This window comes from Chiloscyllium plagiosum, unplaced genomic scaffold (genome assembly GCF_037043375.1).
Source record: "Chiloscyllium plagiosum isolate Xiang-an unplaced genomic scaffold, Cpla_swu_hap1 HiC_scaffold_4, whole genome shotgun sequence".
In the NCBI taxonomy this organism is placed as follows: Eukaryota; Metazoa; Chordata; class Chondrichthyes; order Orectolobiformes; family Hemiscylliidae; genus Chiloscyllium; species Chiloscyllium plagiosum.
Window position 1 is genome coordinate 114899279 of NW_028270142.1, and position 288358 is coordinate 115187636.

Sequence of the window (288358 nt, forward strand, 5' to 3'; positions counted from 1 at the left end):
ATATTCTCCATCCTTTGTGAAAATGTGGAATCTCCCATTTGTGACATAAAGACTAGAGGAAATGAAACAGCTCTTCCAGACAGGATTCTCTTTCTAAGAAGCAAACATGAGTTCAGACCAGGAACCTGTGGCACCTTCACACAGACCAGCAATTTAAACACGAGCGCTGAGCAGTAGTGGTGGAAATGAGAACCTTATAAGCTTCAGTGAAGATTGACAAGTGAGATCCCTATCTAATCTTCATTTTTTTCTTTAACAGGATGACAGCATCGTTGGCTCAGCAGTATTTTTTGCCCATCCCTAATTGCCCAGAGGGCAGTTAAAAGTCAAAATCATTCCTGATGAAAGACTTTTGCCCGAAACGTCAATTTTCATGCTCCTCGGATGCTGCCTGACCTGCTGTGCTTTTCCAGCACCACACTCTCAACTCTAATCTCCAGCAACTGCAGTCCTCACTTTCACCACTTTATTGTGGGTCTAGAGTCACATGTAGGCCAGACCAGGTAAGGATGGCAGTTTCCTTCCCTAAAGGATGTTAGTGAACCAGATGGATTTTTCCAACAATTGGCAATGGATTTATAGTAGTCATTAGATTCTTAATTCCATACATTTATTGAATTCAAATTCCACCTTTTGCCATGGTGGGATTCAAACCTGGGTCCCCAGAACATTACCTGGGTCTCTGGATTAACAGTCCAGTGATAATATCAGGAGACCATTGCCTCACCAATGAGATATAATGCAAGAATGAAGCAGGGTGCTACCTGGGCTGGAGAATTTAAATTATGAAGACAGAGTGAATAGACTGGGTTTGTTTTCCTTAGAGCAGAGGAGACTGAGGGGGACATGATTGAGATGTATAAAATTATGAGAGCATAGACAGGGTAGACAGGAAGGAATCTTTCTCCTTGATGAAGGGATCAGTGAGCAGGGGCATAGATTTAAGGTAAAGGGCAGGAGATTTAGAGGAGATGCGGCTGTACAAAAACTGGTTAGGCCACTTTTGGAATTATGTGTGCAATTCTAGTCTCCCTCCTATTGGAAGGATGTTGTGAAACTTGAAAGGGTTCATAAAAAATTTACAAGGATTTTGCCAGGGTTGGAGGATTTGAGCTATAGGGAGAGGTCGAATAAGCTGGGGCTATTTTCCCTGGAGCGTCGGACACTGAGGGGTGACCTTATACAGATTTATAAAATCATGAGGGGCATAGATAGGATAAGTAGACAAGATCTTTTCTCTGAGTTGTGGGAGTCCAGAACTAGAGGGCATAGGTTCAGCGTGAGCGGGAAAAACACTAAAAGGGACCTAAGGGGCAATTTTTTCACGCAGAGGGTGGTACATGTATGGAACGAGCTGCCAGAGGAAGTGGTAGAGACTGATACAGTTACAACATTTAAAAGGCATCTGGATGGGTATATGAATAGGAAGGGTTTAGAAGGATGTGGACTAGATTAGGTTAAGACATCTGGTCGGCATAGACTGAAGGGTCGGTTTCCTTGCTGTACGTCTCTATGACTCGGTGTGAGGAAAAACATCTTCATTCAGAGGAGGTGAGAATCTGGAACTCGCTGCCGGTAAGGATGGTAGAAGCAGAAACGTTCATCATACTTAAAAATAGAGATGTGTACTTGTGATGCCAAGGCACACAAAGATATGGACCAGGTGCTGGAAAGTGGGATTAGAATAATAAGGTGACAGTTTTTGACTAGTGTAGATTTGATGGGGTGAAGGGCTTTTTCCCATGATGCAGATCTCTATGACTTTAATTCAATGCATGTTGTGTAAATCCATGTAGGATACGTACCAATGCCACATTCTCGATTCAAGATTTGGAATGGGAATCCTTATAGTAAAAGCAGGAGAAACATAGGCTAACCATATTATATCAAATAGGAATAGACAGATAGGAATCAACAGAAACAAATATGTGGTGCCCTGCAGCAATGATAAAACACCAGATACCCATCAATGCAAACTATAAAACAATTTGTTTCCAAGACAGCGTATCAACAATTTTCTTCCCAAGGACAATCCCTCAATGGAACAAGGTGCCAAAGGAGATAGTCACATGATAAAACTGCAGCATCACAGGAGTTGCAGAAGCAGAAGGAAATGCAGCTGGAAATGAAAGAAGTGTGAGATGAGTGAAGTGCCTTTCAATAAGTTGTCAAGCAGTGAAAGTGGTCTGTGAGAGAACTGCTTTGGACAGCGACCTTGCAATGGCTGTGGCTGGGCCTTTACAATGTAACTGATCAATGCCGTCACAACTCATCAGCTTCACTGAAGAGGTTCTTCCAACTGTATGATCACTTTGGTGAATATGGCAAGGGGCAGACTCAGGACGGAAACGGTGTGCTTCTGAGTAATAGGGAAATCATGCTTTAAAAAATGGTTTAATTGCCTCCTTAATCACTGCAAATGCTGATCCACCAACTCCTTGTGTACTTTACTGGTTGCAGAGCCTGCTCTGGGAAAGCTACAAGAGGTTGGATAATTTCGGGATTCTGATCCAATATCGTTTTCTGGGACTTTGTAACCACGCATGCCCCTGAACCTGCCTGAACCTTGCTGGGAAAATTCCACCTTTTGTTATGTCTATCACTATGTACAAGTTAATAGGGTGACTACAAAATTAGATGAGCTACAGTCTATAAAGGAAGGGATAGATTGGAAAAAAGCAAAGAGCTCATCTCATCCGGGAACTTTATAAATCACTTATTAAGTCTCAGCTAGACTATTACAAACAATTTAAACTGCTCATTCTGGCAAGAAGTAAAGAAAATGTACAGAATAGGTTTACCAGAATGTTACCGGGAATGCTAAACTAAGGAGTTTAGCAGACAGTTGATTATATTGAGACAAATAAGATTCTGAGGGAACTGGAAAGGGTGGAGACTAGAAGGATACTTCCTCGTGTGGGGGAGACTAGGCAACACAGTTTAAGAATAAAAGGTCTCCCTGTTAAAATGGAAAGTAGGAGAATTTTATTTGTTCTGAGGGGCACCGAGGTTTGTTCAATTCTTTTCTCCAAAATGTAATGGAGCCTGTGCCATTAAATTATTCAAGGCACAATTAGACAGAATCTCCTAGGTTTCTGGGAAATTTTTGAAAGCTCAAGACTGTTTCCTTGAACTGGAAAATCAGGTGGTGACTGGATAGATGTCTTCATTCTAAGAAGCACTATACGGACAGCATGCTTCCTTCTGAGCTTTACATTTCAGTAATTTCATGGTTCTCTGAAAGCAATTAACTGGTTATTCATCTCATGACAGTTGGTGCTGCAGAATAATTGTCACATTATTAACAAAACATTAGCAAATACCTTTGAAAGATATATAATTCCATGAAGTACTTAGAATTAGTATTAGAATTAGGTTTTATTGTCACATGTATTCAATTACAGGGATACAGCAGTACAGTGCAAGTTTACAAAGTCGCCAAGCATTGCACCAGCTAGGTACACTTGGTTTAAAAAGTAGAAAAATAAAGAAATAAATTAAAAGTTCAACATTACAGTTCTTCTCAGTATAAAGTAGTAAGTAAGAAACAAAGTTAAAAGTTCCAAATTACAGTCCTTCTTTAGCTCTGCGCCTGCAGTCATTCCATGCTGGGTTTTCCCGATGAGAGTTCCATCTCTCGACCCCTACGCTTCTAAGCAGCCATCTTGCTGTCAATTGCCACTGGCCGCCATCTGGGCTGTCCACGAATAGCCAGAGTCCCGTTCTGTTTCCGCTCTGGGCCCTACGCCGCTTCCATGATGTTGCCAAATGTCAGAGTACTGCCAGGACCCACCAACCACCTTGTGGCTGACTGCCAAACTCCCCACTGTGGACCTGCAGCCACTGTCATTGCTGCCACTACCTTCACAACAGGCTCCCTCCAGAAGGTAAATAGAGAAAAAAAAAGAAAACTTAAAAAAAAAGAAAAAAGTGAGAAAAGAAGAAAGAAAAGTAGTCAGAGCATGTGTGCTCCTGCTTAGGAGCCTAACTCCACTGCTTTCTTGGATCAGAGAAGTACTTTGAGTGTGATAAAGAACTCCCTTAATTGTAGCATTGCTATGTTTGTCATTATTAGTGGCAATGACCAGTCACAGTGTGTGCTGGTTTCATCCCAGGTACAACAGACTGGAACACTAACTAGCCTTTCCAAAGTCAAGACTTCACAAAATTCTATTAAAATTCAGTTTGTGTGAAAATTGACGGAAGTCTTTTCATGGCCTTTGCTGTGGCTTTAATGATCAGTGCATGAATGAGGGTTTGTACAGTGATCTAATTATAACAACTGGATTTCATCAATTGATAGATCGAGTCTTTTGTTATTTCAATCATTTCCTGTTCTGATCCTGGCAGATGACAAAGGTGTCATCCATCTGGAGAAATAAATAAGACTGACTTCCAAAAAATGAAACCAGACGGATCTAACACACCACGCTTCTATGGACCACCCAAAATTCACAAACCAGGAGCACACCCTCAGACCCATAGTCTCGCTACCTGGAACACCAACTTACAGATCGGCCAAGGAGCTATACCAAAGACTAAAACTTTTAGTAGAAGACTCATGCCACCCCATCCACTCCACCCAAGAATTCCTGAAGACCATAAAAGATATCAAGATAGAAGAGGATGAAATAATGGTTTCCTTTGATGTAACAGCCCTGTTCACATCCATCAACATCAAACTGACCAAGGAAATACTGACTATGCTATTAGAGGAACCAAAGACATATACACCAAACACCACTAACTTCATCAGCAAGGACAACATCTTCAAACTAGTGGACCAATGCCTTACTACCCACTTCACCTTCAACAACAAAATCTACAGCCAAACCAATGGAACACCCATGGGATCTCCGATATCAGGGTTCTTAGCAGAAGCAGTAATGCAGAGGGTCAAACAAACAGCTCTGCCAACTATCCAACCCAAACTTTAGGTCTCCTATGTGGATAAGACCTTTGTCATCACCAAATGAAACAAATTAGAGGAAACCTTCAAGACCATCAATAATACCCTTACTGGCATAAAATTCAATAAAGAGGAGGAAAACAACAACAAACTGCCATTCTTAGATGTTACAGCAGAGCGAACAACCAATAGAGAACTTCAAACCAGCATCTTTAGGAAAACACATACTGACCAAATACTGAATGACAGAAGCAATCATCCTAACACCCACAAACAAGGTTGCATTCAAACATTATTTCAATGAGCCACCACATACTGCAGCACAGATGGACAATGCAGAGCAGAGGAAAATCACCTTTACCGGGTAGTCAATAGGAACGGGTACCCAATGAACACAGTCCGCCGATTTCTCAGCAACAAACTCCAACAAGCAGACAAAATACGTCCAGAAACCCTAGCTACTCTCCCCTACATCAAAGACATCTTGGAAATGGCTGCCAGACTACTCAGACCTCTTGGCATCATTGCAGCCCACAAACCCACCAACACACTAAAACAGCAGCTAATGAACTTGAAAGATCCTATACAAACAACAAGCAAAACTAATGTCATTTACAAAGTACCTTGCAAGAACTGTAACAAACACTACATTGGACAAACAGGCAGAAAACTAGCCACCAGGATATATGAACATTAACTAGCCACAAAATGACATGACTCATTCTCACTGGTATCCTTACATACAGATGAGGAAGGACACCACTTCGACTGGGACAACACAACCATCTTAGGACAAGCCAAATAGATACAAGCATGAAAATTCCTAGAAGCATGGCATTCCAACCAAAACTCTATCAACAAACGCATTGACTTAGATCCCATTTACCACCCCCTGAGAAAAAGAACAGGAAATGACATTGCCACATGAAATAACATCACCACAGGAAATGACATCTCCAACCCAAGGAAACCTAAACACATAAATAGAAAGTGGGCCATGCCACCAGTGCTTCATCCAGAGGCTCACTGAAGATGTTACCTAGTAAGATTACGAGGGGGCATAGCTTTAAATTAAGGGGTGGTAGGTATAGGACAGATGTTAGTGGTAGGTTCTTTACTCAGCGAGTCGTGAGTTCATGGAATGCCCTGCCAGTAGCAGTGGTGGACTCTCCCTCTTTATGGGCATTTAAGCGGGCATTGGATAGGCATATGGAGGATAGTGGGCTAGTGTAGGTTAGGTGGGCTTGAATCGGCGCAACATCGAGGGCCAAAGGGCCTGTACTGCGCTGTATTCTTCTATGTTCTATGAAACATCTGAAAATGAACCTTTTAGCTCAGCAAGCAAACCTGCATCCAGGACTTGTATATGTAAGGTTTGGCTTTGCTTTGGCATTATATCTTCTGAGTTAGAAAATATTCAAATTCTTCTTTCTCCCCTCAAATGTTTGTTAAAGCCTAGATCTTTTCAAAAGATTTTGGTCATTAGTCCTAGTTTCTCATGCATGGCTTTGTTTAGTTTTCCTTATAGATTGAATTAGATAAATCTCTTGTGGAGCATTTTGTTTCTATAATGTGTTGTTGATGCATTATATAGGTTACCTATCCCATGGGATGTGGGCATCAATTACATACATGAATACAGAATAATAGAACCACAGAATTGTTTCAGTGTACAACAAGGCCATTTGGCCCATTATATCTGCATTGGCTTTCTGAGCAATTTGCCTTATTGTCAATCTCCTGCCTTTGCCCCATAATCCTGCACATTATTTCAATTTAAATAATCAGTCAATGTCTTCAGGACTGCCAGTTCTGAAAAAGAAGAATTATACTGGACTCAAAATCTTAACTCTGTTTCTCTCTCCACAGATGCTACCAGATCTCCTGAGTTTCTCCAGCACTTTTTTTTTATTTCAGATTTCCAGCATCTGCAGTATTTTATTTTTATTTGGTTCTCAATTGTGTTTTAAGACTGAGAAACTAGGTAGTTTTCCTTCGAGCAGAGAAGGCCAAGGGGCAAATCTGACTGAGGTGTGTGAAGTTCTGAAAGGCATAGGGCGTGTAGATAGGGCAAAATATTTCTCTGATGTAGACAGGTCAGTAACTAGGAAGTACAGTTTACAGTGTAGAGGGAATTTGAGGACAATCTTCTTTTTTTCATCCAGAAGGTTGTGGATCTTGGAATTCACTGCCTAAAAAGATGGTAGAGGCAGGAACCCTCCAGACATTTAACAATTTTGATGAACATTTGAAATAAAGTAGCATACAGACCAAGTGTTGGAAAATTGGTTTAGAATGGATGGATTTTTAATGACTGATGAAGACACAATGGGCCAAATCTTTCCATGCCATAAAACCCCACCATCTATGATGGGTTATGCCAGGGCGGTAGTGGTGTAGTCACTGGACTGGTAAAATAGCATCAGGATAATGTTCTGGTGAATGAGTTTAAATCCCACCATGGCAGATGGTAACATTTGAATTTAATTTAAAAAGTCAGGAATAAAACAAATCACCTTACAGCAATGATGTAATCCTATTGATTGTTGTAAAATAGATTTGGCTTACTAATGCACTTTTGGGAAGGAAATCTGCCTTCTTTACCCCAACTGGCATTCGATTCTAGATCCAGAGGTCAGAGTCAACCATAGTTCCAGGAAATTAGGGATTAATGCTTGAATTGCTAGTATACACAACATGCTTTCAACCTCAAAAAATAAATGAAACCATGTTTATGAATTTTTTTTGTTCCTTATTTCAACCTCCTATTCCATATATGTTATATTCTCACAATGTCTTTAATGTTCAGCATGTGAATAGCATTTCCACGGTCACACTTAAGATCCATCCTTGTGATTTTGGAAAGGCAGTAAAGGTGCTTGCTTAATAGGTCATGGTCATTATTTTCCTGTCACTACATCCAAATTATAAAATCTATTTATGTCAGATTTATAACTTACCCAGATACATTCTCAATTCATGATATTCAGGTTGCCGGTCCGTGACCATAACCGCCACGCAGTACTACTTTGCTACCATTGCTGACCTGTCTGAATACACACCATGTCACGTATCAGTATTAAAGGCTATAGTAAGTTTGTATAATTGTTAAACCTATAAAGGCTTTGTAGTTAGGAAGACAGAAAAGACCTCAATTCAAAGATTAATTCCATAGAGGATTCTAATACCATGGATTTATAAATAAGAGACAGATACAAAGCAAGTGAGATCTGAAAACAAAGAAAAATAATGATTAAAATATGTTACTGACATATGTTGCGATGAACTAAACCTGTTGACCACTTCTCCCCCTCTTTATGTTAATAAGACCTATTGAAAATTCTCATATATTGTGATGTTTTAGTCATACTGTGACCTGATTGCATCTGCAGTGAACAATAAGAATAAGACGTGAATCAGTACTAGCTTTTGGATGTTGAAATGGTTTATCATTCTGACTGCTTGTCATGCTAACAAAAAATTCTGGGGTCAATACATTTACTGTTATACAGAATGGATATTTCCTCAACTATCCAGGGCTTCTGATTCAATGCTTTGTAAAGATGAATAATTCTTGTGAGCACAGTTACAAATTCAGATTTGGATTGAGTGATCCTGAAATGTTTTCGCTCTACCCTCACCTTGCTTATATTGTGGGCAGAACACAGTACAATATGAGTGAAAGACTATACAGAAAGTGTGTAAGAAAATAGCAGTGGGAATTTGTGTCATCGATAGTCACAGGGGACGTGCTGGAAGATTGGAGATTGGCTAATGTGGTGCCACTATTTAAGAAAGGAAAAACCAGGGAACTATAGACCAATGGGCCTGATATCGTTGGTGGGCAAGTTGTTTGAGGGAATCCTGAAGGACAGGATTTACATATATTTGGAAAGTCAAGGACTGATTAGGGATAGTCAGCATGGCTTTGTGCATGGGAAATCAAGATAGAGTTTTCTGAATAAGTAATGAAGAGGATTGATGAGGGCAGAGCAGTGGATGTGAGCTATTTGGTCTTCAGTAAAGCAGTCAACAAGGTTCCTCATGGTAAACTGGTTAGCAAGATTGGATCTCATGGAATACAGGGAAAACTAACTATTTGGACACAGAACTGGCTCAAAGGTAAAAGGCAGGTTTGCCTTTCAGACTGGAGGCCTATGACCAGTGGTGTGCCACAAGGATCGGTAATGGGTCTACTGCTTTTCATCATTTATATAAATTATTTGGATGCGAATATAGGAGGTATACATAGTAAGTTTGCAGATGACATCAAATTTGGGGGTGTAGTGGACAGCGAAGAAGGTTACCTCCGAGTACAATGGGATCTTGATCAGGTAAACCAATGGCCTGAGGAATGACAGATGGAGTTTAATTTAGATAAACGTGAGGTGCAGAATTTGGAAAGGCAAATCAGGGCAGGACTTATATACTTAATGGTAAGGTCCTGGGGAGTGTTGCTGAACAGAGAGACCTTGGAGTCAAGATTCATAGTTCCTTGAAAATGGAGTCACTGGTAGATAGGATAGTGAAGAAGGCATTTGGAACGCTTTCCTTTATTGGTCAGAGCATCAAGTATTAGAGTTGTGAGGTCATGTTGTAGATGTGCAGGACATCGGTTCGGACACTTTTGGAATATTATGTGCAATTCTGTTCTCCCTCCTGTTAGAAGAATGTTGTGAAACTTGAAATAGTTAAGAAAAGGTTTACAATGATATTGCCAGGGTTGGAGTGTTTGAGCTATAGGAAGAGATTGAATAGACTGGGGCTGTTTTTGCTGGAGCGACGGAGGCTGAGGGGTGACCTTGTGGAGGTTTGTACAATTGAGGGACATGGGTAGGGTAAATAGACAAGGTCTTTTCCCTGGGGTGGGGGAGTCCAGAACTAGAGGGCATAGCTTTAACATGAGAGGGGAAAAATTTAAAAGGGACCTAAGGGGCAACCTTTTCATGCAGAGGGTGGTGCATGTATGGAATGAGCTGCAGAGGAAGTGGTGGAGACTGGTCCAATTACAACATTTAAAAGGCATCTGGATGGGTATATGAATAGGAAGGGTTTAGAGGGATATGGGCCAAGTGCTGGCAAATGGGACTAGGTGCAGGGGTAAATGTAGGGGAATGGGTTTGGGTGGGTGCACTTCGGCGGTGTGGACTTGTTGGGCCGAAGGGCCTGTTTCCACACTGTAAGTAATCTAATCTAAAAAAAAAATTAGAAATGGTCGGCATGGACGAGTTGGAACAAGGGGTCTGTTTCCATGCTGTATATCTCTAAGACTCTATGAGAAGACATTTTAACCTATTCAATATGATCCTAGCTTGGACTACACCTCAATTTCCCATTCACTTCCTTGATTGCTGAGAGATCAAAGATCTATCAATCTCAGCTTCAATTAGTCTCTAGCTAGAGTATTCCAAAGATTCACAACCTTTTGAGTTCAGGAATTTCTTGACATTCCAGTCCTCAATGATCTCCCTATGAAACAGTGTCTCCATGTTCTAGATTCACTCGTCACGAAAAACATTATCCCAGTAGCTGGCCTATGAAGTCTCTTCAGAATCTAAAACGTTTCAATGAGATTGCCTTTATTCTTCTAATTTCTCAAGAATAAGGAGCTAATTTAATCATCAGAAGGCAACCTGCACATCCAAGGGAACAATCAAACAAACCTTTACTCCTTTTAAGTATAAGAACAGATAATGTGTAGAATATTGCAGGTAATTCAGCAAATTGCCAACAGCATTGAGGGACATGAAATCTTCAATGTGGTCAAGAACATTTACATCCAAGACGTATCCACTGACAGCTAGGAATGGAGTGGCATTCGTCAGGAATAGAGAGGCTGTCAGTGTTCAATGGAAAGACCACTTGGAGGATCTCTTCAACTAAGAATCAGTCCTTGACATGGGCAATCTTAACCACATTGTACTAGTTGATACCTGCCACCATCTCAGCACAATGCCAACCTGATACGAGATTGAAAAGTCTCCCCAGCTGAGAACCATAAGGGCATCACCGCAAATGGAATCTCTGCCGAAATATCTGAAATATGACGGTGAAGCACTCTTGGTATAAACATATGACCTCATCCTGGAAGGAGAGTATGGCAGTGAAATATTATAGTGGCGACCAGCTTCAAGAAACAAGAGAATTCTTTGGCAAAATGTCATTGTGAAGATTCCAAGACTTTAATATTATTGATGTGAAGTTTTTATTAAAACAGCAAAACAGACAAAATATCTGCATGATGGTGTTCTAGGTAAGAGTAAATACTAAATTGATAAGTTAAAATGATTGCTAAATTAGTAATAAACATAACATATCGGCTGGTTGGATGGAAATTGAGAAGTTGGAAGAAGTGAGATTATTGTCTCATTCACCATGTGAGGACTGGAAGATAGAGGACCAGCAATGTAAATGATCAAAAAACTTGTTTTAGCTCCTATGAGACAACTAGTCTATCACTGAGCCCTAAGAAGGTTGGTTTGGTTTATTGTCAATTGGCCTAGCACCGAGTCTCACAAAGGCCTGTCTGGAAGCAATCATTCTGGTAGCAAGCACTGAGAGTATTATAGGGATTTGTGCCCTGATGTGAAAGCTACTTAGCTCAGGATTAAGTAGGCCGATCATCTACTTGGAGGTCAGATGGAGAGAACTGATCACTTCCTCCATTTCAACTCATTCATAGATCAGCCTCGTAACACAGAATCCCATGTATTTATGCCTGATAATATAGGATGTGTGAGGAGAACCGTGTGTTGATCTGTGTGAATATAATTTTTAAAAATGCTATGATGTCAGGACCATCAAGGGACAGAACCATGACTGACAGATTTAAGGCATTGCGTCAGTGGCCAGAAATGGGAAAAGGCATAAAATATTATGCCAAGAATTGTATCGTCTGCCCTCAGGGCAATTCATCAAGTATACCAATAAAGGAGAGTTAAGGCAATACTAGGCCTGTAACAGGACTGTGCACTAACCTTCAAGTAGACTGTTTTAGCCACTATCACCCTGTAAAGGGGGTTATAAGTATACCCTGGCCATCATTTTTTTAGCAAATGGGTAGAGGTGTCCCCACTCAAATGAATACTGCTAAAGTTGCAGCTGATATCTTAATTCAGCATGTCTTCACTGGATGGTGTCTTCCCCGCAACTTATATCTATGATGTATGTATTAGTGAATCCAGTACAATACAAGGTAGGGCAGCAGGTGATGTTACATATTTTCCAGCCCAGGAATATCCCTGTTCCTCAGATATTCAGGTCTCCACTTAGTACAGGGCCAGCCCGACCATGTACAGAATTGTGCTGGATACAGGAAAATCTGAGTGGCCCCACTTTAATCAGTTAAAGGCCTACAGGGCCGAAGGCAACAAACACCAACTCCAAATGCTTCAAGGGAACTGTAGGAAGCAGACCCTAACCCAAGTCCTGATCCAAATCCTGGACCAGTCATCGATCCAGATCCAATCTGAAGTCTTAATCCCCATCCAGGACCAGCGCCAGTTATCGATCCAGACCAAGATTCTTCACCAGCCACGGACACTGTCCCTCCTGAGTTCAGGAGCTGAACCTCAGCTGGCCTCACCAATTTTGGCCAGGCTTTGGCATGCAGGAGCCCTGAAGTGAAAGGCCCAGCTATAAACAAGAAAGTGTCCTATATAACACCCTAACCAAGAGACAGAGATAGGCCCTTGACAAAGGAAGTTATTCCAGCGGTCCCACCAAGATGTGATGGAGGAGCAAGTCCTTGGCAGCAAGAGCCCTCTTAGGGGCCCAATACAGTATACATCCTGGTCATATAGAAGGACACTGTCACAAACCTCTGATATCAGTGTAGCCTCAATCTGCCAGTCTATCCTGGTCATACAACACCCACACAATATGATAGATAGCCATCATCAACATCTTAGACTTTTGAAAATTTTAACCTTCTGGATTTCTGTTGGTGCCAACACACTGATTTGTTTCCGACCCCTACTTTGGATGAAGAAATGTCAGGTCTCGGGCAAGGTCTGACACAAACACAATGGACTCACAAAAGGGGAATTGCGAGAATTTAATAAAAACAAATTTTGGGAGGAGTTTGACTGAGGTTTGCCAAGACCAAACAAAGTTAGAAAACAATCACCAAAGGTGGGAAGGGTGAGGAGGTACCTACATTTGGTCAGGTGTTTAAATTAGGATAATAACAGATGCCACCTTAATACCATGTCCAGGATGACGACATATGGCCTGTTGGTCTAGATTGCAAGACTGTATTGTTCATTCTGTTTACTTTGATCTCCCTCACTGTTCTCACAGTTAAATCTGTCTGCTGGAGGAAGGAACTCAACTAGAAACTGTGGACTCTGCTCCTACAGCAAGAGCCAAGAAATTAGTGAAACCAGGTTACAAACGGACTATGTAAATTCTTGCACATTATGAATGTATTGAGTGCTCCACGTTGCCAAAGAGGCATGTGGGCTGAGCCACAGCTGGAAAAATCAGGACTGACAGACAAATGGCCAAAGTAAACAGCAGCCAAAGTCAAAGAGTTTACAATGGTTCTAGGGGAATCAGTTACAGTGAGCCTCAGGGTTGTGTATTGGTGATGTGTCAATTAGAAATTCTGGCAAATTTACTGCCTGAGTATGTATCACCTTCACCACCACCACCATCACCCCACCCCCTCCCCCAATCCAACATGGCAATGGTGAAGGCTGTTGGCGTGATCCCATTGGATGACTTGAACCCAGCTTATGAGCTCAATGGCTAAAGGCCACAGAGCATTCTAGAAGGTTTGGGCCAAGGAAGAAAAAAACACTCACTTGGGAGCTACCCCTCGGTGAAGGTTCAATGAAGATCTGTAAAAACTTGGCCTAGTCCAGTAGGGGAGCTCCAACCACCTAGAGACAGACAGAGAGAAACAGAGACAGAGACAGAGACAGAGCAAGAAAATCCACCCTAACTTGTGAGACCTATCTTTGTAAAAGAGAGCCAGCCCCAGGTTGGTCAGAAATGAGAGGCCAGCTCAACCATGTGGATTGTTGCCGGTAATATCCATTATCAGATGCGTAGAGCTTGGTAGAAAGGAAATATTCTGGGAATTTGAGAAATGCTCACATAGTGTTTTAATAAGAAATATTTTGTTCATAAAATTGAGGTCAACCACAAACTGAATTCTGTGTCTCTTTTGTCAGTCTCACTTGGGCAAAGTGTTTTTAATGCAGAAACTTGTCAAAGTGTCTGAAGCACAGGCAACAATAGCCTACATTATTCAATACTGCCTTTGAAAATAAATAATTCAGAATGAATTTTTTTTGTTATTTATCATTTGATTGATATGGATGTGCACTAGGAAAAGGATAGGAAATGGTCCATTGAGGTTGGCTTTGGCATTATGGAAAGTATATTTGAGCCTTTGGCTTCTTGAGCTTTTAGCTATTAATGCCATTGGAAGTTGTTAAACATCAGGAATTTTATCACTCAATAAAAACGTAACAGTCTTTGAAGCCATTCAGTCAAATTAGTTCTTTCATGTATTAAAATTTAACTACTAATGTTGTCTGATGATTGAAACTTCCTTTCAAAGGACATTGGTTAAACACTATCCTAACACCAGTGTATTTGTTGCAGGTTTATTTATATGTATCTTGATACAAAACACAGTGAAAAGTGTTATATTCTATTTTAAAATTGAGATAAGAATGAACTGTGCAATCCCTAAGGTAGACATCCAATCTAAGCTGTATGGAGATGGAGTGCCTCAGTCTAATTGCCCAGTGGGTGGTAGCTGTGGTATTATTGCTTCAGGAGGGAGAGTACCAGATATACTCAGAATGGAGAGAGGGGTGGAGAGGGCCTGCGCGCATATAGGGGGCTTCTGATTGTGATCAGGGGTAGCACAAGAGCCTGGGCTAGGCAAGGCCCAAGTCTTCTTTATTTGACCTCCTACTTCTCCTGATCCACGAGTATGTTTAAAGTTAAATTTTAAAATTACACTTGCTGAGTTTCATCTGACCAACATTCTAGATTCAGGCAAAACCCTTAGAGAGTAGATTAACTCAATAAATCACTACTTGTGAGATGTTACAATGTGCAAATTGGCATTACATTTGTCTAAATATTATCTTGCGGCATTTCAAGTGATTTATCGTAAGCAAAACATTTTTGGGATGTCTCTGAGAGTCGTAGTAATGCTCCAAATAGATAAATTGTCTCCCTTTTCATTTTCATTCATTCATTACTGAACACCAAACATAATTAATGCTAACAGAGAAAGGCGAGGAGTGCCATCCACAGCCACAAACATGTACAAGTAAAGCATCTAATATGAGTAGGTAACCAATTTTAATTCCAATGATAAGTAACCACAGCTGTTGGAAATGATAATGACTTGCTCAGGTACGCTTGACCAAATAGGAATTTCTGATTCATGCCTCTGAATAGACTTAGAAGTGTCCATTCAATGGAAAGCTTTCCTGTTGTCATGACACCTCTTTTCAATGTTCTAGCAAATTTTCTTTTCCTAATAATAGTATGTGAGAGAGAGAAGCTGCTTCATATGGAGGAGTGGCTTTAATTTTACAAAAAGTGCGACATAAGTTAGTGCTTTTAAGGTTTTGTTGTATCATTACTTTTAGTGAGACACCTACTATGCCATATTGGTCAGTCAGATAACTTATGTGGTTAGTAAGTACAGGACCAATGAAAAACAAGAGTGATGCACGGTGCTGCTATTGTTTTACCTATTAATAGTTTCCACTTGCTGATAATCTGGTTTACAGATCCCTGTGGTTGATAGATTTTTGAGTCATCAGCTCAGGCTGAACTCTAATCTGCATTGACAAAGATAACCCTAACCCAGTCTGTCACCAATTATGGTATAAGTGGACGAGATGCCTTGGAATGGAGTGAGTAAGGAGGTCAATCAGGGATTCTTCGCCGGATCATTACTCAGAGCTCTGCTGGAAATCTTGGTTAGGAATGTTCTCACACTTGAGTAGCAAAACAATGATCACTGCCCAACCTGTTCATATAAGGAAGAGTGTTGGGAGGCAGAAGAGAAGTTGAGCCACATATAAAGTTGAAAATGTTAAAGCTTCTTGTTTTCTGGATTCTCAACTAAAATGCTGCAAAAAAAAATTGTCCTTGTGCCTTTCATTGTTCTCAGTTCACAAAGAATATACAAGAACTCTTTTGGGTCAGTGCTTGTGTTCAAGCTGGAGGTGTGTCCGAAGGTGTCTGAACAGGTTGATTAAAAGTACTCGTGTAAAATATGCAGATTAACAGCAATCTGTGGGCCTCTCCTGAAATGTCAGGTATTTATCAAGCAGAAGCAGATACACTTGGAAACTATTGTTAGGTTTATGACTTTGTTGTGCACACAAGTACTTTCATCTGTGGTACTGGAAAAGTTTTCCTGATAAGAGACCATAAGACATAGGAGCAGAAGTAAGGCCATTCGGCCCATCGAGTCCACTCTGCCATTCAATTATAGCTGATAGGCATTTCAACTCCACTTACCTGCATTCTCCCCGTAGCCCTTAATTCCTTGTGACATCAAGAATTTATCAATCCCTGCCTTGAAGACATTTAGCGTCCCAGCCTCCACTGCACTCTGTGGCAATGAATTCCACAGGCCCACCACTCTCTGGCTGAAGAAATGTCTCTGCATTTCTTTTCTGAATTTACCTCTAATTCTAAGGCTGTGTCCACGGGTCCTAGTCTCCTCGCCTAACGGAAACAATTTCCTAGCGTCCACCCTCTCCAAGCCATGTATTATCTTGTAAGTTTCTACTAGATCTCCCCTTAATCTTCTAAACTCCAATGAATACAATCCCAGGATCCTCAGCCGTTCCTCATATGTTAGACCTACCATTCCAGGCATCATCGGTGTGAATCTCCGCTAGACACACTCCAGTGCCAGTATGTCCTTCCTAACGTGTGGGGACCAAAACTGGACACAGTACTCCAAATGGGGCCTAACCAAAGCTTTATAAAGTCTCAGTAGCACAACGATGCTTTTATAGTCCAACCCTCTTGAGATAAATGACAACATTGCATTCGCTTTCTTAATCACGGACTCAACCTGCATGTTTACTTTTAGGGAATCCTCAACTAGCACTCCCAGATCCCTTTGTACTTTGGCTTTACGAATTTTCTCACCGTTTAGAAAGTAGTCCATGCTTGTATTCTTTTTTCCAAAGTGCAAGACCTCGCATTTGCTCACATTGAATTCCATCAGCCATTTCCGGGACCACTCTCCCAAACTGTCTAGATCCTTCTGCAGTCTCCCCACTTCCTCAGTACTACCTGCCTGTCCACCAAACTTTGTATCATCAGCAAACTTCGCTAGAATGCCCCAGTCCCTTCATCCAGATCATTAATATATAACATGAACAGCTTTGGCCCCAACACTGAACCTTGTAGGACACCGCTTGTCACCAGCTGCCATTCCGAAAAAGAATCTTTTATCCCAACTCTCTGCCTTCTGTCAGACAGCCAATCCTCAATCCATACCAGTAGCTCACCTCGAACACCATGGGCCCTCACCTTGTTCAGCAGCCTCCCGTATGGCACCTTATCAAAGGCCTTTTGGAAGTCTAGATAGACCACATCCACTGGGTTTCCCTGGTCTAACCTACTTGTCACCTCTTCAAAGAATTCCAACAGGTTTGTCAGGCATGACTTCCCCTTACTAAATCCATGTTGACTTGTTCTAATCTGACCCTGCTCTTCCAAGAACTTAGAAACCTCATCCTTAATGATGGATTCTAGAATTTTACCAACAACCGAGGTTAGGCTAATTGGCCTATAATTTTCCATCTTTTGTCTTGCTCCTTTCTTGAACAAGGGGGTTACAACAGCAATCTTCCAATCATCCGGGACTTTCCCTGACTCCAGTGACTTTTGAAAGATCTCAACCAACGCCTCCGCTATATCCTCAGCCACTTTCCTCAGAACTCTAGGATGTAGCCCATCGGGGCCAGGAGATTTATCAATTTTAAGACCTTTTAGCTTTTCTAGCACTTTCTCTTTTGTAATGGCAACCATACTCAACTCAGCCCCCTGACTCCCTTTAATTGTTGGGATATTACTCATGTCTTCCACTGTGAAGACTGATGCAAAGTACTTCTTAAGTTCTCCTGCTATTTCCTTATCTCCTATCACTAGGCTTCCAGCATCAGTTTGAAGTGGCCTAATGTCTACTTTTGCCTGTCGTTTGTTTCTTATGTATTGAAAGAAACTTTTACTATCATTCCTAATATTACTAGCTAGCCTACCTTCATATTTGATCCTCTCCTTCCTTATTTCTCTTCTTGTTATCCTCTGTTTGTTTTTGTAGCCTTCCTAATCTTCTAATTTCCCAGTGCTCTTGGCCACTTTATAGGATCTCTCTTTTTCCTTGATAGATTTCCTGACTTCCTTTGTCAGCCATGGCCGTCTAATCCCTCCCCAGATAATCTTTCTTTTCTTGGGGATGAACCTCTGTACAGTGTCCTCAATTATACCCACAAACTCCTGCCCTTTTTTGCTCTACTCTCTTCCCCGCTAGGCTCTGCTTCCAGTCTATTTTTGTCAGTTCCTCTCTTATGCCCTCATAATTACCTTTATTTAACTGTAACACCATTACATCCAATTTTGCCTTCTCTCTTTCAAACTGCAGACTGAACTCTACCATATTATGTTCGCTGCTTCCTAAGTGTTCCCTTACTTTAAGATTTTTTAGAAAGTCTGGTTCATTACATAGCACTAGGTCCAGAATAGCCTGCTCCCTTGTGGGCTCCATGACAAGCTGTTCCAAAAAGCCATCCTGTAAGCATTCCATGAATTCCCTTTCTTTGGATCCACTGGCAACATTATTTACCCAGTCCACCTGTATATTGAAGTCTCCCATGATCACCATGACCTTGCCTTTCTGACATGCCTTCTCTATTTCCCGGTACATGTTGCGCCCCTGGTCCTGACCACTGTTAGGAGGTCTGTACATAACTCCCACTATGGTTTTTTTGCCTTTGTGGTTCTTCAATTCCACCCACACAGACTCCACATCATCCGACGCTATGTCATTCAGTGCCATAGATTTAATTTTGTTCTTAACTAACAAGGCCACCCCTCCCCCTCTGCCTACCTCCCTGTCTTTTCGATAAGTTGAAAACCCTTGGATGTTTAACTGCCAGTCCTGACCCCCCTGTAACCACGTCTCTGTGATGCCTACCACATCATAATCATTCACGATGATCTGTGCCATTAGTTCAAGCTCCGTACAGGGAGCTTTGTTACAAATGCTACGAGCGTTCAGGTAAAGTGCCTTAATGCTAACTTTCTTATCATTAGAGATGTTGGAAGTCATAAGATGTCCTAAGTTATCCTTCCTTTTTGCTGCATTTCCAGTCTGTCTCAAGTTTAAATTCGCCTGCACATATGCTATCCTGCTGCTTATCTTTCCATTTAACTCCATACTCCCTGTTGCTTTCACTTTCCCTTCTCCCCAACTCAGAAGTTTAAAGTCCTACTGACCACCCTATTTATCCTCTTCGCTAGAACATTGGTACCTGATCGGTTCAGGTGCAGACCGTCCCAACGGTACAGATCCCCCCAGTTCCAAAACTGATGCCAATGCCCCATGAAGTGGAATCCCTCTTTCCCACACCAATCCCTTAGCCACGTGTTTACTTCCCTAATTTTCTTATCCCTATGCCAATTGGCACGTGGCTCGGGCAGTAATCCAGAGATTATGACCCTTGAGGACCTGTACTTCAATTTCCTTCCTAGTGCTCGATAATCCCCAAACAGGTCTTCCACCCTAGCTTTGCCTATGTTGTTAGTCCCAACGTGGACCACAACAACTGGATCCTCCCCCTCCCACTCCAATATTCTTTCAAGCCGGTCGAAGATGTCCTGCACCCTGGCACCGGGCAGGCAACCCACCATGCGAGACTCCCGATCCGGCTTGCAAAGGATACTATCTGTCCCCCTAATTATAGAATCCCCTATAACAACTACTTGTCTTTTTGCTCCCCCCTCTTGAATGGCCTTCTGCACCATGGTGCCTTGGTCAGCTGGCTCATCCTGTCCAGAGCCCTTTTCCTCATCCGAACAGGGAGCAAGAATCTCATACCTGCTGGACAAGGTCAAGGGCTGAGGCTCCTGCACTCCTGAACTCCGGTTTCCCCTACCTGCCTCACTTACAGTCACATTCTGATGTCCCTGATCACTAACTGAATGTGAATTACTTAATCTCCCAGGTGTGACTGCCTCCTGAAACAAAGTGTCCAGGTAACTCTCCCCCTCCCGGATGTGCCGCAGTGTTTGAAGCTCGCATTCAAAATGACCGTTGGCGTCGAAGGGTGAGTATTTATACTCACTGCTTTCCTTCCCGGCTGCCGCTCTGGTCGTCGTCACTTCCCCCTGCTGCTCCCGCTCTTTCTGTGAAGAAGAAAAAATAAACACTGCTGCCCGCTACTGGTAAGCAATTTTAAAACAAACGTCAATTCTCCTGCTCCTCAGATGCGGCCTGACCTACTGCGCTTTTCCAGCATCACACTCTTGACCTTATTGGGACTGTATTATAGACACCCTAATAGTCAGAGGGAAATTGAGAAACAAATTTGTAAAGAGATCTCAGTTATCTGTAAGAATAATAGGGTGGTTATGGTAGGGGATTTTAAATTTCCAAACATAGACTGGGACTGCCATAGTGTTGAGGGTTTAGATGGAGAGGTATTTGTTAAGTGTGCACAAGAACATTTTCTGATTCAGTATGTGGATGTACCTACTAGAGAAGGTGCAAAACTTGACCTACGCTTGTGAAATAAGGCAGGGCAGGTGACTGAGGTGTCAGTGGGGGAGCACTTTGGGACCAGCGACCATAATTCTATTAGTTTTAAAATAGTGATGGGAAAGCATAGACCAGATCTAAAAGTTGAAGTTCTAAATTGGAGAAAGGTCAATTTTGACGGTATTAGGCAAGAACTTTCGAAAGCTAATTGGGTGCAGATGTTCGCAGGTAAAGGGACGGCTGGAAAATGGGAAGCCTTGATAACAAGAGTCCAGAGAAAGTATATTCCTGTCGGGGTGAAAGGAAAGGCTGGTAGGTATAGGGAATCCTGGATGACTAAAGAAATTGAGGATTTGGTTAAGAAAAAGAAGGAAGCATATGTCAGATATAGACAGGATAGATCGAGTGAATCCTTAGAAGAGTATAAAGGCAGTAGGAGTATACTTAAGAAGGAAATCAGGAAGGCAAAAAGGGGACATGAGATAGCTTTGGCAAATAGAATTAAAGGAGAATCCAAAGGATTTTTATAAATACATTAAGGACAAAAAGGTAACTAGGGAGAGGTCAGCAAGGTGGCCTTTGTGTGGAGCCACATAAAATGGGGGAGATACGAAACGAGTATTTTGCATCAGTATTTACTATGGAAAAGGACATGGAAGATATAGACTGTAGGGTAATAGTTAGTGACATCTTGAAAAATGTCCATATTACAGTGGAGGAAGTGCTGGATGTCTTGAAACGCATAAAAGTGGATAAATCCCCAGGACCTGATCAGGTGTACCCTAGAACTCTGTGGGAAGCTAGAGAAGTGATTGCAAGGTGCTGCATTTTGGGAAAGCAAATCTTAGCAGGACTTATACACTTAATGGTCAAGTCCTGGGAGTGTTGCTGAACAAAGAGACCTTGCAGTGCAGGTTCATAGCTCCTTGAAAGTGGAGTTGCAGGTAGATAGCATAATGAAGAAGGCGTTTGGTATGCTTTTCTGTATTGGTCAGAGTATTGAGTATAGGAGTTGGGAGGTCATATTGCAGCTGTACAACATTGGTTAGGCCACTGTTGGAATATTGCATGCAATTCTAGTCTCCTTCCTATCGGAAAGATGTTGTGAAACTTGAAAGGGTTCAGAAAAGATTTACAAGGATGTTGCCAGGGTTGAAGGATTTGAGCTATAGGGAGAGGCTGAACAGGCTGGGGCTGTTTTCCCTGGAGTGTTGGAGGCTGAGGGGTGACCTTACAGAGATTTATAAAATCATGAGGAACATGGATTGGATAAATAGACAAAGTATTTTCTCTGGGGTGGGAGAGTCCCAAAACTTCAGACTGGAGGCCTGTGACCAGTGGAGTGCCACAAGGATCGGTGCTGGGTCCTCTAGCTTAAAAATACAGGGTAGACCATTTAGGACAGAGATGAGGAGAAACTTCTTCACCCAGAGAGTGGTGGCTGTGTGGAATGCTCTGCCCTAGAGGGCAGTGGAGGCCCAGTCTCTGGATTCATTTAAGAAAGAGTTGGATAAAGCTCTCAAAGATAGTGGAATCAAGGGTTATGGAGATAAGGCAGGAAGAGGATACTGATTAGGAATGATCAGCCATGATCATATTGAATGGCGGTGCAGGCTCGAGGGGTGAATGGCCTACTCCTGCACCTATTGTCTATTGTCTATTGTCTACTTTTTGTATTTTACATAAATGCATTGGATGCGAGCATAAGAGGTACAGTTAGTAAGTTTGCAGATGACCAAAATTGGAGGTGTAGTGGACAGCGAAGAGGGTTACCTCAGATTACAACAGGATCTTGACCAGATGGGCCAGTGGGTTAAGAAATGGCAGATGGAATTCTATTCAGATAAATGCAAGGTTCTGCATTTTGGGAAAGCAAATCTTAGCAGGACTTATACACTTAATGGTAAGGTCCTAGGGAGTGTTGCAGAACAAAGAGACCTTGGAGTGCAGGTTCATAGCTCCTGGAAACTGGAGTCGCATATGATAGGATAGTGAAGAAGATGTTTGTAATGCTTTCATTTATTGGTCAGAGTATTGAGTATAGGAGTTGGGAGGTCATGTTGTGGCTGTACAGGACATTGGTTAGGCCACTGTTGAAATATTGTGTGCAATTCTGGTCTCCTTCCTATTGGAATGATGTTGTGAAACTTGAAAGTGTTCAGAAAAGATTTACAAGGATGTTGCCAGGGTTGGAGCATTTGAGCTATAGGGAGAGGCTGAACAGGCTGGGGCTGTTTTCCCTGGAGCATCGGAGGTTGAGGAGTGACCTTATAGACATTTACAAAATTATGAGGGGCATGGATAGGATAAATAGACAAAGTCTTTTCCCTGGGTTCGGGGAGTCCAGAACTAGAGGGCATAAGTTTAGGGTGAGAGGGGAAAGATATAAAAGAGACCTAAGAGGCAACTGTTTCACACAGAGGGTGGTACATGTATGGAATGAGCTGCCAGAGAAAGTGGTGGAGGCTCGTACAATTGCAACATTTAAAAGGCATCTGGATGAGTATATGAATAGGAAGGATTTGGAGGGATATGGGCCAGGTTCTGGCAGGTAGGACTAGATTGGTTTGGAATATCTGGTCGGTATGGATGGGTTGGACCAAAGAGTCTGTTTCTATGCTGTACATCTCTTTGATTCCATGACTGTATAACTAGAGCGTATAGTTTTAGGGTGAGGGGGAAAGATATAAAAGAGACCTAAGGGGCAACTTTTCACACAGTGGGTGGTATGTATATGGAATGAGCTGCCAGAGGAAGTGGTGGGGGCTGGTACAATTGCAACATTTAAAAGGCATATGAATGGGTATATGAATAGAACGGGTTTGGAGGGATATGGGCCGGGTGCTGGCAGGTGGGACTAGATTGGATTGGGATATCTGGTTATAGGGTCTGTTTCTCTGCTGTATATCTCTATGACTCTATGACTCTGATCTCCAGCATCTGCAGTCCTCACTTGCTACTATACTTTCATCTGGCATAGTTACCTTGACTGCAAAATTAGACAGCATGTGGAATCAGTGCACAGGGATTGCAGTGGGTCATTGACCTGTACGTGTTGCTGCTAACAAGGGCTCTCTGCTCATTTACATGATAGTTACTTGCAACCGATGATAAAAGTGCTGCTGAAGCCTAAGTTTTTGTGATGTTTGGACTCGCCTTCCTCTTTTAAATCGCTGTTGCAGTTATTCGTTGTGGAAGAGAGTATGAACAAGAAAAATACTAAACTACGGTGCAACGATGGAGAGAAAATGCTTCAGAATTTCTGACACTATATAAGATATAGAATTCCTACAGTGTGGAAACAGACCATTAAGCCCCCTGAGGACACCAACTGTCCAAAGGACATCCAAGCAGACCCAACCCTATTCCTGGAACCCTGAATTTCCCAGGGCTAATCCACCTAGCCTGCATACTATGGGCACTTTAGCATAGCCAATCCACCTGACCTGCATATATTTGTACTGTGAGAGGAAAGTAGTCGAAGTGTGTGGTGCTGGGAAAGCACAGCCCGTCAGGCAGCATCCAAGGAGCAGGAGAATCAACATTTCGGGCATAAGCCCTTCGGAGAGGAAAGCAGAGCACTCAAAGGAAACTGACACAGACACGGAGAATGTGCAATCGCCACAGATAGTCACCCAAGGGTGGAATCAAACCAAGATCTCTGGCACTGCAAGGCAGCAGGTGCTCACCACTGAGCCACCAAGCCACTTATATTTTGGTGGAAAGGGTGGGCAGGAGGAGAAACCCACATGGGATCAAGGTTATCTATAAACAGACACAGTGAAGGATGTGGGAGCAGATACCAATGCTGGCCAATATCTATCCACAAAAATCTGATTACAGTGTAGGCTAGACGTTCAGTGACTTAAAATAAATAGTCAAGGTTAGGAAACATCTCCATATTCTACTAATGGCACCATCAGCCCCGCACTGCCCAATGCACTACATCCTTATCTTTATCAACAGTAATTGATAGATAACATTAATTGCACTGACAAGCACTCATTCACTGAGACACTTCCTTATCTCCTGTTTCTCCCTTTTGAAACTATAAACTTTATTTTGTAAAAACAACCCCAATTTTCATTAAGTCAGAATTCAATTGCTGACTTTTGTTTAGATTCCACATCTCCACTACCTCATGTCATTCCATTCATAAATGTGAAACCCCATTCCAAATACTTGAGCTCAAATTCTTGCAGGCAGTTCGGTTTAGTCATGAGAGAGTGCTGCAATATTGAGGTACCATCTATCAGGTATGATGTGTTACAGATGAGGCCCTCTCATGGATGGATGCAAAATATCTCATGACATGTTTCGAGCTGGAGAAGTGAAGTTCGTGCCAGTTTTCTGGTAAACACGTAAAAACTATAGCAACTAAAAACTGTAGCAGATGTGAAAGAGAGGAATAAAAACCTCATTTTCTGCTGAGGCACTTTGCAGCCTCTAGGATCAAATACTGTGCTTGACATCTTTAGAATTTGACCTCTGTCCTTCAGTGTTCTTGTACTCTGACCCTCTCCCAGCCGTGTCTTGTTTGTGGCTTGTTGGTATTGCTCTCAGCAGAATTGGCCGATTAGCTTCTTTCCACATCTGCATTTACACCCACTTTATGTCAGTTTGTGTTTTACTTTTGTAACCTCCCAATCTGTTTCATTCACTTCCCCTCTCCCTCTGTCAACAGTATCAAACACATAATTTTCCAGTTCCAAAGGAGAGTTGCATTGGACTCAATGTTAACTCTCTGCACAGATGTCACTAGACCTACTGAGATAGAAAATTTTCTGATTTTACTTCAGATCTCCAGTATCCATAGTAATATGTTTTTATTTAACTAAAGCAGTTGGTCTGGTTTTATCTCAATGCTGTTTGTGGGACATGGGAAAAGTAGATGTCCCATGTCCTATAATACAATGACTGCACTGCACTTTAATGCTGTTTAAATGCAAATCTTTAATGCAAGGTTTGTTAACATGATTTTTTTAAAGCTGTCTTTAATTCAAGGTAATTTGGAAGAATGCAGAGGGTCATGTGGTCTGTCTCATATTCTGCCTGACAAGAATCTGAAATGGCTTGGTTACCATAGAGACAGTCAACCAGGTTGGCACTTACTGGAAAGAAGAGGGAAAATATTCACTTTTGAACACAAAAAGAAGAGCAGTGGACTAACTGTGAACAGGCTTCTGCTTTCCCAGCTTTTGGACAGACAAGACAGCAAGGTCTCACTGGCAGATAAAAGGCTGCAGATGGTTAGTCAGCACACAGAAGAAGACTTCAAGTTCTCTATGAGCTTCCAAAAAGAGTTTCGTTGGAAGGATGATCTCCAGATGAAAAGATGCTTCCTGTGGCAATCTTAAAAACTGGGTGTGGAAACATTATTTGCCTTGGCAGTGCTGGAATAAGAAATTGCTGGAATGAATCTTTGAGAGACTTTGTCAGTTGTGTCATTACTGTCCGTTGAGAAATTCTACAAAAGCTGAAGGAAGCACCTTTTGATGGTCACTTGATGTTTTAACTTGATGAAATGGGGAGACATGAAGTTGGAAATGACTATGAATTATAATCCTACAGGGAAAGTTTTGTAATGTAAATGTACGGTTTGGACTTATTGTTTGTGTTAAACACTAGGAGAAAGTGAGGACTGCAGATGCTGGAAATCAGAGTTGAAAATGTGTTGCTGGAAAAGCGCAGCAGGTCAGGCAGCATCCAAGGAGCAGGAGAATCGACGTTTCGGGCATGAGCCCTTCTTCAGGAACATTCCTGAAGAAGGGCTCATGCCCGAAACGTCGATTCTCCTGCTCCTTGGATGCTGCCTGACCTGCTGCGCTTTTCCAGGAACACATTTTCAGCTGTGTTAAACACTAACCAAGGCTGAAATTTACGTGTTTTGATTGCTTAAATGTAATATTTAGCTGATGCTCCTTTCATTTGTTTATCACAATCACATTCTTTAACTTGCAATCTTGTGCAATTCCTTTAATTCAGTCACTGAGAATTCAACTATCTTTTTAAGGATTATTGGTTTCTACTGGCACTATAATAAAGACACTTATAACCATATATACACATGGACACAGACACATGTATATGCATCTATTTCAAGTTCCCATGTCTTCATCATCATCAGTGGTTTCCCCTAATAACAGTTGTTGTACTATCTGAGGTTCAATGGAAACCCAGTTCTTGATTTCTTTCATAAATTCGTCCCCGGAGGTCATTCTTAATTTATCACAATGCTGCCACTTGCTAGCAAAACTCTGCTTGTTTGTGCAGTGATTTCCTAACTTAGTGCCTTTATGGTTTGGCATTCAATGTTATCTCAATCATTGGAGCAAGCATTAACGTTATACACTTCATGCACAGCTATTACTCTTTAAAAAAAATCAGCATGGTGTAGCAGCACGAAATCAACTATCTGGTGCCACACTGCCCCTTTATAATTCCATCCAGTTACCTTCTGTTATCAGATGCAAGGTAGAAACAGAGCAGCAAAACCACTGAACAAGTTAGTAACAGGAGAATGAGGTTACATTCATGTGTTTGTTTTGATCTTTTTTTTTGCAATTTTCAAGAAACTTTAAAAGATAGAATACAACCTGTGATGTGGTTGGTACTGCCTATTATTGCCCAGCCCTAATGATTCAGGCAGCAGTTAAGAGTCAATCATTTTGCTGTAGATCTGAAGTTACATTTATGTCAGAAGAGGTAAGGCTGGCATTTTCCTTCCCTAAATGACATTGGTGAACCAGATGAATTTTAACCCTGAAAATCAGTCAATAGTTTAATGATCATAATTCCAGATTTTTTAAAATTGAATTTAAATGGTGGGATTTGAATCCAGTTCCTCAGGACACTACCTAGGCCTTTAGATTAATTATCAAGTGATAATACCAAGATTCCATCACTGAACTCCTCACCCCTGAAATTATTTTCTGTGAGTTTTTCCTGTCCTTCTCGGATGCCTCTTTTCATTCTTGTTCAAGCATAGACTAATGTTGTTCTAAAATTTCACTGTAACTTCCAGTTTATGGCCCAGTTAATAAATAGCTTTTTTGCATAACTCTATGCTCCTGTAGCTAATGCTTATGGTCCAGAAGAGTGGTGCTCAGTATTGAATAAGATTATTATTAAAAACAGATAATGTTATCTTGGATTGGTTAGAAAAGGTCCAGATCCAGGTTGAGATGGATATTCATATTCAACCATGAGTGATCAAAGAAAGGGGTAAACTGTCAGGTCCTTGACTGTATCTTCAATAGTTTATATGCTCAGTGACTGTTTCTTCAGACTGGGACTAATTCATTTAATTCCTATTTTCGAAAGAACAGAGATAGGGAATCAGAAGTCCATCAGCCTTAGGCCCATTATTTGGAAGGTGCTAGAAGGGATCTTAAGAGTCATACAGTCATAAGAGATGCCCTGTTCAGTACAAAGAAAGGGAAAGGGAGAATTCACAATATGGTTTTTAAAAAAAACTAGCAGAGATAGCCCACCAAATATGAAAGTTGTTAAAGTTGTTTTGTACTGGATGAAAGAATTCCAATTGGTATTGTCTAGCTTTAACATACTTTACACTTAGTAACTTCCCAAAATTGGTGGAAATATGGAACATGTTGCCTGAGAGGGTGGAGGCAGGTACTCTTTCAACATTTGAGAAACATTTGGATGAGCACTTAAAATGCTGGGGCATTTGGAACAGGCTATGGACTAGACTAATAGGCTGTAGGCTACGTGCAGGTAAATGGGATTAGTGCAATTTGGTGTTCATTGGTCAGCATGGGCATGGTGAATGGAAAGGCCTGTTTCTATGCCGTGCAATTCAATGACTGTGACTCTATGATTAAAATGGAATCTTGCGGTTTCATAGAAATTTGAAACATTAGATTAGAAACTGGCTCCAAGTCTGCAATCAAAATAATCATGGTTTATATTGGAAACAAGTACCTAATGGGAGTTCCCTAGGAATTAATCCTAGGCCCAATATCCATCACGCAATTTTTAATATCCTGCACAGTGGTTTTGAGAATATGATCCCTTTGATTAGATCAAAAGACAGTAGTGTAAACAAATTTTAGAAAATGAAGAGAGAACTACATACTGTTAAATCATATTTAACTTAGATTATTGTACTAGTTGCTTGTTCGTAGTGACAACACAGTAGTATCAAGAACATCAAAGAGATTGAGGGAAGAAAAGATTTTGGTGTCATTACACACAGATGACTCAACATTCACAACCAATATAGAGAAACTGCAACAGTATCACAGAGACCATGAGATGAATTCTAAACATGGAAGATTTTGAAGTGAAATTAATATATCTGGCATTGGTTGATTGTCATAAAATTTGATTGAAACTATTGGTTTTATTGCAAGTTCCTGTCTGCTTTCACTGACTGAGAACTCTGCGTTCCTTCAATCACTGTCTTGAAATGTTTGAATATTAAAGAATATAGAAGTATAAGTTGCTGATGTATCACTAATGTTCTATTGCAATAGGAAACTATGGAGTGGCCCATTTATCTGTACTTTTGTTTACATTTTAATACCACAAGTACAATAATTATGCCATTGACTGTATCGGCTGTGACCACAAGAACACAAGGAATAGGAGCAGGAGTAGATTATGTAGCCTTCAAAAATAGCTTCATCATTCATCAGCTTCATGCTTGACTTTTGGCTTCAACTTCAAATTCCTGCCTGCTCTCCACAGCCCTTGGTTCTGTAAGAGAGCAAAAATCTATGTCAGCCTTAAATGGATTCAGTAATGCAGAATTTACAGCCCTCTCAGTCGGGAATTCTAAAGATACACAATCCTTTGAATGAAGTACTTCCTCCTCGCTTCAGTCCTAAATGACCAACCCCTTATTCTGAGACTGTGCTCCCTTGTTTTAGATTCCTTGACCAATAGAAACAATTTATCTGTCTGTACACTTTCAATCCCATCAAAATCTTATTTGTCTCAATGAAACTATTTCCCGTTCTTCTAAATTTCAGAGAATATTGATCCAATTTGCTTAATCAGTCATCATGGGACAACTCCCCCATCCCAGGGGACAATTTAGTGAATGTTCACTGTACCGCAGCTGTGCACATATATCTTCAATGTGGAGATCAAAACTGTACACAAATGTACTCTAGAAGTGATCTCACAATTGAAACAAAACTTCTTTATGCCTACAGTTCAAGTCTCTTTGTAATCAAGATCAACATTTGCCTTTCAAATTACTTGCTGTATTGCACACAAATTTTCTACATTGCTGTATGAATACACTCAACTCTCTTCAAAAATCAACAATTACATACTTTAAAAATTTTTTTATTCTTACAACCAAAGTAACTTCACAGTTCACTATATTATAGTGCATTAATTTATTGTTGTTCGCTGCCTTAACTGGTCTATCTTCCTTTGCAGCTTCTATATGCACTCCACAGTTAACCTTTCCACTTAGCTTTGTATTGTTGGCAAAATTAGATACATTGCTTTATGCTTCTTCATCTTACTCATTAACATAAATTGTAAATAGCTGAAGTTCCAGCATATGACCTTTGTGACATTCTGGTATCCATTTCCTGCCATGCTGGAAGTGTTCCATGTGTGCCACTTTCCTTTTTTAAAATTAATTCATAGAATGTGGATATCACTGGGTAGACCAGCATTTATGAGACATTTCCCAAATTACCCTGGAGAAGGTGCTGGTGAACTGCCTTCTTGAACCCCAGTACACACCACCCCTAAAAAGGAAGTTTCAGGGCTTTAATGCAGAAACACTGAAGGAACATTGATATTACCCAGACGTTACTGCAGATGATCATGGACTATTGCAGTATCTGAAAAGCAACAATTGAAGCTGAACCTTCTGCAATCTTTCGCAAACATCCCTCACTTCTGACCTTAAGATGGAAGGTCATTGACGAAGTAGCTGAAGATGGTTAGACCTATGAAACTCCCTGACGAACTCCTGCAGAGATATCCTGGAGCTGGGATGATTGACCTCCAACGACCACAAGTATTTTCCTTTGTGCGAGATATGATTATAACCAACAGAGAAAGTTTCCTCTATTCCTGCCGACTCCAAATTTGCTAAGCCACCTTGATGCCACACTTTGTTAAATAAGGTATCAATGTCAAGGGCTCTCCTCTCAGCTCACCTCTGGAATTCAGCTCTTCTATTCCTGTTTCAAAATTGTAATCAGGTCAGCAGCCCTAGCAGAACTGAAACTGAGGGTCAAATAGTGTAATAGCGCTGTTAATGATTTCTTCCATCACTTTGTTGCTAATAGAGAGTAGATGGTTAGGGCAGTAATTGATTGGGTTGGATATATCCTGCATTTTATGCTTAAGGCATTGCTGGATAATTTTTGCTGAGTAAATGCCAGTGTTGAAGTTATACTAGAAGAGCTTAGCTTGACGCATGGCTAATTCTGAAGCACAAATCTATATCACCATTGCCAGAATGTTGTCAGGACCCATAGCCTTTGCAGTAGTCAATATGAAGAACTTTTCAGGTATCTCTTGATATCACATGGAGTCAATAAAATTGGCTGAAGACTAGCATATGTGATGCTGGGACATCAGGAATAGGCTGAAGTGAATCATCCACTCAGTTCCTCGGGTTAAGAAATGCAAATACTTTCACCTTGTCTTTTGCATTAAGAAGCGCCTCCACCACCACACCTCCTCCATTATGGAGGATGGAGATATTTAAGGAGTCTTCATTTCTTCTTAGTTGTTTGATTGTTCACTATGGTGTGGCAGGACTGCAGAGCTTTGATCCAATGCAATGGTTGTGGGATTGCTCTGTCTATTGCATGCTGCTTCCTCTGATAAGCATCCAAATAGTCCGATGTTGTAGCTTAATCAAATTGACACCTCAGTTTTAGTACGCTTGACAATGCTTCTGGTATGCTCTCCTTCACTCTTCATTTTCTGATTTTGATCTCAATCCTCTATCCAAGTTAATATATTGCTCCTACCTCCACAAGCCTCTATTATTTATTAATTTGTCAGCACCTTATTGAATGTTGTTTGAAAATCCTGGCATACTACATCTACTAGTTCCCTTTTAGCCATCTCATTACCACTTCCTCAAAAGAAAACTACAATAAGTTTGGCAAACAGGCTTTTCCTATAGTAAAATCATGTTGCTTTGTTTACTGTTTTAATCATGCACTATTTTTCTAATTGCATTATTAAGACTTGCTTAATAGATTCCAGCATTTGATGTTAGGCTAACTGACTTATAATTATCTGTTCTTCTTCCCCCTGATTTATTGAAAAGTGTTGCAAGATTTGTCAACTTCCAATCTGATGGGACCATTCCTGAATCCTTGGAAATTTTAGAAGATCAAAGTGAATACATTCACTACTTTAATACCCTACATTGTAGGCTTTCACTACCCAACAATTGTCAAATCTAAATTTTGGATGCAAATGTAGATGAGTGGATACGTTTGCAGCCAATACAAAGATCGGTGAAGTTGTGGATAGTATTGAAGGTTGTCAAAGGATACAGTGGGATAGAAATCAGTTGCAGATGTGGGTGAAGAAATGGCAGGTGGAGTTTAATCCAGGTAAGCGTGAGATGCTGCACTTTGGGAGGTCAAATGTTAAAGAAATGTATGTCTTTTAAATGTTGTGTCTGAAGCTGAGAGGTGGGTGACTTTATAAAGGTTTATAAAATTACAAAAGGCATGAATAGAGTAAATAGACAAGGACTTTTCCCCAGAGTGGGGAAACTAGAGGGCATTGGTTTAAGGTAAATGGGACAAGATATAAAAAGGACCCAAGGAGCAACTTTTTCACGCAGAGGGTGGTGCGTGTATGGAACAAACTCCCAGAGGAAGTGATAGAGGCTGTTAGAATTACAACATTTGAAAGACATCTGGACAGGTATGAGTATAAAGGTTTTATAGGAATATGGACCAAATGCTGGTAAATGGTTCTAGATTAATTTAGGATATCTGGTACGCATGGATGAGTTGGAACCAAGGGTCTATTTCCATGTTGAATATCTCTATGACTATGACCATCGAAAATAGATTTATCCCTATTCAGTTCGACAATGCATTGCTCAAAAAAACCTGTAACAAAAGCATTCGACAAACTTAGCTTCACAGCTTGACAATTTGATTGTCCCAGTGTAAATGAAGATTAAAGTTCCCCACAATTATTGCAATGCATCTGTTACAAATTCAAATAATTTCTTGTATTATGCTCTGTCCAGTGGCATAATTACTAATATAGGGCCTGCAAACTATTTTCTATCATCATTTTCTAGCCTTTACCATTTCCAATTTACATCCATTCTGATTCTACTTCATGAACTTCTGAGGTGAGATCCTATTATGCTGATCCCCTACTTTCAACTTTTTGCAACTGCTTCTCTCTTTCTGAAATATTGTGCACACTCGGACATTCATTTCCTAGCTTTGTAGTCTGACTCTTTAAACATTATCAAAACAAATTGCGATGTCATGGGATTTAAGCCCAACACAAGACATTGCATTAACCTGATGACATTTAATGGTTCTCTTCTACTCTCTGTTACCATGCCAACATTGCTATACCACCATATGTTATTAGTCTGTATCTCTTTGTTCACGCAGATGCTTGAACCATTCTCTGTAATTAGAGGAATAGATTTAACTACCCTCTATGTAGAACTGAGTTTGTTCAGGGAATATTGTTTTGCCATTTTTAAAAATCAATTAGTTCAGATTGTCACATTTCTAAAGGTTTCTTGCAGAAATGAGAGACTATTGATTTCAAAAATGCCAAACTAATTGCCCACTGTGCTGTAAACACTAACAGCCCTTTTCCAATTGCATCAGGGTGAGTTGATGAACACAACGTTGCACAGAAAATTAGAAATCAGCATTGAGAGGGTAAACATTTCACTGGTGTGAGGTACTGAAAGTTTACATGCAAAATAAAAATATTATCCTGTAAAAGCAAGTCAGGTTAGTTTTGGCAGGGAGGCCATTCAGTATCCACAAGACGTGTTTATGCAAAAGGTGATTGATTTAAAAATTCACTGCATCCCTGCAATAGAAACTGAAAATGAAAGCTTTACACATTCAATATTATATGGTACAATGTCCTTGATATCTCTGAAAGCATTTGGATATAGTAATATATGGCTGAATCTTACATTTTCTTTGGCTAAGTACAAGTTGCCTTGAGAATTTTGGAGGGATTCTCACCTCATTAACTACCTGTCACATCTCAATGGCATCCCTCAATATTCCCATCTGACCGCAACCATTTCTGGAACAAATTGCTACTCAGCAGATATCCGTCGATAAACTGGCACCGCTTGCGATGGCACTATTTTTAAAACGTTGCTGTCTACCTGGATGAGCATTAGCAATTGGGTGTTGTCTCTCACTGAAAATATAATGGCACAGCAGCCACAAAGTCACCTTGTCCATAGCACATAGTCAGCACATGGCTGATACTCTTCCATAGATAGAAGCCCTTTCCCTCACACTGGTCACTATTTAATCACCATGCCATTCAATTTACCTGGCCTTAGTCACTTACTGTCTACACACCCTCTCTAAATTACCAATATTCTGTCCCAAAGTCCATTGACACTAACAGTTTATCATTGTCCAGTAGAGGAACCTCACATACAATTCCAAATATGAGCTTTTCTTTACATTCAGCAAAAGCAAAGACAAGCTAATTAGGTCAAAGCTGAAGTTCAACCCACAATGGAGGTCAAGTGTTGGTCGCATGACCAAAGATTGTCTTATAGTCCTTCATGGTCTGTTGCACTCAGCTCTCATCCCATGGTGTCCAGTTATGATCAGGTCCTGTCTGCATTCTAGCACCTGGTGCAGCTGATCTCTACTGGGCACAAGGAGAGTTTCCTCCTCCCTACCAACCTCATCCGCCTCATTGGAAGATTGTTCTTTGTCCCCCAGTTCCTTAGCATCTATTCCGTTCTGCTTTAGTGTATACACCTTCATATTCATCCACATTAGTTTTGTATCATTAGCAAACTTGAAAATAACACATTTGATTCTGTCATCAAGGTCAGTTTATGTATATTATGAATAGCTGGGACCCAAATGCTGATATGTCCAGTGTACCACAAACAGAGAAAAAAAAACTGTTTCTGGTCTGTCAACCAGTTATCAATCCCATGTGTTTAACTTTGCCCTCTTGTTTCTGATGTGGGACCTAATAAAAAGCCTTCTTGAACTCCAAATACACTGCATCCACTGGTTTTCCCTTTTCTGTTCCAATAGTTAAATCTTCAAAACCTCCAGAAGATTACATAAACATGATTTCCTTTTCATAATCCACAAACCCTGCCTTTGCCTAATCCTGAAAGCTTTCCAAGTGTTCTGTAATCAGAATTTTTGTAAAAAGATTCTAGCATTTTCTCCACCACTGTTAGGCTAAGCTGACATTGGTGAAGCCACTTTTAAAAAGCTGCATACAATTCTGGTCTCCCTGCTATAGAAAATATGTTGTTAAATTAGGAAGGGTACAGAAAACTTTTACAAGAATGTTGCTGAGACTGAAAGGTTTGAGTTCTAAGGAGATGCTGGATAGTCTGGGACATTTTTCCCTGGAGTGTCGGACACTGAGGCGGTGACCTTATAGAGATTTATAAAATCTTGAAGTGCATAAGTAAGGTGAATAGCCAAGGTATTTTACCAAAAATGGGGGGAATCCAAACCTAGAGGGCATAGGTTCAAGGTGAGAGGAGAATAAGATAAAGGGAGTGAGGGGCAATGTTTTCACACAGAGGGTGGTATATGTATGGAATAAGTTGTCAGAGGAAGTGGTAGAGCTGGGTTTAATAACAACATTTAAAAGATATTTGGACAGGCACATGAATAGGAAAGGTTCATAGGTACATGAGTCAAGTACGGGCAAATGGGACAAGTTCAGTTTATGAAACTTGTTTGGCATGGATGAGTTGGGCCGAAAGGTCTATTTCCATGCTGTATGACTATAACTTTAACTCCATAGTCTATAATTCCCTGTATTGTTGTCCTCCTTCCCTTTTAAAATAATGGACTTACATTTGTCACCCTCCAATCTGTGGGAACTGTTTCAGAGTCTATCGAATTTTGGAAGATGACTGCTAATGTATCCGATATTTCCAGGACCACTTTTTTTGGTCATGCATATAAGCAGACCTTAGGGATTTCATTAACTTCTTTAGGATGTTGTTTTTACTAGTACTGATTTTCTTCTGTTCATCCCTATAAGTAGACCCTTTCTTAACATATCTGCGAAATTATTTGTATCCTCTTCTGTGAAAAAAAAAGTTCAATTTAATTATTTGACCATTTATTTGTTCTCCATTACAATTTCACCCATTTCTGACTAGAAAGGACCTACATTTGTCCTAACTAATCCTTTTCTGTTCTCATATTTATAGAAGGTCTATAGTCGGCTTTTATGTACTTTGTGAGTTTGCTCCCATATTCTACTCTTCCCCTCTTGATAATCCTTCTGTTCTCTTTTGCTGAATCTAAACTGTTCCACACTTGGGCTCACTGGTTTTCTGCTAATTTTATATGTCTTTTTTTGGGACCTAATATGATCCCTAAATTCTTTTCTATGCAACATTAGGTTACCTTTCCTGTTTTATTTTTATATCAGATAGGAATCATTAATTGATGTAATCCATTCACACATTCCTTACATATTAGCCATCACCTATCCACTGCCAACCCATCTAATAGGTTTCCCCTGACTATCATTGCTAACTTATGCCTCAGATCCCCATAATTCTCTTCTTATAGATTCAGGAACAGGAGAATCAACGCTTCGGGCATAAGCCCTTCTTCAGCCCTCCTGAAGAAGGGCTTATGCCCGAAACGTCGATTCTCCTGTCCCTTGGATGCTGCCTGGCCTGCTGCGCTTTTCCAGCAACACATTTTCAGCTCTGATCTCCAGCATCTGCAGTCCTCACTTTCTCCTTATATATTCAGGACTCAAGTTTCAAATTCAACTTCTTCGTTCTATATATTAACACAATATTCTATCATTTTATGGCTGCTCTTGCCCAATGGTACCCACACAACAAGGGTGTTAATTAATCCTACCTCACTGCACAATACCTAGTCTGGATAGCCTACTGTCTAACTGGTCCCTCAATGTATTGTTCTAAAATGCCATCACATATACACTTCAGGAAGTCCTCCTCCACAGTATTATTCCTGGTTTAGTTAGTCCAATATGCAGATTGAAGTCACCCAAGATTACAATTAATGCATTCATCTCTAATTTACTATTTAATGTCTTCCCTTGTATCTCTGCTCCTGTTTGGGAGCCTGTAGCCAACCCACATCAATATTTCTGCCCCCTGGTGTTTCTTATCTCCACTTATACAGATTGTACATCATAATCTTACAAGTCAATATCCTTCTTTACTATTGCATTGATTACTTCTGTATTAGCAGTGCTGCCACACATTCTTTACCTATCTGTCTGCCTTTCCTAGATCATGCATGGACGTGGATTGTCAGTTCCCATTCTTGTACCCCCTGCAGTCAGGATTCTGTAATTGCAACTATGTCATAACTGTGTATAATTATTTGTGCTGTTTATTCATCTATCTTATTTAAAAGCCTCTGTGCATTTAGACACAATGTTATTAGGTTGTCCTTTTAACCTTATTTAACATCTAGGCTTTATTTATGGCTCTGTTTCTTTTTCACCCTTGGTATTTTTTTCTGCCTTCCATTTTGCTACTTACTTTCATCTTTATTTCAATCCTTGTTTCCCTCTTTTCTGTTGACCTCCTCAGGTTCCCTTCCCCCTGCTATCCAATTTATACCCTCCCCGACAGCACTATAAACTGTACCACCCACCAAGGGGAATGATGTCAGGGAGCACAATGAGCACCATCAGAACCACCCTTCCCTCACCCCACACTCTTGATTTATGGGTACCCCTGCCAGATCTCCATGTCCCCTTTTACCTCAGTATTCCAATGGCCCATTTCCAATCCTTGCCTGTCGTTGCAGATCCCTCACATAGAACGTTGCCTCCTTCCTGTTCCCTGAAAACTAGCTGTTACTTCTTAATGATGACTACCATGCTCCTCCTGTGGGGGCCATGTTGGTGGGCATTGAAAGTAACACCCCCTTCTGTAACCTAGATGCTATTACGCATCCCTCCCCGTCACTGTTCTTGTTCACATAATCACAGATGCCTCTCCTTTTCTCCTACAATTTTGATCCCCCCCGGCTTTTGGTTGTGATCTTCCCACTGCCCCTATAGGCACCACCTTGCAACCTTGTGAAGATTGATGAACAGATGCTCAGACTATATTCACTCTAGATCATTAGCTGACTTCAATAAACAGTCGCTATACATGACTGACCCAAACCCCGGGCTGCGATCTCTGACTAATTGTACGGCATTCCCTTTGCTGCTTCTTAGAGGTCAGACCAATGTCACATGGCAATTCCTTAGACTACATTACAAATCCCTCATGGTGAATGTCCCAAATTGACAACTGATGATAGTCAAGCCCTTTGACTGTGTGTGGACTATGTTTCAATTGATGGTATAGAGACACCCCCAACCAACAACAACCTTCCTTGCCTGAACTAAAGACTAGTTCCCACTCTCTTTCCTACATGACCATTTGGTGGAAGATATGTGCAGTTTGTTTTCTGCACAGGCAACTGACACAATGCAGGTGTTAAGCTAGTGTCTCGGAGTATCATACATAAGACATCAAGATTCCAGATAGGTTCCTACTGACCAGCTTGACAAGTAACATGCTTGTGTATTTACACAAAAGCGCACACCAATAGCTTTTTAACTCTAACTGAAATACCACAAAGTGAAACAAAGCGAGGCATGTTTACTGCAAGCGTGCAGGTAGGTGCTAAGTGAGCAAGCACTAAGAGATAAAGTGATAATCCTGAAGACACAGCCTGGTGCACTTCATGAGCTATGTGCCTGTCCCTGCATACAGTTTTACAACCCCAATTGCTCACATACTCTGTAATGCATGTGTGCTTCCTAAGCACCCTGCAAGTAGATTGGAGAGGTACCACAATGGGCACATGGTGTTGACAAATGTCAGTTGTCAATGCCTGTAGATGAGGGATATGTGAGACTGGTGCCCATGGATCATACCCTGAGGTGCTGTTTATTGCAGAGCAACTTAGAGGTTGGCTGATGCCAACACTGAGCTAAGTCACCGGGTACCCACTGTGACTTACAGGTTAGAATATCAATGGTGCTTGGCACCTTTAGTAAGATAGGAAACTAACTAATAATGAGGCAAGTTGTAGCATTAACAAGGTATTTAACAAGCTGTAATCTAATTTACCTCACCTCTATCTTGTAAAAAACTTGCCTTAAAATTTGGCATAAGTACAATAGGATATAATGCGATGCTCAGGGTAGCACAGTGGCTCAGTGGTTAGCATTCCTGCCTCACAGCACCAGGGACCTGGGTTTGATTTCACGCTTGGGTGACTGTCTGTGTGGAGTTTGCACATTCTCCCCATGTCTGCATTGGTTACCACAGATGCTCCAGTTTCCTCCCACAGTCCAAAGCTGCAAAGGTTAGGTAGACTGTAGGGATTCTCTGCCCAGTATATCATGATAGACTTTGTTGTACTTCTTGTCCAAGTTTGTTACAGCCTAAGACACTCATACCCCTAAAAGGTTTGGTCCATTGTTTTGGATAAGGAGTGTACGTAGTGAATGTGAGAGTTGGTGATCACTGCAAATGTAAAATGTTGTGTGAGTCTGTGAGAATCTAGCCAAACTTCCCAATCCTTGATAGTATTTTGCGTAACGCAGAACTTGAAGAAGGAAAATCAAGCAGAAACCCTGAGGTAATGATACGAGGAATTTATGATTGGCTCATGGGATGTGGGTAGGCCAACATTTTACACTCAGTCCTAGTTGCCGAGAGATGGTTGATGCCCAACTATATTGTTGGTCTAGAATCACTTATAAGCTGACCAGATAAGATTCCCTTCCCTAAAGGGCATTGTTATGACAGTGGTTACATAGTCACCATTAGGCCAGCTTTTTATTTTCAAGGGTGGCACGGTGGCTCAGTGGTTAGCCCTGCCACCTCACACTGCCAGGAACCCGGGTTTGATTCCAGCCTTGGCCAAGTGTCTGCATGGAGCTTGCACATTCTCCCCATTTCTGTGTGAGTTTTCTTTGGGTGATCCAGTTTCCTCCTATAGTCCAAAGATATGCAGGCTGGATAGATTGGCCATGCTAAATTGCCCATAGTGTCCAGAATTGGGCAGGCTAGGTGGATTGGCCATGGGAAATGCAGAGTTAAAGGGGAGGGTGGTGGGATCTCTATGGAAGGGTGGTGTGGATTCAATGAGCCAAATGGCCTGCGTTCACATTGTAGGGATTCTATGATTTGTTTAGTTGAATTCATGTTTCGCATTCTGTTGTGATGATATTTGAAACCAAGTCACCAGGATATTATCCTCAGATTCTGGCTCACTAGTCTAATGACATTATTACTATGCCATCGCTTGCTCTGTAGCACCTTGGGTTTGCGTAGATTTGAACAGAAGTGGGGCAGTTAAAAAAGTCTCGCCATCTCTTTGCCAGTAACCTCAGTGCCTAACTTGCTCTCCTTTTGCAACACTGTGACACCTAACTTCGGGACACCAGAGACAATTCAGTGTACTGTCCTAGGGAATGCACATGTATCGTGTGTTCAATTGCATTGGTGTGTATAAGACTACGCAAGTGGACACATCTACTAGGTTGCATGTGAGGGAAAGCATGAGTATGAAAGTGAATAGAGCTTATGATTGGAATGCATCTTTATTAATGTTTGGTCTATCTAAAGCATCTCTGAAATTTATACAGAGTGAAAGTAGATTGCTTGTAAATATTCTTATTTGAGGAAAGACTGAAAATTGGGTGTGTAGGGAAAGGACATACAGATGAACAGTAACGTCGTCTCTAAGCAATTGCAATGTGTTTCCATGTAACTGATCTGCATTGCTACATAAATATAGCAACCTGATTTATTTAATGCACATCAAACGACTCTGATCCCCCCATGACATGTGCTTGACATAGCAAGCTGAGAAATCTCAGAGAGAATATAGTTGGAAGGTTCATCACAGTTAAAAGATTTTCATTGGTTATAATTTCTTGAGACTGGTATTGTCCGTTGACTGATGAGTTACTAAATTGATGTACAATACAGAGTACAAATTAAAATTTGGTAAGAAGAGAAGCTCTATTTGAATAAAATGGGGATCCTTATTTGTAGTGTGACTCTTGGCAAAAACATAAAGCTAATTATATCATATTATATAAAGGGCATTACTGACGATGTCACAGTACTTCGAAGCATTATAATGTCAAAGGTAATTGCTGTTCAGCAGATTTCCTTCTCCAATCAAATTTTATACATCATGATTTTGTTTTTTAGCCAATGACAAAACTCATGTTTAAGTATCACCTACATTTAAAATAACTTCAGTGAATTTACAGAAGCTGGTCATCATGCTAATGTAAAAGTGTTATCAAATTAGTTCCAGTCCTCCCTGCTTATTTCCATAAAACCTGCAAACCTTTCCTTACCAAGTCTACATCTGATTCCCTTTTGCAAGGTCCTATTTCATACAGTGCATTACAGATTCTAAAAGAAATTTCTTCATTTCCCCCTTTTACTTTCTGCCAATTGCCTTAAATCTGTGCCTTCAAGATACTGGCATTCCATTAAACCATCTCTGAACCTTCTCTGCTGTAATAAGATCAATCTTAGATACTCCAATCCTTCCTTTTAAGTGAATCTTTGGCATTGCTCTTGATAATTTCCTGTGCCCTTATTTCAAATTTGACATCCTTGCCTGAGTGTGGTGCCCAAAAATGGAGACAGTGCTCTAACTGTGGCTGTACCAGTGATTCATAAAGATTTAACTCCACTTCTTCGCTTGCTGTTGTAAAAGTTTCATGATTTTGTGCTCTTTATTAATAGCCTCATCAACTTGCCCAGACACCTCAGATATTTGCTCTTCAATTATTCCTCACAATTATATTTGATGTTGTGGTTCTGTTCGCCAAGTTGGGAATTTGTGTTGAATTTGTGTCCCAGCTCGGCGAACAGAACCACAACAACGAGCACCCGAGCTACAAATCTTCTCACAAACTTTGAATTATATTTGAGCATAAAGACCTACAATGATATGTTGGGTCAAATAATCTCTTCCTGTCCCTTCATTTGATCCTATGAGTGAAGAAAGATATTATATTAATATAGCGCTTGGAACTTTCCAAACTTTCCAAACAATACTTTGGAAGTGTAGTCATTGTTGGAATATAGGGAAAAGCAGCAACCAATTTGTGAAAGCACGAGCTGAAAACAATAGGAATAAAAATTATGAAATAATTTGCTTTTGGCAGGATCATTGAAGGATATATGGTAGACTGTGTATCTGGAAAAAAAATGCCATTTTTTTAAAATTCAGTTGTGGTACTGGGGTCACTGGCTGGGCTGGCATTTACTGCCCATCCCTAGCTGTCTCTGAAAAGGTGGTTGTGAGCTGTCGTCTTAAGCCACTACAGTCTGTTTGTGTTTGGGAGTGGATAGTCCTCTTACAGAGGGAATTCCACAATTTTAAATCAAAGACACTGAAGGAAAAGTGTTAAATTTCCAAGTCAGGATGGCAAGTGAACAGGAACATGCAGTTGGTTGTGTTCCCATGTATCTGATGCCCTTAGCCTTCTAGTTGATAGTGGTCATGTGTTTGGAAGGTTCTATCTGAGGATCTTTGGTGAATTTCTGCAATGCATTATGTAGATTGTACACACTGCTGGTACTGAGCGACTGTGGTGGAGCGACTAAATATCTGTGGATGTGGTCTCATTAAAGCAGGCTGTTTTTTTCTGGATGGTTTAAGCTGCTTGAGTATTGTTGGGATCTGATTGCGATGTAAACAAATCTGAGGGATATAGATGGAGTGGGGAGTGGGAAACAGTTTTCCTTAATCGTGAGGTCATTGATCAGAGGACACAGTATTAAAGAGCAGAAGGTTTGAAGGGGATTTGAGACAAAAGAAATACTCAATGAATTGGTTCTGGAACTCAGTGCCTGAAAAATTAATAGATGCCCGAACTTCAAGACATTAATGAGCTATTTAGATGAGCACTTGAAATACATGGTATACAACACAATAGGCCAAGTGCTGGAAAATGGGATTAGAATGGATGAATGTTTGATGACTGGTACAGGGATGATGGACTGAAAGACTTCATTCCTTGCTGTAAAAATTCTACATCTCTGATTTTTAAGAAGAATCAATAGGAAAAGAAAACACATCTCTTGTGAATCACTACAGCTTCACAGTCGTTTAATATGACATAGATAATTAATTTTTTCTGAAGACAGAACCTTTACTATTCACTTGAAAGACCTGCCGATAGAGCAGCCAACCAATCAGATTAGTCCCAGCTGCAGACACTGGGACTAAGTCTATAAGCAGACTCCAGATTCTAATCACTAGAATGAAGAATCAGGGAGTGGGATGGCAAAGTACAGTGGAGAACTTAGCTGGGTAGAAAAGTAGGTTGGGGAATGATGGAGAGATTGTGATGAAGACAGAGTTCCTGCAGGTCATGGACCTTCAGGAATGGGTTCATGCAATATAGGTCCTTTCCCTCACTTCTTGTCTGCGGTCTGAGCCGGGTGAGCTTCCAGACTCTTCCCTGCCTGGGATCTCATCCTGCCAAGTAAACTTTGCTTTCAGCGGATCACTTATACCTGATGTGGCAATGCTATTAGCTCCCATAACATAAGAATGAGATGTCAGTGACGTATTATTGAAGAATCCAACAGATGCTTCATACAGCTCCTGACATTTGAAAATAATACAGACACAGGTAGCTCAGTGTTTGGATTAATATTAAGTTATTTGATTATAAACAGTAACACACTTCCAACATTGTGTCATGCTTCAAGTGGCCCAAGTGCATTTGGACTCTGAGTCCTTTATTCTCTCAGGTTACATACTATAACACAGCGATGACATGATGAGCATGTCTTTTAACCTATCCTGCACATGACTTATGAGACTTAATATAATATTCCTGAAGAAGGGCTCATGCCCGAAACGTCGATTCTCCTGTTCCTTGGATGCTGCCTGACCTGCTGCGTTTTTCCAGTAACACATTTTCAGCTCTGATCTCCAGCATCTGCAATCCTCACTTTCTCCCATAATACAATATTCCCCTCAATCCAAATATAAAACATTATTCCAGACAGAAAAACATGGCTATGTTGAAAATTTGATACTTAAACAAGGCAGTAAAACAAATGTTGCAAGATTAACAATTTAAATTTCATTGTAATGGTTTGGAGATTTGCCAACTCATCTTGCTCTGATAATAGTATATCTAGGTGGGATGTATGTGTTGTTTGTAGTTGTTCTTCTTTGATAACTTGGTTGTTTTGTTGCTGATTTCTGTCACTCAAAATCATTACACAATTATCATCTTTGGAATTTACTTCCTCATTCTCTCTGTGCTTGTTTGGTGCATTGCACATTGATCTGAGCTCTGTAGCTCCATGATTAGAAATGATTTCATACTGTCTGGGCTTGGTTGTATATTTTTAATTAAATCTTTGCTGGCATCTAAATATCTGTATATGTGTTTCTGACTTACACTCTTTATCATGTGTCGTTATGGTCATTCCCTACCTGCTCGCTCTTCATTTATATCTTTTTCATTCTCCTCTTTGAAGAAGAATGTCTTGTGTTTCAGAATGGTTAGACATCCGGCTGCTGGTCAAGGTCATTTGCACTTGCCTTCTGAGCATAGGTTGTGCTGAAGACAGTAATCCCACCTCCATCGGTACTGCATTAAAATACATCAAAACTTTGTTTCATTGCTTGACCTTTGATTACCATTGATTAGATGGTGTGTGCCTCGCACCCTCCGTGAGGCTAGAGAGGTGAAGATGTGATCATGTCTATAATAGTTGTAATTGTTGTGTTACAATGTTTCAAATGATGGGAAATTTGGAAAAGACATCTGTCACAAGGAGGCAATATTCCTAGTTGACTGTGAAGAACTCGGTTACTATATTCATCCAACAATTGAATGGAACATTGTGTGAATGTATAGGCTTCTTCCACTGTGGGGATTGACAATTTTTGCACACCTTAATAGCATTCACAAGTCACTGAATATCTTGATTCAGTGCTGGCCAGAACCCAGATTCAGGTGCTAACCTTCTTGTACAGTCAGTACCCATGTCTCCCTGCTGTATCATGGACATAACTTTTTGGCATAATGCTTCATTATTAGGACCTGTTTGTTCTTCAAAATGACTTGCAGTGAAATACCAAGTTTGCCTCTGAAATGGTATTTTGCATATTTTATAATTGCTCAGCTTCAGCAGTTTCTGCCTGCAATTTTTCACACTGGCTCTGGATAAAGTATAACAGGGTAAAAACAATGACTGCAGATGCTGGAAACCAGATTTTGGTTTAGCGGTGCTGGAAGAGCACAGCAGTTCAGGCAGCATCCGAGGAGCAGCAAAATCGACATTATTCCTGATGAAGGGCTTCTGCCCGAAACGTCAATTTTGCTGCTCCTCGGATGCTGCCTGAACTGCTGTGCTCTTCCAGCACCACTAATCCAAAATAAAGTATAACAGATCTATCTTAAGAACATGTTCAATTCGATTTCATTGCATCATGCCTGGTCTGTTCCACTACAGTTGATGTGATTTAAATCTCATGAATTGTGACTGCACTGGGATCTGTTTGCAATAGTAGTTCAGCCACTGGTTGGCCATTGGCATCTACCAGGGTGAAGATTTCAGCAAGCCAAGATGGGCTTGTCTATTCGATTCCACCAGTGCACAGAACTGGTGATCGCTTTTATGCTGAGAGACGGAAAACACAGATATTTTTTTTTTGCTTACAATTGAAGAGGAGGCAGTGACGTAGCAATGCAGAACCCCAGGGCAATGTTCTGGGACATAGGATTGAATTCCACAAGAGCAGATGGCGACATTTGAACCCAAGAAAATCTGGAATAAAAAGCAGGCCCAAATGGTCTATGAAAATAATGCTGATTGTTGTAAAACCTCATCTGGTGCATTCATATCTGTGAAGGAAATTCTGGCTCACGAGTCTGGCCCACTGTGGTTGACTCTTAACTGCCCTCTGGGTAATTAAGTATGGCCAATATATCAGAGCTGAAAATGTGTTGCTGGAAAAGTGCAGCAGGTCAGGCAGCATCCAAGGAGCAGGAGAATCGACGTTTCGGGCATGAGCCCTTCTTCAGGAATGAGGAAAGTGTGTCCAGCAGGCTAGGATAAAAGGTAGGGAGGAGGGACTTGGGGGAGGGGCGTTGGAAATGCGATAGGTGGAAGGAGGTCAAGGTGAGGGTGATAGGCCGGAGTGGTCAGGAAGAAGATTGCAGATTAGGAAGGCGGTGCTGAGTTTGAGGGATTTGACTGAGACAAGGTGGGGGGAGGGAAAATGAGGAAACTGGAGAAATCTGAGTTCATCCCTTGTGGTTGCAGGGTTCCTAAAGTGTTGAGCCACGGGGTGATCTGTCGGCGATGGTCTTCCTGGCGATCGTGGAGGCGGTTGTCTGGGCGGCGATCACGGAGGCTGCGAGATCGGTGGGGGCAGAAGTGACTATCTGTTGGTGATGGTCTTCCTGTATATCTGTCGGCGATGGTCTTCCTGACCAATATATCCTGGCCAATATATCAGTCTTGTGAACATCTGCTGCATACCCATTAAAGCAAATGTTTTCTTTTTCAGGCAAGGGGACCAGAACTACATACAATATTCCAGGTATGACTCAGCAGTGTTTTACACAAATGAAGCAAGACTGTTTTGCTTTCTGTATTCAAATTACTTTGTGACAAGAATTGACATATCATTTGCTTTCCAAATTGCTTGCTGTACCTGCATTCTCTAGTTCAGTGTCTTATGAACACCCTTTGGACATAAGACCATAAAACATATGGGCAGAAATTGGGCCATTTGGCCCATGAAGTCTGCTCCACCATTCAATTATGGCTGACAAGTTTCTCAATCTTGACTGACAGGGTTCTCAACCCCATTCTCCCACCTTCTCCTTGTAACCTCTGAGCCCCTTAACAATCAAGAACCTATCTATCTCTGTCTTAAATATACTCAATGACCTGGCCTCATAGCCTTCTGTGGCAATGATTTCCATAGATTCACCACCCTCTGGCTGAAGAAGTTTCTCCTTATCTCCATTCTAAAGGGTCTTCCCTTTACTCTAAGGCTGTGCCCTCGGGTCCTAGTCTTTACTGACAATGGAAGCATCTTCCCAAAGTCCACTCTATCCAGGCATTCATTATTCTGTAAATTTTAATTAGATTCCCCCTTATCCTTCTAAATGCCATTGAGTACAGACCTAGAGTGCTCAGACATTCCTCATTTGTTAAGCCTTTCATCCTTGGGACCATTCTCGTGAACTTCCTCTGGATTCTTCCAGGGCCAGTACATCCTTCCTGAGAAATAAGGCCCAACATTGCTCACAATATTCTAAACGTGGTGTGACCAGAGCCTTCTAAAGCCTCAGAGGTACATTCCTGCTTTTCTATTCTAGTCCTCTCGAAATAAATGACAACATTTTGCCTTCCCAACTACCTACTCAACCCACAAGTTAACCTTTAGAGAATCCTGGGCTAGGACTCCCAAGTCCCTTTGCATTTCAGATTTCTGAATTTCCACCCCATTTAGAAAATAGGTTATGCCTCTATTCTTCCTATCAAAGTTTATGACCTCACACTATACCACATTGTATTCCATCTGCCACTTCTTTGCCGACTCTCCTAATCTATCTAAATCTCTTTGCAGCCTCCCCGACTCCTCAAAACTACCTGTCGCTCCACCTATCTTTGTATGATCTGCAAACTTAGCCAGAATGCCCTCAGTTCCTTCAACTAGATCATAAACGTATAAAGTGAAAAGTTGTGGTCCCCATCATCATTCTTTCCTTGTATACTCTGTTATCCTATGGAGGTGAATCTGCCCAGTCAAAATTATTATCAACTTAAAACATCAAAGAAATTTTAGGTCTTCAAAAGCACTTAGCTTTACCAACCATAGACTGTATCTTACAAAAAAATGCTCTTCCTCCAGACAATTTTTAAACCAGCAAAAGAACCTTTTTTTTAAAGTTTAACGATATGAGCACTTGGATTTCTAACATAAGGATTCCAGGATGTTGTCTTTGATGTAGGGTGTAGGAAGTGTGGGAAAATGTGAATTATGCCCTTTAGAGGTAAGAACAAAATAATAGAAGAACTGAATATTATTTAAATGTGTGAATAGTCAGATCAGAGGGGTAGTGTGTACAGGTTGGGCGTAGTGGGTCTGATCTCTGGTCAATGGTGTACTTGGCGTGTTCGTGGGAATATGTAGGACAACTGTGGTAATCTGACCTGGTTGGGTGGTGAAGCTGGGTACAGCCAGGAGAGGGTAATCAGGTTGTATGGGGGTGGAGGGATTTGACCTGGAGGTTGGCCAAGCAGATGGTGGCATTGCCAAAGGGCTGTCCGGGTGGACTCGGTGGTGCTTACTCTGGCGATCCACTGAGTTAGACCAAGCATTAAATCTATCACACATTGCCAGGTTAAGTGTAAAGGTTCATTTAAGATATCAGGTTTAAGTCTCCACTATGAGCTGAGAGTTGGAGACATTTGTGAAAGTCCCTGGGGAGTGAAAATTGGCCCATTGCAAGTTTAAATTTCCTGGGTATTCCCAGTGCACGCTTGTGTATCATAATCTTTGCCGGATCCTGACATGCATTTCCCAAAATGGATCCCATCTCTGACTATCAGGGTGCCGGAACATTTGGACCAGTCTTTGTTCATCTTTTTCATGCCTTCATTGGCTCAGTTACCTTAGCTAGGTCTGTGCTGGGCATGTTGCATTTCCTAATAGAGCCTGATGCTTGGAGATAGGAAAACAATGACATTACTTGGGATTCCTGCTCATGGTTATCATCCGTGATTCCTGGAGACTGAGTGTTTATACACTGGGTGAGAACAAAGAGAAGCTCAGCTTTTAAGGTACTCATATGTAAAGTAGCTTGCTGACACTCAATGCCTGGATTCGTTCATTCATGAGTGATTTGTTAGTGAATTGCACTCATGGATCTTTCTTCAACTACAGGTTAGAAGACAATGCACCCTCCAGCCAATACTGTAATTTATTGTCATCATTAAGCCTAATGAGGAAATGCCTAGTAAAATCAACCTCTTTGTTTTCTGTAGAAATATGACAGATAGCCAAGATGACATTTCTAAATCATATCCTTACATTTCACTGTTTTAGGATATTGAATACATTGGGCACTTGCCAAGACCTAATTCTCACAGATTAGTTTGAATATCAGGTGTCTTGGTTTGGATTCCATGCCTATTCTTAGATGCTGAACAATATTTGCCTTTTTTTGTGTCTTAAAGCCTGTGCTACCCAAGCATTTAAAGAATGACTGTCACCATCAATTAAGCATTAAAGACATTTAATAATTATAGCTTACAATTCATTTTTGTTTCCTAATTGCATCACTTGTTTTTCAAATACAGGCTAAAGGAACAATTTCAGTACAGTGATCTCCCCAACATCTATTATTCAACAGAAAAACAAATGATACCTTTCTTGTGTCATTTAACAATTAGCCAAAAGAGTGAATATCAGGATGGCTTTCAAACCTGTCACTGATATTAAGGGAAACAGGCCTGTCTCTATCATCATGGAGGGGATTCAGGACTTGTAGGGATGGGTGTGTAGGGATGGTTTGACAGTTAAAAAAGAGAGATGAGAAATGATGCGCCTGGAAGAGGATTGAAATGCCCAAGAGTGACTCATAGGAAAAGGAAATATAACTAATACATATTGAATTCAGTACTAATTTTCTTCCAATTAACCGTAATCCATATCCTGCAGCTGTGGCTTCACCCACCTCCCTTACCCACATCTTATTATTGAGCCAACATTTCTCGTGAATTCCTCTCGCTTCTCTCTCCAGTTAGAAGTACTCATCTTGTCCATAAGATGTGTCTCCTATTCCCTTGACCTTTTCTGACCAAACCTGCCTTCTGTCCATTTCTGTTTGAAACTGGCCTTATCACTCTCTCTAGTAAAGAATCCATCCCCAAATCCCCTCATAAGCTATTGCACTCAGTCCTTGTTATATACTGATTTGCTACCTGAAGATCTGTATACTCATGAGGTCAGCCCCAGATCCTTTTTTTTTAGTCCAATCGTCTAATCCAGGCTGTGTTGATACACTAATCACAGTTCTTGCTGGTATGTAGGAGATTGGTTTAGGAGTGCTACCATTTCTTTTTGTTACCTGCAGGAAGTCCATGCCCTATCCCTGATGAATATTGGGGACTGAGTACTCAATCTACACACTTTTGTTCTTTTCTTGACTTTGCTGTTATCTCTGAGATCTTGCCTGTTAAGTCTTAGTTTCTCATCAGTTTATGCTCCTGCATTGAAACACACATAATCCAAGTTATATATTCCTTCCTCCAAAACACCATCCTTCCCCATCTTTCTGCAACTTTTGACATCATTAACTGCATTATCCTCATTGAACACCATCCCATCACTGTGAAATTAATCATTCTAATCTAAGAGCATTTCCTCATATTGTTTTCTCTTTTCATTCTGCAGCATTGCAAGTCTCTCATTGCTTACTGTTTCTCATCATGATACTTAAATCCCTTTCATGATCTCTACTTCTATCCACTTCTGTAACTTCTTCCACTTTTCAAACTATTCTTCTTTAAAGTAGGCTTTGGCGCATTTGCTTTGTTGACTTTGCCGATAAATATCATGCTGTAAATCTTCGTCACATGATAATCTGAGCCACAGTACAGTTGGGTTGCCATGTGTGACAAAATAGTTTCTGATTGGATGAAGGAGGATGAACATGCCAGTGAAATCAAAGAATTAGGTTCCAGGTGGTTGGAGGTTTGGCATGTTCCAGATACTCACATGATCATTACCAATTACACCATTCACACTGTCCCATTACTAATTGCATTATCCCTTTGACAGTCTTATCATCCTAAATTTTCTCTGTCTGTTTTAAGATCATTGTCACTTCAATTAAGGTGCAAGCCTTTTAAAAGTTAGATTAGATTACTTACAGTGTGGAAACAGGCCCTTCGACCCAACAAGTCCACACCGACCCTCTGAAGATCAACCAACTCAGACCCATTCCCCTTCACCTAACACTATGAGCAATTTAGCATGGCCAATTCACCTAACCTGCACATCTTTGGACTGTGGAGGAAACCCACGCAGACACGGGTAGAATGTGTAAACTCCACGCAGACAGTTGCCCGAGGTGGGAATTGAACCCAGGTCTCTGGCACTGTGAGACAGCAGTATTAACCACTGAGCCACCAGCCACCATACCACCTTGCCTTGTAACTTAACAGGTTCTTGCAAAGATACATGTATATACGGCCAGAGAAAGGTAATTACCATTGTTGCATTACTAATCATAGCATCTTAGTAACTGTAATATGTGTAAGTGCTCAGCACAAACTATATTGTTGTATCAGGCCATGTGCCCTATTGCATTGCTGGGGTAGGTTTGCTGCCAATATTCTCTTTCAGGGTAAGGATCTACCAAGAATGCCTGGTGTGAGATGGCAGATGAAAACTGCTTACCAGTCCTTTATTTTTTAAACAAACATTTTTCAAGATTGGGCCCTCAATCACAAACTAGCAAGTTTAACTTGGATGGTGGAGAAATATGCAGAAATAATTATTTAGGATTAGTAGTCGCATGGGTGAATGGATGGATTGTTAAGAGGAAATTGCATCTAATGCACTTGATGGAAATGTTTGAAGAAGTAAGAGATAGTTGATGAGGGGAAATTTATTGAGGCGGAGTACATGAACTTGCAAAAGGTATTTTATATAGTTCCACACAACAGAGAACATATTTGTCCTGGATTAAAAGGGATAGCAGCAAAACTGGCTGAGGGTTAGGAAACAGAAAGCAAGTTTAATTTGTATTTTTCCAACTGGAGGAAGGTTTACAGTGGACTTTCCTGAAGGTCTGTACTAGGGCTCTTACTTTCTCCTGATATATAGAAATGATCTTGGACAATTTTAAGTTTTGTGGATGGCAGAAAAGTTGGGAGAGTTGTAAAATGAGAAGATGACTGTACAATCTTTAAAGGATATTGAAACATTGGTGGAATGTGCAGATGAAGTTCAATGTGGAGAATTGTGAGAAATTGCATTTTGACATAAAGAACATCTATACTATAAAAGAAAGGATGCTATTCTAAAGGTATGCAAGAGCAGAGAGACCTGTGTAAATGCACAAATTAGTAATTGAAGTTGGAGACAGCTTTTAATAATCACACAGTATTCCATGCTTCAAAGATAAAGGTCAGAGATTACAAAAGCAGGGAGGGTATGACGATCGGATACAAGGTACTGGTTGAACTTCAGCTGGAATATTGTGTACAGTTCTGGGTAGCGCAGTTGCAAGGATGTGAACGCACAGGAGAGAGTACAGAAGAGGTTTACAAAAATAGCTCCAGTGATGGAACACATTAATTATTAAGAAAAATAGCACAATTAGGACTGAATAAGAAGGAAGATTTGATATCAATTTTCAAAATCATGAGGCATATTGACAGAGTGAGTAAGGAGAAAGTGTTCCTATTATAGATAGATGAAGGATTAGAGGCCATGATTTTATAGGGTTTATCAAAAGATGTAAAGACAAGGTGAGAAAAGCGTTTTCAAACAGTAAATTATTAGGGACTAGAACACTGTGATAGAAGCAGATTCAACTGAGCCATTCAAATGAGAATTGGGTGATAATTTCAATAGAAACAACATACAAAGCTGCAGGGTAAAGGCAGAGAATGGTACTTAGTCAAAATGCTCAGAGAGCCAGTGAAGTTACGATGGACCAAATGGTCTCTTCTTGCACTGTAATAATCCTATGATTTAATGTTGATATTCCCAATTATATTGAATATTTTACAGTATTTCTATTCAAAAGAGCCTTTTATATTCTTTAACATTTCCAACTTTTTGGAAAAGATTTAGGAAAGATATGCATTGCTGCTCAACTGTGAGAATTCTTGATTGTGAAGTATGTGCATGATTTCTACCAGCTGAAATCCCTTGTGTTGGAAAGTTGCTTGTTGCTTTTAATCTTAAGTAATATATGTCTTGGACTCAATGGTTACACTGTTGTCAGCTGCAGACAGTGTGTTTTCAACCATGATTGACCATATGATAATACAGAGATAGTCAGCCCAGTCTCAAGTTTGAAATTCATGAGATGACCTTGACATAAGGATAGGTCTGGATCATTTATTTCCCCAGGAAACATTTTCGACTTTTCTTCTACTGTATACTGTTTTACCTCATTAGCCTCATTATAGAATCATAATGTCAGAGAGTAAAAGATTTTTATTTTTACAGTGTTTGCACTGGTCATCAAGTTTCTATCTATTCTAATCCCATTTTCGAAAAATTGCCCTTTAGGCTTCTATGCTGTGGCTTTTCAAGTACTTATTTAAATAGTTCTTAGATGTTATTATGGTTTCCGCCTCTACCACCACTTTTTAAGGCAGAGTTCCAGACATCCACCATGATCTGGGTAAAAAATAAATCCTCCAATCCTCTCTTAATTTCCCACTTCTTACCTTAAAACTGAACACCTTGTGTATTGACTACTAAGGGGAAAAGCTTCTCCCTTTTTGATCTATCCATGCCCCTGATAACTCAACTAAGTCTCCCGTTAGCCTTCTCCGCTTTAAGAAAAACAACCCCAGCCTATTGAGCCAGCTTCTTAACTGTTTTACCCCAGTCCCAGCCAACATCATTGTGAATCTCTTCTGGCACCCTCTCTCATACAATCACATCCTTCCTATTGTATGGCATGCAAATCTCCAAAAGTGGCCTAACCAAAGTTATATGCCATGCCATCATAGCCTCCTTTCTGTTATATTCAATGTCTTGGCATATAAATCTTCACATAGTGAGGGTAACTATATGACTTCTTGATGCCCTGTAATTGTATTCTAATTTGGCACTTTTTTTTTTAAAATGATCTACTGTGTGACACATAAAGATTTCCCATTTAATGCCTGGGTACTACCTGTCTCTGTGAGGTTTCCTTGTTTCACAGTGCTGACAAGTACCTTTAGTATCTGATATCTGTCCTACTCACTGCACTGGTTTCTCAAGTGTGTCTTTTGTGCTTTGTTTACCCTAAGCACTGAATGGATTCTGATTACCTCATGGAATAAAGTTAATGTTTTCCTTTTAAGATTGGTAAATACAGTTTCCAAACTTCAATTATAATCTATGGCATTTTTTAGAGTCAAATCTTATTTTAACTTTAATAAATCTGACCAAGACTCATCAGGAATGCCAGTAACAATCCAGTCTGACCTTAAATCACCCCAATCCCTTTTCTCACTAATTTGTAAGGATCATGAATGAAATTACCTATGGTTTCCTGGGGATGCTGAACACTCCTGCTAAAGATACATCTTTTAAGAATTTTATTAATTCTAAGATTAAAATAATTATTGAAGTCTTTCAATGCTGCTTCAAAGATATCTGTTGTTTCACAGAAATCTTGATGAGTTGTCATCAGTTATACTCCTAATTATGTAAAGATGTGTACTAACGGGCTCAGCATCAGATTCAGTATCTAGTACAGAAACCAGCCTTTATCATAACAATCGTTTTCTCCAAGAAATCACACTCTGTGTTTTAATTGACATATCACTAAAATTAAATCTTCTGAGCAATATTATTTCTGATCCACACCTTCTTAAAGTGATTGTTTATTTTCCTTGTTTAAAAGACATTTTGACTTTTTAAAAATAATAACAGTGCTGCGGCTCTGTGCTACTATTGGAGAGTTTCGCTAGGTTTTGAGACCAAAATGAGAAGACTACCCTCCTGCACTTAAAATGAAAAAATTCGCTCTTTCATAGTTAAACAGTGATTCACTCAATTTTCAGCTGGAAGATGTAATTCCCATTTCCTTAACACTCAGTGTGAGCTGTGAACAGGTTGCAAACATTTTTAGATGGCTCAGCCTGTACTTCTGTGCTTTCTTCTGCAAAGATTTCTTTTGCTCATTAGGGACTTTAATGTCATTTGTGGAACCTTGGATATTCACTGTCATCTCCAGCTAGTCTCTGAATAAGCCTTTTAAAATTCATGCATGGGATGTGGGTTTCACTGGCCGGGCTGGTATTCATCGCCCATTCCTAGCTGTGCAGCGATCTGTCCTATCTGCCCTAGCGTACACAGATGCATCTGCTGCATGTAGACTGTTGAGAATAAGGTCAAGTATTGGTAACTTTGGTACACTTACCACCTATCAAGGACTCAGTCTGGCAGCTATGTCTCTTTGGAGTTGGCCAGCTTGGAAGTGGTACTGCCAAGCCACTCTTGGTGATGCACATTAAAGTCCCCACACAGTACAGTAATGCCCAATGCAATCTGTAACTATCTGAGAATAGGTGTTACTCCAGCTCTCGTGATTTCCTAACTCTGCTGCTGTAGGGTGCCTCTTACTAGGTTTGCGATAGTTTTACCATTGACTGTTGATTCTACCTTGTTGAATATTGCCAAGGGGTTTTCCTTTATAGAGTTTTCGACATTTAGCTCTTCCTACTGCTGATTGTTTGCATGAGAAACATTCTTAAAACTCTATCTGAATAAATCTTCAATTCTCCATCTCCAGCCAGCATGTGATATGAGATAGCTAAGCGGAATCACACTGCCACTCACCAGTTTAATAAAGCAATCTTCACTCTTATGGCAGCAGAGTACTATAATGAACATACTGTTTCTGAGACTATGAGGAGGGACTGAATGCTGTTTTTCCACCATTCCATATGACATACTCTTTGTGGCTGGTGAAGACACTCATCAGTACTAACCCTTTCAGATACACCCTTCAATAACAGCTTCATGCCAGCCTTTGGCCAGTTACACGATTCCATCATCACTTCAATCATAATTCATGATTACATCCATGGTATTCAATTGCACCATACTTTCACCAAAACACTATCTGGTCCCAAACATATGATTCAACTGACAATCGTGGTTTCCTGCATTACCAAATTTGTCAATGCCTCTGCAATCTTTAAGTAGTTTTCTCTACAAAGGATTTTGCTAAGTATTTGACAAGGTACTGTGAATTGAACTGTAAAGATTTGGATACCAATGAAATTTCATTGTAATGTTATAAATACTTCATTATGATGTGACTAGAACCATCCTCAGTGGAGGTTCTGAAAGAGAAGATTCAGACCAAAATCAAACTAAGTGATAGTCCCCATGTGATATACAAACTACTTGTCATTAGCTGTTCATCTCATTAAAGAATAACTGCCCTCTGGTGTCAGCACAAAATACTATCTAGAAGAAAACTCTCCATGAGCTCAGTCACCTCTGTGCCAAAATTAAATTGACCTTCCGTGGTATATATGGTTTATGGTTTGTGGGTGAAGGCAGTGTTATTGCCCAATCTGGACCAGGTTGCCATTCCACACTTGACTCCTTCAACTTTACAAATATGTTGAATTAGAGATGCTGGAATGTGTTTAGCACTTCAGATACCTTGGCAGGCACCTTTCGTCGCAGATTATCATTGATTAAGGGAACCATCACTGCATCAGTTAAGCTCTCTGCACACTATAACAGCAAATATTTGAAAACAAAGATATCCACATTTCAACAAAAGTTCTGATGTACAGAGCAGTTATAGCCACCTTACTCTTTTACAGCAATACAAAACGGTGTGAGAGAAGTTCTACCAACAATGCATCTGCTCCATTCTTTGGATTCAATTGTTGAGCAGATATTCATGCTCAACAGTTTCACAAGCATAAAGCTAAATTCCTATTTAATGAGTTTTGACAGATTGGATGCACATGTCTGAATGGTCAAAATATATCTTCCTATTCTGTTCATTCAACTCTCAAAAATTCTCCTTACTGAAGAGAAAATTGAGAGGAGATCTGATAGATGTGCTGAAAAAGCTGAGGGATCTGGATAGAGTAAATAGGAAATAACTGTTCCCATTAATGAATGTGTTGAGAAACAGAGAACGCTGATACAAGGGGAAGAGCAAAAGAAAAAGGGGAAACATGAGGAAAAAAAACTTTTTGTACAATGATTGCACTGCCCGAGAATGTGGTAGAGCTAGATTCAATCATGGCTGTCAGAAAAATATTGGATAATTATTTAATTATAAATCTTTTTGCAAGCAATCTGGGAAAATGCAAGAGACTGGAATTAACTGAGTTGCTCGTGTCGAGAACATGATGAGCTGAATGGACTCCTACAGTCCTGTACTCAATCTATATTCTATGATTCTATGATTCTATGATTTGATTACCTAACAAGAGATGATTATACATTCTAATAAATATTCAAAATGAATTCCATTGCAATCTTGATAACTAGATAGAGTGGACAATATGTGAGAAATTGGCATGTGCTTCAGCTTAAGTTTATATGCAATTATTGAGAAGAATTGTTCCTAAATAAAATTCTCAGTCTAAATCAGTCGATGTCAGAATATTGAAGTAAATATGTTTGTTGTGAATCTTGTGCACCAAGTTAAGGCATACAAGTACTATCCAACAGCAATACAAGTCATATTCTTTGTAAATGTGATGCTGAGGTTAAGCCAAAAGGATGTGCTGCCTACCACACAAATAAACAACATAGCATATGAGTTTCAGTATCAATGTGATAGCAGGTATATCGACCAATATACCATGACTGATAGATCAGATCAAATGCTTTGTCTCTTCAGCTGTTTGCAATGCTTTGTCTCTTCAGCTCTGACTTTACTCAACTAAGCCATATTTGCAAAACTGAAAACATAGAGTTCACCATTCATTGTGATTCAACAATTGGACAGCACTTCTTTAGGAATACCTATTGTGCTTATGAATTCCAATTTTCATAGGATTCATCTGGGTTGTTAACAGAAGTCAGTTCAAACCCGTGCCAGTGAGCATCAACAACTTTTACTAAGTATTTACTATATACGGGTGTTGGTAAGTGAAGACACCCCTAAAACCCTACACACTCAAGTCCTACTTCCATATGAACTGACATTATGATGGCTTCACCATCATCGATGTCTCTTGCTGATGGGTATGATTGCTCACCAAGGAAATTCCATGTCACTGGTCATGGGTTCTGTGGGTCCTTGTATGCCATCTAGGTAGATTGATGCTATTCTGAAGAGTGTCACTGGACTCGAAACATAAACTCTGTTTTCTCTCCATAGCTGCTGCCAGACCTGTTGATTTTCTCCAGCAAGCTTTTTTCTGTTCCATTCTAACTTGGGTAACTTGAAGTATGATAGAACCAAATGTTAGCCAAAACATGGTTGTGGCTGTGAGTGTAATATTTGTATTCTTCATTGAGCTGAAATAAATATTGGATCTTTCAATACCAAGTTACCCTTCTCCTAATTGCTTATGTTGTGAGGGGTAACATGAACATTGCCACATCTGGTAAAGCTACTCCACTAGAGGCAAAATGCAATCAACATTCCATTCCATTGAGATGGAGATGTAGGATTGATAAAGAGCTTACTGGAGAAAATGAAGCCTGAAATGCTTAACAGCCTCAATCCAGCCTTATCAAAATGGAGATAATGATTGCAATCAGCCCTGGATGAATGGACCATTCAGGACATAATTGGTTTGATAAAAAGACCTTCATTTTTTAAAAAGATGATTATGCAGATGTGAACTAATTAAAGCTACCTTTAGAATATCTAATGGATTTTGAGTTCCTGATAGCAGTTATAGTTGTCATGTGATCAACCAAGGTTTACATGTATTTACTAAGCAAATGTTTTAGCAGAAGATCACCAGAGGTGAGGGAGGAAGCTGCTGCCCCCTTTATTTTTTGATATGCATCTAACCTGTCCAAGGAGAAAACATCAGCTACAACTTCCACATGCTAGATTTAGAGAACTGCAATCAGACTGACACCAGCAACAATCAGCCTTCACCTTCTGATCTTTATTTTTCCCGTTGAACATTATTTTGGTGAAAGCGAACTTCCTTTACTTTGTAACTTTTTTTTTGCATGATTGGTTCATGTGCATTTGTATGCATGTATTCTGCAGCAGTTGGGATCTTTTAAACATTTTAAAAATGTTTTAAATTATTTTTTGCCTGGATTGGTTTTAGAACAATAAAACTAACCTTTTGCTTATTTAACTCAGGAATGCTGTCTGGCTAATTCTTTACCTTTACTGGAAATTGGGAGCCAATTAAGAACTCCGCAGGGCTGCATCCTGTAAAGTGCACAAATTTTTATGTAACGTCATTTCCCTTTAAAGGAAGGGATCTGAGCAGGCTTTGCAATATTAGACAATACATATGCACTTAAAATAGCAAATTTAGAACTGGCTCCTCATGTGGAATGATTAGAACTTTCAGAACTAAGCTAATCCTTTACACAATATCTTAAAAGAATTATAGTGAGGTAAACCTGAACAGAAGTAGCAAGCAAATGATTTCTGTCATGCATGGCCAATCACTATTAATGTTTGACCTCAGTGGTAAGTCTAACATCTATGTAGGTCTCTGCTTTTGTTATGACTCTAAATCGAGAAGTACACAGATAATCAGGCCCCACTTCGACAGGAGCCATCCTAAAGTGTATATATTTTATTTAATCACCAGATGATCAATTTGTTTCACCTTATTACTGTGGGGGTCAGGTAGCTCAGTTAGTAGGACAGTAGTTTGTAATACACAGTGATACCAAACGTGGCTGAGATTACCATGAACCTCTCTTCTTGTCTGATGTGTAGTGACCCTCAAGTTAAAGAACCACCAGTTGTTACTTTCTAATCAAAGTGTACCCTATGGTCTTCTGGGAGTATGAGACTTTAATTCCAGAACACTGGAACACTTCAGACCAAGTTTCTTCAAAATCTCAAAAATAACTTGTTAAGAACAAATGTATTATTTAACTAAGTGACCAAATAGCTGGTGTACAGACTTAAACAATATCCTTTTGATCACACACACATACACACACACACACACACCAGCCCTGATGAGTTTCAAAAAATAGGCAAAGAAAAGAACAAAAGCTTGAGGGTCAAAGGTTTCAGTACAGAAAACCCTGAAATAGGTTGACAGCCCATAGTTCCATTCATTTCCTGTGAACGTATTTAGATTGCTGCTTATATGAAATGATAGAAGGTTAGATTAGATTCCCTACAGGGCGTAAACAGGCCTTTCGGCCCAACCAGTCCACACCGACCCTCCGAAGAGTAATCCACCCAGATCCATTTCCCTCTGACTAATGCAACTAACACTATGGGCAATTTAGCATGGGCAATTCACCTGACCTGCACATCTTTGGACTGTGGGAGGAAACCGAAGCACCCAGAGAAAACCCATGCAGACACTGGGCGAATGTGCAAACTCTACTCACACAGTCGCCCGAGGATGGAATCAAACCTGGGACCCTGATGCTGTGAGGCAGCAGTGCTAACACTGAACCACCATGCTGCTGAAGATCATCAGGTTCAGGCAGGAAATAAACATAAGTGTTACTAATTGAAACTTTATCACATCTTCTCAAACAACTTCACTGTCTGAGAAAGATCTATTCAGTTGATTTTGCTTTGAGGATTATTTTCTTGCTGACAGGGATAGAGAGAGAGAGGGAAAACGTGGTTTTTCCTTTCAAACCTCTCTGCAACAGGCAACTGTAGCAGCACATGGAAAAATCAACTTTAGTTCAAAGGTTAATGTTAGGTAAACGTAAGGACCAATCCAAAGTGCTTTGCAAGTTCATTTGCTCAACAATTAAGTGATAACACTATTTCGTTTCTCTTCCTAAAAACTTTGTTCAACTTCCTTCCACACAGCCAGTTGCTTTTTGTAAACAGTAGGTAAACCACCTTCACTTTGACTTTTAACTTGTTTCAATGAAATTCCGTGATAAATTCCTTTTCAGCATAGCAATGTCCAAACAGTTCCATATTCAATTACTCACAGTCTGTAAGTATGTATATATATTTCTAATAACCTCCATTGCAACTGCTTCACCAGTCCAATCAATCACCTTTGTGCTTCTGTTATGTATTCCTTCCATAATCAAGATTTCCATGCATCCCCAGCTCCCCCCACCTTTGTTGACATGGCCTTTGACTGCTCTCATCCATTTCCTATCACCCAGAACTACAATATGGTTCTCCTTGCCCTCATCTTCCACTTCACCAGCTTCTGTATTCATCAAATCTTCCTCTCTTGCTTTCAACTCCCACAGCTGGATGCAACTTCTGTCAATTTTTCATTCACAGAATGTGGGCTTCAATGCAGGGTCAACGTTTATATTTCTTTACATTTACACAGCTAAGGATTTCAGATATATTTCTGGGATTTCGGTAACACACTGCAAGTTATAAAATCACCATGACCATCATCATGACTGACACCAGCTTATTAAACCTGATTTATTTGATGACCTGATGTTATACATTCCTTGGTGGGATTTGAACCCAAATCTCTTGGTTAATGGATTGGAAGTCCTGACAGATTACCACAATGTATTAAGGCATGACTGTAACCATATGTTATTAATCAATTTCCTATGTATAAAGAGACACACAATTAAATGCAGCTTCAATGTGAAATTAAGGAGGGTTGAGACACTTAGATCAGATACAGTTGAGACCACGTTTTAAAGCTGCATGCTCTGACTTTTACATTTCAATGGTAATTTTTTATGTGAACATTAATAATGGCAACATATCTGTACCCTGCTGTCGTGGGCACTGTCACTGCAGAGTCCTTATTGAGAGGAGGATGTAATTTCTACATGAACCCATTTACATATCCTGCTTAGACAGTGTAAACAAAATGAACACAAAATAGTTTCCTGTGGAGTTACACGAGTCACCAAACTGTAGTTAGGGATTAAACCAACTCGGACAAATAATAGTGAAGGTTATTTCATTCTCAGTAATAGATTTGCATCATCTGAAGTACATGGGCCAGCTTTTCTTCAACATAAGTAACTGTCAAGGTACCATAAGTTGAATATCTTATTCAAACTCTGCTTTGAGTAAGATGATCTCCAAGAAGTCATAGAACACAATTAAGTTAGACAAGGGAGCAGGTATGGAGCTTTTAGTCCTTCACCAGTTAATATGATCAGGGCGATTTTATGTTCAGCTCCACATTCCCGTCCATTTCCTGTTGAATCTGTTGATTCCCTGAGGAATCATAAGTCAATCTACCCATCATTGTAGGAAATCCCAAGATTTGCAACTTTCTGAGAGAAGAAATTTCTCCTCATCTCTGTTCTAAATGATTGACTTCTTCCGAGACTTCTCCAGTGTTTTAGATTTCAGACCAGGAGAAATAATTGATTGTCTACCCTGTCAGGATGTTGATTGTTTCAATAAGATCAGTTGTCATTCCTGTAAACCTTGGAGTGTATAAGCCCAGTATACTTGACTACTCAACAGAGAATCAGCTTCGAAAGCCAGGAACCAAAAGCAAGAAAGTATGCCAGAGATCTTATTGATGAATGTTATTATGCTGAAAGATTTGGGTATGGCAAGAGAGAAGCTATCTCATTTATTGCCATCCTTCTCAGCATCTATGCATACAATCTAATGACTGTGTCAAACTTATTCCTCGCATTTTCCTGCCAACGTTCATGCAGAACTATTTGAATGATGCTAGTCAGCAACTGTGATTCTTACCTGGAAACACAATGGAACTGTCCAAAGGAGTCCCCCTGCTCACCTGCACAAGAGGGAGATAAGTCAACATTTGATTTGGGAGTCAGCAGATATAGTGCTTTTCTTTTTGCACAGAATATACAGCATAGAAACAGGCCATTTGGCGCATCTAGTTCATGCAGTTGTTTCCACTTCAGCTTTCAATATATATTTCAATTCCCTTTTCTTTGATGTAATTGTGTGGATTTCTTTGCATGACACTGTTTCGATAATAATGGCTAAAATCTTCCAAGCTGCAAATCATCGGAGACCCAAAGTATGACCAAAGATGTAGATTGGGATCCTGTGGAAGTCCTGATCAGTTGACCTCTGTTAGGATTTCCTGGAAAGTTTCCACTTTTGCTGATTAATTGATGTCATGCACCTACCCACCAGCCCATTCATCTCATTAGTAACATTCACAATGGAGCCATGAGCTTGCCTTACCACAGCTAGTGCGACACAAAGTCCTATGCCCAATCTTCTCCTTTACTCTATAATTCTGTAATAGCTCGCTGGTGGATGCTTCTTTCTGCAATTCTGGATAATGCGAGTTCCCGGACAAGAAATAAAGGGAAATATCATGCTGGGGTGAAGTATGAATTGAGCAGCAATCTGATGAAATTGCCACTTCATGGAAGATATAGGTCAATGAATTATGTAATGTGGTTTTGAGAAGATTTGTAGCTCAGGTTGAGGTTATGGGTGTAAGTTCGCTTGCTGAGCTGGAAGGTTCATTTTCAGATGTTTCGTCACCATACTAGGTAACATCATCAGTGAGAGTCTCCGGTGAAGCCGCTTTACTCGAGCCTCACTGATGGTGTTACTTGGGTTCAGATTCCATCAAACCAAATGGAAGAATTTGGATTATAATGGGATAAAAAAATGAAATTGCAAATCTAAAGATGACCATCAAACCATTACCAATTGGTGTCAAATGCCCATCTCATTCATTAATGCCCTTTAGGGAAGGAAATCTACCTACATGTGACTCCAACAATATGGTTGAGTCATAACAGCCTTCTAAAATGGCCTAGCAAGCCATTCAGGTACATGAAACTGCTAACAAGTCTGAAATGAGCAAATGAAACTGCACAGATCACTTTGCATTGACCTAGACATGGGAATGACAAGGATAACAGCTAATAGTTGGAGAGCTGGAGACCAGTTGAGCAACACCCTGACATAGTCATGCACATGGAATCATTCCTTCCAGACCATTTCCAAGACAAACACCATCTCCTACTCTGCATGTATCCTGTCTCACTGGCAGGATAGACCCAGCAGAGATGGTACTACAGTGTTATATAATCGGAAGAGCATAATCCAAAAGTACTCAGCATTGACTCATGGTATCATGTCAAACATGGACAATGAAACTTCCAGCTGATTCCAACACCCCACCTCACTGATTGATCACACAGTGCTCCTTCAGGTTGAACATCACTTGGAAAAAGTACTGAGAAGTGGCAAGGGCTCAGAATATGGGTTGTGGAATTTAATTTACATCTCCAAGAGAGGCTTAGTAGCAACACTCTGATTGAACTGGTCGAGTCAGAAATATTTGCTAAATTGGGTCTTCAGAAATGATGAAAAAAATTAGTCAAAGGGGAAAAAAATACGTATTTAACCTTGTCCTGCTCAGATGCATCTGTCCATAACAGTAAGAGTAGAAGTCACTACTGTGCTTGAAGTACTGATTTTACACAATGAAGTACTGACTTTACATTGTGAATATCCTCAGGGACTATCACTCTGCTAAATGGGGTAAGTTCAAACAAATATCACAGCTCAAGACTGGACACCCGTGAAGTGCTGTTGTCCATCAACAGCATTTAAATCTTACTCCAAACAATCTGCTATCTCATGGTCCAGCATAACCCCACTCTGCTATTACCATCAATCCAGGGGATTGACCTTGGTTTAATCATGAGTGCAGAACTGTATGTCAGGAGCAATACCAGGCATAACTAAAATGACGTCTCAGTCTGGTGAATCTATACAACAGGCCCACTTGTGTGCCAAACAGCTGTGCTGCAAGTGATAGAGCTAAGTAATCCACAGCCAACTGATTAAGTCTGAACTCTTCAGTCCTGCCACATCCAGTTGTACATGGTGGTGAATAATTATACAATTCACTGGAGAAAGAAGTTCCACAAATATCCCCATCCCCAGTGCAAAAGATAACACTGAAGCATTTGCAACAATGTTCAGCCAAAGGTAATGAGTTGATGATTCATTTCAACTTCCTTCAGTGGTCCCAGGATCATAGATACCAGTCTTCAGCTAATTCGATTCACTTCACGATATCAAGAAACAGTTGGCGGCACTGGATACTGCAAAGGGCATGGGCCTTGACAACATTCTGGCATTGGTACTGAAGACTCAGGGTCCAGAACTTGCTGTCCCCCTAGCAAAGTTGTCTCGGTGCAATCTGAGGTGTGAATACCATCTGGAGTAACTGGCGCAGTATGTGTGAATGTTATATGATGGATGAAATTGCTTGACATTCGATGCTAGTAATAGTATTATTATTGCTATTCAGAATCATGTTTCTGAGATGGATTCGGATGTTAAATATTAGAATGTTTTGCAGCATTCGAACCATATCATGAGGCTAGATCGCATTGCTGAGACCTCCTCAGTGATCTTCTCTAAGTGGCATTATTTTTCCCTGTGTCCTTTTCTCTTTGGACACAGGATGTCTCTTTCCTTTTGTGGCTCATCTACCATACCCTTCAGTACCCTGTCCATGAATCTGTGAGCACACACCCTAAGCCATTCAGACAAATGCTGTTGCTTGAGAGCTGGAATATTCCCCACTTTCAGTGGAAATGTAATCTGTGTATAGCTTTATTTACAACTTCACAAAAATTGCTCCTAATCAGCTTCAGTGACAGATTAGCACCTCCTAGCATGTTTAAATCATGTAATGTGCTATTAGCCCCAGAGCTATAGCCTAAGGCTAGAGTATGAAACAGCTAGGTTTTGAATGCACCACCATAGTCACTACCTGTTTCCACCGTTTTCCGATGTTGGTATGTCTCATTAAGAGAATCCCTGGTTGGTAGCTGAAGAAACTTGAGAGTTAATAACATAAATACTTCTCTTAGTTTTTAATTCCCTACACCAAAATTTTATATTTGCACATTCACATCTTCTGAGTTCTGGATTTTTGCACTCATTTAAAAAAAGCATGTATTTAAATGGCTTAAATTTATGAAGAGAATACAATTATGAGGAAAATACAAAAATGCACAGCATGAGGGAAAATAGTCTCAGTTCTTATACCTTTGTGACATTGGAAGTAGACCCAAAAAATGAGCTTGTGATGTTACTACGTAAATGCTTCAGGTTGGAAACGTCATGATTTCTATGAGTACACCCCTGGTTGTTTACCGTGTACTTGAAGGTTACTATATTTTACATTAAACTGAATAGTTGAACTTAAATAGTTCACATTTAACCCATAAATACTCCATCTCAAGGGGTCTTGTGGTGTAATGGGAGTGTCCCTAGCTCTGGGGCAGAAGGTGTATTTTTAAGTGCCCACCTGCCATAGAGGTAGATTATAACACCTGAATAAGTTGATGAGAAGTAACTCCTCCTCCTCAAACTCATTCTTCCCAGATCGGCAAAACTGCCAAACTCCGCAGCAGCTAGATTTTTTTCACCTTGGCTTATGATGCTGAAGCCAGCTAATGTTTTTTAAATTAGATTCCCTACAGACTGGAAATAGGCCCTTCGGCCCAACAAGTCTGCACCCAACTCTCAGAAGAGTAACCTACTCCCCTCTGACTAATGCACCTAACAATTACGGACAATTTAGCATGGCCAATTCAGCTGACCTGCACATCTTTGGAATGTGGGAGGAAACCGGAGCACCTGGAGGAAACCCACGCAGACACAGGGATAATGTGCAAACTCCACACAGTCAGTTGCCCGAGGCTGGAATCGAAAAATCCAAAAGGACTTATTAAAGTTGAGTACAGGGAAGCTCAGATTTGATTTGATTTGATTTGATTTATTTATTGTCACATCTATTTTGTTGCAAAATACAGTGAAAAGTGTTATATAGTGTTGACATTCTCCGGCGCTATCTTAAAACACAGCAAAATAAACCAAAACATAGCATATGAAGGCAGAGAATTTCCAGGAAGAACTTAATTGCATTTCCAGTTAAAGTTTCAAGTGACCTAAACCCACTAAGGTTTTGGATTAAAGCAATGCTTTGTATATTATACAAATTAGGGATAGTTTTTTTTAGGAACTGTACCAGGATACTACTACTCAGGCTATTTTGTTTCTTTGCAATTTATAAAGATAAAGGGCGGCACAGTGGCTCAGCGGTTAGCACTGCTGCCTCACAGCACTAGGGACCCGGGTTCAAATTCTGGCCTCAGGCAACTGTCTGTGTGGAGTTTGCACATTCTCCCAGTGTCTGCGTGGGTTTCCTCCCACAGTCCAAAGATGTGCAGGTTAGGTGAATTGGCCGTGCCAAATTGCCCGTAGCATTAGGTGCAATAGTCAGGAGTAAATGTAGGGGAATGGGTCTGGATGGATTGCTCTTCAGAGGGTTGGTGTGAACTTGTTGGGCCGAAGGGCCTGTTTTCACACTGTAGGGAACCTAATCTATTCATGAAGGAGTGCTATGGGATTACACTTTATTTTACTGTGTTTAACCTTTAAATTTCCATTAGGAGTAGATAGCTTGGATTATTTTATCTTTGGAAAATAGGTCAATGGGTCTGGCAGCATCCGTGGAGAGAAGAACAGAGTTGACATTTGCAAACCACTGAGCCCTCTTCAGAATGTTAATTCTGTTTCTCTCTCCATAGATACTGTCAGACCTGTTGAGTTTTTCCATCAATTTCCATTTTGTTTGTTTCAGATTGCCAGTAATAATTTATTTTATTCTATTATATTATTCATTTTCAAACAAAAGTTCATGTAAATAATTTAGAAGAAATATAAAAGCAGATTCCAAGAGCATTTATAAGTTTCCATTAAATTTTAATATATGAACTGTTGAACTCTAATTCAATTGATTGATTTAATACCTGGGTCCTTTGTAAGAAATCAATATTCAAAATGAAGTAGGACAATGCTTTAAAATGGTTACAAAAGTCCCTATCAAAGAGACCAAGTTTCTAAAAGTATGGAATAACAATGGGTATATCTGGGCAGTTCTTTTACAGACGTTTTCACAGTCGAAATGGATGAGATACTTGCAAATGCTGAAGGACAATGAGTTTCAGCCACTTTGTCTACAGAAACTGCCAGAGACTGTGCAGAAGATTCCCCTTCTGTGCTGCAGTGTTCCATATTCTATATTCTATATTCTTCTTTCTATTTTGATAATCTCCTGAGGGCTATGACAATGGAAGGTCAAAATTACTTCATTAATATGGATTACCTGCATTGATTGCCAATTGGGACGTGATTGTGTGATAGCTGACAATTGGCACATGTTGGAAGTAATTGATACTAACTGGGAGAGAGGCTGTATTCAGGTTTGTGTGCACTGTCTGCCTGACCCTGTCCTAAGCTTCAATTCAGCAAGTACTGTGATGGCCCATCACAAGTGAAAAAGTAATTGATCTCCCAGAGAAATGGGAACTGCTTGAGCCACTGAGAATATTGCCTTTTTTGTTTTTTACTTTATCAACTTCACCTTCCAGGTTCTTGCATCATACTTTTGTTTTCAAATTATCTGTTGGAAGGTTTGTACAAAGGACCTTAAATGCTGTAGCAATGGGGAATTTCTTTTATCAATAATAAATTTCCACATTTTTAATACTTAATTGAACTAATTTGATTACAAACTTTTTTTAAAATTGTGTATCTTTGGAATTCTCTAACCCACAGTGGATGTGATCTATTTGGATTTCCAAAAGGCAAGGATGATACGCAAATTCGTGAAGCGTTCCATGTTTTTAGGGGAGCACGGTGGCACAGTGGTTAGCACTGCTGCCTCACAGCACCAGAGACCCGGGTTCAATTCCCGCTTCAGGCAACTGTCTGTGTGGAGTTTGTACATTCTCCCCGCGTCTGCGTGGGTTTCCTCCGGGTGCTCCGGTTTCTTCCCACAGTCCAAAAATGTGCAGGTTAGGTGAATTAGCCATGCTAAATTGCCCGTAGTGTTAGATGAAGGAGTAAATGCAGGGGAATGGGTTTGGGTGGGTTGCTCTTCGGAGGGTTGGTGTAGACTTGTTGGGCTGAAGGGCCTGTTTCACACAGTAAGTAATCTAATCTAAAAGAAAGGCCTTTGAAAAGGTGCCACCCAGGTGGCTATGATATAAGATAAGAGCCTATATAGTGGTAGAGGGAAGGTACTGGCATGGATAGAGAATTGGGTGACTGGTAGTAAGCAGAGAGTATGGATAAAGGGGTCTTTTTCAGGATAGCTGCCAGTGACCAGTTGAGTTTTGCAGGGGTTGGTGTTGAGACCACAACTATTTGCAATATAACAATCTGAATAAAGGAACTGAGGCCATTGTTGCTAAGTTTGAGTTCCTCAGGCTGGAGAGGACAGGAACAGGGAGACAATGGACTTGAATGTGTGGCTGGGGAACTGGTGCAGGAAGCAAGGATTTAAATTCTTGGATCACTGGGGTATGTTTAGCAGTAAGGATAAATTATGCAAGAGGGACGGATTGCACCTTAATAGGTGGGGGACCAGCATTCTGGCAGGTAGGTTTGCCACTGCAATACAACTGCGTTTAAACTAAATAGCGGGGGGAGGGGACAAACTGAAGGTTTAAGAAGGAAGTTAAAAGGAAAGTTAGAACAAGAGAAGTCAGGAAAGACAACGGAATCAATGGAGCAGAAAACTCAAAAAAGGATCATGCCGTAAGGTCAGGTGAAATAGGAATTGATGGGAAGGGTGAGGGGAGTAACAAATTTAAAATATTATATATGAATGCACGAAGCATTAGAAATAAGGCAGATGAGCTTGAGGCTCATTTGGAAATTGGCAGTTACGATGTTGTGGGGATAACTGAGACGTGGCTTCAAGTGGACAGGGCCTGGGAAATGAATATTCAAGGCTATATGTGCTACCGTAAGGACAGACTGACTGGCAGAGGGGGTGAAGTGGCCCTGTTGGTAAAGAATGATATTCAGTCCCTTGCGCGGGGGGGGGGGGGGGGGGGCGGGGGGGGGGGGGGGGGGGGGACCAAGAATCAGGGGATGTAGAGTCAGTATGGATAGAGCTGAGAAATTCTAAGGGTAGAAAGAACCTAATGGGAGTTATCTACAGGCCCCCAAACATTACCCTGGATGTAGTGTGTAAGTTGAATAAGGAGCTAAAATTGGCCTGTCGCAAAGATATTACTATAGTTGTTATGTGGGATTTCAACATGCAGGTAGACTGGGAGAATCAGGATGGTACTGGACCCCAAGAAAGGGAGTTTGTGGAGTGCCTCCGAGATGGATTCTTAGAACAGCTTGTGCTGGAGCCTACCAGGGAGAAAGCAATTCTGGACCTGCTGTTGTGCAACAAACCGGATTTGATCAGGGACCTTGAAGTAAAGGAGCCATTAGAAGATAGTGACCACAATACAATAAGCTTTAATCTGCAGTTTGAAAGGGAGAGGGTAGAATCAGAAGTGACAATATTTCAGTTGAATAAGGGGAACTATGGAGCTATGAGGGAGGAGCTGGCCAAAGTTCAATGGTGCAATACCTTAGCAGGGATGGCAATGGAACAACAATGGCAGGTATTTCTGGGTATAATGCAGAAGATGCAGGATCAGTTCATTCCAAAAAGGAAGAAAGATCCTAAGGGGAGGCAGGGGTGGCCATGGCTGACGAGGGAAGTTAAGGACCATATAAAGACAAAAGGGAAAAAGCATAATATAGCAAAGATGAGTGAGAAATCAGAGGACTTGGAAGCTTTTAAAGAACAACCGAGGATAACTAAAAAGAAAAGACGCAAAGAAAAAATAAGGTACGAAGGTAAACTGGCCAAAAATATAAAGGAGGATAGTAAAGGCTTTTTTAGGTATGTGAAAGGAAAAAAAATGGTTAAGGCAAAAATTGTGCCCTTGAAGACAGAAACGGGTGAATTTATTACGGGGAACAAAGAAATGGCAGAAGAGTTGAATTGGAACTTTAGATCTGTCTTCACTGGGGAAGACACAAGCAATCTCCCAGATGTAATAGTGGCTGAAGGACCTGAACTGAAGGGAATTTATATTTGCCAGGATTTGGTGTTGGAGAGACTGTTAGTTCTGAAGGTTGATAAGTCTCCGGGGCCTGATGGTCTATATCCCAGGGTACTGAAGGAGGTGGCTCTAGAAATCGTGGATGCATTGGTGATCATTTTCCAACGTTCTATAGATTCAGGATCAGTTCCTGCGGATTGGAGGCTGGCTAATGTTGTCCCACTTATTAAGAAAGGAGGGAGAGGAAAACAGAGAATTATAGACCAGTTAGTCTGACCTCAGTGGTGAGAAAAATGCTGGAGTCAATTATAAAGGACGAAATTACGACACATCTGAATAGCAGTAACAGGATAGGTCAGAGTCAGCTTGAATTTATGAAGGGGAAATCATGCTTGACTAATCTTCTGGAATTTTTTGAGGTTGTAACTCTGAAGATGGACAAGGGAAATCCAGTGGATGTAGTGTACCTGGACTTTCAGAAAACTTTTGATAAAGTCCCACATAGGAGGTTAGTGAGCAAAATTAGGGCACATGGTATTAGGGGCAAAATACTGACATGGATTGAAAATTGGTTGGCTGACAGGAAACAAAGAGTAGTGATAAAAGGCTCCCTTTCAGAATGGCAGGCGGTGACCAGTGGTGTGCTGCAGGGATCAGTGCTGCGACCGCAGCTTTTTACAATGTACATTAATGATATAGATTAAGGTATTAAAAGTAATATTAACAAATTTGGTGATGACACAAAGCTGGATGGCAGGGTGAAATGTGAGGAGGATGTTAGGACAAAACAGGGTGACCTGAACAGGCTAGGTGAGTGGACGGATGCATGGCAGATGCAGTTTAATGTGGATAAATGTGTGGTTATCCACTTTGGTGGCAAGAACAGGAAGGCAGATTACTACCTAAATGGAGTCAAGTTAGGTAAAGGGGCAGTACAAAGAGATCTAGGTGTTCTTGTACATCAGTCAATGAAGCTGAAAATGTGTTGCTGGAAAAGCGCAGCAGGTCAGGCAGCATCCAAGGAATAGGAGAATCGACGTTTCGGGCATAAGCCCTTCTTCAGGAACATTCCTGAAGAAGGGCTTATGCCCGAAACGTCGATTCTCCTGTTCCTTGGATGCTGCCTGACCTGCTGCGCTTTTCCAGCAACACATTTTCAGCTCTGATCTCCAGCATCTGCAGCCCTCACTTTCTTCATCAGTCAATGAAAGCAAGTATGCAGGTACAGCAGAGAGTGAAGAAAGCTAATAGCATGCTGGCCTTCATAACAAGAGGAATTGAATATAGAAACAAAGAGGTCCTTCTGCAGCTGTACAGGGCCCTGGTGAGACTGCACCTGGAATACTGTGCGCAGTTTTGGTCTCAAAATTTGAGGAAAGACATTCTGGCTGTTGAGGGAGTGCAGCGTAGGTTCACGAGGTCAATTTCCGGAATGGCGGGACTATCTTACACTGAAAGATTGGAGCGATTAGGCTTGCATATGCTTGAGTTTAGAAGACTGAGAGGGGATCTGATTGAGACGTACAAGATTATTAAAGGATTGGACACTCTGGAGGCAGGAAGCATGTTTCTGCTGATGAGTGAGTCCCGAATCAAAGGACACAGATTAAAAATAAGGGGTAGGCCACTTAGAACAGAGTTGAGGAGAAACTTCTTCACCCAGAGAGTGGTGGGTGTGTGGAATGCTCTGCCCCAAAAGGCTGTGGAGGCCAAGTCTCTGGATACTTTCAAGAAAGAGTTGGATAGAGCTCTTAAGGATAGTGAAATCAAGGGTTATGGGGATAAGGCAGGAATAGGATACTGAGTGAAGATGATCAGCCTTGATCATAATGAATGGTGGTTCTGGCTCGAAGGACAGAATGGCCTACTCCTGCACCTATTGTCTATTGTCTATGACACAAAGGTAGGTGGAGGGACAGGAAGTGTTGAGGAGATGGGGAGTATTTGGGCGGTCTAGGACAGTGGGCAAAGAAGTGGTAGATGGGATACAATGTGGGAAAGTGTGAGGTAATACACTTTGGAGGAAAAGTAGAAACATAGATGATTTTATGAATAAGGAAAGGCTTCAGAAATTTGAAGCACAAAGAGCTTTGGGAGTCCTAGCTCAGGATTCTTTTCAGGTTACCATACAGGTTCATTGGCAGTTAGGAAGGCAAATGCAATATTTGCATTCATTCAAAAGGGGTAGAATACAAGAGCACGGACGTACCCTAAGCCTGTATATGGTTCTAGTCAGACTGTATTTGGAATATTGTGATCAGTTTTGGGCCACATGTTCAAAGAAGGATGTGCTGGCTTTGGTGGGGGGGGGGGGGGGGGGGGGGGGGGCAGGGGTCCAGAGGAGGTTTATAAGAATGATCTCAGGAATGAAGGCCTTGTTATATAAGGAGTGCTCAAGGACTCTAGACCAGCACTCAATGGAGGTTAGAAGCTGGGGGGAATCTCATTGAAACTTACAGAATGCTGAGAGGACTGGATTGAGTGGGCATGGAGAAGATGTTCCTACTAATAGGAAAGACTTGGACTGGAAGACACATCCTCAGTGTGAAGGGACCACCCTTTAGAACTGAGATAAGGAGGAATTTCTTCAGCTAGACGATGGGGAATCTGTGGAACTCATTACTGCAGAAGAGAGTGGAGGCCAAGTCACTCAGTGCATTTATATCAGGGATAGATAGGTTCTTGATTAGTAAGGGGATCAATGGTTACAGGGACAAAGCAGGAGAATGGGGTTTGAGAAACACATCAGCCATGATTGAATGGTGGGAGACAGTTCTCTAATTTCAAATAACCAACCCAACCCCCGACTCCCTTCCCAGTCCCTCCCCCTCCTTTCCCCTCCTCCCAGCCACCAACCAGATTCATTCTTCTCATTGACTAACCAGGTGATACTCCCTATCTGTCTTCACCTATCCTCACTTCACCACCCTGTCCCCGCCACCCCCTTTATCCGCAGCTCCCCTTACACCCACCCCCAGTCCTGAAGAAGGGTGAGACCCGAAACGTCGACTTCTCCACCTCCCAATGCTGCATGGCTTGCTGTGTTTTTCCAGCCTCCTGCTTGTCAATCTATATTGAATGGTGGAGCATACCTGATGAAGGAGCAGCACTCTGAAAGCTTGTGATTTCAAATAAAACGACTGGACCATAATTTAGTATCATGTGACTTCCGAATATTGGCACGAGTAGAGGTCAGCAAACTAATTGTCATCAATTGTCCCTTGCAGGCGAGAATGACTCTCTCCCACTCTCAGGGTGAGCTTGTGGTAGCTGTACAAACAATGCAGCTACCACAGGCTCTGTTACACCTTCGTCTTGTAGATGTTCAGGGTGGTGCATGGGAAGGGGGTTGGTGGGGCATTGGTGTGGCAGTGCCCTCCTTTTACTGTTTTCACCTGGCTTTCATTTTTACCCACCCGCAAGTCTCAAGGTGCTTAACGCCTTCCCAATACTCCTCCTCCACTTTAGATGGTCTTGGGCCAGTGACTCCATACGTCTGCGGGAATGCTGCGCTTTGCCAGTGAGGGTATCACTGAAGCACGTTCTTTGTCCACCTGGGACTTGCCTGCCGTTTCAAAGCTAGAGAGCCTCATGTCGGTCATGCGGACGATATGCCCAAACCATCGTTACTGATCAAGGCTGATCAGTGCCTCAATGCTGGGAATGTTGGCCTGGTCAAGGACGCTAGTGTTGGTGCATCTTTTTTCCCAGCAGATTCATGGGATCTTATGCAGGTAGTGTTGGTGGTACTGCTTCAGTGCCTTGAGTTGTCTGCTATAGACAGTCCATGTCTCAGAGTCATATAGGAGGGTGGGAACTACCATAGCTCTGTAAACCATGGTCTTAGTGTCAGATCTGATGTTGTTGTTCTTGAACACCCTTTTCCTCAGGTGACCAAGCACACTGGAGGCAGTGCTGGATCTCTTCATCAATGGCTGCTTTGGCTAACGAGTTATTGGAAGAGGTCAATGTTCTTGGAGGCTACCCCATGTACCTTGATGATTGGGGGTTTTCTCTACAATGCTAGATCATGTTGTTGAAGGACCTTCGTCTTGTAGATGTTTAGGGTGAGACCCTTGCTCTCTAATATGCCTCAGTGAAGGTTCTGATGATGATCTGGAGTATGTCCTTGAAGATTGCACATACAAAAGCATCATCTGCATACTGCAGCTCAATGACACTGGCTGGAGTGACTTTGGTTTTGACTTGAAGGCAGCAAAGGTCAAATAATTTCCTGCTGGTTCTGTAAGTTAGCTCCACTCCAGAGGGGAGCTTGTTGGCGGTGAGGTAAAGCATTGCAGTGAGGTAGGTCAAGAACTGTGTCAGGGCAATTACACAGTCCTGCTTGGCCACGATCCAAATGGGGAATGGGTCAGTGGTGGAGCTATTGTCATTACCACAACTTCCATGTCATCGTGGAGCAGGGGAAGGATGGTGAACAACATCATGGTACAACCAAAGCGGAGAAGGGCACTCCTTATAAATGCTCTTTATAACACCCTCCCAGCGCAGAGACCTTTTTTTTAACAACACCTGAGGGCAAACTAATAGATTAGTAAGGATAACAGGACATTTTCCGAATGGCAACCCGTAAACTAACAGTGCCGCAGGGATCGGTGCTGGGGGAATATTAATGACTTGGATGAGGCAAGTGAATGTGCTGTCACCAACTTTGTAGATTATGTAATTTGTTCAGAAGGCAATTAATGAGCATAAGACAGTCTGCACAGGGATATAGTCAGACATGTTAAGGAGTTGGCAACAACTTGAAAAGTGGAATATAACGTGGGGAAAAAGTAAGATTAAGCACTTTGGGAAGAGTAGAGGTGATTTTATAATTTAAGTGGTGAAAGATTATACAAAGGTATAGAAGAAGGAATTTTGGGAGTTCTTGACCATGAATCACAAAAGCCATTGTACAAGTGGAGATTAGGGAAGGCAACTGGAATGTTGGCCTATATTTCAAACAAAATGGAATATAAAAGTAGGGATGTTTTCCTAAAACTATACAAGGCACTAGTGAGATTTCAGCTGGAATAATGTATACAGTTTGACCCCTTTTATTTCAGAAAAAATGTACTTGTATTGGAGATAGTACTGCACAGGTTCCCGGGGCTGATATCAGGTATGGAGTGACGGTTTTATGAGAGATTGAATAGGTTGGAGCTCTACTGATTGTCACTCATTCTTCTACATTTCAATCTTATTGAAACATGCAACATTCTTATGGGACTTGACAGGGTAGACGAGGAAAGGTTGTTTCCCCTTGTGGGACACTCTAAGACTTGAGGGCATAATTTCAGAGCAAGGAGTCTCCCTTGTAAGACAGATGGCATGAATTTCTTCTCTCAGATGATAATGAATCCCTGGTATTCTTTACTGCAGTTGGCTGACGAAGTTGGGTTGTTAAATATATTCAAAGCTGAGATTGACAGGTTTTTAACCAGGAAGGAATCAAGGGTTATATGGGAAAGACAGGAAAGTGGAGTTGAGAATTATCTAATCAGACACGATCTAACTGAATGATGAAGATTCAACGGGCTGCTTGACCTGTTTCCCCGTCACCTTATGGTCTTAAGGTCTGAAGAATAAAAACTAATCCAGAATCTGGTTTCCAGCATCTGCAGTCATTGTTTTTACCTCATTAATTTTAACCCTACTGCAAATCCTCTTGCAAGGATGCCTGCCTTGAAGAAGTTTTCCTCCACTCTCTACAAGAATCTCAGGGAGTTCCTCTCCCACTGCAACTCCCAGATCATTTCCTCTGCCCTGAAGCTCTTCCTCCCTGACCTATCACCTTCATCCCCTCCCCCACTCACCCATTGTACTCTATGCTACTTTCTCCCCACCCCCACCCTCCTCTAGCTTATCTCTCCATGCTTCAGGCTCATTGCCTTTATTCCTGATGAAGGGCTTTTGCCCAAAACGTCGATTTCGAAGCTCCTTGGATGCTGCCTGAACTGCTGTGCTCTTCCAGCACCACTAATCCAGAATCTGGTTTCCAGCATCTGCAGTCATTGTTTTTTACCATCTTAATTGAGGAGAAAGTGAGGTCTGCAGATGCTGGAGATCAGAGATGGAAATGTGTTGCTGGAAAAGCGCAGCAGGTCAGGCAGCATCTAGGGAACAGGAGAATCGACGTTTCGGGCATTAGCCCTTCTTCAGGAATGAGGGAAGTTGGTCCAGCAGGCCAAGATAAAAGATAGGGAGGAGGGACTTGGGGGAGGGGCGTCGGAAATGTGATAGGTGGAAAGAGGTCAAGGTGAGGGTGATAGGTCAGACTGGGGTGGGGGCGGAGAGGTCGGGAAGAAGATTGCAGGTTAGGAAGGCGGTGCTGAATTTGATGGATTTGACTGAGACAGGCTGGGGGGAGGGGAAATGAGGAAACTGGTGAAATCCGAGTTCATCCCTTGTGGTTGGAGGGTTCCTAGCCGGAAGATGAGGCGTTCTTCCTCCAACCGTCGTTTCGCTGTGGTCTGACGATGAAGGAGTCCAAAGACCTGCATATCCTTGGTGGAGTGGGAGGGGGAATTGAAATGTTGAGCTACAGGGTGGTTGGGTTGGTTGGTCCGGGTGTCCCAGAGGTGTTCTCTGAAACGCTCCGCAAGTAGGCGGCCTGTCTCCCCAATATAGAGGAGGCCACATCGGGTGCAAAGGATGCAATAGATGATATGTGTGGAGGTGCAGGTGAATCTGTGGCGGATATGGAAGTTTCCTTTGGGGCCTTGGAGGGAGGTGAGGGGGGAGGTGTGGGCGCAAGTCTTGCACCTCCTGCGGTTGCAGGGGAAGATGCCGGGAGTGGAGGTTGGGTTGGTGGGGGGTGTGGATCTGACGAGGGAGTCACGGAGGGAGTGGTCTTTACGGAATGCTGATAGGGGAGGGGAGGGAAATATATCCTTGGTGGTGGTGTAGGTACTGGTTGTCCTGGTTGGGTCCAAGTTTTGTTGGTCGGAACGTAGTCCGGAGTCTGTGCGGGATCAGTCGGTTCCGTAGGCAGGTGCTGAGGAAGGAGATGTGGCTGTGGTAGCGAGTCTGTTTGAGAATGTGGCTGAAGAGCTTCTGTGCAGAGGAGATGACCTGGGGGGTGCAGTGAGAGAGGGACTCACTGAAACCTTTGTAGAGGGAGAAAGAGAGCTTCTTCAAGGAAGGCATCCTTGTAAGAGGATTCACAGTAGGTTGAAATCTTTGAGGAGAAAGTGAGGTCTGCAGATGCTGGAGATCAGAGATGGAAATGTGTTGCTGGAAATGCGCAGCAGGTCAGGCAGCATCTAGGGAACAGGAGAATCGACGTTTCGGGCATTAGCCCTTCTTCAGGAATGAGGGAAGTTGGTCCAGCAGGCCAAGATAAAAGATAGGGAGGAGGGACTTGGGGGAGGGGCGTCGGAAATGTGATAGGTGGAAAGAGGTCAAGGTGAGGTGTAGGTACTGGTTGTCCTGGTTGGGTCCAAGTTTTGTTGGTCGGAACGTAGTCCTGTAGGTACTGGTTGTCCTGGTTGGGTCCAAGTTTTGTTGGTCGGAACGTAGTCCTGTAGGTACTGGTTGTCCTGGTTGGGTCCAAGTTTTGTTGGTCGGAACGTCAGTCAAATCCATCAAATTCAGCACCGCCTTCCTAACCTGCAATCTTCTTCCCGACCTCTCCGCCCCCACCCCAGTCTGACCTATCACCCTCACCTTGACCTCTTTCCACCTATCACATTTCCGACGCCCCTCCCCCAAGTCCCTCCTCCCGATCTTTTATCTTGGCCTGCTGGACCAACTTCCCTCATTCCTGAAGAAGGGCTAATGCCCGAAACGTCGATTCTCCTGTTCCCTAGATGCTGCCTGACCTGCTGCGCTTTTCCAGCAACACATTACCATCTTAATTGAGTCAGGTTATGAGGACCTAAGACAAAAGCAAAATACTATGGATGTTGGAAATCTGAAATGAAAACTGAAAATTCTATAACTACTCCGTGGTGAGACAAACCGAATTAACATTTTAAGATGACAGCTTTCCATCAGTATGAGTAACGTGCTCAATCGCATTTTCTTGGCCTTTCCTTGCATCATCCTTTTTCCTTCAAGTGTTTGTCTAATTTACTGTTAAACACTGAATTATTTAGCTTCAGCAACCACTTGTGTTGCATACAGTAAAATAATAAACTGATCTTTAAAAAAAAAGTGGTGCTTGTTATATTTTGAATTTAATTTTTGATTTACAGTCTGTTACTACTAATTTACTAAACAGCGGAAATAATTATAGATTGCTTACCCCCAGGGGCTTTTCAAACCTTTATATTATATTTTTCTCGAGACTTCAGCAGGCATTGTTAATAGTAAGAATAATTAATTATTTGAAAATAGTTTGTTCACTCATATCCAATATCATTGCTAAAAGTAGGAGGGGGAACACTGAATATATGCTCAATAGAATAAAATTGATAATGCGATTGGTCATCAGTTACTCAGCCTACATATATATGCACTTGCGTGTATAATCATCAGCATTTAACAAACTCTGATCCTTAAACTACAGTTGTGAAATGCAAAACTGCCCTGACTAAGTCATTATTTTAATGCCACTGAGTTTTTGCAATTTAAACTAGTCATTTAACACATTTAAACTGAAAAATTAGCAACCATTGCTTGTCATGTCTGTGTGTTGCTTATTGAATAGCATAATTAACTACCTCGCCTGCACTTTGTTGTCTGCACAATACATGTTTGATTATGCAGAGTAGATGGTGTTTACAGATATTTTCACATAAAGAACATATTCTTCAACTAACTAAAGGTATGGTTTTGTTTAGCATCTTTGAAGATCTGGCTCAGACCAGATAGATAGTGGTCTTTTCTCTCAGCAAGATGGGGCATGCAATGTTCACCATTGATGCTTCTTAAAGTTTTCATTTAAAAGTACATAATCATCAATTATCATGAAATGTCTGAAAGTCTGATTATAATTTCTGTCATCTCTTCCTTTTGTAATCTTTACCCCTACATCCCAATTTGTTGTTTTGACAATAGCCATCTCTGTGCCTCAACAGTTTCCTGAAGCCTATTGAACATAAGGTGGAAAATGGTCTGGCTTAATACAAACCTTTTAAGGCTGACATAGGCAGATTCTGGGGTAGTCCTGTTGAAAGCTGTCCCTACTGTTCTAACATAAGCAGACTGATGTGTGTTTCTATTCATGACATTTGCTCAGAGGTCTGAGGGAGTTGATGGAAAGGTATGTATATGCTTCTATCCTGAGAGTGCAGCATTGTATCAGCACATTCCGGCCTTATTACTGGAACAGTCATGTTCCTGCCTGATCATTGATCAGCAAGCATGATCAACAACAAGGTCTTACATTTTTATAGCCTCTTCAAATGCAACAAAACCTGCCATGGAGCTTCCTGGGAGGTTGAACCAGACAAAAACAAACTGACACTGGGCCAAAGTATTAGGACAGAAAGCTAACATCTTGGTCAAAGAGGTAGATTTTTAAGGATTATCTAAAGAGTAGGTAATGAGAGTGAATTCTATTGCTTAGGATCTAGAAAACTGAAAGCAGGCTGTACACTGTGGGACAAACTAAGAGGAGGATGCAGAAGAGACCAGATTCCAAATCATTGAACATAGATAGCTGGAGGATGGAAAATAAATTCCTTTCTAGTCGGATACCATGGGCCTCTATAATTTGCATGGACGAAGGAGCTGGAGGCCTGTGCCCAGTGGAGTGCCACAAGGATCGGTGCTGTGTCCTCTACTTTTTGTCATTTACATAAATGATTTGGATGTGATCATAAGAGGTAGAGTTAGTAAGTTTGCAGATGACACCAAAATTGGAGGTGTAGTGGACAGTGAAGAGGGTTACCTCAGATTACAACAGGATCTGGACCAGATGGACCAATGGGCTGAGAAGTGGCAGATGGAGTTTAATTCAGATAAATGCGAGGTGCTGCATTTTGGGAAAACAAATCTTCGCAGGATTTATACACTTAATGGTAAGGTCCTAGGGAATGTTGCTAAACAAAGAGACCTTGGAGTGCAGGTTCATAGCTTCTTGAAAATGGAGTCACAGGTAGATAGGATAGTGAAGAAGGCGTTTGGTATGCTTTTGTTTATTGGTCAGAGTATTGAGTACAGGAGTTGGGAGGTCATGTTGCGGCTGCACAGGACATTGGTTAGGCCACTGTTGGAATATTGCATGAAATTCTGATCTCCTTCCTATCGGAAAGATGTTATGAAACTTGAAAGGGTTCAGAAAAGATTTACAAGGATGGTACCAGGATTGGAGGATTATAGGGAGAGGCTGAACAGGCTGGGGCTGTTTTCCCTGGACCGTCAGAGGCTGAGGGGTGACATTATTGAGGTTTACAAAATTATGAGGGGAATGGATAGGATAAATAGATAATGTCTTTTCCCTGGGGTCAGGGAGTCCAGAACTAGAGGCATAGGTTTAGGGTGAGAGGGAAAAGATATAAAAGAGACCTAAGGGGCAACTCTTTCATGCAGAGGATGGTACATGTATGGAATGAGCTGCCAGAGGATGTGGTGGAGGCTGGTACAATTGCAACATTTAAGAGGCAGTTGGATGGGTGTAAGAATAGGAAGGGTTTGGAGGGATATGGGCTGGGTGCTGGCAGATGGGACTAGATTGGGTTGGGATATTTGTTCGGCATGGATGGGTTGGACCGAAGGGTCTGTTTCCATGCTGTCCATCTTTATGACTCTATTATTTATTAAAACTATTCCATGGGGGTTATTTATCAGGAGCTTACTGCAGTATCAATTCACATAGCAGTTTCCTTCATCACCAGTTACACATTCTGGGTGACTAATTCCAGTGCCCAAATACATGTGATGCACTTAAAATATATTACTTTTATAACAAGTCTAATGGGAGCTAGATCTTAGGATCTTTAAGCCAATGGTCAATGTCTTCTTATTTTCCAGTTAATAATGTTTTTATCTAATTCATTCATGGGAAGTGGACAAACATTTATTGCCCTTTCCTAGCTGACCTTGAGAAGGTGGTGGTGAGCTATCTTCTTGAACCATAACAGTCCATGTGCTATAGGTAGACCCACAATGCCAGTAATTCAGACATCATGGATATTGTCCAGGGAAACTGAAGAAGCAGTGATATATTGACAGTGAGTAGCTTGGAGGGGATTTGCAAGAGATAGTGTTCCCAAGTACCTGCTGCCCTTGCCCTTCTAGAAGTTGTAGTGGGTTTGGAAGGTGCTGTCTAAGGAGCCTTGAATTTCTACAGAGTCTCTTGTAAACATTGCATGCTGCTGCTACTGAGCATTAGTGATGGAGGGAGTAAATGTTTGTCAGTGTGGTGCTAATCAAGCGAGCTGCTTTGTTCTGGATGGTGTCAAGCTTCTTGATTGTAGTTGGAGCTGCACTCATCCAGGCAAATGGGGAGTATTCCAACACACTCTTCCCCTGTATCTTGTGTATAGCAGACAGGTTCTGGGTGTGAATTACTCGTTGCAGGTTTGCTTGGCTCTGACATGTTTTAGTAGCCACTGTAAAATAGTTACTATCAAAATGCTTATAGTTAGAGATTCGACTTTGATAATTCCATTGACTGTCAAGAGGCAATGCTAAAATTCTCTCTTGTTTGAGATGGTTATTTCTGCATTTGTGTGCTGTAAAAGGTACTTGCCACTTTTCAACTCAAACTAGATATTGTCCCAGTTTTGCTGCATTTGCATATGTATTGTTTCAGTTTCTGAGGAGTCACCAGGATTACCAGAACAGAGCTTGATGGGAGACGATTGAAAGAAACAGCTGTGTGAATCTACCACACTAATGGGCATCTTGTGCTCTATGCCCTTGTACAGTACCCTTTGATCCTTTGTGTCCAGAATCTTCTGCCTTATGGCATGTGGTTCCAGAACATATAATGAAATGTTGACACCACTGCATTCTCCTCTCCAGACTATGTGACATCTGGAGAAAAGAAAAAAAGAATTACAATGGATTACAGACAAGTAAAGCTTTTTGCATGACTTTCAGTAGTTTTTTCATGTTTAGGAGTAATTCATATATAGTTTGCTAAGTAGTTTTATAAAGTTCAATAGCATGAGAAGGGAAAGAAAACTCAATGAACAACAACTGTACCTGCCGTCCGAAGTCCTGGTCTCTGATGTACTCTCTAATTCGCTACCTGGAAACTGTAAAACATCCTCCTTATAAAAGTTGAGAGAGCAGTATTTGGGTGGTCTAATACTTGTGTCTTTCTTTTCCAGCTGTTCTGGTTTGCTTTCTCCTTTCAAGAATGGAAAGAGTCAAAATGCCTTCCCTTTGCAATGAGATACAGTCAGCAAATGGACTATGATGGGGCTGTTGATAAAGTCTTGAAACAATCAATTACTTTTCACTTGAGGTGTTTATTGGGGTTTATGAATGTGAGTCAGTGATTTAGGAAACACTTGAATGTGAAGGCTGCTGACATAACAAACCCTTGAGAAGCTTATGATCATTAATGGCCAACTCCTGAAACATTTTAAAGTCAAGGGATAGGTTTAAGTGGCAAACATACTTAGTGCAGAGCATTCTTGACATCTGTGAGGCCAACTTATCAAAAGTTAAATCACTCAATTCTTTCAGCACCCATAGAAGACATGTACAAGTAGAGCTGCCAAGGCCTTTCCTTGTTATACCTGTGCAATTCCAAATATTAACGTTCTGTTTTCATTCCGGAGCAGAAACTCCCTAATCATCTGAAACTGGGCCATTAGCAGATCTATGTCTCAGGCAGCATTATGGATATCCCTACATGACATGGACAATCAGTTCAGAAGCTACCTCTTCATAGCAAGTAGAAATTGACAATAAACACCGAATTAATAAGTGATGTCCAAGTCGCATGGATGAATAAAAAATAATAGCACGCTCTTTGTCTTCTGTCTAACTCTCTAACTTATCAATACTGATAATCCTACTTGACAGAGAGAAATAAAGCTCTCTTTCTGATGTCCATTTCAATAAACCTTGCATCAGCTGGCTATCGCACAACATGCCTCTCCAAAAGTGATCTTCCAACTGGAGATAGAGATACTGTTGTGGAGGGATACACATTCCTAACTGTCTAAATTTAGCCGTCTCTGGAAGTTTTGTAGATTGGCAGACTTCCTGAAATTTCTTGAGGGTTATAGATTGTTACAATGTGACCCTGCAGCTCCATTACACAATGACACTCCTCACATGAAAGGGGAAAGATTCCACACTCTCAGTGTGTAACTTGTTTGCAACTATCAGCAGCAGATTATACATGTCAATGCTCAATTTGTTTGATTGCTGTCTTAATGCTATTAATTTAAGACAGTCACCTGGCTCTCTTCTATTATTGAGTTATAAAGAAAAGAGGCCGATTGACTCTTGGCATTAAAAATATAGCTTAAACATGGATATCCAAGTATACTCGCAGAGTGCTGATAAAATGCTGCATTGACACTCATCAGAGTGCTTATAAAGCAGCCTGGTTATTCAATTAACACGTCCAATTTGCTGCAAGATTTATTTGTTGCAAACCAATTCAGCGATTGTTCCAAAACTTATTGTTGGATTCTGCACAATTTTGCCAAAGAGAAGCCAGACGAGTCTGAAGTGGGTGCAGGACAATACTCAAATCCAAGTAAAAGTCATATTGGAATCTCCCATATAGGGCACTTTTAATTTGCAAATGTTGGTACAGTCCTGTCTATCTCCTTTCTCTGTGATCTCTTGTAATATAGTGTTTGCTTTGTAATGAGATGTGCCTCTCACAGTAATTTGTTCTGTCCTGTTTCTCTTGAAAAATCTATTGTAAACCTGGTACCAAGGTATCTGCTCCATGGAAAGCAGAGTAAGTTAAAAAAAAAATGCATGAATGAATGGAGTCAGCTTCACACAATCCCAGGGTTTTAGGTTTTGCTTTCAGTTGTTGAAGTTGGAGTTGGTTTTGGAGTTGATGCTGCTTGATCCAGCTCTTTCTCTGCTGCTGCAAAAAGCTGGCGCTCTCTCTCAGCGACTGGATTGTTTGTTTCAGTGTTTCATTCCGCTGGATTAAAGTGAGAAGACCATATGTGAGAATCACACTGGTTTGCTGAATTTGCCTTGGCACTCTGTTTTTATTTTATGCTGCTATATTGGAACAGTTGATTGGAACAGTGGAGGAGGTTGCCAGAGAATTGCAGTCCAGAAAATTCCCAATGGCAGAAAAACCTGAAAGGAGGCCCTGTATCTCGTCAGGTAGAAAAAAGCTGGACTGGCAATGGAGTGTCTGTCATCGTGGATCAATGTACGATTGTCCTGATTGGATGTGTACATAATCAATTCGTGATATGACTGGTTTGCAATAGTCAAAGGTGGGTTGAAAACAAATGCATAGAAGTTTATGATTTTCCCTTGTTCAGTGAAGAAGCTTTTGGGCACCCAACGGTTTCTTCTCACTGGTGTAATATCAATAAATTTTTTGATGCTAGAAGTAGATTCCATGCATCCACCAACACTGCAACATTATGTGGGCAGTGATGGTCACACAAAGTCCTGCATTAAATGAAGTTGCCCTCACTGAAGGTAACATAAAAATGGCTGCCTTTGAGTTTAGTTGACATTAGATGACAGACAGGAATTTTAGCTGAAGCAGTAGCCTGTTTAGTGTAGCATTAAAGTAAACCATAATTGAGGAGCTTTTGTAGACAGAATATATATAAGGTAACAAGATTAGGATAGCACATAAAGGACCTTACAATGAATACACAAAGAGTTCTGTTGCAAACATGCAGCTGCACTTGTTCATACAGAGACAGCTGGATAAGGACTGGATTGAGTATGTTGATAGAAGAGTTCCATACCTCGCTGATTTAAAGTCTGAGATCTGTCACACATAGATGTTAACTTTAGTTAAAATTTCCAGATAATCATAGTTGTAGGTTTTGAATGTACATAATATATTTATATGTATACATAATTTTCTTTAAAAAACACAATAAGTATTAAAGAGATTCCACTAAATGCCTATGGACAGACAGCCTTAGACAGTAAGGAAAGGCCTCACACTTCCTACAGGGAGAATTGAATTACAGATGTAGAAATAAACAGAATTGAAATGCGGATTAAATAAGTTGCATTGTCAAGGCCCAAGGATAAAGACAGGGATGTCTAATAAACACAATAGATCATGGGAATATTTGGGGTTGTCCATCACCCATACGACCAATCACATGATTGTCCTGATTGGATGTGTACGTAATCAATTCGTGATATGACTGGTTTGCAATAGTCAAAGGTGGGTTGAAAACAAATGCATAGAAGTTTATGATTTTCCCTTGTTCAGTGAAGAAGCTTTTGGGCACCCAACGGTTTCTTCTCACTGGTGTAATATCAATAAATGTTTTGATGCTACAAGTAGATTCCATGTGTCAAGAGATTTATTTAGTCATTCCACCCCAACAAAGCCATTCTTGGATAATCTCAAATGTGACTGCTCTGAAAAAAGAAGTAAATTGTACCTTATGAGCTATCAAGACTCCAAATTGAGATTGTCACTCATCTTCTAGGAGAGGGTTAGTTGATGGCACATTCCAGGGCAATACCCTATACTGGAAAGGAACAATTGACAGTAACCCTGACTGTTGGTGAGACAGCAGATGATGAATGTATGCTGTCCTAACCATGGTCCGGTGCCATATTTAACTGCAATATTGGTAGTAGATTGAGGAAAATCACCTTACTGTTGAGAATGCACAGCAGCTCTAGGGGGTGCAGTGATCCTCTTTGTTTTCTAAAGTTTTCTGCCACTTGTTGTCTCACCTCTGCTATTGGGTGAGTATCCTGTCAATTTCCGGGCACAAACCGAGCTAAGAGAGACAGTGTTATGGCATCCTTGAAGAAATGACCATCACCCATAATACTGGTATCTGTCTCATACATCATAACAGTCAGAATGATACCCTTGAGTTCATTGAAGCTCTCCTGTACCAATCTCAAAGCAATGATTATGTTGGACCGAATTGTCCAGCACGTGGCATGATTATGCCCTATACATGAATAATGTGTCCTGCAGAGAAAGAGACAGCATTTTTTTTTTAAAGACAGGGTACACGAGAGTTTGATCTACAGACCCAATAGTTAGGTTAGGATACAGTGACTCCTCTAAGCTTTCTTCAGTATGAGGTCCTATGTAAGTTAAAGCAAGGACTTCTAATTATTGTTTACGTGACCATGCACATGTGGTATCTTTAAAAGGACAACTGATGCGCAGCCTGTAGAATTACTGCCTGGAGCTTAGAAATACATTAGATTAGATTACCTATTGTGTGGAAAGAGACCCTTCGGCCCAACCAGTCCATACCGACCTTCTGAAGAGTTACCTACCCAGACCCATTTCCCTTTGACTATTGGACCTAACACTATAGGACAATTTAGCATGGCCAATTCACCTGACCTGCACATCTTTGGACTGTGGGAGGAAACCGGAGCACCCGAAGAAAACCGACACAGACACGGGGAGAATGTGCAAACTCTACACAGACTGATGCTAGAGGCTAGAATCAAACCTGGGACCCTGGTGCTGTGAGGCAACAGTGCTAACCACTGAGCCACTGTGCCACCCAGTGAAAATGCCTGAAAACCCTCAGAATTGAGAAGGGAGAAAAAGAACATCAAAGGTTCTTGATGCTTACCCTTGCTTCCAATATCTCAGTAGCGCTCTCTCTCTCTCAAAACTCAGGAATGTTGAGTATCAGATGCAAGGGGCTTATTAATCTTCAGTCCAATTATCTTCTCCAACACCAAATTCCTACCAATACTAATTCCCTTCAGTTCCTCATTCTTCCTAATCTTTTGAACCTCTGTTTCTTTGAGACTGCTTGTACCTTCCTCAGGGAAAACAGACAAGAGGCATGGAAAGAATGTCCATTTCAACCATTTGTACCTCCATTTATAATTAAAGGTCAGAGCTGGTGAAACTTTGCCACTAGTGGGAGAACCTTCCACTTTGTGGGGAGGCGTCTGCTAATGGCAGTGGCTTGCCTGCAGCAGCCTAGGGAACCAAGACTATGGACAGGGAATGAACCTCTACTTCCCCAGAGAGGTTTCTTCTCCAACAACCATCTCCTCTGTTTTATTTTCACACTTGTTGTAAAACTTGCAAATTCCAGCTTGTGAAATGGATTGCATCCTTTAGCATTTCTGGTGGTACTGCTGAGGTTTCAAAACTGTTTGCTTTCTAACTGAGCTGGGAATATCAGGAGCCCATCTGCCACTCTTAATCAGATGATCAACAGCCTGCGGGCCTGTGTGGGAAGTCAGTCTGTTGCATGATTAACAAGGTGTTCTCACTACCAATAAGTGAGGGCATGGCCACCACTTCAAAAAGGCATTGCCTAAACATAGACCAAGAGTTTGAAAAGTGATAGACAGCTGGTAACATTGTTGATTTGACTTCTTGATGCAGTTCTACTCATGGAAATATCCACACATTTATGCGCAATCATGATGTCTGATTCCTACTATAAAATGCGGACTGTAAAAGCAGCATGAACATTCCACAGTAGATTTATAGTATTGGCACCAATCATCAACTTTTTTGTATTTTGGGTCAAATCAGTATCTGCTGAGTTATTTGTTTATTAGGCATCAGCGATATCCATTAATCTACTCCTCACCCATTAATTATCAGTGGAGTGCCACAAGGATCGGTGCTGAGTCCACTACTTTTCATCATTTATATAAATGATTTGGATATGAACATAAGAGGTACAGTTAGTAAGTTTGCAGATGACACCAGAATTGGAGGTGTAGTGGACAGCAAAGAAGGTTACCTCAGATTACAACAGGATCTGGACCAGATGGGCTAATGGGCTGAGAAGTGGCAGATGGAGTTTAATTTTGATAAATGTGAGGTGCTGCATTTTGGGAAAGCAAATCTTAGCAGGACTTACACACTTAATGGTAAGGTCCTAGGGAGTGTTGCTAAACAAAGAGACCTTGGGGTGCAGGTTCATAGCTCCTTGAAAGTGGAGTCGCAGGTAGATAGGTAGTGAAAAAAGTGTTTAATATGATTTCCTTTATTGGTCAGAGTATTGAGTACAGGAGTTGGGAGGTCATGTTGTGGCTGTACAAGACATTGCTTCGGCCACCGTTGGAATAGTGTGTGCAATTCTGGTCCCCTTCCTATCGGAAAGATGTTGTGAAACTTGAAAGGGTTCAGAAAAGATTTACAAGGATGTTGCCAGGTTTGAGGATTTGAGCTATAGGGAGAGTCTGAACAGGCTGGGGCTGTTTTCCCTGGAGCGTCAGAGGCTGAGGGGTGACCTTATAGAGGTTTATAAAATCATGAGAGACGTGGATAGGATAAATAGATAAAGTCTTTTCCCTGGGGTCGGGGAGTCCAGAACTAGAGGGCATAGGTGAGAGAGGAAAGTAAAAAGAGACCTAAGGGGCAACTTTTTCACACAGAGGGTGGTACGTGTATGGAATGAGCTGCCAGAGGAAGTGGTGGAGGCTGGTACAATTGCAACATATAAAAGGCATTTGGATGGGTTTATGAATAGGAAGGGTTTGGAGGGATAAGGGCCGGATGCTGGCAGGTGGGACTAGATTGGGTTGGGATTTCGGGTCGACGTGGATGAGTTGGACCAAAACGGTCTGTTTCCATACTGTACATCTCTGTCACTCTCTGACACTTGGGATTCTGACCAGGGGCAGGAAACCTGATTGACCTTTTCGCTTGTTTATTTTGTTGTTCTTTAGAGTGATCTAAAAACAATTATAACAAGTAACTATTAGCATTGGTAAATTCAATTTACTTTTCCTACTCCCGGGAGTTGAGCATTGTGCCTGTGAAAGTGCATGCTGTTCAGTTCATTTAAGTGCGGAAGAAAATTGAAAATAGGAAACTGCTTTTCAAGAGTTAATGACAACTGGCCAAGCTATAGATTTTCTTTTATCAGGGACAGTTTCTGTCACTACTTAATTAAATATTTAACTTTCTGTTGCAGTGAACCAGCATTGATGGAGTTGACAGAATTGCCTGGATAAACGCATCAATTCTGAGTTATTGATTTTTCGCTGCTACACTCACTATCGTATGTAACATTGTTGCTGGTTCCTTACATCATAGCTCACAGCCTACACTGTTATAGCACCAGACACCAGTTGAAATCTCTTCACTGAGTTTCAAAACTACATCATCTAATGGATCCATTTTTTAGATAAGAGTTATCACCTTGAATTCATGTAATAAACTCCAGGGGACTGTTTAACAGAGAGCAGGGATTTTCTCCTTTGTGTTCTGATCAATATTTATATCTCAACCAATATCTCTAAACAAAACTAATTTCAGCATGACCCTATTACTATTTGTAGGATCTACCTGTGACGATTGGTTGTCAATAATTTCTACATCACTAGAATAACTATATTCAAATGTAATTAAGTGGCTGTCCAGGGGTTTCAGACATCCAGAGTTTGGGAACAGCACTTTGTAGTCCAAGTCTAATTGCATTTCTGCGTTACAGTTAATGTTTTGACAAATAAAAATATGTAGTCTTTCTTTTATGCTGGCAGTGATATTAAGGACCTTAACATAATCTTCTTTGCAGCCTCTTTTAATATTTACATAATTACACAGATTTTCAGTCTGGTATATATTGATCAGGAAATACAGGATATGCAGCAGCCCCTATTCTGGCACATTGACAGTACCCTGATTTCCTGACTGCAACTGTCTGGTGTGTTTTGATGAAGGTTAACACATGCTCAGCTGCAGGCACCTATTATTAAAGTAATTTTATTTTACAGCTCTCCAGCAGAGAAGGGAGCACAAAGATCAACATAACAAAATGCTCAGATCTTGTAATATTCCAGAATACCCATTCACTCTTTCAAAATAAAACAAATAAGTTCCATTAAAATTTAAAATCATACATGTACACAAGTTCCCAGGTTAGAATATTATTAAGCCAACATTTGCAATGTCTACCTGAAAAGTTAACAGCTTGTATTGCATACTTGTCGCAGGTTTGGAAGGTGCTGCTAAAGTAACCTTGGTGAGTTGCTGCAGTGCTTCATGGAGATGGTGCACAATGCTACCATGGTACATTGATGGTGAAGTGAGGGGATCATAGAATCACATAGGAAAGAAAAGGGCCTTTGGCCCACTGAGTCTATAGCATCATGTGACATTTCAAGTGCTCACAAAAGTACGTTTTAAAGGTTGAGAGACCACCAGCGCCAACTACACTCCAATGTAGTGCATTCCAGATCCTCAACACCTCTGGGTGAAAAGAGTTTCTCCACAACTCCCCTCTAATCATAACATTGCATGCTAGGGAAGGGATTCAGTTACATGGAAAATTATGGAATGATTAATGATACAAGAAAATCATTCATACATGTTGTGAAAACAAATGGTCTTAACATTGACTTCTACAGTTTAGCACAATTTATATTGCTCCAGTCAAAATAGAGCAACCATTTTGACTTTCCAAAAGCTGACTTGCTCCTTCTGTAACAGTGCATATTAACTTTATGAAAAATCTCCTCAATGGGCCAAATGGCTTACTTCTGCTCTCACAATTTAAGGCCTCTGTACTTGAACTGTCATTAGATAGAAATTCCTAAGTACTGCTTTTAGTTCATTGGCTAATACACTTATGAGGAGAATCAACTTCTGCAATTTTTATTATCTTAACAATAAATTGAGATGCAGTTTTGTTAAACTAAAGCTCTTGGAAAATGTTGTCTGAAACACTATACATTATGCTAAAATTAGCACTCATTAGAATTTCAAACCACAGTTTGTTAAATGTAATAGCAGAAGTCAAATATGTGGCTCATGTCTCCTTTAGTTGATAAACAGCATTAATCCTGAACTCGCTTTCTATCTAAGATAACTGTTCGAAGTTCAGTGAAATATGGGTCTGGAGCCATATTCACAATGGTCTTTACTCAGTCACTTATAATTGACATTTGCAAAAGAACACCTAATGCATACAGGTTGATGCAATCTGCTCTTTGAGTGTGTTAAGCGCTGTCATGGTTTGTTTGCCTTTTCTGTCACAGCTAAATAAATGCAGAGGAAGAGAAGTATACTGCATTCAATTCTGTCTCTCTGCTATAGGAAACATGTTGTGGAACTTGAAAGGGTTCAGAAAAGATTTACAAGGATGTTGCTGGGGTTGGAGGGTTTGAGCGAGAGGGAGACACTGAATAGGCTAGAGCTGTTTTCCGTGGAGCATCGGACAATGAGGTTTACAGAGGTTTATAAAATGCATTCAGGACATAGACAGGGTGAATAGCCAAGATGTTTTCTCCAAAATAGGGGAGTCCAAAAACTAGAGGGCAGAGGTTTAAGGTGAGAAGGGAAAGATTTAACTAGAACCTAAGGGGCAACAATTTCGCATAGATAGTGGTGCATGACTGGAATGAGCTGCTACAAAAAGTGGTGGAGGCTGATACAATTACAACATTTGAAAGGCATCTGGATGGGTATATTAATACGAAGGGCTAGAGGGATATGGGCCATAGAGCAATACAGTATCTGAAACTGAAACAAAGATGAAAAGGGAAGATTCTGAAGAAAGGACAAAATCAAGGAAGATTAAAAAAAACAAAAAGGGGAAGATTCCAAGAGGCTACTGAGTGGGAAGACTAAGAAGGGTGCGAAGAAAAAGGTTCCTTGGAAAACCTAGAAGCCTGGCATTGAACAGGCAATATTCCATTGAGGAAATTACAGGATTGGAACACTTTGATAATGGGAAGGAAAAACCCAAGTACTCCAATTTGTTCAGGAATTTGTAATTGTCTGCTTTCTTCTCCACCTGCTGTGAGTGGTGTACAAGGACAGCTTGGAATCATGATGACATCTCTTGTACAGATCTTTCTGTGACTTTCACCATTTAATAATTTGGAAGGGCCACATAAGGCCAAAGGTGGGAGCTCTGGATGTAGCAGTTTCAGTGCAATAGAACTATTTCAGACTAACATGTGAAACAGCAGTGATTTTTATATGCTGTAGATCCAGTCACTGATCTTCTGGGAAGACAAAGTGTGGGAAAAAAGTACTATGGAATATGATGCAAACACCAGCCCAACAGAAATTGGACAGTATATGATCACTGGTCTTGGAAAAACAATAGAAGCTTCTTTAATAGATTTATAATGACTAACGAGACCTTGCAGGTAATGAGTGGTGAGGCACAAATGCAATTAGAAACCATACAGTAATCAATATGAGGGATAGGGTAAGTTATCAGTCTTTCATCAATCCAAGGAAGATTTAACTTTGAAACAAATAATCCACCTGCTTATGCTGGCAAATATAGGGACTCTAAAGTTGGTCACTCGCTGAGGAAACATCAAGGATTTTTCTGACATGGTCATATGGATAGGCCCCAAGATGGCATTGTCCTCCTAATGCTTGCCAAGATGCCAACAGGACAGGAATCAACATCATCATTGATGAGATTGGATTGTAAAAAATATGGCTGCAAACAGAATCACAAGTGCAACTCAGGTCCAGCAGTGGGGGCTAAGTGCTATAAATGTGATCAGTTGGTGACTTTAGAAAATATCATAAATTACCAGCACCAAAACAAGATGATTGCTTTCATTAGCCATGGTGTAGAATATAGGAGCAGGGAAGTCTTATTGTTATTTTATAGGGCACTGTTTAGGCCACAAGATGAAAGAGTCTGTGCACATTCTGATTGCCACACTTCGGGACAGCCATGATTGCACTGGAGAGGATGCAGTGGAGATTTATCATGATTCTGCCCAGGATAGAAATGAGGAGCTCTGAGGAGAGACTGGATTTGTTTTGCCTGGACCAGAGGAGACTGAGGGGAGTATCTGATTGAGGTGTAGAAAATTATGACGGGCATGGATAGTGTAGATCAAATGGATTTTTTTGTCCCTCATGGCAGATGTGTCTAAGATCAGAGGGCATGAATTTAAGGTGAGAAGTGATTTAGAGGGGATCTGTGGAACCTTTTTTGCACCCGGAGGATGGTAGAAGTATGGACTGCACTATCTGAAAGCGTGGTGGAAGCAGATAGTCTTGCAACATTTAAAAAGCATCTGGATCAGCACTTAAAATTCCAGGTATAGTAGGCTAAAGACTAAGTGCAGGTAAGTAGGATTAGTGTAGTTGGTGTTTGTTGGTCAGCACGGGCATGGCCTGTTTCTATGCTGAATGACATTATGACTCTCGCTAAAATTTCCAGAGAATGGAAATCATGCAACAAGGGAAAAGTTCAAGAATTTAAGGATACAGAAGAAAAGGTGAAGGCAATATGTTCCTGTATTGAAGGCAATGTATTCCTGTGGAAGTTCAAAAAGACTCTAAACAGATTCTTGAGCATTAATTTGAAGGTACAATGCTTTGAAACAGAATACAAACTCGACACAGGAGCAGCAGTTTCAATCTTACCAAACAGCCAGCCATGGCTGAAGCCTGTGAGAGTCAGACAAGCAAACTTAGTACTCAGAATCATAGATCATAACAGTATTATGTGCAGAAGAAAGCCATTCAGCCCACTGGTTTTGCCCCAGCTCTCCAAATGACCATGATGATTTCGTATCATTGGGTCATCCTTTTCCCACAAACTTGCATATTATTTCTATTTAAATAATAATAATCTTTTCAATGCTTTGATTGAACCTGTATCTACTACAATTCCAGGTAGTGCATCCCAGATCTAGATCCCTGTGTTGGAAAAGCACTCATCTCATTTACTTCTTTTGCAACTCACTTTAAATCTGCACTGCCTTGTTCATGATGCTTTTATGAACAGGAATAGTTTCTCTCCATCTGTCCAGACCTCATTATTTTGGAAACCTCCATTAGACCTTCTCTTAGCCTTTTTCTTCAAGCAAAACAGTCCCAACATCTCTGTTTTCATAATTGAAGTTGCCCATCCTTGGAATCAGTCCCATAAGCAGCTTCTGCTCTCTCTCCAATGTATTCACATCCTTCTTAAAGTGTGATGCACACAATGCACAGCTGAGGTCCAACTCGTGTCATAGATGGCTCTGCTCTGCTTTTGTGTTGTGCACCCTTGTTATGAAAGCCCAGGAAACTGTATACTTTATTAATTGTTTTCTCCACTTGCCTTGACACTGTTACTGATTTTTCAGTACATTTACATGCAGCTGTGTTTGCTCTTGCACACCCTTTAGAGTATTACCTTTGTTAAAAAAATACTATCTCTCTATGTTCTTCCCACCAAATTCTACCACGCACATCTCTGCATTGAATATTATCTGCTACCTATCTGCCTATTCCACCAATTTATCATTATCCTTTTGAAGTTTTACACTGCCCACTTTATAGTTTGCAATTCTTCCAATTCTTTGCATCACCTGCAAACTTTGAAATTGTCCATTGCACTTCAAGATGTTAATAATCAAAATTTAATCAGGAAAGGCAAAGATCTCAAACCAACCCATGGGGAACTCCACTATAAGACTTTGTTCAGACTAAAAAGTATCCACTCGCTTTTATTGTGTTCCCTTTTACTTAGTCAATTTTGTATCCCTTTTTTGTTGTATTAGGCTTGTATCAGGAATGGAGTTTCAGGATTTTGATCCTAATATGTTAAAACAATGGTGATATAGAGCCAAATTAGGAGAGTGTGTGACTTGGAAGGGAATGATAGATGGTGAAGTTCCATATCTGCTACCGCTCTGCAACAGTGGTGAAGGAGATAAACATTGATGGCTGTGGAAACAAACAAATGAGCTGCTTTCTCATGATTGGTGTTGAGCTTATTGGGGCATTGTTGGAGCTGCATTCATCCACATCAGTGGTGAGTGTTCCATCACACTCCTGACTTGTACCTTTGTAGATGGTGGACAGGCTTTGTGCAGTCAGGGGATGGATTATGCACTGAGCTATTCCTAGCCTCTGAGTTCTTTTAACCATGGTGCTTATTTGGCAAGTCCAGTTTCCAGTCAATGGTAAACCACAGGACATTAATAGTGGGGGATTCAGTGATAGTAACACCATTAAATGTCAAACAACAGTGGTTAGATTGTCTTATTGGAGATGGTGATTACCTGGCATTTGCGTGGTGTGAATGTTATTTATTCCATCGAAATTGCTGGAGAGTTAGAAATACCCACCTCCAAAATGAAATTAGTAAGGTTGGGAGTGCTGTATACAGGCTGGCTACCTGCACCTTTAAACGTTTGTGAATACAAATGCAGGTAGGAATTCCAAAATGGGGTCTTATGAGCAAAGGTTAAACAGTTTGGGACTTTACTCATTGGAATTTAGCAGAATGACAATTGAGACATATAAGATTCTTAAGGGGATTGACAGGGTAAATGCCGCAAAGATGTTTGCCCTCATGGGAAAGGCTAGAAGCAGGGGACATAGTCTCAAACTTAAGGGGTGCTAATTACAGCCTGAGATGAGGAAGAATTCATTCTGCGAGTTGAGAGTCTTTGAAACTCCTCGCCACAGAGTCCTTGTGTATATTTAAGACTGAGATAAACCCTCGAAGAATCAAGGGCTACGGGGAAACTGAAGGAAAGTAGATGTGAGGAATGTCAGATCAGCATGATCTTATTAAATGGTGGAGCAAGCTTGAGGGGCTGAATGGCCTACTCCTATTCCTATTTTTTAATGGTCTCATTCTTATGGGTGTCACTCCCTACTTTCCAAAGCTTCATGATTCAGTCTGACTGCACATAAATTCTGTATAGGAAGTTTGCACTTTCAACCTCCTGACATACATGCAGAAAGCCTCACAACTGAACCAAAATTAGTTCACCTTTATTGGTTGGATTTATATACAATCAGGTCGAGAATGAACTGATTATAATAAATGCTGCCTTGAGTTAGTAGCCAATCACCTACATTATTGATCATCTAATATTAAAGAGTGGAAATTGTCTCAGATATAATATAGTGGTACTTGTTTATCATTTAGCCTGTCTCTTATACCCTCTGTTTTTCATTAAATGTCAACAGGGAAACATTCAAAACTACAGTGGATCAGATCCAGAAGAAAGAAAAATCTGTTCACAGAGGACTTGTAAAAGAAAACTTTCCAACAGAATAAAACTTACGTTTATAATTAATAAGCTGCTATGAAACTACCATCAATATGTAAAATCTTACTTCAGATGTTATGTGTTGCAATGAACTGAACTAATACTTTGACATCTTGGACATGGCGTTGGAGCCAAGTTGTTACTAATCCCAAATTGGATCATTTGATGCAATGTTTCTCAGTGTGAGTAACGGTGAACAACATGACTGGATTCTAATAGAAGAATCAAACTGGGTCAAAGTGACTGTTAATGTACTTGGTGTAGCCAGCATTTCATGAGCTATGTGATTCTTTTCATACTGCTCACCTAAACATGTCTCTTTTGCCACTTTTCATGTCTTCCTCCACTTTCAGTGTTGCTGTAAAGTTTGAGCAGTGCTGAGGATCTGAGATCCAAAACAGCCATTCAAAAACAATTATACTTCACATATTTTCTTCAAAGCTCAGATACAATGTAGTGGCACTTTGTTATTATTTGAAATGTTTTTTATTCCCTGAAAAATATCTCGAGATCCTTACGGAAATCAAAATCAGAAATCAATGCTAAGAAACAGGATGCAAGTTATCAAGAGGAACCTGTCAGAAGTTGTGCAATGAATCAAATAACTTTCTCATAGCCTTTAAATATCTTTACCTGTTTCACTTTTATGTCCAGTTTATAATCACTCCACTTATGGAACTTCACTTATCTTCCATTATTTCTCCTTATTTCAACTGTCCTTAACTTGAACACCATAATAAATAGTGACCTCATGGATTCTGGTGTCTGCTGGTTAAAATATGCTAGTTGCCACAAAAAAGGTGTTGAGTAGGCAAAAACAAACGTTACCTCATGATTCTAATGTATTATGACTAGCCAATTTCTATTACCACAACACTGAATATGGTAAAATATTCCAATTTACAACCCTTTTGCAGTTAAGCTTTTGGAAGAGAAGCCAATTTATTTGGCTGTTGTCAAAGACACACTACACTTAATGCAAACACTATCCCACCCACTAATCTACATTCCTTTGGTTTCCATCTTTATTCCCAGATTTCTACTGTGTTCACCTTATCAACACAGTTCTGTTGGGAAACTTGAAAGGGTTCAGAAAAGATTTACAAGGATGTTGCCAGGGTTGGAAGACTTGAGCTATAGGGAGAGGCTGAACAGGCTGGGGCTGTTTTCTCTGGAGCGTCGAAGGATGAGGGGTGACCTTATAGAGGTTTACAAAATTATGAGGGACATGGATAGGGTAAATAGACAAAATCTTTTCCCTGGGGCCGGGGAGTCCAGAACTAGAGGGCATAGGTTTAGAGTGAGAGGGGAAAGATATAAAAGAGACCTAAGGGGCAACTTTTTCACACAGAGGGTGGTATGTGCATGGAATGAGCTGCCAGAGGAAGTGGTGGAGGCTAGTACAATTGCAACACTTAAGAGGCATTTGAATGGGTATATGAATAGGAAGGGTTTGGAGGGATATGGGTTGGTGCTGGCAGGTGGGACTAGATTGGGTTGGGATATCTGGTTGGCATGGACAGGTTGGACCGAAGGGTCTGTTTCCATGCTGTACATCTCTATGACTTTTTGACTCTATATCTGAATAAGGTTCCCTCTCAACTAATCTCACTACTCTTTTGAGCTTAGGCCTCTCTCTAACCTGTCATCATCACCACTTTTTCTATCCTCCTGATTTTAACTGTACATTTACATCAAGTGAGGCCTATTAGTTCATTATAATTGTGTACTGATTGGAAAATTATGGGCTGAATTCAGATTATCATTCTCCTAAATATCCACCATAACCTCAGGCATTATATTATCAGAAGACTTGGAGGAATCATGTAAATGGTGTTTATATCCTTTCACTGATGCTTCAGGGACCTTCTGGGAAAAAATTATGACAATCATATGGGAGGAACATTCTGGAACTTCGCCCTAAATATGCTGGTTACCTTTTTATACATGCTTTATTAACATTGCATGTGTCTATTGCCATCCAAGTTAGTTTTCTAACCTGTCCTTTGGTAATTGTGTTTCTTTCACTCCGGGTTTGACATGAGTACATTGGAATGAATGAGAAGAGAAGATCTCTGTCTTTAAGCAATCTAGTCATTTCAAAGATATTATGGTGTTGTTGGCTGCAATTGTACTTCTACATCTGATCTTTTGATTCCTTTGGAATTTGTCACTTGAAATTGATAAAACTGAACAAGATAATCAGAGGGTTAGATAGGGTGGACAGGGAGAGCCTTTTTCCAAGTATGGGGACGGCAAACACAAGGGGACACAACTTTAAAGTGAGGAGAGATAGGTATAAGACAGATGTCAGAGGTAGTTTCTTTACTCAGAGAGTAGTAAGGGTATGGAATGCTTTGCCTGCATCGGTAGTAGATTCACCAAGTTTAAGTGCATTTAAGTTGTCATTGGACAGGCATATGGACGTACATGGAATAGTATAGATGGGATGGGCTTCAGATTAGTATAGGTAAAAATAATGACTGCAGATGCTGGAAACCAGACTCTGGATCAGTGGTGCTGGAAGAGCACAGCAATTCAGGCAGCATCCGACAAGCAGCAAAATCGACGTTTCGGGATTCCTGATGAAGGGCTTTTGCCCGAAACGTCGATTTTGCTGCTCGTCGGATGCTGCCTGAATTGCTGTGCTCTTCCAGCACCACAGATCCAGAATTCAGATTAGTATGACAGGGCGGCGCAACATCGAGGGCCGAAGGACCTGTACTGCACTGTAATGTTCTATGTTCTATGTTCTATGAACGTAATATAGTGATTGATTCAGGTGCCATCCAAGTGACGAGTATAACAGTCACAACACATAGTAGCTATTCTGTATGGTGCCATGGATCTCATTTCATGCATTTTTTCCAATTAAAAATTGCAAAGAAAATACTTATTTAATGGTTGTTTAAATATCTCTAAACTTGTCACTTTTTGTTTGTTGTTTTGGCAGCTACCACTGCACATTGCAGGGCAACTTCAAACAGGAAGCCTGGCTGGAGTCAATGCTATACTGTTATTTCAGCTGTGACTAATTGTGAAGCATTGGGTAACAAGATGCAGAAAACCGAATGCATACCAAACAGTTTATCCAACTTAAAATGAAAACAGGAAGTGCTGGGAAGTCTCAGCAGGTCTAGCAGCATCTGACAAAGAAAGTTAATTATTGAGTCCAGATCTGTCCTGGTGAAGGGTCTATATCTGAAATAAATTGCTTTCATTTTTCAGGGTAGTTTCAGACATTGTTGAATGGCTGTGTAATTCAAACACTTTACTAACTGATTTGTGGTACTTATATCTTGTATTTAGAGCACAAGTGAAACGTGTGGAATGACGTTCTCGAGGAAGTGGCATTTAGATAAGCACATGAACAAGGAATGTTTGGAGGGGTATGGGCCAATGCGCAGGCAGGTGGAACTAGTTTAGTTTAAGATTATGGTCAGCATGAACTGGTTGTACCAAAGGGTCTGCTTCCGTCCTGTATGATTCTGACTCTATTTTACAGCACCAGCTCAGTACAATTGCAACACTTAAAAGACATCTGGATGGGTATATGAATAGGAAGAGTTTGGAGGGATATGGACCAAGTGTTGGCAGTTGGGACTAGATTGGGTTGGGATATCTGGTCGGCATGGATGTGTTGGACTGAAGGGTCTGTTTCCATTTTGTACATCTCTATGACTCTATGACTCTACTCCCGTGTAAGGTCGGTTTAGTTTTCATGCACAAACTGCAGGGCATGATGTGAAACTACAACCTTCTGATAAGAAGGTCACTGAAACTACCAACTGTATAAAACAAGTACCTAATTGGAATAACAGCAGCTAAATAATGGAAGCTAAGGTGGCTGACTGCTTATATTTCACAAATAGCAAATGCCTTTTACTGGACACAATATAATTAAATCTAAAAGTAAGCCATGCAAGTCATAAAATTTAAGATGAGCTTTTTCAATTTTCACACTTCTGGTTCAGAGCCTTGTATGGGAGATATGTCTGATGAAGTTAGACATAAATTTCCATCCACTTTAAATGAAATATTGCAAAATTGTGCTTGGTACATGTTTGAACTAATGTATTTGGTAGCTATCACAAAATAATGTGAAAACAAGGAGGGAGAGGTCACATAATTATAGCAAGGCAATGGTTCACGATGTACAAATGACTTTTTGCAAACGTGCCCCGCTTCATTAAAAAAAAATGCTTGCCTTCCAGCTACATGCTGCCAAATATCTGTGGTCACCCAAGTGTCATTGCAATTCCATTCAGTCCCACTTTCACTAGTCAGTTCACATGCCTTGCCAACATAATCTTGAAATTGTTCAGGTCTTCCAAAGATATTCATGTATTATGTTGTTGGCTGGTCATCTGTTATTTGTCCATTCCTGGAGTAATGTTCCACCTCTCAGTGAATTCTTTACCTGAGTGGACGACCATTGACTCTTGGCACAAAGTCTGGAATGTTATAACTAGTTTTCCTTGTTGCATAGGGTTTACTTCAAGTCCTACATTCAAAGTGCTTAGGAAAGTAGCTGTTGCAAAAAGTCATGTTGGACTGGGGTGTAAAAAGTTAAAAATCACACAACACCAGGTTATAGTCCAACAGGTTTGTTTGGAAGCACTAGCTTTGGGAGTGCTGCTCCTTCATCACCACCTGATGAAGGAGCAGTGCTCCGAAAACTAGTGCTTCCAGATAAACCTGTTGGAATATAACCTGGTGTTGTGTGATTTTCAACTTAGAAAAAGTGGATGCATTGGGCTGAATTCTTTAGACTCTGCATCAGTTCCTATATATTGAAGTGTAGCTAATATAACCCTACTACTTAAAAGGATACTAGAGAGAAATCAGTGAATTAAAGACCAATGAGTCTGACTTCAGTAGTGGGGAAGATATTTGAATCCATTATTAAGAATTTTATAGCACAGCACATACAAAAGAATGGTAGAATCAGACACAGTCAGCATGGATCTGTAAATCTACTGGAATTCTTTGAGGATGTGTCTAGTAGAGTTGATTGGGGGAAGCCAGTGGATATTATTTATTTGGACTTTCAGAAGGCTTTCGACAAGGTCCCACATAATAGATTAAAGACCATGGGATTGGGGGTAGTGGATTGAGGTGTATAGAATTGGTTAGCAGATAGGAAAGAAAGAGTAGGAAGAAATGAGTTTTCTTCTGAATGGCAGGCAGTAACGAGTAGGGTACCACAGGGACCAATAATAGGAACCCAGCTATTAACGATATGTTAAGGAAATTAAATGTAAAACCTCAAAATTTGCAGATGACACAAAATTGGATGGAAGGGTGAGCTGGGAGGAGGGTGCATAAATGTTGCAATGTGATTTAAACAGACTGAGTGGATGGGTAAATGCATGGCAGATACATTGGAGTGTGGATAAATGTGAGGTTATTGACTTTTGATAGCAAAAATGGGAAGACAGATCATTATTTGAATGGCTATAAATTGAGAGAGGAATATTAAATGAGACCAGGGTGTCCTCATGCAGCAATCACTGAAACTGTATGCCTTCATAGAGAGAGGATCTGAGCACAGGAACAAGGATGTCTTGCTGCAATTATATAGGGCATTGTGAGGCTACACCTGGAACATAATGTGCGGCTTTGGCGACCATGTCTGAGGAAAGATGTTCTTACTTTGGAAAGAGTTCAGCAAAGGTTTACCAAATTGATTCCTGGGATAGCAGATCTGATGTATGAGAGGAAATTGAGTCATTTAGGATTGTATTTATGGAAGTTTAGGTTGTATTTTATGCAAGTGAGGACGAAATCTCCTAGAAACCTATAAACTTCTAACAGGACTATACAGGTTAGATGCTGGAAAGATGTTCCCAATGGTAGGGGTGCACAACCAGGAGCCATGGTGCAAGGATAAGGGGTAAACTTTTTAGGACAGGGATGAGGAGAAATTTTTTCACCAAAAAATGGAATTCACTGCCACAGAAAGTGGTTGAGGCCAAAACATTATGTTTTCAAAGAGGACGTAGATACAACTCTAAAGGAGTCAGGGATATGGGGGAAGGGCAGGATTACGCTATTGAACTTGATCTGTCATGATCATAAAGAATGACAGTGCAGGCTCAAGGGGTTGAATGGCCTACTCCTAATTCTATCTTCTATCTTTCAATGTTTCTATCTTGTCTCACTGGTATCATATTGCAAGATGTCTTCTTCGTCGATACGTGGCACCTCAGCATTGGTGTTATTGTCACAAGTCAGTTGATTCTTGTGAAAGCTGCTTTTTTCTTTCTCTGCTGTAAACCACTGCACATCTTGAGCAGTGAGCTTGTATCTGATGATAAATTATGTAAGTGTGTCACTAAATCATTCACATTTCCAACTAGTTATTACTCTGTTTCCACACCAATTGGTCACTGCAACTCTGCAATAGTTCTCATCTTGTAAAGATCTGGGTAAAGTCCATTTTATGTTGGTACATATCCTAATTACTGAATTCAGGTAACGTCAATTGCATTTTTGTCATCAGGTTTATCTGACAAGCTCTATTTGGCAATTAAACTGGATTTTGAGTGTGGTCTGCTATGGCTTGTTCCATTATATTTCCCAGACTCTATATGCTAGCAAAGCATCCACAATAGCTGCTGTCCCAGGAAGATCACTGATTGTGTCATGTTGTCTGTGATGGTACTGTTTTGGAGCAGTGGAATGCTCCTGGCCGAGAACTCGTTCACTTTCATCTGCTTTCTCTGTTTTTTTGCTCTTTTTATTTTGCTCTATTTTTTTTTCTCCTCTTTAGAAACCTTTCTTCATCTTCGGCAGGGCAAGGAAAGGCCCGACCTACTGAGCACATGTGGCAGCAACAGCAAGAACTCTTCCTGACAATCAGCAGCAGCAAAAGTGATCAGTGGAGCATTTCCCAAGAGGAGGCTGACCAAAACCCCATTCTGTAGAAGAACACAACAGTTCAGGCAGCATCCGAGGAGCAGTAAAATCGATGTTTCGGGCAAAAGCCCTTCATCAGGAATAAAGGCAGAGAGCCTGAAGGGTGGAGAGATAAGTGAGAGGATGGTGGGGGTGGGGAGAAAGTAGCATAGAGTACAATAGGTGAGTGGGGGGGGGGGGGCGGGGGATGAAGGTGATAGGTCGGGGGGGGGGGAGGGTGGAGTGGATAGGTGGAAAAGAAGATAGGCAGGTAGGACAGGTCATGGGGACAGTGCTGAGCTTGAAGTTTGGAACTGGGGTGAGGTGGGGGAAGGGGAAACGAGGAAACTGTTGAAGTCCACATTGATGCCCTGGGGTTTTTGACCAAAACCCAGGACACGGCTAGGCCCAGGGTGATAAGGCTTTAAAATCTAGACTTTTTCCTTTTCTTTTGGATAAGGGCCATAAGATCTGGATGCTTTTTTTTCTTTTTCTTGGGCTCTCTTACTTTTATTTCTTCTCATTTATTTTTAATTCTTGTTTTGTGTTCTGTATTTTAAGATGGCACTGTAGAATGGCAACTGACTTCACTTTTCATTGTACTGCTGTCTATGTGACAATAAAATTTAGTTATAATTCTAATTGCCAAATGATATGTGCAACTATCTGTAGTTTCCCAATGGCATCTATAACATCATTAGAAAACTGTTACTTTCATTTAGCTTCAATTGCCAGTAATCATTCTTCACATCAAGGGTAGGATATTGTTGACTTTGCTAGTTTTGAAAAATTTCCTTAATGGTTAGTTATACTTTGAAATCCTTTGCATCTCTGCATACCCTGTTTTTCAAGGTTTTTCACTGCTTCCATAATGCTAATTCAGTCTGTAAGAGTTATCACTTTCTTGATTACTTCCTTCTTTCTCCACTCTTCAATCTGTTCTCTCCCTCCCTCCCTAACTGGGAGAGTTCCATCTTACCTCCAAGGTATGGAAACCTTTGCAGGTTTGGAATTTTGAAAGATAATTGTTATCTCTATTGTCACCTTCTTCAATACTCTGGGATGTAGTTCATCTGGCTCAGGTTTACTTTCTTCATTCACTCAATGTGGAGTCACTGGCTAAGCCAGCATTTATTACCCACAGGGCTGTTAAGAATCAACTAGATTGCTGTGGGTCTGGAGTCATATGTAGGCTAGAATGGGTAAGGATGACTGGTTCTTTCCCTGAAGGACATCTGTGAACCAGATGGATTATCTCAACAACCGGCAACAGTTTCATTGTCATCGCTAGATGCCACATTGCAGATTTGTATTAAATTTAAATTGGTTATGTCAGGAACCATTCAAACCCAGAAGCCCAGGACATTGCCTGAGTCCCTAGATTAATAGTTTAGCAATAATACCACTATACCTCACCTGCCTTTATGCCTATGACATGGTTAAAAAAATGCAGCGAGCTGTTCCCTGTGTCACGATAGACCTCGCTGGATTTCTCACACTATTCTGTTCATTTCTCACCATGGCCTACATTGTTCAGGCCCCTAAAACATTCTGCCCTAGGATCTGAAATCTGGGAAAAAGGGTACGATGAAGTTACAAGGATCAACCCTCCATAGATTTATCAACCTTCAACCCAATCAATGTTTTGAGTATGACTTCTTCATTCATATAGATTTTTCATTTCCTCATTGTCCCAGGTCCCTCAGTCCCCTAAGATTTCTCACAGCTCACTGAAGAGAAATACAAAATTATTGTTCAGTTTCTCTAACATTTTCCTATTTACTACGTTATGTTTTCTTATCTCTGCTTGAAATTGATCAGCTTTTGTCCTGAGTAATTATTTCCTTTTATTGCACTTAGAGCAGTTTTTAGTTCACATTTATGTTATTTGCTAGTATTCATTCATATTCTCCCTTTCTTTATCTGTTTCATGATCATTCTTTGTTGTATTCTAAATTACATCCAGTTCTCAGGTTATCATTTTCTCTGGCAACTTTCTGAACCACTGTCTTTGATTTATTGCAATCTTTAACTTCTTTTGTAATTCACAGTCCTGTGGGGTTTTGTGCCTTAAAGAAATGTATATTAGTTGCTGACCATGTAATATTTTATAAACACTAGTCATTGCCTCTCAACCATAACCACCTTTCCCCTTGTACCTTCATATTTCCTTTTGTTCAGATTTAGGATCTGAAAACAGAATAATAGGGATCTGAATGACATGGGCTGCAGTGAGCAAAATAGAGCAGAATCACATGAGAAGTCCAATGAGGTCTCTCACTATCATTGGAAATAACTTGCTTCATTTTTTTTCAACCAAGTCACAGGCATTAAGGCAAGATTCTTGTTAGACAGTGGCAAGTTGCCTATGAAAGTGGACTATTCCTTATTAACAACCTTAAATTGCACGTCTTGTCTCATTGATATACAGCTCCCTATTGTATCACCCACTGCAACCAAACTGGGTGCTGGAAATTCTCCACATAGAAGTCAGAGTGGGTATATGGTGACTTCAGCTCATTGATGGCTGCTGAGACCCTCCAGGTTAGTCATCGTGGAACAGCATCTTAGGGCACCAGCCTCATGCACCGCTCATCCATGGACATTGGCATCTGAAAATTACCAAGCCTGCCAGCACCTCTCCAATTCACTTGCAAGTTGAGATGGGCATTTCAGGGTGCATCAGCATTATTGAAAGGCTGGTGCAAGGATACTTTATCTGCATGGCTTCAACTTGGCAACACCCTGGAGCTGCTTGCTTCCTTTCTTAACACTCACACACCTAGTGTCCACCAATAGGCTCACAGAATTGTTGCCATATGGTACCATGCATGTTAACACGTTGTTGCTTCAATCAGGGGCTAAAGGTTATTGGTATACGATGCCGATGTGCTGTCTTGTGCATATAGAGACAGATTGCTTCTATCCATGGGTGGGTGAGGTAAGTAATTTTTCAGTATGACACACTGAAGTCATTCTAACACCTACAGCATGTGTTAGCAGCATATATCACAAACACACTGTATGTTTATTCAACCAAATGGTTATGTCAGGAAGTATGTCAAGATTACTCCTCAATCCAGTCAAGATGGGGGCTGTTGCCAATCACAGACACAGTCAGCACAGAGTCCAGGGGCTTGGCCACTGTCAATCACCCACTTGGGTTGGTCACGGTCAGGGAGATGTTCAACTGCAATCTGGGGAGTGGACAGTGGTCAGTCCTGAAGGGTCAGTGTGAGGAGTCAGGGAATTGCATATTGTCCATTGGTGAGTTGCAAAGTCAGCAGTGAAGGGTCTGCCCAGTCACATTTATGGGCTGTTTGTCGAAGTAGGTCAGATGTCTGGAATGAATACTCTCCTGTTGCCCATTCATTGAGCAGCGGAGAGGGTGCAAATATGAGTTGTAGCGGCAAAGTAGGACTCATGGTCAAAAGGGGATGGAGCAGTCAAGGCTGGCCTGGGAAAGTGGAGGCATGTGTCAATTTGGGGACAAGGTGGGGATACATTAAAAGAATGAGAAGTATATGGTAAAACATTAGATGGCGTGGTAGGCTAAGGGAGGAGGGCTTTTTTATACCTCAATGGGAGGTGGGTGTTGTAAGCTCGGTCAGCATTTATTGCCCATTCCTAATTACCCAGATGGCATTTAACAGTCAACCACATTGCTGTGGATCTGGAATCACATGTAGGCCAGACTAGGTAATGACAGCAGTTTCCTTTCCTAAAGAACATTGCTGAAGCAGATGGTTTATCCTGACAATCAGCAATGGTTTCATGGTCATCATTAGACTCTGTTATTTCCAGAGTATTAGTGAATTCAAATTACACCATACGCCACTGCAGGATTCAAACTAGGTCCCCAGAACATTATCTGGGTCTCTGGATAAATAGGAGAAAGTGAGGACTGCAGATGCTGGAGACCAGAATTGAAAAGTGTGGTGCTCGAAAAGCGCAACAGGCCAGGCATCATCCGAGGAGCAGGAGAATTGACGTTTCGGGCATAAGCCCTTCTTCAGGAATCTTTTCCTGAAGAAGGGCTTATGCCCGAAACGTCGATTCTCGTGCTCTCTAGATAAATAGTTTCGTGATAAAATCATGAGACCATCACTATTCTTGATTGACAATGATCACCTCCATAGAGGCACTTGGAGTGTACAGGAGCATGGGGGTACCAGTAAGGCTTAATGTCGGGGCTTGAGGGCAAGGAGGAACGTTGAAGACAAAGGTCAATGTGATGAGACATGCAGCCTTGGAGAAGGTACGAGGCAGAACCCAGTGATGACCACCACACGCTGTGTTCAATGCCACCACTTGTACTTCACTAGAAGCCAATTGTGACTGGAAATGGCTGCGACAATGCCCAAGGTCAGACAGAATCAGCATCATCTTGACAGGCAAAACATGGGCTTCTGGACACAAGGATATTGAAGAAGCAAATACATGAAACATATGCTTACAAATTGCAACTTTATTTAATTTGCAGTCATTTCATTATTCATTTATAACACATGTAGAACATGCCTGAGGTTGAAAAGCTAATCAAAGTTAATTTGCACCATGTCATGATCCATTTAATTGAACATTAGCATCTCAAAAAAATATCAGCTGTGTGCCTAGTGGGCAGCATGGCTTTGCCAAAGTTTCTCCTTAGATTAAGATTCCTTACAGTGTGGAAACAGGCCCAACAAGTCCACACCGACCCTCCGAAGAGCAACCCACCCAGACCCATTTCCCTAACATTATGACCAATTCACCTAAGGAATTGGAGGAAACCAGAGCAAACCCACGGAGACATGGGGAGAACGTGCAAACTCCACAGAGACAGTTGTCTGAGGCGGGATTGAACCCGGGTCTCTGGCGCTGTGAGGCAGCAATGCTAACCACTGTGCCACCGTGCCATCTCTAGTGAACAGTAACCTTTTAAAGAGAGTGTGTTCTCCACAGTTGGCCGTCTTTCAGTGATTAACCAGTGAGTGGTTTCTCCATGAAAGGTTCTGGTTTCATGGTCATCATTAGACTCTGTTATTTGCCATCCTATTTGCCATCTATTCCTGATGAAGGGCTTTTGCCCGAAACGTCGATTTCGAAGCTCCTTGGATGCTGCCTGAACTGCTGTGCTCTTCCAGCACCACTAATCCAGAATCTGGTTTCCAGCATCTGTAGGCATTGTTTTTATCTCCATGAAAGGTTGGGGCAGGATAAGGTAGTTAATGAGGTGAGATGTTTCACTGGGCCTCACTGAGAAATTTCCTTCGTGTCAATTTTGATGAAACTGGCCTTATTTCTGGCTAAGATTCAGCCCCGCATTTCAGAATGAATTATAACCCTTGCAAACGTAGTGACCACAATATGATCATGTAAAAACTCTGTTTCTCAATGGCTCCTTTTACAGTAAGGTTATTAATTAGTCCTTTCTCATTGCATATTAATAAATCCTGAAATGGTCACACTTAAGGAATTCATCCTTCACAGCATTAGTGCGAAATATAGGTTTATCTACTCTTATTTAAACGAACCTCACCTATTGTTACTGTTCTATACTTGTTCAACACAGCTTTAATTTTTTGATTTTACACCACCTCCAATATTACAATTACAATTTATAGCTCCCATTTACAGGCCTATAACCAACTCCCATTTACAGGCCTATAACCAGTTCCCATTTACAGGCCTATAACCAGCTCCTATTTGCAGGTCTGTAAACAGCTCCCATTTACAGGGCTATGACCAGCTTCCATTTACAGGACTATGACCAGCTTCCATTTACAGGCCTGTAACCAGCTCCCATTTGCAGATCTGTAACCAGCTTCCATTTACAGGCCTATAGCCAGCTCCCATTTGCAGATCTGTAACCAGCTTCTATTTACAGGCCTATCGCCAGCTCCCATTTGCAGATCTGTAACCAGCTTCCATTTACAGGCCGATAACCAGCTCCTATTTATTGGCCTATAACCAGCCCCCATTTGCAGGCCTATAACCCGCTTCCATTTGCAGGCCTATAACCCGATCCCATTTGCAGGCCTATAACCAGCATCCATTTACAGGCCTATAACCTGATCCCATTTACAGGTCTATAACCAGCTGCCATTTATAGCCCTAAACCTGATCCCATTTGCAGGCCTATAACCCAATCCCATTTGCAGGCCTGTAACCAGCATCCATTTGCAGGCCTATAACCAGCTCCCATTTACAGGCCTATAATGCAATCCCATTTACAGGTCTATAACCAGCTCCCATTTGCACGTCTGTAACCAGCTCCCGTTTACAGGCCTATAACCAGCTCCCATTTACAGGCCCATAATCAGCTCCCATTTAAAGGCCGATAGCCAGCTCCCATTTAAAGGCCGATAGCCAGCTCCCATTTATAGGCCTATAACCCGATTCTATTTACAGGTCTATAACCAGCTCCCATTTACAGTCATATAACCACATCCCATTTGCAGGTTTATAACCAGATCCCATTTCCAGGCCTATAACCCGATCCCATTTACAGGTCTATAACCAGTGCCCATTTGCAGGTTTATAACCAGATCCCATTTACAGGCCTATAACCCGATCCCATTTACTGGTCTATAACCAGTGCCCATTTGCAGGTTTATAACCAGCGCCCATTTGCAGTTTTATAATCCGATCTCATTTATGGTTGCTGCTTCTTGCTTTTTCTTAGCTTCAACCAAACAGGTTCTACATCTTGAACCTTCAATAACATCCCTCTGGAACATAGCAAATCTCTTTGTGAGAATATTCATTCTAGCCATGTTAAAGTGCAACTTGCTATCCTTACACAGGTCTTACCTACACCAGAACAGTCCCAATGCCTCAAATCTCTCATTCCTACGTCAAACTGTTCAACCATATGTTCAATCATTCAATGCAGGTTCTCCAAAATTACATTAATAAAATTGATAGAAACTTCAGTGATGGTACTTTAAACTACTAAACAATAAAGTAAATACGTTTAGGGCCAAATGTCCTATAAAAATTGACAAACGAGTGACCATTCCTTTAATACAAAGCTTGTGTTCAAATCAGAGGGCTCTACAACATCCGGACATTTCCCAGACCAAAATCTGGTCTACCGTTATTTGAAGAGTTAAATGCATTGATCAGATAATAATATTTCAAAGGGAAAATATCTTTGGTTAATCTGATTGTGACATTTGCTAGTTCACAAAACTCTGACAGAAGATCATTACTCATCGATTCAAATTCAATTAAAGAAATTTTGAAACCTTAATCAAGATATGTTTCAACAGCTGACCTTTAAAACCTGAATTGCATTATTTAGGTGGTGCTCCTGATCATATAGATGTTGATCTTTATCCAAACATTTATCATTCTGATAATTTAATTCGGTAAAATTATTGTTTTTGATAAACACCCATTTAGTGCTTTATTTATATTTCCATAGATGTGAATCTGTACACATGATCCATTAAAAGAGAGAAAGAAAAACAAAGAACCTATAATTTTGTAATTATAGCAACTGTACAGTTACATAGCAACTGTAAAGATCATTGTAATGTAAGCAAATATGGCATCCAATGTTCCACAAATAGCAGATGAGATAAAATGTGATCATTTATTTTAGTACCATGGATTAAGGGATAAATATAGGCTTTTACACCAAAGAGACCTTCACCTAACCTTCTTTCAATAATGTGTTGGATATTTCTGATACCTTGATCGGGAAGATGGAGCCTGATCTGACAGACTGCACCTATAACAGTGTGATGTGCCCACAGTACGGCACTCAAAAATAAACTGCAAACGCAATACAAACCTTTTCTATCTGACCACATAAGAACAATTCTGCTTCTGCAATTGCCCAACAGTTGCATTCCGAACACTCCAAGTTTGACAGCAGCCTATTATTGGGAGGCTAGAGGAATGCACTGTCATTCTGATTCCACTACATATGGGTCACAACATCAAATAAAAGTATATGTTTGCAGTTGCCAAAATGACCAATTAAATGTTTATATCAGGTTTTTATACAAGTTTCATCAACATGTTTCTGAATAAACACTGTTTCATTATCAAACACAACTTATTTGATAAGATGTAAAAATTGATTAACGTATAATCAGTAATACAGAAATATAAATTCTAATCTCTCTCTCTCTCTCTCTCCCATTCTGATGTTCTTGCATATGTGGTCCAGACACTAATCACTCACGATTTTGGCTGAAATCTTACAGCCACCATGTACTCAGAAGTTAGAATCTTTCAAAAGGACAAATAGATTTCACCCTGAACTTACAACGGTTTTCTTTTCAGAAATAGAAGAGATTGGCTGAACAGCTTGTCTTAGCAATCTTGTGGAATTTTGTTTCACTTGAATAAGTATTTGAGGCATGAATGGTCAGTATCTAGAAATGCCCAAATGATGAATCAACACAAACTGAAATTGAGCAGAATTTAAGGAGATTAAAGTGAAAATAAGGAAGATACTAAAATGCCTTGCACCTTTATTGCTTTTCTTCTTTCAAGTACTGCTGGCTTTCATTATATCAGAAAATGCCTCCTATTGTTTTCCATCCCTGCTCCCTAATCTTTCTCTTCCTCTAGATTTGCTTAAAACCTTTTACATTATAAGCTTTTTTCTAATCTTGATGAAAACTCTTCAAAATGTAATCTTGAGCTTGATTGTAGCAGTTTAATTTGGGAGGGGGGTTTTGGTTAGATTAGAATTGAGTCGTTAATCGGCTTCTCTCTCAACAGATGCACCCAGAACTGCTAAATATTTACAGCATGTATCTTCAACAACATTGCTCCTCTCTTTCTGCACCTATTAAATATAATATTAGGATGGAATGTGCCAAATAGTTTATTTTTAATATGTTATTATCATAACAGTACCAAGAGACAATCAGCACCAAAGATGGTTTGAGATTAGATTCCCTACAGCATGGAAACAGGCCATTCACTCCATTAAATCAACACCACTCCTCTGAAGAGCAACCCACTCCCTATGATAACCCTTGACTAATGCACCTAACAGTATGGGTAATTTAGCATGGCCAATTCACCTAACCTGCACATCTTTGGACTGTGGGATGAAACCAGTGCACCTGGAGAAAACCTATGCAGACACAGGGAGAACATGCAAACTCCACACAGACAGTTGCCCAAGGCAGGAATCAAACCTGGGTCTCTGGCACTGTGAGGTAGCAGTGCTAACCACTGTGCCACTGTGCCACCCTTAGTGTGCGATTGAGTAAAATGACAAGATACAACCTAAATGTAGATTATTATTGCTTCAGTTTCATGTAAAGTGTTAAAATAAACAATTGGTATAGACCTCTATCTTACTTTTTCTCTCTCCCTATTGATATTAGACTCATATTGTAATTTCTACAGCTACAGAGATTTCTAATATTGGAATTCCATCTTGAAAGGGCATTACTTAGCTGGCTCCATCTGTGTACCAGATCAGCATGTGGTCATAATAAAGTTGATCCCAGATTAAAGTTGATTCCAATCCTATGCCATTTCTCAAATATCCAAATTTAAAATTGAATACATATTTGGATTATATTCTCTCGCCTTTTAGTCCACATCAGTTTCTTCCGTACTCCATAGAAAACCCTCATGTTTTTTTCCGCTCAGTACAGCCTAATTTAATGTGTCAATCCCAGTTTCAGTCAAGTGACCACAGCTTCTGTTGATAATTGAGATGTGGGATATCAAATTGTCTCTTCAGTGCTTAAAGGGCATTTGATTCAATTTAATTTTATTAATTATTTTTAGTTATAGAATAGAAAATCCCTACAGTGCAGAAACAGGCCCTTTGGTCCAGCAAGTCCACACCGACTGTCCAAAGAGTAACCCACCCAGACCCATTTCCCTACTGCTTTACATTTACCCCGGACTAATACACCTAAGATACACATCCCTGAATACTATGGGCAATTTTAACAGGGACAATTCACCTGACCTGTATATCTTTGGACTGTGGGAGGAAACTGGAGCACCCCGAGGAAACCCACACAGACACGGGGAGAATGTGCAAACTCCACACAGAGGTGGGAATCAAACCCTGGTCCCTGGCGCTGTGAGGCAAACCACTGAATGTCATTTATTGTGGAAATTCAGTTTTGATACTTGCATTGTGTATTTAATATTTTTTTTAAAATGAATAACACAAAAAAATGTCATATCACAGAAGTCTTAAAATGTATTAAAATGTATTAAAAACAATGACAACGTTTCAGTCACTCAGTTAATCCTATTTTGAGTGGCCCTCATCAATTCATTCCACTGCTGTTCAAAGTTCTTGAAGAAGATCAAGAAATAATTTATGCTGCATCTGAGAGATTGAAGCCTTTTCCTGAATACATCCAACATTAGTATGAAAGCAGGGAGGGATTCTCATATTGTGCCTGAGACTGTTTCATCAAAATTCTCTCAGCAGATTTTGTCAAGAATCAGCAAGTACCCATTCTGCTTAGCTCAATAAGTTTTATACTCCAAAGGAGACTACATTCGAAAACTGACTATCATCATTGGTGGTCCCTCACTGATGAGAGCAACTCTCTGCCACTCTCCAGATGAGTCCATAGGTGGCTATACAGGCAGATATGGCTCCCACAGGCTGTGTTACACTTGGGGCAGAAAGTAGTCCCGGGAAGGGCTGGGTGGGGTATGGGTATGGCAACGTGCTCCTTACGCTGTTTTTGTCTTGCTTCCATTTTTCCCCAGTGGCAAGTCTCAAGGTGTTCAACACCTTCCGGAATGATCCTGCTCCACTTTGGACAGTCTTACGCCAATGATTCCCAGGTGTCCGTGGAAATGCTGCACTTTGCCAGTGAGGCATTGAGAGTGTCACTCCGCGCTTCCTCTGTCCACCTTGGGCTCACCTGCCATTTTGAAGGTGGGAGGAGAGCACCTACTTGGGAAGTCTTGAGTCAGTCATGCAGATGACATGCCCAGGCCATCGCAACTGATCAAAGGTCAGTGCCTCGACGCTGGGGATATTGACCTGGTCAAGGATGTTAATATTGGCGCATCCTTCTTCCCAGTGGATTCGCAGGATCTTGTGCAGGCAGTGTTGGTGATGCTGCCCAAGTGCCTTCAAAATGAAGCCTTCATTTCAAAGTGAATGGAGTATGAAATTACAACAGACTTGCTAAAACTAGACGTGACATTAATTGGGTCAAACCCAGAACATTGATATTACAAACTATGTTGCAAGATGGCAGCAGATTAGAACACTCCAGCTGGAGCTTGTCTGCTCCACCCAGCCTTCTTCTTTTCTTCTTTTTCTTCTCTTTTTCTTCCCCTCAGTGATTTTCATCTTCTTCTTCTCCCTCTTCTTTCTTTTTCTCCTCAATTCCCAACCTCTAGCACTGATTTCCGGCCTTCAGAAAGCAATGATTTCTGTCTCTGGTGAGGACTCTGTGATGACTCCTGGCCATCAACGAACAACAACTCTCAATCTGATGCAGCAGCCTTCTGGTGTGGCGCGGTGACCTCCGAGCCTCCCAAAGCAGCCTCTCAGCATTGGCGTAGCAACCTCCCAGCAATCCGCAGTAACCTCTTGGCATTGGTGTGGCAACCTCCTGGCCTCCCACAGCAGCCTCCCAGCATTGGCATGGTGATCTGATTCTGTGCAACGTATTCCCAGTGTGGTGTGGCGTCAGTGCAGTGGTGGACCCAATGCTCAGTGCAGGCTGGAAGCTAGATGCCAGCGTGGTCTGTTGCTCTGAACTTTTATTTCTGTAATGGTGGACATTATATTTCTCTAGTGTCTAAGATCTTATACCTAAAGAAGGTGATCGAGGTACCTTGGTGCCTAAGTTGGTGCTGTTATTGGCAATGTATAAACTTGTCACTAAAATCATCGACAGATGTGACAATAAAGCTCTATTGTGAACAGTTTTGGTCTCCTTCTCGAAGGAAAGATAAGCTTGCACTGGAGGTAGTCCAGAAAGTTCTCTAAGTTGATTCCAGGTAGAGAGGGAATTTATGAGGAAGCCTGAGTTAGGTTGAGCTTGTACTTATTGGTGTTTACAGGAATGAGAAGTGACCTTATTAAAACATGCACGATGCTTAGGGGAAATTGTCAGGTAAATGCGAAGAGCTGGTTTCCCCTTGTGTAACAGTATTGGATGAGAAGGCATCATTTCAGAATAAGGTGTTATCCATTTAAGGCAGAGTTGAGGAGGAATTTCTTCTCTCTGAGGGTGGTGAATCTGTGGAATGTTTTTATCACAGAGGGCTGTTGAGGCCGGGTTGTTAATCATGTTCAAGACTTGGATAGACTGAGATAGATGTTTAATCTGTGAGGGAATCAAGATTTATGGGGAAATGGTGGGAAAGTAGAGTTGAGAATGATCAGATCACCTATGGTTTCATTGAATAGCTGAGCAGAAGCATTGGATCGAATGGCCTGTTTTTTCTCCTATGTCTGATGGGATGAAAAGGAAGAAGATGATCTTGTGAAGGCACATAGTTGACACCCAAGTGTCAAGATATTCTTAAATTTGCAAATAAATGTTCATACTTCTTGAGCAGCCGTGAGAGCAAATGTCTATTTAGCACAATTGCAATACAGTGCGTATAACACCGAGAGGACCTGAATTCTCGGTGATGATGTGTGGTCCTAGGGTATGAAGAGAGCAGCTCCTGCGTTATGTAAGTCTTAGGTACAAAGGTACCTCTGTCAGCATCTTTAGGTATAAGATCTTAGACACTAGAGAAATAAAATGTCCACCATTACAGAAATAAAATTTCAGAACAACAGGCCACGCTGGCACCTAGCTTCCAGCCTGCACTGAGGCCTGGCTCCACCACTGCACCAATGCCACACCACTCCAGGAAGCCACTGCACCAGATGAGGAGATTGCCACACCAATGCCAAGAGGCTGCTGTGGGAGGTCAGGAGGTTGCCACATCAATGCTGAGTGTCTGCTGCGGAATGCAGTAGTTAAAGGGCCAAAGCACAAAAATGCAAGTCAAAGGCAGGGATGCATGTGAGCAAGTTGGCACAGCATGAGTGAGCACAGAGAGTGAGCAACGAGTCCTGAGATGTGCCTTGTCAAATCCTGCATGCAAAAGTGTCTCGCAGCAGCTCTGAAAAAAGAGGTACTGATGTACTTCAAAGTACAGCATTGAAGTGTGGAAGTATAGTTTAAGAATAGAATAGAATATCATTTGTTGGCACATGTACTTCATTATAGGATACATCTTTGGTACAAATACCTAGGTGGATATCTTGGATGCAGCAGAGGAATAAAAGTAGTTGCATTACTTACAGAGTTAAAATAAGTTAAAAAGAGGACATCATTAAAGGGTTGACTTTACAGTAAGGTAGAAAATTACAAATAAACATTATATCGTAACATCTCAGTGCAGGACATCCGAATGTGGGTCTGACCGCCCGCATCAGGCCCCAGTCCAACAGATGTGCCCACTCGGCTCCAAGCCTCTTGTCCACTCCATACTGGCACTCAGCTGCTCACAGGTGAGTGCCAGGAATGCTTTCCCTGTGCCAGTCTTTGCCTGGACTCACTACCTGTGTGGCGTTCCAGGTCAGCTTCCCCACGTGCTGTTCCAGTGTTATTTCCCCACGTGCTGTTCCAGTGCTGTTTCCCCACATGCTGATCCAGTGCTGCTTCCCCACATGCTGATCCAGTGCTGTTTCCCCACGTGCTGATCCAGTGCTGCTTCCCCACATGCTGATCCAGGCCAGCTTCCCCAAGTGCTGATCCAGTGCTGTTTCCCCACATGCTGATCCAGGCCAACTTCCCCATGTGCTGTTCCAGTGCTGTTTCCCCACATGCTGATCCAGGCCAGCTTCCCCAGTGCTGATCCAGTGCTGTTTCGCTACATGCTGATCTAGGCTAGCTTCCCCAGTGCTGATCCAGTGCTGCTTGCCCATTCTGTTCCGAACTCACAGCCCATGTGCTGCTCCGGTGCTCACTGCTCTGGGATGTGCTGCTTGTGCCTGCCACTGCTCCAGGAGTCATCTCCAGGGCTAAGGGGAAAGAAAAAGAACAGGTGGAGCAGAAGAACTCCAGCAGAGGAGCTACTTTGCCACCATCTTGCCAGTGAAAGGTGAGAACAAGCTGAGTTCATCAGAAGGAGTGGAGTAAGAATAGGTTGAAAACTTTTATCTGTACTGGAAAATCCACCAATCGGAATGAGAAACCTGATGCCCTGGCTTGCCATGATGATCTTGTGAGGCTGTCAGATGTCAATGTTTGTGAATGTGGAGTGAATAAAGCTGACAGTGGAGTGTGCCTTAATTTGGAGCCGGTTTTCCAAGTTGGAATTCTGGAGGAGAAAGTGAGGACTGCAGATGCTGGAGGTCAGAGTCGAGAGTGTGGTGCTAGGAAAGCACAGCAGGTCAGGCAGCATTGGATGAGCAGGAGAATCAACATTTCGTACATAAGCCCTTCATCGGGAATGAGGCTTGTGGGCCGGGGCTGAGAGATAAATGAGAGGGGTGGGGGTGGGGTTTTGGAGAGGCAGCTGGGAAAGCGACAGGCAGATATAGAGTCATAGAGTCATACAGATGTACAGCACGGAAACAGACCCATCAGTCCAACCTATCCATGCCGACCAGATATCCCAACCCAATCTAGTCCCACCTGCCAACACCCGGCCCATATCCCTCCAAGCCCTTCCTATTCATATACCCATCCAAATGCCTCTTAAATGTTGCAATTGTACCAGCCTCCACCACATCCTCTGGCAGCTCATTCCATACACGCACCACCCTCTGCGTGAAAACGTTGCCCCTTAGGTCTCTTTTATATCTTTCCCCTTTCACCCTAGTTCTGAACTCCTCGACCCCAGGGAAAAGACTTTGTCTATTTATCCTATCCATGCCCCTCATAATTTTGTAAACCTCTATAAGATCACCTCTCAGTCTCCGACGCTCCAGGGAAGGTAGCACCAGCCTGTTCAGCCTCTCCCTATAACTCAAGTCCTCCAACCCTGGCAACATCCTTGTAAATCTTTTCTGAACCCTTTCAAGTTTCACAACATCTTTCCGATAGGAAGGAGACCAGAATTGCACGCAATATTCCAACAGTGGCCTAACCAATATCCTGTACAGCTGCAACATGACCTCCCAACTCCTGTACTCAATACTCTGACCAATAAAGGAAAGCATACCAAAAGCCTTCTTCACTATCCTATCTACCTGCGACTCCACTTTCAAGGAGCAATGAACCTGCACTCCAAGGTCTCTTTATTCAGCAACACACCCTCGGACCTTACCATTAAGTGTATAAGTCCTGCTAAGATTTGCTTTCCCAAAATGCAGCATTTATCTGAATTAAACTCCATCTGCCACTTCTCAGCCCATTGGCCCATCTGTTCCAGATCCTGTTGTAATCTGAGGTAACCCTCTTCGCTGTCCACTACACCTCCAATTTTGGTGTCATCTGCAAACTTACTAACTGTACTTCTTATGCTCACATCCAAATCATTTATGTAAATGACAAAAAGTAGAGGACCCAGCACCAATCCTTGTGGCACTCCACTGGTCACAGGCCTCCAGTCTGAAAAACAACCCTCCACCGCCACCCTCTGTCTTCTTCCCTTGAGCCAGTTCTGTATCCAAATGGCTAGTTCTCCCTGTATTCCATGAGATCTAACCTTGCTAATCAGTCTCCCATGGGGAACATTGTCGAACGCCTTACTGAAGTCCATATGGATCACATCTACTGCTCTGCCCTCATCAATCTTCTTTGTGATAGCTCAGAGGGGGGAATGATGGACAGGTCTGGAGGGCAGTGCCAAGTTTAGATTAGATTAGATTAGATTAGATTACTTACAGTGTGGAAACAGGCCCTTCGGCCCAACAAGTCCACACCGACCCGCTGAAGCGAACCCACCCATACCCCTACATTTACCCCTTACCTAACACTACGGGCAATTTAGCATGGCCAATTCACCTGACCCTGCACATTTTTGGATTGTGGGAGGAAACCAGAGCGCCCGGAGGAAACCCACGCAGACACGGGGAGAACGTGCAAACTCCACACAGTCAGTCGCCTGAGGCGGGAATTGAACCCGGGTCTCTGGCGCTGTGAGGCAGCAGTGCTAACCATTGTGCCACCGTGCTGCCCACAAAGTTGGAGGCTTGAGACTGGGATAATGTGGGGGGAGGGGAAATGAGGAAGCTGTTGAAAAAAATATTTATCCTGTGTGGTTGCAGGGTCTCAAGGCGGAATGAACACTTCAACACCCTCCCCCGCCACCAACTCCATTAAGGACATGCAGGTCTTGGGGCCTTCTCCACCATCGAAACATTACCACCTGACGCCTGGAGGAAGAACACCTCATATTCCACCTTGGGCCCCTGCAACCACACAGGATAAATGTAGATTTCAATAGCTTCGTCATTTCCCCTCACCCCCACATTATCCCAGTGCCAAACCTCCAACTTGGCACAATCTCCATACCTGTCCATCACTTCCCCCTCTGACCTATCACCTTGTCTCTCACCTTCATCCACCTATTGTATTCTCAGCTACCTCCCCACCCAACACCACTCCCCTCCCATTTATCTCTCAGTCCCTGCCCACAAGCCTCATTCTTGATGGGCGGCACGGTGGCACAGTGGTTAGCACTGCTGCCTCACAGCGCTAGAGACCGAGGTTCATTTCCCGCCTCAGGCGACTCTCTGTGTGGAGTTTGCACATTCTCCCTGTGTCTGCGTGGGTTTCCTCCGGGCGCTCCGGTTTCCTCCCACAATCCAAAAATGTGCAGGTTAGGTGAATTGGCCATGCTAAATTGCCTGTAGTGTTAGGTGAAGGGGTAAATGTAGGAGAATGGGTCTGAGTGGGTTACGCTTTGGCGGGTCGGTGTGGACTTGTTGGGCCGAAGGGCCTGTTTCCACACTGTAAGTAATCTAATCTAATCTAATCTAATGTGATTAGATTAGATTAGATTAGATTAGATTACAGTGTGGAAACAGGCCCTTCGGCCCAACAAGTCCACACCGACCCGCCGAAGCGAAACCCACCCCTACCCCTACATTTACCCCTTACCTAACACTACAGGCAATTTAGTATGGCCAATTCACCTGACCCTGCACATCTTTGGATGGTGGGAGGAAACCGGAGCACCCAGAGGAAACCCACACAGACACGGGGAGAACGTGCAAACTCCACACAGTCAGTGATGAAGGGTTTATGCCCAAAACGTCGACTGTCCTGCTCCTTGGATGCTGCCTGACCTGCAGTAAGTTAGACCTGCCAGGAAAGTGCTCTGACTTTCATGTCAGGAATTTTCCGTATCCTGTTTGTCTCGGCTGATGGCAGAATGGGAAACTGTGTGGTGATTATGAGATTGCTAATGAGTGATAATCCATGCAAATAGGTCCAACACTGCTCATTATCAGGAATCCAAAAGAAAAAATGTTGGAAAATATCAGCAGGTCTAGCCGCATCTGTAAGGAGAGAAAAGAGCTGACGTTTTGAGTCTAACTGCCCCTTTGTCAAAGCTAAAAAAAGGGAGAAATACGGAGGTATTTATACTAGGCAGAGAGAAGGAGAGTCATGGCTCCAGAAGCAAAGGTAGCAATAAAGAGGTGATAATGACAGTGCATAGAGAGATTATAGGGTGATTAGGAGCTGTGAATGACCAAGGCTGAAGCCAGTGCTATGTGATAAAATATGTGGGGGATGGGGGAGGGGGGGGGGGATGGGTGAAGCAGAGGCAAAATGGAAAACAGGGGAGAAGGGTAGCAAAGGGGGAAGAGGAGAGGAAAAAGGTGATGAGAGAGTGGGGAGTGAGAGAAAGAGAGACAATCAAGAAATAAGAGGTACAGAACAGTGAAAAAAAATTTAAAAAATAAATAAAATAAATGAAATAAAATTGCGGAGCAGAATGAAAACAGAGGGGTGAGATGGGATAATCATCCGAAATTGTTGAATTCAATGTTGAGACCGGCAGGCTGTAACGTGCCTAGTCGGAAGATGAGATGCTGTTTCTCCAGTTTGCGTTGAGCTTCACTGGAACATTGCAGTAGGCCAAGGACAGACATGTGGGCATGGGAGCAGGATTGTGTGTTGAAGTGGCAAGCCACGGGAAGGTCCGGGACCTGATTGCGTACAGACCGAAGGTGCTCAGCAAAGCGATCACCCAGTTGGCGTTTTGTCTCTCCGATATAGAGGAGACCACATTGGGAGCAACGAATGCAATAGACCAAATTGAAAGAGGTACAAGTGAAATGCTGCTTAATCTGTTTGGGGCCTTGGATGGTGAGCATGGAAGAGGTAAAGGGGCAGGTGTTGCACATTCTGCTATTGCATGGGATGGTGCCGTGTGTGATGGGAGAGGTTTTAGGTGTGATGGGAAGGTGCCATGTGTGATGGGAGAGGTGTTCGGTGTGATGGAGGCGTGGACTAGGTTGTCCTGGAGGGAACGATCTCTGTGGAATGCAGACAGGGGGAGGGAAGGGAAGATGTGTTTAGTGGTGGCGTCGTGTTGGAGTTGGCGAAAATGGCAGAGGATTTTTCTTTGAAGAGAAAATGAGGTCTGCAGATGCTGGAGATCAGAGATGGAAATGTGTTGCTGGAGAAGCGCAGCAGGTCAGGCAGCATCTAGGGAACAGGAGAATCGACGTTTCGGGCATTAGCCCTTCTTCAGGGCTTTGATTCCTGAAGAAGGGCTAATGCCCGAAACGTCGATTCTCCTGTTCCCTAGATGCTGCCTGACCTGCTGCGCTTCTCCAGCAACACATTTCCATCATAGAGGATTTTTCTTTGCATGTGAAGGCTGGTGGGGTTAAAGGTGAGAACAAGAGGGACCCTATCCTTGTTCTGGGAGGGGAGGGAGGGGGTGAGGGTCATGGCGCGGGAGACGGACTGCACGCTGTTGAGGACCCTGTCAACAACTGTAGGTGGGAAGCTATGGTTGGAGAAGGAGCACATATTAAGAGCACCACTTTGGAAAGTGGCCTCATTGGAACAAATGCGGCGGAGGTGAAGGAGCTAAGAGTAAGGGATAGAGTCCTTACAGGATGTAAGGTGAGAAGAGCTGTAGTCCAGATAGCTGTGGGAGTCAGTGGGCTTGTAGTGGATATTAGTGGATAGACTATTGCTGGAAATGGAGACAGAAATAGTCAAGGAAAGGAAGGCAAGTGTCGGAGATGGACCAGGTGAAGGTGATGGAGGGATGGAAACTGGAAGTGAAGTTTATGAATTTTTCCAGGTCAGGACGAGAGCACGAAGCCGCACCGAAATAGTCATCAATGTACCGATTAAAGCAGTTGTGGGAGGGGAGGCCTGGAACAAGAAATGTTCCACATACCCCATGAAAAGGAAGGCATAGCTAGGACCCATGCGGGTACCCATTGCTACACCTTTGATTGTCAGGAATCTTGACTTTCCATCCTTAAATTAGTTGGGAAAGGGGACTTGTTGCACTGGTCAGGTATAAAAATAAGCAAAGAATGACTAAAACTTTAATCAGGTGAAAAAATTGAGTCGGAGAAAGCTAGCTAGAAATATACAGATTATTTAAAAATCAGCAAACAAAGTAAGCATTGGTCCAACAAAATGAATCTGGGGAATAAATGACAGAAAATAACTAGATGGCAGATGAATTAATAGGTAAGTTGCATTGATCCTGTCTGTAGGATACAAATAATGTTCCATAAATTGGCATTACTCAGGAAATGGGATGCAGGGAGAATGTGTACAAAATTACAGTCATAAAGGAAGTGATATTGAGTAAAGTTTGCTCAGCTGTGAGCTGTGCACCTCATCCTTGTGTGTTAAAAGAAGTGGCTCAGGAGTTAGCTGAAAGATACTATTCAAGAAGTTATAGACTGGCACTTAAAAAAAGGTCAAAGTCACCAGGCAGAGTCACCACAGCTTTATGAATGGGAAGTGATGTTTAATCAATTTATTGACATCATTTGTAGTAACATGAGCTACAGATAAAGGGAAACTCATGGATGTATTGTACTTAGATTTTCCCTAGGTACTTCATAAAATGCCATTGCAAAAGTTATTGTAGGAAATTAAAGCTCATGATAGATGGGATAAGATCTTGGCATGGATGAAAGATTGGCTAGCTCACATGAAACAGAGTTAGCATTGATGGGTCATTTTTCTGATTGGCAAAATGTACAAGTGGTAGGGATTAGTTATTGCCAGGACTGGAGAGTTTGATTTACAAGGAGAGGCTGGAGAGGTTAGGACTTTTTTCACTGGAGCATAGGAGGTTGAGGGTGACCTTATCGAAGTTTATAAAATCATGGAGAGTATAGAAAATGTGAATGGCAAGTGTCTTTTTCCTACACTGAGGAATTTCAAGACTGAGGGGCATATTTTTAAGGTGAGAGGAGAAAGGTTTAAAAAAGACATGAGGGGCATTTTTTTTACACAGAGGGTGGTTTGTGTGTGCAATGAACTTTCAGAGAAAGCGGTGATGTGGATACAAGTTACAATATCTAAAAGACATTTGAATAAGTACATGAATAAGAAATGTTGGAAGGATGTGAGCCAAGTGCAGGTAAATGAGACTGTGGGATTATGGACTGGTTGGACTGAAGAACCTGTTTCCATGCTGTATGATTCTATGACTCTATGACATAGCTGAAGAGACCAGAGGGATGGTTGCTAAATTTGCTGACAACACAAAGATAATAGAAAAGTAATTTATGAATAAGATAAAGAAACTACAAAACATATTAAGGTTTAGTTATTTGGCAAAAACGTGGCAAATGGAGTATAATGTGGGAAAATGTGATATTATCCATTTCTGCAGGAAGAATAAAAAAAAAACATGTTACCTAAATTTTAAAAATCTGTGGAGCTCTAAGATGTAGAGCAATCTGGGTGGTCTAGTGCTTGAATCACAAGAGGTTAGTAAGCAGGCACGGCAAGTAATTATAATTGAATATAAAAATACTGAGGTAATGCTTCAGCTATAGAGGCCACTGGTGGGACCACATCTGAAGTACCCAGTACATTCCTGGTCACTTTATTTAAAGAAAATGCAATGGAAGCAGTTCAGAGAAACTTTACCAGACTAATGCCTAGAATGGGCAAGTTTGCTCATGAGAAAATGTTCGACATACTTGACTTCTATGCGCTTGAGTTTAGAAGGATAAATGGTGATTTGATTGACACAAAAGATCTTGGGGAATCTTGAAAGAGTGGATGTAGAAAGGATCCTTTCTCTTTGAGAATCTAGACTAGGGACCTCTGTTTACAATTAAGCGCTTGCCCACTTAAAACAGGAATAAGATTTCTTTTCTGTGAAGTTCATGAGTCTTTGGAAGTCTATTCTTAAAAGATGGTGAAGGTAGTGTTTTAAGGCAGAAGTAAGTACATTGCTTGAGTGGTTTAATGTTATTAAAAGGTGAAGAAAAATTAATGAATATGGCATAGATAGTTGTCTATTCTGAGGTCAATTTGATTCAACAGTGCAAAGTCAGAACAGTATAGTTCACTGACTTAAAAAGTTGATCGACAACTATTATTGATCCATGTGTGGAATTAAGAAGATCTGAATGATGATTTTGACACAATGCACTTGAGCTATTTCCTGACTATCACTGGTAGGAGAAACTGGTTGGTAATCATTCACGTCAACAGGCTACAACTCCTTGGCAAATGGAACACTGATGGCTGATTTCTAACAGAGAGGAACAGTGTGAGTGTGAAATGATTTCTGAAAGACCACAGAAAAGGAAACTGCCAACTGATGGGCACATTCTTTGTTAATCTGATCCAGGCCATATGCTTTTCATGTAATAATAATTCACTCAGTTGAAATATTACTTTATTGCCTAATAATGACATTGACAATAATAAAATACCTTTCTAACTTGCACAGTGAAGCTTGCCGCCAAACCTCATGTTCCACAAATTCATCACATTCAAACCTGCTTAATAAATCTGTTCAATTTCTTTGCATCATCGAAAGGATGGTCTCTGGACAACTAGAGATCATTTTCCTTTGTCAATGTGAAGTCTGACATTTTATTTAGAAACTTCCTTCCATCTCTCATTATTTATACAAAACCAATAGTGCAGCTTATTTCTGTATGCATCTTTCATCTTCTGAATTTCCTTTCTCACCTTAGGAACATAGGAATGGGAGTAGGCCATTCAGCCCATCAAACCTGTCTTGCCATTCAACACAATCAGAGCTGAGTGAACACCTCAATGACCTTTACCTGCTCTATCCCCAGAACTCTGCATACCATTAGCACTCAGAAATCTTTCAATCTCTTTTAAACATACTCAAGGACTGAGCTTCCACAGCCTTATCTAATAGGGAATTCCAAAGGTTCATGACTCTCTGAGTAAACAACCAAATCTCATCACTTCAAATCTGAGTGAGATTCCCTAATTTTTTTAAATTGTGTGCTAAACTCTGGACCTCAATTATTTAGGTCATTAAGTTTACCTTGGTTTTCCACATGGAATATAATTCACCCCGCTTCATTATTTCATTCAAGTCCTCTGTCATCCAAATATTCTTGTTTGGCCAGAAGATCAGAAAATATAGGAATAGGAATAGGCTGATCGGCCCCTCAACCTGTTCCAACATTCAATATGATTATAGTTGATTCAATATTCCTCAAGTCCACTTCCCTTACCCCTCAATTCCTCTATTGATCAAGAATGTATCTCAACCTTAAATGTACAAGGACTCTGCCCTCACAGCTCTCTGTGGCAAAGCGTTCCAAAGACTCACAACCCTTTGACAAAATAAATTCCTCCTCATCTCATTCTTAAGTTTGCACCTTTTTATCAAAAGACTATACCCTCTGGCACGAAGGGGGTGTTTGGATGGATTGTAATTGTTTTTGTTCACACATAAAGCTGTTCACAGAAGATGATATAATCAATTACATATCAATTCTCTTACTTATGCCTTCACCTTGCATAATAAAATCCAAATTTATATTATCAAAACAATTATGCAGGTCTTGGTTGGCCATATTATCCTAGCATTCCTGCCAAGTATGGTGTGAGTGAAGCTAAATCAAGCCTGCACCTCACCTTGTGTTAGATATGCATCCATCATTCCCTTTAAATGTAGGGACCTTATAGAATCTGTTTGGCATCATGTGAGAGAGGAAACCACTTACTAGTCTAATTAAAGTGGCTATTGCATGGAACAAACAGTAGGTACTTATTACATTGACATGGTAATTATTAAGGCAGAGACTATGAGGTAGGTCAACTTCTCCAATATCTCAAGCTGTTCCGTCCATAGGTTTGCAGTGGATGGTGCTCAATGCAATCCTCAGTATTAAGATTTTCTCACCCATATGCAACTCCCCTCCCAACTCTATTCTCACATTTTAAGTATTAGACATTTATGTATAATTACACTTACCATTACTCATCTTTTCTCCAAAGCCTGTGACTTTACACATTTAGGCAATCCAGATAGTGATCTATTCTCTCAAAATGTGATCTCTGTTTTGGGTTTGGAAGGCTGGTAATTTGATGGATGGAAGACCATTGACTTTGATGTTCTTCTTGACAGTCTGAAGTCTGTAGGTGTCTTTGAATTGGAGATCTTTTAATTTCTTGGATTTTCTTTACATGGGGTGTTTTCACTATAGACACAGGCAATTTCTTCTTTGCAATAGCCTGAATCTCTGAAACAGACAATTTCTTTCTTGTAATGTCTTCAATAATTGAATATTGGTTGTCCCTTCTCAGTGGTTTCCATAGAGTTAAATGCACCATATCATTAGTTAGTGTCTGCAAATTTTAATTCTCAATCTACCTTTGATTTACACTGAACTATGTAGGCTCTTTGCTCCAAGTTATTTTTACATTCACATTTGTCTATAGTGATTGTGTTATTAGAAAGAACAATGTGCTTTGTGCTTGAGAATCCCTTCTTGCTTGTCATGATTTGTCACTGTGACTTAGGACTCTTTCTGGGAAGATAAGGAACTTAAATATTTCATTTGAACTTGTCTCTTCAAAGTCACCTCAGATCTTATAGAAACATAGAAACTAGGAGCAGCCATTGACCACTCAGCTCTTCAAGCCTGCCCTGCCATTCAATACAATCATTGGTGAGAAGGAATTTCTTCACTCAGAGAGTGGTGAATCTGTGGAATTCTTCACTGAAGATGACAGTCAATGCTGGGTCATGAAGTATAGGATTATCTGTTAAGGATTTTTAATTAATAAGAGAATCAATGGGAGGAAGGCAGGAAAGTGGAGTTAAGGATTATCAGATCAGCCATAATCTCATTGACAGAAGAGCACTCAATGGGCTGAATAACCTACTTTTGCTTCAAAGACTTATGGTTTTCTGACCCTTGGTTCTGGACTCCCTGGTCATTGGGAACATCCTTCCTTTATTCATCTTGTCTCGTCCTGTTGGAATTTTATAGGTTTCTATGAGATTCCCTACCAGCCCTTGCTCTTCTAAACTCCAGTGAATGTAGTCCTAACCAATTCAATCTCTCTTCATAAATCAGTAGGATACTCACTGGACTGTCAATTCAGAGACCCAGGAATGTTCTGGGGACCCATACTTAAATCCCACCATGGCAGATGGTGGAATTTGAATTTAATTAATAAAAAAAGAACAAAATCTAGAACTGAGAGTCTAGTGAAGACCATGAAGCCATTGTTGATTATCAGAAAAACCCATCAGGTTCACCAATCTCCTTTAAGAAAGAAAATTGCTTTCATTACCTGGTTTGGCCTACATGTGACTCCAGACCATCTGGGCAATTAGGGATGGGCAATGAATGCTGGCGAAGTCTTCATCCTATGAATGAATAAAAAAACGTCATCTGCCATGAATTTGCTACTCATTCAACTTATCCAAATCACAGTGAAGCATCTCTACATCTTCATCACAGTTCATGCTCCAACCCAGCATTCTGTCACCTGCAAACCTGGTGATATTAGCTTTCATTCCCACACCTAAATCTTTGTGTATTGTGAATAACGCTGATTCCTGTGACATTAATTTAAACAATCCTTAGATAGGCACATGGATGATTTTGCAATAGTGTAGGGGGACGAGCTGAGAATAGTTCACAGGTCGGTGCAACATTGAGGGCCAAAGGGCCTGTTCTGAGCTGTATTGTTCTATGTTCTATGTATCCAACTAGTCTTTGCTGCCACTTGGAGAAAGATACATTATTCCTCCTCTTTAACTCCTATAAGCCAATCAGTTCTCTATCAATGTCAGTACATTATCCATAATCCCTTGGTCTTTAAGGTTACATGGTAATGACTTATGTGAGACATTATCAAAAGTCATCTGGAAGTCCACATCCACTGGCTCCTCCTTATCAATTCTACAAGTTACATCTTCAAAAAATTCCAATAGATTTGTCAAGTATGATTTCCTTTTCATAAATTGATGCTGACTCTATCCAATCTTGTCACTGTTTTCCAATAGTTCAGCTATTATTTTTTTATAATGGATTCTAGTATTTTTCCCATTACTAACGTAATATTTTAATCCCCACTTCGAAGACTTGGTGTACTCTTATTTGGAGAACAGCTGACTCTTAACTGCCCTCTAAAATGGCTTAGTAAACCATTCAGCAATATCAAACAAAGTGCAATATGAACGAAACTTCCTGGATCAAAAGAAGCATCATATTCAGGCATTGTCCAAGTCAAGATTCTTCTCACTACCATTTGGAGATTTGTGTCAAAATTGGAAGAACTACCTTAAAGACCATTAAAGCAATAGCTGCACATGGTCAAACTCTCAGACAACATCCCTGACATCTCCAACACTACCCCAGATATTACCCTATCCCACAACAGGGCAAGTACAAGGTTAGCATCACAGTAATGGAGAGAGGAGAGGGAGAGGACCAAGACTTGGGACCCAATTACATATCTTGACATAAGGTCAAACATGAGCAAGGAAATCTCCTGCAAATCACAATTTGTACCATTTTCTTGCATCTGAGAAATCACTATTCTTCTACTATAAACACCATTTGGAAGAAATAGTGAAGATAGCAAATGTGCAGAATTTACTCCATACTTTACTCTTGATTGCCCACCAGCCAGCAATGCTTGGCAGTACAGTTACCGCATTACCATTCAAAATCCTAAAAGACATAGCTAGCTTGACTTACCTGATAGTAGATAGCGAGGGAGAAAACCTCTTGATCATCCTTGCCATTAACCTATTACAGTTCTAATCATCAATGGCAATATTGGTGAGATTTACCACCTTATAATACTTGGGGAGTTGAAGTCATAACTTCAATCAAATAGTATAGGTTAAGTGACAAAGTATGATTCAATGATATATGTAGAGAGCATGCATAGACCATTACAAGATGCATCTAAAAATGATCTGCCAAGCAGGTGAAGCTCTAACCCAAAACCGCCTAAATGGTAAACAGCAGAAGCAGCATGCTGTAGCAAGTGCTACACATCTGGCTTTGCTTTGGAGTGACATGATCACAGAATTCTTCAAAGCTGTTTTCATGTCAGTCCTTGATAGGAAAAATCAGGAAAATGTTCCTAAATCATTTCATCATTCATTGAATTAAAAATCACGCAACACCAGGTTATAGTCCAACAGGTTTATTTGGAAGCACTAGCTTTTTGAGCATTGCTCCTTCATCAGGTGATTGTGGAGGATCATTCATTGAGACAATTTCAAATTGCCATCTTATTACTGATTCCCAAACAAAATGTTTTTTGCTTAACTCACACCATCAAAACACTGCAATTTTATGGTCTTTAAATTACTTATCACCCTTCAACACAACAGTGGAAATACCTCTCTTCCTGGGACATCAATTCTCATCATCATAGTTTCTTATTCCTGGTGAACTTTCACTGAACACCACATGACTTAATTATTTTTTCCATATAGTAGCAATATGTAAAGTAGAGACTGTGTGCATTTGAGACTTTAACCATTAAAGCACCAGGAGACAGTCTAGTGAAGTAAGTCAGGAAACTTTACTTAGTTATCAAGTAATACTTATTAAAGCAGGGGCAGTGACTTTACAGTATGTAATGACTTTTCTTTCTAGTTCAGCTTAGGGTGTAGGATCAACATTCAGCCTCTCTGTCATTGCTAGGGCCTTCTACATCTACTTGGACAGCAGTTTCAACTAACTGCACTTTCAAACTTGGTGCAACCCTGGGTTACCAAGCGCTATTGCTTTTTAAATCTGTACGAGCAACAATGACAGCATGATCAATTATTATGCTGTTGGACTCTTCAAAGTGCTGTCACCTCTCACTAACTCCTTACTGATTCCTTAAGTTGTCAATTATCCATAGACGTATACTCTCATAGTCTGCTATTGTTATTTTTATGAGTTCTTGCTTAGATACAAGGATATATTATGTTTTTTTTACCCATTTATTTAGAATAGGGAGATGTGTGCTGTCAGCTCCCCATGATTGACACTGAACTTACTGTCTCAGTTTTCATTTCATTGTCAAGAGTCCCTCATTAAATCAAATTCCTATCTGTGACTGCTTGTGTTAAAGGTCAACAACTAAATGCTGTTTATTTTCTCTGTTGTTGTGGGTGCTTGGAATGAGTTTCTTTGTTTTTTGAAAGACAAAAGGTATATTGTAACAGTTGCTTATAAGTTCAAAACTGTATGAAACTAATAGAAAAGAACAAAGTACTAATATGAACAAATTGTTGCACAAAGAAGAGATGTCCTTATACTTTCAGTCAACACATAGTCTGAATTAACAAAATTCTAAAGGATTATAAAGTTACAGACCTAAACACACGTTGTTACAAAGTTAACTCTGATATAACGATCACATTTGGTTAATTCTAATTGCCTCTGTTCCAAAGTACTGCAATTAAAACAAAGACAGTGTACAGCAAAGCTATTTTCCCCTTCCCAGAGTAAGCCCCTTCTTACTTTCCTCTGTGCCCAATAAAGCCTGACTGAACCAGAAGAGTGTAAATTCACCTTATTCAACCTTGAAGGTTGTACATTCTAGTGATCTGGCTCCGTGAAATGGGCTAAACAGGGGGCTTCTGCCTGTGGTACGTTTCCTTGTCAAATGAGACTAACCAGAGTCACATATTAAAGTATTAAAATCTACATTGGCTTAATTAAGCAGAACAAAATCATGATAGATTAATCAATAAATATATTTTGATTAGAACTTATCTAAATTAATCATAAAATGTCAATTTCATGACCGGTCATACAACAATCCTCTTTGATGTAACTAATGTTTTGTACAACACTATCAGTACCTCTTTACATATTTTATATTACCTCTTTTAATAAAGTTTGCTGATCATTTATGTGACTGGCTACATTCCAGAAGGAAAAACCAGCAAAATTTGCAAATGACTTATTCTTGTCTAACTTATCTTGTTTACCTCAAAATGAAGCACTCATGTGAGTTCAATTCCAAGTAGAGAGGAACTTTGGTTATTCAACCTTCGATTATCTGAGATTTGGATCATCCGAACGAGATCACAAGGTCCCTATGCTTGGCCAAACTATGTTATCTGGCATTCAATCATTCAGAATTCAATTAACCAAATGAAATACTCACCACTCGGGTCCTTCGGATAATCGAGGTTCCTCTGTGTTGTTTATTTTTATCTGGATATTTCTTAATATCAAGAAATTATTTCCTACAGTTTCAAAGAGCTTAATATTTGGGTAAATAAAGAGAAATTTTCATGCTGGTATCAATGAGGTCATTTGATATAGTACACATTGGTGCATAGCTCTGCTCAGATGCTGATACCTTGTTTGCAAAATTTGGTTCCCAGGGCCGTCAACCTTTATCCAAGCTAATATATTACTCCCAATGTCTTGTGCCCTTAACAACAGTGAATGTTTGAGGTCCTCCAACAGTATAGACAAAGGATTGTTGTATGACTGGTTAGGAAATCTCATGATTAATTTAGTTCAGTTATAATCAAAATCTATTCGTTGATAAATCTGGCATGATTTTATTCTGTTTAATTAAGCCAATGTAAATTTTAATAATTTGAGATCATATGACTCTGGTTAACCTCATTTCAGTGCTGTCCAGATAATTAGAAAGAGGACATGTGGTCTATCCCACTGAATTATGTCATGGCCTTTGAAGATCACCATTCTAGGAAAAGCAGTTGTGTAGGTGTTCCTTATATGTGCCAGATGTTTTCAGAGTGAGAACATTTTGGCAACAGTCAGTATCTATTGCTGAGTTAGTGTCTGATCTGCAAAGTTTTTGCACCCTGTCAAATACATAGGAATGAATATGTACTTCGTAATACAAGGAATAAATACAATTTTACAATGTACCATCCCCATTGGCACTATGTTAAGTAATCACCATCTAACTTACAGGAGATATTTCTTGATTTTATTTTGATGCTGCAGAGATAATGGAAGGGAATGGACTGTGTTGTTTGAAGAGTTCACAAAAGTTCTCATGAACTTATGAAGTAAGAATATGAATAAGTCACTCCGCCTCTCGTGTCTGCACCACCATTCAATGAGACCACAGCTCCTCTGATTACTCTATATTCTCGCCTATGCCAGACCCCTTTCACTCTCTTTCTTATCAAGAACCTATTTACCTTTGCCTTAAAAGCATTCAAGGACTCTGCTTCACTAACTTTTGAGGAAGAGATTTTCAAAGTCTTCTGAGCCCCAGAGAAAGCTTTCCACCTCAAATCTGACTTAAATGGGTGACATCTTTTCTCTAAACAGTGACCTTCGCTCCCAGTTCTAGGTTCTTCCGCAAGAGTGATCATCCTCTCCATATCCATTCTGTCAGGATCCCCCCAGAATCTTTTATGTTTAAGTCCAGTCACCTCTTGTTCTTCTGCACTCTAGCTAATCTTAGCCCAGCCTGTTCACACTTCGTCATAAGACAACCAACTCCTTCCAGATAATAGTACAGTAAACCTTCTCTGAAATGATTTAAATGAATTCAATCTTACTTTTAGTATGGAGATCATTACTGAATACTACTACCCATGCCCTGTATAGCTGAAGTCTAACCTCGTTACTCTGGTCTGGACACATGGATTCAAGTCATGGTTGTATTTGGAATTGAATAAGCAAATCTGGAATTGAAAGACTTTCTCAATGTCAACTTTCATTTTAAAAATGTCGAATTCAGTGATGTCCTTTAGAGAAGAAAATTTGCCATCCTTTACCTGAGCCGGTCTACATGTGACTCCAGACAAATACTAATGTGTTTGATGTTTAACGCAGTTCAATGGCATTTAGGGATGGATAACAAATATAAATACTCATGGCACTCACATCCCATGACAAATAAAGAAAAAACACTTCTTACATAAGTGATTTGTTCTCACAAGTACAACATCAAAATCTACTGATGTCACTCACTTGGGATGCATAGTTAATACTGCAGTAAAGCTGCAAAGAAGAATCAAAGAAGAAAATTTTGATAAAGGGAAAAGTAAATGACAAATGAATTAATTTCAGATTATATCAGTGATTATGAGAGATGATGCATTTTGACGGAAGGAATAAGGTCACCTTTCTTGGAAACGTTGGGCCCAAATGTGGTAGAGGAGCAAGGGAATCTAGTGGTACAAATTCCTGACTCATTACAAATAACAATCCAGATTAACAAAGTCACCTAAAAGAACAATCCTAACACTGAATTTCATTTCAAGGGAAATACCATTCAAGAACAGAGGACTTACATTAAAACTTTCATTGCGTTCAGTTTGATCTCAATAGAAATAGTAAAGAGACATTGAAGAAGATGCAAAATAGATTTACAAAAATGATACCAGATTGAAAAAGGTTATAATTATCAAGACCATTATGTGGTTCTTCTCTATACAGATGCATGACCAAGCCACAATCTTTAAAATTAAGAGGGGACTCAATGGGAATACATAAGAGGGAAGGTTCCATAACAGTGGTAGCCCAAAACTGGGGGTATAAATGCAATAAAATTAGAATAAATCCATTAAGCAATACAGGACAAATTTCTTTACTCAGGTATTGGCTGGAATAGCAGACATATGTAATAATTACCTTGCCTCAGAATTTGTAGTAGAAAATGTGGAGAGCTGCAGGAAGTCCCTAGGAAATTAATAATGGGTCAGTGACAGGTTTCTGAATAAAATTAACATAATTAAAGTATCGGTGATAAGGAACTTAGTGGAATTAAACAGTGACAAATCCCCAGCACCTTTAGAGAATTCAATCCAAGGGTGTTAAAAGAAGACAGTGAGCACATTGTGGATGCCCGAGCTATAATCTTTCAAAATTCTCTCGATATAGGAGTCGTTTCTCCAGTAATTGGAAAAGTTACATGCCATTCTGGTCATTTAGAAGGGCAAAAATGGAAAACCAATGAATTACAGACTGGTTAGACTAACATCTTTGGTGGGGAAATTCTTAGAGTGTACAGTCAAAGTAACTGACCATTTCAAAAATTTTCAGTTAATTCAGGGAGAGCCAGCATAAATTCGTGGTTGGTCGGTCATGTCTAACAAATCTCGTTGGAATTCTTTTGAAGAGTTGACTAAGGTAGCAAACAGGGGAACATCTATGGATCTTATTTATACATGGGCTTCCACAGGTATTTGATAAAGTCTCGCATATCAAACTGTTAGCTAAGGTAGAATTGAGGGAAAATTATTGACATAACTAGGGAATTTGTTGACTGGTAGGTGACAATAAGTAGGGATTATGGATAGGTACTCAAAATGGCAAGACGTGACCAGTAGAGTCTCACAAGGAAATGAGTTATGGCCTCAATTAATCCTGTTATTAGTAAATGACTTAGATAATGACCTAGCAAGTCATATGTCCAAATCTGATTTTTGATTTGATTTATTATTGTCACATGTATCTAGGTACAATGAAAAGTTCTGTTTTATGTGCAGTACAGACAGATCATACCATACAAAGTGCATTAGGGTAATACAACGGAGCAAAGAATACAATGTTACAGTTGCAGACAAGGTGCACAAATAGCAAAATCAGCATTAAATTTAAAATTTGAGAGGTTCATTCAGAAGTCTAATAACAGTGGGGAAGAAGCTGTTCATGAATCTCTTGGTATGTGTAATTAAGCTTTTGTAACTTCTGCCTGATGGAAGAGGTTGGAAGAGTGTATAACTGGGGTGGGAGCGGTCTTTGATGATGTTGTCTGCCTTCCCAAAACAGCGGGAAGTATAGATGGACTCAATGGATGGTCGACGATGTAGATGATAGCATGAAAGTACATAAGCATATTGATAGACCAAGTGAATAGGCAAAACTGCGGCAGATGGAGTTCAATGTGACCACATGTGAAGTTATCTATTTGAACTGAAAAAGGGTAGATCAGGATACTTTCTGAATGGTATGAAGTTGGATGCCCAAAGTGACTTGGGGGTTCAAATGCCAAAACAATCAGGACATTTGCTGGAATACTGGCCTTTATATCAAGAGGATATAAGGATGCCATGGTTAGGCCCCATTTGGAGTACTGTTATCAGATGTAGGCACACACCTTTGGAGGGATTTATTGACCTTAGAGGGAGTATAACATAGATGTACAAGAATGAAAATTGGACTTCAGGAGTTAAGTTATGAGGAGGGATAATACAAAAGAGATCTGCTTTCTCCAGAACTTAGAAAGTTAAGGGATGATCAGATCAAAATCTTCAAGATATTAACAGAAAAGTACTAGGTAGATAAAGATAAATTATTTCTACTGCTTGGATTCTAGAAATTGGGTGCATAGACTGAAAATTAGGGGCAGACCATTAAGTGAACATGCTATGAGGCACTTCTATACAGACAGGCTGGTAGATTTTGGATCTCTCTTCCACAAAAGGGACTGTATGCTAGATCAGGTTTTTTATTTTAATTTGTGTTAAACTAGTCATTAAAGGATATGGGCTATAGACAGGCATATGGATTTAGGCCATAGATCATCCATGTATCTCATGGAATGATGGATTAGGCTGAAGGGGCTAAATGACTATTCCTGTTTCTAGTTCCTATGTTTCTAATTTCCAAACCAGTACCTAATGGAGAAGTTAAATCGACTGAAATAGGTGCTTTTAAAAGAAAGCTCAGCATAGATTTCTTAATGGTTGCTGCTAAGTCATCTTCAGTGGCTTTGTGGTCAGTTTCTATGACAAAGCTTTCACAGCAAAGATTGTTCTGAAAACCCATGACTTCAAAAGTGAAAGGTTATATTTCCAGTTCAATGTTCGAGTTGAATCACACTACAGGTTGAGCATCTGAAGCAAATACAATTGCTTTGCTCTTTAGTAATGTGCATGTTCCCAATCCTTTCTGTGAAGCATCTGTCTCCAGTGTAGCTGTCTCTCTACAACTTTAAAATTGCAAATTTGATGTTTCTGATACTCACTGTTTCAGCACTTTGATGCTTATGTTTCAAGAGAGGCACATGGTTTATCAATAATTCTGCTGGTGATGCAAATGTTTGAGCAAAACGGGGAACATATAGTGACAAGAGAGCAAAAAGACCTAGAAATCTTCAAAAATCATCCTTTTCTTGAGGAGTTGGTATCATTTTTATGCCCTCTGTCTTTCTAGGAATAAGATTTATGCTTGCACTGGAATAAATTGAACCAAAATTGTTGATATGGTATTTGACTGTTGGACACTTGCATCAGTTAATGCAGATCCAGTCTTGTAGTCCGTGTAAGTTTGAAAAAAAGGTCCTGACTAACACACAGCCCCAAAACAGTATTATGTGAATTGGGTACAGATTGTAGTAAACTCTTAGGAGTCCTCGGCAAGATTTACTGACAAGCAACCATGTTTGCTAATGAATGTCAAGAAGAATGTTGCATGTATAAATCTTGGATTTGGCTCTACTGAAGTGAATATTTTGTAAGAACACTGTGATTATTTGTACATGAATTGCTTTTGCTCTTATGCACTACCTTTGCCATCTGCCTTACAAAATTAATCATAATTTGGACATTTTTTTGGTACATCCAAAAGAAAATGCTTCCACATGTCTTGCTGTGTTGGGTGTTCTAATAATTGTTGAAAATGTGTTGCTGGAAAAGCGCAGCAGGTCAGGCAGCATCCAAGGAACAGGAGAATCGACGTTTCGGGCATAAGCCCTTCTTCCTGTTCTAATAATTGTGACTACTATCACATTTTTACTTAGGACCTGTAAGCTTAATTGATGTGTGACGTACATTGGCAGATTTATTTAGTGGTTTTCTTTATGATTTTCACATTCTGGTTGTGACAAATGTCTTTATTTTCAACACTAATATTTACATGGTTACAATATCACAGACTAACACACAGTGTTCTGTGCTTACTGATGTTAATGTAGATCACATATATATAGCTGACTGACTAAAGCCATTACACTGATTCCACTACACAGAGAGTGACTGACGAGAAGACAGATACCATTATACCAAAGCAGCCGATGTTGTGATCCTATGTACTATCTTCAAGGTTTAGGCTTGTCTGGTCTGGAATCCCAGTCATAAAACAACATTTAAGTCCATTTTTCAATAAGTCTTCAATCCTATAACTTGTCGTATGTCTAGCAAATCTTTCTGGAAATTTCAAAAGGGTTTATACAATCACACATCCAGATCACTTGACTTTTTCAAGAAAATTAAACTGGGATTTGTCTGCTTACCAGCAAGTCATATGAAGGTTGTACCATTTGTACAACTGAAGACTGTTAACCATATGTTCTATCTACCGATTATCTTCTTGCCAACTGTACAAGGGTGATAGGCCTCATCTGTGTGATGTTTTCCATCATTTTTTCAACAAGTCATATCAGTGGTCTAATAATCAAGCACTTGCCAGGGATGAATTAACTCTGTTGATTATTTTACTTAAAACAGGAAAACATATTACAATGAAGATGTGAAGCAGACGTTAGAGCCAACTGTTGTGTATGTGGGTTCAGACTCATGGCAGACTAACTGCCAGGCAGAGTCACACGACACAGCATGCGGAGTCCTTAAAGACAAATGTTCTTAAACGTACGACAGTTTATTTTCTGACAGAAATTAGTTCAAGTTACATTGCGTAGTTGGGCATAATTGCAAAGACTATCAGGAATCTGAGATGATATGTCTTTTCTGTCAGGTCCTCAAACAACACTGCATCTTCCCCATGCAAAGACTGGATGATATCAGCAGAGCGCATGATGTAAAATACAGCTTCAAAATTAACAGTTTCAGAACCATTATTTTATACAATACAGACTGCTTAAGTTTCTTCTGTTATATTCAAAAGATTTTTAAAAACCAAGGCTACAACTTCAACTTTAATTAACCTCGCTGGTTCTGAATCTAAGATCAGATAGAGTGCAAAACAGCAGTTGACCCAAATCCACCTTCTCCTTGCTGAGGAGTTGAGCTAAAAAACAGGGCTTTGTCATCAGAATCCCAATTGTTTTTTGTTTATTTATTGGGTCTCTTGTACTAAGCCTGAGATTAAAACCAAAAAGACAAATCTAAAAAGGACATGAAGTTTTTTTAACAAACATTGTTAGCAAGGAACTGATAATGAACTGCAGTTAAATTTTCTGAAGGACCACCATGTGATCTTTGTCAATAATTATCTAGGGGTTTGAGCTACAGTATGAAATTTTAAATTATCGTTAGCATGGAGTCTAGAAATTAAAACTATGCTGATCCACAATGAACGATATGTTTGCTGAAGATATCCGTGACAGATAACTATTGAACTTTTTCACTCTTGCAAAATACCAATCTGCTTATTGTTATAAGGGATGCTTCCACTTAAGGACTCAATTTAACTAAGAGATGCTAATCAACAGACTAACCCTAACAAGTATGTACCATTTCCCCCTGTGCAAAGAATCAATTACTTTTTGAACATGTATTGACCCCATCTCAGTTTCATCTTACCTCTGCAATGTAACGTAGTAAATACAAGAATTCACATATTATTTTAGAGATAGTCCATTTACTAACCTGGTTACTGAGCCCGAATTGGCAAGAACCAGAATAAAAGAATACAAATTTAAGACAGTTGGCAGAAAAGCCTAGGGTATGAGAAGTTTAATGCACTGAATTATTATGATCTGTTTAAAAGTATGGAAGAAGCAAATTGAACTATAATTTCAAGAGGATGTTGGACTTATTCTCCAATAATTAAATTGGATTCATTCTCCAATGAACAGGGGTTAGGATTAATTGAATAGCTCTATCTGTGTTCAGCATGGACACAATTGACTGAAAGCTTTCCTTTAGCACTGTGTGAAACTATGATATTTTTAAAGCCATTCTTTTACTGCGGGCATCACTAGAAAGACCAACACTTAGTATCCATCTTACCACTTATAGAAGTGTTATTGATTTCATGTAAATAATTTTGATGTAACTGACCACATGACACTGACACCTGTAAGAGAGAAGAAATCAGTCTGAAATGATCATGTGAAGAGAGAGGTCTTCGACACTTTACTGGAGAGTTGTATCTGAAAACCTAGTTGATGTAGGTAAAGCAAGTAACCTCAGGGACATTACATTTAAAGGCATATTCTAGACAGTTTGTTCAATAATAGTATTGGCCAAAAACACAAGATAAAGCATGTGACAACCAGGGGAAAAAATCCTCTGTACCAGAACTTGAAAGTTACAAGTGTCCAAGTGATGCAATTGGAAAAGAAAGATAAAGGTATCACAGGATCTCTGAAGACTTGGACCACAAAAACTGCTGGTAAAAGGAGAAAAATCAAAAGGCAGGGAAGATAAATACCTCAGAAAAAATTTCTTATAGGGCCACAGAGTGGCAAGATTCTAAAAGACGGGGAAGGGGTTTGAAAGGCTTTTAAGTTTAGCCATGAAACAGTATAGTTGATGCTGCTATAACATAGTAGTTCTGTTCTCATGCAATCCTGTGTTATAAGAAAATTGTGTAATTGCAGTACCATTTGAAGTAATGGGACTGAAATCGTATTATAACCAATAACTCTTTAAAAGTTCACACTTTAGAAACAGTGTCCCCAAATCATCAGTTGTATTATTGTGAATTCACATTAACAAAACACACATTGTATTAGAACAACCTGTAAAATTCTGGAGAAGGACATCATTAGATCAGAACACTTCAACCATAAGAAGGAAAAACCTGTGTATTTACGCAGGTCAGTCAGGAATGGTGATAGAATCATAAAATGCTTCAGCATTTGGCCCAGCATGGCTGAACCAGCTCCTCAAAGAGGGACCCAGCAGTCTGCAAGGATGGGATCTCCATTAGTGAATTTGCCATTATCTCAATTATTTGATAAAGCTGAAGGATCACAATGAGGCCATGAGTGGCCCAGCCAGTGATATCTACATTCTATGAATGAAAACAAAATAGGTGGGAGCACTGGAAATAGCAAAATAGAATAGTTGCCGACTTGCATGTAAAGAATGGTGCTATGATGAATGTAATAAGGTCAATGGCTGAATGGCTCTGGCAGAATTTAAACAATGAGCAGTATATATCTGAGCAAGTGTTGCTTGCTAGCATTGTAAATGATGTCTTCCATCCCTTTATTGATGATTGAGAGTAGAGTGATGGGATGCTATTTGGCCAAGTTGGATTTGTCCTGCTTGTTTGTGTACAAGATGTACCTAAGCAAATTTCTGCATTGTCAGGTAGATGCCAGTGCAGTAACTATATTGGAGCAGCTTGGCTAGTGGAGCTAGATGTTCTAGCGCTCAAGTCACTGGAATATTGTTAGACCCTGTAACATTATCCATTATTCAGTGCCTCCAGCTGTTTCTTGCTATCACATGAAGTAAATCAAATTGGCTGAAGCCAGTCATCTGTGATGCTGGGGACCTTTGGAAGCGCTGAGATGGATCATCCATGAGCTGAAAATGGTTGAGAGTGCTTCAGTCTTACCTTTTACACTGATACATTGTGATACCCCATCATTGACAATAGAGATATTTGTGCATCCTCATCTACATTGTGAGTTGCTTAAGTGTCCACCATCATTCATGACTAAATGTGGGCAGCGTGCAGATCTCAGATTTACTTCTATTGGTTGTAGAATCACTTAGCTGTGTCCCTAAATTTCTACATATGCTGCTTATCACCCAAGTAGTACTGTGTTGTAGCTTTATCAGGATGGCAGTCAATTTTTCAAATGGCATGCATTCCTAAAATCTTCATTGAAAAGTCACGAAGAGAGGTTGAACACAATACTTTAAAGTGAAGATGGACAAAACTTTTGGCAAGAATTTCATAAGCCATTGAAAGGTTCAGACAAATTAGCATACGTGTAACACATTACTTTGCAGAATGCTGATAAGCCCATTTATTTCTTCACTGCCACAAGAATCTCAGTGTATGATCAAAAGTGCGATCATATTGTTAGTGATCGAATCAACACAATGATGCTCAGGACTTGAAAGTGTTTCCAAGTTTCATCATCACTGGTGGTCCCTTATAGATAAGGATGACTCTCTTTCATTCTCAGGGTGAGTCCGTAGGTGACTGTACAGACCGGCACTGTTTATGTTGGACCTCACTCAGTTAAACAAAATACTTTGGAGGGAAAATAAAACAGAATTCTGGAGAAACCCAGCAGATCTAGCAGCATCTGTAGAGTGAGAACTGGGTTCTAGTTCTCCAGTACTGAAGAAGTGTCATACTGGACTTGAAACGTTTTCTGTTTCGCTCATCAAGCTTTCCAGAAAGGTCATGGGAAAGGATAGAAATGAATTTGTCTGGTTTTAAAGGGAAGATATATTTAGATTTGGTTGACTGTTAATCAAGAGGGGTTGAAATGGCAAGACTTTTGTTAACTACAGCATGATCAGAGCATGATCGGTGATCAGAGCAATGACAAAGACATTTATGTCATACTATTTTGCAGAATAACTAATATCTGAAAATGAACCTCAATTTGTGAAAGACAAATTTCAGGAAGTTCTCTTTAGGGGTAGGCATCAGCCAAGCTCTCTCTTCCTCTGTTGAACAAAGAGGCAAACAGAGTAGACAAGACTGTGTTGTGCTTCCAATGCATAACAATCCAAATTAGGAATCGGCCCTACGCAATTGCAGAGCAATGCTAATAATAGTTAATGGAAAGGAGGTTAAAAATTGACATATTCGCTTCAGAGAACAACCTTCAAGCTAAATTAAATTTCAGAGGGCCATGAAAAGCTAGAACAAAAGATCCAGAAATGGTGCAACTCTAGTCAAAGGGCAAAAACTCCTTTTACCTCAAAGGCAGGGCAGGAAGTCAAAATCCATGGACATCAGCAAAACAGATCAACCAAGATGTTAGATTGTTACATGCCTGGAAGGACCTTCAGAGAAACAGAAAGGCATTGATCTCACTTGAGCCAAATAGGAAAACTGAAATGATGCCTATACCATATCAGATAGTGCATAGTGCACTGAGTGGTACAACTGTTCCAGCCATGGTACAACACTGTCACCCTAGCGTTGATCTCAAGTGAACCAGATCAGGATGTCCCGTTAGAGTTCGAGATTGTCTCAAGCTGTGAGATTCACAGATTGAGGACAGTGGAAAACAAAGAGGCAGGGGGCAGAGAAAATGGTGATAATGACAAAAACAGTGACAACAGTAATAACAATGTTAATGATGGCAGAAACTAAGTAAGTGATTAGAGGTAAACTACTAGATTAATGGAGATCAAATAGCAAGAAACTTGGGAGAGATGTAATATCTACAGCAGTCAATATGGGGACATGGTAGTTTACCTGCTGGGCGGCTGGTTTGTGATGTGTACGGCATGGGTTTAATTCTTAATTTTGCTGAGTTTTCCATGAAGGACTTTCATTCTGAACATCTTCCCTCGCCTGTAGTGTAGTGACCCTCAGGTTAATATAGCCTCTCTCTTACCAGCATCTCCTAAAGTCTACCTTTTTACTCAGCATATGACTGTGTATGCGCAGGCATCCACAGTCTGAAGTATTCCAAACCAATACCACAATATGTTGGCAGCATTATGTGTTGATTTAAAAGGACTAGATAAAGTACATTTCAAATGATCCTTGCGAAGTTGGTGATGAAATTTCTTCTTGAGGCATTGCAGCTGATGTCTCACAATGCTATTTTGTATTGAGTTTCAGAATTCTAATAGAGTGACAATTGTACATTGGTTAAAAAAAGAAAGCTGATTATGTACGTTTGCATTTGCAAGTGGTTCAGAACTGGCATCAAATGTTTCAAGGTTCCAGTTAGTGGAGATTAAACCTGAACAGGAATATGATTTATAAACATTACAGAAGAGGCTACTTAGCCTGTTGCGTGTCTTAATGCTAGCACTTAAGCAGGAATGGTGCACTCTGTCAATCACTCTGTGTTGTTTTCTATTCTTACATTTTACATTTAAAGGGTTTTATAGAACTAGATTTTAGCCTGAAGTTGAGTTCCCTGCAGGGGTCTGTTGTGTGGTTAGGAAATGTGCAACAGATTTTCTGAATGCCTCTTTACAAGGCCTCCTTGTAAAAATCCTTTGCTGTGAGGTTCCTATTCTCAGGCAGCCTGACAGGCTGGAGAAACTATCGAACAGGAAGCCTATGTACGTGCTGAAGGGGGACTGTTCGATATAGCCAACAAAGAGGCAGGCGTAGCTGGGACCCATCCAGGTGCCCATGGCCACCCCCTTGATTTGGAGGAAACGGGAAGAGTTATTGAGGATGAGGACCAGTTTGACGAGGCGGAGGAGGGTATTGGTTGGGGGAGCCGGGGTCAGTGGAGAGGAAGAAGCAGAGGGCCTGGAGGCTATCCTTGTTGAGTATGGATGCATATAAGGACACTAAACGGGAGAGGATGGAGTCAAGGTAGGATGCGATGTGCCCCAACTCTTCCACCATTACATCGATGACTGCATTGGTGCAGCATCCTGCACCAGGCTGAACTGGAGCAGTTCATCAATTTCACCCACAACTTCCACCCCGCCCTCAAATTCACTTGGTCCATCTCAGACACCTGCCTACCCTTTCTTGACCTCACTATTTTTATCTCTGGTGACATTCTTCAGACGGACATTTCCTATAAACCTACAGTCTCCCAGAACTATCTGGACTACATACATCTCCTCCCACTCAGTATCTGCAAGATTTCCATCCCATTCTCTCAATTCTTCCATCTCAGCTGCATCTGCTCGGTGAGAAGACATTCCACTCGCAAGCATCCCAGATGTCCACCTATTTTGTACAATGTGCTTTTCCTCCCTCCATCATCCAGACAGCCCTCCGCCACACCACCTCCACTCCCTGTCCCACTGCTCTAAACCCCCCAATGCAATAAAGACATAGACCCCTTATTCTCACCTACCACCCCACCAGCCTCCGCATCCAACACATCATCCTTAAGCACTTCCACCAACTCCGACTAGACCTCACTACCAAGTACATCTTCCCTCCCCACCACTCTCTACCTTCCGCAAAGACCATTCCTTCCAATAGTCCTTGGTTTGCACCACTCTCCCCACCAACACCTTCCCCGCTCCCCCCCCCCCCACCGCCAAACCCCCAGGTACCTTCCCTTGCAACTGGAAAAGATGTAAAATCTGCTAGTACACCACCCTCCTCACCTCCATCCAGGGCCCCAAACAGTACTTCCAGGTGAGACAGAGGTTCATCTGCTTCTCTTCCAACCTAGTTTACTGCATCAGGTCCTCCCAATGTGGTCTTCTCTACATTGGGGAGACCAAACGTAAACTTAGGGAACAGCAGGGGCTGACTGGACCACCCAATCACTGCCCATTTCAATTCCTCTAACCATTCCCTTTCCAACATGACCATCCTTGGCCGCCTCCATTGCCACAACGAACAACAGCATAAATTAGAGGAACAACACCTCATCTTCAACCTGGGCATCCTACAGCTCGGAGGACGCAGCATTGAGTGAGAACATAGAACATTATAGTGCAGTACAGGCACTTTGGCCCTTGATGATGCACTTACCTGTGGAACCAATCTGAAGCCCACCTAACCTACACTATTCCATTCTCATCCATATGCCTATCCAAAGACCATTAAAATGCCCTTAAAGTTGGCAGTCTACTCCTGTTGTAGGCAGTGTGTTCCATGCCCCTACTACTCTCTAAGTAAAGAAACTGCCTCTTACATCTGTCCTATATCTATCACCCCTCAATTTAAAGCTATGTCCCCTTGTGCTAGCCATCACCATCCTCAGAAAAAAGCTTTCACTGTCCAACCTTTCTAACCCTCTGATCATCTTATAGTCTCAGTTAAGTCACCTCTCAACCTTCTTCTCTCTAACAAAACCAGCCTCAAGTCCATCAGCCTTTCTTCGTAAGACCTTCCCTCCATTCCATGCAACATCCTAGTGAATCTCCTCTGAACCCTTTCCAAAGAACTGTATAAAATACTCCAAATGTGGCTGCACCAGAGTTTTGTACAGCTGCAGCATGATCTAATGGTTCCGAAACTCAATCCCTCTACCAATAAGAGCTAAGATACCGTATGCCTTGTTAACAACCCTATCAATCTGGGTGGCAACTTTCAAGGATCTATGTACATGGACACCAAGATCTCTCTGCTCATCTTACCATTAGCCCAGTAATCTGCATTCCAGTTACTCCTTCCAAAGTAAATCACCTCACACACTTCGCATTAAACTCCATTTTCCACCTCTCAGCCCAACTCTGCAGTTTGTCTATGTCTCTCTGTAAGCTACAACATCCTTCATCACTATCTTCAACTCTCTCGACCTTAGTGTCATCTGCAAATTTACTGACCCATCATTCTATGGCCTCACCCAGGTCACTTATATAAATGACAAATAGTGGACTCAAAACAGAGTTTTCCACTTTCAAATAACCTCCCTCCCCAACCCCCAACTCCCTTCCCAGCCCCTCCCCATCCTTTCCACTGTCCCCTGCCACCAAGTGGATTCATTCTTCCCAATGACCAACCTGTCTTCATCTACTGAAAATGTGTTGCTGGAAAAGCGCAGCAACACATTTTCAGCTCTGATCTCCAGCATCTGCAGTCCTCACTTTCTTCTGTCTTCATCTACCCCCACCTCACCATCCTGCCCCCACCACCCCCTTTATCTGCAGACCTGAAGAAGAGTTACACTCAAAATGTTGACTTCTCCACCTCCTGATGCTGACTGGCTCGCTGTGTTCTTCCAGCCTCTTGCTTGTCTATTTTGGATTCCAGCATCTTCAGTTTTCTTTTTGTCTCTGAGCATGATTGAATGGCAGAGCAGATTCACTGAGCCGATTGGCCCAATTCTGCTCTGATATGTTATAGTTTTAATGAGCAAGCATTATTATAATGCATGAACTAGAAACCTACTTTCCATAAGGGAATTTCTCACCCAGTACTCAAAGCACTTCAGAAAGTGGCTCGCTTTGAGATGGGTTTAGGTCCTATTTCAGATTTCTGATCCTTTAATCGGTTATTGAAATTCAACTCACTATTTGTCGGAGTTAAGATCAAGCTCATGGCAATTGTCTCAATAGCTACTTGTGGTAAAGAAACTTAGTTTCTCATCACCCTCTCTGTGGAACAACTTAATGTGCATTTCTCCTTTATTCTTCCTCTGGCAAACTTCACATGCGTGACTGATTTACCAACCATTTTAAACACAATACTTGTTTTGAAAACCTCTCTGATTTGCTACTTAAAGTATATTACTTCATACATCTTTGCATTGAATGCATTGGACGTCCTGTGTTCTATCTGTCTTTGACACAATTGATGTATTTTCACACTTTCAATGCCCTTTTGATATTTTGCTGTCTTCAGTAAATGTCAGCATTGTTTTAGTGCCAATTTCTGAATCAATTTAGAAATGCTATACAGAAATTCAAACATCCTTTCTCAGATATCAATTCAAAAGGGATCCATTTATGTCCAATACTTGCTTTCTGTCATCCTGACTTCCCTCTTTTCGTATGCTTATTACTTTAAACTCATTTTGAAGATATTGCTGATGAGACTCACTTTTACTGCTCATCTCCAGCTAAACCAAGAAGGTATAGTCAAACAGATGAGTAAACTTGACAAGTTTCCTTCCTAAAAGGACTGCATTGAACCACTAAGGGTTTCTTTGTAATCTGACAGCATTGTGGCCTCATTCTCTGGATCATTAGTCCAGGATTGGATGTTCATCTTCTAAATGGTAGTGGGAGCTTGGAAATTTTGCATCTTTGTGTGCTCACCATGGGAGAAAGTGCTTACAAAGATAGGATTTTTATTCAGTGGTAGGGTAATGATGAGTGCTAACAGAATTTGGGACTTCTCCAAATAAGGTTTGGAGACAGCTACATGAGCTGCCCAATGTTGAGTCAGGCAAGTTAACAAGCTTGTCTTGAAGCTCTGGGACTTTATCCCAGTTGCAGCAATGACAATACAACAAAGAACAGAGCTCTAGTCCCCGTCATTCACATCCCCTCACCTCTCCCCATCCCCACATCGCCCCATTCATTCCAAATCATGCCAACTCATGTCTTTCCAATCCTCATACCACTCATATCTTTCTTGCTAAATTTCCTGCTCATTGACTGACCATGCCTGCTCTACAGAATCATTGGGGCCTATAGGATATGTTAGAAAACCTCTGTGAAAAAATAAATTATTCATTTATAACTTGCATAATGAGTTTTGGCAGTGAGTCCAGACTTCCATTGGACTGTTAAAAAGCTGCATCTTTGGGAAAACTGAACTTGATTGACAGCCCTTACTGTCTGATTTGTTATGGCAATTGACACAGCATTCATTGACACAGGATAAAGAAGTTTAAAGAGCTTCCTTTTTTGCTGTCAATACTTTTAAGAGTGTGATTGATTAACAATTTTATAGAATTACAGTTAAAGAAGGTTTTTTTTAAGAAATAGGAATGCTATGAGTGAATTACTTTTGCTTTTCAAGCTGTCTCACACAAACTACTCTTTCGATAGGGTTCATCGTTTCCATACAGAGTGTATAGTTGGTCAGTGGCCATGGCAGTTCCACAGTTTGGAAGAGAGGATTTGACCAGTATGGGGATTGAATGGGGTTGGGAAAGCTTGGCATTGGTGGGGAAGGAGTGTGGGAGAAATACATTGAAAGTGTTTGACTTACCTTTCAAATACTCCTTCATCCAGATTATAATACATGTCACTTCTGAGGTACCATAAAATACAAATCCTGCAAAAAGCTGGCCTGACCTCATGCAGATTATGGAGGGTTACGGTGTCTCTACCATTGCAAGCCAACCTTTCCACATCCTTAACCTGCATTAGTTAAAAAAGAAAAATTAGAAATCCTGACATGTTCCATCTCAGAACCTGTCACTCGCTATCTTAGTGCTCAGTCACATAGTACTTAGCTGCTTGCTCTCACCATCCATTCTTGTCATGCCTTAATCAACAATTCTATGTAGTACAGTCATACAACCCTGCCATTTGCTTTGCTGGACTGCAATCCTCATTCAAGGGTTTGGGCATTATGCTGTATAGCAGTGTGCTATGCCAATCTTACACCTCTACTGCATGCCAGCAGCTTATGTGGCAAATGCAGTTTGGTAAGCAAGCTGCCACATCTCAAAGTTTAAGTGAATAATCATTACCAATGTCATGGAGACACAATCAGTCAATGGGTTTCTGCACAGTAAGTCAAGTAGATTCTGATATCAGTTCAGGGCATTGGCCATGACCAGGCGCCCACTGGTGGTCATCTCAGTTCATGCCCCTGCAGTCCACAGAGTGGGCCAGGAGTTCTATGTCTCGATAGTGGCTAATCCAGGAGGTAGGACTAATGTAGTCAAATAAATGTATAGCCACCAGTCACAGATCTGGGCCATTCTCATCCAGAGTAGACAGGCAGGAGGCTGGAAGAACACAGCAAGCTGGGTAGCATCAGGAGCTGAGAAGTCGACATTCTTGTCCAGGGCTGTCTAGTTAAGTTGTTCAAGGGGTGGGCTCAGGTCGCCCTCTCTGTCTACTGAAGGGAAAGAGATTGAGAAGGATGAGCAAGGGCATCTGTTGCCACAAGAATAAGACTCAGCAAGTTAGTCTTCAGAACAGGGGTCTGAAAACTGGTGGCAAGGGTGGAGGAGAATTGTGAAGAGGGTGCAATCGTATCTGTCAGGGAGGAAATGCGGTAAGAGACAATATGATATAAAATGTATTATCCTTAAACATGCAAAGGAGCAGACTGACTTGGATGCATGTATACCTAAGTTATTAAAGGTGGCAGGACTGAAAGAGACAGCTATTAATAAAGCTTACAATATTCCAGGGTTAATAAATAAGGGCATACAGTATCGAACAGAGAGGTTTTGATGAACGTATATAAGGCACTAGTTAGATCTCAGCTGGAGTTGTGTTCTGGGTGCCATACTATAGGAATGCATTGGAAAGCATCCAGAAGATGTTTACAAAAGTGATTCCAGGGATGAGCCACTTCAATAATAAGGACAGGGTTAGGCTTATGGACTACTTTCCTTGAGCACAAAAAGAAAAGAGGAGATTTGCTCATTTTCACAATCGTGAGGGGTATGGATAGCGTGAAATTGTTCTTACTCATAATTGGATTGTGAACCAAAGGGTACAGATTTAAAATGTATTGCAGAAGAAGCAACTCCAATGTGAGAAAACAAAAATTTGTTCTGGCGCAAATGGTTGTGCCTGGAGTATGGTGGAGGCTGATTCAACTGAGGCAGTCAAAAGGGCATTAGATGATTTAAATCTGACTTGGCATGTTGGGGTGAAGGGGGGACATTTTAATTTTAGTTTTCCTTCTGGATAAAAATGAAACATTTCAGCAACATTGGCATTTCCACAATTGAAAACATGAGCCTCATCAAAACAAAATCAAAACAAATAAATTAATAAATTAAACGAATAATTCATGGCAATGACAATTAGAGAATGCCAAGCAGTGAACTTTAATAATTAAACTGAATTTTGCCTTAACATTATCCAAATGTTGTTCAACCTGGAGAAATACTGATTCATCAGTTGATAACAAGGGAGGGTTGAGTCAGTATGTGGTAATCGGTGGGAATTTCCCTTACCTTCGTTTGACCTGATGCCTTGAAACCTCATGGGTTTGGAGGCAATGTTAAGAACTCCTAGACAAACTTCCTCCTGAAATTATCTTACCATTTGAGCACAGTGAGTGAGTCTGTCTTGCAATGGGAGAAGACATAGCCAGGTGATAAAGCATCAAGGGCACTGTCCTTAGGAGTGTCCCCTTAAGCTGTAGTCTGTCTCTCACTCTGTCTCTTGAATTCTCTCTTTTCCCACTATCCCTCAACCCACTCTTCCACTCTGCCTCTCATTATCCTATCCTTCACTCCTCTCTCTTCCTCTTTGCAACTCAATCTTTCTCAAGCTCCTCCTTAACTTTTCTAGCCCTCTCTTCCTTTGCCCTATGCTGCCATTCTGCCTCGTGCTACTCCAATTTCCTCTCTCTCTCTCACCTTTCCCTCTCCCACCCTTTCACTCTGTCTGACTTACTCAACCCCTTTAAGTTCAAGAAAATAATCTATGGGCCTATCTTCTCCAAAAATATCTGTCAACTTCCCATGCTATAATGATCAACTAATTTAACCACCCTGCATCCCTCACTTGCATCCAAACAAGCAGAAAATACTCCAAACCTGTTGAATAATTAGATATGCTGAGGCTCCAACTCCCCAGTCTTCAGTCCCTGAACACTGACCATATCTGAGACCCTGTGCTAAATGTTGTGACCACCAGGAAATGTCCAGATAACATTCTCTCTCCCTGATGCAATCTAGTGTTTGCAGCTCACCCTTGCAGTTCAGTGGGATGGGGGTCACGGTGGTTCAGTGGTCAGTACTGCTGGGGATCTGGGTTCAATTCTAGCCTTGGGTGACTGTCTGGGTGGTGTTTGCACATTCTCCCCATGTTTGTATGGGTTTTCTCTGGATGCTCTGGTCTCTTCCCGTAGTCCAAACTTGTGCAGGTTAGGTGAATTGGCCATGTTAAATTGCCCATTGTGACGAGAAATGTGCTGGCTAAGTGGATTAACCACGGGACATATAGGGTTGGGGTGGGTCTGGGTGAGATGTCCTTCAGAGGGTTGGTGTGGACTCAGTGGGCCAAATGGCCTGCCTTCACACTCTGAGACAAAGTGCCTTGAGCTGAAGATGCCTATTGCTGATGTCATGATTTGGAGATGCCGATGTTGGACTGGGGTGTACAAAGTTAAAAATCACACAACACCAGCTGTGTTACGATCGAGCCCTCCACAATCACCTGATGAAGGAGCATCGCTCCGAAAGCTCATGTGCTTCCAATTAAACCTGTTGGAGTATAAGCTGGTGTTGTGTGATTTTTAGCTTATTGCTGATGTGTTCAACTTGGATCATATCAGCAGCCAGGAGCTTCCTCAAATTGCAGTCAAATTGTAATGCAAGGTGTGTAATTTATATATATATATATTAATATAATTGGTTTTATGTTTGGATTTAAGACAAGTAGCATGTGGGTTTTGGACTGTGTATGTAGGAGTTTGGGAATTAACTTGTCGGTATTTCTGCAGCCATGATTTTCTGTGTCAGAGAGAGACTGACTTGGCCCCTCCTGGAATGATAATGTGTAATTGGTTTTATTGTAAAAGAGTTCTGCAATTTGATACAATAAAATGTTAAAAGACATTAGCTTGTTTTTATTTTTGGTTTAAAATTCAAGAATTGCTTCTTGTTTAGGAAAACTCCACAGATCCAAGAGTTTTGAGGCAGTTCATGGAAGACCTGGCCAGGGTCAGATGTAAGAACACTGTCTCATAGAGAAATTAGGTAGATCAGAATGAAAGCTGCAGAAATGTCTCTAAAAGTTATTTCATGGTTAGAAAGTTTGAGCTCAGTTGTGTGGATCATCAAAGGAAAGGCTATCGAGCTCTCGCTCTCTCTCACTCCCTCTCTCACTGTGACCTGTGTTTTGAAATCTTTCAAATATATATGTACACTGTTTGGTTTCTTCTATTGTATCTCCATTTCTTTTATGTATTAAACTTCTGCTTTATTGTTAAAATCAAATCTATAGCATTTCATACGTAAGTTTCAGTGAAAGATCACCTATTTCTGCAGCTATGAGTTTCTGTGTCAAAGAGAGACTGACTGGGCCTACATCCGACTCCCTCCAACAAGAATTACTACTGCTTGTAAAGAGCTAAGTTTTAGCTGGATCTCCTTCCCTTCCCATGCAATGTTTCAGCTCCTGCTCTCCTGAAGGCTAACTTAGCAAAAGAATCTTTCTTCCTCACCAGACTCTCAGTTTTACACTCTGTTTCAACTAGATTCCTTTCCGTACGAAACTGTCAGGTTTAAATTCTATTTCATCAAAACTCATTTGCTCACCAGGCTCTTACATTTACTCTCTGTTTGAGCTACATTCCTTGCTGACTGTAGCCTAGCCCCTATTTATACGACTGAGACTTCAATGAGTGTACTTTTGAGCAGTCACAGAACTGGATTAATCAAGTTTCTTAATTAGCTAACCTTACTTGCCCTCGAGCAGAGAGTTTGGTTAGCCCAACCCAAACCTGGAAGAAAGATAATATCTGAAACAGAAACTTTATGCTGAATGATAACTGCAAGCAGTTTCAAATAGATTTTACAAAAGAGAGTAACCCTTAAAATTCACTCTGTCAATTACACTCTATTTCAGCTCATATACAGATCAAATTAATATCTACCCACATCTGAACTAAGTGTCCCTTTCATTTCAATTGGAAAGATTTGTTTTTTGTCTCCCCCAACCCCTGATGTATTTTAATTATATCACTAGCTTTCATAACTCCTTACTGTAAAATGGAGACCAGAATTATACAAGGTGCTAAAGATGTTGTTTGAAGTTCTTGAAAAGATTTGGAGCTCAGCTTGTGGATGAGATTGTTGACTTGCTTTCTGAACTAGCATGTATGTTTGAAGATGTTTCATCACCATACTAAATAACATTAACAGTGAGCATCCAGTGAAGCACTGGTGTTCTGTCCCGCTTGCTATTTATGTGACCCGGTTTGTTGTGGTAAGTGGCATCATTTCTGGTTTATTTCTTAAAGGTTGGTATATGGGCTCCAACTCAACATGCTTGTTAATGGAGTTCCGGGTTGAATGCCAGGCCTCCAGGAATTCTCGTGCATGTCTTTGTTTGGCTTGTCGTAGGATGGATATGTAATCTCAGTCAAATTGGTGTCCTTCATTGTTCGGGTGTATGGACACAAGTGATAGCTGATCATGTCTCTTGATAGCTAGTTGGTGTTCATGTACCCTAATGGCTAGTTTTCTTGCAGTTTGCCCTACGTAATGTTTGTGGCAAGCTTTACATGATATTTTGTATATAACATTAGTTCTGTTATTTGTGGGAATGGGATCCTTTATACTCGTCAGTAGTTGTCTTAGTGTAGTTGTCAGTTTGTGGGCTACCATGATACCTCGGGGTCAGAGTAGTCTGGTGGTCTTTTCTGGTATGTTCTTATGGATGGCAGAGTGACCAGTGTTTCTGGACATGGGTCTTCCTGTTGTGTAGATACCGGTAGACTATTTTTTTTTGGATAGCCATTGTTTTTGAATACACCATTTTGGTGTTCTTCTTTGGCTTTGATGAACAATCTTATTATCTTCTCCTGGGATTTAAATTCAATCCTTCCGGCTATATATGCTAAGATCTGGATAACTTTCATTACTGCCATCATGGACTACTGTTATTTTCATTGAACTATTTCGCATTATCCATCCTTTAAGAGAAACAGAGCACAACTTGTAACTGAGTGTGGAAAACATCCGATGGGGCTTCACAGAGGAGATAACAGATGTTGTGCAGCAGTGCAAGAGCAAGTGATCAAAAGTTTGGAAGAAAAAAATGCATGAGAAAAATGTCTCAATAGAAGGCTTTTGTCCTTATTAGAAAAACATATGGGCAAAGACATGCAACACAGTCCATAAATAGAACATACTGAGCCAGTCAGTGATACTTGTAATTCATTACTAGTCCTGATGTCTGAAAATCATTTCATTAGGTACAAGGATAAATGCATCTTTGCCATATACCCAAAGATGCAGCACAGGGACATTGGAACAGACTATATCGTTGCATTATTTATTTAGATCATGGCTAATCTACATGTCAATCTATTTACCCTCCTGACTGCATTTTACTTGATAACTTTTTTATTCATTCATGCAATGTGTGTGTCATTGTCTAGGCCAGCCTTTATAGCCTATCCTTCATTTTCCAGAAGGCAGTTAAGAGTCAACTACTTTGCTGTAGATATGGAGTCACATGTAGGTTAGACAAGGTAGGGATGGAAGACCACCTTAACTAAAAGAAATGAGTGAAATTCATGGGTATTTACAACAATCAAAACAGTGGTTACATGGTCACCATGAGATTAGCTCTTTTTATTCCAGATTTTTATTGAATTCAGATGTTACTATCTGCCATAGTGGGATTTGAACACATAACCCTAGACCATTAGCCTGAGATGCTGCATCACTAGTTCAGTGACATTATCCTTATGCCCTGGCCCTGATCCCAGTAGCACAATTTGTCATATCTTGCCAACCAGAAAACATCTGCACAATGCTATCTGTCAGTCTCAGTTTTGAGCTTATCTCAGCATCCACAGTCTCTTAGAGGGAAACAACAACTTTTTTAGAGCATGAATTCTATATTTCTATTTGTTTATTGTGTGAAAAATGTTACTGAATTCTCTCTTAAGTAATTTCGATCAGATATTATGATTATATCCCCTCCTTTCTGACTCCAAAATCAGAGAAAATAGAGGAGCAGATACACTGGTGTTTCGGTATTTATCCTGTTTTTAACTCATGCCTTCATAAAAGAGAACGACCAACTGGAATCTTCTCATTGCGGAATTACCCTGTGAAACCTTTATCATCCATGGAAATTAAGTTACAGTCTCCTGTGTCCGTTAATTTGTCTGTATGTATAACATAAGATATGATAAAGAGCATATTTCAGTCAATCTGATGGGGCTAATATGAAGTATTGCAACTGGGTTGATAATATGAACGTGGATGTAATTAGATCAACTGGAAAAGGCAATGACTTTCTGGCCAAAGTAGGAGCCATCTGCAGTTAATTAGAACAGGAAATTACACTCCATAGGCAAAATACTTCTTATTGCTGTTCAGATTATCTTCATGAACTAATCCAAAACCTGCTCTTCAAATCTGGTACCAATGAGTAAACTCAACCCAGGCAGTGTTAATGAATTCATATGTCATAAGCTTCTCATTGAGGAAGACTTTCAGACAATCAGATTATTTATTAACTTGTATACTCAGCCCACAACAAGCAATTTTTTTTTCCATGAGGGCCAAAAAGATAATTTGCTTTAATATAATAAGGGCAGCCTAGTTTATGATTTTATGTTCTGGATTGTGTTCAAGTTCCACTCCAGAGGCCTGAACATAGAATCTGGTTCATGCTCCTTTGTGGTATTGAAAGAGAAATGTAATGTTGGAAAAACCATCCTTCAGATTCGATAATAAACGGAGGTCCAGTCAGTTTGCACAGAGGCACATTCAAAACCAAAGTGCAAGGAACTCTCTCGGAGTCCTGGCCAAAAATGAACTGCAGCAGCTTTCTGTCTCATAATCCTGTAATGGTCAACACGATGTTACATATCACCTGATTTGGCTCAATTCCATTTACCCTCCTTACTTAACTTTACTTGATACCTGTGTCACTGGCTAGGTCAGCATTTATTGCCTATCCCTAATTTCCCTGAAAGTGTTATGGACCAGGCCAGACCTTCCAAACAGTTCAGGAAGGTAGCCCAAACCCTAACTTTTTTCTGGTTAGTTCAAGCAGATGTTTTGTGGATATTCCAGAAATGATGCAATTGGTCAAACCACTCAGTTTTAAACAAAACAGAATTTATTTATAGACAACTGAATGAAACTCAAGCAAAAGAAAACAGAATTTAGAACAACAACTATTTGAAAACCAGACCAACACGATATCTCTCGCAACTTAACAAAGAGCTGTTCTGATTTCCTGCAAATCCCATAAACATACCCCTTTGTAAAAAGGTAAATTCAAACACAGGTTCTTATAGGAGAGAAAGTTTGCAGAAAGGATCAGCCAGGGATCATTGGCTGAAACATGGAACCTCTTTTCTCCCAGCAGATTCTCAGGGTCTCCAGCTAATACTAAACCAAACTAGAAAAATCCCTTAACTGGAAGAACTGGCCACTCCCCTTTGATTGTACAAGTGTTTTAAAAAATACCCTAAAAGCCTTTTCTTCTGACTGTTGCCTTAGGCAGTATCTATTAGCCATAATCATATTGGCAAATCAGATCCTTTGCCTTTTACAACACCTTTTGGTAAAAAAAAACAAGAACAACATAACCTTGTTAAAGGAGCAGCCTCATTACAAGAGTCAATCACATTACTGTAGGTCTGGAGTTACATGTAGGTCAGAGTAGGTAAAGATAGCAGAGAAGCACAGCAGGTCAGGCAGCATCCGAGGAGCAGGAAAGTCGAAGTTTTGGGCAAAACGTCGATTTTCCTGCTCATTGGATGCTGCCTGACCTGCTATGCTTTTCCAGCACCACTCTAATCTAGACTCTGATTTCCAGCATCTGCAGTCCTCACTTTTGCCTAAGTGAAGATAGCAGATCACCTTCACAGAAGGAGAATAGTGAAAAACATGGATATTTACAACATCGATTGTGATTATTCAGGAGCCACAGTCTGGATAGCACTCTCTGCCATATTTTTGACAAAGGAAGATAATGTATTGTGAAGATGTGCAGTTTGCTGGCCTTTGGTTTGTCCAGGTCCTTGGCTTGGCCAGCTGAACTTTTCACTTCTGCTCACTCAGAGTACAAAGTCTATGGTTATCAGTGACCATTATCCAGACATCAGTGTCATTCTCTGCCATATTCATATTTCATACAAGTTATCTCCATGAACTAATCCAAAATGCTTGTAGCAGAGATATACATACACAAAATGTCATGACTCATTATTACTGCAGGCATCATTGCCTTAGCAATGAGTAGATGCTGGTGCAATTAGTACAATCCAACAACCTCTGAGTTGGTGACTTCATCCTGCCAAGTGATGCCAAAGTTAAGTTCTGATGAAGCAAAAGTGATCACTGCGCAGCCTTTTATCCTTCTTAGCATATATTGTCTAGGTTTCAGCTTTCCAGAGGAGTGTATTGGGGATGCAAGTTTGATTGTCTCATGGTTTGGTGTTCTCAGTCAAGTGGCTGTTATTTCAGACCCTCTTAGTCACAACAGCTCTGACAACATCAGCCTTTGCAATCTGTGCATCTGTTTGAGGGCCTGAAATCCCCCATGTCCTAGCCCCTTACCACACACACCAGATCTTGTTATTACATAGTCTGCCATTACACATTACCTATTGTTAGCCACTAACAGTCTCCATTAACAGTTATTCACCCTCCCAGCCAGATCGTTATTGACTCCTTTGTCTGTCCAACTATTCTTCTCTCTCTTAGGGTTCTATCTCCACCTATCATTTACTCCTTACACCCTCCCCCCAACCCTAACTTCTACAAATAAACCAACATTTTCCCAGCTACCATCAGTTCTGAGGAAGGGTGACTAGACCCGAAACATTAGCTTTGATTTCTCTTCACAGATGCTGCCAGACCTGCTGAGCTTTTCCAGCAACTTCTGTTTTTGTTTCAGTATTTTTGTACTGTTGCTTCCCACATGTTGAGAGAACAGATTTGCAGATGATGTCTTCAAATATGTTCAATTTCTTCATCTTCTGATTCCATACACTGTGTGGGAATACTGGAGAGAACGTGAGAGGAGACAATGGTATAGTGGTATTGTTGCCAGAATCTTAATCCAGAGATCCTGGTAATATTTTGGGGATGGTAGTTTGAATCCCACCACCTCAGACACTGGAATTTGACTTCAGTAAATAAAACCTGGTTTAAGAGTCTCGCAATGACCATGTAACCATTGCTGATTGTCGGGGTAAATCTAATTGGTTCACTGATGTGCTTTGAAAATGAGGTTCTTATTTAAAGTCATGGAGTCATAGAGATATACAGCAGGGAAACAGACCCTTCGGTCCAACCTGTCTATGCCGACCAGATATCCCAACCCAATCTAGTCCCACCTGCCAGCACCCGGCCCATATCCTCCAAACCCTTCCTATTCATATACCCATCCAAATGCCTCTTAAATGTTGCAATTATACCAGCCTTCATCACATCCTCTGGCAGCTCACTCCATACACGGACCACCCTCTGCGTGAAAATGTTGCCCCTTAGGTCTCTTTTATATCTTTCCCCTCTCACCCTAAACCTATGCCCTCTAGTTCTGGACTCCCTGATCCCAGGGAAAAGACTTTGCCTATTTATCCTATCCATGCCCCTCATAATTTTGTAAACCTCTATAAGGTCACCCCTCAGTCTCCGACGCTCCAGGGAAAACAGCCCCAGCCTAATCAGCCTCTCCCTATAGCTCAGATCCTCCAACCCTGGCAACAACCTTGTAAATCTTTTCTGAACCCTTTCAAGTTTCGCAAGATCTTTCCGATAGGAAGGAGACCAGAATTGCACGCAATATTCCAACAGTGGCATAACCAATGTCCTGTACAGCCGCAACATGACCTTCCAACTCCTGTACTCAATACTCTGACCAATAAAGGAAAGCATACCAAATGCCTGCTTCACTATCCTATCTATCTGGGACTCCATTTTCAAGGAGCTATGAACCTGCACTCCAAGGTCTCTTTGTTCAGCAACACTCCCTAGGACCTTACCATTAAGTGTATAAGTCCTGCTAAGATTTGCTTTCCCAAATTGTAGCACCTCGCATTTATCTGAATTAAACTCCATCTGCCACTTCTCAGCCCATTGGCCCAGCTGGTCCAGATGCTGTTGTATTCTGAGGTAACCCCTACACCTGTCCACTACACCTCCAATTTTGGTGTCATCTGCAAACTTACTAAGTGTACCTCTTATGCTCGCATCCAAATCATTAATGTAAATGACAAAAAGTAGAGGGCCCAGCACTGATCCTTGTGGCACTCCACTGGTCACAGGCCTCCAGTCTGAAAAACAACCCCCTCCGCCACCCTCTGTCTTCTACCTTTGAGCCAGTTCTGTATCCAAATGGCTAGTTCTCCCTGTATTCCATGAGATCTAATCTTGCTAATCAGTCTCCCATGGGGAACTATGTCGAATGCCTTACTGAAGTCCATATAGATCACATCTACTGCTCTGCCCTCATCAATCTTCTTTGTTACTTCTTCAAAAAACTCAATCTTGGTCTGGCCTAAATGTGATTCTAGACCCAGGGCAATGTGGTTGAGTGTTAAATGCCCTCTGAGTAATTAGGAAGAGGCAATAAATGCTGGCCTAGCCAGCAATGGCCACATACTGTTAATGAATATAAAAATCTGTTCAACTCGGTCAAGGAACTGTTGGATTTCATTAGGGCAGGCAACATATCTGACATTGATATGAGGAAGGCATTTCTGTTGTGAATGAGAAAGCTTCTACAGTTGTCATCCTGCCCATGTGCACATCAGTAAGTGATCTGTGTCAGGGCCAACGCTGTGGTAGCTGTGTGTATTGAGAATTCTGTTCAGTCAGTCACAGCTGGTGAAGAATCAGATCCAATGACTGTGATGTTTTAAGGTCTCCAGGATATCTTGCAGCATGGTTTGTTCTGAAAGAATGCATTATTTACACAAATTCCCCTGTAGCAGCAGAACTCATGTGGTCACCTTCTCTCTGCATTTATTATTCAAGGTCAAGATCTGAGGGAGGGGGGCCATGGTTCATGGTCTATGCCAAATATGTGTTAAAATTCCCCAAAGGTAAAAAATGTTCCAACTTTGCTATCAGTAGAATATCCATGTCAATTTCCACGCAAAATTGTTTTTTTGCCTGAAACATAAAGAAATTCAGTGTTCACAATAAGGAAACAGTTTTGAAAGGATATATATTTGGCTCATTCTCCTATTTCTTATATTGTTTCTTATTATCCTATCAGTCTAGAACAATCAACATATATTTCTAAATTCTAGAATATATCCTCTATGTATAGAAAATCTTTCTTGCTGTTGCTTGTTTCAAATTTTTTTAAATATTTTGCAAGGAATGCATAGTTATGACATACTTTGGTAATCTAGAGGATAATGGGATAATAAATATTTTCTAACATCATCCTAACTCTGTCCCTGAGTGTATCACTTCCACACTACAGATATGTGAGGGCAGGCTAGGAGTGACAAGGAGGCAGTTACTGTGAGGGTTCAAACATGGTCAAACATGGTGGCTCTCCTGGACATCACCTTCCTGATATCACATTCCTTAATTGGTCACATATTGCCTTTGAGAAAAGGGCTATCTTGGAGGCCATTGGTAAACCTGATGGAGTTTGTTGGACAGTTTTCAGGAAGTTTAGTAATCCCATGTAAATTCAGGAAAGTCCCTGGGCCACCATGAAATCCCAGTGAGTTTGGGGATAAAGACTCTTAAATGGTTTGCTAATGTGCTAGTTTAGATAGTGGGCAGGTTCCCTGATTTTGCCAATTTCTGTTACGGATTTAGTTTGCCCATTAGTGTGAAAGGGATACTCCTCTGAGAATACACAGGCCTTTCTTCACCTTGCTCAATCTAGTGAATTAAATCCAACCCAAGATATCCAAATAATTTAATCTGATCTCTTCCCGATTTCTCCAGTGGAGAAAGTGAGGTCTGCAGATGCTGGAGATCAGAGCTGAAAATGTGTTGCTGGAAAAGCGCAGCAGGTCAGGCAGCATCCAGGGAACAGGAGAATCGACGTTTCGGGCATAAGCCATTCCTGAAGAAGGGCTTATGCCCGAAACATCAATTCTCCTGTTCCCTGGATGATTTCTCCAGTGCCCTAGTTATGAGTCTGCTACATGATTTACCAAATATGATCCAAAGTTATCTGTTGTTCTGTAGCCTTTTCTTTAACCAGGAATGTCTGGATAAATCACAGAACTATTGAAACCCTACAGTGTGAAAGCAGGCCATTCATTGCACACTGACCCTCCAATGACCATCCCATCCAAACCTTACACCCCCCACCCTATTCCTGTAACCCTCATTTCCCATTGCCACTCCATCTAGTTTGCAAATTCCTGGACACTATGGGCAATTAGAGTTATAGTTTCATAGAGACATATAGCACAGAAATGACCTTTTGTCCATGTCAACCAGATAGCCTATATAAATCTAATCCCATTTGCCAGCATTTGGCCCATATCCCACTAAACCCTTCCTATCCATCCAGATGCTTTTAAAATGTTGTTATCATACCCGTCTCCTCTGGTGCTTATTCCATGCACACACCATCCTCTGCATGAAAAAGTTGCCCCCTAGGTAACTTTTATATCTTACCCCTCTCACCTTAAACCTATGCCCTATAGTTTTGGACTCCTTCACTCCAGGGAAAGATTTTGACTATTTACTCTGTCCATGCCCCTCATGATTTTATGAACCTCTATAAAGTCACCCCTCAGCCTCTGACGCTCTAGGGAAAACAGCCCCAGCCTATTCAGCCTCTCCCTATAGCCCAAACGCTCCAACTCTGGCAATATCCTCGCAGATCTTTTCTAAACCTTTAGCATGGTCAATTCACCTAACCTGCACATCTTTAGTTAAGGCTCTACACTGAGTTAACTAACCATTTCTTGCTGCAGTTGGTGACTGGCTTTCTGGAAATCTGTAAAAACACAAGAGGCAAATCACCACTCCCTCTCCAGTGGGAGACAGCTCACACTTTGCAATTGTTATGCACAATACTATTTCCCTCATGTATCCTTTGCAATCCTCATTTGCATTTAAAATAACTAGTAACTCTTTTTAAAATTCTGTAATAAATTTAACATTGATCCACATAAATGATTCATATTCAAAAAGTCTCTTTGTAACAAAACTTCATCTGAATTCCAACATTTCCTATTTTATCTCAGTTTTAAGGTGAGAGGGGTAAGATATAAAAGTTACCTAAGGGGCAACGTTTTCATGCAGAGGATGGTGTGTGCATGGAATGAGCTGCCAGAGTAAGTGGTGGAGACTGGTATGATTTTCTGGTCATCTTAATAACCAACAATTTTGTTGACAACCTACTACATAACACAAACATCAAACAAATCATTCTTCTGTGAGACAAGCCATTATGTTTTGTGAGCCATGCAACGGGTTAGTACCAGGTCATCATTATTCAGTTGTAGTGCTGCAGGGTCTGAATAATATAATACTATACATTAATAAGACAGTAATGATATTAATCAAATAATATTAAGGAACTGTCTTATAAATAAACTTCAGTATTAATTACACAATGGTAAATATTGGTCTTAATCTCAGTCATTTCTTTCATAGTCATTGAAGGCAAAGAGAAAGACTTCAGCGGTAAGAGCTCTATTTATCTAATTTAAACAATTATAAGGCTGGATATTGTTATCTACTCATTGTCGCTCATGTTGTTTCAAATCAGTGGTAAGCCCATTCCAATTGTAAACTCTGTCGGTCTTCTCCTTGGAGCAGTGCCAGCTTCACAAATTGAACCAAAATGGGAAAGGATCATTGGAATCGTAGGAAGATACTGGAGTTATCTCTTGTCTGTTACCTTATTCAATTCATTTTGAACAATTTGACCAAAAAAGATTCTCAGGGCTGTTTTTCTTCGAACGGCTACAATCCACATGTTACAGCTGCAATGTCATCTTTGCTTTGTAAATATTCAACTAATTATGTTTCAAGTTTAGAATCACACTCAACAATTATAATTTGCTATACTCTTGAGTTTGAATTAATAGGGTAACTAGTTAACATGATACCTATAATCTCCCCACAACCAGATTAAATGACTAGATTAGATTAGATTTTTTAGATTAGATTGGATGGGGAGAAAAGTTTAAAATTCACCAAATACCTACCTGTACACTAAATTATTGCCTCCAGACTTCAGCTCTCAGACATGACCATTTCTGACTCCCCTTCTTGGAAGGTTCCTTATTTTGTAAACATAAGAACAGCCTCTCCTTCTCTACCACAGTGAATTTGTTCTCTTAAAAATGCCTGTACTTAAATGTTCAGTGAAATATATAAAACTCTGACAGGGCTGTGCAGACTGGATGCAGGAATAATATTTTCCCTCACTGTAGGGTCCAGCATAAGAGATCATGGTCTCAGTATACACAATAGGTCATTTTCGATTGAGATGAGGAGAAATTTCTTCACCCAGAGACTGACGGACCTGTGGAAGACTCTGCCACAGAAGGCTGTGGAAGTGAAGCTACTTAAAGTATTTAAAAAAGAGATAGATTTATAGAAGATAAAAGTGTCAAGGGTTGTGTGGAAAAAATGGGAGCAGGTCATTGAGATAAAGGATCGGCAATGATCATGTTGAATGGTGGAGCTGACTAAATAGCCTGAATGTCCTATTCCTGTCCCAACATTTTGTATCTCTACATTCCCCTTCACTCACTACATTCCTTTCGGCAAGGAAATCTGTCTGACCTTATTTGTCGAGGCAGCATGTGACTCCAGACCCACATCAATGATATTGACTCTGAAATGTTCTAGCAAAACAGTTAGTTATAATGATGGACTACAAAGTCTAAAGAAAAGGTTGCCAGGCATACCTAGACATCATAAATAGCAATGACAAATCTTATCCTGATGTCCCTGCAAAGTCCTCCTTACTAACTTTTAGGGGCTTATGCCAAAAAATATGGGATAGATAGATATATCCCACAAATTAATCAAGCAGCAATTGACATAACACTACTTATGAAATTAAGCAATCAAACATCGCATATTAAGTCCAATCCAAACAGTAAGGCTGTAAAGATGGTGGCACAGTGGCATGGTGTTGAGAGGGAGTTGCCCTGGGAATTCTGGGCATTGACTTTGATCCCAATGAAGTCTCATGGCATAAAACTATAAGGTATAGTAACAGAATTAAGCCATTCAGTCCATTAAGTCTGCTCCCTCAACCTCATTCTCTTCCTGTCTCCTCAAAGCACTTGATCCCCTTACTAATCAAGATCTCCATTATCAGCAGTTATCTTATATCTGCTTCTTTTAAAAATGGACATCTGAAAATAAGTATTTGATTAGTTGGTCATTCCACTCTGATGAGTGCTTACAGATATATTGTACAAAAATTGGCGACTGCATTGGAATGCCTTTGAATTTGTACAATACTTTAAGTGATCCTGGAATCTTGTACACCTGATGTGCTGAATGTAATTTTACAGGATGCAGATTTTAAACTAAAACTATCTCTGTCATAAATATAGTCAATAACGTGGTCTCCACAGACATCTGTGGTAATGAGTTCCACAGATTCACCATCCTCTAGCAAAGAAAATCCTCCTCATCTCAGTTCTAAAGGGTCATCACTTCTCTCTGAGGTTGTGGCCTCAGGTCCTAGACTCTTCTATGAATTTTCTCCATGTCCGCTCTATCCAGGCCTCTCGGTGTTCTGTAAGTTTCAATGAGAACTTCCTCATCTTTCTGAATTCCACTGAGAACAGACCCACAGTCCTCAACTGCTCCTCATATGCCAAGCCTTTCATTCCTGTGAACATTCTTGTGAGCCTCCTCTGGACTGCTTCTAATGCCAGCACATCCTTCCTTAGTTACGGGGCATAAAACTTCTCACAATATTCCAAATGCAGTCTGACCATAACTCTTATACAGCTGCAGTGGTGCATTCTTGATTAGTATTCTCGCCCTTTTGAAATCAATGCTAACATTGCATTTGCCTTTCTGATTGCCAACTGAACCTGCATGTTACCTTAAGAGAATCCTGAACTAGGACTCCTAAGTCTCTCTGTGCTTCAGATTTCTGAAGCCCTGTCCCATTTAGAAAATAGTCTATTTCACCAATTCCTCCCAAAGAGCATAACCTCTCATTTTCCCACATTGTGTTCCACCTGTGACTTCTTTGCCCACTCACCTAGCCTGTCCAAGTTCTTCTGCAGCCTCCTAGCCTCCTCAACACTATCTTTCCTTCCACCTATCTTTGTGTCATCTGCAAACTTCACAACAATGTCCTCAGTTCCTTCGTCCACACTGATAATGTATTTCATGAACGGTTATGGTACCAACACGGACACCTGCAGAACTCCACTAGTAACCAGCTGCCATTCTGAAAAAGACCCCTTTATCTCTACTCACTATCCTCTGCAGTCAGCCAATCTTCAATCCTTGCCAGTACCTTACCCCTAACACTCTTGTCTTATTTAGCAGCCTCTTGTGCAGCACTTTGTCAAAGGCCTTCTGGAAATCCAAAGAGATCACATCCACTGGCTCTCCCTTGTCTAACTTGCTTGTTACCTCCCCAAAAGGTTCTAACAGATTTGTAAGGCATGACTTCCTTTTGATGAAGCTGTGCTGACTCAGCCCTATTTTACCATTCACTTTCAATTATTCCACAATCTCATTATTAATAATGGACTCTAAAACCTTACCAACAACCGTTGTCAGGCTAATTGCTACATAGTTTCTTGTTTTTGCCTCCCTCCCTTGTTAAACAGGCATGTGCAAATTAGTCATTTTCTAGTACTCTGGGATCATCCCTGACTCCAGTGATTCCCAAAAGAGTACCGACAAAGCCTCTACAATCTCTTCAGATATCTCCTTCAGAACCCTGCGGTGTAGTCCATCTGGTCTGGGTTTTTTATCCACCTTTTGACCTTTCAGCTTCCTCAGTACCACCTCCTTAGTAATAGCCACTACACTTGCCCCTGCCACTTGGCTATCTTGAAGTTCTGGTATGCTGCTGGTGCCTTCCACTGTGAAAACTGATGTAAAGTGACTATTCAGTTCCCCCACCATTTCTTTGTTCTGCATTACTACTTCACCAGTCTCATTTTTCAGCAGGCCAATGTCCACTCTTGCCTTTCTCTCACCTTCTTTATATCTAAAATTCTCCTGCAATCTTCTTTTATATTACTAGCTAGCTTATCTTCATATTTAATCTACTCTCCCATATTGTTCTTTTTTAATTATAATCTGCTAGTTTTTCAAGGCTTCCCAATCCTTTAGCTTCCACTAATCTTCACCACATTGTATGCTTTCTCTTTTGTTTTATGCTATCCCTAACTTCCCTTGTCAGCTGGGGTGCCTTGTCCTCCCCTTAGTGTGTTCCTTCCTCCTAGGGGTGAATTTCTGCTTGCAGCCACATCTCTGTGATATCCAACATCAGACCCTCCAATTTCAATCTGCATGCCAAGCTTTGTGGTTCCTCAACTCTACCCACACAGATTCTACTCCTTCTGAGTCTTTGTCATTTCTCATTGGTTTCATTCCATTTCTTATGACCAAGGTGACCCTGCCCCCTCTGCCCATTTGCCTGTCCTTTCAATAGAATGAGTATCCTTGGATATTTGGTTGCCAAACCAGATTACCTTGCAATCATGTCTCTGTGATACCCAAAATCATATCTTCCAATTTCAATCTGCATTCCAAGTACATTTACCTTGTTTCATATACTGTATGTGTTTAAGTACAACACCCTCAATCCAGCATCCACTGTCCACTCTCTCATGGCTGTCCCCTTATCTGCTCTGTCTGAAGTGAGTATCCTGACCTTTACCACCCTCTCTGTCCTATGACCTGTTCTGGAAATTTTAATAATCTCTGTTGAGCCCTCCCCCTCAATCTTTCCCATACTTTTCCATGCAACTGAAATATCCTCTCCCCCTCACTATTTAGTTTATCCACAGCCCTAGTTATGCAATTCACCAGGAATCTGGTCCTAACTTAATTCAATTGGAGCCCATCACAAGGGAATACCCCTCACCTTCCCCAGTATTGATGACAGTGTCCCATGAATTCAAACCCATTTCTCCTACACCAATCTTTGAGCCATGCATTTGTCTCTTTAATCCTGTTGATCTTGTATAAAGTCAAACATGAGCATGGAAGCATTTTGCTGGTCCAGCATCCCTTGCCTGATGAATATGTACTCCTTCTTGTTGAACACCAACTGGAAGAATTACTGAGGCTGGAAAGGACACAGGATGTAATCTGGGTGGGGAACTTCAATGTTGGAAATGCAGTCTCACCTCAAGAGTCAGGAAACTTTGCATTGTGTTGTGTGATATGACAAAGGAATAGATTTTGAACAGATCGAAGAACTCAAAACTGGTTCTACTTGAGATGCCGTGAGCCAATGGTAGCAGTACAATTACAGTCAATCACAATCTGCAACCTTAAGAATGAACATATTCCTTACTCTACCACTACCTGCAAGTCAGGGGATCAAATCTTGTTCAATGAAGAGTGCAGGAGGGTATACACCCATTGCAACACTGGCATATCTGAAAATGAGGCACCAACCTGATAAAACTACTACATAGAACTACTTTCACTTCAAAAGCAGAAGGATGATGCAATAGACAACGCTATGTGACCCCACAAACAATTGATCAGATCAAACACTGCTGTTCTGTCTTTTTCAGTTGTGAATTGTGGTGGATAATTAAACAATTCACTCAAGGAGAAGGCTACACAAGTCTCCTTATCCTCAATAATGGAGCAGCCCAGCATGGTGTTGCAAAAAATACAAATGAAGCATTTTCAATAATCTTCAGGGTAGCTGATTTTTCATTATTTTATTTTATTCTTTTCACCATTTTTGATTTGGAGCTGTGAACTGTAAGCTGAGAGCTGAAAGTTGACCTTTGGACTGTGAGCAGCAGCTAATGCTTAAAAAAATGAGAACAAATGAACTGTAATTTGTTTTTGACGAAATGCCAGAAAGTTAATTGCAGATTATTTCTTGTTAAATAATGCTCTCTAGATTCTTTGACTCTCAAAAGACCTTACGTTTCAAGTGATGACAGATGTTGAATGCTAACTGGGACCTCGTGGAGGATGGTCAGTTTGGCAGGAGAAACCAGAGTTTGAATTATTTTTGGACTGTGTTTAAGTCAATGGAGTAGTGCCTGGAAAAGCTGCAGGACTGAGGTTTGATTGCTCCCTGGTTGTCCTTTCATCATCAACTTATTGAAAGTTCAGAGAACAGTTTCTCAATAATTAAAGAACTAAATGAATATCCCTTGGAGGCTACTGCAAGCATTTGTGCTGTCAGAAACCAAGCAATATATGATCCTTTATGCCGGTGATATTACAGATCACGGAGACTGCTTAAGTGAACTGCTATTTACATCTCAGTTATTTTTTCCTTTAATTTATTCATTAACTGTGCCTGTTTTTTCCGTCTGTCTGCCTTTGTGTGAGAGTGGGGGCTAGAATTGAGGAGGATTAGCTTTAATATTTAGACATTAGATAGATATCTTGTTTTTTTTTAACTTGCCTTGCAAAGACTTTCTTATTGAAAGGAAAGAGGGGAGAGAAAAAATCAACTTTAGGGGCACTGTAAAGGGGAATTCTCAACTAATGAATGAAAGACAGCATCAGCAAAATACTGAAATGAAGCAGAACAACAGGAACAAAACACATCATGAACTGTGCACCTCTGAATTTTTTTTGCCATCCCAGCTCTATAGTATTTGTGCATTGTTTTGTATCTGTGTTCTGTCTGTGCATAGGAATTTTTAAAAAGAGGTAGAATTTAAGTTATAAGTTAGTAATAAAAATTGTTTGATTACAATAAATAGTTATTTGCTTATTAATTTTAAAAACATCTGGTGTGACATTATCATAACCTGATTAGACATTTAGGTAAAATGTGATAAATCGTGGTTTGATCAAATTTTTACATTTGTGATGAATCCAGGTATAGTGGAGGCTTGGTTTCCAGTGCTATACCCTAACGGGTTGTGACAGGTCATAAATTAAATAATTTATTTGTACATTTTACGATATCTATCTCTGTATAATTGTTATTACTCAATGTTAATATCTTTTGACTTGTAGCATACAAGTGAATGTTATTAAATTATAATTTTCAGAGTTAAAAGGCTCATCTTGCAGATATCATCATGTGACCAGAGGTCTTAGTCACTCCATATTGTTGAAACCCTACATAAATTCTGTGTCTATAGATCAATCTGAATGTCTATGCTAGTTAGAAATATTGAAAATAGGAACAGGAGTTGGAATGATCTGGTAAATCATTAAATGACCTGGAAGAGGTCACTGTTGGTATTATTAGCAAGTTTGCAGATGACACGAAGATTGGTTGAGTTGGGCAGAAAGCATACAGGACTGTCAAAGAATACAGGAGGATATAGATAGACTGGAGAGTTATAGATAGACTGGAGAGATAGGATATGGAGAGTTGGGCAGAAAAGTGGCAGATGGAGTTCAATCCAGACAAATGTGAGGTGATGCATTGAGGCAAGTCTAATTCTCGAGTGAATAATACAATGAACGGAAGAGCTTTGGGAAAAGTGGATGGGCAAGGAGATCTGGGAGTGCAGGTCCATTGTACCCTGAAGGTTACTGCACAGGTGGGTAGAGTAGTCAAGAAGGCATATGGTATGCTTGCCTTCACTGGACGGGATATTGAGTATAAGAGCTGGCAAGTCATGTTAAAATTGTACAAGACATTGATTCGGCCGCATTTAAAATACTGTGTACAGTTCTGGTTGTCACATTACCAAAAGGATGTGGACACTTTTCAGAGGGTGCAGAGAAGGTTGATGAGGATGTTGCCTGGTATGGAAGGTGCTAGCTATGAAGAGAGGTTGAATAGGGTAGGTTTGTTTTCATTAGAAAAAAGGAGATTGAGGGGGGCCCTGATTGAGGTTTATAAAATCATGAAGGGTATAGACAGGGTGGATATTGATAAGCTTTTTCCCAGGGTGAAGGATTCAATAACTAGAGATCACGCTTTCAAGGTGAGAAGTGAAAATTTTAAGGGGGATTCATGCGGCGAGTACTTCACACAGACGGTGGTGGGTGTCTGGAACGCATTGCCAGCAGACGTGGTAGAAGCAGGTACAGTAGATTCATTTAAGGTGTGTCTGGACAGATGCATGAGTAGGTGGGGAGCAGATGGATACAGATGCTTAGGAATTGGGCGACAGGTTTAGATGGTAGATTTGGATCATTTCAGGCTTGGAAGGCCGAACGGCCTGTTCCTGGGCTTTAAATTTTTTTTTGTTCTTTGTTCTTTTGATTAAGGCTATTGTGCCCTTTGAACATGCTCTGTCATTCAAATGAACATGGTTGATCATCTTACTCAATATCATGTACCTGCTTTTGCCTGATACACTTTGACAATGTATGACTCATACAATTTATCTGTAAATAAGCCCACCAGAGAACTTTGAGTAAGTGGAATCAGTGTATCTAATTTGTTTTACATGTAGGTAACATAAGAAAAATTACACTATGCAACCTTTCTCGACAGGATAAGCCCTTCACCCCAGGAATCAGTCAAGTGATTTAAAAAATCCCAGAAACCAGGATATTACTACAGAATGTGATTGCTTAGGAAGAGTCAGGATGGCTTTGTGTGAGGAAAATACTTGATTGAGTTTTTTGAGGTTAACAAAAAGGTTGATGGCAGAGCAGTAGACAATGTTTATTTGGATCTTAATACAGCCTTTGACAAGGTTTTACGTAATAGAATAATTAGTAAAGTTAGGGCACATGGGATTCAGGGTGAGCCTGCCAATTGGATACATAATTGGCTTAATGTTAAGGAGCTGAAAATGTATTGCTGGAAAAGCGCAGCAGGTCAGGCAGCATCCAAGGAACAGGAGAATCGACGTTTCGGGCATAAGCCCTTCTTCAGGAATGAGGAAAGTGTGTCCAGCAGGCTAAGATAAAAGGTAGGGAGGAGGGACTTGGGGGAGGAGCATCATCCTCGAACTTACTAACCACGCCTTCTATATCCTGATCCAAATCATTTATATGAATGATTTGGAAATGCGATAGGTAGAAGGAGGTCAAGGTGAGGGTGATAGGCCGGAGTGGGGTGGGGGCGAAGAGGTCAGGAAGAAGATTGCAGGTTAGGAAGGCGGTGCTGAGTTCGAGGGATTTGACTGAGACAAGGTGGGGGGAGGGGAAATGAGGAAACTGGAGAAATCTGAGTTCATCCCTTGTGGTTGGAGGGTTCCTAGGCGGACGATGAGGCGCTCTTCCTCCAACCGTCATGTTGCTATGGTTAATGTTAAGGAGTCAGAGATTAATAGTGGAGGTTTGCTTTTTGGACTGGAGGCCTGTGACCAGCGGTGTACCACAGGCATCGGCTCTGAGTCCTCTTTTATTTGTCATTCATATAAATGATTTGGATCAGGATATAGAAGGCGTGGTTAGTAAGTTCGAGGACGATGCCAAAATAGGTGGCATAGTAAATAGTGAAGAGGGTTTTCTAAGATTACAACGGGATCTTGATCAAATGGGTCAATGGGCTGAAACATGGCAGATGGAGTTCAATCTGGATAAATGCGAGGTAATGCACTTTTGTACAAAACAAGGGTAGGGCTTATACAATTAGTGGTAGCGTCTTGGGTAGTGCTGTAGAACAGAGGGACCAAGGGGTGCAGGTACATAATTCTTTGAAGTTTATGTCACATATAGACAGGGTGGTTAAAAGGTGTTGCCTTCATTGCCCGGTCCTTTCAGTATAGGAATTGGGAAGTTATGTTGGGGTTCTACAGGATATTGGTAAGGCCTCTTCTGGTGTACTGTGTCCAGTTCTGGTCACCCCCTAAGAGGTAGGATATTATTAACCTGCAGAGGATTCAGAAGAGATTTACCACGATGTTGCCAGGTCTGCTTGGTGTGACTTAAAAAGGAAGGCTAGATAGGCTAGGGCATTTTACACTGGAGCATAGGGGGGTTAAGAGATGATCTGATGGAAGTTTATAAAATAATGAGAGGTATAGATAAAGTTAATGATAGTTGTCTTTTCCCTAGGATAGGCAATTTCAAGACTAGGGAGTGCATTTTTAAGATGAGAGGTGAGGGTCTTATTAAAGACATGGAGGCAAATGTTTTACGTAGACGGTGGTTCACATACGGGATGAACATTCTCAGGAAGTGGTTGATGCAGGTACAATTACAATGTTTAAAAGACATTTGCATGGATACATGAATAAAAAAGGTTTGAAAGGATATGGGCTAGAAGCAGGCAGATGGGACTAGTTTAGTTTGGTATTATGTTTAGCATGGACTGGTTGGACCAAAGGGTCTATTGTTGTGCTGTATGACTCTATGACCCTACAACTTACTGAAGTGAATGTTCCTCTTTAGCAAGCAGGTTTTCTGTGTAATCATATAATTTTTGAATCCCAGCCAGGAATGCAGGCATACAGTAACAGAACCAGGCTAGTTAGCCCCTTGATCCATTTTTACTATTCAATGGGATTGTGGTTAATCTGCAACTTAACTACACAATGTGTAAAACAAAAGCAAATTGCTATAGATGCATAAATCTGAAATAAAAACTGAAATAAACTAGAAACAGTCAACAGGTCTGACAACATAATGAGAGAACCAGAATTCTCATTCCAGGTCCATGTCCCAGTTGTTGACTGGGCTCAGTGGTTACACAAGAAGAGCTTATAAGAAGGCCTATGGTGTATTAGCGTTCATTAGCAGAGGGAATGAATTCAAGAGTCGTGAAGTGATGTTGCAACTGTACAGGACTTTGGTTAGGCCACATTTGGAGTACTGTGTGCAGTTCTGGTCACCTCACTTTAGGAAAGATGTGGAAGCTTTGGAGAGGGTGCAGAGAAGATTTACCAGGATGTTGCCTGGAATGGAGAATAGGTCATACGAGGATAGGTTGACAGTGCTAGGCCTTTTCTCGTTGGAATGGCGAAGGATGAGGGGTGACTTGATAGAGGTTTATAAGATGATCAGAGGAATAGATAGAGTAGACAGTCAGAAACTTTTTCCCCGAGTGCAACAGAGTGTTACAAGGGGACATAAATTTAAGGTGAAGGGTGGAAGGTATAGGGAAGATGTCAGGGGTGGGTTCTTTACCCAGAGAGTGGTGGGGGCATGGAATGCGCTGCCTGTGGGAGTGGTAGAGTCAGAATCTTTGGTGACCTTTAAGCGGCAATTGGATAGGTACATGGATGGGTGCTTAAGCTAGGACAAATGTTTGGCACAACATCGTGGGCCGAAGGGCCTGTTCTGTGCTGTATTGTTCTATGTTCTATGTTCTAAGAAGAGCCTCAATTTTGAATTTTAAATCAAATTTTCCAAATTCCTGTGGAGACCAGCACACAGTTCAGGAGTTTCTGTCCCAAAAAATGAATGATGATAAATCTTGCGGTGTCATTGATTGCCTAGATTAATTCCTGATTTGTGCACCACAGCTTCATTCCCATCACATCCAGTGAGAAAAACCTCACTTCACATAATTCATGCTAATTGCAAAAAAAGGCCCCCCAATGAATCAGCAGTAGGAACAATTACAGTTGCTCAAGCTGTCCTGATACTCTTTTTTTTCAACTTCTTTCCCTGACATTTTGTCCAAGTTACAAGCAAGAGTGGTGATTCAATTGATGTGTACAAAATAAAAAAAAAGTTTGAATAGGGTTGTAAGCGAAGACCTGTTTTCTGTAGCAGAAGATTCAATTACCATGAGGCCAAGACTTAGGTGATCAGTAGAAAGACTAGAAGGTGTTTGAGGCCCTCAATACATTTATAAGATGCCTGGATCTGCTCCAGAAGCACTGTAAGCCATAAGACAATGGATGATGTGATAGAAAGGGGATTAGAATGGCTAATTTATTCAGACAACACAGACATGGTCGACTAAATGGCCTCTTTCTGCACTGTTTTCCTGTGGTCATATGGAAGGAAACAATCTTGCTCTAAGAAATTTTGAGGCAATAACAATTGAACTGCATGGGTAATAGGATATAAAAGATGGCTAGTTCATTAACAAAAGTACCCCAAACATGAAAGAGAAAATATTTTAGTATCCACATGCAAACCAATTGACCAGAGGCCAGTTAAGGTTCAACCACATTTCTGTGAGCCAGATAAGGTAAGCATAGCAGTTTCCTTCCCTCAGGACATTAGTGAATCAGCAATTCCTCACAATCAGTTGAAGTTTCATGAACACCATTAAACTGTTAATTCCAAATTTTTAATCAAATTCAGTGATCTTCCCTCATGGGATTTGAACCAAGTCCTCAGAACAGGGCTAGAGGCTAGAAGAATGTACCATCACCCTCCAGTTCTACTACTCCACTATGCATGTATTAATTCACGGGGTTACTTTGCTATCAATGCAGTCAATGATGCAACTCACTTATGTTATGTTTAAAATAAAAATATCCACCAGAAAGGTTTATTTAATGAACAACAAATTTCATGAGTTATAGTGAAACCAAAACTTATTCAGCAAAAATGTAAGGCTAATTCGGGTGGCACGGTGGCACAGTGGTTAGCACTGCTGCCTCACAGCGCCAGAGACCCGGGTTCAATTCCCGCCTCAGGCGACTGACTGTCTGGAGTTTGCACATTCTCCCCGTGTCTGCGTGGGTTTCCTCCGGGTGCTCCGGTTTCCTCCCACAGTCCAAAAATGTGCAGGTCAGGTGAATTGGCCATGCTAAATTGCCCGTAGTGTTAGGTGCAGAGGTAAATGTAGGGGAATGGGTCTGGGTGGGTTGCGCTTCGGCGGGTCGGTGTGGACGTGTTGGGCCAAAGGGCCTGTTTCCACACTGTAAAGTAATCTAATAATCTAATCTAATCTAATTAACATAGTTGGAAACAGAAAAGTATACATATTTACTTTTCTAAAGAACTGTAACACACATGCAAATAGATACCAATTAAAAGGAAGAAAGAAATAAAGAACTTTGTCTGAAGAGATTAATTTTGAAAAAAACTTTGACCAAAAATTGTCACTTCTTGATAAATAAATAAGTTATGATATATTCAAGATACCATTCAGTTGATGTCCCAACACATGTAGATGTGTTCCTAAATGTAGATATTTAAATGTAGTTCCGAATCTGTCAAGAATACAAGGGTATTCAGGAGGACACTGCATCAGTTTTTCAGGATTGTACTGGACTTTCCAAAAGGGTTTTTTTTGGAAAAGCGGAGGTTGAGCTGAGTATTCTCTCTCTCTATTTCTCTCTCTCTCCCCGGAGACTTACTTCAACTGAACTCCAAACAGTGCCCAAAACAAAGCCATAAATCAAGACTTTTAGTCAATAAGTCAAAGCAATTAGTTTAAGTCATGTGACTTCCAAGGCACATTTTAAAACATTTCTCAATGCCATTTTAATCATTCCTTTATTTAAAAAAAATCATTCAGGTACCTCTTTACATACTTTTCAAGTGGATTAATGTCTATAATTGCTTATACAAATGCTCAACAAGATGTTAATAATACAGTACAATTCAAAAAAGAGAAAGACATTTCTCTCTGTAGCTACTCGTATGTTCTCTTCTTCAACTTTTTTCCCTGTCATCAAAATTGGATTTTCTGGTCAGTACCACATTACTGTAAGGCTGAATGCAAGTTGGCTGGTACATTTTCTACATGTACCAAGTGTATTCACAAGGTCTTTTCACTGAAACTTATAAAATTGGTGCAGGCATGACAGCATGAATGTGGTTAACTTTCCTCCTGTATGGTGAGAATAGAACCAGGGGACATGGAATAAAGGAGTCAGCTATTTAAGACTGAGATGAGGAGGGACCTCTTCACTCTGAGAATCATGAATCTTTGGTATTCTCATGCCAGTGGGCTGTGGAAATTCAATAATTGAGCATGTTCAAGTCAGAAATTGGTAGATTTAATTATGCTCAGAGATATCAGGATAGCACACAAAAGTGGCTATTTAAGTAGGTGATTACCCATGATGCCACTGAATGGTGAAGCAGTCACAATGGGCTGACAGTCAATGCCTGATCCTATGTTTCTATGTATTTCAAAAGTTCCTCATTTATCACAAAGTTGGCAGGGTATCTTGAAATTGTGGAATGTACAAAGTAATTGCAAGATTTTCATCCTTCTGGACATTGTTGAGTGATCTTTAATATGCCATGAACATAACAGTGCTGCCAAATTGGACATTTGGCAATGTAGCGGTCCCACAACACTGTAGTGGAGTGTCAAGCTGGATTAGGTACTTAAGTCTTGGAGTGAGGTTAAAAGTTCTGGCTCAGTGAAGAGTATTATTAAACTGACAGAAGAGAAACATATTTAAGACCAGTGCTTGTATTCAGCACAAAACTTATTTTTACAGTTCAATGACAGTCTGAGCAGATCACTTACCTATATAAGATTTGAATTATACAAACAATAAGATTGTTTATCATTTAGGTCCTTGGCCAAGTATAATGAGAGATTGTGTATTTCTGGGTTGGAGTCTGATTACCTATTCCACTTGTACTGAAAGATTATCACCAGTTATTGGTTTGGATTTTTGGAATTGCAAAAGTTTTGTTAGCACAGACAAAATTATTGCCAATTGTGATCAAACAACAATCAATGTATCAATTAACCAATCCCCTCACTCAATCGATGAGCAGACTATATTATTTTTAAATGCTGTTGCTGTAGCTAATAATATGGATTCTTTTTTGCCAAGAAGTACCTGGAACAAATTGTGCTGAGGATTCTATTTTAACATTGACACTCAGTGGAAGGACATTTGCCCAAAACGTCAACTCTCCTGCTCCTCGGATTCTGCCTGATCTACTGTGCTTTTCTAGCACCACACTCTCGACTCAGTTGCATGTTTATGTTTGGGCAATGCCTGGAAGATAGGTTACTTTCCAACCCTCAGACTTGCTCTGTATATTTTCTTCCCATTGCTTTTGGTCAATTGGATGTCTGTCAAGCACATAATCCATCACTATGGTTAAATTCCCCAATATATACGCTTCTGTTTAACATACAATCTTTGGAATGGGAGTCAACCATTCAACACTTTCAGCATCTTTTCCTTTCAGATAAATAATTACTAAACAGTACCTCAACTGCATTTACCTAACATTGCTCTAAGTTTCTTGATACCCTCAGCGAAAAAAAACATTACATTTTCAGTTGACGATAGGCTTTTGCGTGAGTTAGTGCAGATTTTAACTGCTCTTTATAAAATACATACAATACAATATAGCACAGGAACAGGCTGTGCCCCACCAAACCTGCACCGATTCCCAATCCTTATTTAGATCTGCTATTTATTAGATTAGATTACTTACAGTGTGGAAACAGGCCCTTAAGCCCAACAAGTCCACACCGACCCTCTGAAGAGCAACCAACCCAGACCCACCCAGACGCATTCCCCTATATTTACCCCTTCACCTAACACTACGGGCAATTTAACATGGCCAATTCACCTAACCTGCTCATCTTTGCGACTGTGGGAGGAAACCGGAGCACCCAGAGGAAACCCACGCAGACACGGGGGAGAATGTGCAAACTCCACACAGACAGTTGCCCGAGGTGGGAATTGAACCCAGGTCTCTGGCACTGTGAGGCAGCAGTGCTAACCGCTGTGCCACCGTGCTACCCATACCCAGTTTCTATCTCTCTGTTCATCTCCTGTTCATTTATCTAACAAGATATACCTTAAACATTGCTTCCAACACCTCCTCAGGCAGTGTGTTACAAGCACCCATCACCCTCTGTAAAATATGCTTCCTCGCACTTCACTCCCAAACTTTCCCCCTCTCACCTTGAACCTGTGCCCTCTTGAGTTGACCTTCTCAGCTTGGGAAATAGCCTTTGACTATCCATCGTATCTATGCCTGTCATAATTTTGTTGACATCTATTGGGTTGCCCCTCAGGTGCCATCCTTCCAGTGAAACAATCCTTTCCTCATAACTAAAACCTTCCAGAACAGGCAACATCCTTCTCTGGACCCTCTCCAAAACATCTGCATCCTTCTGGTAGTGTGGCAACCAGATCTGCATGCAATATTCCAAATGTAGCCGAACTAAAGTTTTATACAGCTGTAACATAACTTGCCAACTTTTATATTCAACGCCCAGGTCATGCTGTATGCCTTCTTGACCACCTTATCTAACTGCCTTGCCATTTTTAGGGATCTGTGGACTTGTAGACCCAGATCCCTCTGTATGTGATAGCCCCTAAGGGTTCAGCTGTTTATTGTATAATTCATACATGTGTGAAGAAATAATTCCTTTTTCACTCCTGAAAGTGAAACCAATGAGTTGGCCATAGCTATGGACTGCACTCTTGATTCAAGTTAAAATCAGTCCTCAATATTCTGAAGTCTCTTATCTTGGCAACATCCAGGATTATCCTTTTCCCCTTCATCACCACATGCACTCTGCCCAAAGTGGTTTGGCTCAGTATCTGCAGATGCTGTTCCCTCAGCTGTTTTCTTGATTTTTTTTTGTCAGTGTGGCTTGCCAATGAAGGCATGGAGTGAGGAGAGACATCCAAAGTCTACTTCAGCCAAAAAGAGAATAGAACCCCTGCTGCTGACATTCTAAACTCCACATTATCCAATCAGCCATATAAACCAAAAAAACCCCATTAAAGAGCTGACTCCGAAACTGAACATGGACATAGGATGACTTATTCAGAGCAAGATTAGCTGATGTAGATCAACTTTCGATTCTCTTGTGAATTCCAGAAAAGAACAAAATAACCAACATCAAAATAGCAAATTCTATAAGATGATGAGAACAAATGGTGTAAACATGCATTACTCAAAATATTCCTAATTTTATCTGTGCTAGAATTAAGAGAGAAATTAATTCTAATAGCCATTCTGGCTGTATAGCATATTAGTGGATCAAAGCTGGTGAAAAATCATCAACCTTAAACATAAACTTTTTCTCTCTCCAGAAATATTGTCTGAGTTGATTAATTTAAATATTGTTTACAATACTTTCCATTGTTATTTCCTTCAGAGATACACAAGAACAGAGGTTAAACAGTCAGTTTCAAGTCTATTGAGTGGACCAGTAGGATTCAACACTGTCATGTGCATCATTCTGAGATCAAATGTAAGTGTGCTATCAATGTCATAGTCAATAGACAATAGACAATAGGTGCAGGAGAAGGCCATTCTGCCCTTCGAACCTGCACCGCCATTCAATATAATCATGGCTGATCATTCCTAATCAGTATCCTGTTCCTGCCTTATCTCCATAACCCTTGATTCCTCTACCTTTGAGAGCTCTATCCAACTCTTTCTTAAATGAATCCAGAGAGTGGGCCTCCACTGCCCTCTGGGGCAGAGCATTCCACACAGCCACCACTCTCTGGGTGAAGAAGTTTCTCCTGAGCTCTGTCCTAAATGGTCTACCCCGTATTTTTAAGCTGTGTCCTCTGGTTCGGCACTCACCCATCAGTGGAAATATGTTTCCTACTGCCAGAGTGTCCAATCCTTTCATAATCTTATACGTCTCAATCAGATCCCCTCTCAGTCTTCTAAACTCACGGGTATACAAGCCCAGTCGCTTCAGTCTTTCAGTGTAAGGTAATCCTGCCATTCCAGGAATTGACCTCGTGAATCTACGCTGCACTCCCTCAATAGCCAGAATGTCTTTTCTCAAATTTGGAGACCAGAACTGCACACAGTACTCCAGGTGTGGTCTCAACAGGGCCCTGTACAGCTGCAGAAGCACCTCTTTGCTTCTATACTCAATTCCTCTTGTTATGAAGGCCAGCATGCTATTAGTCTTCTTCACTACCTGCTGTACCTGCATGCTTGCCTTCATTGACTGGTGTACAAGAACACCCAGATCTCTTTTTACTGCCTCTTTACCTAAATTGATTCCATTTAGGTGGTAATCTGCCTTCCTGTTCTTGCCACCAAAGTGGATAACCATACATTTATCCACATTAAACTGCATCTGCCATGCATCTGCCCACTCACTTAACTTGTCCAGGTCACCCTGTAATCTCCTAACATCCTCCTCATATTTCACCCTACCACCCAGCTTTGTATCATCAGCAAATTTGCTAATGTTATTGCTGATACCATCTTCTATATCATTAACATATATTGTAAAAAGCTGCGGTCCCAGCACGGATCCCTGTGGTACCCCACTGGTCACTGCCTGCCATTCCAAAATGGAGCCGTTTATCACTACCCTTTGTTTCCTATTAGCCAACCAATTTTCAATCCAATCTAGTACTTTGCCCCCAATACCATGCGCCCTAATTTTACTCACTAACCTCCTGTGTGGGACTTTATCAAAAGCTTTCTGAAAGTCCAGGTACACTACATCTCCCTCGTCCAACTTCAGAGTTACATCCTCAAAAAATTCAAGAAGATTAGTCAAGCATGATTTCCCCTTCATAAATCCATGCTGACTCTGTCCTGTGGAGGAACAACTATCCAGATGTGCAGTAATTTCATCCTTTATAATAGACTCCAGCATCTTTCCCACCACTGAGGTCAGACTAACTGGTCTATAATTTCCTGCTTTCTCTCGCCCACCTTTCTTAAAAAGTGGTATAACATTAGCCACCCTCCAATCCTCAGGAACTGACCCCGAATCTATTGAACTCTGGAAAATAATCACCAACGCATCCACGATTTCCCGAGCCACCTCCTTCAGTACCCTGGGATGCAAACCATCAGACCCCGGAGTCTTATCAACCTTCAGACCTAGCAGCCTCTCCAACACCAAATCCTGGCAAATATAAATTCCCTTAAGTTCAGGTCCTTCAGCCACTGTTACCTCAGGGAGATTGCTTGTGTCTTCCCCAGTGAACAGAGATCTGAAGTACCCATTTCATTCCTCTGCCATTTCTTTGTTCCTAGTAATATATTCCCCTGTTTCTGTCTTCAAGGACCCAATTTTTGTCCTAACCATTTTTTTGCCTTGCACATACCTAAAAAAGCTTTTACTATCCTTCTTAATATTCTTGGCCAGTTTACCTTCATACCTCATTTTTCCTCTGCGTATTTCCTTCTTAGTAATCCTCTGTTGCTCTTTAAAAGCTTCCCAGTCCTCAGTTTTCCCACTTATCTTAGCTATGTTATACTTTTTTCTCTTTTAACTTTATATGTTTCTTTACTTCCCTCGTCAGCCACAGCCACCCATGCCTCCTCCTGGGATCTTTCTTCCTTTTAGGAATGAACTGATCCTGCAACTTCTGCATTATACACAGAAATATCCGCCATTGTTCCTCCACGGTCATCCCTGCTAAGGTATTGCACCATTGAATTTTGGCCAGCTCCTCCCTCATAGCTCCATAGTTCCCTTTACTCAACAGAAGTACTGTCACTTCCGACTGTACCCTCTCCCTCTCAAATTGCAGATTGAAGCTTATTGTATTATGGTCACTACTTCCCAATGACTCCTTCACTTCGAGGTCTCTGACTAATTCTGGTTCGTTATACAATACCAGATCCAGAATTGCTTTCTCCCTGCTCGGCTCCAGCACCAGCTGCTCTAAGAATCCATCTCTGAGGCACTCCACAAAGTCTCTTTCTTGAGGCCCAATACCATCCTGATTCTCCCAGTCTACCTGCATGTTAAAATCCCCCATAACAACTGTAGTGACATCTTTGCGACAGGCCAATTTCAGCTCCTGATTTAACTTACATCCGACATCCAGACTACTGTTTGGGGGCCTGTAGATGACTCCCAAGAGGGTCTTCTTACCCTTAGTATTTCGAAGCTCTATCCACACTGACTCTACATCTCCTGACTCTAGGTCCCCCCGCGCAAGTGACTGAATATTGTCCCTTACCAACAAGGCCACCCCACCCCCTCTGCCCGTCAGTCTGTCCTTACGATAGCACGTGTAGCCTTGAATATTCATTTCCCAGGCCCTGTCCACTTGAAGCCACGTCTCAGTTATCCCCACAATATCATATCTGCCAATTTCCAAAAGAGCCTCAAGCTCATCCATCTTATGTTTAATGCTTCGTGCATTCATGTATAGTATTTTTAATTTGTTACTGCTCTCACCCTTCCCATCAACCCTTATTTCACTCAACCTTACAGCATGATGCCTTTCCGAGTTTTCTGCCTAATTGATACAGTTGTCTTTCTTGACTTCTCTTGTTCTAACTTTCCCTTCAATTTCCTTTTTAAACATCCAGCTTGTCCCCTCCCCCCCGCTACTTAGTTTAAATGTAGCGGTGTTGCAGTAGAAAACCTGCCTGCCAGAATGCTGGTCCCTAACCTATTAAGGTGCAAGCCGTCTCTCTTGTAGAATTTATGCTTACCACAAAATATACCCCAGTGATCCAAGAACTTAAATCCTTGCTTCCTGCACCAGTTCCCCAAGCACACGTTCAAGTCCATTATCTCCCTGTTTCTGGCCACACTAGCCCGAGGAACTGGAAGCAAACCGGAGATAACCACCTTGGACGTCCTGCTTTTCAGCCTTCTTCCTAGTTCTCCGAAGTCTCGCTGTAGTATGTTCCTCTTCTTCTTCCCGACATCATTTGTGCTGACATGTACCACCACCTCTGGCTCTTCACCCTCATCCTTGAGGATTTCCTGCACTCTGTCCGCGATGTCTTTCACTCTAGCACCAGGAAGGCAACACACCATCCTTAAATCCCGTCTGCTGCCACAAAAACCCCGGTCAGTTCCTCTCACGATGGAGTCCCCTATTACCACGGCTCTGTGCGATGTCCGACTCTTCCGCTCTGCCTTTGCGGCAACCTTTGATTGACAAACTTGGCTGCCTTGCGAACTGGTAGTGTCATCAGTCTCTGTTTCCAAAAGCTTCAACTTGTTCCTGACAGGTACTTCTCCCGGGGTCTCTTGCACCTGTCTCCTCTCCGCCTTCCTCATCGTCTGCTCTCTTCTGCTCTCTTCTGGCATGGTTGGTGTAATAACATCGCTGAAGGGCTTGTCCAGAAAGATCTCGTTGTCTCGGATGAGCCTAAGGTCCTCGAATTCTTTCGTCAGCGCTGCAATATGCTCGGTCAATTGCTGAATGTGCACACATTTTCCACACATATATGAGCCAGACACACTAGAGTCGTTGACCTCCCACATCAAGCACGTAGCGCACTGAACCAGCTGGGCAGTCATGTCTTCACCCTCTTCAACTGTGGCGTAATCACTTCACTCAACCTCTTTGTCAAAGATTCCTGAGCTGAAGCCTCACTCTTTGATCCAAACTTCCTTAGACCCTCTTTTTGTGGCACGTCTGTGGACTCTTAATTAAGGTTAGAGGAGGAGGGAGGGAGGGAGACCCTACTTTGTAGGACCTGGGGTTTAGAACACACCCTCTCTAATAGTAATCACTTACCTTCCCGACCGGCTTTGCGCTCCGTCTGAACTTCCGCCCAGCTCCCGCCGCTCTCTGCTGCGAAAAGACCGTTGGCGTCGAGGTAAGTTCTTTATATAGCAATCACTTACCTTCCCGACCGGCTTTGCGCTCCGCCTGAACTTCCGCCCAGCTCCCGCCGCTCTCTGCTGCGAAAAGACCGTTGGCGTCGAGGTAAGTTCTTTATATAGCAATCACTTACCTTCCCGACCGGTTTCGCGCTCCGTCTGAACTTCCGCCCAGCTCTCGCTGCTCTCTGCTGCGAAAAGTCAAACAACTATCCCCTAGTTATCCTTGTGCTGCAGGTAAATACTCTTTCACTCTGAGTGCTAGAAGTATGTTAGCTAGCAGGACAACAAATGGAAGATCCTCTTTCAGTCTGAGCACTGACAGCCAGTTTAAAACAGGATCAGGTCAAAGGAACTTCAATCAGGTTACAACATCAAGAGCCATAATACTGATGGTTCCATTATAAACCGTAACCTCCGCTGCAACTATGTGTGTGTGTGTTGCATTACTAATTTAAGTATTTTGAGAATCTGAAGGAGGTTGACAAGGTACACAATGAGCTGTTAAAAGACTTTCCATAGGTATGTCAGGAATAAAAGAATGACGAGAGTTAAATTAGCGCCAATCAAGGATAAAAGTGGGAGGTTGTGTGTGGAGTCAGAGGAGATAGGGGAAGCACTAAATAAATACTTTTCAACAGTGTTCACTATAGAAAATGAAAATGTTGGTGAGGAAGATACAGAGATACTTGCATCTAGACTAGAAGAGGTTCACAAGGAAGAGGTATTAGAAATACTGCAGAGTGTAAAAATAGACAAGACCCCTGGGCCGGATGGGATCTATCCTAGGATCCTTTGGGAAGCAAGGGAAGAGATTGCTGAGCCTTTGGCATTGATCTTCAAATCATCATTGTCTACAGGAATAGTGCCTGAGGACTGGAGAATAGCAAATGTGGTTCCCTTGTTCAAAAAGGGTAGTAGAGACAACCCTGGTAATTACAGACCAGTGAGTCTCACTTCAGTTGTTGGTAAAGTGTTGGAAAAGGTTATAAGAGATAGGATTTATAACCATCTAGAAAAGAATAATCTGATCAGGGACAGTCAGCACCGTTTTGTGAAGGGTAGGCCGTGCCTAACAAATCTTATTGACTTTTTTGACAAAGTGACCAAACAGGTAGATGAGAGTAAACCAGTTGATGTGGTGTATATGGATTTCAGCAAGGCGTTCAATAAGGTTCCCCACAGTAGGCTATTATACAAAATGCGGAGGAATGGGATTGTGGGAGACATAGCAGTTTGGATCAGTAATTGGCTTGCTGAAAGAAAATAGAGGGTTGTAGTTGATGGAACATGGTCATCTTGGTGTCCAGTTACTAGCGGCGTACCGCAAGGGTCAGTGTTAGGTCCACTGCTGTTCGTCATTTTTATAAATGACCTGGATGAGGGCTTAGAAGGGTGGGTTAGTAAATTTGCGGACGACACTAAGGTTGGTGGAGTTGTGGATAGTGACGAAGGATGTAGTAGGTTGCAGAGAGACATAGATAGGATGCAGAGCTGGGCTGAGAGGTGGCAATGGAGTTTAATGTGGACTAGTGTGAGGTGATACACTTTGGACGGAGTAATCGGAAAGTAAAGTACTGGGCTAATAGTAAGATTCTTGGGAGTGCAGATGAGCAGAGAGATCTCAGCGTCCACGTACACAGATCCCTGAAAGTTGCCACCCAGATTGACAGGGTTGTTCAGAAGGCAGACAGTGTTTTGGCCTTTATTAATAGAGGGATTGAGTTCTGGAACCAGGAGGTTATGCTGCAGCTGTACAAAGCTCTGGTACAGCCACACTTGGAGTATTGTGTACAGTTCTGGTCACCGCATTATAAGAAAGATGTGGAAGCTTTGGAAAGGGTGCAGAGGAGATTTACTAGGATGTTGCCTGGTATGGAAGGAATGTCTTACGAGGAAAGACTGAGGGCCTTGAGGTTGTTTTCGTTAGAGAGAAGAAGGTTGAGAGGTGACTAAATAGAGACATACAAGATAATCAGAGGGTTAGGTAGGGTGGACAGGGAGAGCCTTTTACCAAGTATGGGGACGGCAAACACGAGGGGACACAACTTTAAAGTGAGGGGAGATAGGTATAAAACAGATATCAGAGGTAGTTTCTTTACTCAGAGAGTAGTAAGGGTATGGAATGCTTTGCCTGCAACGGTAGTAGATTCGCCAAGTTTAAGTGCATTTAAGTCATCATTGGACAGTCGTATGGACGTACATGGAATAGTGTAGGTGGGATGGGCTTCAGATTAGTATGACAGGGCGGCACAACATCGAGGGCCGAAGGGCCTGTACTGCACTGTAATGTTCTATGTTTTATGTTCTATGTTCTAAAACCTTTTAGAGTGATTCCCCTTCAAGAGACCAATATGCAATTGAGCCAAATGCCCAGGTGGTCACCATCTCACTGTACTATAACACTCAAGACATAGGCTGTGTCTGGAGATTGCTCTCTAATGTATATATTAGCTTAGCTTTAAATTAAGCAACCAGAAATCTCATTTGTGTTATGTTTAAATTATATGAGAATATTGTTACATGTGCACAAATAGTATTTTAATCCCATTCCTGTTAAAGAGCTTATGCCCGACACATCAACTCTCCAGTTCCTCGGATGCTGCCTGACTTGCTGTGCTTTTCCAACACCAGGGTTTTTTGACTCTGGCTCTCCAGCATCTGCAGTCATCACTTTCTCCAGGATTTTTTTTTTATGTAGAAAGCAGGGAAAAAGGGGAAATCTGTTATACAAGCTTGAAGGCCAAGAGGTGAAACAGCAATTCAGAAGCTCCTACACTACAAAACACCAGAGAAAACAAGATTTATTCACAAGCCAAAATGATCTCCAAATTGGCTAGGTTCTTTCAGGCTATTCGTGAATTATCTAAAGACAATCTCAAATTTAAATTGCAGACAGGAGGAAGCCCAATGCTGAAATAAGAGAGAGCCAACCTAATTCAATCAACAAAGAAAAATGGTCTGCATTCAAGAACAGTATAGAGTCAATAGATAAATCCCTAAAACATGCTTCAAGCCAAAAAAAAAAGCAAGGACACATCAAATACAGTTCTGAAAGGAAGTTGGACGAGTACAAAATTAAACTTAACTTGAAAAGACATAAAGCAGAATGGTGGATATCAAATCCTTCACCATGAACTGGAAATCACATCTGTCCTATCTGAGTTCAACCTTTTTAAACAAAGGATGAAACTGTGCTTCATATACCAAACATTTGCAGAACCAACTTAAAAAGCTGAGAAGGTTCTGACAGTAGTTAATAATGAGGAACCACAATGAGTTAATGTTCGGAGTTGTCTAAAGAGGACTAGGAATGTATCAGGAAGAGATGGAACATCCTACAACACAAGTTGCAAGTAAGAATCAACTTCAGAACTCATCTCTCAGAATTTATGTTCTTTTGGCAAAAGCCACAATAATCAATTGATCAATTTTTCAGTGGGCAGCAAATGTAATTTTTCAGAGATCAAATTGTCAAAGCAAATAATGGAATTGGTGACTGCCTCAGAGGAAAAAAAAATTCTTGGAAAAAATGTAAGGTCACAGCATTGATTCACTGTGATCACATTGCAGAAAATACAAAACCTTTGTACTTAGACAACAGATGTACAAGAACATGGTCTAGCACAACATGACAGACACTTTAGTGAAGACACAAAAAGCAAGCAAACTATTATCAGAACAGTCCATTGCATCCACTGCAAAATTGTCCTGCATGTTTCCTGTGCAAACAGACATAGATATATTTATATGGCTTCAAAAATGCAGCCAGAGGGTTGCAACAAGAAATAATCAAGAAGACATCAGCAGCTGTGTGGCAACAGCAGAAAGGAATTCACCTGAGACCCAGAGTCAAAGAATCATAGAGTCATACAGAACACAAACAAACCCATTGGTCCAAATCGTCTGTGCCCACCAGACATCCCAATCTGACCTAGTCCCACTTGCCAGGATTTGGCCCATATCCCTTTAAACCATTGCTATTCATTCATCCATCCAGATGTATTTTAAATGTTTTTATTGTATCCGCCTCCACCATCTCCTCTGGCAGCTTGTTCCATACATGTACCACCCTCTGTGCAAAAAAGTTATCCCTCAGGTTGTTTGCAAATCTTTCCCATCTCAGTTAAACCTATTTCCTTTAGTTTTGGACTCCCCTACCCTCGGAAAAAGACCTTGTCTATTCACTCTATCAATGCTCCTCAATTTCATAAATCTCAAGAAAGTCACCAATCAATCTCCAATGCTCCAGGGAAAATTGTCCCAGTCTATTCAGCTTCTTCCTATAATTCAAACGCTCCAGTCCAGCAACATTCTTGTAAATCTTCAACATAAGCTGATACATTAAATTCATGGCAACAGAGACCCAACTCAAGGTCCAGAGTAGAACAGCTACCGAACACATAGCACACTAGCTCTCACATTAGGAATGTGATATGTTGTGTAGGTGTAGGCAAACACCTGCATAGCTTTTGTTGCAATTAAAGTCATTTGACCAAAGAAAACTGGCAAATACACACTCAAAACCAAGATTGACGCTCAAGCCAGTACAAAGATCCTAATTTTGAAAGGCATTTACCAAGATCATTGGAACCTGATGGTATAACTGATAATTGCTGGACTAACTCCATAAATGGACATAGAATCCCTGGTATTTGTGCATTGACAATGCGATGAAGCTATTTGATATGGGAACGACAAATATTTAACCTTTTAGACACAAATGGATATTGTGAGTATCCACAAGACCAAATTTACCAAGATAGTGGAAAATGCTACGAGCACTCCTATTGAGGGCAGAGGCAATTCGAGTGATACTGATGCTGGATTAGTAATCCAGACACTCAGGTAATGGTCTGCGGACTGAGGTTTGAATCCCAGCATGGCCAAAGGTGGAATTGTCATTGTTATAAAAGCCCAACTGGTTCACTAATGTCCTTTAGATAAGGAAATTGCCCACCCTTATCAGGTGTGGCCTACTTGTGACTCCAGACTCTTAGCAGTGTGGTTGATTTACATCTATCATCTGAAATGGTGAGCAAACCATTCAGTTGTATCCAATTGCTTATAGGTCTACTGGCAACCGGATAGTACTTAAGATCAGGAATGACAAAAACAAACGAGTCGTAGAGAGTCATAAAGCCATAAAATATTCACAGCAATAAAGATTATTTGGTGTATGATGCCTGCACCATGTAATTCAATTTTTGAACATTTAGTGCCCAAAACTTGAATGATATGGCATTGCATAAGTACATCTAAATAGGGGGAAAGTTTCTCCTTATCTACCTTGTCCCCCTCAGCATTCTCCAGTGAAAATAACTCCAGCCTAGCTAATCTCTCTTCACAGCTGAATTGCTACAGCCCAGGCAACATCCTTATGAACACCTCTGCACACTAATGTAATTACATACATAACTATCGTATGGCAACTACACACAGTGTTCCATCTGTGGCCTAACTTATGTTATATATTGCTGCATCATAATCTCTTTGCTCTTCTAATCAATGCCTTGACTGATGGAGAGAAGTATTCCATCTGCCTTCTTAACCACCTTAGCTACTTGTCCTGTTGCCTTCAAGATCCTGTGGACATGCACATCAACGTCTCTCTGATCCTCTGTATTTCCTGGACTCTCACTATTCAGCAAATACTTTCTTGCCAAAGTTACAAATCACAAAACACCAGGTTATAGTCCAACAGGTTTATTTGGAAGCAATAGCTTTCAGAGCGCCACTCCATCATCAGGTGGTTGTGGAATGCACAATTGTAAGACACAGAATTTATAGCAAAACTTTACAGTGTGATGTAACTGAAATTATATTATTAAGTCTGTCATCTGTTGGAATGACCATGATAGTTTTACTTCTTTCATATGTAAATCACAAAACTTTATTTAAAAGTTACATTCTCAGGTTAACTGTAACAATTGATGTCAGCTGAGATAAGATGTTGAGATATCTTATCAACTGGATACTGTTTATGATGTCCTCGAAACTTTTGATAATTACTTCAATTTTAGAATAGGCAAAATCCTTGAAAAAGCAAAATTTATCAGAACAGTTCAGCTTCAATGGGAATCTTTAGATAATTTCATTAAAGACCTCTACATATTACTGGAAAATTCTGACTATGGAGATATGAAATCAGAATTCACAAGAGATAGAATTGTTATTCAAATTCTTCATAAAACATTGTCAGATTTTCTACGGTCCAAGGCAGATTTGACTTTGCTGGAAACAGAAATCAGAAAGACTCACAGAAAGATCCTAAGGGGAGAAGAACAGCTGTACCTCAGAAAAGCAGCTGAATCTGTTCACTCAAAAAGGTCTGGACATTCTAAAAAGCAATATGCTGAGACACTAAGCCAAACAGCAGAAGATAAGAGTCCATGTCAGTGCTGTGGGACAGTAAAGTCCACAGCCATAGACTTCACCCATCCATGATAAGGAATCCAATATTTATTAATTTGTAAATCACTTTCAGAAGATATGCAGAGGCAAGTCACAATTTATGAACAATAGAAGTTCTGGTGGTCACACGTACAAAGAGGTCTGCACTATGCAAGACTTATCAGCATTGTACACATATCCCAATGAGATGATAAGCCTCTATAGAAGATACCAAAGATTGCCCAAGGAGAAATGAAGGTTCCAATTAATTCAGCAGTCACAAAACTAATTTACATCTAAGCACATCTTTAAACTTGATATATGAATGACTGCTGCCTTTCCGTCTAATTGGAAACCAGTAATGTTGCAAGGTGTGTTGCATTCTTTACATTTGAGCTTCCAAACATGGCTTGGCATCAACATCTTTGAAGTAGCAAAATAAGTTCAACTAGAAATTGAGTTTGCTTTGATCAACTTATCAAGTAGCAACTGGATTACAGCGGGCATCCCACACTATTGGCAGAACTCAAGCAGATGAAAGAATCTGGTGAGATTATCTATATGGGCATAATAAAACTGTGCCATGCTGTCAATAGGAAAGAAGTCACAGACCTCACAGAACTAGTGAACATGTTCTGTATTCCAAAATAGCACAGTCAATCTAAATGAGAAAGATAGTGCCCAGTGAGCAATAATCTTCCAGTATATGCTGTGAGAATGGGAAAAGTTCATTCATGTTATTTGATGCTCTCTCTGGGCCAATGCCAGTGAGCACAATGATTACAGTCTGTACTGTTACTGGAATCTACTTCTTTATTTATCACTCAACCAGTTTAACACTACAGCATAAAATTTGCATCAAACGTCAACACAAAGCTGCCTCAGACACATGACTGAGCCTGAGGTATTACCTGTACTGATGAGGTATAGTTGGCCAGGCTTCAGTCGCTCAGCTGGGTTTGTCCTTCTTCCTTGAGCTCTGAGCTCAGCGGTCTACCTTTGCAATAGTTGTTCTTAGGTTTTGATGTCTTCAAACCTCCTACTTCTTTTTACAAAGACAGAAGTTGCTGGAGAAGCTCAGCACGTCTGGCAGCATCTGTGAAGAGAAATCAGAGTTAATGTTTCGGGTCCAGTGACCCTTCCTCAGAACTCCTACTTTTATATGTTTTGTCTTGATCTTCCAGAAAGCTCAACTCCCACTTGGGACCCTCATGAATCTGAAATCATCCATCCAAAGTTCTTACAGACAAGATGCATCTGTTTCATTGTTCTTCTTTATGCCTTTAGTAGATTTGATCACGATGGAGGGTGAAGAGCATTGCTTACCAGATCCCTGCTTAACTAGCAGCACCTGGCTCTGCCTTACTAGCCTACGTATGACGTTGTCCACTTTTCCCAACATGCCTTTAGAGACTCAGCTATTAATCCATTCTGGTACAGTGTATTCAAACAAAGGTGACTGAAAACCTGCAAATGAATCAGTAAGCTGAAATGAAAAGCTGGTTATACTTCAGCCTAGAATTATCTGTGGATTGAAAATAAAGATGGTTGAATGGAGTGGAGATGAACTGCATACAACTTCTTGGAAGCCAAATCAATATCCATAGATTCAAAAAGTCAAAAAGAAGAAATTGCCTCTCTGAAAACTCAAATACTACAAAGAATAAAGTACTCATTTAAATAGAGTAGCCTCTTATGATAGCGATTCATGAACAAGAACAAAGAACAAAGAAAATTTACAGCCCAGGAACAGGCTCTTCAGCCTTCCAAGCCTGAGCCGAGCAAAATGCACTATCTAAACCTATCGCCTAATTCCTAAGCATCTGTATCCCTCTGCTCCCTACTTACTCATGCATCTGTCCAGACGCATCTTGAATGAATCTACCATGCCTACCTCTACTACCTCTGCTGGCAACGAGTTCCAGGCACCTACCACCCTCTGTGTAAAGTACTTGTCATATATATCCTCCTTAAACTTTTCTCTAACCTTGAGGTTAATAGTCTTCCCGATAGTGGATCAACAACTAGGTTCACCAGAAACAACATTCTTATGAAGAATACCCAAGAGATAAAAGATCTTTCAGCAGAGCAGATTGAAGATAAATGGTTGTCAAGCAGAATACCTACTATTCTTCCAAATTTGAAGACAGTGTGATCTGGAAAGATTGTGAAATGTTCACATTTGTGAATTCAAAAACTTTGGGGAAAGATGGGGTCCAGGTCAATGATTTGCTTTGATTTGATTTGATTTATTATTGTCACATGTACTAAGATACAGTGAAATTTATTGTTCTGAGTGCTATCCAGGCAAGTTATACATTACATCAATACATCAGGGTAATAGAGCAGAATACAGGATATATTGTTACAGCTGTACAGAACATGCAGAGAAAGATCAACTCTAATATGTGAGTAATCTAATAACAGTGGGGAAGAAGTTGTTCATCGAATCTATTGGTGCATGTTTTTAAACGTTTATATCTTCTGTTCGATGGAAGAGGGTGAAAGAGATTATAATTGGGTCAGAGGAGTCTTTGATGATGTTGACTGCTTTCCTGAGGCAGCAGAAAGTGTAGACAAAGTTACTAGAAGGAAAATTGGTTTTCATGATGGACTGGGCTACGTTCAATGAAATTTCTTGCGGTCGTGGGCAGAACAGTTGCTGTACCAAGCTGTGATGCATCCAAATAGGATGCTTTCTATGGTTTCTAAAATTGCTCAGAGTTATTATGGACATGCTGAATTTCCTTAGCCTGCTGCAGAAGTAGATGCATTGGTGAACTTTCTTGATTGCAGTTATGTCAATGAATGTAAAATATTTAGCAATATGGCCAAAAGTTTGGGGGAGATGTACGAGATAACAGTTCTGAAGGAGTCAATGTTTGTGCTACATTCAACTCAATTCAATCTAATGATATCAGACAGTTCTGTATGATTACCCATAGGAAACGGATTCATTCTATTTAGCTCCCTAGAGTCCTCAGTGATTTATGACTAGTGAATCAAATGTTACATATTGCTTATTGCAGTAAACTACTTTGTTATGGAAAACAAATGCTTTTTTTGTTTAGGTTCACCAGTGGTCTATCCTCTCCACCTGGTAATTAGACCGACTTTACACTCAATAGAGGGAAAGGCAGATTGGTGGTGGTGAAGACCAAAATCAGAAAAACACGTGCTGCTGTTGGTAGCATCTGAAAGTATGAGAGGAAACTGCACTGATATCCTCACAATCAATTTGCTGCCTTATGCCTAATGACTGCTTTTGAATACTAAAGGTCTCTTCCACAAATTTACAAGCTGTAATAATTATTGTGCCTCTTTGGTGTTTCCTGATCACTTTGGTGTTTTCTGATCTAGGATGGCCATAATGGCAATTGAGTAGTTAGTTGATAAAGGAATACTGTTTCTATGATTAAGAATCATTCCAAAAGACACTGTCTGATATCAAATGATGTGTTGACTATTTCAGCAGAATTAAACACAGAGTTGATGTCAAAATGTTCTGCTAGGGAAGCTACTCACAGATGTGGAGTGCTTTCTTCTGGCACCCTTACACCACCCTCTGCAGAACCCCCACAACCTTCACCTACTTTTCAGCAATTCTCAAGATTAGATTATTTACAGTGTGGAAACAGGCCCTTCGGCCCAACAAGTCCACACCGACCCTCTGAAGAGCAACCCACCCAGACCCATTCCCCCACATTTACCCCTTCACCTAACACTATGGGCAATTTAGCATGGCCAAGTCACCTAACCTGCACATTTTTGGATTGTGGGAGGAAACCGGAGCACCCGGAGGAAACCCACGCAGACACGGGGAGAATGTGCAAACTCCACACAGACTGAGGTGGGAATTGAACCCAGGTCTCTGGTGCTAGTGCTAATCCTTGTGCCACCGTGCTGCCAAGACATTAGTGTTGGTACAATGACAACATTTAAAAAGCATTTGCATTGGTATATGAATGGGAAGGTTTTAGAGGGATGTGGGACAAATGCTGGCAAAAGGAATAGACTCAATTAGGATATCTGGTCAGCAAATTAGACTGAAGGGTCTGTTTTTGTGTTGTACAAGTCTATGACTCTATTAGGAATTTAAACTCCAGCTCAATTCGTTTAGTGGAGGTTGACCTGCAACATGTCTGCCAAACCTTGCTTCAATCATTCGTATCTGATCATTTAAAATGACCTCTTAACATCCATCAGATGGCTCTGCAAATTTAACAGTGGGACAAACGCCTGCATTGATTTGGCCATTCTGTTACTAAATTTATACAATTTAAGTCCAAGTACCAATGTGAAACAGAAACAACACATACCAATTTCATTTCCTAAAATATTAGTGAACCAATTGTCTACTCTCACATGGTCTTGCAGTTAAATTCCACATCCTGGAATATATTCAAATACTTCCACACAGCTCTGAGTTTCTTCACAAACATTGCGTGAGACACCAGGTTCACAGTCTTAGGAAATTCAATTAAAGGAATGTAACTGTATTTCCCCTGAGCCTCACAACATTTCCTAACCTCATAGAAAGCTCCTTGGATAGTCTTTTCTACCGAGACAAGTTAATTGGTGATCACACCATATATAGTAATGCAAAATAATTGACAATCCTCTCCATATATGACATTGTAGACTGACAGCAAAACCTATTGTTTACCTTGGCAACTTCCATTTGTTTTTTTTTTAAATGGACTCTTGCTTTGCCACAGTATTTCAAACACAGGAGTTGGCAAGGACAATTTGACTCCTGCATTTGATCCTCTGTTTAACAGTACTTGCCAAATTGCATAGGGTATTTCTCTATCTCCTCAGGCCATCACAACAATCTGAAGAACTTCGTCAAGAAAATAAACTTTCTAGTCATTATTCTCACATCTGCATTGCAAATGGTGCACTGCACAGCTGGATTTACATACAAAAAATAAATGACTGTACCTACTTGTAATCTCTGGTTTATCAGGAGATTTCAAGCCAGAGCTTTACCTTCCTGACCACTGCATCGTGTATCAATTAGGAAGTATCCAAGTACCAAGAATGTACAATGAGTAAATCTGTTAAAGAAAGAATATTATTAGCTGTCATTTAATGCACAATCATTGCACTGAGCAAATTGGATCCAGAAGAGTTTGAACAGCCAGAGGCAAAAGAGCATTGTAGGGCAAAGAGAAACAACTCCTGCAATGAAATTAAAATCAGCTGCTCCTATGGAGAACTTAGTTCCTGGTTGTGCAGCATATGATTACATACACTTTATGTTATATGTGCTCTCTAATGACTAGGGTCTTAAAAGAAATGGCTAGGGATACTGTTGAAGTGTCCATTTCAGTCTTCTGAAAATCCTAGATTCAGGGAAGGTTGCATGACACTGGTAAAAAGTGAATGCAACTCCTTTATTCAAAAAGGTATGGAGACAGAAAGCAGGAAACCATAGTCCAGTTAGCATAATATGTGTTTTGGATAAAATGTTAGAAGCTATTATTAGAGACCTTACAGCATGGCACTTGAAAAAATTCAAGAAAATCAGGCTTTGTCAACATGGACAATCTAATGGAGTTCTTAAAAGAAGTATGAGCATTTTGATTTTCACAAGGCATTTGACATGATAAAAGTTCATGGTTTACAGATAGTATATTGTTTCAAATAAAAGATTGCCTAACAGGAAACAAAGAGTAGGACTAAATAGGTGATTTATTGGTTGGCAAAATGGAATGAGTGATATGCCAAAGAGTTTAGTACTGGGACCACAACAGTTGCAGTTAAGGTAAATAACTTCAATGAAGGGGCTAAACGTATGACTACTAAACTAGCTGGTGACGGGAAGCAAAGTAAATTGTGAGGAAGACATTAGGAGGAGACAAAAGGATATGGATAAGTTCAATGGGTGGGCAAGGACCTGACAAATGAAGTATAATAAAGGAAAATTTGAAATAGTCAATTTTGGCTGGAATGATTTGAAAAGATAATTTAATGACATTATTTCTTGGAAGAAAAATTGAATACTTAAATAAAGTTTCAGGTATACAGGACATTCATGACACTGAAGTGCCATGTGCAATATTGGCCTCTTTAATTAAGGAAGAACATAAATGTGTCAAAAGTAGTGAAGTGAAGGTTTACAAGACAAATCCCCAGAAAGGCAATTGTTTTATGAGGAAAGATTGGACAGGCTAGGCTTGTATCTGTTGGAGTTTAGCAGACTAAGAGGTGATCAATTGAAGCATTTACAATCCTGAGGGTTTTAAGAGGATAGATGCAGAAAAAAATGTTCCTTCTTGAGAGACAGTATGGAAATAGAGGTTATTGTTTTAAAAGAAAGTTCAACCATTTATGACAAAGTTGAGGGGATTTTCTTTTTCTCATGAATAAGTGTTGAACATCCTTCTTCAATGTGGAAGCAAAGATATTGAATATTTTTGAGGCAGAGGTAGAGGATTCTAGATATTCAAGGAGTTGAAAACTAAATGGGATATGTAAGAATATAGAATAATGATATAAGCCATTGTCTGATTGAATGGAGAAGCAGGCTTGAGGGGCAAAATGGCCAACTCTTGCACCTAATTCGTATGGTCATATACTTGAATGAAAATGAGGTCAGGAAGATAGGGACAAGAGCTCATCATTCATATCCTTAACCTGCTCAGCCATTCACTGAAGTCATGGTGAATCATTATGACTTCAGCGTATCTGCCCCATTTTCCTTAGTATCCTTGTTAAACAAAAATCCCTCAATTTCACTACTTAAATTCATAATAGATCTGGTATCAATTGCCAGTTGCAAAACTTATAGTCAAAACAAGAAAAGTTATAATGGGATGACAAACCAATTAATTATATAGTTTGATTCTGTCTTCACAAAGTAGGATGAAATTAATTCCCCAAAACATCTAGTGAAAGGGAGGAATTGAAGTAAATCAACATGAGTCAGGAAATGGTGTTGGGAAAATTGATGGCATTGAATATAAACTTAAAGTTAAATCTTCAGGGCCCAATAATCTACATCCCAAGGAAATGGCCCTAGAAATAATGGATGCATGAGTGGTCACCTTCCAAGATGCTATAGAGTCTGGAACAGTTTCTATGGATTAGAGGGCAGATAATGTAACTTCTCTACATAAAAAAGGAAGTACAGAGTATTAGAGACCGGTTGGCATGACATTAATAGTGGGGGAAATGCTACAGTTCATTAAGGTTTAATAGCAAAGCACTTGGAAAATAGTGACAAGATTGGACAGAGTCAACATGGATTTTCAAAATGGGAATCGCGATTGACAAATCTATTGGAATTATTCAAGGATGTAACCAGTTGAGTTGATGAGAGACAACAAGTAGATGTTTACTTGAACATTCAGAATGTTTTTGGTAAGGTTCCATTTAAGAGATTAGCATATAAAATTAAAACACATGGGATTAGGGATTGTGTACTGACATGGATAGAGAACTGGTTGGCAGACATGAAGCAAAGAGTAGGAATAAACAGATTTTTTTCCCAAATGGCAGCCAGTCACTAGTGGTTTGCTGCATAGGTCAGTGTTTGGGCACAGCTATTCACAACATGTGTTAATGATATAGATGAGGGAACTAAATGTAATATCTCCAAGTTTGCAAATGACACAAAGCTGGGCGGGAATGTGAATTGTGAGGAAGCAGAAATGCTTCAGTGGGCTTTGAATAAGTTTAGTGAGTAGGCAAATGCATGGCAGATGGGATATATTGTGGATAAATGTGAGTTTATTCACTTTGGTAGCAAAAACACAAAGACAAATTATTATCTGAATAGTGATAGATTGGGAAAAGGGACAGTGTAACGAGACCTGAGTGTCTTCATACACCTGTCACTGAAAGTAAGCATGTAGGTGAGGTAGGCAGAGAGGAAGGTAAATGGTATGTTGGCCTTCATCGTGAGAGGATTCGAATACAGGAGCAGTGATGTCTTGCTCAATTGTACAGAGCCTTGGTGAGACCACACCTGGAGTATTGTATGCAGTTTTGGTCTCCTTATCTGACACAGTTTTTCCTGGCTATGGAGGGAGTGCACAAAGGTTTACCAAACTGATTCCTGGGATAGCAAGATTGATGTCTGAAGACAGATTGGATCAGTTCAGATTATAATCACTAGAATTTAGGTGGGGGGAGGGTTTCTCATAGAATCTATACAGTTCTAACAGAAATTGATAGAGTAAATGCAGGAAGGATGTTTCTGATGACTGGGAAGTTAAAAATCAAGGGTTAAAATTTAAGAATACAGGTTAGGCCATTTAAGACTGAGAGGTGGAGAAATTTCTCCACCTAGAGAGGGTGAGCCTGTGGGTGTCTCTGCAAAAACATTGCATGTTTTCAAGAGGAATTAAATGTGTTTCTTAGCACTAAAAGGAACAAAGAGCATAAGGAGAAAGCAAGAATAGAGTACTGAGTTGGATGATCATCCGTTATCATACTGAATGGTGGAGTAGGCCCAAAAGGGCTGAGTGGCCTACTCCTGCTCTGATTTTCTATGTTTCCATAAAGACAGCACAAAGTATTACCACTCTTTGTTTGTAAAAGTGTTCCTTAATTTCAAGCATGAATGGATTGTAGATTATATCTCTGGGCCCTAGATTTCCCAAGCAATACAAATATTTTCCATAGTTGTCTTTTTACTTTACCCTCCAAATATTTAAAATTTAGATCAACTTACCCCCTAAACTTTTAAATTCTAAAGAAGACCACCTTAGTATGGGAATTCTATCCTGAAAGCTAACTCTTAGAAACCACCATTTTAGAAAATCTACATTGCACTGTCACCAAAGTTAACATGTCTATTCAAAGAGGAGTAGCAGATGGAGTTTAGTTTAGATAAATGTGAGGTATTGCATTTTGGTAAGGGAGGACTTATACAGTTAATCATAGGGCACTGGGGAGTGTAACTGAACAGAGACCTAGGGGTGCACGTGCATAGTTCCTTGAAAGTGGAGTCCGAAAGGATTCAGGAAAGATTTACAAGGATGTTGCAGGGATTAGAGGGCTTGAGCTAATGGGGGAGGCTGAATAGGCTGGGCATTATTTTTCCTGAAGTGTCGGAAGCTGAGGGGTGGCCTTATAGAGATTTATAAAATCATGAGGGGCATGAATAGGATAAATAGACAAGGTCTTTTTCCCAAGTAGTGAAGTCCAAAACTCGAGGGCATATGTTTAAGGTGAGAGAGGAAAGATTTAAAAGGGATCTGAGGGGCAACTTTTTCATGCAAAAGGTGGTGTGTATATAGAATGAGCTGTCAAAGAAAGTGGTAGAGGCTAGTAGAATTTCAACATTTAAAAGACATGAATAGGAATAGTTTAGAGAGACATGACCCAATTGCTGGCAAGTGGGACTAGATCAGTTTAGGTTATCTGCTCGGCATGGACGGGTTGGAGCAAAGAGTCTCTTTCCATTCTGTATGACACTATGACTCTATGTAATGCCAAGAACTGCTTACATTACATTAGGTGGTCTAAAAGGGCTTTGTAGATCTGAAGCATGAATTCTCCCTCCTTGTATTTTAGTGTTTACATAAAAGGACTAGTATTCTCTTAGTCTATTTGGTTATTTTCTATACCTATTCATCACTGGGTCTCAAGTCCCTTTGGATCACTATTGTTAGTTCAGTACGAATGATCGCATCCTAAGAAATCATGCGATTTTGGAGCAGAAGTGAAGTTCTGAGCACACGTCCATGCTGTCATAAATGTTCACATTCCATCCTAAATGAAAATGATGTCATCCAAAATGCTCCTTCTACACCATAACTTTTACCAACATTTCTCACCTTGTCTTCTGACCTTATTAAGGATCACCTTGATTTTGATTTTTTTTTCTTCTTCTTTTCAAATTCCTCCATGACCTTGGCCCATTGTTTCTGCAACCATTATCATGAGTTGTACAACCCCCTGAGATATCTGTACTTCTCAGCGTTTCAAAGTGCAATTACTCCACCATTTGTGACTCTGTCTTCTGTTGTTAAGGTCCTAAACACTGAAGTTTCCTCTTTACATCTTTCCATCTCCCTTTCTGCCTTTGTACACTTCTTAAAACCTTCTTTATTGGTTATCTGTCCGTATCTCCTACTGTACTTTGGAAGTGTATTCACTTTGTAATTTAGAGAACACTGCAGTTAATGTGTATACAATTAAGTCCTGTCAACTACAGTGATCACTGCTTGTGTTTTATTATTTGAGTGATGTTGATTGACTTTATCCAGGAAATGGGAGAATTTTCTAGCTCCCCTCCAAAGTAGTACCATCTGATATTTATTTTCATACTGAGAGGGTAGATAGAGCCTGAGTTTAATATTATTGACATTTTGAGGAACTCTTTCAGTATTGCATTGAAATGTCAGCCCAGATTTTGTGCTCAAAAATGATATTTAACATTATTTCAAAGTTTTTGAATCTGTGAGGGAGTTAGCAAGAAAACATTTAAGAAGAGAATGCCAGATTAAAGTGCCTTGTCTGAAGGTTCTCTAATGATGGTGGACTCACAAAAGCATACAATTGGAAGCAAAAACAGAAGTTGCTGGAAAAGCTCAGCAGGTTTGGCAGCATCTGAGAAGGGGAATAGGGTCCAGTGACCATTCCTCAGAACAGACAGTCAGAAGTGCAGTTACAGGGGCAGTGAGGTTTTGTATTAAATACTTAAGGTAGATACAAATAGGCTGAAGAATTGAGACTATTAAAAGAAGAAGTTTTTTTTGCAGTTGTTGAGTTCATATCGGTAAGATTGTAGATTTGCTTTCACAATGGTCTACAAATCTAGAAAACAAATGAAGACAATGGTCTGTTGAGTGAAAGTGAGGTCCTTGAACAGTTAGGATCCTGCCTTATGTTGCCTCCATCAGACTCTCGGCTTCCATCGCCTGCCCAGAACCTAATGTCAGCAAGTATATAAATGCCTGGTTTATCATTGGTATGTTTTTATCTATACCATATGGCTAAGGATTGGAAACTATCCATGGAAGTTCCCCAGTTCTTCCACTCCCCTCACTTTTTCAGACAAGGGTACACCCATGATTATTTAATTTAATGTAAATTAATTTCAATACCCCAAGCATATGACACCAAGTATGGGAATATTTCTTAGTTCAGACTGACTGCATATATGATAGCATGTGGACAGAGCCAGGGACAGAAACAATCGTTCCTGTGTTGTTCCTTGCGTGGGCTCCTGGTTCCATCCTTTCCAATTCTAACACTGAGGCCTGATCCCAACCCACGCAGAGAGGCCCTGCCTTCCACAGAAGCACAGGGGCTCAACCTCAATTTCAGCACAGCAGTCTCTGAGAGCCTTGAATCCTATTTAGTGAGCTCTGATGTACCCCTTCATCCTGGGCCTGACCAATTATACATAATGAAGACCGTTGGCCTTTGCAACTGAGAATATGAGGAGCTTATTGCACTATTGATCTTGTGTCGCATTCACCCTGATATGAATAATAATACAATTCTCTGAAAAGAGTAATTCTTTCCAAAAGGTCTAATCTGAAGCATCGTTTCACTTTGATGGAAAGGACAAATGAAAAGGATATTTGAGACTGTTGGACAGCAAACGTTTAAAGTTGGTCAGAGATCGAGTAGGATACCCAAGTGCACTCAGAGACAGTCAGAATGGATCAGAGAGCAATGAGGACCAAAATAAAAGACAGCAGGCCAGGTAGTAGTTATAAAGAAAGAACACAACTTAAAAGCCTTCTTATGTATCTTTGCTCAAACTTCAATTGGTAGACAAGGAAGAGCCTGGGGCAGATGAACGTCTACACCTTCAAACAATTGATCAGGTTCATTAAGTACTTGAGGCTAAATATGTGCTGGGGATTGTGGAAATCAGTACTTGAAAACACAATCAGCTGGAACCTCTAAAACAAGATCAACTGATAATCCAACAAGATATTAGTAGAAGACTGAAAGAAGTCCTGGATAAATAACATCGGGTGTAAATTCCCTCCAAGATCTCCTGGAGTTTCTGTTGAAGTTACAGTAGCTGATTGGGAGAATACTACTGGCAGTTTTCTATGTGCATCATGAAGTATATTTGGTCAGATTAGTTCACTTGGAGTAAAACTATGTGGGCTTCATACTTTTATAAAGGGCTCAAGAGTAGCATCCATTATAGGGCAGAATGAGAGCAAATTGTTGGCAGTGGTAGTTTTCTATTGATACATTATCCATGAGATGTCCATAAGAGTTTGCTCTGTGATAATGCAATCACAGAGACAGTGGCAACAATAGGTTAAACACTAGCTTCTTTGGCAAGTTTTTTTCTGAAGTAATAGACCCAAATAACTGAAGCAAATTACGAATAAGAAATGTTTCTTTTCCCCAAGGGCTTTTTCTCGATGATCAACTAATTCCATATCCATTGCCATTTGCTTAAAGTTCAATAGCTAGAAATATTCCACTTCCAGCTGCTCCAAATATGGATATACTTGAATATCTAGACCGAACTTTAGATATAGATCCAACTTTCCATGAAAAGCCTTATTTTGAACAGCCTAAGGAACTGGCCATTGTCCATAGTTGAAATAATAAGCGTGAAAGCAGTGGAAATGGAGTCCAGGTAAATCAGCAAGTAAAGACGTGGTGATGGGTGTCGTAAATCAAAAAATTAACTGAGCAAAGTATTGGTTTGAAATGCTGTGGAACAAAAAAAATCAGTAAAAGCTAGAGGTGGTCTGGACCCTTGTTTCCAATACCTTGAAGATTGAGGAAAAAGAATACGCTTTGTAGAATAGGGATTTCAAAGGTCAAATGAGTAGAGCAGTGCACCTTATTCATACCTGATCTTGAGCCAATTTTGTTTCAGATTATATCTGAGCATTACCGAAACAAGAAGTGCTCAGTTGGAACTTGATCCTCGACCACAAAAGAAAATGTTTAGCCATAGTCGGAATATGTACCACATGTAACATTTTAGATTTTTTGGCAAGTATACTTTGGCTGTGACTAGTGCACCGTGGTTATGTATATTTGTCTTCTTTTTGCCAAAAATTTGAACGTACGTGAGAAGATATAGATGAGAAATCCGATTACAACTTGAGTTGTAAATGATATATATGACAGTAGAATGGTTAAAATATTAGAATGGTAAACCAATAACCATGTCTAAATCACAAGCTGTCAAACTGAACTCTATAAATCTAGTAATTAATGGATTCGTGCCAAGGAGAAAAACTGACCATGGGATTATTGCAAAGACCTAACTGGTTCACTAATGTTCTTTATTAATGGGATCCTACCTTTTTTATATGCGACTCCAGTTCAACACTATAGCAGGCTACTCAGTCGTAAATAACTGATAATACTTCAAGGAAATAAACCATCAATGGCTTCTAGGGGACAGACAATGAATGCTAGTCCTCAAGAATTAAAAAATATTGATCCCATCAAAAATAGAATTACATGCGATAACAAGATTTGGTGTATATTTTAGAACATTTTGGACATCTTATTGAATACACAACCAATGCTTTGGGCTGGTGAATGAGGTAGTGCCACTACTGAATTTTAAAAGGTAAGCTTTGGAACCATAATGCTTTTCATTTAAAGTAGCACTGAAATAAATAAAATAACAACACTAAAATAAATGCACTAACTAATTCAGTCTGTATTGGAAAAGCGAAAAACCAACTTATAGTATGGCAGGAGCTCAGTGTGCAATGACTAGGGATCAGAGCTGGGTGTCTTATTGTTTGTGATATTCATAAATGATGTAGTTGAGAATATGGGGTGGATAATAAGCAACTTTATGAATGGCACAACTATTGGTCGGTAATTGACCGTGAGGCAGATATAATCGGATGGGTCAGACAGAGAGTGCTAATTGGAGTCAGCTGTTTAAGGGTAATTCCACATTGGACATGTGGGAGTATTCCAAACAGCAGTTGATAAGAATTCAGAAATGGCACATTCCTGTGAGGATGAAGGAAAGGTATGGATAACCATGGTTGTTATGACTTCAGTCAAAAATAGAATGGAAGCATATGTAAGGACTGGGAGGAATGTGAGGTGGTAGAATTTGGAAGGTCAAGTAGAGGTGGCAATTATACAGTGAATGACAGAACCCTTAGGAATAATGATATGCAGAAGGATCTGGCTGGGCAGGTCCACAGATTACCGAAGGTGATAATGTAAGTAGATAAGGTAGTAAAGAAGGCCAATGGTATGCTTGCCTTCATTGAACGGGGATTGAGTATAAGGACAGACAAGTTATGCTGCAGCTCCATAGAATATTGCATGCAATTCTGGTCTCCTTTCTATTGGAAAGATGTTGTGAAACTTGAAAGGGTTCAGAAAAGATTTACAAGGATGTTGCCAGAGTTGGAGGATTTGAGCTATAGGGAGAGGTTGAATAGGCTGGGGCTGTTTTCCCTGGAGCGTCAGAGGCTGAGGGGTGATCTTATAGAGGTTTATAAAATCATGAGGGGCATGAATAGGATTAATAGACAAAGTCTTTTCCCTTGGATAGGGGAGTCCAGAATTAGAGTACATAGGTTTAGGTGAGAAGGGAAAGATATTAAAGAGACCTAAGGGGAAACATTTTCACACAGAGGGTGGAATACGCTGCGAGAGGAAGTGGTGAAGTACAATTGAAACATTTAAAAGGTATTTGGACGGGAATATGAATAGGAAGGGTTTGGAGAGATATGGGCTGGGTGCTAGCAGGTGGGACTAGATTGGGTTGGGATATCTGGTCGGCGTGGACGGGTTAGACTGAAGGGGTCTGTTTCCATGCTGTACATCTCTATGACTCTATAACTTTAGTTAGGCCATGTTTGGAGTATTGCATGCAGCTCTGGTCATCACACTATCAGAAGGATGTGAATGCTTTGGAGAGGGTCCAGAAAAGGTTGTTGCCTGGTATGGGGGATTTTAGCTATGAAGAATATTTGGGTAGACTGTGTTTATTTTCACTGGAATGCAGGAGGTTGAGGGGCAACCTAATAGTAGTTTATAAGATTGTGTAAGGCATGGATAGAATGGGAAGTATGAGGTTTTTTCTGAGGGTGGAGGGGTCAATTCCCAGGGCACACAGGTTCAAGATGTGAGGGAGGAAGTTTAAAACAGATATGCGAGGCATGTTTTCACACAAAGGATGGTGGGTGCCTAGAACGCACTGCCAGATGAGGTGGTGAAAGCAGATACAATAGCAGCATTCAAGAAGTACCTGGATGAATGCATAAATATGAAGTGAATAGAGGGATACGGTTTCTGAAAGTGAAGACAGTTTTAATATGGAAGGGCAAAATGTGTCGGCTCACGCTTTGAAGGTTGAAGGGTCTATTTCTGTACTGTACTGTTCTTTATTCTTTAGATGACCAATTCAGTCCTAGGTGGAACTTGACTCTGAAAAATGTGACATGATGCAATTTGGAAGATGTAGCACATCAGGGGAGGACTCAATGAATGGCAGGACACTGGGAAGCTCAGTTAAATGGAAGGATTTGGGTGGTTTGTCCACTGAATCCTGAAGGTGGCTGGACAGGGTAGTTAAGAAGGCTATGGATCGCATTACTTTATCAGTTGAGGCATAGATCATAAGAATAGGGAGATAACATTAGAGCTGTACAGTACCTTGGTTAGGCCACAACTGGAACACATTCTACAGTTCTGGTCACTACACTTTTTAGGAAGAATATAATTGCACAGGATGGGGTGTGGAGGAGATTCACCAGAATGTTGCCTGGGGCAGGGCATTTTAGCTATGAAGAGAAGTTGGATTAGCATGGATGGTTTTCTTTAGAGCAGAAAAGGTTGGGGGGGCGGGATCTGATTGAAGTGAAGAAGATTATGAGGGGCATGGGCAGGGTGAATAGAAAGCAGCTGTTTCCTTGAGTTGAAGGGTTAATAACAACTTTCAAAATGAAAGGAAGGAACTTTTGAGGGGATTTGAGGAAAGATTTCTTTCATCCAGAGGCTGGTGGGGTTCTGTAATGCACAGCCTTCAGGATTATTTGAGGCGGGTATTCTTACATCCTTTTAAAATAACTTGGATGAACATTTGAAGTGGCATAACATTCAAGGTTATGGGCCTAAAGTAGAGAAGTGAACCCAGTGTTGAGAGTTCTGTATTTTTAGTGGTACAAACTCAATGGGCTAAAGAGCTTCTTCTGCACTGTATGATATCATGCTTCTATAATTGTTTTACCAGACTTTATTCTTGATATTTACAGATTCTGTATAGCTAATTGAAAACAGAAGAATGATTGACTTGAGAGCCAACGCTGAAACATCATAATTTAATATAAATTACTATGCAGTTATTCTGTACTTCCTAAGGACACTTGATTGCAATTAGTAGTCTTGTACAAATGAATGAATAATTAATTGATACTCTTCACTTAGGAACAACACAAGCTGGCTGAAGATAGGATTATTTGTAAGTAAGAAGCTGTGAATGAGTTATCAGGTATGATTGACGACTGAAATCCACTTTATTTAAAACTATCTTAAGCACCTTCTGTGCGTTTTTTTTCCATGTTTGGTTAAAATCTCTCTCTCCGCTCCAGTTTCTTTCTTTCTTTCTTTCTGGGTCATGTGTAATGGAGCAAAAGCCCATTTGTGCATTCCTGTATAAAACTATCCATGTCCACACAGATAATCAGCATTGAGTTTCTGTAGTTGTATTATTGCTGGGCTTTTTTTAAAGCACACTGATAATCTTTCTTCTTTTTTATCACAAAATTAAACTTGGGAGCCAAATTCACAGAGATAAACAACTCCTTTTCAGCTACTTCTACAGTTACATCGAAGCCAGGAAAACACGGATAGCTCCAACATGAAAGAAGTAGATTATTTTGAACAAGAAACTAAAAGTCAAAGCTATGAGAAAATTATTATGGAAATGATTAGTATATGAGGCTATTGTGCAAATATTCTCTATATGCACTGATGTGATAATCATATAAAAATTTCCATTTAACTGACCTATATAAAACTCATGCATGTTGATGAGTTTACAGCTCCCTATTTTAAGCAAGTTTATCTTTGAAATTGGTAAGTAGCTTTCATTATTAGCACTCTTCCATTTTATATAATTGACCGTTCTTCTTCAAAGAGTGTCCTCCATTGTCTACATCAAACTGTCATTAAATGCTTTTACTTTCTACCAGCAGATTCACAAGATCCAAACTTTCCCTTTATTGTAGATTTTCTCTTAATAACATGATTGATAGACACAAAGGGAAAAAAATCTGCATTTAAAATGATGACAACTTGCTCCATCCCAGCTGCAATTTCCATATATGTTGAAAGAAATTCATATCCTTTTTAGAACTTATTATGGTTATCCGTTATCCCTTCACTCTCAAAATAGCCGTCTTCAGTCTTACTTTAAGTAGCTTTGAAAATCCCTTTACATTGGCTGTTAATCTCCTTTCATAGTTCTGCTTAATATTCATCATCTCCTTTTAGCCTTCCAATGGTGTCATGGTATTTCTCGTTTATTCAAGATCTCACTCCAGTAGATCTATATTCAACACGCAGCTTTTAAAACACAATTTTGTTCTAAAATCTCGACCCATTCACTGACCTTCTTACTGTAGCCAGAATTACTTGGAATATGTACAGCAGCTCTCCAGTAGGAGGTGAATTTCTAGTCAAAGAATGTGAATGCAATATACTGTTTCTGCAGATTTCTGCCAATCTTTCAATGAAATCATAGCAGGAATTCAGGAGAACACTACAAAGTTGCTACCCTGGTAGAGGTAGAAATATGAATTTAATTTAAAAATCTGGAATAAGATGTGCTAATGGCTCCGCAACAACACTGCTGACCAAACTGTCTGGGTCCTAAATGACATGTCACCAGACTGTGTTTCTGCTTGTGGGTGCTGAGTGAGCCAACAAGAAAGGAAAGCATGTGACATCTCATCACCACCAATCTGCTGACTCCCAATGCCTCTGTCCATGGTGTATCAATAGAATTGACGACCACATAGCCATTGTGCAGTGACAATATCATGTCTTCAGTTTGAAGATATCCTCCACCATATTATGTGGCATTACCATTTCAAAGAGATCTAGCGACTCAAGACTGAGCATCTGTAAGGCATTGTCCGCCATCACTGTCAAAAGAATCATTCTCTACCACAATCTGCAACCTGCCAAATCCTCCACTCTACAACTACTATCAGGCTTTGAATCAACTGTAGTTCAATGAGTAGTGCAGGACGACATGCCAGTAGCAGAACTGAGCATAGCTAAATGTGACATTTCAACCTGATTTCACTCCAACACAGGACGGCATGTATGCCAAACAACATAAGTGGCAAGTGATAAACAGAGAAAGAGATAAGCGATTTCATAATGGAGCTCTAATGACCAGGTCTAAGCTCTGCAGCTTTGCCTTATCCAATCATGAATGGTGCACAACTAAATAACTCACACAATTGATTGACAAGAACATGAACTGGTCTAGCCAGGTAGATACCATGGTTACAAGACCTAATACTGTTGTTCGTGTTAATCGGTAATCTGTTTTGGATACTGGTGAGGGTAATGGTTCCGCTGAAAAGTGCATTCAGCACCAAATTTGTGGCAAATCTGGTGACTCAGTTGTAAAAAGGGGTGGGGGAGGGAAAAGAAGGAAGGACAATAGTGATAGCAGATTCCAGAATCAGAACATCAGGTAAGTGTATCCGTAACTATGAAGTGATTCCAGGGCGATACTTTTTTCCTGGTGCCAGAGTAAAAGATGTTCTAGAGCAGCTGAAAGACATTTTTCTAGCGGATGGTGATCAGACAGAGGTTACAGTCCATGTTGCTATCAATAAATTCAGGTAGGAATGGAGATGATGACCCAAAAGTGGATTTCAGAGAGCTGGTGGGAGATTGCAAAACCTCTAAACGATCCCTAAAGCAATAGAGTCATAGAATCATCGACATATATCCCCATATAAGATGGCGCTCTGTTCCATGTGTGTCAATAAAAGGAGAATTAAGTGATTGAATATGTGGCTGCAAAGCTGGTTTTGGAGGGTGACTCAGATTTTTAGAGCTTTGGCACCAGTTCTGGGAAAGATGTGACTTATACAAGCCATACAATCGACACTTAAATAGTACCAAAATAAAAATCTTCGCAGGGAGATTTGCTCATGCTGTTGGAGAGGATTTAAACTAAATTAGAAGGGAGTGGGGCCCTGAGGGCAAATTCAGAGCGGGAAATGGGAAGCAGAAATTTAACAAGTGACTGCAGTGGAAGCAAAGGTTAAACATTTACTGCACTGAAAAATTGGTGGTATTAAACGTTTTAAATGAGAATGCAAACATTCTGAATAGTGAATAGAGCTAAGGGAACAGATGGACATATGCCAGGATGATATCATTGTTACAAGAGAAATGTCGCTTAAAGAGGGGCAAGGATGGCAACTCGACATTCCTGGACATTGGTTTTCAGGCATGGTAGACGTGGAGATTAAAAAAAGTTGTGTCAAATTATTATTGGCTAAAGAGTCAATCACAACTGTTAAGGAGGGATGATATACTAGAGGAAGCATCAAATAAGGTTATACAAACTGAGCTTAGAAACAAAAAGGGGCAACCACAATTCTATAGATCTCCAAATAGTGGGAGAGAACTCAAAAAGCAAATGAGTACTGAAATAGGACCATAATAGCTGGGCAAAAGTGAGGACTGCAGATGCTGGAAATCAGAGTCTAAATTAGAGTGGTACTGGAAAAGCACAGCAGGTCAGGCAGTATCCGAGGAGCAGGAATGAGTCCTGATGAAGGCTTTTGCCCGATCCATTGATTTTCCTGCTCCTCGGATGCTGCCTAACCTGCTGTGATTTTCCTGCACCACTCTAATCTGGACCATAATAGCTGGGGTCTTCCATAGCCCAAATATCAACCCAGAGTAAAAGGAACAAAGGGCACAAAATTTTTGAACTGCATTCGAGAGAACTTTCTTTTTGGCCAGCATGTAGCAAATCGAATGAGAAAGGGCACTAATAGATCTAGCTTTTGGAAGTAAAGCTGGGTAGGTGGACAAAGTCATAGTAGGTGACCATTTTGGAAACAGTGATGATGATACGCTTAGATTTAACATTTTATGTAAAATAAAACAGGGATAAAAGTTCAGTACTGAAAAGTCACATCAGGCTCAAAATATTAAATTTGTTTTTCTCTTCCCACAGATGATGCTGTTGAGTTGCTCCAGCACTTTCTGTTGTTTCTTTGTAACTTCACATTTTCACATCCACTGATTTTGCTGTCAGCGAAAGTTCTAAATTGGGAGAAGGCAAATTTTACAAATCCGAGGGATGATCATGCAAATGTGGACTGGCTACTTAAATTAAATTAATGGCAAATCAGTCACAATCATTCCAAGGTCAGGTTCAAATGGCACAGTGTAGACATGTCCCCAAAAAGAAAATAAATGGTTCTGCCAAATCTAGAGTTCCTTGGTTATCCCAAAGGTTATAAGGTAGAGATGCAGAAAGGTGGAGCTTATGACAATCTCACAATTACACTTTAGGAAACTTACGGAAGAGTAGAAAGTACAGGGCTGAAGTGAAAAGGGGAATTAAGAAGACAAAGAAAGTATACAAAACAAAAGGTACGAAAATCCAAACATGCTTTATTTGTCCTTAACCACCCCTTCCCACTGAGAGATAGAATTAATTAGCTGAAAGTCAGTATTGTAGATGCTGGAGGTTAGAGCCGAGTGTGTGGTGCTGGAAAAGCACAGCAGGTCAGGCAGCATCCGAGGAGCAGGAAAATCGATGTTTCAGGCAAAAGCCCTTCAGCATGGAATTAATTGTTAAAGGCATTGAGGGTTAACTGCAGGTGAAGTGCATCAGTTCAAGAAGGCAGCTCACCTTCACTTTCTCAAAGGCAAGTAATAATAGGCAATAAAGCTGGCCAGCCAGCAACACACACATCTCACGAATGAATAAAAAACAGTACAGCCAATGCATGGGAGCATCAGTATCTTGCAAGTTTTGCTCCAAGCTACACACCATCCTGATTAGGAACTTGGACCTCACAACAGGAATCCCACAAAATAAATGCTCAATCCAATTCGTACTTAGCCAATACAAATGTGAGATTCAGCCCAATATCCTTTTAGACTGACGTCTGCATCCTTCAGACAAAACGATCACTCACTACATAGTTGCAGTGTGAAATGGATTGTTTGATGTACTATTCAAATTTTTGAGACATTTGTTTTACTGTACAAATTCATCAAGTGTTATGATCTCCACTGATGTTATTAGCAGGCAAGACATGTCCTAGATAGAAATCTGGCTTGATAAATCACAGTTTGACTTGTTTTGGGTTAAATGAAGTGATTTCTCACTGAAATATAGGCTCGTAATGCTGCAGAGTTTGCTTTGACAATGCAACAGAAACTTATTGACAAAAGAAATAAAGATAAAATAGAATAAACCATATGACCTACTCAAGAATACAAATCCAAAGACTTTTAAAAACATGGTTAAAGTATAATCCAATCAATCTCAAAATACTTCATGATTTCAAAGAGAAACAATAGCTTTTGTATAGTACCCAAAATATACTCCTGGTACAGTACTCAAAACACCACTCATACAATACTCCCAACATAGTCCCAATATGTAATAGTAGGTTAACGTCAAAAGTGGCTTCAACTTTTAGGTTGAAACTGCAGGTATTTCTAAGCTTTAAGTAACTTCTTCAGGATTTTATTCCAGTACTTCTGGTCTGGAACTGATAGTAACTATTCACTCTAAGATAACTAGTCCAATATATATCCTTCCTTTCTCAGGCGCAATGGTCTGCACAGTTAACCTATCCCAAGGACTTCACAGAACTACTCAAACTCAAACTCAAACTCAAGTGTCTCCCTCTCTAAGTTTTGGGTGTTCTCCTTAAACTGAAATAGGTTCCAAACAAACTTTGAGGCCCCATTATTTACTTTGCTGGATCACGAAACAATCTAAGACAAACAAAAAATCTATTGGTGGTTCACACAAACCCAGTCATTCTCAAAGCAGACCTCAAAAACCATTTTAAAACAAATTACCAGGGCTACTGGACTATTTACAAGTTAATTATTAACTTGAAATACGCAGAAAATTTAAAGGTGCCTAACCCAAAAACATACGTATTATATGTAAAATTAATCACACTTTTTATATCACACCACTTTTGAAGTGTACCTTATCTGCTTCAGATTACCTAGAAAGGCCCAAGTATGAAAGATAACTGCAAAGCTGTAAACAAAATGTTTAATTTTAGATGGGATTCATTTATGCTTGCTCAATGTGTCATAAAGATATGACATTCACAGGGACCCATCCTCTGCAATCAAAAACAGCACATTCCATTATTGCACCTCTTTGAATTATCCAGGAGATTGCATAGCCTATAATTTCTCTATTTCTTTCTCCAAGGCAATGATCTGGTCAACCAGAGTTAACCTACCAATGAATCAGTACCTTTTTTTCCTGTGACATAAATTGTTGTGATCATTTGAAATTTGTCATTCTTGCCCTTGTCTTGAAGAGTGCAAAATAAAATGCTTTGGCAAGGTATTTCTTGTCAGCAACAACTCATTTCAATATGATGTCAAAGAACTGTGGGTAAAGTTAGAAGAATGTGTTTTTATGTATGGCTTTTCCAGTATCAATTTAAAGCACAACGTATTTTTTAAAATGTTAGGAATCTTAGCCAACAGCAGGAAACACCAGTCTCCCAACAGATGCATGTTATTGATTTTAGACTTGTATAAATGATCTGTTATTATAAAACTAAGTTACACAATATAATAATTTAAAAAATATATTGGAGCACGAGTTGTTAACTATAGTGCCTATGCGCAGTAGTTGTTAAAAAAAGTTCACATGGAAAATCACTGTTACTGAAACTGCCAATTAAGAATATTGTTTACTTTTTGTTATTTTAGTTTTGTGTTTTTTTTATTTTATCAAGCTCCTTATTTCTGTCTTTTTCTTCAATTTAATTACATAACACCTCTATGCTCAGAATTTTACAAAGTAGTGTCATAAAGTCATTCACATGTACAGCTTGGAAACAGACCCTTCGGTCCACCTCGTCCAAGCTGACCAGAAATTCCAAATAAATCTAGTCCCATTTGCCAGCATTTGGCCCATATCCCTCTAAATCTTCTTCTTCATACACCCATCCAGCTACCATGTAATTGTACCAATCTCCACCACTTCCTCTGGCAGTTCATTCCATATATTCAGTCTGTGTGAAAAGGTTGCCCCTAAGGGCCCTTTTAAATCTTTCCCCTCCCACTTTAAACCTATGCCCTCTAGTGTTGTACTCCCCTTCCCTGGGAAAAAGACCATGTCTATTTATCCTACCTTGCCTTCTTGATTTTATAAACCTCTTTAAGCTCACCTCTCAGGCTCCGAACCTCCAGGGAAAACAGCCCCTGTCTAATGAGCCCCTCTCTGTAGCTCAAACCCTCCAATCCTGGCAATATCCTTGTAAATCTTTTCTGAACCTTTTCAAATTTCAAAACATCCTTCCTATAGCAGGGAGACCAGAACTTCAAGCAGTCTTCCAATAATGGCCTAACCAACGTCCTGTACAGCCTCAACATGACCTCTCAATTCCTACATTCAATTCTCTGACCAATAACGGCAAACGTACCAAACACCTTCTTCACTATCCTATCCACCTGCAACTCCACTTTTAAGAAACTATGAACCCACACTCCAAGGTCTCTTTGTTCAGCTACACTTCCCCAGACCTGACCATTAAGTGTATAAGTCCTGCCCTGATTTGCCTTTCCAAAATGCAGCACCTCACATTTAACTAAATTAAACTCCATCTGCCACTCCTTGGCCCATTGGCCCACCTGATCACGATCCCGTTGTACTCTGAGCTAACCTTCTTCACTGTCCATTACACCTCCAATTTTGGTGTCATCTGCAAACATCCTAACCATACCTTCTCTGTTCACATCCAAATCATTTCTATAAATGATGAAAAGCAATGGACCCAGCACCGATCCTTGTGGCACACCACTGGGCACAGGCCTCCAGTCTGAAAAGTAACTCTCCACCACGACCTTCTGTCTTCTATCTTTGAGCCAGTTCTGTATCCAAATGGCTAGTTCTCCCTGTATTCCATGAGATCTAACCTTGCTAACCCGTCTACCATGATGAACTTTCTGAAGTCCGTACAGAATACGATCACCACTCTGCTCTCATCAATCCTCTTTGTTACTTCTTCAAAAAATTCAGTCAATTTAGTGAGATATGATTTCCCGCACAAAGCCATGTTGTTTATTGGTCCTTGCCTTTCCAAATACATGTAAATACTTGGTGCTGAACAAGTTCTCAGCACCAATGTCAGGCTCCCCAGTCTATACTTCTCTGGCTTTTCCTTGCCACATTTCTAAAATAGTGGCACCATATTAGCCAACCTCCTGTCTTCCAGCACCTCACATGTGACATCGATGATACAAATATCTCAACAAGGGGGCCAGCAATCACTTCCCTACCTTCCCCCAGACTTTGAAGATACATCTGATTAGGTCCTGGGGATTTATGTTAGTGTTTTAAGACATCCAGCACCACCTCCTCTGGAATCTGGACATTTTTCAAGATGTCGCTATTTATTTCCCCTTGTTCTATATCTTCTATATCCTTCGCAACAATAAATACTGATGCAAAATATTCATTTAGTATCTCTGCCATCTCTGTGATTCCACACATAGGTTGCCTTGCTGATCTTTGAGGGGCCCTATTCTCTCCCTAGTTACCCTTATGTCCTTAATGTATTTGTGGAATCCCTTTGCATTCTCCTTAACCCTATTTGCCAAATTATCTTATGTCCCCTTTTTGCCCTCCTGATTTCCCTCTTAAGTATTCTCCTACTGCTTTTATACTCTTCTAGGGAATCACTTGATCTCTGCTGTCTATACCCTGAACATATTCTTCCTTATTCTTGACCAAAACCTCAATTTCTCTACACGTATCAGCCTTGCCTTCACCCTAACAGGAATATACTATTTCTAGACTCTTGTTATCTCATTTTGAAGGCTTCCCATTTTCCCATCGTCCCTTTACCTGTGAACACCTGTGAGCATTAGAGGTATAGTTAGTGTGTTTGCAGATGACACCAAAATTGGAGGTATAGTGAACAGCGAAAAAGGTTACCTCAGATTACAAGGGATCTTGATGAGATGGGCCAATGGGCTGAGAAGTGGCAGATGGAGTTTAATTCAGGCAAATGCAAGGTGCTGCATTTTGGGAAAGCAAATCTTAGCAGGACTTATACACTTAATGGTAAGGTCCAAGGGGTGTTGCTGAACAAAGAGACCAGGTTCATAGCTTCTTGAAAGTAGTTGAAGGTAGCTAGGATAGTGAAGAAGGCTTTTGGTATGCTTTTCTTTATTGGTCAGAATATTGAGTACAGGAGTTGGGAAGTCATGTTGTGACTGTACAGGACATTGATTTGGCCACTTTTGGAATATTGCATACAATTCTGGTCTCCTTCCTATCAGAAGCTTGTTGTGAAACTTGAAAGGGTTCAGAAGAGATTTACAAGGATGTTGCCAGGGTTGGAGGATTTGAGCTATAGGGGGAGGTTGAATAGGCTGGGGCAGTTTTCCCTGGAGCATCAGAGGCTGAGAGGTGACCTTATAGAGGTTTATGAAATCATGAGGGGCATGGATATGATAAATAAATAATGTATTTTTTCCTGGGGCGGGAGTGTCCAGAAATAGAGGGCATTGGTTTAGGATGAGAGGGGAAAAATATGAAAGAGACCTAAGGGGCAACTTTTTTTCACACAGAGGGTGGTACATGTATGGAACAAATTGCCAGAGGAAGTGATGGAGGCTAGTACAATTGCAACATTTAAAAGACACCAGGATGGGTATATGAATAGGAAGGATATGGGGTGGGTGCTGGCCAGTGGGACTAGATTGTGTTGGGATATCTGGTCTGCATGGACGGGTTGGACTGAAGGGTCTGTTTCAATGCTGTACATCTCTAATTATTCTATGACATCTGCTCCCAATCAGCTTTTGAAAGTTCTTGCCTAATACTGTCAAAATTGTTCTTTGTCCAATTTAGGACTGTAACTTCTGGATTCAGTCTTTCCTTTTCCATCACTATTTTGAAACTAATAGAATTCTGGTCACTGTCCCCAAAGTGCTCTCCCACTGACACCTCAATCACCTGCCCTGCCTTATTTCCCAAGGGTAGGTCAATTTTGCACCGTCTCTAGTAGGTATATCCACATATTGAATCAGAACATTTTCTGGTATGCAGTTAACAAATTCGTCTTCATCCAAGCCTTTAACACTATAGCAGTTCATTGCTTTGTTTAGAAACTTCAAATCCCCTACCATTTCCACCCTATTATTTTTACAGACAACTGAGATCTCCTTACAATTTTGTTTCTCAATTTCCTGCTGACTATTGGGGGATCTGTAGTACAATCCAAATAAGCTGATCATCCTTTTCTTATTTCTCAGTTCCACCCAAATAACTTTCCTGGACATATTCCCAGGAATATCCTTCCTAAATACAGCTGTAATGTTATCCTTAGTCAAAAATGCCATTCCCCCTCCTCTTTTGCACCCCTTCACCCTCCGATCATTCTTATAGTATTTAGACCCTGGAACATCAAGCTGCCAGTCCTGTCCATCCCTCAGTCACGTCTCTGTAATTGCTATGATATCCCAGTCCAATGTTCCTAACAATGCCCTGAGTTCATCTGCCTTCCCCTGTTAGGCCTCTTGCATTGAAATAAATGCAGTTCAAATTATCAGTCCTTCCTCGTCCTCTACGTTGTTTCAGCCTGCCCCATCTGTTGGACTTACTCTTTTTCCCAACTGTCTCAGACTGATCACTTCCCTCACCATGTTCCTGGGTCCCATCTCATCCCTCCCTTACCAGTTTAAATCCTCCTGAGCAGCTCTGGCAAATCGCCTTGCCAGTATATTAGTCCCCTTCCAATTCAGGTGCAATCCGTTCTTCTTATACAGGTCATTTCTACCTCAGAATACATTCCAATGACTCAAAAATGTGAATCCTTCTCCCCTGCATCAGCTGCTCAGCCATGCATTCATTTGTTCTATCCTCCTATTTGTACCCTCACTAGCTCGTGGCACTGGGAGTAATCCAGATATTACTACTCTTTTGGGCGTACTTTTTAAATTCCTGCCTAACTTCCTATATTCTCTCCTCAAACTTCCTATGTCATTAGATACAATATGTATAATGACCTCCTGTTTGTCCCTCTCCCCTTTCAGAATATTCTACACATTCTCCAAGATATTCTTGATCCTGGCACAAGGGAGCCAATACACATTCTGATATCTCGATGTTGGCTGCAGAATCATCTGTCTGTGCCTCTAACTAGAGAGTCCCCTCTCACAATCAATCACTTGTGGCATCAGATCCAGTCTCGGTTCCGAAAAGCTGGCTGTCAGTGATGCGTTCCTCTGAGAGTCCATCACCCACTACATTTTCCAAAACAGCATACTTGTTTGTGATAGGGATAGTGACAGGAGACTCCTGCAGTACCTGCCTCCCTCTCCTATCTTTCCTGGAGGTATCCCATCTACCTGACTGTACCTTCCTTCCTATAACTGCCATCCATCACACTCCCTAGCTCCTGTAAATTCCTCATTACCTCTAACTGCCGCTCCAACTGATCCTTGCAATCCATTAGGATTTGCAACCAAACACACATCCTACAGACCCAATCTTCAGTAAAATGGAAAATCTCCCTAATCTCCCACATCCAACATAGAGCACATCACTCTATTAAAGACCATCTTTGCATCTTAACAATCTACAGAGCCAGGAAATAGCACAGTCTTACTGCTCTAAAAACATTGTCCTGGGCTAGCTTCGTACCTGAGTTCTGAGGAAGAGTCACCAGACCTAAAACATTAACTCTGATTTTCCTTCACAGATGCCGCCGGATCTGCTGAGCTTTTCCAGCAACTTCTACTTTTGTAGTCTTTTTGTAAATGTTTAATCAAGAGACAGATCTCAATAACAACATATAATTTTTAAAAACACTCTACCCACTATTGCAGATTTACTAAAGAAAACTAGTAAGGTTACACTTTACAAAGCCACTTAGCTGCTCCCTGCTGTGACCGCTCCCACACAGGTTTCGCCAAGGTCAGCTGCGAATTTCACTGCTTGTTTATTTTTCTTAGCATGAACTCTGATGTCCAGAGATACTTGACAACAGACAGCAAAGGCAGTAGCTGTGCAGGTTACTTGTGGGTCAGATAGCAGTGTAGGCTTCTTTCTTTGTTTGAATCACTACCACGTGATTACTGCCTTTTGCCTCTCTTCCTCATTTTTAAAGTGCCGTTGTTTTGACCTTTTTTTCCTTCAAAGTTCTGAAACAATGCAACAGCTTCTGAAACAGCAATTACTGTTTGCAGAATTTGAGGAAATCAGCTCCAACTCTGAAAATACCCAAAACAAAGAGCAGCTCTTACAGCCTCAATGTTTTCCCATCGTCCGTCACTTCACATCTAATGAATTTCTTTTAAAGTTACTGTTGCAATATAGGCTAATTTGTAGTCAATTCAAAACAAAGGTACGCTGAGAATGCTGAATAAGTCTGATTTATTGCACAGCCCTGATTGGTTTGTTATGTCATTTCAGCAGGCAGATAAGTGTTGACTTAATTTGAGTGTGACTGAAGTCACATATATAGGCCATACTTGATAAGGAGGATAGATATCCTATTCTGAAGAACTTAGTGAATGAGTTAAATTTCTACAAGAATTCAACAGCTTTGGGGTGAATATCAGCTGTGTTTTTTGATATTTTGACTGAAATAAATGTTGATAAAGTAATGTGGATAGCTCAACTGTTCCTTGACTATGGGATGTTTCATTCAAAGACCAGTCTTTGGTAATACACAAACATTCGACAATGAAATGTTTGAACTGCCACCATGGTGTGGGCTATAGGTCTAACATGGTACTTGCAGCTGGTGTAGCAATCGTTTTGTTTTCTCCCTAACACAAGAAACAGATCTGGGTAATGTGGGATTAAAAGATTCAACAGTTTATTTTTCACATTTCCTGATATATTAACGTGTTAGAGCCAGAGCCATTGGGATAATATTGAGCTTTTCAATCACAAACAGTAGCACGCTTTCACCAATGTGGCATGCTCCAAGTGAACCCAGTTAAAATGGAGTCTGAGAACTCTATACCCTCAAGTCACATGCTATAACTGTGATGATGTCATGACTATGTGTCTTAAGGCAATAGACAATAGACAATAGGTGCAGGAGTAGGCCATTCTGCCCTTCGAGCCTGCACCACCATTTCAATATGATCATGGCTGATCATCCTTAATCAGTATCCTGTTCCTGCCTTATCTCCATAACCCTTGATTCTACTATCCTTGAGAGCTCTATCCATCTCTTTCTTAAATGAATCCAGAGCCTGGGCCTCCACTGCCCTCTGGGGCAGAGCATTCCACACAGCCACCACTCTCTGGGTGAAGAAGTTTCTCCTCATCTCTGTCCTAAATGGTCTACCCCGTATTTTTAAGCTGTGTCCTCTGGTTCGGCACTCACCCATCAGCGGAAACATGTTTCCTGCCTCCAGAGTGTTCAATCCTTTAATAATCTTATACATCTCAATCAGATCCCCTCTCAGTCTTCTAAACTCAAGGGTATACAAGCCCAGTCGCTCCAGTCTTTCAACGTAAGGTAGTTCCGCCATTCCAGGAATTGACCTCGTGAACCAACGCTGCACTCCCTCAATAGCCAGAATGTCTTTCCTCAAATTTGGAGATCAGAACTGCACACAATAATCCAGGTGTGGTCTCACCAGGGCCCTGTACAGCTGCAGAAGAACCTCTTCGCTCCTATACTCAATCCCTCTTGTTATGAAGGCCAGCATGCTATTAGCCTTCTTCACTACCTGCTATACCTGCATGCTTACCTTCATTGACTGGTATACAAGAACACCCAGATCTCTTTTTACTGTCCCTTTACCTAAATTGATTCCACTTAGGTAGTAATCTGCCTTCCTGTTCTTGACACCAAAGTGGATAACCATACATTTATCCACATTAAACTGCATCTGCCATGCATCTGACCACTCACCTAACCTGTCCAGGTCACCCTGTAATCTCCTAACATCCTCCTCACATTTCACCCTGCCACCCAGCTTAGTATCATCAGAAAATTTGCTAATGTTATTACTAATACCATCTTCTATATCATTAATATATATTGTAAAAAGCTGCGGTCCCAGCACGGATCCCTGTGGTACCCCACTGGTCACTGCCTGCCATTCCGAAATGGAGCCATTTATCACTACTCTTTGTTTCCTGTCAGCCAACCAACTTTCAATCCAAGTTAGTACTTTGCCCCCAATACCATGCGCCCTAATTTTGCTCACTAACCTCCTATGTGGGACTTTATCAAAAGTTTTCTGAAAGTCCAGGTATACTACATCTACTGGATCACCCTCATCCATCTTCAGAGTTACATCCTCAAAAACTTCCAGAAGATTAGTCAAGCATGATTTCCCCTTCATAAATCCATGCTGACTCTGACCTATCCTGTTACTACTATCCAGATGTGTCGTAATTTCACCCTTTATAATATAATCCAGCATTTTTCCCACCACTGAAGTCAGACTAACTGGTCTATAATTTCCTGCTTTCTCTCTCCCACCTTTCTTAAAAAGTGATACAACATTAGCCACCCTCCAATCCGCAGGAACTGATCCCAAATCTATCGAACTTTGGAAATTAATCACCAACGCATCCACGATTTCTCGAGCCACCTCCTTCAGTACCCTGGGATATAGACCATCAGGCCCCGGGGACTTATCAACCTTCAGACCTAACAGTCTCTCCAACACCAATTCCTGGCAAATATAAATTCCCTTCAGTTCAGGTCCTTCAGCCACTGTTACCTCAGGGAGATTGCTTGTGTCTTCCCCAGTGAACACAGATCTGAAGTACCAATTCAATTCTTCTGCCATTTCTTTGTTCCCCATAATATATTCCCCTGTTTCTGTCTTCAAGGACCCAATTTTAGTCTTAACCATTTTTTTGCCTTTCACATACCTAAAAAAACTTTTACTATCTTCCTTTATATTCTTGGCCAGTTTACCTTCATACCTCATTTTTTCTCTGTGTATTTCCTTCTTAATCCTCTGTTGTTCTTTAAAAGCTTCCAAGTCCTCCGTTTTCCCACTTATCTTTGCTATGTTATACTTTTTCTCTTTTAACTTTATATGTTTCTTAACTTCTCTCGTCAGCCATGGTCACCCATGCCTCCTCCTTGGATCTTTCTTCCTTTTTGGAATGAAATGATTCTGCAACTTCTGCATTATACACAGAAATATCTGCCATTGTTCCTCCACTGTCATCCCTGCTAAGGTATTGCACCATTGAACTTTGGCCAGCTCCTCCCTCATAGCTCCATAGTTCCCTTTATTCAACAGAAATATTGTCACTTCCGATTGTACCCTCTCCCTCTCAAATTGCAGATTGAAGCTTATTGTATTGTGGTCACTACTTCCTAATGGCTCCTTCACTTCGAGGTCTCTGATCAATTCTGGTTCGTTGCACAATACCAGATCCAGAATTGCCTTCTCCCTGGTAGGCTCCAGCACCAGCTGTTCTAAGAATGCATCTCGGAGGCACTCCACAAAGTCTCTTTCTTGAGGTCCAATACCATCCTGATTCTCCCAGTCTACCTGCATGTTGAAATCCCCCATAACAACTGTAGTAACATCTTTGCGACAGGCCAATTTCAGCTTTTGATTCAACTTACATCCGACATCCAGACTACTGTTTGGGGGCCTGTAGATAACTCCCAAGAGGGTCTTTTTACCCTTAGAATTTCTCAGCTCTATCCATACTGACTCTACATCCCCTGATTCTAGGTTCCCCCATGCAAGGGACTGAATATCATCCCTTACCAACATGGCCACCCCACCCCCTCTGCCCGTCAGTCTGTCCTGACGATAGCATGTGTAGCCTTGAATATTCATTTCCCAGGCCCTGTCCAATTGAAGCCACGTCTCAGTTATCCCCACAATATCATATCTGCCAATTTCCAAAAGAGCCTCAAGCTCATCCATCTTATTTCTAATGCTTCGTGCATTCATGTATAGTATTTTTAATTTGTTACTGCCCTCACCCTTCCCATCAATCCTATTTCACTCAACCTTACAGCATAATCCTTTTTGAGTTTTCTGCTTCATTGATACAGTTGTCTTTCTTGACTTCCCTTGTTCTAACTTTCCCTTCAATTTCCTTCTTAAACATCCAGCTTGTCCCCATTCCCTCCCCCCCCACCGCTAATTAGTTTAAGGCATACTTACAGTTCTAAAGGAAACATTTCCCCTGCATCAACATGGCACAACACCTCAGAACTTTATATGTTTCAATCAAGTTACCACTTGATTTTCTAAACTCTAGTCTAGACTGCCCAACCTTTCCTCGGAAGACACCATTCCAAACTCAAGTGTTAGTCTGATAAATAAAAGCGAATTACTGTAGATGCTGGAGATCTGAAATAAAAACAGAAAGTGTTTTTATTCATTCATGGGATGTAGGTGTCATTTGTCCATCCCTAGTTGCTCTTTAGAAGGTGGTGAACTACTGCCTTTTTGAACCATTGCAGTCCATGTGCAGAGGGTCAACCCACAGAGCCCTTAGGGAGGGAATTCCAGGATTTTGACCCACTGATTGTGAAGGAACGATGATATATTTCCAAGTCAGGATGGTCAGTGGTTCGGAGGGGAATTCACAGATGTTAGTGTTCCCATGTATCTGCCATACTTGTCTTTCTGGATATAAGTTTGTGGGTACACACTGCTGCTACTGACCATTGGTGGTGATTGGAATGGATAGTAGTACAGAGGAACATCGATCATCTGGCATTCGATTATCCATATATTGATTATCCAGCAAGATTGCAAGGTCCCGATGTTTGACTAAACTATGGTCTCCAGCATTCAATTATCCGGAATTCGATTAACTAAACAACATCCTTTGGATAATCGAGGTTCCTGTGTAGATTTGGTGCTAATTAAGTGGGTTTCTTTGCCCTGGATGGAGTCAAGCTTCTTGAGCATTTTTGGAGCTGCACTCATCCAGGCAAGTGGGGATTATTCCATCACTCTCCTGATTTGTGCTTTGAATTGAGTAGATAGGCTTTTGGGAGTTAGGAGGTGAGTTATGAATTTCAACAAGCCAAACTTCTGACTTGCTCTTGTGGCCATTGTATTTATATAGTGACTCCAGTTTAGTTTCTGATCAATGATAACTCTCAGGATGTTGATGGTGAAGGTGGTTATTGCCTGACATTTGCCTGGCATGAAGGTTTCTTACCATTTTTAAGCCAAGCTTGGCTATTATCCAAGACTTGCTGCATTTGAACATGGACTGTTTCAATATCTGGGGAGTTGTAAATGGTACTCACCATTGTGCAATTTTCAGTGAACATCCCCATTCTGATCTTAGGATGGTGTGAAAGTATTGATGGCTGAGCAGCTGAAGATGGTTGGATCTAGGACACTGCCCTGAGGAAATATTGCAGAGATGTCCTGAAGCTGATACCACTGATGTTCACCAAGAATAACCATCTCCTTTTTGTGCCAGGTGTGACACCAGTTACTAGAGAGATTTCCCTCTGATTCCCTTTGATACCAGTTTTGCTAAACAGAATGATGCTATCATTGATTCAATCATCGATGAACATCTTCACTCTTCGGTCTTATGATCTTCATGTTATGATCATAGCCTGTGGGAATACCGAAAAACCTGGATATACTTAATTGCTATCGCATAGGAGAAATGAAAATCACATAAAACTCTTAAATGTCCTGTTGAGCAATGGCAAGCAGGAACTAATGAGTCCTCTAAATTTCCAGATGTTTTGTCTGCACCTCAACTGCTTTGTTTGGTGTCTGATAGAAATTTGTGCCAGGTGGTAAGAGTAAGCGCATATGTATAACATCAATCTTCAAAACCAAAGCAGCCATGTAAAAGTCCTATCCAAAGAACAAACACTGCAGGGATCTCTGTATTTGACCATCTGTGTTTATCCTTGTCCTTTGAACATTTATTTCAATTCTTCTACAGACATTTGTTCAGCACAACACAGCATTAATCGTTCTTTGGACATATATTCTCCATAAACAATACTGCATGGAAGAAAATATTATGCTAAAGTTTAGTCTCATTTGTCAGTTACATGCTAACACACTCTCTAGCTCTATCCCCACAACTACAATAGCAGCTTTCATGTCAGTTATGTCCCTCTTCATTTACAAGAGAAGAAAGAAAATGGACTGAGAGAAATCTTGGATGAGAGGCTGACAGCATGATTACAGAGTTGGAGTTTTAAGAAGATTTTGAAAGAAAAAGATCAGAGGATTGTAATAAATGAAAGATTTGGACTCACAAGGGAGTTAAAGGTTATTGGAGGAATGTGGGATTGAGGAGCTCAGGCCACAATCAGATCAGCCACGATCTTAATAAATGGTAGGTTAGACTCAAGGGACAAATGGCCTACTCCTGCACCTAAATCATTTATCCGTGTGTCAGCAGAATGGACGGATCAGATAATGAACATTATCTCCAAAGGAAAACTACAGGATGCTTGCAGTGGCGTAGAACTGGAGAAAATAACTCAGCTAAAGTAGAGAAACATTTGAGGGATTTAACTGTTAAGAAATCTATCTGCATCTACAATATGAATGCCTCTCACCATATTAAAGCCCTGAACAATATTTCTGTTCACCAAAAACATATTCTTTGAATCACCTTTCATGATCTTAGAGTCTCAAGAGCTCAAGTTCTGCGTGTTCATCTCTCTGAAGTCTTTCCAATGAACTAATAAATACATATAAAAACCAAAAGAGTTGTGGATGCTGTAAATCAGAATCATAAACACAAGTTGCTGGAAAAGCTCAGCAGGTCTGGCAGCATCTGTGAAGAGAAATCAGAGTTAACATTTCAGGTCCATTAACCCTTCACCTGCCTCTCTTCCAACCAATGTACTGCATCAGGTGCTTCCCATGTGGTCTTCTCTACATCGGAGAGATTGAACGTAAACTTAGGGAATTGTTCACCGAGCTTCGCAGCCGGGCCTGCAGGGGCCAACCAGAACCCCCAGTCACTGCCCATTTTAATTCCCCTGACCACTCCCTTTCTGACATGACCATTCTTGGCCTCCTCCATTGCAACAACGAACCACAGCGCAAATTGAAGGAACAACACCTCATCTTGCGCCTGGGCAGCCTATAGCCCGGAGGACTCAACATTGAGTTCTCCAATTTCAAATAACCTCCCTCTCCATCCCCTGACTCCCTTCCCAGCCCTACCCCATCCCTTCCACTGCTCCCTGCCATCCATTGGATTCGTTCCTCCCATTGACCAACCAGGTCGTACTCTCTACCTGTCTTCACCTATCCCCACTTCACCACCCTGCCCCCACCATCCCCTTTATCTGCATCTCCTCCCACACCTACCTTCAGTTCTGAAGAAGGGTTGCACCTGAAATGTCAACTTATCCACCTTCTGATGCTGCCTGGCTTGCTGTGTTCCTCCAGCCTCCTGCCTGTTTACTTTGAATGGCAGAGCTGACTCAATGGACTTTATGTCCTACTTCTGCTCATGTGTCTGATGGTTTTAAGGTCTTAGTCTCTTAATTCTCTGCCTAAGAAATGGGTGTACTACCCTCTGACAGAAGGGTAGTGAAGTATAAGCTTATATCCTTGGTGCAGGTTGAACCTGCTGAGCTCCAGTCCAGAAGATAATATGCATTTCCAGCATTCAATCATCCCCTTACTGGGAGTACACAAGAGCGTTCACAAAAGCGTTCCTTGAATTCTCAGGGCTCTGCAAAGAAAATAAATCAAACAATGATAAATAAATGTTCATCTTCACATTCTTCCCTCATCGTATTGTTAATCCATTTCCTTTTTCAAATTGCTTACTGACCCAAAATCTATTCGCTTTCTTTCAGACTGTTCTACTTGTCTGCTCTCATGCTTTAAATTTAGTGCAACCTTCCACAGCTTGTTTACTCTGTAAGTTATTCCAATTTCCATTGCGTTCCTACTCAACATTTTTCTTTTAGTTTTAGCCAAACTGATTGAACTTTATGAGCAATATTTGCCCAGATTGCACAACAAACATTATGAGATCACAAGACACATATGGATGAAAATCTTTCATGTCTTCTTTCCAAAGTACCAATCAGTACCAGCTTCCCTTTGCAGCATCCAGCTGTTTTTAACTGAGCCCAGAAACCAGGCCTTAATTACTCATTTCAGCAATCCACAATATCGGCTCATCATTCTCTCCTGTCTTCTACACCGCATTAGCCCTTCATGGTCCTGAAATATATATGGCTCTGATGAAGACTATTACCTGACTTCAAAGTCTGTTTCTCTCTCCACAGATGCTGCCAGACCTACCAGGTTTCTCCAGCATTTCTTGTATTTGTTTCAGATTTCAAGCATCTGTAGTACTTTGTCTTCATTGGTCCTGAACTAATCCTTGTTTTCATGTAACCCTCCCACAATTGAAACTAAGAGTTGAGATTTGCTCTCCCCATGATGGTAAAGATACTATATTCTTCTTTAAGGTGTGGAGATGCTGGTGTTGAAATGTGATGGACAAGGTCAGGTGACAAAAGAGCAACGTTCTAAAAGCTTGAGATTTCAAATAAACCTGTTGACCATTATCTGGTGTCATATGACTTCTGACTTTCTCTAAAAACTCCTTCTGAGGTTGAAGAGCCAGCCAATAAAATCTTCTTTATCTGATCTTCACATCAGCATTGTTTAATTGCGCAGAGCTACTTTAAGTACACTTAGAATCCCTAAAGTGTGGAAACAGGCCATTCACCTCATCAAGTCCACACTGACCCTCCGAAGAGGAGCCATCCCACCCAGACCCAACCTATCCCTGTAATCCTGCATTTCCAATGACTAATCCACTTAGTCTGCACATCCCTGAACACGATGGGCAATTCAGCATGACCAATCTACCTAACTTGTACATCTTTGGACTGCGCAAGGAAACCAGAGCACCCGGAGGAAACTCACGCAGAGGGAGAATGTGCAAACTCCACGCAGACGGTTGCCTGAGGGTGGAATCAAACTCAGATCCTTGGTACTGCAAGGCAGCAATGTTACTCACTGAGCCACCATGCCGCCTTCAAACAATATTAAGCTTAACATCTGGCCTGTTAAAGAAGTAACTTTCTTACTGCCTTTATTTTGCCCCTTGCCCCATTATCATGTTGCATCTTCAAACAACATTTCAAAAAACTGGTTTTTGTAAGACTCATGTAACAGATGAAAGGATTGAAAGATAAGAACACAGAGGTAGGCCATTCAGCACCTTGTGACTTTTCCACTAAAAAACAAGTACATCTGCTATAGATGGCTCAAAATTGACTATCCAAGCTTGTATTATCACATTTTTAGAGTTAATTCCATCATTTAGGTAAGATGGGTTGACATTATAGACATCCCAGAAGCTTAGTTAAAGAAACGAGATTACATTCCCTACAGTATGGAAACAGGCCCTTCGGCCCAACAAGTTCACATCGACCCTCCGAAGAGTGACCCACCCAGACCCAGCCCCCTACTCTGTGTTTTCCCCTGATGAATGCACCTAACACTATTGGCAATTCAGCTTGGCCAATTCACCTCACCTGCACATCTTTGGATTGAGAGAGGAAACGGAGCACCCGGAGGAAACCCACACAGACATGGGGAGAATGTGCAAACACCACACAGACAGTTGCCTGAGGTGGGAATCAAACCCAGGTCCCTGTGAGGCAACAGTGCTAACCACTGAGCCACTGTGCCGTCCATAGCTCCTTGAACTAAGGTAAACAAGGTCAGGTGAACCTAAGGAGCAGTGCTCCAAAAGCTTGTGATTTCATGTTTGGTTATTTGGCTATTTCTATTTAGCTATTTCTCAGGACACTCATGAAAGTGGCACATTTCCATATTTCTGAACGTGAGTGATGCAGCTGTGATAGCTCACAACGGCTACTTGAGCTAGCCATCTTGGCAGGATGTGTGTGGTTGACAAAATACCATGCATCTGTTCTGTATTAGGACAAGTGTTTTCAACGTTTTATTGTTTTGGTTATTTTGTGTAATGCTGTATCAAGCTTGATTTAATGGCTCAGTACTGTTTGTAAATTCTATCAAACGTGGGTGAAGTTAATTTCAAATGTAAGTGAAAAAGGAATGTTGCCTGAGTGAATGCATTAAATGTACAAGTCTTTTAGTGAATTGAAAGAACAGAACAAGGATTGTTGAAAAAAAGAGATGTGCCATTGAAACTTTTCATCTTGCTCTCATCAGGAAAGGCAAAAGAATGTTAGATTTCAACTGGAGTAACAATTTGTACTGCATAAGAAAATGGTGCTTAGTCAAGTCTAAAGGAATCATGATCTCCATGTTTAGGTTAATTCAAAAAAGGTGTCATACCTGGACATGTTCCCATTTCCTACAGAAGACAGACTTCTGTATATATTACTTGTAGCAAATGTAAATGGTCAGAAGTCACACAACATCTGGCTATAGTCCAACAGGTTTATTTGAAATCACAAACTTTTGGAGCGCTGCTCCTTAGTCAGGTTCACCTTGTTTTTCCCAGTCCAACATTGGCACCTCCACATCAAGTGTAAATGAGCACATTGCAATCCTGATTGATGACCTTAAGTTGGTTGTTAATGTAATTCTTAACATTCAGGTTTATTCTGAAAGTGCTTTTCAGTTGCAAATCCATTTCTGATGTTAGTCTTGCAGGCATTCACTGAATGAGTGTGGTCAGTTGTTTGATGTGATATTCTGGTCATTGAGATAATAATGGTAATAGGATGACTAGCCGTCCACTGGTCATTTGTCTACATGCCTCTCATCACACTGACACTGAATTTTATACACTGTGTCTCATTACTCATTTATGTGGTAAGCAGATGGCTAGTGGAAATGGAAGAGCATGTAGTGGAACATCCATTTAGGGAAGAAGTAAGAGCTATCAGCTCATCCCCATGGGGCATTGAGGTGTAAAGTGATTGACCATCCGTAATGGAAAAGTGACAATTAGGGCTAGAATACTGGAAACTTTTTATAGTACAGAGGTGCTTGGGAAAATCACAATATTTGAGGGAAAATTTGGATAAGGAAGTAAAATACACAGCCAAGTAAGGAAGGATTTGGTTCAGTGAAATGGGGTGAAACAATGGGCCCCACTTCTGCAGTCCTGTTTGTGGATTTTGGGAAGTTGTTAGAAATGGTTTATTGGGGATTAAGGAAAATGTCCAGAGGAGGTGAGTGAAACTTTGGAAGTTATAGACCATTTTCTCTCTCCACAGGTGTTCCAGGCCTCTTTAACCAACTCTTACATCATAACGTTTGAAACATCAGTTTGACTATTTCAGTGACACAGCCAGATCAGTTCTAAATGATCTTAGCTTTTAGAACATGGAAAATAAGTCTTCGGAATTGGGTGTCAGTTAAATACTGACAGCTGATGATCAGTATGCTTACTTTGATGTGAATTTAGTGCAGGATCTGCAATGTTCGCTGGCTCTATGTTTGATTACATGAGACTCTTTATTAATGTCTGCTGTGCTTGATTAGTTATGCCTGTGTGCAGACTGGCGCAAAAGCACGAAGTTGCAGGAGTTTAGAGCTGATAACAAGGAGAAAACATTCTAAATCACGATAAATATATGCATAGAATCCATTGTCACCTATGCAGAGATTTGTGATACAAAGTACAAAACATGTTTGTATTCAACTGCAGGGCTTGAGAACATATCAAGATTGACAGTGAGGGAATACTCCTCTGGTACAGGTGCTATTTTATAGATGAGAGATTAAACTGAGTTTGCATCTGCCTGCTTAGCTGAATGTACAAGATTCCATGGCAGTATTTTTCTGCGAAAAAGATAAGGCTGATGCATTCACAACAATTGTGGTCATGGTCCATTTTGGGAACTATGACATAGGAAGGAAGAAATTGGGCTCTGCAACTAGATTCTAGGGAGCTCATGAAAAGCAGGACATCAAAGGCAGTAATCCCTATATTACTGTCTGTGTCATATAGCAATGACAACAGGATAAAATAGACCAACGTACGGTTTGAGGCAAGGGGTAACTTTATACTTCTGAAGCATTGGGAACATTTTTGGGGTAAGTGAAACTTTTGAGTTGGACAGTTGTACAAATTACATCTGAACAGAATGGGATCCATAAGCAATGCTGTTGGGATGGATTTTAACAAGATTAGCAGGGGAATTAGGTCCTATGTAGTTTCTGAAGGGAGAGATGCTGAAATGGAATTGGAAGTTAAAACATTCCAGCAGTTTACCTGATGAAGGAGCAGCACTTCAAAAGTTGGTACTTCTAATTAAACCGGTTGAACTATAACCTGGTGTTGTGTGATTTTTAACTTTGTCACCCCAGTTCAACCCCAGCAACTCAGCATCACTTCTGACTTGTGCCTTGTTGACGATGGACAGGATTTGAGGAGTCAGCAGGTGAGTTACTTGCTGCAGGAAGTTTAGCCTCTGACCTGTTCATGTAGACATTGTGCTTATATGGCTAATCTAGTTCAGTTTCTGGTCAATGATAACCCCAGGATGTCGAGAGTGGGGTATTCGGTGATGGTAATGCTATTGATTGTCAAGTGATAATGGTTAGATTCTCTTAAAGATAGTCATTGCCTGGCATTTGTGTGACGCAAATGTTACATGTGTTATGACACGGAGTAAACCCCCATGCTAATTTAAACCAGCCACACAGAAAAGATTCACCCCGTGCTGTAATCTGTTCAAATTCAAGAGGCAAAGAACTATCCCAGAGGTCACGACTTAAGTAAAAATTAACAACTTTATTCTTTAAGTCCAACAGAGAATATTAAATCCAGCAACTGTTTACAACTCCTTTCTCTTAAACCTATCTTTTACCTCCCACATTACAATACTAGTCTGATTTTTAAAAATCCTGATTAAGATTTACAAAAAAAAGTTTTAAAACCAGTCAGCTTTGCCAGTTCTCCTTTGTAGATTTTCCTCAGTAAATTCTCTCCAGGTCAGCCTTGATGTTCTGCTGCACAGAGTCCCCAGAGGCAGATACCTTTCAGAGAGCTCTTCAGCTAGCAGTCTACATTTGTTGGTCTTTGGTCCCCAACTGTTCAAAATGTCCAGTTCTATACCTCAAAACATTGGATTGTTTCATTTGTTTTAATATTATCAAAATACTAAATTCCAATTTGATTGGTTTTGGTATCTTGGGGCATAATTCAAACTGATTGACCGAATTTGAATTTGTTTTTATTTCATGGCAACCCATCTGCTGCTATTTGTTTCAACCAAGTGTTACATTGTTACCTTGTTCAGGGCTCTCTTTGTTTTGTCAGTCCTTGCTAACTTTTCAACTCTCTTAAAGGTACAATGCACCTCTATACCTTCATAACACTTGCCACATTTTGGCTCAAGTCTGGATATTATCTAGATCTTGTTGCATTTGGACATGTCTGTTTTGGTTTCTGAGGAATTGTGAATGGTGCTGAACATTATGCAATCAACAGCAAGTATTATACTTCTGACCAGTTCCGATGGAGGCAAAGTCATTAATGAAGCAGCAGAGATTTTTGGGTCAAGGACACTCTCCTAAGGAACTCCTACAGAGATGTCCTGGAGCTGAGATGACTAGCTTTCAACAGCTACAACCCATCTTGTTTTGTGCCAGAAATGGCTTCAAACAGTGAAACATTTCACTTTTGTTATTTTTCCAAAGGCTAGAAGCCCCTGTGAGATGCACTGGATGAATTGACCAAATTCAGCCCATTTGAATTAATCATTGGGCATGAAGTAAGAGGACCGTTAAAATTGATTAAGGAGAAATTAATAAGTCAAAATTCAGAGACCACCCATTTGGACTATGTGTCAAATTTTAGAGAATGATTAAATGGAGCTGGAGAGTTGGTTAGACAGCATTTAAAAGTATCACAGCAAACAATGGAACAGGAAGTGGATAAGAAATCACAAATTCACAACTTTGCAATTGGGGATAAGGTATTAGTGTTACTTACTGTAACAGGAGAGCTTTTAAAAACAAAGTTTAGTGGATTTTATCAAATTGAGAGGAAATTGAGTGAGGTGAACTATTTGATAAGGACTCCAGACAGGAAGAAATCTCACAGTGTGTCATGCGAATATGCTCAAAAGCTATTTTGATAGGGAAGGAAAGCAAGAGGAGAAGGTGTTAATGATGACAGCACAGAAGGAAGAACCAAGTTCAGAGGATTCTGAATTGGACGTTCCTCAAATTAAATTGGACAATGAGGAAGTTGTCAAGAATTGGGATAAATTATTGAATTACCTTCCACAAGAAAATTGAATTGACATGAAAGAGTTATTACTGTCACATGGGGACATAATGCAGAAATAAACTGGGAAGTACTAACCTAATTGTGCAGGATGTAGAGATAGGAGATACTGTTCCGATTAAACAACATCCTTATAGGCATAACCCTCTAAAGTTGGCACAGGTTCAGAAGCAGATACAGTGCATGCTCCAAGATGGCATAATTGAAGTGAGTTACAGTGACTGGCGCTCACCCATATTCATGGTGCCAAAGCCAGATGGTACCCAATGGTTATGTATGGACTATCGCAAAATCAACACCGTTATAAAGACTGTTGAAAAAGTGGGACGAGCAACTTACATTTCTAAGTTGGACTTGTTCAGAGACTATTGGCAAGTACCCCTGTCAGAGAGAGCAAAGGCAATTTCGGCTTTCATAATGCCAAAAGGACTATATCCGTTCAAAGTCATGCCATTTGGTATGAAAAACGTTCCAGCCATATTTCAGGCAGCGACTAATAAGGTCATTGCTGGATTACCCAACTGTGTGGTATACATTGATGACCTTGTGATTTTTAGTCACTCATGGAAGGAATATTTACAGCATTTATCAGACTTGTTTGATTGACTTTGGAAGGCAGGCTTGGTGGTAAACCTAGCTAAAAGTGAATTTGCCAAAGCCCAAGTCACCTTCCTGGGCCATGTAATTGAACATGGGCAAATGGCCCCATGAGATGCAAAAATGAAAGTAATTGGGGAACTTCCCACACTGTCGACAGAAAAAAGCAGTATTACAGTTCCTGGGATTGAGTGGATTTTATTGAAAGTTTGTGCTGAACTTTAGCATTGTGGCTGCTCCACTCACTGAATTGTTTAAAAAGGGCAAGAAGTTTCAGTGGACAGCGGACTGTCAAAAGGCATTTGACAGCCCAAAAACTGTTAACCACTGCCCCAGTATTAGCCGCACCGAATTGCATGAAGCCTTTCAAGATGGGTATTGATGCCAGTGATGTGGGTGTCAGTGCTGTGCTCCTGCAGGATGATAATGAGAGAATAGAAATATCCATCAGGTATTTTTCCGGGAAGTTTCATCAACAGAAATATTCAATGGTGGCATTACAACATTTCAGTGTTTGTATTACCAGCAATGCATCTGAGACAATCATGTACACTGATCACAACCCATTGACTTTTGTGGAAAAATTTAAGGACAAAAATGCCAGACGGTTTAGATGGAGCTTGTTGTTGCAGCCATTCAATTTGACAATTGTACATGCGGCAGGTTGTGAAAACATGATTGCCGATGCGTTATCATGACTCAAATGAGTTACGGAGGGGTTCAGTGGTGGGTGTACCGTGGCCTGAGTTTGCATGGGGTTGTGCATGTTTGCATATTTATAGTTAGTATAGTGTATATGTGTTTTTAGACTACTAACCGGGTTTTGAAAGGTTAGAATGAAGCCATATTTTGGGATTGATGGTTCATTTTTTTAAGGGGGGAGGTGTCACAAAGCTAGGTCCTTTTTTTAAAATCTGTTCCTTGACTCGAGGAGATTTTGTCCTTGATATTTTTAGAGGGGCAATGAACCAGGCCAGGCTCCGATCGGTCTGGTTTGGTACAGAGATGAAAATGGCTTTAAGGGACCTATTGTTTATATGTAAACAAGTGGGACTTCAAGCCAAAGTGACCATGCTTTAGAAGTCTTGCTTTAGAAGTCTGTTTTAAAACAGACAAAGATTTATTCATAAAAGTTTACAATGAAACACAAAGAACAGAATAAAGAACCCCTACAGCACTCAACAGATCCAACTAGACTTAATTATGCTGTTCAGAATATACACAACAGTCCCTAAACATGCTTTAGACCTGCTGCGCTTTTCCAGCAACACATTTCCATGCTTTAGAAGTGACCTGTATAAAGAAAGGGGAGTGGTCAGCTCTCTAGCTGAGCTGGGCAGTTTTAGTTCAGTCTTGAATTGGTTGGAAGTTCAACAGGGAGCTGTGTAGAAACTCTCTTTCTCTCTTTCTACCCTTCAACTTTATAAGTATGTGTTCCATTTATACTGGTTTTTAAAGGGAGTTTACTTATTGGGACTGTTGTGTATATTCTGAACAGCATAATTAAGTCTAGTTGGATCAGTTGAGTTCTGTAGGGGTTCTTTATTCTGTTCTTTGTGTTTCATTGTAAACTTTTATGAATAAATCTTTGTCTGTTTTAAAATCTAGTAGTCAACCTAGCTAACTTTATCCAGGTAATTTTAACTGTACACTTACCAAAACAAATTGCAAAGTTACGGTCTGAGCTGCTTGCTTAAGAAGGTTTTGAGTGGTCTGGCTTAGTCCCTAACAGTACTCACCAAGGTAAAAGTATCTGAATTTGAGGAGATGTAGTAGAAAGCCTTCGGAATGCTTCCTTAGAGGTTTCTGGGACCTCTTTCTCTGGGGGGAGGGGTGCAGATGTCCAAAGGGTTAGACCTCTTATTGGTAGAGGCTGTGTTGCTGCTTGTAGGAGTCAAGAGAAGGAGTGACTTCAACAATAAAGGTGGAAGCTTTGCACCTTGAGAATTCCTACACAGCAGTGGTAAGAGCAGAGCCATTCTGAGTGAGTTATTAGGAAGTGTTGGTAGTTTGTAGGAATGAGGTGGCTAAGGGGCATTGAGCCATTGAGGGAGGATACTGCATGTGACAGTGAGGGTGTGGGGGCTGGCTGTGGTGGCACTGTGACTGTGATATGTATTTGAGAGAGAAGGACTTGTTAAAAAAAATTGTAGGCATCACCAGTCAGACCAATGCCCGTTCCTAATTGCCCTTGAGAAGGTTGGTGAGCTGCCTTCTTGAACTACTGACCACTGCATTCCAATTTGTATAGGTCCACCCACAATGCTGTCAGGGAGGGAATTTCAAAATCTTGGTCTGATGATGCTGAAAAGTGGTGATATATTTCTAATTCAGGATAGGGAACTTGCAAGTGGTGATGTTCTGAAGTATCTGTTGCCCTTGTCCTTCTAGATGGTAGTAACTGCATGTTTGGAAGGTGCTGTCCAAGAAGCTTTGGTGGTATTTACCCTCAACGTGTAAAGAAGGTCATTAACCTTCTAGTTGCATTGCTGCGTGATCTTCTGAACTATGGGGACATTCCTGACCTGATGAGTTAGGCTGGCAGTATTTTGTGTTACTATTTACTTTGCCAGTTCTGAGGAAAGTGGTAGGCCTTCCTCTCGACAACCCCAACTAACAGGGTCTCCAGGTTCCCCTTAGCAAAGCGTGGTACCTATGTGCCTTTGTCAGCACTCTCCCGATTTGTAGTGCTACTGTGCTCTGTGAAGGGCAGTTCCAGGCTTGAAGCTTTTGCAGTGGCATATGGCTTGTGTCTTATAATGGCGGCCGCAGTGCAAACAACAGAAGTGAAAAGACTTCCACCAATACAGACCACAGGATTGGATGAAATTTGGATCATGGGTGTTTAATTAATTGGAGTTACCAAAGGAGAACTGCATAAGAAAAGTTGCCAAAGTGCACAAAGTGAAACCCTTCACTAAAGGGCGGCATGGTGGCTCAGTTGTTAGCACTGTTGCCTCATAGTGCCAGGAACCCGGTTCGATTCCAGCCTTGGATGAATGTCTGTGTAGAGTTTGCACATTCTCCCCGTGTTTGCATGGGTTTCCTCCAGGTGCTCCGGTTTCTTCCCACAGTCCAGAAATGTGCAGGCTAGGTGAATTGGCCGTGCTAAATTGCCCGTGCTAAATTGCCCATAGTGTTCAGGGATATGTAAGTTAGGTGCATTAGTCAGGGGTAAATATAGGGTGGGGGAATGGGTCTGGATGGGGTACTCTCTGGAGGGTCAGTGTTGACTTGTTTGGCCAAAGGGCCTGCTCCACACTGTAGAGATTCTATTCCTGGGAGTTTACACTTAACCAAAATATAAGAAAATGAAGCCTTTATGTCTGTTTTAAACAATCTCAGGTTTCTCAGGTTGAAAGTTTCAAGCTGTGCAACCCTCTTCATCAATTCCGGCTGTACATCCTGGAGTTATAGCTAACTCCTCTGTGAAGGCCTTTGGAATTTCGGGAGCTTAAAATTATACAACAGCCTTCCAACTGTGCGGTCACCAGTTATCTGTACTATTCTGTGATATATTAGTTTTGACACTTGATCAAATACCCTTAAGGAACCTTGTTGAGATTAGTTTTATATTGAATGCTATTTTCAGCGGATGGTCAATGATGTCTGAATCAAAGGTTACATTTTATTTCAGTCCCAACAAATTAAACTGACTACCACATGACAGTAAAAAGACTGCCTTCCTATTACTTTCAAACCACAAAACCAAATTAATTACATTCAACTATTTTCTTTCAAGAAATTTGATGTTCGAGCAATTGAATCAAAGCCATTAACATGAATGCCAATAGCAGGCTGCGAAAGAAAAAAAATGTATTGTTCGCTTGCTGTATGTGATCATTCTGGAGTGGCTTTTGCCATAGACAGTCAATCCTCCTCTCGGAAAGCACAATGGCCGACTGAATATCTTTAAATAACCCGTCTTTGGGTGTATAAGACTTTATACTGGCTACGTGTACTGAGCCCTTGAGAATTGCGCATATAGCAGCCAGACTAGTGGGCTTTCAATAACCATTCCATGCTGTCTCCAATAAGTTTGTGAAGAACCTTCGACTGCTCTTGAACCAGTATTGACATTGTAATTGCTGCCAGATCTTCTTTTAGAGGATTGTCACTTCCTGCTCCCACGTTCACTTCATTTATTGAGGAATTCTGAATGGCTGAATAAAAAAACAGTGACAATCCCCCAGTACTATCATCCCATCCCAACACTGAAACCAAGTTGGGCCCATGATACTCTAATCAGAGTAGTTTTCAATAGGTCTTCTTTATTCCTTAACTGCTGTTATCCAAATCTGCTGTTGGTTTTGTTCATTGTAAGGTAAGTCTCCTTTATCCCATTCATCAAGTTAGATTTATTCACATTAATCTCACTTTGCTATTACAAGAAAATAATTCATCCCATTCAATATTCCATATCAGCAACTAAATACACTTGAATAATGTATTTGCTTCCTTTAATATTTGTTGGTGAGCTACAATGCTTATTTACATTCACTGTTTAGCCACTGTATGTGGACTTCCATTAGCTGGAGAAAGCAGAGACTTCAGAAAATAAAATTTATTCAGGAGGTCACCATGATTTCAGGTAAGGGCATCGAATGTCTGAGTCAAAGCCAAGTACAAGAGATAACCTGATAGTTTATTCTCAACATTTATTCTCTGGAAAGTATTTGAAACACTTAAAGATCAACAGTCTTGGATCTTCCAGTTGTGGAAGAATGGTGTGAACAATTAAACAACTCACTGGAGAAGGAGACTTCTCAAACATTCCCATCCTCAATGGTGAGAGAGCCCAGCACATCATTGCAAATATAAGGCTGAGACATTCGTAACAATCTTCAGCCAGAAGTGCTGAGTGGATGATCCATCTCAGTCTCCTCCAGGGGTCCCCAGCATCACAGACACTAATCTTCAGCAATTCAATTCACTCCATGAGATATAAAGAAGTGGTTGCAAAGGCACTGGCAAAATTCAGGGAATAACCTTGAAGACTTGTGCTGTAGAACCCACTGTGCTCTTAGCTAAGCTGTTGCAGTACATTTACAACACTAGTATCTAACCAGCCAAATTGAAAATTGCCCAATTATGACCTGTACATATAAAAGAAAATGACAAATATCACCCAGCTAATCTATTTACTCTTGACCATCAGTAAAGTGATGGAAGTTAATCAACAGTACTATCAAGCAGCACTTGCTTAGCAATAACTTGCTCAGTGACAGTCAGTTTGGATTCTGCCAGTGCCACTCAGCTCCTGACTTTGTTATAGCCTTGGGTCAAACATGGACAAAAATCTGAATTCCGGTCATGAGATGACAATGACTTCCCATAACCTCAGGCTGCATTTGACTGAGGGTAGCGTCAAGGAGCCCAAACTTAATGGGTATCGGGCAAAACACTTCCCTGGTAGGAGTCATATTTGATGCATAGGTTGTGATTATTGAAAGTTAATTATCTCAGCCCAGCACATCTCTGCGGAGTTTCCCAGGTTAGTGACCTTGGCATCATCAGCTGCTGCATCAATGACCTTCCCTCCAGTACAAGGTCTGAAATGGGGATGTTTGCACAATGTTTATCACCATCTGCAACTCCTCAAATACTGAAGCAATCCATGTGCAGTACTCGCATAACCTGGTGAATGTCTGACAAAGTTCTAGATTAGAGTGGTGCTGGAAAAGCACAGCAGTTCAGGCAGCATCCGAGGAGCAGGAAAATCAACGTTTCGGGCAAAAGCCCTTCGTCAGGAATATTCTATCCTGATGAATATCTGGTTTCCAGCATCTGCAGCCATTGTTTTTACCTGAATATCTGACAAAGAGCAGGCAACATTCTGCCACACAAGTGCCAAACAATGACCATTTTCAACAAGAGAGAATCTAACCATCCTTCCTCAACATTCAATGGCATTAGAATCACTGAATCCTGCACTATCAACATTCTGGGGGGTTACAGTTGACCAGAAACTGATCTGGATTCATTATATGAATAGATGGCTACAAGAGCATGCTATGAATACTGCAGCAAGTAACTCATCTGACTCCCCAAACTCTGTCTGCCATCTCTAAGGTAAGAATCGGGAATCTGATGGAACATTCCTCACTTGCTTGCATTCATAAGGCTCCAAAAACACTCAACAAGAAGCTTAAAACCACTCAGGACAAAGCAGCCCGCTTGATTGGCCTCACATCCACAAACGTTCACTTCCTCCACCACTGACACTCTGTAGCCCAGCAACGTATACCATATATAAGATGTCCTGCAGAAATTTACCAAAGGCACTTTAAGACAGCACCTTCCCAACCCATGAATAGCTATAGCATCTTGAAGGATAAGGGCAAGGGACCACCACTACGTGCATTCTTCCCTCCAAGCAATATCTGGATTTTGAAAATATATTGCTGTTCCTTCAATGTCACCAGGTCAAAATCATCAAAGGTATAATGGTTGTACCTACATCAAATGGACTGCAGCAGTTCCAAAACACTGCTCCCCTGTCAGTGTCTTCATCATCTTTTTATTTATTTTCAGCTTTCCAAAGTAGCTGAAAATTTGAGTCCTTTTTTTTAACAAAGGCAAGGAATGCAATTAATGTTTTCTGCTCTTCTGGGATGACAGGACATTGTGACTAGAAGTGTGCCACCTTGCGCAGGCTTTCACTTGGGAGCCAGAACTTCTAAACTAAACAAACTTCTGTTGTACTCCTCATGCCAAGTTGATTGAACCATAATTAAGTACCTTCCAGTTGCCTCAAAGAATTCCTAAGTGCCTTGAGAACTATTGAATTGCAGTGAAAGGTTAACTATGTAAAACATTCCAAAACAGAATATATCAGCAGATGATGGTCAGACACAGAAACTGCAGTGCTTATATAATAGGGATGCATGACAGATGTTCTCAGTCTCGTCATTACTTCCTTAATGATTTAGTGTGATAACTATTTGGGTGATTTTTCTAAGACAATCCAGTTGGTTATAAATTTCAGCTGCCGCAAAATTCAAATATTTTTAAACATTGTTCTAAGAAGGCAACATATGTAGTTACTGCTCAGTGATGGCTAACCTGATGGCAGTGGGACTCCTGTTTATTGATATAACTGAGTGTTTAGCTCAGCTATGTCACGTTGTGTGAGACAGAATTACATAACAGTTTCGAGATTGTATATTCAATCCCTTGAAAGAAATCAGGAATCTGGCTACATAAACATTTATCTAAAATCTAAGTTATGTCGCGCTGTTGTTTCCTTTTGGTCTATAACAGAACTAGCCACTTCAGATTGTGCTCCTCTGGCAGCTCAATCATACATTGGCAAAACAGAAAACTTGCTGGCTTATAAACAGTTTTTCTCTAAGGGTAGACTTCCCCACAAATCTCTCTTGGCCTTTGTCTCCAGCCTTAAACTGGTTAGTAAGTTTAGATCATATGGGATTGAGGGGAACTAGCCAAATGAATATAAAATTGGCTTGAAGATAGGAGACTGGGTTGTGGTGGAGGGTTCCTTTTCAGACTGGAGACCTGTGATCAGCGATGTGCCACAAGGATTGGTGCTGGGTCCACTGCTTTTCATCATTTATATGAATTATTTGGACATGAATATAGGAGGCATGGTTAGTAAGTTTGCAGATGACACCAAAATTGGCAGCTTATCTCAGAGTACAGTGGGACTGTGATCAGATGGGCCAATGTTCCAAGGAGTGGCAGATGTAGTTTAATTTAGATAAATGTGAGGTGTTGTATTTTGGTAAGGCAAACCAGGGTAAGACTAATACAGTTAATGGTAGGGCCCTGGGGAGTTTGCCAAACAAAAGGACCTAGGGATGCAGATGCAGAGTTCCTTGAAAATGGAGTCACAAGTCGACAGGGTGGTGTAGAAGGCATTGAACATGCTTGCCTTCATTGGTCAGAATATTGAATACATGAGTTGGAATGTTACATTGCGACTGTACAGGACATCGGTGAGGCCACTTTTCAAATACAATCAGTTCTGATATAACACGATATTTATGCCGTGCGATCTCGTGTTATAAGAAAATCATGCAAACACCGCACCATTTAAACTAATGGGGCTGGAATCACATTATAACCAATACAGTTAAGGAAAGTTCACGTTCTACAAATAACGGTCTACATTCTCCAATTGCATTAAAGCCAATTTGCGTTGAAAAAACACGTGTTGTATCAGAGCCGACTGTACTGCATATAATTCTGGATGCCCTTCTATAAGAAGGATGTTATTAAACTTGAAACAGTTTAACTTGAAAGAAAATATTTCCAAGAGTGTTGCTGGAACTGAAGGGTTTGAGCTCTAGGGAGAGGATGAATAGACTGGGGCTTCTTTCCCTGGAGCGTCGGAGCTGAGGGGTGACCTTAAAATCATGAGGGACATGGATAGGGTGAATATTGAAGTTCTTATTCCTAGGGTGTGGGTGTTTAAAACTAAAGGGCATAAGTTTAAGGTGAGAGGAGAAAGATTTAAGAAGGACCTGAGGGATAACATTTTCACACAGAAAGTGGTGCGTGTATGGAACAAGCTGCCAGAGGAAGAGGTGGAGGCAGTTACAATTACAGCATTTAAAAGGTATTTGGATGGGTATATGAAATGGAGGGGTCCAGGCGGATGAATCCTGGCAAATGGGACTAGGTCAGATTGGGATTTCTGGTTGGTATACACGATTTGGACCGAAGGATTGACTTCCATGCTGTATAACTCTATAACTCTATTAAGACATCTTTCACTGGGTTTAGGAATATAGGACTGGGTTATATGGCCCCATCCTGAACCAATTGTACTAGGAGTTGGTGAGCCTGCTAGTGGGTCAATGGAGGTCCTTTAAAAGACAATTAGTAACACCCAACTAGCAGGGGGAGAGGCCCACTCTACACATACAGACCTGCAACATTTTCTGAACAGGTTGATGGTAGACAGGTATGAATGCAAAGTTGGATTTTGTAGGAAGGGAAGGTGGGAGTCTCTTTGACAACTTGTGGCTTCCCAAAAGATCTTCTCACTCCCAGCTCCTCTTCTCCCCTGGCCTGACTACCACACCCCACCTGCATTCCTCATCAGGCCTGTTAATCTGGTCCCGGCAAGACTCCTTTCAGTGCCACCAGTTGAGGGTGGCAGAACCATCACCATGCAATGTAAAATTGAACCTGGAATATTATTTGACTGACGTGAAGTGGTGCAGGTAGAGTTTGAGTTGAATCTATACCCACTTTTGTAAACTTTGTACATCTCTATAAATAAAGGAGTGCAAGCTTCTTAAATAGTGTCAAAACTATTATAACTATTTAAAATTCATCCATGTGATGTAAGCCAGCATTGATTGGTCATCTAGGGAGAAGGTTATAGTGAGATACTTTCTTTGAAATGCTGCAGTTCTTGGGCTGTAGGGAAACCCACAATGCCACTCCCAAAGAGTTCATGGATGTTGACCAGGGCAGTGAAAGAACAGTGAAAGATACGGTTACAAACCAGGATAGTATGTGGCTTGGAGGAGATCTTAACAGCAGTGCTATTCACATGATTCTACTGTCTCTTTCCTTCTAGTTGCTAAAGGTCAGAAGTTTGGTAAATGCTGTCGAAGGAGACTTGGTGAATTACTGCAGTGTATCTTGTTGATGGTATGATTAAGTGAATGTTGAAGGTGGTGGATAGAGTGCCTAGTCTTGGACGATATTGAGCTTCCTGAGTTCTGTGAGAGCTGCAGCCACCCAGACAAGTGGAAAGTATTATATTGTGCTCCCAAGTTATGCCTTTTAGATTGTAAATAGGAATTCAGAAGACAAGAATGGAGCATTGAACTTCAAGCAGTAGTGTGTAGGTTCTCTCTTGTTGGATATGGTCATTGTCTGGCATTTATATGAGCTGAATGGTACTTTGCAATGTTATTTTGTGATTCTGAGAACATTTTAACCAATCTTTCCCACATATGTTGAAGCACAAGCAGTACCTAATACTGCACAACTCATTAATTAATCACAGGATTGAAATGTCTTGGGAGCAATATAATTTGTTTAGATTTACATGACTTTTCATCTACTTCTCGGAGTTTTCTTCCTGCTATGTCATTTTGAGGCCACTTTGGGCAATTCAGCAGATATTTCAAATCATATCCAAACCATCAATTTTTATTTGTTCCTGAGGCATTCCTGAGATTCTTTCTCCCATCGTCATTCTTCAAATGCTGACTTCAGCTGTAATAACCAGATCTGCTGTAGAGCTCCTTCTATATATTACCGTTTATGTCTGGTGACTGATTCTGAAATTTGTCATGCATTGAGTCCTCTATTCTTTGTGTCAGTTTGAAAGATCTCAATTGATAACATAGGTTATAAATGATTATTTCCTCAGGAGATCTTTTAAGGCGGGAGACATCTGAACCAACAGGATTTGTTCCTTTGAGAGCTGAACATGAGTTTAAACCAATTATCTCTCCATGTGAAGCACCTTAGCACAATCCAATAATTAACATATTGCCACTGACGAAACTTCAGGATCTTCAGGTCATACATCTCAAAAGATATTTTTACCCAGTGAGAGAAGATATCTTACTTGGGGCTTTAAAGTAAAATTTTATTTGTACTCCCCTCATCTCCCCTCCCATACCTCTACCCCCCTCCCCCTCCCCCGACTCCTACCCCACACATCACCCAAGAAAGACAGTACTGCATTTGTTATCCAATCCAACATAAATACAATTCAAGGTGAGAGGAAAGCAACTCTGCAGAAACTGTGCAGAACTTGTACAGAATGTGAGCTTATCTTTGTGAATTGTGGCCCACAGGTAAAACTTTAAGGGTTGCTTATGATTACTTCAAGACTTCACAAAATTGACCAGTTTGGACTGTCCAATAGCATGGTCAAGACTGATTGTGGCCAGAACTTGAAGTCAATGCAGCCAGTCACTGTATATGATTGAAAGCAGAATTCTGTATTGGTAGATGTCTTTAACCTGTACTGTAAGTATGATTAGTTGCATTGTCTCCTGAAGGCTCTCTCAGCACTCATAAATAGATCCTGTTTCTTCTGACTGGTAACAGCATTTTTAGTTGCATATTTGTAATTCGGAACAGGATGAAAAGCAACACAGATATCACTTTAAAGAATCAGTAGCTGGCTTAGCTCAACCTATCAATAAAGTTGACTCTTCAAACCTTTCCTCCTCATCTCCATGATGACCTCATCAGGCTTGAGCTTGCATACATCCCCCCACACCCCCCCCCCCCCCCCCACCACACACCCATCTCTTTTTTTTTAAATGTATTCTTGATCTTCACATCTTACCCACTGAATAGCAGGCTTGCTCCCACTTATGTCAAGTCCTTGTGATATACAGTCCCTCAGTTGATGGTCATCACTCATGTCCCCACTTCCCTCCAATAATTCATTGCTTTGCCATCTCCCATCTTGTATATAGAGTTTCACCGATTGACAATTATTGTCCCCTCTGTGTCCCAGTATGCTGCCTTCAATCCACACATTTAACTCTTCAAACTTCCATGTGACAAAAGTCACTACTGTTAATCTACTTACATTTTCAAGAACAGACCCCCTGAATGGAATATGGACCACTCCATGACCAATTTGGAGAGACTGAACTGACTAGTGACTGACCAGACCCTTGGCTGATATCTGTGAAACTCCCTAACTGACTTACCACAAATCCCCCAATTGAATGCAGAGGACCTGAAGGACTGTGTTGTAGTATTATAGAACAGAGAGACCTAGAAGTTTGGGTACATAAGTTTTTGAAGTTTGCATCACATATAGATAGAGTGGTTAAGAAGGCATTTAGCATGCTTGCCTTCATTGTTCAGAGCTTTGAGGAGAGGAGTTGGGAATACTATGTTGAGCTTGTATGGGACATTGGTGAGGCCCTTTCAGGAGTACTATGTCCAGCACTGGTCTCCCTGTAACAGGAAGGATATTATTAAGTTGAAGAGGGTTCAGAAGAGATTTAGCAGAATGTTGCTGGAAATAGAGAGTTTGGGTGATAAGGAAAGAGTGGATTGGCTGGGTCGTTTTTCACTGGAGTTTAGGAGACGTGACATTATGCAGGTTTATAAAGTCATGAGGGGTGTAGATAAGGTGAATGGCAGCTGTCTTTACACTAGAGTAGGGGATTTCAAGACGGGTGGGAAAACTTTTAAGATGAGAGGAGAAAGATTTTAAAAACAACATGAGGGGCAATTTGTTTTATGCAGAGAGTGGTTAGCATGTGGAATGAATGTCCAGAGGAAGTGATGGATGCGGGTACAATTCTGACATTTAAAACACCTTGAGATAGATGTATGAATAAGAAATGCTTAGAGGGATATGGCCAAGTGCAGGCAGATGGGATTAGTTTAGTGTGAGAATATGTTCGGCATGGACTGGTTGGACCGAAGGATCTTTTCCTGTGCTGTATGACTCTGACTCTCTGACTGCCAGTGGTCCATTCCCCCGACTGTAATCGTATGGAATTCCTGAGCCTGAATACACTACGCCAACAACTGAGCATGACCAATTCCCCTATACTGAGACTGGATGATGCTCTTGGTTGATGGAGGTTGCTAGCATGTGGTGTTGTCATAATATGGTTTTATACAGTAATATGTCCACCCCTTTGACTATTCATTGCTGGCAGCCTACCTACATGTGGATGCATTAAAAACCAAGGCAAAATAAAAGTACAGTGAACCTGTAAGTTCTGAATATGACAGCAATGTGCAAAGGAAGCAAGGCAAGGCAGAGCATCTGTGAGCAGTCAAGTAGGGGCAAGGTGACTGAAATTCTGTGAGAGTGATCAAGGAGCTGTGACATACACCCTGCTCCAAGGAATGAAATGGGTGCATATCCCCGTGTGCAAAGCAATCACAACAGCATTGCAAAAGAAAGCATCGGTGAACTCCGAAGTCCCAGGGTCCATTGTGTCTGCACTGACTCTTCAAACAAGCATCAATACCCATATTTAAGTTCCTGTTCTTTCCTTATTCCTTTGTAGATTATTTCAATTGAAATAATCATCCAATGCCCTCTTGAATTCTTCAGTTGAACTTGCCTCCATCACATTTTCCAGGAAGGCCACTCCAAAGCCTCGTTAGTTGCTGTGTAAAGAAAATGTTTCTTATTTCTTTTCCACATCTCTTTAAATCTATGCCCTCTTGTCCTTGTTTCTTTTATGATTATGAAAATCTCTATCAGATCTCCTCTCAGCCTTCTACTCTCCAAGAAGAACAGACCCAACTTCCTTAATTTATCATTATTCACAGAACCTGTTTGTAAAGCAGAGTACTGAAGCACTGAATTGTGTTATAAATAAGTCGCAGATGTGATAATGTCATGGTGCCTGTCCGAAGCCAACCTCTGTAGACTGAAGGAACAAGGTGCAGCCATTTGGTGCCCATAAAGTGTGCCTTGAGATATCGGGATATAGTGACCACAATGGAGGCCCAGTGAAGATGCCAACAAATTGCAGCCATCAGATAAGTACTTAGATATCCGTGTTCAGGAATTGTCACCTCTAGCTTCTCTCCACTGCTTGGGAAGATACCAAACTGCATAAATGAGATGAGATTAGGAAATAATGCAGCAAAATGGGTCATTTGCTGCTCACTAGAGAGATTCTCTCTCACCAATAAAACTTTGGTTGGAAAGTCAGACTTTTTTCTCAATGGCAGGAATCCCATTTTTCCCAACTGACTCACCATTGCCTTTGTTATGCAAGGCCTGAGAAGATTCTACTAGTAATTCTGATTTTCATTTGTAAGTCTTTATTCAGAGAGAAACACAATACAAACATACTATTTCGTATCACACACTTGAGGTTGAAGTTTGTTTATCTTTATAGAAGTTCAAGTGAAGCCTCAGGTAATACACGTTGCCTCATACACAATCAAACCTACAATAAATGTACATCTAACACATAGGGCTGGATTTTTGGATGGTTTCTGCTCCATGATTGAAAGAGTCTGACTTTTGGTCACCATTCAATATTCTGAGGAGAATTAATTGGATTGGGATGGGACTTCAGTTACTGTCCATCAAACTGATCACTTCAGAAGAACTTCACTGCGAAAATGATAGTTCTGAGAATTGAGCATACCACACAAATTCTATAACTGTGTGAAGTTTGCACATTCTCCCCGTTTCTTTTCGGGATTCCGTCGGGTGCTCCGCTTTTCTCCCACAGTCCACAGATGTGCAAGTGAAGTGGATTGACCATGCTAAATTGTCCATAGTGTCCAGGGATGCACAAGTTAGGTGGGTCAGCCATTGGAAATGCAAGGTTATGGCATAATATGGGGCGTTAGGGTTTGGATGGGATGCTCTTCAGAGGATAGTTGCACATCTGATGGGTGAAATGGCTTTTTTCTGAACTGCAGGAATTTTATGATGGGAGAAAGACACAAATCTTCTTCCTACTGTGTTGGACATTCCTCCAGATAACTGAAAGTGCACTGACCCAGTGGCAAATTCAGGCCATTTGTGGTGAGTTGTTGTGGCCTGCACACTGGTCCTGGGGAGAAGTAAATCCTGTATAGGCATCACCCTGTCCTGCAGGACCTCCTGGATGCTGTCTGCAAAGTGGGGCACTGACTTCCCATTTCGGAGCAAATGTCAGGAACCGTGCAGAGCAGCTTCAGGCTGTCAATGATAGTCCAGATGCACCATGAGTTTTCAAAAATGTTGGAGGTGCATGGGATGCTAGTCTTTTGGCAGATACCCATTGTTCTGGAAATGCCGCCTGGTAAAACGGGACAAGAATTAGATGCGAGAGATGCCATGGGGCAGAGTGGGTAATGAATGAGGTGAATCTGGTAAGATAGGAAGAAGGAGCTGCTCGGCCTCATAGTGAAAAGTTCTCTAAAATGGTTGAAGAAGCTTGGATTTAGCCAGAAAAATGTAAGATTCAGTCCAGAGTTATTATTTTGAGTTGAACATGAGTCTTCTTCATAAATTCCATAACCTCCACATTGTTTTTTCAATCTTTGACTGAGAGTATTCAGAGCAGCTGTAATAAACACAAAAGAAAACATAGAAATAAGAACATGTAAAACAGAACTGACCTCATGTTCAGTTTGTACTAAAACAGAACTCAATCAATAGCTTTCAAAAGTCAAACTGCCTTTGGCGTTTAGTGTATAAACATCTGACTTCAAATCTAAATTACTGCAGAAATAGTATATAATCTAATATTTCCATTGTTTGATCAATGGCTCCTCTACATTGAACTTAACTCTTCACTAGTTAGAACTATTTTTATTCATCTGATATTGAGGATGTGGTAATAGTATTCCCTGAAAATGGCTGAAAGAAGCTTGCTATAAAAGTGAAATTGAAAATAAAAATCACGCTGGTCTCTCAAAGAAAAAAAAACACAAAATACAGCAGCTTTGTTGCCATACATTTTTGTGCTTCCAAGGGGGAGTAATCCCATTTGGCACTTGTTTGAAAACATCCTGCCATGCGACTAATTTATAGTTTTAGATGACTGGTCTCCTTTCTATCAAAAGGATGTTGTTAAACTTGAAAGGCTTCAGAAATGCTTTCCAATGATGTTGCCAAGTTTGGAGGGTTTGAACCATAGGGGGAGGTTCAATGGGATGGGGCTTTCTTCCCTGGAGCCGAGGAATAACATTGTAGAGCTTTATAAAAATCATCAGGGTGGATAGGGTGAATAGACAAAATATTCCAAGGATATGGAGTCCAAAACTAGAGGGCATATGTTTAAGGTGAGAGGGGAAAGATTTAAAAAGGATCTAATGGGAAACCTTTTTGCTCAGAGTGTGGTGCATGTATGGACTGAGCTGCTGGAGGAAGTGGCGGAGGTTGGTACAATTACAAAAGCATTTAAAGGCATCTGGATGGGTATATGAATAGGAAGGATTTAGAGGGATATAGGCCAAATAGTGGCAAATGGGACTCGATCAGTTTAGGATATCTGATTGGTGCAGATGGGTTGGACTGAAGGGTCTGTTTCCATCACTCTATGACTTGCACACTTTTTCAATCAAAGTTATATGGTGATCCACTGTTGTTGTCAATTCGTGCTAAATTGTGGTTATATTTGTGCTGCAGGTCCATATTATAGAATTTGCATTAAGGCTGCAAATACATTTCATATGAGGTCCTCACAGCCAGTACAAACTTCAGCCTGTTAATCTGGGTTGGATTTTAATCAGAAAGTTCAATCGGTGAGTGGCAGTTCAAGTAACAGACTTAACTGAGCCAATGGTACCTACGTTGAATTTTGAAATTTGTTAAACTAATCTCAACACTCATATCTTCCTGAAGCTTTGTTGCTGTTTATAAAAATTACAACTGCACAAAGTGCGAATGATGCTGAAAATCAGAAGCAAAACTGAAAATGCCAGAAATACTCATGGGATTTAGTAACATCTGTGGAGGGACAAACAGAGTTAAAGTTTCAGGCCAATGGTCCATTAAGGAGTTATTATGAAAAAAAAGTTTGCCTCCCATTCCAAATATTCATGTTGGAATTTTACAAAAGTTAAAACTTCCCTTCGTCAAAAGCTAGAATTCTGTTAAACACTGTATAGCCTTCTCATCTTAACATTGGGTCCAGCTTTGTCAGTGCAGTTATATCTTACAGTATTACTGTTACATCTGAAAATCTGTTCCAAACTTGAAATAGCTTCATTCATCATCAGCTGTCCTTCAACATGAGGATAATATCTACTGAAGGTTGTACATTTCTGCCAAGTGTTTTCATAAGACTGTGAGATCATAAGATGTCAGAGCAGAAAGACTATTCAGCCCATCATTCAATGAGATCATGGCTGACCTGCTAACCCTCAATTCCACTTCCCTACCTTTTCTCTGCAACCCTGTGGTGTAAAATTATGTCCCAATACATGTGTGAATCATAATGTAACACATGTATTGGGCCAAGCAGTGGAATGTGGTGAAACGGTTAAAAATTATGTCCCAATACATGTGTGAATCTAACCGGAATGGAGGTGTTGCTTAGTCCCGTGTGAATCTTATTACACACCTCCCCGTGTGAATCTTCTTATCTGTATGTAACCAGAATGGAATGTGTTTTTTAGCCTTGCTCTGCTGTTCACATGAATGTTTATATCTGGAAAAGAGTATATCAGCTGGAAAAGTCTCCAGTTCGGTGAGTCTGCTCCGGGGTTACGTTTAACCGCCGAGCGTGGGTTGTTGGCAACCGCTCTACGAGAACTGACGGCTCCCAGTTCCGGTAACATGTAGAGTGAGTATAAGCCAGACCCGTTGTAAGTATGAGACCTGGTTGTGGCGACGCTGCGGGGAATAAAATGCTCATATTCTAGCAGACTCGCCTCTTGGTCGTTTGTTCTGTGTCAGACTACTCTCCTACGAACCTGCAAAATGGAAAAGAGTATACATTTTGGCGCTGCGAGCAGGGTCAATCGCAATTGAGGAGAGATTTTGATACAGAACAATGTTTTGGAAAAAGACTAAGAAACCAGAAGAACAAACTGTGGAGGTCCCGACCGTCCCGGGATGGCATGGACCGTGGCATGACGTGGCAGTTTGTTTGAGAAATGGTGGGGGGCGACCGGAGGAACCCCAGGGTCTCTGCTGTCCACCCTTGAGAGGATCCCAGTCCTGCCGAAGAACCCCTTGCCTGGGGTACAGCGGAGGATGTGGGCATGTCCAAAAAGCTGAAGCGGAGTTAACAGAATTGAATGGGATTGAACTGAACTGAACTGAGTGGAACTGAAGTGAATCAAATTGAACGGAACAAAATGGAACTGAGCTAAATTGAATTGAAATGGACGGAACTGAATTGAACACAATTGAATTGAACTGAACAGACCTGAACTGAGCTGAATTGAACTACACTGAATTGACTGAACTGAAATTAACTGAAACGAATTGAACTGAATTAAGCATAATGTAACACATGTATTGGGCCAAGCAGTGGAATGTGGTGTAAAATTATGTCCCAATACATGTGTGAATCATAATGTAACACATGTATTGGGCCAAGCAGTGGAATGTGGTGAAACGGTTAAAAATTATGTCCCAATACATGTGTGAATCTAACCGGAATGGAGGTGTTGCTTAGTCCCGTGTGAATCTTATTACACACCTCCCTGTGTGAATCTTCTTATCTGTATGTAACCAGAATGGAATGTGTTTTTTAGCCTTGCTCTGCTGTTCACATGAATGTTTATATCTGGAAAAGAGTATATCAGCTGGAAAAGTCTCCAGTTCGGTGAGTCTGCTCCGGGGTTACGTTTAACCGCCGAGCGTGGGTTGTTGGCAACCGCTCTACGAGAACTGACGGCTCCCAGTTCCGGTAACATGTAGAGTGAGTATAAGCCAGACCCGTTGTAAGTATGAGACCTGGTTGTGGCGACGCTGCGGGGAATAAAATGCTCATATTCTAGCAGACTCGCCTCTTGGTCGTTTGTTCTGTGTCAGACTACTCTCCTACGAACCTGACCTTGAGAATTTTTTAAAACAAACCCTAAAATACATGGACGCACTTCATGTGACTAAATCTAGGTAATGTCAGGCAAGAATTGCTGACAATTTCTTGGGCATTGTTATGTATTGCTCATACTCAGTCTAGGTTTCACTGCAACGCAAGAGTGTGGCGATGATAACTGCTTTGCACACAAGGACTTTTGTTGACTTGCAAAGGTCTTTGTTGTAACCACTCACTGCTGAAATGATTAGAAACATGAGTCGATCAATTGTGTCAAATGTCTCATCAATGGTGGTTTTTTAGAGAGAGTGACTGCCAAAACAAGGAAAGTATAAAGCAATGTTCCAAAGTCTCAATATGAATTATTGATTTTTGAATTAATGGTTTAAAATGGCTTTAAAAGAGATTCTTTAATGTTGTTCCATCTCCAACATGCGAGCATTCTCATAATGGCATAAATTATAGTGGACAATAATGACTTTTTCATGACTCCACATGTGGGGCTGCTTTGATAGTCTTTGGATAAAATGTTATTTTCAGCTTGACTGTCTCTTGACTAATTCACATTACCTCCTGAAACGTAGCCATTTTTATGCTCGGGTGATGATGGTGGCCATTTCAAGCTAGTGTGTTAGGTCCCTTTTTAAATCTATTTCAGTCCATGAACACCTTTTTTTTATATATTTTCTTCTGGGGAGTCAATTTACTCCTACACAGCTGGCCATAATACTTGACATTTTAAAACTTTTTTTAAAAATCTTTTAAAAATAAAGCAAGGAAGACTATTTGGCTAACCAGGTGTAGTTTGATATCTGAGTTCTAAATCAGCAACATTCAAAGCCAAGGTTGAGATTCCCATAGGCCAAATTGAAGAGATTAAGAGTGGCTTGAAAATCTGGTGCAGAATGGACAATGACAATGCATTGATCTTTACAAGAGTGTCACTGAGCTTAGAGTTTTCCATCTCAGTGGTATGTAATATTAATATATTGGGGCAGTTGATACTTGATGAGGTAAGTGAGCACTGCCAGCTAAATTGGAAACAGAATGGGCGGCACGGTGGCACAGTGGTTAGCACTGTTGCCTCACAGCGCCAGAGACCCGGGTTCACTTCCCGCCTCAGGCGACTGACTGTGTGGAGTTTGCACGTTCTCCCCGTGTCTGCGTGGGTTTCCTCCGGGTGCTCCGGATTCCTCCAACAGTCCAAAGATGTGCAGGGTCATGTGAATTGGCCGTACTAAATTGCCCGTAGTGTTAGGTAAGGGGTAAATGTAGGGGTATGGGTGGGTTCGCTTCAGCGGGTCGGTGTGGACTTGTTGGGCCGAAGGGCCTGTTTCCACACTGTAATGTAATCTAATCTAATGGGGACTGTTACACTGCCTTGTTAATCCCAGTCCAGATTTTTGAAAATCCTTATCCTGACCTCAAGACATCTGCAATCATCTAATCAGTGAGCAATTGCAGGATTGTAATAAATGTTATTGGACATTTGAATCTTTGGAGAATAATCTACTGAGCCTCACAATTTACTGAGACATTAAGATTTGCTCAAGTTGTTGAAAGCAATAAAGATGTCTCTGTGTTTTTGAGACTTTTCTCAATGATCGTGTCAGAGGTTCCTGTGGAAGGCCTTAAGACACACTGTTTCTGAGGAAATAGGAATTTGGAATAATGTACATCAGGATTTTCCCTTGCTCTGGACAAGAGGGAAGTACCTCAAAAGCTTCCACAATTCCATTCATGAAGAAAATTACAGTTGTCTCATTCCTGAAGTAATGGAGTTATTTTTTTCTCCCAAAATCCATAGAACAAGTGCATGGAGTTTGCTTTTTCTCAGTTGGATATTTGTCAGCTGGACTGCCTCAGGGTCTTCGACTTTGTTGCTCCTCATTGCTTTGCTGCTTAGTACAGCTCTCCGATCAATGGTGTATCCATGAATTTTTCTACAGAATAGTATGGGAGAGCTGAGACCAGATCAGTCCAGAACTGGAGAACACGGGTTTAGGGTAAGAGAGGAAAGATTTAAAAAGGAGCTAAGGGGCAACAGTTTCACACAGAGAGTGGTGTGTGTATGGAATGAGCTGCCAGAGGAAGTGGTGGAGGCTGATTTAATTGCAACATTTAAAAGGCATCTGGATGGATATAGGAGTACGAAGGGTTCAGAGGGATATTGGCCAAGTGCTGGAAAATGAAACTAGGTTAATTTAAGATATCTGGTCAGCATGGACGAGTTGGACCCAAGGGTCTGTTTCCGTGCTGTACATCTCTAATACTCTATAAATGTATTGTGCATTCTCAGTCCTCTCCACCATAACAAGGAAAGGGTTTTTACAAATATATTAAGGACAAAAGGGTAACTAGGGAGAGAATAGGGCCCCTCAAAGATCAGCAAGGCAGCCTTTGTGTGGAGTCACAGAAAATGGGGGAGATACTAAATGAATATTTTGCATCAGTATTTACTGTGGAAAAGGATATAGAAGATATAGACTGTAGGGAAATAGATGGTGACATCTTGCAAAATGTCCAGATTACAGAGGAGGAAGTGCTGGATGTCTTGAAACGGGTAAAAGTGGATAAATCCCCAGGACCAGGATCGAGTCTACCCGCGAAATCTGTGGGAAGCCAGAAAAGTGATTGCTGGGCATCTTGCTGAGATATTTGTATCATCGATAGTCACAGGGGAGGTGCCGGAAGACTGGAGGTTGGCAAACGTGGTGCCACTGTTTAAGAAGGGCGGTAAAAACAAGCCAGAGAACTATAGACCAGTGAGCCTGACCTCGGTGGTGGGCAAGTTGTTGGAGGGAATCCTGAGGGACAGGATGTACATGTATTTGGAAAGGCAAGGACTGATTTGGGATGGTCAACATGGCTTGGGAAATCATGTCTCACAAACTTGATTGAGTTTTTTGAAGAAGTAACAAAGAGGTTTGATGAAGGCAGAGCAGTAGATCTGATCTCTATGATTTCTGTAAGGTGTTCAACAAGGTTCCTCATGGGAGACTGATTAGCAAGGTTAGATCTCACGGAATACAGGGAGAACTAGCCATTTGGATTCAGAACTGGCTCAAAGGTAGAAGACAGAGGCTGGTGGTGGAGGGTTGTTTTTCAGACTGGCCTGTGCCCAGTGGAGTGCCACAAGGATCGGTGCTGGGTCCTCTACTTTTTGTCATTTACATAAATGATTTGGATGCGAGCATAAGAGGTACACTTAGTAAGTTTGCAGATGACACCAAAATTGGAGGTATAGTGCACAGCGAAGAGGGTTACCTCAGATTACAATAGGATCTGGACCAGATGGGTCAATGGGCTGAGAAGTGGCAGATGGAGTTTAATTCAGATAAATGCGAGGTGCTGCACTTTGGGAAAGCAAATCTTAGCAGGACTTATACACTTAATGGTAAGGTTCTAGGGAGTGTTGCTGAACAAAGAGACCTTGGAGTGCAGCTACTTGAAAGTGGAGTCACAGGTAGATAGGATAGTGAAGCAGGCGTTTGGTATGCTTTCCTTTATTGGTCAGAGTATTGAGTACAGGAGTTGGGAGGTCATCTTGCGGCTGTACAGGACATTGGTTAGGCCACTGTTGGAATATTGCATGCAATTCTGGTCTCCTTCCTATCGGAAAGATGTTGTGAAACTTGAAAGAGTTCAGAAAAGATTTATAAGGATGTTGCCAGGGTTGGAGGATTTGAGCTATAGGGAGAGGCTAAACTGGCTGGGGCTGTTTTCCCTGGAGCGCGGAGGCTGAGGGGTAACCTTATAGAGGTTTACAAAATTATGAGGGGCATGGATAGGATAAATAGACAAAGTCTTTTCCCTAGGATCAGGGAGTCCAGAACTAGAGGGCATAGGTTTAGGGTGAGAGTGGAAAGATATAAAAGAGACCTACGGGGCAACTTTTTCATGCAGAGAGTGGTACGTGTATGGAATGAACTGCCAGAGGAGGTGATGGTGGCTGGTACAATTGCAACATTTAAGAGGCATTTGGATGGTATATGAATAGGAAGGGTTTGGAGGGATATGGACCTGGTGCTGGCAGGTGGGACTAGATTGGATTGGGATATCTGGTCGGCATGGACGGGTTGGACTGAAGGGTCTGTTTCCATGCTGCATATCTCTATGACTCTATGATTCGCTGGGCCCGATAAATGTTGCTTCTCATTTCACAGTAGATGAGCTGATAATGAACGGATCCCTATGGAGATGCAAATCAGTTATATTGTAAAGGTTAAAATGAGCATACTGAGTTTTAAAAAGGAAGCATTTATTCAAATTACATTGCAAAAGGGGTATGTTGAGATTCAATTTATTTCAAGAATACTGTCCAGTGTTGTATATCTTTTTGTCATGATATTAATTAAAACACAATCAGGTTAGATGTTATGGGAATAGAAAATGTTTGTTCACTTGAAGTAAAAATACTCTTCTATTCCACAATTTGTTGAGGTCATGGATCTCTGCAAAGTGAAGCCATCTGGTAACATCATAAGACATTCCATGGTACCGGATGGGAAGGATAACAGAGCGTGCAGCAGTAACAAGTTAAATATAATTGTAACTTACTTCTAGTCTGGGTTTGAGATAACATGAAAAAAATAAAAAATAATATGGAAATGAGAATAAGCCATCTGATTTCTTAAACCTGTTCTGTCAATCACTAAGGTCATGGATGATCTAATTATAGGTTTAATTCCACTTTGCTGCTTGGTGCCCATAACCTTTGACTTGCGCAGAGATCAAACATCGATCTAACTCAGCCTTGAATGTATTCAATGACCCAGCTGCCAATGCTGTCCAAGAAGGCAATTGCAAATAGGAAGAAAGCTAGTAGATGAGATGATGAGAGGAAGGTGATCAGCAACAGCACCAATTTGTATATTTATATGGTGCCCTTTGCACAATAAAGCAGCCACCACTCATTTTACATGTCCATTCTACTGTCACTTCAATCTTTCTCTGTTCTTGGCATCTTAAATTGTTCCAGTGAGCTCCAATGTAAGTTTGAGAAATAGTAAGCTTATTTTTTTTTGATTGTGCACTTCACTGATTTATGAATGAAATAATAACTTCTAAATCTTCAGATCATAACCATGAAGCTCTATTTTATTTTCTTATTTGCCTTTTGTTTTTGTTTGGCAACTTTTGATAATAATTCTGCTTCTCATTTGCATCTCCTCGAGACACATCTTTTGTTTATTAAGGCTGTTCCACTTTGCAGGGTACTATCATCATTATTCTTAATTGAATCTCTCCTGTCTTCTGTCCTAACACAAAGATTCTCTTTTGTTTAATCCAACCATTCCCCATTCCCTTATGCTTGCTTTAAACCTGACATATCTCATTTTTTTCTACTTCCCATTGAAACACTTCTCATAGAAAATAGGAGCAGAAATAGGCTATTCAGCCATTCAAGTCTTTCAATATGATCATGGCTGATAGTCCAACTCATTATCTTGTTCTTGCTTTCTTCCATACCCGCGGATCTATTTAGTCTTACGACCTATATCAATCACCTTCTTGAAAACATGTAATACTTTGCCTTCAACCACTTTCTATGGCAGTGAATTCCATAAGATCACCACTCTCTGACTGAAGAAATTGCTCCACATCTTAGACTGAAATGGTCTGTCCTGTATTCTTAGACTGTGACCTCTGGTTGTGCCTAGTTATCAGGAAGATTCTTCCTGTTTTTATCCTGTCCATGCACTGATCCCTGTGATAGGCCACTTGCAACTGCCAGCCACTGAGAAAGAAACCCTTTGTTTCCTGTCTGGCCAATCAGTTCTCTGTTAATGTTAGTACTCTGACTCCCAATCTCATGCTTTAATTTTATATGCTAATCTCTCATGTGAGACCACAATAAAAGTTTTTTGAAAGTGGAAGAAAACCAGCTCTATCAGTTCCCCTTATCAACTCTACTAATTACAATCTCAAAAATATCCAGTGGATTTGTCAAATATGATTTACATTTCATAAATCCATGTTGACTCTGTCCAATTCTGTCGCTGTTTTGCAAGCACTCTGCTATAATCATTAATAATGGACTGAAGCACTTGCCTTACGACTGGGTGGCACAGTGGCTAAATGGTTAGCACTGCTGCCTCATATTGCCAGGTATCTGGGCTCAATTCCAGACTTGGGTGACTATCTGTGTGGAGTTTACACATTCTCCCCATGTCTGCATGGGTTTCCTCTGGATGCTCCAGTTTCCTCCTACAGTCTAAAGGTGTGCTGGTTAGATGGATTGGTCTTGCTAAATTGCCCATAATGTCCAGGTAGATGCAAGTTAGGTGTATTAGTCATGGAAATGCAGGATTGCAGCAATAGGATAGAGATATTGCATTTGATTTTAAAAAAACTTTCAAAAGAGCTAATAGACCTCATCTCATCAAGTACACTTCATGGTACAGTAAGTTCAGCTACAACGCATGGCAATGGGCGGCACGGTGGCAAAGTGGTTAGTACTGTTGCCTCACAGCGTCAGAGATCCGGGTTCAATTCCCGCCTCAGGCGACTGACTTTGTGGAGTTTGCACGTTCTCCCCGTGTCTGCGGGTTTCCTCCGGGTGCTCTGGTTTCCTCCCACTGTCCAAAGATTTGATTTTAAAAAAACTTTCAAAAGAGCTAATAGACCTCATCTCATCAAGTACACTTCATGGTACAGTAAGTTCAGCTACAACGCATGGCAATGGGCGGCACGGTGGCAAAGTGGTTAGTACTGTTGCCTCACAGCGTCAGAGATCCGGGTTCAATTCCCGCCTCAGGCGACTGACTTTGTGGAGTTTGCACGTTCTCCCCGTGTCTGCGGGTTTCCTCCGGGTGCTCTGGTTTCCTCCCACTGTCCAAAGATGTGCAACCAGTTCCTCCCTCAAACTAAACTCTGTATTCATCAACATTTTTGGGATATCATTTAAGCTCTTCTTTGAGAAGAGAAAACTAAATGTGTATTTAATTGGTCTGTCATCTCACTGTTCCCCATTATAACTTCTGACCGTAAGGGACTGACCTCTGTTTTAACTAATCTTGTATTTTCATATACCTATCGAAAAGTCATTAACCTGAAATGTGAATTCCATTCCTTTCTACAGAGATGCTGCCAACTGTGATTATTGGTTCCAGCATTTTCTGTTTGTATTATCGTAAGTAACCATCTACCTTGATATCACCTTATATGTCAAATTTTATTTGATAACACTGCTGTGACCCACCTTGGGACAGTTTATTAATTAAAGGCACTATATAAGTACAAGATGCTGTTGTTTCTTGAGGCATTTGTTTGAAGTCACTAAGCTTTCATTTGTTAGGATTCCATGACATTATTTATCCACAGCTTAATGCAATTATTGAAATAAATAATAGTTAATGTCATTATTAGCAGAGGTTCAATTGATAGCACTTCTGAGTCAAATCTGAATCAATCAGTCCAATTCTCACTCCAAAGGCTTGAGCATTAAATCTAGGTTAGCATTGCTAACTGAATGCTGTACTGCTAGATATGTTATTGAAATCAGGCATTACACTGAGGTACTGTCTGACCTCTCTGGTCAAAAATTCCATCCTATTTCAAAAATGTAACGTAATATACTCACAGGTGCTGTACCTAATGTTTAGCCCAATATTAACTAAAAGATAAGTTAACTGGCCATTGCTGTTCAGTTGCTTGTGCCTAATTTGGATGCCACATTTTCTACATTTGCATAACATAGAAAGTATCTAATTAGCTTTAGTTTTTTTCTGGGACTTCCTGAGATCATAAAATGCACAACATAAACTTTTTGTGCAAGCTAGATTGTGGTCAGTGTTGCAATCATGATGTTTATCTAAGGCTATTTCATTTAGTAGTTAACTGTTTTCAGCTCCTTGCAAATTGTCAGGATCAACATGTTACTGCTGAAGTCAATGTGAAATTTTAAGTTGCCGATCAATAACTAGGTCTTCTTTTAAAGGGTTCTGGTTGACTTGTAGTAAAGCGTGACATTTTGAGATGAGAGGGTCTGGCATCTGATATACATATTTAGATTGTACCAATATTGCATTTGATTTTAAAAAAACTTTCAAAAGAGCTAATAGACCTCATCTCATCAAGTACACTTCATGGTACAGTAAGTTCAGCTACAACGCATGGCAATGGGCGGCACGGTGGCAAAGTGGTTAGTACTGTTGCCTCACAGCGTCAGAGATCCGGGTTCAATTCCCGCCTCAGGCGACTGACTTTGTGGAGTTTGCACGTTCTCCCCGTGTCTGCGGGTTTCCTCCGGGTGCTCTGGTTTCCTCCCACTGTCCAAAGATGTGCAGTTCAGGTGAATTGGCCGTGTTAAATTGCCCGTAGTGTTAGGTAAGGGGTAAATGTAGGGGTATGGGTGGGTTGCGCTTCAGCGGGTTGGTGTGGACTTGTTGGGCTGAAGGGCCTGTTTCCACACTGTAATGTAATGTAATCTAACGCGGTACTTCCATGCTTGTGCAATCTCGTGTTATAAGAAAATTGCACAATAGCAGCACCATTTAAACTAATGGGGCCAAAATCCTATTACAACCAATATATGCTTTAAACATTCATGCTATGGAAACAGTGTTGCAATTTTGTCAATTACGCTACAGCAAATTTGCATTAATAAAACACACATTATAGCAGAACGACCTGTAATTGAAAAGGCACATAGTGTTACGTGGAGTCTAGATCACTCAAAGTATTTAAAGATTGAAGTAGATAGAGTTATTGAGATATCAAAGAGTTGAGGGCTATGAGGAGCTGGCATAAGAGAGGAGTTGAGATCTTGGGATGATCAGCCATGATGTTGGGGAATGACTGGGAGGGTTGAGGGTCTGAAAGACTTACTCAAGCTCCCAATTATCGTGCTGTTTGTTTTTATTTATCTTAGTGCACAAAACCTAAGGTTAATTGGTATGTTGTCATTCCTGCCTCCTTCAAAGTAACTAAGAACAAAGAATGTTTAAGCAGGAACAGCTGCTCAAACAGTTGCCATGGGCTCTGGCACTTTAAGCTAGTTTGAAACTATAATTTTGACCTGGGCACTTACATAGCCAGCTGTTACAGCAAAAACTTGTAACATTCCTGAATTCTGGAAGGGTTGGAGCAGACTGAACATGCATGTTTAAAGAAAATGACCAATGAAAATTCTGTGGGTCTCCAATTCTCTCCCCTCTCCTATTTATGTCTCCCTCATTGATTCCTTTCTTTTGCCACAGCTTCAGTATATTTTTGTTTCCTTCTTATTCTATATACACTTGTCAAATATTTCAATTCCCTCTGTCTCACTCTCTCAACAGTTTTTTTCGTCAAATATTTCTTTGTAATTGCTCGCATTCAGCTGCTGTAACTTTATGGAAAAGCAGTGAAAACCTTTTCCTCATCTCAACAGTGAAAAACTGAGAGAGTATTGTTTTGTTAGAGCTTTTGTCTTTATGATGAGACATTAAGCCAAGGCAACATTTGCCTTCTTAGGTAGGTGCAACAGTTCCCAGGGCAATATGTAAGAACAATGAACAAAGAACAATACAGGGCGAAAGTGAAGACTGCAGATGCTGGAGAGTGAGAGTCGAAAAAGATGGTGCTGGAAAAGCACAGCAGGTCAGGCTGCATCCAAGGAGCAGGAGAGTTGACATTTTGGGCATAAGCTCTTCACCAGGAACAGGCCCTTTGGCCCTCCAACCCTGCGCCCACACATTTTGCCCTTCAATATTAAAACTGTCTTCACTTCCAGGATCCGTATCCTTTCATTCCCTTCCTATTCATATACTTGTCCAGGTGCTTCTTGAATGCTGCTATTGTGTGAAGATTAATAAATTACTCTAGTTCCTGGGAAATACTTATAACATAATCAACATCATGAAACCGATAATCTAGTCATTTATCTCATGGCTAGTGCTGGGATATCGATACATTTTCCTACATGATCAGCTACATTTTAGGATAACATCTCCACAGGGCCATGGGTTTCTGTCCTGGCTCTTCATGTGAGATTGAATGGGCTGATTCTTGACACACAATTATTTCAGCAGGTGGGACAGGATATCCCAGAAGTAGTAGGACCCATGAATTCGCTTCCTTTTATACTTTGTCATTTAGGTGTTCAGACACAAAGCATGATGCAGCTTGTAAGTCAAGTTGTTGCTGTTTTGAATGATGCTTATCAAGCTGGTCTCCATCATTAACGTCAATGTTGCCATGTTTCAAGAAGACCTTCAGAGTATCTTTGATGGATTCTTTTTGGTCTCCCTCTGGCCATTTGAAAGTAGAGAAAACAGGATTTGGTGACATGTGTTTCAGCTATCTGGGCACAATGTACAGTCCATTGGAATTGGTTTTCGAGGACTCTTCCCTGAATACTTCTAAAGCCAACATTGAGAAGGAAATTATTTTTATTTATTCATGAGACAAAGGCTTGGTGACATTTGTTGTCCATCTACAATTGCCCTTGAACTTAGTGACTTGCTAGGCCATTTCGCAGGGCAGTAAAGAATAAACCACATTGTTCTCTGTCTACAGTCACATGCAGGCCAGGTATATGTACCAGACTAGACTAATTAGATTAGATTCCCTACAGTGTGGAAACAGCCCTTCAGCCCAACAAGTCCACACCAACCCTCCGAAGAGCAACCCACTCAGACCCCTTCCCCTACATTTACCCCTGACTAATGCACCTAACACTATGGCAATTTAGCATGGCCAGTTCACCTAACCTGTGGGAGGAAACCGGAGCACCCGGAGGAAACCCACGCAGACAAGGGGAGAATGTGCAAACTCCACACAGACAGTTGCCCAAGACGGGAATTGAACCCAGGTCTCTGGCGCTGTGAGGCAGCAGTGCTAACCACTGAGCCACCATACCGCCCCATAATTAGGGGTGGTAGATTTCCTTCCTGAACAGCACATTAATGAACTTTCTTTAGTGAATGAATGAACTTTAGTGAATGAAATTTTTTAGATGCGTTTTTGATGACAATAGCAACATGGTTGACACTAGACTGGCTTTTAATTGCAGATTTTTATTGAAGTCAAATTTTACCACCTTCCATAGGGGTTTTTAAACCCATGTCCCCAGAATATTAGCCTGCCGTTCTGAATGATTAGACCAGCAACACTATCATCCTAAAGAAGGGCTTATGCCCGAAACGTCGATTCTCCTGCTCCTTTGATGCTGCCTGACCTGCTGTGCTTTTCCAGCAACACATTTTTCAGCTCTGATCTCCAGCATCTGCAGTCCTCACTTTCTCCAACACTATCACTCTGCCAGCATCTCCCCCACTCAAACTCTTTTTAATTTTCTCCCACTCTTCTACAATAGACCATTGACTACAATTCAAGAAAGAAATTTATCAGCTGTGAAGCAGTTTAGAACCTCCAGAGGTTATAAAAACATTATAAAAGTACAAGACTATCTTTCCCTTAAATAAAGACATGATTTGGTTAATAAAGATGAGTTAGATAAAGAAACCAACTAGGCTCAAACACAAGTAAAAATTATCATTCAAGAGCTTACAGCAGTTTGGAAACATATATTTTGATTGTTCATACAACTTGTTATTTATGAGTTTTGAGACTAGGTAGCAGTGAGCTGTAGGCATAGTTTGAATAGCTGGAGAATGACATCTTTCCGTGAATAAGATTTGTTTTTGAATTCCAAGTATAAGCTAAATAACATTCACAGATGCTGTAAATCATCTATCCTTGTATCCGTCGGTCTCTTTGCCAGAATGAGATTAGCAGTTGGCAATGTGAAATACTGGGTCAGGTTTTTCTCCCATTTACAACCTGGTTTTGGGTGCCTTCCATGTGTGCAGGAAAGACAAGTCAAGGCAGCCTGGCATTGCTTCTCCATCAATTTACAAAAAAGCAAGGCACACTTCGAAAGGCCTAATGTAAAACTATCTGAGACAAACCAGTCATCTACTAGCTCTATTTCCCTCACTCTTTCATAGCCATTTTAACTAAACAAACACTTAAAACTTCTCAGCATTACTCCGAGTGCTTTGTTTTCTTGGGGGTTCTTTTAAAAGTACAGAGAGAGAAGTAAGATAATCCTGCTGGCAATTCCCCTTTTCTGCACAACAGATTTAATAGATATAGGATTGGAAGTTCAAAATACACTATGACCAAACTGACAGGAACAAAGGGAGGTAACTGGTCCCAAGCCCATTCACCCATCACCTCAGACACTCCTCTGTGCATCACTATAATCCCAACTAACAAGGCACATCTTAAAGTACAACCTGGCTTGAGAGACCATACATTTTATTGTTTCAGTTTGGTTACCGTGGTGGTCAGTCATTGAGAATGTTTGCAAGAGGCTGTTGATGTACATTTAACTAAAGAACATCCATGTTTATAACACACAAAATGAGAAAAAAAGACAATCTATTTTAAGCTGCATAAGGCATGGTTGGAAATTAGAAGTAACTGAAATAAAGATTCAACCCACAGTTTAAAAAGGGAGCTCGAGAGAAACAGGGGACTATACTCCAGCGAGTCTCTTGTCAGCAGTGGGGAAAATGATAGAGACCATTGTTGAGCATTTTGTAGCAGAGCATTTGGAAAATAGCAGAATCAGACACATGCAGCATGGATTACAAGAGGGAAATCTTCCTTAACAAATCGACTCGAATTCTTGACAGCCCATCCCTACTTGCCCTTGAGAAGGTGGTGGTGAGCTGCCTTCTTGAATCACTGTAGTCTACTTGCTGTCCGTTAACCCACAATGCTGGTAGGGAGGGACTTCCAGGATTTTGACCCAACGAATGTGAAGGAACAGCGATATATTTCCAAGTCAGGGTGGTGAGTGTCTTGGAGGTGGTGGAGTTCCCAAGTACCTGCTGCCCGTATTCCTCTAGATAGAAGTGGTTGTGGGTTTGGAGGTGCTGTCTAAGGATCTTTGGTGAATTTCTGCAGTGCGTCTTGAAGATAGTACACACTGCTGCTACTGAGCACCGGTAATGGATGGTTGAATGTTTGCTGATGTGGTGCCAATAAAGTGGGTTGCTTTGTCTTGGACAGTGTCAAGCTACTTGAGTGTTGTTGGACCTGCACCCATCCAGGAAAGTGGGGAATATTCCAAGACATGCCTGACTTGTGCCTTGTAGATGGTGGCCAGTCTTTGGGATGTCAGGAGTTGAGTTACTTGCCGCAGAATCCCTAGTCTCTGACCAGCTCTTGTAGCCACTGTATTTATGTTGAGTTGAGTCCAGTTGAGTTTCTGGTCAATTTTTTAAAATTTCAAAAATATACTTTATTCATAAAATATTTGATGATCTGTACCACTGGTAATGCCATACATATGTAAACATTCCATTTCTTGGCATACAGAGACAGAGTAATCATTCATATTTACAGGTCTGTGCGATTAATATCCACATATTTAGCAGGGGGCTCAGCTGAGCCCCCTTACTGCATCGGACCCCTGTGCTTAGGCAGGCAGACATTACACGGTGGTCTTTCCCCACCGCGCCTTGGCGGCAGCAGCCTCAAGCTTCAGCGCATCCCTCAACACGTAGTCCTGGACCTTGGAATGTGCCAGTCTGCAACACTCGGTCGGGGTCAACTCCTTCAGCTGGAAGATTGACAGGTTTTGGACCTCCCAGAGAGCATCCTTCACCGAGTTGATGATCCTCCAGGCACAGTTGATGTTCGTCTCGGTGTGCGTCACGGGAAACAGACCGTAGAGCACAGAGTCCCACGTCACGGCGCTGCTCGGGACGAACCTCGACAAACACCACTGCATTCCTCTCCAGACTTCTTCTGCATAGGCACATTCCAGAAGGAGGTGTGTGACAGTCTGGTCCCCCCTGCAGCTGCTTCGAGGGCAGCGTGCGATGCGGCTGAGAGTCCGGGCGTGCATAAAGGATCTCACAGGCAGAGCCCTTCTCACCACCAGCCAAGCCATGTCTTAGTGCTTGTTGGAAAGTTTCTGGTCAATGGTATCCCCAAGGATGTTGATAGTGGAGAATTCAGTATTGGCAATACCGTTGAATGTCAAGGAGTGATGGTTAGAGTGTCTCTTATTGGTGATGGTTATTGTCTGTCATTTGTGTGGCACAAATGTTACCTACCACTTGTCGGCCCAAGCATGGATTTTGTCCAGATCTTGTTGCATTGAAGCTCGGACTTCATCAGTACCTGAGGAGTCATGAATGGTGCTGAACACTGTGCAATCATTGGTGAATATTCCCACTTCTGACTTAATGACAGAGGGAGGGTCATTGAAGAAGCAGCTGAAGGTTTTTGGGCCTAGGATACTACCCTGAAGGAGTAGATGTCCTGGAGCTGAGATGACTGACCCTCCACAACCATAGCCATCTTCCTTTGCCCCAGGTATATGACCCTAACCAATGGAGTGTTTTCCCCTGATACCCATTGATTCCAGTTTTGCCAGGGCTCCTTGATGCCATACTTGGTTAAATGTAGCCTTGATGTCAAGGGCTGTCACTCTCACCTCACCTCTGGAATTCAGTTCTTTTGTCCATGTTTGAACCAAGGCTGTAAAGAGATCAGGAGCTGAGTGACCCAGGTGAAACCCAAACTGGGCATCCCTGAGCAGGTTGTCGCTGAGCAGGTGCTGCTTGATAGCACTGTTGATGATCCCTTCCATCACTTTACTGATGATGGAGAGTAGACTGATTGGGTGGTAATTGGCCGGGTTGGATTTGTCCTGCTTTTTGTGTACAGGACATACTTGGGCAATTTTCCACATTGTTGGGTAGATGCCAGTACTGGAAGATCTTGGCTAGGGGAGCGGCAAGTTCTAGAGCACGCATCTTCAGTACTGTTGCCGGAATGGTGTCAGGGCCCATTTGTTTCCAGTGCCTCCAGTCATTTTTTACTATCACGTGAGGTGAATCGAATTGGCTGGAAACTGGTATCTGTGATGCTGAGGACCATTTAAGGAGCCCGAAATGGATCATCCACTCGGCATTTCTGACTGAAGATTGTTAATTGAAGATTTTCTGACTGAAGATTGAAGATTTAGATGATGTATCTTCATGAGATCCTTAAACAAAGTGCGAACACAGCTTTCCTATTTCTTGACATGGATTTCTTAAACGTTGCTTTCCTAGCCCTCTGTTTCTGGAGTTTTTTCTTATTGATACTAAACTACACAGGACTATGTTTCTGTTCTGCCTGGATGTTCTGGAGACGACTAAACTGCTCAGTAAATACCACCTTTGCTGCCATAGCTTTGTTCTTTTTTATCGAACTCTGTACATTTATTGAAATGTTCCTTGATAGTTATGTTGCTCTAAAAGAACTGGTTTCCTGTTCTGTCTTCCTGTAGCTCGGCAACAGCTCAATTTTTTTTTCCCTGTTCTATGCTCATTTCTATTGCACTAGATTATTCACGTTCAGGATTTTTTTCTGCATCATTTAAATGCATGTAAATACATTTCCAGGCACCCTGGTACCACGCACAGCACTTAAAAATGAAACTATTCTTTCTTTCTTCGCCAGATTCCGGGAAAGAGATCATGGATCCCGTTCTGATTCTTGGCTAGCCCACATCTGCACTCAGTGACCCAGCCCCTGACATAAACATAGCAGTCACCTCCAATATCCAATCACAGAGACTCTGCACCTTTTAAGCATGAGCATAGCAGTCCTGGCCTGACCTAAGTATATGGGCCCACCACCCAACCTGAGCACAGGATCTCACCTTCCAATCCAAACAAATTAGCACAGCGCACCAACCCATACACAGCATGCCTCATTGAGTCCCAGGCCCTAGTAATTGAATCCTGATAACTCTTTCCTCCTCCCACCCCCTCACCATCAGTTGTAGAAATAAAAATCAAACGTAGAGCCTTATAACACAAGTTTCCAAATAAAAGCAATGATACACTGCAAACTTTCCTCACAGGATTTACCAAAGAACAATGAGTTAAAAGGTGATGCTTCCTTAAGGAGGTTGATGGTGAGTTTATAGATTAGATTACTTACAGTGTGGAAACAGGCCCTTCAGCTCAACAAGTCCACACCAACGAGCAACCCACCCAGGCCCATTCCCCTACACCTAACACTACAGGCAATTTTAGCATGGCCAATTCACCTAACCTGCACATCTTTGGACTGTGGGAAGAAACCCACACAGATACAGGGAGAATGTGCAAACTCCACACAGATAGTTGCCTGAGGTGAGAATTGAACCCAGGCCTCCGGCGTTGTGAGGCAGCAGTGCTAACCACTGTGCCACTATGCTACCCTAAACATCCGTTGGGAGCATTGAACTAAAGTGACAAAGAAATGAAACTCTCTGGACAGAACTCATTGTCAGGAGTCCAATGTTAAAATCAGATGGAATTTTACCACGCTTTTAAAATCTGTACCTTAGAACGGTTGATGCTGATGACAGGTAACAATGTGCATGAAAGCTATTTCACTGGCAGCTATCACTTCAATAGCATTGCGATTCTCCTTGATCTGTAGTATTTAAAGAGGTTTAGCAACATTAGTTCCATGAATATATGCCATTAATGTGTCAGGTATTAAATCTTATTTCTTTGAAAAGATCACCCTATGTGAGTTGGCCTCTTAGAACTCAATAACCATATTTGAATTTCAAAAATAAATGAAATGACAGTCAGGGACAATAAAGCCAAAGAATCATGGGTTTCAGAAAGAAGGCACGTGTAGTAGTTTAGCAGCATATTTCAAAGATGAGATAGGACTGGAAGAGTAACACTAATGTGGCTAATGTTTCACAAGAAACGTTTCATTAAATTGTTTGGAAAGAAGAAGAGTGAAAAAACAGAAAAGCATCAAGTAAGGAGCTGAAAATTTTATTAACAATAGGAACAGCTTATGATGCTGCAGATCCTGAAATAAAGAAACTGTACAAGCTACAAAGTCTCAGAAGATTAGATCACATCTGCAGAGTGTAAAATAAAGAAAACAGTTTGGATTTTAAGAGAAGCATTGCTTAGGTTTGGGTCAATTCAAGGAGCGAAAAGAAAACAAAATCATTGGGAAGCCAGTTCCAATCCAACTGACTTTGGGATATCATTGTCACACATGAGGCTGAATGCAAGCAATAGAGACATGCATTTCTAATTTTAAACGTGAGGTCACAGGCTTCCTGGAAATTGTCATTGAAAGTAAGTTCACTGCAATTTTGCAGATTGAAAACAAGGAAATATGCCAATAAATACACAGTACTGACAGTACCTTTCTCAGCTGGCTTTAGCAAATGGTTTGGTGATAGTAATGAATATTCTAAAGAAAACAATCCAAGAATATCAAGTCTCTGCTCACAGATCAATTTCTCCATTTCAGGTAATGTCCTGGTGAACTTTTGTTGTACCCCCTCTGATGCTATCACATCCTTCCTGAAGTGAGGTGACTAGAACGGCACACAGTATATTAGTTGTGGCCTAACCAATGCCCTGTACAATTCCAACATTACCTCCTTGCTCTTATACTCTATGCCACGACTGATGAAAGCAAGTGTCCCATATGCCTTCTTAACTGTCCTATTCACGTGCTGTGCTGACTTCAGGGATCTGTGAATAATTACCCCAAGATCCCTCTGTTCCTCTGAACTGCCCAGTGTCCTGCCATTCATTAAAAAACTCCATTACCTTGTTTCTTTTTCCAAAGTACATTACCTCACGCTTATTAAAGGTAAATACACCTGCCACTACTCTGACCACCTCATCTATATCTTCCTAGAACTTACAGCCATCTTCTTCATAGAGTCATAGAGATGTACAGCATGAAAACAGACCCTTCGGTCCAACCCGTCCATGCCGACCAGATATCCCAACCCAATCTAGTCCCACCTGCCAGCACCCAGCCCATATCCCTCCAAACCCTTCCTATTCATATACCCATCCAAATGCCTTTTAAATGTTGCAATTGTACCAGCCTCCACCACTTCCTCTGGCAACTCATTCCACACACGCACCACCCTCTGTGTGAAAAGGTTGCCCCTTAGGTCTCTTTATATCTTTCCCCTCTCACCCTAAACTTATGCCCTCCCGTTCTAGACTCCCCGACCCCAGGGAAAAGACATTGTCTATTTATCCTATCCATGCCCCTCATAATTTTGTAAAAGGTCACCCCTGAGTTTCCGACACTCCAGGGAAAACAGCCCCAGCCTGTTCAGCCTCTCCCTATAATTCAAATCTCCAACCCTGGCAACATCCTTGAAAATCTTTTCTGAACCCTTTCAAGTTTCACAACATCTTTCCGATAGGAAGGAGACCAGAATTGCATGCAATATTCCAACAGTGGCCTAACCAATGACAGGTACAACTGCAACGTGACTTCCCAACTCCTGTACTCAATACTCTGACCAATGAAGAAAAGCATACTAAGTGCCTTCCTCACTATCCTATCTACCTGCGACTCCACTTTCAAGGAGCAATGAACCTGCACTCCAAGGTCTTTTTGTTCAGCAACTCTCCCTAGAACCTTACTATTAAGTGTATCAGTCCTGCTAAGATTTGCTTTTCCAAAATGCATTTATCTGAATTAAACTACTCTGCCCCTTCTCAGCCCATTGGATAATCTGATCAATATCCTGTTGTAATTTGAGGTAACCTTCTTCACTGTCCACTACACCTCCAATTTTGAGGTAATCTGCAAACTTACTAACCATATCTCTTATGTTAGCATTCAAATCATTTACATAAATGACAAAAAGTAGAGGACCCAGCACTGATCCTTGTGGCACTCCACTGGTCACAGGCCTCTAGTCTGAAAAACAACCCTCCACCACCACCCTCTGTCTTCTACCTTTGAGCCAGTTCTGTATCCAAATGGCTAGTTCTCCCTGAATTCCATGAGATCTAACCTTGTCAACCAGTCACCCATGAAGAACCTTGTTGAACGCCTTACTGAAGTCCATATAGATCACATCCACCACTCTGCCGTCATCAATCCTCTTTGCTACTTCTTCAAAAAACTCAATCAAGTTTGTGAGACATGATTTCCCATGCACAAAGCCATGTTGACTATCCCGAATCAGTCCCTGTCTTTCCAAATACATGTACATCCTATCCCTCAGGATTCCCTCCAACAACTTGCCCACCACCGAGGTCAGGCTCACCAGTCTATAGTTCCCTGGCTTGTCTTTACCGCCCTACTTAAACACTATGAACCACTCTACCATTCTTGATGTTGTCTGCAAACTTGCTTAACATTCCCCTTACATTTTCATCTTTATCATTTAATGTATATAACAAACAACACGGGTTTTAGCTTAGATTAGATTAGATTAGGTTGCATTACTGATCCTTATGGTACGCCACTAGGCACCGACCTTCAGTCGCTCAAACAGCCTTCTGCCACTACCCTTTGTGTCCTATTATTAAGCCACGTTTGTGCCAGGTATCCAAGATGGCAATCCAAAGGTGCAAGCAATGAGCTGGAATCACCAGGCACCTGCTAGCTTTTATGTTGGGAATTCTCAGCATCTAATTTCTAATCAGCACATGGCAAAATAATTGCTGGCATATTAATGAGGTGAGATTCTGTGTTAATGAGGATAATAATGAGCAATAATAAACATCCTATAACTCCCTAGTGAGAATCTCATCTCAACATTTAGAATTTTTATTTGGGAATGTGCCTTGCTGATTCCAACATCGAGAAAGATCTCACTCAATTTCTCACACGATTCTCCCAAGTTTCTTATCATATCCCACATTAGACAGGCCCTTTACAATTCTGACTTTAGAGACATAGAGATGTATAGCACAGAAGCAGACCCTTCGGTCCAACTTGTCCATTCCGACCAGATACACAAAATTAATCTAGTCCTATTTGCCAGCATTTGGCCCATATCCTTCTAAACCCTTCCTATTCATATGCCATAAGATGCCTTTTAAATGTTATAATTGTACCAGCCCCCACCACCTCCTCTGGTAGTTCATTCCATACACGTACCACACTCTGCATGAAAATGCTGTTTCTCAGATCCCTTTTAAATCTTTCCCCATTCATCTTAAACATATGCCTTCTTGTTTTGGACTCCCCTCCCTTGACTATTCATCCTATCCATGCCTCTGATATTCCAAGAAAAACCACCCCAGCCTATTCAGTGTCTCCCTATAGCTCAAACCATCCAAACCTGGCAACATCCTTGTAAATATTTTCTGAAACTTTTCAAGTTTAACAGCATCCTTCCTATAGCAGGGAGACCTGAATTGAACATTGTATTCCAAAAGTGGGCTAACCAATATCTTGTACATACACAACATGACTTCCCAACTCTTATACTCAGTGCACTGACTCTTATACTCAGTGCACTGACCAATAAAGGCAAGCATACCAAACATTTTCTTTATCACCCTGTCTACCTGTGACTCCACTTTCAAGGAGCTATGAACCTGCACCCCAAGACCTCTTCAGTTGGTAACAATTCCCAGATCTTGACCATTAAGTGTGTCAGTCCTGCCCTGATTTGCCTTTCCAAAAAGTAGTACCTCTCATTTATCTAAGTTAAACTTTTTCTGTCATTCCTCTGCCCATCAGCCCATCTGATCTTTAGTTTTTATGGAAAGGGTACATGAAAAGGAGATAGCTCAATGGCATAACTGAACTGGTGCAGCTTTAAAACAATGCTTTACATATGGAGCCCTGAGGTAAATAGAACAGATCTGTTTCAAATATTAGATAAAAAAATTAAGGAGTTTTGCAAAACATGGGATAAAGATTTTGTGTGTCAATCCTCCATCTTGTCTGTAGTTGAAACACTGTATTCTGCATTCTGTTTTTACTAGATATACTTATGAAAGTTGTGATTTGTCTGGATAGCATGCAAAACAATACTTTTCATGATACATGTGACAATAATAAACAGAATCAAAACCAAGATGCAAAGAAGTATCAAATAACTCCATAAAAATGCATCACATTCTTTGAAAATAATAGACCAAGAGAAGTTATGATGATGCCAGTAACCTTTTGAATGTGTGTAGTATTCAGAACATAATAAATGAATCAACCACAACAGATCATTCCAACAGGATAATAGAAATGATCTTAAGCCATTTACAGAGACATGGTTACAAGGAGAGCAAGCCTAGGAGCTAAATATTCAGGGGAATATGACTTTTCAAAATGACAAGAAGGAAATAATGGGCTGTGTTATACGTACAAAGACAAGAAGTGCTCTTGGATTGGAAGATCCCGAATCCAATGAGTGGAGGTAAGAATTAAAAAGGGGAAGAATACACAGTACATTAATCATTTAAGACTTGAATCTTCACATCAATTGTAATCGTGAGATTGGCACAGGTATCCACAAGGTATAATTCATGAAGTGTAATCAATCCAATGTAAACAATTTGTTGTAGATCCAACCAGGAATCAGACTATTTAGGATTTGGTGAAGTGTAATAAGACAGATTTAATAATTATGTCAGAAAAAAAATTCTATTAGAAATAGTCCTAAAAGATAGTGGCCTTTAGCATTCAAATTGAGAGGGAGAAACTTGGGTCGGAAATGTAGAAACTAAAAGAAAACAGAAAATATGAACAGGAGTTGGCCATTCAGCCCTTCGAGCCTGCATCACCATGCATTATGATCATGGCTGATCATCCAGATCAGTAGCCTATTCCTGTTTTCCTCCCATATCCTTTGACCTCATTAGCCCAAGTGCTATATCAAATTCCTTCTTGACATCAAAAAAATTTTGCCTTGACTGCTTTCTGCATTAGCGAATTCCACAGGCTCACCACTCTTTTAGTGCTGAAGATTGTTCGCATCTCAGTCCAAAAAGATTTACACACACCCCTACCAGCTCACACCCCACTTGCGGTACCTTTCCCTGCCACTGCAAGAAGTGCAAAACCTGCGCCACACCTCCCCCCTCACCTGCATCCAAGGCCCCAAATGATCCTTTCACGTCCAACAGAAATTTACCTGTGCCTCCCCCCACATTGTTTACTGTAACCATTGCACCTGATGTGGTCTCCTCTACATCGGGGAAACAGGACACCAACTTGTGGATCATTTCAGAGAACATCACCGGGACACCCACACCAACCAAACCCACTGTCCCATGGCCGAACACTTTAATATCCCATCCCACTCCGCTAAGGACATGCAGGTCCTGGGCCTCCTCCATCGCCAAACCCTAGCCACCCGACACCTGGAGGAAAAACACCTCATCTTCCACCTTGGGACCCTGTAACCACATGGGATCAATATGGATTTCACCAGTTTCCTAATTCCATTCCCCCCACCCTACCCCCACTCCAACCTTATCCCAGTCCCAAGATTCCAACTCGGCACCACCCTCTTGACCTGTCCATCTTCCTTCCCAACTATTCACTTCACCGTCCCCTCCAACCTATCACCTTCCCTCCCACTGCATCTACCTATCACATTTCCAGCTACCTTCTCCCCAGCCTCACCCTCCCTGCCATTTATCTCTCAGCCCCCTGTCCCACAAGCCTCAAACCTGCTGAAGGGCCTTTGCCCAAAATATCAATTCTTTTGCTTCTCAGATGCTGCCTGTCCTGCTATGCTTTTCCAGCACCACACTCTCGACTCTCATTGAATGGGGATGCAGCAGATTCAGTGGGCTGAATGGCCTACTCTAGCTCCAATATCCTTTGGTCTTAGGGTGACTTTTTCTCATGAGAAATATCCTGAGTTCTTCAAGTCTTCCAATTTTGAAATATAATTGCATATGTCTAAATACTTATGTCATCTTTCACCAATTTGGAGCATTTCAAAGCCAGTCATATATTGGTTTATCTATGCTACACTAAGCACTGCGACTGGGTTGTGATTATGGACTCATTCTTTCTCATGGGGCCTAAGACCCTGTCAGATTTGCCTTATGTCCTGATCTGAATTTGGGTGGTCTCTGTGTCAAGCAAGAGCTGCAAGCTCTGGCACAATCATTGAGATCAAACTGTTTGTTGGAATCATTGTGTGGCCCTTCAGCCTCTTGGGGATTGTAGTAGTAGAAAGACCCATATTAATGGCCCAGCTGTAAGTCCACTGGCTCCACTGCAGCAGCTCCCTGGAGGAATATGTTTTTATTTGCTGAATTCTAAATAAGTGCCCTGGCAAACTTTCAAAACATACTTTTGACATAGAGGTTTGAAAACAAAAATGGAAATTGATAAATCTGACAAGACTGCTTTACAGCACAGCCAAATAAATGGAAAAAAGTACATCCAGTTGTATTCATTAAGAACTCTACAATTGTGAAGTAAAGGCTAAGAGAACAGGTAGTAGGAGTAGTAACATTGCTAATCATTCTTCCAAATCTGCAAGTCACTGGCAAGGTTAGATTTACTGCTCATGAGCCTTTGGTCATGCTGGTAAGCTCCCATTTTAGGAGCACAGACCTTGTGCTCCTTTGCATTGCTCTAGTGAAACTAAGGTACTAAGGTTTCCCATCTTAATGGGTCTAAAGTTAAAATGATATCTGATGCCTTCAATCGCCAAACCATGTTTTCTTTAAGCACGTATGTTATTTTACTATAATTATGATTGCAGAAAATTTCCATTGTCGTGAGTTTTTATTACACCCATGTTCAGCTCTTTGGGATGGCTGTGGTGCTGAATGGAATGGTAATCCAAATACACAAGGATGGACTGTTGGCCTGATATTCATATCATGTATTCATATATACTGCTTTCTTCAGTTAAAGAGCATACATGAATCAAGATAGTATAGATTCTATAAGTATCTGGGAAGTAGAATTCCTTATTTGATTGGTAACAGTCTATTTGGTTCACTACTTCATCTGTATATTTTTCTTAATATCGTTTTTTGACATGTTCACAGTGTTGTATGTTACAAAAGCATCACTGGCAGGTTGTGGTTAGAGTACAGCCACTAACCTTCCATTCAAGGCTATGTCTAAGAGCCTGTTCAGTGAGCAGTGGTAATGGATAAATATTACGTGAGTCTTAACAAGAAGAAAAATGCATCTCAACAGTAAGATGTAGTCAGTTGCATGATAGCGCTCGATAAATATTACATTGGCTAGTTAGACACAAGACTACAGGTGCCAGAAATGACTCTCATGACTCCCTTAGGATTAGAGCTAAAGTCCTTGATTCTCCACTCAAGACTATGCAATGTCTGGATCCAGATTAGATGGAGCCCATGCAAGTGTATTATGGATCAGGCCAGACCCCTCAAAACATTTTAAGAAGGCAGCCCAGACCCTATCTTTGCTAGTTGTTTTAAGAAGGTGTAGAGTGGATATTCCAGGAGAGATGCAGCTAGCCCAACCACTCACTTCTATACAAAACAGAATTTATTTACACATGAACAAAAGAGAACAGAATATGGAATAACATGACCTATTTGAAAACCCAATCAGCTCTATCACAACATAATGATTCTGTTCCAAATACTTACGACCTTGGCAAAAAAAGGTAAAACCAACCCAGGTGTTTAAAGGAAAGATGTAAGAGAGAGAGTCAGACAGAAAACCCTTCTGTTGAATCTGGGAACCTGATCACCCCCCCAGCAATTTTATTTGACCAGCAACTCCAAACTGACTGCTTTCTAAAACCAAACCAAATCCTGAACTGGAAGAACTGGCCACTCCCCTTTCATCATACAAGTGTTTTAAAAGGAAAACTTAAAAGCCTTCTCAAATAGATATTTCAAGACATTTCAGAACCTCTGCCTTTATGACCCCTTTGAAAAGACACAAAGACAACATAACATTGTGAAAGGAGCAGTATCATCACAATAGCAACATTAATATTTTAAGAACATTGCCTCATGGAATACATGCTGTTGGCATATTGCTGCCTATCATTAACTGTCTTTGAGAAGTTGGTGCTGGATTTTCTTCTTAAAGACTTGGCCAATTTGGGATGGCAGTCCTACAACCAGTTAGATAATGTTTTGTAGAATTTTGACTTAAGCTAGAATATGCTGTAGCACTGAAATTCCAATCCTGGGAATGACAACAATTTTCATGGATATTGCATATGTTGAAAAAAGACACATTTTGCCAAAGCTTTTTCACTTGGACAGCGGCAAACTTGACTATTTTAAAAGTGAAACAATACTTGTAAATTAATTGTCAGTGATCATCTAACTGATGCATTCGACAGAATCAGATTCATCTGCTATGAATCAGGGTTCAATTGCCGAATAATATGTAGTCTGATTTCATATGTAGAATAAATGTTGTTTTCCCAGTAAGTAAGTAAATCAGTGGAGTATTAGGAGGGGGAGTGGTTTCCTACTGTAGGGAGAGGAACAACGTGATTGTGGCGATGGGCTTTGAAATATCGCTGGATAGGCAGTAAATATGAACACCATCTATTCAGATGGTTTCTCTGTTGAGCAAAGGATACGTGAAAAGGGTCAAAAGCAAACATAATACTCCCCTTCCTTTCTGCTATTTTACAAACTTTTTGTTACAAAATAGTGACCTCCTTATTCTTGGCCAGTTGCCCACACCAACTGTCTTTTAGCGTGTGCAGTGTAGTATTGGTGTCAATTGATCTTTTAGAATATCAAACATCCCTAAATTATTTATTTTCATACAGGGTAATTATGCTGCAGATTTCAGCTTTCACCCGCCCACCCAGTATATTATGGGGAGCTCTTGGGTGATGAGGAGGTGGTGATTTTACACCCATGTGCTACGTATGTGATCAGCAGGAGCATGTAATATCCAGCCCAAACTTTTAAGTCTAATATGACTTCTTCAAATCTGAAGAGAGGTGCAAATGTGATGGATTCTGCTGTTGAAAAACATAGGGAGGAGCACCAATGGGAAGATTAAGGGAAGGATAGAGGGCAAGGAAGATGAGGGCTCACAGACCGAAAGGTAAAATGAGTGGCAATCCTGTACAGAAGAGACAAAGCATAGATCCAAAATAGATGTTAATAACAACATTTGTCAGCTCCAATTGAAAACAAAAATATGAAAACAAGTAAAGGGCAATGAAGGACAAGACAGAGAAACAGGGCAATAAAGTTCATGATCTAAATGGAGGTGTACCACAAAGCAGTCTTCCAGTCTGCATTGGTGTCTCCAGTGTAGATAAGACCATGTTGTGATCAGTAAGTACAGAAGACTAGATTGAAAGAGGTACGGTTGAATTATTGCTTCGTCACAAAGTAGTGTTTCAGACCTTTGACTCTGAGGAGAGAGGAAGGTAAGTGGACAGTGATACTCCTCCTGTGATTGTGGGGCAAGGTGCAGTGGGAGGCGGTGAGATGTTAGGGATGATAGAAGTGAACCATGGTCTTGCAGAGGGAATATCCTTCTGGACTGTGGTAGGGATGGAAGGAAAAGATGTGTTTGATGGATCCATCATGCTAAAGTAGCAAAAATGGTAAAGGATGATCCTTTGGATATTGAGATAGAAAGTTAGGAAAAGAAGTAATCCTATCAGAGTTCAGAAGAGAGTGAGGCAGAGGTGTGGGAAATGGGTTGGATGCTGTTGAGACTCTGTCAACTATTGTATGCAGTCAGAAGTCACACGACTGAAAATGTGTTGCTGGAAAAGCGCAGCAGGTCAGGCAGCATCCAAGGAACAGGAGAATTGACGTTTCAGGCATAAGCCCTTCTTCAGGAAGTCACACGACACCAGGTTATAGCCCAACAGGTTGACACGCTGAATAATAAGTCTCTGGAGGTGATCAAAAGTGTAAAACAATGTGAGTAACATGTCAACAGCTGAATAGCAAATGAAGAGATGACCTAGAATCTGATTAATTAAGGCAGAGAGATAATTACAAAAAAAATCAAAACTAAGGTGGTGAGAGACACAAATCAAATGGCTGGAATAGTCTGATGGGTATGAGAGTCTAACCAAAGTAACAAGTAATCCAAAACTCTACAAACTAATTAAGACAGAGAGACCATAACAGGTTATCAAGGTGATGGAGTCAAAACAGAATAGTAAGAAAGGTTTTACAAATACAGAACAGTATGGTGGCATCACATGTAGCACAGCATGAACCCAAGAACATGGTTGAGGCTGTCTTCAAGGGTACGGAGCATGGCTATCAGTTTCTGCTTGGCAATTCTGCATTATTGTGTATCGCAAAGGCCGCCTTGGAGGACACTTACCAGAAGATCAGAAGCTGAATGTCCTTGATCGCTGAAGTGTTTCCCGGCTGGGAGGGAACATTCCTGCCTTGCAATTGTTAAGTGGTGTCCATTCATCAGTTATTGTCGTGTCTGCATGGACTCAACAATGCCTCGGGGCATTCTTGCCTGTGTTTTAAGAGGTAGACAACGTTGGCCATGTCACATGAGTACCTGCAATGCACGTAGTGGGTGGTGTTCCCACGTGTGATGATAGTATCTATGTCAATGATCTGGCATGTCTTCCAAAGGTTGTTGTGGTTCTGTTCGCCGAGCTGGAAGTTTTTGTTGCAAACGTTTTGTCCCCTGGCTAGGCGACATCATCAGTGCTTGGGAGCCTCCTGCGAAGCGCTTCTTTGATGTTTCCTCCGGTGTTTATAGTGGTCTGTCCCTGCCCCTTCCGGTTGTCAGTTTCAGCTGTCCGCTGTAGTGGTTGGTATATTGGGTCCAGGTCGATGTGTTGGTATATTGGGTCCAGGTCCATCAACAAACACATCGACCTGGACACAATATACCAACCATTACAGCGGACAGCTGAAACTGACAACCGGAAGCGGCAGGGACAGACCACTATAAACACCGGAGGAAACATCAAAGAAGCGCTTCGCAGGAGGCTCCCAAGCACTGATGATGTCGCCTAGCCAGGGGACGAAACGTTTGCAACAAAAACTTCCAGCTCGGCGAACAGAACCACAACAACGAGCACCCGAGCTACAAATCTTCGCACAAACTTCCAAAGGTTGCCATGGCAGGGTTGTGTGGTGTTGTGGTTGTTTTTCTGAAGGCCAGATAATTTGCTGAAAATGATGTTTGAAGTTTGGCAGTTGTTTGAAGGCAAGAACTGGAGATGTAGGGATGGTCCTGGCAAGATGTTCATCATCATCGATGACATGTTGAAAACTCTAAAGAACATGATGCTGTTTCTCCTCTCTGGGAAATACTGGACCAGAAAGTGACTTCTAACCCTGTCCACTCCAGTCCAACACTTGCACCTCCATATCATGGCAACCATTGTACAGATGGGTGTTGGGTAGGGTCCTGAGTCAAGGAAAGAGAAAAGTATGCTAGAAACATCATGTTGAAAGGTAGCATTGTCACAACAGGATAGAGAAACTGGGAGATTAGAGGAAGCAGGGTGTGAGAACGCATAGTCAAGGTAACTGTGAGAGTTAGTGTGTTTGAAATGAAATTAGTAGACCGCCAATGACTAGAAAGGAAAGGAAGAGTCAGGATGAACAAAGTGAAGGTGAGAGAAGGATGGATCGTGGCATAAAAAATGATCAATTTTTCCAATATCAGATTAGAGCAGGATGGAAAAAGAATTGGGGAGGGGGCCAAATTGGGACTTGAACAAACAATACTCCACAAACCTCACAAAAAGGCAGATGTCCTGCCCACATGGTGCCCATAGCCACACATTAAATAACTTCAATTGTCCTGGTTCCTCCCACAATTAAAATCACTCAATCAGATTATCTGGTTATTACAGTCTTGCTGTTTGTGAAATGTTGCTATGGCAATTTGACTGCACCTAAGATCCTTTAATATCTGCAAAGTGATTTGAGAAATCTCAAAGTCTTAACAATCACAACTGTTCTGCTATTGCTACATAGGGGCATCTCATAGTGTGCTCCATTACACTTGTAATTGCTCATTTAGGCTGTAAAAATGCAATCTGATAATGACACAGAGAGAACATCAAAGGCAGTTGCAATCTTGATGAACCATAGGACAAACATGTTTCTTAACGAATAAAATTTAAAGATTGGAAAATGAAGAGAAAAGGGAACGTGGAACAGTGAGTCAGGGTAGGTGAAATTCGATACAGAAAGAGAAATAAACAAAAGGATCAAGAGAGAACTAAGGACAAAACAGAAAAACAATTAATAAGTAAGAATTTACAATTTTTGATTTTTAGAATTCCCAAAACAATTGCTTGAAGGAGTGAGATTCACAATTAGAATTGCGATTATACTTGTTTATTTATAGGGTATAATAAATCATTAGGTACCCATTAACAATATCACATTGTTAAAATGGTGGAAAACGGTACTTCGACTGACAAATATTGATTTCTTTTGGTGGCAGCTTATGGCCAATTATAGTGAAATTGCAGCAATTTTGTAAAACTCATGGGGAGATTAAATGCCAGGTGTCACTTCTATGTAGGTAATCGTAAATAGTAGTACAGGTTGAATAGAAATCTGTGGTAATTACCCAATCACTGGCATTTCCTCAACACATTTTGATTTTTTTAACCTATTTTTCTGTTCAACCTGTTCAGAGATGTTATTATACACTTCTGGAGCAGATGGGAATTAAACCCAGGCCTATGTGGACGCTCCCACTGTGCCATAAAAAAGCCCCTCAACAGTTCGACAGTTGATTGTACAGTAACAACAGTCTACAGCACGCAGCTATATTTATTTTTTGGTAAAATCTGGACCTAAATAAATGTAAGCTCTTTCTTCTTTGAGATTAATTAGATCTGTATAAAATCATTTGAGTTGTCTGAAGAGTATTTCAAGGTTGCAAGAAGTTTGCAATGCATTTAGATGAGTGCGCTCAGGTTCACAGGGAAATAGAGAGTGCAACTACAGCAACGCTGTATTATCTATGCAGTTAGCAGTGCTGAATTGTTGTCAATCCCATTTGCCAGTCAAAGGGCAAAGAACTTGAAGGAACGTTTGGTAGAATTGGAATGCAATTTAATTGGTGAATGTGACATGAAGACGCATCTTTGCCAGGCTCAGCACACAGATAGATACTGGGACTCCTGTAGTGCACTGGCAGTGCTCTTACCTCTGAGCCAGGTGGCCTACATTCAAGTTAAAGGCATGTAATAATATCTCTGAACAGTTTGATTCAAATAAATATATACTAGAATGCTTGTGACACAATGGTAGTGTCCCTACCTTTGGGCCAGGAGGCTTCAGTTCAAGTACCAGCTATTCCAAAGGCTAGAATAACACATTTGAAAAATGCAATTTCAAGTATGTGGCTCAGCTTGTAGCACACTTCCCTCTAAGTCCCAAGATCCTGTGTTCAAATTCCATTCCACCAGTTGAATTTTACAGTCCCCTGTAGGTGGGCTTGCAACTTTGTGGCTGCTAATTTGTATGTCAAGTTCAAATTCTTTTTCAAATCCTGATTCCTCCAAGTCAATGATCCGCATTCTGTTTGGACTTTCTTTGACCACATCTGGAAATGTTGCCTTTATGTGAGATCCTGTATCTTTAATTAAATATTTTCCTTTTTGCATGATTTCAATTTCTCTGTATATTTTCCTTTCGCAGGATTTGTTTCTGAATTGATGAAGATTTTTTTAATGTCATTATATTCTCTGAAGTTCTGTAACTGGCCACACTTCCAGAATTCGACTTGCCATGCTGGATAATTGTTCCACTTGTGATTCTCTTTAGAGGAATACAATTCAACCTAATGTGATTGCTGTTCATTCAAACTCTTCACTTTTTGGTCAGCTTTTGAGAGAGTAACAACACTATCTTTCAGCTTACGTGTTCAATATGGTTAGAAGAATTTCCACTGTTTCCTCACAGTACAGCACAATTTTGATCAGATTTGCAGATAACTCAGAAATAGGTAAAAAGACACGCTGTAAGAGGGATACAAACAATTTACAGAAGTGATAGGTTAAGTATGGATAAAGCATGGATATAGCAGGGTCAGGAATGGATGTTGCTGGTTCCAGGGTTTAGATCTTTCGTTAAGATCAGGGCAGGTGGTAAAAGAGGAGGAGATGTGGCTTTGTTAGCCAGGACAGTGTAACAGTGGCTGAAAGAACTCATCTACTGAGGTGGTATGGGCTGAGGTTAGAAACAAGAGAAGAGAGGTCACACTGCTGGGTGTTTTTTATAGGCCTCTGCAAAATTCCAGGGATGTGGAGGAGAGGATTGGCAAAACAATTCTGGGTAGGAGTGAAAAGAACTGGGTGGTCATTGTGGTGGACTTTAACTTCCCCAACATTGACTGGAAATGCTATAACTCTAGTATTTAGATGGATCAGTTTTTGTGCAATGTGTGCAGGATGGTTTCCTGACATAGTATGTCGAAGGTCCAACAAGAGAGGAGGCCACACTGGATCTGGTACTTGGTAATGAATCAGGCCAGGTGTTTGATTTAGTGCTAGGTGAGCACTTTAGAGAGAGTGACCATAATTTGGTTATGTTTAGTTTAGTGATGGAAAGGGATGGTACATGCCACAGGACAAAACTTATAGATGGGGGAAAGGCAATTATAATGTGATTAGGCAAGACTTAGGAGGCATAGAATGAGGTAGCAAAATGCAGGGGATGGGGACAATTGAAAAATGGAGTTGAGTTAAGGAACAGATATTGTGTGTCCATGATAGGTATGTCCCTGTCAGGCAGGGAGGAAGTGATAAGGTAAGGGAACCGTGGTTTACTAAAGAAATTGTATCTCTTGTTAAGTGGAAGAGGGAGGCTTATGTGACATTGAGACAAGATGGTTCAGATGAGGCGATGGAGAGTTAAAGATTAGCTAGGAAGGATATACAGAGAGAGTTAAGAAGAGCAAGGAGGGGACATGAGCAGTCTTTAGTAGCTAGAATAAAGGAGAACCATAAAGCTTTCTATAAGTATGGGGGGAATAAAAGGTTGACTCGGGTAGGAATAGGGCCAATCAAAGACAGAAGTGGGAAATTGTGTGTGGACCCTGTGGAGATCAGAGATGTGCTAAATGAATATTTCTCATCGGTTTTCACTCAGGAAAAGGAGAATATTATAGGGGAGAAAACTGAGATACGGGCTATTAGACTAGAAAGGATTGAGGTTAGTAAAGAGAAGGTATTATTAGTTCTAGAAGGTGTGAAAGTAGATAAGTCTCCTAGGCTGGATGGGATTTATCTGAGAATTCCCTGGAAGCTAGGGAGGCGATGGCAGAGCCTTTGGCCTTGATCTTTGGGTCATCATTGTCTACAGATTTAGTACCAGAGGACTGGAGAACAAGATGTGTCCTTGTTCAAGAAGGACAGTAGAGATGACCCAGGTAATTATAGACCAGTGAGCCTTACTTCTGTTGTAAGAAAGGTTTTGGAAAGGATTATAAGAGAAAGGATTTATAATCATCTAGCAAGCAACAATTTGATTTCAGATAGTCAACATGGTTTCATCAAGGGCAGGTCGTGTCTCACAAACCTCACTGAGTTTTTGAGAAGGTGACTAAGCATGTGGATGAAGGTAGGGAAGTTGATGTGGTGTACATAGACTTCAGTAAAGCCTTTGATGAGGTTCCACATGGTAGGCTTTTGGAGAAAATGCAGAGGCATGGGATTGAGGGTGATTTAGCAGTTTGGATTAGAAACTGGCTTTCTGAAAGAAGGCAGTGAGTCGTGGTTGATGGAAAATATTCAGCCTGGAGTCCGGTTACTAGTGGTGTGCCACAAGGATCTGTTTTGGGACCACTGCTATTTGTCATTTTTATAAAGGCATAGGTGGATGGGTTAGTAAGTTTGCAAATGACACTAACGTCAGTGGAGTAGTGGACAGTGTGGAAGAATGTTGCAGGTTGCAGGGGGACTTGGATAAACTGCAGAATTGGGCTGAGAGGTGGCAAATGGAGTTCAATGCACATAAATGTGAGGTGATTCACTTTGGGAAGAATAACAGGAAGGTAAAATACTGGGTCAATGGAAAGATTCTTGGTAGTGGGGATGAGCAAAGGGATCTTGGTATCCCTTTGATACTGCTGTTAAGAAGACATTTGGTGTGTTAGGTTTATTGGTAGAGAGATTGAGTTTTGGAACTGTGATGTCATGCTGCAACTAATGTAGCCTCAATTGGAATATTGTGTATAGGTCTGGTTGCCCCATTACAGGAAGGATGTGGAAGCATTTGAAAAGGGATAGAGGAGATTTCCCAGGGTGTTGCCTGGTCTGGAGTGAAGGTCTTATGAGGAAAGGCTGAGGGACTTGGGTCTGTTTTTATTGAAGAGAAGAAGGCTCAGAGGGGATTTGATAGAGACATACAAGATGATCAGAGGATTAGATAGGGTGGACAGTGAGAGTCTTTTTCCTCAGATGATGACGTTGGCTTGTACGAGAGGGCATAGCTGCAAATTGAGGGGTGATAGATTTAAGACAGATGTCAGAGGCAGGTTCTTTACTCAGAGAGTGGTAAGGACATGGAATGCCCTACCTGCCAATGTAGTTAAGTCAGTCACATTAGGGAGTTTTAAAGAGTCTTTGGATAAGTACATGGATGATGATGGGATAGTATAGGGGAATGAGCTTAGATTAGTTCACAGGTCAAGTCAACATTGAGAGCCAAAGGGCCTGTTCTGTGCTGTAATGTTCTGTGTTCTATGTTCTATGTAAGTTACCAAAAAGTGGAGTAAAATGTGGAAAAATGTAAAATCATTCATTTTGGAAAGGAGAACAAAAGAACAGAGTATTATTGAAATGAAGAAGATTGCAGAAAAATGCAACACAGAGGGACTTCGACAGGAAACCCAGTAAACAAGCCCACAGATGCAGCAGGAAATTGGGAAGTCGACTGGAATGTTGGCCCTGATTTAAAGGAGGTTGGAGTAAAAGATTTGGGAAGTAATTACTGCAACTATGTAGGGTGCTGGTGAGACCACATCTAGAGTACTGTGAGCAGTTTAGTTCCCTTATTTAAGGAAAGTTCTCATTTCATTGACAGTTCAGAGAAAGTTTACTAGGACGATCCCTAGTATAGACAGATTGTCTTACGAGCAAAGGTTAAAAAGCTCGTGACCCTACTCATAAAAGTTTAGAAGAATGAGTAGTGATCTTATGAAAACCTATAGAATTCTTAAGGGACTTGCAGGGTAATTGCCAAGATGTTACCAAAGGATTCTGAAAGGACTTAGAGGGTAATTGCTAAGAGGATGTTTCCCCCTCATGGGAGAGTCTAGGACAAGAGGGCATTAATTCAGAATAAAGGAACACCCATTTAATACTGAGATGAGAAGGACTTTCTCCTTTGATAGTTGTGAGACCTGTGGTCGCAGAGTCCTTATGAATATTTAAGATCAATCGATTCTTGATTAATTGGGGAATCAAAGATCATGGGGGAAATGTAACAAAGTGGAAGTGAGGAATGTCAAATCAATAATGATCCGAGTGAATGGTGGAGCAGGCTTGAGGGGCCGAACGATCTATTCCTGTGCCTATTTCTTATGATCTTATTTGGGTGCTAATTTCTATGTGCAAAGTGAATTGAATTACCTGTTCCAACATTAAATCCTCCTTGAGATGAAGGAAATATGATAATTTTCTTCTTATTGACTGTTATATGTTCTTGAATTAATTCATCCCCCAAAATTGAATTCTTGCAACATCCCATATGGTGATATAAAGCCATTAAAAATGTTTGCGATCACTGATTAAATATCCCCTGTTCTATCCCAATTTCTTTTGGGGCTAAAGTAGATATCGAATGCTTTAATCAATATGTCATAGCCTGTAGCATCTTTCTGACCACCTTGTCCTACTAAAACATCATCAGCTATTGGATCTGCAACATATAAAAATGCATTGACTTGAATTTTCTGCTCCCTTGTAAGTCAAAAGCCATTCTCTCCCATTGAAACCATTGCTTCTAGAGCTGCAATGTTTGGTATCACTGTGGATATTTTAAGTATTCAAATAGTTAAGATAATGGCAACACCTCTGCCAGTGCTGTCAATCTTACAGATTATTGTGTCTGACTTACATAGATGAATACTTGGAACTTTTCTCCTTATGGTCGAAGTGTTCCAATTTTCGGATTTCCTGGGTGTAGGTTTACTCACTGAGCTGGAAAGTCCATTTCTAGATGTTTCATCACCCTACTAGAACCCTACTAACATTTTCAGTGTTTTGTCTGCCTGTTTGGGCTTGTTGCTGAGAAATCGGTGGACTGTGTTCATTGGGTACCCATTCTTTTAGAATTGCAAACATGTCCAGAAACCCTAGCCACTCTCCCCTACATCAAAGACATCTCGGAAATGACTGCCAGACTACTCAGACCTCTTGGCATCATGGTAGCCCAAAAACCCACCAACACACTAAAACAGCAGCTAATGAACTTGAAAGACCTAATACAGACAACAAGCAAGACTAATGTCATTTACAAAATACTGTGCAAGGACTGTAAGAAACACTGCATTGGACAAACAGGCAGAAAACTAGCCACCGGGATACATGAACACCAACTAGCCACAAAAAGACATGATCCTCTCTCACTAGTATCCTTACATAAGGATGAGGAAGGACACCGTTTCGACTGGGACAACACACCCATCCTAGGACAAGCCAAACAAAGACACGCACAAGAATTCCTAAAAGCATGGCATTCCAACCGGAACTCTATCAACAAACACATCGAGTTAGACCCCTTCTACCACCCCCTGAGAAAAAGAACAGGAAGTGACTTTACCATAGGAAATTACATCACCACAGGAAATGACATCACCAACTCAAAGAAACCCAAACATATAAATAGAAAGCAGGAATTATGACCAGTGCTTCACCTGAGGCCCACTGAAGATGTTACCTTGTAGGGTGATGAAACACCTGGAAATGAACCTTTCAGCTCAGCGAGCAAACCTACATCCAGAACCTCAACCTGAGCTACAAATCTTCTCAAAACCTGTTTCAGATTTCCTCTTCAATATTTCTGATTCTTCTCCCACCTTCCAGGGTCTTCCTGCTTATAGCCCTGGAATCAAAGACTTCTAAGGTCTTCTCCTTGCTGTTGGGTTCTTCTGCTTTTCTGCTTTGTTGTTCATGAAATCTTTCAATTCTCAGTTTGTTTTCAGAATCTTCCCACTTATTACTCAATTGCATACACAAAGACTTCTGAGGTTTTATCCTGCCTTCAGAGTCTTTTCTTTGAAGCTGTGTCCTGTGGATTCTGTTTTCATTTCAGAGCCTAGCTCCTGAGTTGTTTTCCCCTTTAACTTCCATGACACTTTATTTTGTGCATTAAGTTAATATTGCACCTACATATTGAGATACCAGTCTGGACTAAGTTGGCAATTGCAAACAGGGACATCCTTAATCTGGGTGTTGCACTGCACTAACCTTTCAGAATGAAGAAGATAAGTGAATCCCTTATAGCCCTTCATCAGCCCTTCCCATAACAGTGTAGCTGCTGATTTGCTCTGCAAGCTCCAACCAGACCTGCTTCGCCTTAATTAAATATTACAACCAGCTTCTTGGTGCCTTTGACAGATGAGGACTGGAAACCATGCTAGTACAAATCAGTGAACATTTGTCAATTATTTACAATGTTTACAGTGACAGACTTTAGCAGGATTCACTGGCACAGTGGCTCAATATTAGCACTGCTGCCTCACAGCACCAGAGACCTGAGTTCAATTCCTGCACTGGCTGACTGTCTGTGTGGAGTTTGCACATTCTCCCTGTGTCTGCATTGGTTTCCTCCCACAATCCAAAGATGTGCAAGTTAGGTGAATTGGCCATGCTAAATTACCCAGAGTGTTAGGTGCATTAGTCAGGGGTAAATGTGGATGGGTCTGGGTGGCTTACTATTTGGACAGTTGGTGTGGACATGTTGGGCCGATGGGCCTGTTTCCATACTGTAGGGAATATCATCTAAAGTAACGCCTTCTTCATTCAAGTTCCAGTTCCTCATGATCTGAAATCACTAATAATGTACACTAGCTATTAGTATAATTTCTATTAACACCTTACACATGTCTTGCTGTATCGTCTTCTCCTGACACCACTCAAGGATAAGAGACCTCTCTTACCTCTTGTTATCTCCAGCATTACATCAATTTTACAAAACCTTGGGGCTGCCTTATCACAGATTAGTGAACTCTGTCTTTAGTGCATCTTAATTC

The 288358-nt window shown here is 40.9% G+C and overlaps 1 long non-coding RNA gene across 2 annotated transcripts; it reads right to left on the reverse strand.

Annotated features, from left to right (window-relative positions):
* Positions 1 to 28579: 28579 nt before the first annotated feature.
* Positions 28580 to 175450, reverse strand: LOC148150471 (uncharacterized). Of its 2 annotated transcripts, XR_015756857.1 has the most exons (4): positions 175300 to 175450; positions 148563 to 148714; positions 128236 to 128311; positions 28580 to 29393 (listed from the first exon to the last, which is right to left on the reverse strand). It is a non-coding gene; the product is annotated as an uncharacterized LOC148150471 (long non-coding RNA). The 2 variants fall into 2 exon arrangements; XR_015756858.1 differs by lacking the exon at positions 148563 to 148714.
* Positions 175451 to 288358: the final 112908 nt, after the last annotated feature.